The following is a 288,358-nucleotide window of genomic DNA, read 5'->3' on the forward strand; positions in this document are numbered from 1 at the left end:
ATTAAAACTGAAGAAAATGCAAAAAGGTGGGAATTTAAGGAGATGGGACCTGGATAAACTGACTAAACCAGAGGTTGTACAGAGTTTCAGGGAGAGCATAAGGGAACAATTGACAGGAATGGGGGAAAGAAATACAGTAGAAGAGGAATGGGTAGGTTTGAGGGATGAGGTAGTGAAGGCAGCAGAGGATCAAGTAGGTAAAAAGAAGAGGGATATTGGAAATCCTTGGGTAACAGAAGAAATATTGAATTTAACTGATGAAAGGAGAAAATATAAAAATGCAGTAAATGAAGCAGGCAAAAAGGAATACAATCGTCTCAAAAATGAGATCGACAGGAAGTGCAAAATGGCTAAGTAGGGATGGCTAGAGGCCAAATGTAAGGATGTAGAGGCTTATCTCAGTAGGGGTAAGATAGATACAGCCTACAGGAAAATTAAAGAGACCTTTGGAGAAAAGAGAACCACTTATATGAATATCTAGAGCTCTGATGGAAATCCAGTTCTAATCAAAGAAGGGAAAGCTGAACGGTCTATACAAGCGCGAAGAACTTGAGGGCAATATTATGGAAATGGAAGAGGATGTAGATGAAGATGAAATGGGAGGTATGATATTGCGTGAAGAGTTTGACAGAGCACTGAAAGACCTAAGTCGAAACAAGGCCCTGGGAGTAGACAACATTCCATTAGAACTACTGACAGCCTTGGGAGAGCCAGTCCTGACAAAACTCCACCATCTGGTATGAGACAGGCGAAATACCCTCAGACTTCAAGAAGAATATAATAATTCCAATCCCAAAGAAAGCAGATGTTGACAGATGTGAAAATTACCGAACTATCAATTTAATAAGTCACAGCTGCTAAGTCACAGCTACTAACGCGAATTCTTTACAGACGAACGGAAAAATTGGTAGAACCCGACCTCGGAGAAGTTCAGTTTGGATTCCGTAGAAATATTGGAACACGTGAGGCAATACTGACCCTACGACTTATCTTAGAAGATAGATAATAAAAGATAAACCTACGTTTCTAGCATTTGTAGACTTAGAGAAAACTTTTGACAATGTTGACTGGAATAGTCTCTTTTAAATTCTAAAAGTGGCAAGGGTAAAATACAGGGAGCGAAAGGCTATTTACAATTTGTACAGAAATCAAATGGCAGTTATAAGAGTCGAGGGGCATGAAAGGGAAGCAGTGGTTGGGAAGGGAGTGAGACAGGGTTGTAGCCTATCCCAATGTTATTCAATGTGTATATTGAGGAAGCAGTAAAGGAAACAAAAGAAAAATTCGGAGTAGGAATTAAAATCCATGGAGAGGAAATAAAAACTTTGAGGTTCGTCGATGACATTCTAATTCTGTCAGAGACATCAAAGGACTTGGAAGAGCAGTTGAACAGAACGGACAGTGTCTTGAAAGGCGGATATAAGATGAACATCAACAAAACCAAAACGAGGATAATGGAATGTAGTCGAATTAAGTCGGGTGATGCCGAGGGAATTAGATTAGGAAATGAGACACTTAAAGTAGTAAAGGAGTTTTGCTATTTGGGAAGCAAAATACCTGATGATGGTCGAAGTAGAGAGGATATAAAATGTAGACTGGGGATGGCAAGGAAAGCGTTTCTGAAGAAGAGAAATTTGTTAACGTCGAGTATGGATGTAAGTGTCAGGAAGTCGTTTCTGAAAGTATTTGTATGGAGTGTAGCCATGTATGGAAGTGAAACATGGATGATAAATAGTTTGGACAAGAAGAGAATAGAAACTTTCGAAATGTGGTGCTACAGAAGAATGCTGAAGATTAGATGGGTAGATCACGTAACTAATGAGGAGGTATTGAATAGAACTGGGGAAAAGAGGAGTTTGTGGCACAACTTGACTAGAAGAAGGGATCGGTTGGTAGGACATTTTCTGAGGCATCAAGGGATCACCAATATAGTATTGAAGGGCAGCGTGGAGGGTAAAAATCGTAGAGGGAGACCAAGACATTAATACACTTAGCAGATTCAGAAGGATGTAGGTTGCTATAGGTACTGGGAGATGGAGAAGCTTGCACAGGAAAGAGTAGGATGGTGAGCTGCATCAAACCAGTCTCAGGACTGAAGACCACAACAACAACAACAACAACAACAACATATTATATATATATATATATATATATATATATATATATAATTATTATATTATAAATTATTATTATATATTATATATGGTTTAAATTATATGTTTTAAATACACCGAACAAATGAAAAAATATAAATAAATAAATATACTCCATCCGAAGAGCCACTTCATCATGGAGACGTTTAGTAACCAATACCATTCTAATTTTCTTCTGAATTTCCTGACTATCCATGTTACTGGAAATCAGGATGACTTACGTTTTCATCTATCCCGGATAAACGAGATTACAGTGCAGTAGAAAGTTGCACACATGTAGAGCCCAAAGTAAACGAACCAACCGAATTTACCTAGCACTGTATTTGTGTGTGGCATACCTGTAAGATGCCTGAGACGCTCTGTTGTTCTCCTTCCTCAGGTTCGGTGTAGTTCAGCAAGTAATCGACTTCCGTTGTGACGGTCAGCTGCATCGAGGAGGTCGACAAGAAGTCGCTGGTGGCTTCGGTGAAGGCTCCTTCGCTGGTGTGCCGGTGGACGGCCAAGTCTGTGGTGAGGGGAGGAGCCGTCGAGCCGGAGGCGAGCAGCAGGCCGAGGGACAGCGCAGCGGCCGCGGCGGCAGCGGGAGACGGGCACTGCACGGCCACCTGCCGGCAGCTGCTGCCCTCTGCGGCGGTCGCTGGCGTCGTCGTCGTCTGCTGCTGCTGGATGCCCTTTATCAGCGGTCGCAGGTCCTCCAGGTCTGCGGTCTGCAAGAGGACAACAACTGTGCTTGAACTCAACAAGCTGAATACTTTTGGCGTTCCTTATCGTTCTTCCAGATGCACTGATGAGCCAAAACTTTTTGATCACCTGGTTACTTACTAGGGAAACTCCGCGACCTCCCCCCCCCCCCCCTCCTCCCATCTGCATCTACATCCACATCCATACTCCGCAAGCCACCTGACGGTGTGTGGCGGAGGGTACCTTGAGTACCTCTGTCTGTTCTCCCTTCTATTCCAGTCTCGTATTGTTCGTGGAAAGAAGGATTGTCGGTATGCTTCTGTGTGGGGTCTAATCTCTCTGATTTTATCCTCATGGTCTCTTCGTGAGATATACGTAGTAGGGAGCAATATACTGCTTGACTCTTCGGTGAAGGTATGTTCTCGAAATTCAACAAAAGCCCGTACCGAGCTACTGAGCGTCTCTTCTGCAGAGTCTTCCACTGGAGTTTATCTATCATCCCCGTAACGCTTTCGCTATTACTAAATGATCCTGTAACGAAGCGCGCTGCTCTCCGTTGGATCTTCTCTATCTCTTCTATCAACCCTATCTGGTACGGATTCCACACTTCTGAGCAGTATTCAAGCAGTGGACGAACAAGTGTACTGTAACCTACTTCCTTTCTTTTCGGATTGCATTTCCTTAGGATTCTTCCAATGAATCTCAGTCTGGCATCTGCTTTACCGACGATCAACTTTATATGATCATTCCATTTTAAATCACTCCTAATGCGTACTCCCAGATAGTTTATGGAATTAACTGCTTCCAGTTGCTGACCTGGTATATTGTAGCTAAATGGTAAGGGATCTTTCTTTCTACGTATTCGCAGCACATTACACTTGTCTACATTGAGATTCAATTACCATTCCCTGCACCATGCGTCAATTCGCTGCAGATCCTCCTGCATTTCAGTACAATTTTCCATTGTTACAACCTCTCGATATACCACAGCATCATCCGCAAAAAGCCTCAGTGAACTTCCGATGTCATCCACAAGGTCATTTATGTATATTGTGAATAGCAACAGTCCTATGACACTCCCCTGCGGCACACCTGAAATCACTCTTACTTCGGACGACTTCTCTCCATTAAGAATGACATGCTGCGTTCTGTTATCTAGGGACTCTTCAATCCAACTTTGTGGAAACTTAAAGTAGGGAAGTGAGTCATCTTGACAGTGACGGCAACTATTGACGATAAAATCTTAACTGGTAATATTTTGATTAACACTTATATCATTCAAATACTGAGAACAGCATACAAAAAGGGGAGATAAAAGGAAAGGATCATCACAGATTCTTTATCGAACATCTATAGAATAAATTTAAAATCATATGAACGAAAGTTAAAACCAAGAAAGTAATTCAGTCAAAGATAACATTTACCATGGAAGAGAGTTGTAACAGCATCGAAAAGGAAATTCAGTGCGACTACAATGCAACTCGGATATGGAAATGTTCAGTTAGTTAGTTGCTCTTGAGTCGCTCTAGAGTACTTTTGCGATATTTGTCTGGACGCAAACGCTATTAGATTGTTTCAGTTTTGGAAGTTTGATAACTCGTGAGGTAGATACTTAGGCATTCCTCAGTCATTCGAGTGAGGAAAGTTAACCTTTACCGTTCTCAACGCGACGGTATAGTAAGACGAGTGTTAGACTTCAGTTGAGTGGTATTGGTTTATCGGACTTAGCCTTCGCACTGATGAACAGTTACGAACCTTGAGAGCAATGGATCAACGACAGAAAAACAATTCGTAGTCTTGAGTAGGACACAACAGAACGAAGACACGAAGAAAGACAAGTACGCCGATTAGTCAAAAGTTGTCGTCAGCGTCACGATTACTGAACTGAACAGAAGTTAATCTTGAATGACATATCGTTGTGCGTGTGTTGTAGAGACAAACAATTAATTACAGAAAGAACAATAAAATCTGAGTCAAAAGATAAATCATACGTGTCGCCTAACTCATCAAACGGACAATAAAATGTGTATTAATGCAAGTTTATTGACTCTTTAAACATTTTAAGTGACTAAGTGAGTACATGAATAATGAACAGTGAAAAGCGATTAGTTTAAACTAGTATTACGGCGTATTAAAAAACATTTACTCCAACATAAGTTATCTCTGGAGTTACGTCAACCGTTGGTAATAACTTGACGTAGCAACGGGGTAGCAACGGAATAGTAGGCAGCAAAATTTCATCCTCGCTATGTACGATGTGAAAAGCGACCGTAATGATGAAATCAAGAATCAAGATTTTATTTCATCACGGAACTAACCAGGCATAAAATGAAAATAAACGATTGCAGTTTACCAGTTCGCACGAGCTGAGAAGACTGTTGCGGACAGATAACAGAATATTTCTAAGCCACGCGAGGAGTTGTGTTCTTACGAGAGTTACAGGTGCTGTTCCACGTCATGCCGACGGGGACGAACATCGTTACGAGTCGCGTCTCCTCCCAGCGAGTGAAGAAGGAGGGAAGGGACGTCACAGTTTCCACTGGAGGCCAGACCGTACCATTTAGTTGGCATGGTTGCGGTTGTTTGTCTTCTTCTCGTCTTGACTGGCGCCACTCGTTTGCAAGCGTTGCCTCTCCGCTAGTGGCAGCAGCTGCGGTTATTGATATGTAGTAACTGCTGACCTACTTTGGAGCGACGTCTTTGTTTTTCCGTGTCGTGTGAGTGGGAGAGTTCGGTTGGGGACTCAGGAGGAGCCATTTCCGCGCAGTGTGAAAAAACACGCCAGAACAACTGGCGGCGCGTATCGACTGCCAGATGGAAGGGCTGTGGTCACGAGGCAAGGATGCACCACCTCGTCTTAAACCAGATCCTGCAGGATTTAAGATGACTACATTTCAATTAGAGAAACCTCCACCATTGTGGCATCTCGCTTTTCTCCAGTGACTTGGGTTCGTGTTGCTGCTCGTAGTGTCGCCGAGGCGAAGAGCAGCTTGTGGAGTGCTTGGGGAAGGCGGATCTGCTTTCCTCGACTTCTTATTACTGCTTACTGCGTTTAGCTTGTTACAATTTGTTAAGGTCAACCAGCGGTATTTTTCCTGCCTGGTGACCGCTAACGCCCCACTTTCCTGCCCTGGGGGTTAGTGTATGTAACGGTAGTGTACATTTCCTCGCCTTGCCGCTGCTGACCGGTAAGGCGTGTAGTTTTGACAGATTTCTTGATTCTAGATTCTTCTACTCTGTTGGTAGTGATTCCTTTTTCGTTCTGGGCACTCTAGGCACAGTACTCCGGGGGCGTAGTGCAGTCCACCGGTTCCGGCTTTGGCGTGTTGTTCCATTCTTGCGTTTGGTTTATTGGGTGTCAGGTAGCTTCAGCAAGATTATCATTACTCATTCGTTAGACTGCCACTTGTGAAGTGAATGCAACTCTTGGCTGCTTATCTCATCACTCACGAAAGTGTTTGTTGCTGGACCTTCTCAGAGGTCGATTCCTGGAGCACCCTCTGGTCCTTGTGTTTTATTATTGTATTATTACCATACCTTGTAATGCCTACATTGAAGGTTATGTATGTCTAGTTAATAGTTCCGGTCGCCTTCTGGAATAAATCTAGCAGTGTAAGGGTTGTGTTACAAGGTTACCATCAATCTTATTTCACCCGTTTGGTGGTCAGTTGGTTGTTTCTTTTAATTAACCTTTGCTTGTATTTGCTGTTTTACAGCAGGTTTCTAAATTTTTTATATAATTGCCGTTCCTGGACTGAAAGGCCTTCAGCCGTGATTGTGGTCATTTGCTTTGAAAAAATAATTCGAGATTTGTATTTTAGCGGTAAGCCTTGAAACCTTACTTACTGAGATTCCTGGCGTCTGATACCGTCTGCTGAATTTGTGGCCACTTACTTTTTAATATTTCAATACCTGTAGGTTGTAATTACAGCGAGTTCTTAAACATTCTTAATTTATTACCATTCTTGGCATGTAATCACAGTGGCTTGTTTTTTTTTTTTTTAAACATTACTTGTTTGTTTTATGGTGATGCTAAATTGTAACGCGTTGAAATCACTATTATTTACAGAGATGATTATTCCTTCATTAACAATGTGTGGTATTTTTGTATTTATTGTTGAGTCTGGAATTATTGTTTTAAAAATAAATGTGTGTAACTGTAAAAGGCAACCAGTAGTAACTGATTACGGCCCCGTCCACAATCGTAACCGAATCCTGCCTTCTCTTGACTACCAGGTCACACACACGTTATGAATCTTGCATTCCGTTTGGAAAGTTTTGACTCTTGAACTCCTTTCTTGTAACGTACTTCACACCCTTTATTTGTTGTTTTCATTTCTGCGACTGCTCTATGCGGCATCTCGCCTGCTCTGACTATTCTTCACATTTACTTGCGACAGTAATATATTCTTATCACAGGACTCATATTCTTTAACTGGTGTATGGTATGACAGTGGCCAAGACTACAGAAGGAGAACAGACACGTCAGTAATCGGACGGACAGTTAATAATTTTATGGAAAATAAAAATGGGCAGCGAGGGAGTTTCTGAGACGGATCTCCCCCTTTCCAGTCCGAGTCCAAGACCACATGTTCAGTTTTTGACGGGCTATATACTGGACCATCTTCCCACTAAATCTGAGGAGGGTGCGCTGGGGAACTTCCCTTGTAAGTAGCGCCTTGGTCTACAGCAGTGATTCGTAACATTGATTCGACAAGTAGTTCGTAGATTTCCGGAGATGTAAAGTACCAGGTGTCGATGCATAATCACTTAATATCCGTAAACTACGCGCTCGTTGTTTCTGGTTATGGAGCAGGCGTCCGGTAGTGTCCCAGATGTCTTTCAACGGATTCAGACCAGGTGAACCATCAACAACAGTATTTCACTACCACGTTCCTAAAAAAACTGTAGCACGATTCTGGCGATTTTGACAGGGACAGTGATCTAGCTCCAACAGGACATCGCCGTCGGGAAAGTCAACAAGCATGAAGAGATCTGGTACGTCTGCACCAACTTTCATGTAATGCACAACTATTACGGTGCTTCCAATTACTACCACAGGTCTCATGGAAGCTCAGTTAAATGCCCCCATAGCATAATACTGCACCAACGGACTGCATCCACGAGGCGGTGCATGTTTTTAGCAGCCCTTTGCCTGGATGTCTGCGTATCCCGACACGACCACAGATCTCGAGCAGCAATAACACGTTTCCAAACGGGTGACATGTTTCCATTTATCTACGGTACAATGCTGACAATTCCGTGAGCACGTCGTTGGGTCAACATTGAGAACACGAAGCGGTCGCCCGCTGGAGACACCATGTTCACCGACGTGTGCTGGACGGCGTGCTCCGAAACAATGGTGTCTGCTCCCGCATTCTACGATCTGACACGGGTCGCCGGCTATCCTGCTTTACAAAGCGGGCAAGCCTATGGATTCCACATTCTCTGGTGGGGAGTGAAAGATCAACACCTTGTTGCCTACTCGTGGTTTCACTCTGCTGCAACCACTTTGTGTAGAGGCTTACGACAGTAACACGTAAGCAACCTACCGGCTTCACCGTTTCCGTCTTGTTTGTGTCAGGCGTCGGTAGTAACACTCTGCCCTTTGTCAAAGTCGCTTATGTTAATGGATTTTCCCATTTGTCGCCCGTATTGTTGCTAGAACGGTTCCGCATTCGTCTCTACTCCGATTACCGCGTCACGTACCAGTTACGCGACCAGGTGACTTTCGGTCTATGTTGAGGCCGTGGTGGTAAATATTTTGACTCATCGGTGTAAATCTGGAAGTCCGTGATGGGCAGAAGGACGGGAAGGGATTCTAATGTGTTCCCCACCCCTTACCTCTAACCCACCAGCATAGCGAAGTTACGACACATAACAGAAAAATGAGACTGATCTTGTAATTCTTCATGATTTCCCGGCGATCTGTTGACATCTTGGATATTCGGGAATCCAGCCGGATGTTCGCGTCGTTCTCGCACGATATTTCAACAGCGTGCCTCGTTGTCTTCTTCAGGTGCTACCTAAGACTGATCCTTGGGTCGATCGAGTCGAGTACGGGACTCGATCGACCCAAGGACCGGTATCAGGTAGCACCTGAAGAAGACAGCGAGGCACGCTGTTGAAATATCGTGCGAGAACGACGCGAACATCTGGCTGGATTCCTGAATATCCAGGATATCAAGAATGATCGTTGTAGACGCAGATACCACTGCACTTCGTTCAAACCAATGAAACTGCAAAACATAATAGATTAAATTGTTATCTTCGCCGAGCATTTGACCGTTAAGTGTGTTAAGTCTCCATGTGGTGCTGTAACGGTATTTTTTGCGGTTTATTTTTCATTGTTCTCTAATTTTTAATAGTTATTTTATGTGAAATACGTAAATTTCAAATGTGTATAAATGCTGTAATAGCGGTTTTGAAACTGACCGGTAACGGAGGTACGGAGGTACAATAAATTACATTAAAAATTAATCAACCGTGTGGAAGATAGTTTAGAGTCGGAGTTCGAAGGATGTCGTTCGAAGGGAACTACTACACAGCGTGTATATCCATTATGTTACACGTACGACTAAGAACGTTACACGAGTCGTTTATATAAACAGTGTTGTGGCAGTAAAACTATAAGCATTTGGCAGAATTATGAGGGTACAGTATTTCAAATTCAGTGCGATTCGTAACTATAAGCCAGAAAGTTTACATGTGTTTTTGTAGTATCAATGAGTATTTATTTTTGTCCAAATAAATCAGAGAATTTGTATTAAATTTTGTCATAAGAACGGAATAAAGAGCAGCAAAGTTTTAGAAAAGTTAAGTATTGGTTTGGTGAGTCTACTCTGAGAAAATAGGGGCTTAAGAGTGGTACAACCATTTCGAAGACTTGAAGACGCTGAAAGTGACGAATGCTCGGGACGCCCCAATGCATAAGCCTATGAAATCACGGAAAGGGTGAAAGAAACGACTACGAGCAACGGTTCCTCCACGTATTTTTTCGGATGACTTGGGTATGAAACGTGAAAACAAAACCTATACTAAAATGTAGACTTCCACGGCCGGAAATATCATGTCCATTATAATTATCCGGGCTGTTATGCCGTGTTCGGTTGATGAATTCTGACAGTAGCGGGCCAGTGGGTGTGTTGGACCTTCCATCGAGCTACGGACCCCCTTGAAAATGTCTCCCGCAGTCGGAGACGAAACATTGGGAATCGACACAGAATTCATCAACCGCCACGGCATAACAGCCCGGATAATTATAATGGACATGAAACAAAACCTATACAAAAATTATTTAATTTGTAACAAAAATTGTGTCAAATGTAAGCTACCCAGGACTCGCTATAAACTAGTAATAATACAGAAGAACTGAAACGTGACAACAGGTGATGAAGCATAGGTTTCCAGATATGATGCCGAAACTAAGATTCAATCGTGCCAATGGAACAAATTTGGATCGCCATGAACGAAATAAGCTCGACACGTGCTGTCAAATACAAGGATATCCTCACTGTGTTCTTCGATTTGAAATGTCCCGTGCACCGTGGGATCTTGCCAGAAATTAGAACGATCAGTAAAGAGTAGCACTTAAAAGTTCTACGCCGTTTGCCTCAAGGATTTCGGTAAAAAAATTAAACCCTCATTTGTGAACAAACGATTCGTGGCTTTTGCACCACGATAACGGACGTCTTTGATTAGTAACCAAAACCGTCCTCGGTCCCGGGTTCGAACCCTGTCAACGCTTAAACTTTGGATAAAAATCATCAGCAATGGTGGCCGATGTCACCCTCGTTCTGTCAACGGCCTTGTCAAAGGGAGTGGGGGATCGTACAGAGGTTCAGGGCACTCTCATGCCCTTGCGGTGGGAAAATACACCTAGAGGAGGAAGAATCAGCAATGATAAACGGCGCGAGGACATGGAAACGACTGCATTAAAGACAAAGAATGTTTATCCACAGCACATACGGCCTGCAGGTGAAAAAGGGACTTGATGATGTCTCCATTGGCAAAAGATTCCGGGGTAGTCCCCCATTCAGATCTCAGGGACGGGACTGCCAAGGAGAATGGGGCCATGAGAAAAAACTGACTAACCAACGAAAAGATAAAGTTCTAAAAATCAGGGGGTGGAAGGTCTGAACGTAGTAGAGAAGCTAGAAAATCCGATAAGGGAAATGCTAAGGGTTAGTCTAGATATAGTCGGGATCAGTGAAGTGAAGTGGAAAGAAGATAAGGATTTATCCTGAGGTGAGTGTAGGTTAATATCAACAGCAGCAGATAAATGGTGTAAGGGGAATGGGATTCGTTATGACCAGGAAAGTAGGCCACAGAATGAGTAACTCCGAACAGTTCAGTGATGGGATTGTTCTCATCAGAATCGACAGCAAACCAACACCGGAAACAATAGCTCAGGTATACATACCGACGTCCCAGGCTAAAGATGAAGAGATAAAGAAAGCATGTGAGGATATTAAAAGGGGAATTCAGTATGTAAAGGGAGAAGAAAACCTAATAGCGATGGGAGATTGGATTGCGGTTGTAGGATAAGGAGCATGAAACAGGGTTACAGGAGAATACGGGTTTGGTACTAGGGATGAGAGAGGAGAAAGTCTGACTGAGTTCTGCAATAAATTTCAGCTAATAATAGCGAATGCCCTATTCAAGAATCACAAGAGGAGGAGGAGGTATACTTGGAAAAGGCAGGGAGATAGGGAAAGATTTCATTTAGATTACATCATGGTCAGGCAGAGATTCCGAAATCAGATACTGGATTGTAAGACGTACCCAGGAGCAGATATAGTCTCAGATCACAACTTAGTATCGAGGAAGAGTAAGGTGAAGTTGAAGACACTAGTCAGGACGTATCAGTACGCAAAGATGTTGGACGCGGAAGTGTTAGAGAATGAAGAGATATGCTTGAAGTTCTCTAAAGCTGCAGCTACTGCGATAAGGTGTAGCTTAGCAGGCAGTTCAGTTGGAGAGTATTGAACATTTCTAAAAAGGGCATTCACAGAAGTTTGAAAGAAAAATATAAGTACAAAGAGGGTAACTGCGAAGAAACCACAGGTAACAGAAGAAATACTTCAGCTCATAGATTAAAGAAGGAAGTACAAAAATGTTCAGGGAAATTCAGGAGTACAGAGATAGAATTCACTTAGAAATCAGGTAAATCTGACGTACTGGGAACTAAACGGAAATGGTTACATGAAAAAAGTGAAGAAATCGAAAAATAAATGATTGTCGGAAAGACTGTTCTCATATACAAAAGTAAAACAGCTTTCGGTGAAATTCAAGGCTGGTAATATGAAGAGTGCAATGGGAACTCCGATGTTAAATGCTCAGGAGAAAGAAGATAGGTGGAAAGATTACAATGAAGGCCTCTGGGGATGTGGGGGGAATACTTGTCTGATGACGCAATCGAAGGAGGAAGAGGAGTTGATGTAGAAGAGATAGGTGATCCAGTATTAGAACTTAAAAGAGCTTTGGACGACTTAAGGTCAAATAAGGCAGAAGGAATAGATAAATTCCACAAGAATTTATGAAATCACTGGTGGAAGTGGCAACAAAACGACTTTCAAGTTGGTGTGTAGAATGTATGAGTCTGGCAATATACGATCGGACTTTCGGAAAAAACATCATCCACACAATTTTGGAGAGTACAAGATCTGACAAGTGCGAAAATTATCGCACAATCAGCTTAAGAGGTCCAGAATGAGATTTTCACTCTGCAGCGGAGTGTGCGCTGATATGAAACTTCCTGGCAGATTAAAACTGTGTGCCCGACCGAGACTCGAACTGAGGTCCTTTGCCTTTCGCGGGCAAGTGCTCTACCATGTGAGCTACGGAAGCACGTCTCAGGCCCGGTACTCACAGCTTTACTTCTGCCAGTATCTTGTCTCCTACCTTCCAAACTTTACAGAAGCTCTCCTGCGAACCATACAGAACTAGCACTCCTGAAAGAAAGGATATAGCGGAGACATGGCTTAGCCACAGCCTGGGGGGTGTTTCCAGAATGAGATTTTCACTCTGCAGCGGAGTGTGCGCTGATATGAAAGTTTGGAAGGTAGGAGACGAGATACTGGCTGAAGTAAAGCTGTGAGTACCGGCCGTGAGTCGTGCTTCCGTAGCTCAGATGGTAGACCACTTGCGCGCGAGAGGCAAAGGTCCCGAGTTCGAGTCTCGGTCGGGCACACAGTTTTAATCTGCCAGGAAGTTTCAGCTTAAGAGGTCATTTATCCAAGTTGCTAACAAGAATAATACGCAGAAGAATGGAAAATCTGTTAGATGATGATCAGTTTGGCTTTAGGAAAGGTAAAGCACTAGACAGGCGATTCTGGTGTTGCGGTTGATAATGAAAGCAAGACTAAAGAAAAACCAAGACACGTTCGTAGGAACAGTCCACCTGGAAGAAGCGTTCGACCATGTAAAATGGTGCAAGATTTCGAAATTCGGAGAATAGTGGTAACACACCGGGAAAGACGGGTATGTGTGCAATACGTAGAAAAAGCAAGAGGGAACAGTTAAGAGTGGAACACTAGGACCGAAGCGCTCGGATTAAAAAGAGTTGTAACAAAGAGATGTAGTCTTCCACCCCTATTGTTCAATCTATATATCGAAGAAGCAATGACGAAAATAAAAGAAAGGTTTAAGAATGGAATTAAAATTCAAGGTGAAAGGATATTGTTCATAATATTCGTCGATGAACTGCTAACCTCTGTGAAAGGGAAGCGGAATCACAGGATCTGCTGAACGGAATGAACAGTCTAATAAGTACAGAATACGAATTAATACGAATTGAGTGTAAATCGCAGAAAGACGAAAGTAATGAGACATCGGAATTGACGATCACGAAGTAGATGAAGTTACGGAATTCTGCTGCCTAGGCAGCAAAATAACCCGTGATGGACGGAGCATGGAAGACATAAAAAGCAGGATAGCACTGGCAAAAAGGGCACTCCTGGCCAGGAGAATTCTACTAATACCATACGCAGGCCTTAATTTGAAGAAGAAATTTTAAGAATGCGCTTTTGTAGCACAGCGTTGTATGGTAGTCACACATGGACTGTGGGAAAACCGTAGCGGAACAGAACCGATGCGCCTGAGATGTGGTGCTACAGAATGAGGTTGCAATATAGATGAACAGACAAGGTATGCAGCTAGGAGGTAGGAGCTTCTCTCCAGAATGAAGACACTGACAGGAAGAAGGGACAGGGTGATAGGACATATGTTACGAAATCACGGAATATTTCCGTGGTACTAGACTGTAGAGGCTAAAAACTGTAGAGCAAGAGTTAGAGAAGTATGCATCTAGCAGATAATTGAGGACGTAGGTTTCAAGTGCTACTGCGAGATCAAGAGGCTGGCACGGGAGAGGGATTCGTGGCGAGCTGCACCTAATCAGTCAGAAGAGTGATCAAAATAAAAAAAAAATCGACGCCGGCCGCTGTGGTCAAGCGGTTCTAGGCTCTTCAGTCCGGAACCACGCGGCTGCTACGGTCGCAGGTTCGAATCTGCCTCGGGCATGGATGTGTGTGACGTCCTTAGGTTAGTTAGGTTTAAGTAGTTCTAAGTCTAGGGGACTGATGACCTCCGGTGTTAAGTCCCATAGCGCTTAGAGCCATTTGAACCATTTGAACAAAAAAAAATCGATGCTGTAATGACAGACAACCTCTGTACTCACCAGGCAATGCCCCCAAGTAACTTTTTTTGACATTTACCTGTTTCAAAAACTAAAGAAAACGTGAAACGCTGAAAGATATGTTGTTTTACAAGCATAAGCGAGATTAAAATCGCATTGCCTCGAGAGGTAAAAGCTATTCCGAAGATAGAGTTCCAGAAGTGATTAGGGGAATGGAAAAAGCGTTGACGTAATTATACAGTATCTAATGGGGACTATTTTGATCGGATACCATTGATATAGACAAATAAATAATGTTTTTTGCTAAAAAATGTTTCTGGCATTTAATAAGTTTTCTAAAAATAAGCATAATTTTGAGTTTTTTAAGTGATGTGTACTAGATATGTTGGCGTAATTAGGTTTTCCCATAACAATATTCTCAAAAACTTGGTAACAGCTTTAATTTTGTTGATCTGTTATAGGGTTCAGCCATTAGTAAAGAAATTTGGAACTTCGTTTTAAATAATTTCAAATACAGTTTTTATGTAACATCAAAAACATTAAATACTAGGTTTCAGTAAGTGTTTGATATCAGCTACGACAGTTATTCTTTTTTCAGGTTTATTTGAATAAATGTGTCGAGCACAAGATGAATTTGTGTTTTTGAGGTACTTGCGCATTGTAAATTATGGCGGTAGTTAATTAATTACAAACGACAGGCAGTACCCACAATTCTTTTTAATTTCATGTTTTTGTACGTTACAATCTAGACTGAGTTTAGGCCTTCCCTTACCCCTGCTTCCAAAATGCAATCATATCTCTGCCCCTGCTCTTCGTGCAATGAAGGGGACAGGGGTTTTTGGAGTGAACTGGGTGGTAACAACTAGTTGTGCCTGGTACAGTTACTTATTTTGCTACAGAGGTGCTCGAGAAGAACATTACATTAACTGATCTAACTGTGACTGGTTTCAGGATTGACTATCATGTAGAACGGAGAGTGTCGTTTTTGAGGGAGCGGCATCTTCGGACGCAAAAGTATCTTTAGGAGTGCCGAAAGGGAATGTTGTAGAACCGTTACCATTGGCATTGGTATGAATGTTGTAGTTGATAAGAACGAAAACTTCGCAGCCTGTTCACGGACGCAGCTGTTGTGCAAAAGAGCGTCCGTTGTCCAAAAGAAAGTCACAAAGTCACAAAAACGTAGCGAAACGCAGAAAAATCTACATTTAACGATGAACAACAATAAATGTTCTCTGCATAAACAGGAAGAAATATCCATTGCTGTTTGGTTACGCGATGGGTGATAAATCACTAGGGACAGCTGTAAACGTAAAATACAATATTTAACAGTAACTGTCCAAAGCGACCAAAAGTTGAATGATCACATAAACTAGTTGTACGAAAAAACGGACATCAAGCTGATATTCGCTGCAAGAATTCCAAGAAAATATTCATTCACAAAAAGTTACTTTACCAAAAACTCATTAGACCAATTTTGGCTATGGAAGCGATGGCATCCGGGAAGCGAACTCCAGCATCCGACGTCTGGCTGGTGGTGTCCAGTGACAGCACTCGCTGAGCGGGTCAGTGGCAAGGAGGGTCATAGGTCGACCATCACCTCATCGCAGCCGATGCTGTACCATACAGTGAGTGATTCCTTATCAAGACAGTCGTTGATGACTACATGAATGGAAGGCGGTAAAGCAACAGGACTCCTCCGACCCATACAGCTGTAGCCGACTTGATGCCTTTCGCCGGGTGGGCAATAGTTATATGTGACAGTGACAGACATGCGGATGACGTGGGTATGACATGCTGTCATAATGCTGCCACTGGTTGCCGATTGGTCATACGAAGATACTGAGGCGTCCCAATGAAAAGTTTCACCAGTTGCTAGCTGGTTTCAGCACGGTTACAACAGCAGTAGCTTGCACTGTGCCAGCGCCATCACACTTGAATATTGCTTATACGTCTGGGGCCCTCACCAGGTAGTGGTAATAGAAGAGAAAGAGAAGACACAAACCAGAGCGTCCATTCACAGCAGCTTCGTTTCATAAGAGCGAAAACGGTACAGAAATGCAAACTCCATTGGCAGACGCTACTACATTGGACAACTCAGTCAGGTTTACTGACGAATCTTGAATTGTATAATACAAGGGAGATACTAAAAGTACTCTCCAGCACACAGCGTAAGGTGACCTGCAGAATGTAGCTGAACGTGTAGAAAGTGGAGGGTATGGAAGAAACCAGAAGTACCCTCGACCGTATGCAGAAAGGTGGCTTGTTGAGTATAGATGTGCATGTGGAAAGTTGAGGCCTTGTACTTTGGTTTGAATTTGGACACAAACTGAATAGCTGTAGTTGGGGAGGATCGATCGTGGCTGTACAACAACACACTGAATGTATTCTTCCATGCAGGATGCTTAAATGAACCATTACACATAAGTCTTCACATTGGTGATCGTTACTTCACCAAACTGTACAGTGTACCAGTACTCAAAGAGACAATGACTTGAAATTTGAATGTTACGACACTTTCGAAGTATTTTACGATCAAACTGACTCTTAGTGGCTCAAACTGGACCATTTGTTACGTGACCATTTTTTTGAAAAATTTAATGTAATTAGCATAAAATCAGAATATAAACACTCATCAGTTTTGAACAATTAATCAACACTGGGAAATGAAATGCATATCAGTACCAGTGATTGTCAGTAATTATTTAATGTAATTTACATTTTTATTCAGGACTGCATGACGTAAACAAGCATGAAGCCTCTTTGGACGCACATTGGGATAACCTGCCAGTACTCGGGCGAGGAGGAAGATCGTGCAGCCAAAAAGGGGGATAAGCCTCAGGGGTATTCTCAGAAGGACGTGCCGGCAGAGGTGCCACTCAGCTGACCACACTTTCCCTTGAGATGTCACAACTGGGTGCGAGATGCGCCACAGACAACATAGATGCGGTCTCCTTTGGTGTAAGGCCTCCAGCAGCGACTGTTTTTGTGATTAAGGGGTATAAACAAGAGTAATTCTATTTTTAGCAAGGACAAGAAAGGAATTATTGTGGACAAACAGATGCTGTTAATAACATGTACACTGAAGCGTCAAAGAAACAGGTATAGGCATGCGTTTTCAAATCTATGTATATACATAGGTAGGATACTGCACTGCGTTCGGCAACGCCTGTACAGGGTGTTACAACAAGGTACGGCCAAATTTTCAGGAGACATTCCCCATACACAAAGAAAGAAAATACGTTGTGTGGACATGTGTCCGGAAACGCTTACTTTCCATGTTACAGCTCATTTTATTACTTCTCTTCAAATCACATTAATCATGGAATGGAAACACACAGCAACAGAACGTACCAGCGTGACTTCAAACACTTTGTTACAGGAAATGTTCAAAATGTCATCCGTTAGCGAGGATGCATGCATCCACCCTCCGTCGCATGGAATCCCTAATGCGCTGATGCAGCCCTGGAGAATGGCGTATTGTATCACAGCCGTCCACAATACGAGCACGAAGAGTCTCTACATTTGGTACCGGGGTTGCGTAGACAAGAGCTTTCAAATGCCCCCATAAATGAAAGTCAAGAGGGTTCAGGCGAGGAGAGCGTGGAGGCCATGGAATTGGTCCGCCTCTACCAATCCATCGGTCACGGAATATGTTGTTGAGAAGCGTACGAACACTTCGACTGAAATGTGCAGGAGCTCCATCGTGCATGAACCAGATGTTGTGTCGTACTTGTAAAAGCACATGTTCTAGCAGCACAGGTAGGGTATCCCGTATGAAATCATGATAAAGTGCTCCATTGAGCGTAGGTGGACGAAACTAAAATGAGCTCTAACATGGAAATTAAGCGTTTCCCGACACATGTCCACATAATATCTTTTCTTTATTTGTGTGTGAGGAATGTTTCCTGAAAGTTTGGCCGTAACTTTTTGTAACACACTGTATAAGACAACAAGTGTCTGGTGCATTTGTTAGATTGCTTACTGCTGCTACAACGGCAGTTCATCAAGATTTATACGAGTTTCAACGTACTGCTATAGTCGACGTACGCGATGGGACACAGCATCTCCGAGGTAGAGATGATATAGGGATTTTGCTGTACGACCATTTCACGAGTGTACCGTGAATATCAGGAATCCGGAAAAAAAACATATTTCCAACATCGCTGCGGCCGGAAAGAGATCCTGCAAGAATGGGCCCAACGACAACTGAGGAGAATAGTTCAACTCGACAGAAGTGCAGCCCTTCCACAAATTGCTGCAGATTTCAATGATGGGCCATCAATAAGTGTCAGCGTGCGAAATATTCAACGAAACCCGAAGGCCCATTCGTGTACCCTTGATGACAGCCCGACATAAAGCTTTACGCCTGTCCTGGGCCAGTCAACACATTCATTGCACTGTTAATGACTGGAAACATACTGCCTGGTCGGACGAGTCTCGCTTCAAATTGTATCGAGCAGATGAACGTGTACGGGTATGGAGACAACCTGATGAATCCATGGATCCAGCATATCAGCAGGGGACTGTTCAAGCTGGTTGAGTATCTGTAACGGCGTCGGGCGTGTGCAGTTGGAGTGACATGGGACGCATGATACGTCTAGATACGACTCTGACAGGCGACACGTACGTAAGCATCCTTTCTGATCACCTGCCTCCATTCATGTCGCTTGTGCATTCCGACGGACTTGGGCAATTCCAGCAGGGCAATACAACACCCCACACGTCCAGAATTACTACAGAGTGGCTCCAGGAACACTCTTCTGAGTTTCTACACATCCACTGGCCACCAGACTCGCGAGACATGAACATTATTGAGCATATCTGGGATACCTTGCAACGTGCTGTTCAGAAGAAATCTCCACCCCCTCGTATTCTTACGGATTTATGGACAGCCCTGCAGGATTCATGGTGTCATTCCCCACCTCAGAACTACTTCAGACGTCGAGTCCATGCCACGTCGTGTTGCGGCACTTCAGCGTGCTCCCGGGGGCCCTACACGATATTAGGCAGGTGTACCAATTTCTTTGTCTCTTCAGCGTAAGAAATTGAACGAGAGTCAGTAGTTTGGAACATCTTAGAAAGCCTCGGTTGACACTGAACATTGGGTCTGCAAAAAGTAAATATTTATGCAATATAAGAACTACGAGGTTTGGATAACGTAGATAAACCGGAAGTTAGTGAGAGAAAGACACGTGTGTTGCTGAGGTTGCACTTCATTGGCAGGTGAGAGAGTGAGCAGCTTTTCTTTAGAACAATACGGTAGGAAACATTTCACTGATTAACTGTCTGAAGCAAAACTCAGGGAAGGGGACCAGATTCTTTTAAAGAAACTTTTTACTGGTTCGCACTCAGAATTTCCATAGTCCAGCCAATCCGAGCAAAGTAAAGAAATGTATAAATAAGTGTCTTCCTTTTTAAGGATTAATCAGTCCAAAATCAGTTCACCACCGGGAGCCTTCACCATAAGACTTCTGGTTTCTGGCCTTGGTCGCCATCAGAATCCATGTTTGAGCAGAAGAGCTGAGGGTGATTAGATCTGGGCCATAGACACAGGTTGCTGGTGCTTCGCCAATGACTGGTTCTAGAGCTGCTTCGGCTTCCGCCTACGGACTGATATGCTGACAATGAGCTGTGGCAGTGAGATGATGCACACGGGCAGTAAAGGCTATTTTTAGAGAACTCCTGTAACTTCAAGCTTCACTCTGAAGAATTTCTTTCAGATTCATATGACAATTACAGTTTCAGTTCTGACCACAGATCTCTTCTCTAGCACTATCTGTCTTTTGTGCTAACATCTCGACAACCATGGTATATTTTGCGAATGAAATTGTTTCATTTTGATACATTATTATTGTAATTGTACCCCAGACGTTTTAGACAGATGTGTCAATGCTTTTGTATGTACAAACTATATGCTTGACAATCCTAAAATGTTGAGATTTAATTTACCGCTTTCAACTGAAATACCAGATGTCCTTTACACACATACAAAATATGTTTTTCTTTCGATGTGTCATTTGTAATCCAAGAAAATTTACCATAAAATTAAAAAGTGTAGAACTTCGTTCAAAAGTAATCACGTATTTTATCAAGCGAGTTTACCTTAGATGATACCATTTCGATTACTGAGGCGCACGTGTTAAGAATAAATAACCTAAAATGTGCACTTCTTTTATTTTACGTAAGGTTCAAGCCATCCTAACCAGGTTTTCGGCAAATGTTAGTACTGAGAGGAAAACGTAATTTTGTTTAAAAAATAAAGAATATACTATTTTTCAATGACATTCGAAAGATGTTGAAAGGAATAATACACTGATGTAACTCTTGATCACACATTGTAACCTTTCACCGGCGGCACTGACATCGCTTAAAACTTCCGATTTAATAGGTTCGTGGTCACTGTATAAAACTTTTTCGTAAAGTTTCCTCTCCGACTGTGGGAAACATCTTCATACGTGAAGCGGTGAACTGCAACCAGAATCCGAGGGAGCGTCGCATATATGGGCAGTGTAGAGGGCACCACAGTCCATCACGTGACGTCGTCCACGAGGTTATCCCTGGTAATACCAACATTCGCGATAGAAAGTAATCGATCGTCGTTTTTACGTTGCAGCATTGACATACAAATATTATCTAATTTAACACCTTCCTGTTTTCTGTTAAAATCATTACCGCGTTTATAAATCCCAATAGCCGCTGTATATATACGCGCATGATTATGCGATGTTTGCGATATGACGCTCCTCTTAATGAATTTTATTTCAATATCACCCTCTTGGTAAACATGTTCCTCTACGTCCGATTTATCCGTCCCAGGCGATAATTCCTCTTGGTTTAACTAAAGAGGTGTTAACATTTCTTTTCGTGGTACCAATGTACACCAGTCGACAACTACAAGTAATTTTATATACACTCAGCGTATCGAAAGGACGTCGTACGTCTTTAGCTTATCTCAAACAATCTTTTATTTTCCTGGTGGGTCTGAAGATAGTTAAAAGTACCCAAGGAGGGTATAATAGCAAGTATTGATTCAGGGATCTACAATAGTTCGCCGATATCATTAGAATGGACACACCTAGAATTTTACGTACAAGTAAGCCACCTAACTAATTTGTCGCAGGCACAAAGGAAGTCACTGAAGGATATCAGTGGAGAAAAAACGTTACCGTTCTTACCGCAAGCAAGGATCATGTCACGGTCTTGATGGGGAGTGAGTACTATTATGAAAAGATCAATAATCTCACCAATTACCAAAAGCTTCAGAAGGATGCACTACGAAGATTTTAAAAATCACCAATCGATTCGTGAAAATGTCTTCATTCTCGGCTGCTCTGCAAAGCGGAAAGGTACCGCCTAGGCCTTATAGATTACCCAAGGTGTACAAACAACAGGTTCCTTTGAGGATCTACCACCTGCGAATTAGATAGACAACTGGTGGAAATGACAGACATATTAAAGTTTATACCATTTTACTGACAAATTAAAAGAAATGTACGTGGGGTCCAGGTGGTATCCTTGTTAGTTTTGACGTTGTGCCGTTATTTACCATGATGTCGGAGAACAAAGCTATCTCATATATAGTGGACATTTTTGCAGAATTTATTTTGGAATTATTCAGACACTGGCTCACCACAACAACCTATTTTCAATACAATAACGATTTTTATGAAGAGATCAACGGGGTGGTTATGGGTAGTACTCTTAGTCCGGTTGTGACCACTTTGTTTATGGAGACCCATGAGCAATGCCAGACTGCCAGTAAAAGACCAGCCATGTGGTACCGCAATGTCAATGATACTTCGTAGTATGGTCACATGGTGCAGAGTTGTTGGATGCCCTGATACATCTCAACACTACCAGTTCTAAAATACAGTTTACGATGAAGAAGGAGAATAATAACCAACTGAATTTTTTGGTTGTGTCTGTCATTAAGCGAGGGGAATGGACATTGGTCCGTAGGGTATTTAGAAAAGCCACGCATACTGACTGTTACCTTCATAAAGAGCCTAACCACCACTGCCACAGACAAAAACGACTTGTGATCAAAACTTTGATAAGCAGGGCGTACAAAATTTGTAAACTGACTTACTTAAAAGATGAGGCTGAACATGTACCGTCGACATTCAATAAGAACAGTTACTTTAACAAGGAGATAGATGGAGCACTTCGCCCTATGGAGAGAATCAGGATCGACGAGGAAGAACGGCGGCCCAAGGGGAATGTTTTCCTTCCGTTCATCAGTAAGATTACAGATCGCATTGGGAAGGTGTCGAGCAAGTATGGTGTGAAACTATCTTCAGACACACCAGGAAGATAAAAGAATGTTTAAGATCGGCAAAAGATATACGACATTCTTGGCTATACCGGGTGTACATAAAATTATTTGTAGCTGTGGGCTGGTTTCCACTGGTACCGCGAAAAGAGGAACTTCTGCCTGGGACATATGGATAAATCGGCCATGGCGCAACATGTTTATCAAGTGGGTGATCATAAAATAAAATTCAGTGAGACGAGCGTCATATCAGAAGCATCGCATTATCACGCGCACATGCGTTGAGAGGCTATTAAGTTTATAAACACGGTAATAATTTTAGCAGAGAACAGGAAGGTGTTAAACATAACATTTGGCTGCCTACGTTGCAACATAAGAATGACGATCGATTTCTTTCAGTCGAGAATGTTGGCGTTACCAGAGATAATCTCGTAGCCGACATCACGTGATGGACTGTGGTGCCCTCTACACTGCCCATACATTCTGCGCTCCCAGGAGTTTTGGTTGCATTTCGCCACTTTCCCTCTGAAGATGTCTCCCGCAGTCGGAGAGCAAACGTTAAGAGAAGGTGTCATACATCGACCACGGACTATTAGCCTGGAAGTTACAAGTGATGACTGGTGTAACGTTTGTTAATGTTGAAAATTTTCCCAAGTAAAGTGTTTCAGTTTGAAGGCAATGCAGCTGGAATTTGCTATTATTGCTCTCATGCCATTCCCCCGTCGTTATGTGGAGCAAGAAGATAAACGCAAGCTACGAAGATAAAAAGTGTTTTCTCTGGTCCTACGTTATGCGAAATCTACGATTGCAGTAAATGGAACTGTAGGCTAACTGGAAATGCGTCAGAAGAGGTTTAGGAAAACTACAGTGAAGAGCCAAAGAAACTGCTACACCTGCCTAAAATCGTGTAGGGCTACCGCCAGCAAACAGAAGTGCCGCAATACGACGTGACATGGAGTCGATTAATGTCCGACGCAGTGCTGGAGGAAACTGACACCATGAATCCTGCTGGGCTATCCATAAATCCGTAAGAGTTCGAGGAATCTGAACAGCATCAACAATATTCTTCATTCTAGTCCTATTAGGGGGCCTATATCACGAATGAAATCAAGGAGCTTTAAAATGAGCAGAATAGAGGGTTGTAGTTAACTATAACATTTGGGTTGCATTCAAAATGTATTTATATAAGGGGTGGAGGCCTCTTCTGAACACCACGTTGCAAGGCATCCGAGGTATGGTCAATAATGTTCATCTCTGGGGAGTATGATGGCAAGTGGAAGTGCTTAAACTCAGAACAGTATTCCTGGAGACACTCTGTAGTAATTCTGGACGTGTGGGGTGTCACATTGTCATATTGGAATTGCCCAAGTGCGTCGGAATGCACAGTGGACATGAATGGATGCTTACTTACGTGTCACGTGTCACAGTCGTATCTAGACGTGTCAGGCGTCCCATAGCACTCCAGCTGCACGCGCCCCACATCATGACAGAGCCTCCATCAGCTTGAACAGTCCCTTCTGACATGTATTCGTGAGGTTGTCTCCATGCCCGTGGACGTTCATCTGCTCAATAAAATTTGAAACGAGACTCGTCCGACCAGGCAACATTTTTCCACTCTTCAACAGTCCAATGTCGGTGTTATAGAACCCAGGCCAGGCGTAAAGCTCAGTGTCGTGCAGTCATAAATGGTACACGAGTGGGCCTTCGGCTTTGAAAGCCCATATCGATGATGTTTCGTTGAACGGTTCGCACGCTGACTCCTGTTGATGGCCCAGCATTGAAATCTGCACCAATTTGCGGAAGAGTTGCAGTTCTGTCTCGTTGAACGATTCTCTTCGGCCGTCGTTGTGCCAGTTCTTGCAGGATCTTTTTCCGGCCACAGCGATGTCGGAGATTTGATGTATTACCGGATTCCTGATATTCACGGTAGACTTATGAAATGGTCGTACGGGAAAATCCCCACATCATCACGACCTCGGAGATGCTGTGTCCCTTCGCTCATGCGCCGACTGTAGCTCCACGTTCAAACTCACTCAAATCTTGATAACCTGGTATTGTAGTCGCAGTAACCAATCTAACAACTGCAGCAGAAACTTGTCTTATATAGACTCTGCTGACCGGAGCGCCGTATTCTGCCCGTTTACATATAACTGTATTTGAATACACGTGCCTATACCAGTTTCTTTGGCGCTTCAGTGTATTTCAAATATGCGTACATATTGATGCCTAAATGAACAACTTGTGAGGAAACAAGTAAACAGTGGAAATGCTCTATACAACGGTGGAGTCTGGCGTGAAAACCGATTTGATCGTGTTTACGACGCAACAGCCGATTCCGGCCGCACTGACTTTGAAATACAGCACTTATCTCGGACTCTTTTGGAAAATCTTAAGTTACACCCCTAACAAGCGTTGTACCGTTGCACTCGTCTTTGCAAGACGTATTCGAATATCAAATAGAATTAAAAAATCTTTTTATCCTTATCTCAGTTGATGAAAAACGTAAAGGTGTTACCCAAAACAACGACATTACGTGGCGCTCCATAGTCCCATAGTGCTCAGAGCCATTTGAACCATCGAACACTCCGAGTTACCGTGCCGGCGACCGCTCGGCTAATCCCGCGCAGCTAGAGATGTTCAACAAACTCCATTAGCAGACGTTACAAAGAGAGGCGTTGTCCATCACGAAGAGGTTTACTACTGAAATTTCGGGAGAGCACTTTCCGGAAAGAGTCGAACAACATATTACTTCCATCCACATGATGACCACGACGAGGAAATTCGAGAAATTGTAACTTATCCAGATTCTTGACCACGATCATTCTTCCCATGTGCCATTTGCTTTTGGAACAGGGTAAGGGGATCAGTTAGTGGTACCAGAAATATCCTCTGTCACACACCATTAGGTGCCTGCGGAGTATGATGTAGATGTCCTACTCAAGTGCGGGGAGACTAGGTATACTAATCCAGTTTCGAAACTTTTTGGACTGACAGGGTATATGAAACGAGGTGTCTCTCACCTGTAACGACTTTGTAATGACAACGTCGATGTCTGTGGTACACCGATCGTGGCGTGTGTATGCTATAAAACTAAAAAGCTAAACGTAATGAGTCTCATAATCTCTTAAAAATACTTGTAAATACGATCACCAGACAATTTCTTCTATCGGTCTGGAAAATAAATATCTTTCAACTACAGCTCGTGATGTACAACAAGATGCCCTTGATCGATCACGTACTAGATGCGGCAGGCAGCATGCAAGATTTTCACTCACCATATCTTTAATCTTGTCGAACAGCGCTATGATCAGCGTGTAGAGACTAAGCATGTTAAGCGCCATTATTCTGCAACAAAGTAAACAACGTTAGTGCGTCGTAAATCGGCCACATATGTTGAAGAAACAACACGAACAACACTGTGCTTTATTTCCTACTGTGCTCACCTCGCGAGCTGTATGCGCAGCTGCTTGCGCGGGTGGTAGCTCTCGAGTAGTCCCAGCACCTCGAACAGGATGGGGTAGACGTACTGGATGAGCGACATCACCACGGTGATCTCGTTCTGCCGCCACCAGCTGTCGCTGGGCGACGTCTGATTGGAGCGCTTCACGACTTCCACGACGGCGTAAGCGGATGACGCCAGCAGCACCAGCACAGCCAGGTTCACCAACGCCCGCAGGCAGAGCACCCGCCAACTGCACACAGTGGAGTTCCGGCTTAGTTTTGCATTGAATATCGGGCGGTTCACAACTCCTGGCGCGGATAGCGACGTAGTTACGCAGCACAGGCCGAGCAACTCACCGACTTCACTGTACAATGATGAGTCAGAACACTATGAACACATACCTAGTAGCCGGCATGTCTACCTTTGGCATGGACAACAGCGGCGACTCGTCGTGGCATGATCGAAATGAGGCCTTGATAGGTCGCTGGAGGAAGTTGGGACCACATATGCACACAAATGGTTCAAATGGCTCTAAGCACTATGGGACTTAACATCTGAGGTCATCTGTTCCCTAGACTTAGAACTACTTAAACCTAACTAATCTAGGGATATCACACACATCCATGTCCCAGGCAGGATTAGAACCTGCGACCGTAGCAGCAGCGCAGTTCCGGACTGAAGCGCCTAGAACCGCTAGGTCACAGTGGCCGGCTCATCTGCACACACAAGTCACTTAATTCCCTTAAATTCCGGGGAGGGGGCAATGAACTCCAACGCCACATACAATCACATCCCAGACGTGTTCGACTGAGTTCAGATCTGGCGAGTTGGGGGGTTAGCACATCAGTTGGAACTCGCCACTGTTTTCCTCGAACCACTCCATCACACATCTGGCCTTGTGACATAGCGCATTATCTTGCAGAAAAATGCCACTGCCGTCAGGAAACATAATCATCACGAAGGGGTGTACGAGCCTGCAACTAGTGCACGATACTCCTTGGCCGACATTATGCCTTGCATCGGCTCCGCTGGACCCATGGATGCACAAGTGAATGTTTCCCAGAGCATAATGGAGCAGCCGCCAGCTTGGTTGCTTCCCGCAGTACAGGTGTCTAGGAGATGTTCCTCTGGAAGAAGACGATTTCGCGCCCTTGCATCGGCATGATGAATGAGGTATCAAGATTCATCAGACCATGCAACGCTCTGCCATTGCTCCAACGCTCATTGCCAATAGTCACGTACCCATTTCAGTCGTACTTGCCGACGTCGTGGTGTTAGCATTGGCACATCCATGGGTGATCGGCTGCGGAGACCCTTCGTTAGGAGAGTTCGGTACACTGAGTGTTCAGCCCCGCGATTACTCTGCTCAACGTTAGTCTGATGCTAGTTCCGCCACAGTTCGCCGCCGCCTGTCTTATTTGACTAGTAGTGCCTTGTCTACGACGGCCGACATCTGTAATGAGGGGTGGCCGTCCAAGCCTACGAAGTCTGGACCTTGGTTTCGCCATGTGTTGAAGACAGTCACCACAGTCGTGCAATTTCCCAAAAGCTCGTACCGAGCCTCCGGGACATCGCAATCTGTCCTCTGTCGAACTCAGAAAGATCGCGCGCCTTCCCCATTCTACACACGGACAGCTCACTGATACTACATGCACCATGCGTGTGTCTATCTGGAGGCCATTTCTCGCCAGGTGACGCTGCTATCGCCTGCATTGGTTTATATCGACAGTAGGTTGGTGGTCATAATGTTCTGGTGGATAAATGTATGGTACAGGGTATTGCAGGAGGAACACTAAATATTTTAGGAAGTGGTAGTGTGTACGGAATGTCTCCATAGCAGAATGGTTTCCTCAAGCCGGATGATAGCCCTTTTCCCAAAATGAAGAGGAAGGGAGTGAATTGTCTGAAGACTCACACTGTATATTTCATTCTGACAAATGAAAAAAAAGAGTGAATAGGAATTCTGGGCATTCCTCGAAACAGAGCACCATTAACTTCAACGGATGAGAAACTATGAAGAAAATGGTTCAGATGGTTCTAAGCACTATGGGACTTAACATCTGAGGTCATCAGTCCCCTAGAACTTAGAACTACTTAAACCTAACTAACCTAAGGGCATCACACACATCCATGCGCGAGGTAGGATTCGAACCTGCAACCGCGTCTGTCGCGCGGCTCTAGACTGAAGCGCCTAGATCCGCTCGGCCACACCGGCCGGCTATGAAGAAAAGTTTGAGAATTTTTTATTCATTGTCTTAAGAAAAGGTTTTAGTTTATAACAATGTTAAAAATAAATACCTTTTATGTTAGAAAATAATTATGTAAGTTGTACTGGATAATAAATAGAACTGTTTTAAAAATATGCTTAGCATGACTGCCTTCGGTGCAGAACGTCCCATGTTCGATTCACGGTACCTCCTCGAATTTTTACGGGGTAACGAGGTCTGGAACGGGGTTCACTCAGCTTCGTGAGGTCAAATGAGTATTTATTGAACACAGGAGCAGGGCATCAGCAGGATTCGTATACTGGCAGTAACGCTGGAGGGATTGGCAACATGCTCATCACACGGCACACGATCACAGATCGCTCCTCGTACTGCCTTGTAGGCAGCAATCGTCTACTTGGAGCAGGCCTAAGGCCTCATCCGTGATCAGTGTTTACCTTTACGTAGTACACCAGCTGCAGTTCAACATTCCATACAACGTGTCCAATTTTTATTGGTTTCAGAGATATAGCTGTTAGAGAGTAACCCACACAGATCCTCACAGAAGGAGTTAAGCAAAGGCAAATAATTAAGTGCAAAGGTGATTCGACTTCAATGCACTGCAAAATTCTCATGACAACACCAAGTGGAGCTCTTCTGAGGTTTGTCTTGGAGTTATTTTACGAGGGCAGCACTATTCATATTCCGGGGAAGCTGGTGGCCAAGAAATGTGATCCTTTCAGCCGATCCAGCTTTCGGGGAACTGATGAATCCCCTGTCAGTCGTGGCGATGTAAATAAGTGAATAACTTTCGTAAATAGCATCGTTGGTCCATCAAAAACCCACATACCTCTATGGAGACATATACCTGACAACGCATCTTTGTGAATGTGTGGTACGTTGTGATAGACGTTTGACTGGGCTCTTCTTATTACCTCACTGCTTTACAGGGTCCTGATACATTGACATTCTCCAAGAAAACTAGCTTCCACCATTATAGCGAGAGGTTCCTTTGGCTACGAAGGTGGTATATTCCTCCACGTTCTGTTCATCAGGTGACACACACATCATCTAACATTCCCTGGAAGAGAGATCGAAGAAATGATCATGTTTCTTGGCCACCAGGGTCCACGAGCCTCACCCCTATACATTTCTGCCTGTGGAGGTAGTGGAAAGGCAAGGTGCTGATAACCTCGCTGTTGACTGCCCGTAAATTGCAAACGCCCATGGTTGAAGGGCGAAGTCTTGAAAAAAAAAAGTAAACACAAGGAACGAATTGATCGTTGAAACTATAAATAGTGGTACCCTCGAAAAACAACGCCGAGACGCAATCAGATGAGCTACACGTGGTATTGTCAAGAGGAATCGGTAGGGCTTTGAAACTGAAGATGTAATTTATGAAAATGAGCTTAGAACTTAATTTACCTTTGCTTAACGCCATCTGTGGGTACATTTCTGTTCCATTGCAACAATAGAATCTGTATACCGTATAAAAATTGAATACATGTTATATGGAATGTTTTATCTCAGTAACTATATACTACCATGTCCTAAAATATTTATTGTTCCTCACTGTAATACACTATGTACTTACAAACACGTGCACTATCACGTACACTACCCTTTTATTTTCTTTCTGGGACATATCGTTCCAGAATTAAAGACGAAATATCCCCCATCCCACAGGTATGACCAAGTTTTTAGGGTTGTTTCCCTTGGTTGTAAGGTAATTGGCGGAACGGGGAATCCCCTCTCAAATGTTCCCAGCTGGGAGTTAGGAGTGGGAAGAACCGACCAGTTAAAAACAATAGTGGTATTTTGGTTCAGAATAATATGTCTTTTTCGCTGCTTGTTTGCTCTCGGTTATAATAGGGCTTTTGATTTTTTTACTTATAACCGGGTAGAAAAACAGGCATATCAATCTGCCATTGCAGTGGTGTTTAGGTTTTTGATTTTTAAATAATGTTTTCTTTTTAAAAAATTAATGTTTTTTCGTAAAATCTCCATTGTTTTGAAATAATGGGTGATTATAGAAAACAGGAAAGTCATCAGCCCCATTTTAAAAATAATGCAGATAGTTGTTCAACTAACAACACCTGTTGTTAAATGGCGCGTCCTATTAGATGGTAGAAATGTACATGCAGTGAGAAAAGCTTGCTCCCACTCGATCTGCACGGTAATTTCTCAATGTCGTCTTCGATCATCGGTTGTGTTGCAGAATGCTACCATTCCTAGTCTACAATATTTTTACAAAGTGCGGTAGCAACTAAGTACAATGCTTCATTGGCTTTAATAGATTAAAAATGAGAGATGGCACAACAAATTTGGATCATATAAGGAGGAAACATGTCAAACATCCCTTGAAAGAGAAAAAATTGATTGATATATATATATATATACATATAATTTTATTAACGCGCTATGAACTTGGAATGATAACTGAACCCTTAATTCTGCTGTTGCTTCGAGGTGAAAAATTAATACCATCCACAAATGACACTGCAGCGGTGACAATTTCGGACTTTTCACTCTCGCTGTCCCAGTGTCCGACTCCTTCAGTTGAACTGAATGAAATACACCAACATAGTACAGCGTAGCAGACCCTTTCGCTCTGATGAGATCGCCGGCCGGTGTGGCCGTGCAGTTCTAGGCGCTTCAGTTTGGAACCGTGTGACCGCTACGGTCGCAGGTTCGAATCCTGCCTCCGGCATGGATGTGTGTGATGTCCTTAGGTTAGTTAGGTTTAAGTAGTTCTAAGTTCTAGGGGACTGATGACCACAGATGTTAAGTCCCATAGTGCTCAGAGCCATTTGAACCATCTCTGATGAGATCGGCAAAGCTTCGATCCGTGGACTTCACACTAAATACCGAAAGCGTTGTCTCGCTATCCGTCAACCGATGCCTGCAACTCGTGGAGACTGGTAAGAGCTTTATCTAGCTAGGGAGCTCAGATTCCGCGACAGCTGTCCGTGACGAGCTTTGATTAATGGTCCTAGTCCTCCGGCAAATAACTTCTGTGAAAAGATTTGGATCACAACCTATCCATTTCCGAGAAAAATCAAGCTCATAGACCATGATATTGTCTAGAATCAGATGTAATTTCAAAATTAGAAAGTTTTATTTGTACATGCTACGTCCTATTCCGAGAAATTCAGTAGTTAGCGATTTCGATACGTTACCGTTATACTCGAGGACACCCTTTCTTGTCGGTGGCGGTGGTCAGTGGGATCGGGCTTAGATTGAAATCTGAACACATATCCCACCTCACAGTTGAAAATTTTGCATAAATGTGTACTCTCTAGTAGGAGAATGAAACCTGTTGCATACATTGTGTATGAAACCAATGTCATTGCGAACAAGAAACTGGACTTGTTCACCACACTTACCTACGAATTGTGAGCACAAATGCCGTGTTTGATTCACGGTGCACACCGTACGCTATTTTTTCTATGTTTTCTTCTCGCAAAACAAACAATCATTGTTTGGTATATGAGAAGATGAAAGATCTACCAAAAGTGTTGCAGTATGTAGTAAATAATTGAATCTCACAATTTCGGTCACATATCTAAAGACAATTCCCTTGGACGTAAATTTCGACGCGTTTCATTCATTTGATAGCGCCATGTGAAATTTTAGGGCAGAGAACTGATTAAGTATCAGGCTATATGCTCGTTATGGAACCAGCTCAGTAATGCAATTCTCGACCAGTTTTTATAAAAAGATAGGACATTTTTATTAATGACGACTGGTTTCGACCTGACAAGCAGATCATCATCAGATCAAAGTTGGGAAACGGAAGAGTGAGCCGCAACAATATTAAAAAATGATATTAAAACTAACATTAAAATATCAAGAACTTATTCGTACATATTGCTACAAAATGCAGTTTGTCAGTAGTGACAAGAATGCAGCCTAAAACTATGTATAAATGCAGAGAGGATCCAATGCAGTAGGTTACCTAGCCAATCAGGTGACTTGTGCACAAGTCAGGACACTCACATCTGTAACCGGCACGGCGATGCCGTATAAAGGTTCTTCCATCATAAAATTAAGAAAGTTATTAAAATAAAGACTATGTTAACCTAATACTAATCATTATGTGCGATGTGTTCCAAGACAAAAGTAAAAATACACGAGTAGAAGACAACCTTTAATTCTGCGGCTTTTTTTTTTATTGACGCTGTGGTTTATGGCGAAGTGTCATCGCTGAGTAACTGTAGGAGGATAAAAAATGACTTGGACAGAATTTCTATTTGGTGTGATGCCTGCAACTCGTGGAGACTGGTCAGAGCTTTATCTAGCTAGGGAGCTCAGATTCCGCGACAGCTGTCCGTGACGAGCTTTGATTAATGGTCCTGGTCCTCCGGCAAGTAACTTCTGTGAAATGATTTAGATCACTACCCATCCGTTTCCGAGAAAAATCAAGCTCATACATCATGATATTGTCTAGAATCAGATGTAATTTCAAAATTAGAAAGTTTTATTTGTACATGCTACGTATATGTGAAAGAAATTTAAGTTAATCGCAGATGAGTAGGGAAAACAATCATGTAATATTCGAATATGGTATTCTAGGCGTAACGTTTCAAAACAACATGAAGTCAACAACAACGTAAGGTAGGTTGTAGCAAAAGCGAATGGTCGACTCTGGTTTGCTGGGAGAATTCTAGAAAACTGTAGCTCATGTACACTGAAGAGCCAAGGAAACTGATACACCTGCCTAATAACGTGTAGGGCCCCCACGAGCACGCAGAAGCGCCACAACACGACGTGGCGTGTACTCGACTAATGTCTGAAATAGTGCTGGAGGGAATTGCCACCACGAATCCTGCAGGGCTGTCCATTAATCCGTAAGAATACCAGGGGGTGGAGATCTCTTCTGAACAGCACTTTGCAAGGCATCCCCGACATGGTCAATAATGTTCATGTCTGGAGAGTTTGGTGGTCAGCGGAAGCGTTTAAACTAGGAAGAGCATTCCTGGAGCCACTCTGTAGACGTGTGGGGTCTCACAGTGTCCTGCTGGAATTGCCGAAGACCGTCGGCATGCACAATGGATATGAATGGATGCAGAGGATCAGACAGGATGATTACGTGTGTGTCACCTGTCAGAGTCGTATCTAGATATATCAGGGGTCCCATATCACTCCAACTGCTCACGACCCACACCATTACAGAGCGTCGACCAGCCTGAACAGTCCCCTGCTGACATGCAGAGTCCATGGATTCACGAGGTTGCCTCCATAGCCGTACACGTTCATCCGATCCATACAATCTGAAAGGAGACTCGTCCGCCAGGCATTATGTTTCGTCATCAACAGTGCAAATGTCGATGTTGACTGGCCCAGGCCAGGTGTAAAGCTCTATGTCGTGTTGTCATCAAGAGTACACGAGCGGGCCTTCAGCTCCGAAAGCCCATATAAATAATGTTTCGCTGAATGTTTCGCATGCTGAAACTTGTTGATGGTCAAGCACTGAAATCTGCAGTAATTTGCGGAAGGGTTGCACTTCTGTCAAGTTGAACGATTCTCTTCAGTCGTTGTTGGTCCCGTTCTTGCAGCATCTTTTTCCGGCCGCAATGAGTTCAGTGACTTCGCACATGCTTGTCATTGTATGGCACCTGACTAAAAAATCCATCAGGGACATTTCAACTCTTTGAGTGTTGGCCAAGTCGACTGTAAGTGACCTGTCTGTGAAGTGGAAACCGAAGGATCAAACACAGCTAAAGAAGTACCAAGTAGACCTTACGAACTGACCCACAGGGACCATCGAGGATTGAGGAGTGTATTAAAAAGTCCCAAGAAATCCTCGGAAGGAATCACTCCTGAGTTTCAGAGTGCTACTAGTAGTCCAGGCAGTACAATGACTGTGCGCATGGAGTTAAATAATGGGGTGTAGTGATCGAGCAGCTCCTCATATGTCACCCATTTCTGTTATCAGTGCTAAGCGACGTTTGAGTTGGTGTAAAAAGTGACACAACTAGACAGTGGCCGACTGGAAACGAGTGATTTGGAGTGATGAATTACACTATACCACGTGACAATCGAATGGAAGGATTTGGTTTGGTTAATGTCAGGAGAACGATACCTGGTTGCATGTTTGGTGCCAGTAGTGAAGTACGGTGGAGGAGGTAGTACAGTATGAGGGTGTTTTTTGTGGTTGAGTCGTGGTGTGCTCATTGAGGAAGGATATGAACGTATTTTGCAGCACTGTGTGTTGCGAACAGTAGAGGAACAGTTCGAAAACGATTACTGATCGGCATGACAATGCACCATGTCATAAACTAGCATATGTGAGCCAATGGTCTGTGGACAACAGCTCTCCTGAAATTTACTGGCCTAGCCAGAGTCCCGTCCTGAGCCCAATGAAACTTCAGCTTCACTGCAGGCCCCAACGCCCAAAATCGCTACTTTCTCTGGTTTCGGCTCTTGATGAAGAATGGGCTGCCCTTCCTCCATAGACATTGAGACACCGCTCTGAAAGCGTCGCCAAGAGAGTTCGAGCCGCCATACAGGCGAAGGGTCACGCCGCATCTGTCCGCTAATTGGTGTCTGGATACTTTTGATAGGATAGTGTAGTCAGTCTTCTTGCCCTCGCTCCATTTGTGAGCAGAAGAGGGAATGGCGAGCAGTGGTGCAAGGCAGTTTGTGGCATGTACCGCATGGTAGCTTGCCGGGTGTTACGTGGAACCAGATGTAGATACAGAAGTAGAGTCGGTTACTCATAAAAGCATCTGTTTGCAGACTCAGTATCAAGCTCCAACTGGTGCTAGTACCGAACACTTGCATAGTCGACGTGCACTGATTCACGGTGTACCTCTGTCAAGTGTAGAGACAAGTGATGCGCTGTTGAAGACACTGCACTCGCCATTGGGAGGGGTGAGGTTTAAATCTCCGCCCAGCAACTCGTATTTAGGTTTTCTGTGGTTTTCTTACATCTTCTTAAGGCAAATGAAGTAATGGTTTCTGAGCCAGTTTGCTTCTGGCTCGATCTCGAGCGCGATTTCATTTTACGTGTGCTATCATTCGCTTAAAGTTAGCAGCCGCCATTCTGGTGGCGGCGCTGTGGGTGGTAGCGAGGTTTCTTCTAGCGGCGAGCTGAGGCCCTCGCGACGTGTCGGTCTGGGAAGCGAGACGGTGAAGTTCTGTCCCAGGACTCTGACTTGCTGTCGGTATCAGTCAATGTTTACCTGTGAAGTTTCACGCAGAATGCATAAGGTATGTAGGCTCAGCCGTGGTAATGCTGATGTCCGCGTCTGCTAGTTTCTCTCTCTGCTATGGGCGGTCAGTGTATCCGCGTGTCCGTCATCACTTGTGAATCACGTGACGCGATGGTGCCTTGATAGAGTATACTCATTTGTTGGACGTCGAACGTACTTGGTTAAGTTGGGAAGAGGTATGACCTGGCACACTCTGCAGTATGGCGGCCGCAGATGAGGGGGTCGCTTGCGGAAGCTGTTGACCCATAACGCGGGGCCAGTGATCTCCACACTACCTGGATGTTGAACCTCAGCTGTCTGATCGTGCCAGCCATAGATGCTCGTAATTGCCAATTTACAACTTGGCTGCTAGCAAATGTCACTAGAACACGAAAAGAAAATGCTTTTCGATTTCGCTGCCAGATCACCCTATTACATCACATGGTGACATAAAGTTCGAAACAAGAAAACAGTCAACAATTCTTTGTCACGAACAGACCGATGGAAATTTGTTTGCCAAATTACAACATGGCGGACGATGCAAAGCACATGAATCTGCAGACACGCTGCATTTCTGTACTCAGAGGCCAGACGTCCAGGTTGTATAGCGATTAGAGTGCTGCAACGCTCAGTGTTTGACCGGTCACGGCTCGCCTGCCGACGGGGGGACCGAGCCGCTCGTGTCCGGCCCCACACGACTCGGTCACGTACTCGCCCCATGTCAGTTGTCCGGATTCCGGACACGCGGATAACCGAGCATGACCGGTCACCGCTGACGTCTCACCTCGCCTCGCCCCGGCTCGCTGCACTGTCTCTGTCTCTCTCTCTTATTACAAAAGTAACGTTTCCAAGAACGGAACGAGTACATGACACAACTAAATTCATAAAGCATTTAGAAAGAAAAATGATATTTCAATACAACAGCGGATAGGAGACGTAGCAATTTTATGTCTGGAAGTGATCACAGTCTTCTAACGAACGAAAGTCAAGGCTCGATTTTTAATCCTTTGTACCTCCTCTTAAAAAATACGTATCTGTTAGTACGCATCAGTTACGCTAGTTCATTATAAATCTATTGCTTATCATGATGAAACAGTGATTTTAACTGCAGTAATTACTCGCCCGAGCCGGCCGGTGTGGCCGTGCGGTTCTGGGCGCTTCAGTCTGGAACCGCGTGACCGCTACGATCGCAGGTTCGAATCCTGCCTCGGGCATGGATGTGTGTGATGTCCTTAGGTTAGTTAGGTTTAAGTAGTTCTAAGCTCTGGGGGACTGATGACCACAGATGTTAAGTCCCATAGTGCTCAGAGCCATTTGAACCATTACTCGCCTGACTGTCAGTGTCATTGACACTGCAAATTTGTTGCAGCTTGTGAAACCAAAGAAGAACTAACTGGATTGTCGGTTCTTTTTCGCCTTCTAATTCATCTGTCGCCTCTTTAAATAGTCTCAGGAAATGCGCAATTTTTCCTGGAAGCTCATTATCATATCCTTGCAATCTGTAAGCGGAGTCCTTTTCCGTCAGCAAAGCAGCAACTTCGTTGTACTGAGTGTGTAAGGATTCCAGCATAGTGTACAAGCTGTTCCAGCGTGTTCAGACCTCTTGTTTCAACGATGATTTCAAAGACGAGCAGAAGCCACCTTTCTTAATGTACCTTACAATGCATTTTGCAGTATTTATTGTTGTGCGATGTTCGGGGCATGATTTAACAATTAGTTATCTTCATCGAAAGTATGGCTAAGTGCTGTGTTTATACAATGAGCAACACAAGGAATCCTTTCGTGATTTTCCAAAACCTTTATTACATTGGCAACCTGGTCGGAGACATAAACAAAACTGTGCATCATGTGCGGCGAAATGTCCCAATCAGCCATCCTCTCTTCAATTTCTTTCATAATATTTACTCCCGTCTTCTTAACGCCAGGGAATTTTGTTGTAAATAAAACATTGTTCACAAGAAACCAATCTGTGTTAATGTAATGTGGTGTAAGCGTCAAATAGTGCACCTGATTATGCGAATCAGTCCACATATCAACTGTCGCAGCACTTGTTTTATTAATAACTTCCGCAATAACAGAAGACATTATGCTGCTTCGCATTGCGCTAGCTTGTTCTTTGACATGTCAGCTTATAGTAGAGGGATGTGACATGACATCTGCCACGTTAACTTCTCCATGATGCACACCTAGATGTATTAATTCTTGACCTAGTTCTCTGAAACCTGTACCGGAAACAGCATTAAAAGGTCTCATACCTTTAGCACACATTGCAACACATTTTGCTGTAATACTATTTTTTATTACTGCCGGTATCCCTGAAGGAGCTGTATCTTTGTGAGGTTTGCTGCAACTATGTTTCTTTAAATGAGGGGTTTCCGACTGGAAACACAATAAAGTGGAGCAGTTTATGCACGATACGTACCCAGTAGACGCACTGTTTTCGTCTACAACCAACAGATATGTACTCCATACTTGGCTTTTTAGACCTTCCCGTTCCTTAAAGATTGGTTTCAATCTTAGGTCTTACTGCACTGCCTTCCTCGCGCTGCATGATTACAGAGAGAGACACATCACAAATGAGAAGCCCGTACTGGCTGCAGTCTCACACAGATAATGACACGTGTAATGTGTTTGAAGTTACGTGCTCCGTATTCAGTCACGGCTTCTATGCTCGGTCACTAGTACTAGTGCGGGCAGCCTATTCATTTAGGGTGTGCTCGCCCCATCTCGTATTTTGTGCTCGCGTACTCGGTCATGCAGGACTCTAATAGCGATCACTGCGAGGGATGCATCGTTTGCCAGGGTGCTGTTTGCAAAGGTGAGGATCGCGTGTGGTCGATGCATGAGCTGCTCCCTTCAAAACGATATGTTTGCCTCGGCCACTTTCTCCGCATGTTATTGTCCTAAGGATTCACCTTGAATGTCATTTCTGCATTTTACTGTAGTTTTAATTATCAGTTTCTAATAAATATTTACTCTTTGCTTAACTTTTAAGTTGCTGAAACTAATCTTACCAAGAACTGTAAGTTGTGGAACTCAAATTTCTTGTTTACCTCATTGTGAACTGTTAGCACCGTCACAAGTACATGAGCTGTCTGCTACACATGATACGAGGGGCGTTCAGAAAGTAAGGTCCGATCGGTCGCGAAATGGAAACGACTATGAAAATCCGATAAAGCTTTGCACAGATGTGTTGGGTAGTGTCTCTAGTATAACCCCAGTTAGCATCACGTCGCTCTTCTCATTTCTGAGCTCGCAGTGAGTGCGTAAAGATGTCTAGAAAATAGTGTCTGCCGCCAAGTACGAGGGCCTGGTGAGAAATTTCGCCTGAAGCTATGCAGCTAACATTACATAACTGTCGTGCTGTTTCTTCTTCAAGACAATTCTCAGCCGCATTCTGCAGGGGCAATGAAGATGCTCCTGCATCGATTTAAAATGGAAATGTGCGATTAACCACAATACAGTCCGCAATTGTCTCCCCCTGAGTTTCATCTCTGGTCACATGAACCGCTGTCTTTGAAGACAACATTTTGACACAGACAACGAGGTGTAGGCCAGCGTGGAGAATTGGCGGAAAGCACTGGCGGCAGCCTTCTATGATGAGGCTATTGAAAAGTTGGTACAACGCTATGACAAAAGTCTAAGTCAGAACGGCGACTACGTAGAGAAGTAGCTGAAAGGTGTAGCTAATTGTTACAAGTAAAACATTTCTGATGTTCACTGTGGTTTCAATTTGGCAATCAATCGGAGCTTACTTTCTGAACAGGCCTCGTATATCTGCTGTAGTGGAGCAACGGATTTATTTAGTTTCGTTAAATTCATGAATTTGAAGTTTTCCAGTAGCTCAATGTTATTTAAACATTCTTAAAATGTTCATTACCTACAGTTAAGATCACTAGTCTTAAATTTTAGTTATAGCTTAGTTTCTCAACGTTAATTGTTTTAAAGATTTTTATTTACTAGAGCTTAATTTAAAGGCTTAATTATTCAAGGTCTTGTTGTTCAGGTGTTAAAAGGAATCCATAGCATTTCAGTATCTAGGTATCTGGTTGGCCTTAAGATTTATGTTTTGTATCTTTTACAATGTACCTTCAATCTGTTTTACACTGAAGAGCCAAAGAAACTGCTACACGTGCCTAATATCGTTAGGGCCCCCACGAGCACGCAGAAGTGCCACAACACGAGTGGCATGGGCGCGACTAAGGTCTGAAGTAGTGCTGGAGGGAATTGGTGTCCATAAATTCGTAAGAGTACGGCGGTTTCATGTAATATGTAACATTCATGTAACATGTAACAGGTTCGGATCTTTTCTGAACAGCACGTTGAAAGCCATACCAGACATCCTCAATAATGTTCATGTCGGGTAAATATGGTCGCCGGTGGAAGTGTTTAAACTCAGAAAGGGGTTCCTGAAGCCACTCTGTAGCAGTTCTGGACGTATGGGGTATTGCATTGTCCTGCTGGAATTGCCCAAGTACATCGGAATGCACAATGTATGTGAATGGATGCAGGTGATCCGACAGGACGCTTACGTACTGGCACCTGTCAGAGTCGTATCTAGACGTATTAGGGTTCCCATATCACTCTAACCGCACACGCCTCACACCATTACAGAGCTTCCACTAAGTTTAACAGTCCCCTGCTGACATGCAGGTTCCGTGGTTTCATAAGGTTGTCTCCATACCCGTACACGTCCATCCGCTCGATACAATTTGAAACGAGACTCGTCCAACCAGATAACATGTTTCCAGTCATCGACAGTCCAATGTCGGTGCTGACGGGCCCAGGCGACGTGTAAAGCTATGTGTTGTAATGTTGATGCATTAAGTTGTTCTCAAAGCGGTGCTGATATTCAAGACAATAAAAGCGGGTTAAAAGCTGTGAGCTATCTGGGGAAGTTAACCTTGCATTACTGAGCAACTGTTTCACCAGGTATCCAGCCTAGCTTACCAAATTCCCAACCAGATTAACATTAATTATAATCTTTTAATAGTCATTTTACGACAACCGGTGATATACAGGGTGTTACAAAAAGGTACGGCCAAATTTTCAGGGAACATTCCTCACACACAAAGAAAGAAAATACGTTATGTGGACATGTGTCCGGAAACGGTTTCTTTCCATGTTAGAGCTCATTTTATTACTTCTCTTCAAAGCACATTAATCATGGAATGGAAACACCCAGCAACAGAACTTACCAGCGTGACTTCAAACATTTTGTTACAGGAAATACTCAAAATGTCCTCCGTTAGCGAGGATACATGCATCCACCCTCCGTCGCATGGAATCCCTGATGCGCTGATGCAGCCCTGGAGCATGGCGTATTGTATCACAGCCGTCCACAATACGAGCACGAAGAGTCTCTACATTTGGTACCGGGGTTGCGTAAACAAGAGCTTTCAAATGCCCACATAAATGAAAGTCAAGAGGGTTGAGGTGAGGAGAGCGCGGAGGCCATGGAATTGGTCCTCCTCTACCAATCCATCGGTCACCGAATCTGTTGTTGAGAAGCGTGCGAACACTTCGATTGAAATGTGCAGGAGCTCCATTGTGCATGAACCACATGTTGTGTCGCACTTGTAAAGGCACATGTTCTAGCAGCACAGGTAAAGTATCCCGTATGAAATCATGATAACGTGCTCCATTGAGCGTAAGGTGAAAGAACATGGGGCCCAATCAAGACATCACCAACAATGCCTGCCCAAACGTTCACAGAAAATCTGTGTTGATGACATGATTGCACAATTGTGTGCGGATTCTGGAATTGCCCACACAAGTTGATTGTGAAAATTTACAATTTGATCACGGTGGAATGAAGCCTCATCCGTAAAGAGAACATCTGCACTGAAATGAGGATTGACACATTGTTGGATGAACCATTCGCAGAAGTGTACCCGTGGAGGCCAATCAGCTGCTGATAGTGCCTGCACACGCTGTACATGGTACGGAAACAACTGGTTCTCCCGTAGCACTCTCCATACAGTGACGTGGTCAACGTTACCTTGTACAGCAGCAACTTCTCTGACGCTGACATTAGGGTTATCGTCAACTGCACGAAGAATAGCCTCGTCCATTGCAGGTGTCCTCGTCGTTCTAGGTCTTCCCCAGTCGCGAGTCATAGGCTGGAATGTTCCATGCTCCCTAAGATGCCGATCAATTGCTTCGAACGTCTTACTTTCGGGACACCTTCGTTCTAGAAATCTGTCTCGATACAAACGTACCGCGCCACGGCTATTGCCCCGTGCTAATCCATACATCAAATGGGCATCTGCCAACTCCGCATTTGTAAACATTGCACTGACTGCAAAACCACGTTCGTGATGAACACTAACCTGTTGATGCTACGTACTGATGTGCTTGATGCTAGTACTGTAGAGCAATGAGTCGCGTGTCAACACAAGCACCGAAGTCAACATTACCTTCCTTCAACTGACGAAACTAAAATGAGCTCTAGCATGGAAATTAAGCGTTTCCGGACACATGTCCACATAACATATTTTCTTTATTTGTGTGTGAGGAATGTTTCCTGAAAGTTTGGCCGTACCTTTTTGTAACACGCCGTATATATAAAAAGAGAATTTAAATAAAAGGAAATAAATCAGTTCATATTTGGACATTTAGTTTAACACTGATCATTGTTCCGTTAAAATTTCAGTATATTAAACTTAATTCTAACTAAACTGGTGCCTTATTTAGGATTGTGAAAATGTGAGTTTGTAATCTTACGGAACACGTTAAATATGGAGCTAAGATTGGGAGACTGCATACAACATTGCATTCTTAAAATAACACACGAAGAACGTTGAACCATATGCAAGAGGAAATTAACCACAACCAACCGATTCAATTTTCACCCAAAGATGTTACGTTCATAGCGGAATCCTGTCCATCATGAAATTACCAAACACTGGTATATTAAATTCAAAATAACTCTATGTGAAATCTTCCCGAAAAGAATAGCTGAGGGCTACTTTGATGATTACACCACACGCTTCACGTGGTCAACTTGGTTTATACAAAGAGTGTAACTCCACGATAATTTTAATAATTAAAATAAATTACATCGAAACGTAATTTACAAATGGAAAACCTCGAACTGGTTACTATCGTCTTACTATTAACCTGATGGGTCAAACAATTGTATAAGCACGTGGTTCTGGTCTCACAAAGTACACCCCATGTGGGGTGAACATAAAGAAAAGTTGCTATATTGAAAAATATTGTCAAGACGAGACGTTATAATCTCACGCACATTCGTTTTTAAGATTGATGATCTTAGTTAGAGTTACGGATCATCAACACATGGTTCCACTTTACTCACAAGGTAGTGACAAAGCAACTATTGGAAAATATTCTGAACTTCACTCTCGAATTACACTGCATTGCAATTTAAGATAACATAAGATATTTTAGATCTAATCCTGAAATAAAGGTGATTAAATTTTCAGTTAGGCTGAACTCAAGAAATCCATTGTCCTACAGACTTAGCAGAGATCTTATCACTTCAGACGGTCGCCACAGACAGACTGGCTTGGGCCCCTACCGAGGGTACCTCACAGATACAAACGGAAGTGACCAGAAAGGCAGCTCCCTATACCAACATGACAAGGGATGGACAGGACCATACCAAGAATAGAAACCTCTTTGCTTTTAGAAAGCGTAGCCACCTGTTCCGATGTTGGTCCTACTGTTCTCTAGCAAACCGGCTTGTCTGTTAACATCGAGCATGCAACTAGAAATACATTTGCTCATTCATCCATTCACACAGAAGGGAAGGGGGATGACAGTATCTTATCATATACAGTATATAAAAGAAAGCAGATGTACGTTCCGTATGAGACTGTGTGACATGAATTACATATAAACTGTGTTTTAAAGTGTAGTAGTGTGACAGATCGTTCTTCATTATATGTAAAAGTAACGTGTTCCACTGTTCAGTCTCCTCCCAGATAGAGTAAGAAACACCACATAGAAGTGGAATGTATGCAGTAAATGACAACAGATTTAAGAAATTAACATGAAAGGAATCTAACAGAGACCTTTCAGTGTCATGCAGTCATCAACAGTACACGAGCGGGCCTTCAGCCCCGAGAGCCCATATCGATGACGTTTCGTTGAATGATTCGCATGCTGGAACTTGTTGATGACCCAGCACTGAAATTTGCAGCAGTTTGCGGAAGGGTCGCAATTCTGTCAGGTTGAAGGATTCTCTTCAGCCGTCGGTGGTCCCGTTCTTGCACAATCTTTTTCCTGACACAGCGATGTCGGAGATTTGATGTTTTACCGGATTCCTGATATTCGGCACACTCGTGAAATGGTCGTACGAGAAAATATCTACTTCATCACTAGCTCGGAGATGCTGTGTCCCATCGCTCGTGCGCTGACTAGAAACCATCGTTTTAACTCACTTAAATCTTGATAACCTGCCATTGCAGCAGCAGTAATCTTTCTAACAATTGCACCCGACACTTGGCTGTTTTATTAGGTGTTGCCGACCGCAGCGCCTTATTCTGCCTGTTTACATATCTCCGTATTTGAATACGCATGCCTATACCAGTTTCTTTGGCATTTCAGTGTAGTTGTGCTTTAACTGTCCAAGGGGACAATGAGAATCCGGTCCCTGTGGGTCTGCACTGTATCATTGTAAAAATAAATTTGAAGTGTTCTTCCCTTTATGAAATGCTAAATTTGGTAATTATATGCTGGCCTCTCCGTTTATTGGTTCACTTCTCCTGGATGTGTTAAATATTCTCAAGGATCAATGAAGAGACTGTTTGGTTTTGTGGCCTAGACGCTTACCGCTCAACCCAAATCCTTGCTCCATACCAGTTTCTTTAATAAGTTACTGCCGGTTTCCTGCAGCATGACCTCTCGCCAACGAGTCATTGAACTGTCTGATTAACGACGACACACACCGGAGGTTTGACCAAAGACGCTCCACTGTTGCCTGAGGCAGTATTTTTGGACTTCTGTAAGTTCTGTAAGACCAGCTACTTGCTGCAAACTAGGCCATGTCATAAGAATGAATTTTTAAAGAAACTCTTGTACTTAAAATTGATGGGGCTCTTAAACCGCAATTTAAAAAAAAAAGGACTGTTAGAATGACTATTGACTTTATTTCAGTGCAAATAGATACGTAGATAACTAATTTCCCCATAATATTCTGTGATACAAGGTGCCGCAGCTGACATGTATTATGAAAATGAAAAAAAAAGAAACATGGGAGTTAATGCTCTTTGTCGCAATTTATAAATTTTTTTGCTACTTGACTCGGAGCCTGTGCTGGCAATTTTGTGTATATTTTATGCAGGCTGGGGACAGAAAAGGGTGAAATTTGTAGCTATAAAACTCTTTGTCGATCCACCTTTAAAAATGAAATATGAGACAAGCAAAAGTGTTTTCAAACGTAGATAAAGATGTTTCTACTTGAAAGATCCTTCTATACTACCGAGGCATTCCTGAATGAAAATAATTAGTTATTTACACACAAAAAAATTTTTGATTGATCGTCATGTAGCCGTTCAGTATACTCGGAAATTCCTATTACGAACTTACAGGACTTGTAGAGGGGAATGAGTAGACAATATTTTGAATTTGAATCCATGTCCGGATATGTACCGTTTACATGCTACAACAATTTGAAAACATATTGCTAACGCGACCGCTCCTGTGTCTTTTAGCCGTTCTCCTTGTTCGCTGTCCGTCTTCGTTCCTTCTCTGCATGTGTTCCTGTTTCTATGCGTTTGGGCGCTGATGACCACGCTGTTTAGCGCCCGAAAACCTCAAACCACACACACACATTTATACAAATAATTGGTTAGGCACGACCAGTAAATCAAAAAATGGTTCAAATGGCTCTGAGCACTATGGGACTTAACATCTGAGGTCATCAGTCCCCTAGACCTTAGAACTACTTAAACCTAACTAACCTAAGGACATCATACACATCCATGCCCGAGGCAGGATTCGAACCTGCGACCATAGCAGCAGCGCGGTTCCGAACTGAAGCGCCTAGAACCGCTCGGCCACACCGGCCGGCCCAGTAAATCACTTGTTTTACAGTTCCACTCACTAACAACCAAGAAACTGTTCGTATACTCGTTGACGGGTTCTCTCCAACGTGCTGGAGTACGGCCCCTTCCAATTAGAGTGTGTGGTGTCTCCTTGGAGCACCACAGTCACGTCTTATGACGGTGAAGGTTTCCCTTCTCGAAGTCGTTGCATAACTGTAGCGAAAGTGGTATACAATGGAATCGGACTTTGTGGATAACGATCCTGATAAAGGCGACCAGCAGCTCTTTCATTACCGCCAGCATCGGTAGTCAGAAGGATAACGTAGGTGTACTCAGCAAACGTGTACTCAGTCATGTTGCTCTAACACTCACAGACACGTGAATGAGGCTCGAATCAGGTCAGAGAGGCAGGAAAGACGTCAGATAACGTCATCCGATCCGACTTAGCCATGACTACCCCGCTGCATATCTACTTAGCAGACCCGTTTTCAAACGGCTGTAGCACGGAACGGCACGTATCCGGACATAGTTTCCTATTCAAAATATTATATACTCACTTCGCCCCACAAGTCCTAGAAGTGTACCGGAAATTTCCGAACAGCTTGTAAGAATATCTTTTAATTTTTTTGTGTGTGTTCTCTATTTTTAATGCTGACATGTTCAGCATCATAACGTTTATCGTGAATATGAGCAATGGAACGAGTAACTTACTAACTACCCAAGATTTCTGTTGTTTGAGAAACTCCCCAAGCTATAGGGAAGTGAAGACTAGTAGCTGTCAGAAAGAGCCAAATCTTCATGCGTACTAGTCCTCGAGGAGGAAACATTTTCCAACAACAGTTTGTGGGAAGCTGCTGTAAATAATCAGTACGCAATTTATTTATTTATTTATTTACACATCAAGTTCAGTAGGACCAAATTGAGCAGAAAATCTCTATGGTCCTGGTACGTGCCAGTAAATGACATTACAACATAAAGGTAATAACAGATACAAATATATGTTTATGAACTCGAAAAAAGTCAATCAATAAGTTTAAGTAAACGAAATCGACAATACAACAAGAATCAGCTTAATTTTTCAAGGAACTCCTCGACAGAATAGAAGGAGTGACCCATGAGGAAACTCTTCAGTTTCGATCTGAAAGCGCGTGGATTACTTCTAAGATTTTTGAATTCGAGTTGTAGCTGATTGAAAAATGGATGCAGTAGTGTACTGCACACCTTTCTGCACAAGAGTTAAGGAAGTCCGATCTAAATGTAGGTTTGATTTCTGCAGAGTATTAACCGAGTGAAAGCTGCTTATTCTTGGGAATGAGCTAATATTGTTAAGAAGAAATGACAGTAAGGAATATATATACGGAGAGGCCAACGTCAAAATACCCAGACTCGTGAACTGGAGTTGACAAGAGGTTCGTGAACTTACACCATGTATTGCCCGAACCGCCCGTTTCTGAGTCAAAAATAGCCTTTTAAAATGATGTTACCCCAAAAAATAATACCATACGACACAAGCAAATGAAAATAAGCAAAGTACACTAATTTTCGTGTCGAACGATCACTCACTTCAGATACCGTTCGAAGAGTAAAAATGGCGGTATTAAGTATTTGAACTAGATCCTGAACGTGGGCTTTCCCCGACAGCTTACTACCTATCTGAACACCTAGAAATTTGAACTGTTCAGTTTCACTAATCATATGCCCGTACTGTGAAATTAAAACGTCAGGTTTTGTTGAATTGTGTGTTAGAAACTGTAAAAACTAAGTCTTACTGTGATTTAGCGTTAGTTTATTTTCTACAAGCCATGAACTTACGTCATGTACTGCACTATTTGAAACCGAGACAATGTTGCACACAACATCCTTTACTACCAAGATAGTGTCATCAGCAAACAGAAATATTTTAGAGTTACCCATAATACTAAAGGCCATATCATTTTTATAAATAAGGAACAGGAGTGGCCTCAACACTGATCCCTGTGGCACCCCCGGCTTGACTGTACCCCACTCAGACACCGCATCACAGCTGTTATCAACATTGTGAATAATGACTTTTTGCTGTCTGTGGCTAAAGTAAGAGATGAACCAATTGTAAGCTACTCCCCGTATTCCATAATGGTCCAACTTCTGGAGCAATATTTTGTGATCAACACAATCAAATGCCTTAGTTAATAAAAAAAATTATGCCAAGCATTCGAAACCCTTTGTTTAACACATCCAGTACCTCAAAGAGAAAAGAGAATATCGCATTTTCAGTTGTTAAACGACTTGTGAAGCCGAACTGCACATTTGGCAGCAAATCATGTGATATAAAATGATCAATTATCCTTACATACACGCCTTTAAAATAACTTTTTCAAACACTGATGGTATAGAAACAGGTCTAAAATTATCTTCATTATCCCTTTCTGCCTTTTTATAAAATAGCTTTACTACTGAGTACTTTGATCGTCCAGGAAACCGACCATTCCTAAAGGAAAAATTACAAATATGGCTAAATATAGAGCTAACATGTGCAGCACAGTACTTCAATATTCTACTAGACACTCCAGCATAACCATGAGAGCCCTCAGTCTTCAGTGATTTAATTATTGACTCAGTCTCCCTCTTGTCTGTATCACAAAGGAGCACTTCAGACATCAATCTTGGAAAGGCATTTGCCAAGGAAGTTATATGATTCTCTGTAGAAACTAAATTTTTATGTAATTCACCAGTAATACTCAGAAAATGACTGTTAATACTATACGTATATCTGATTTATCAGTAACAGAAATATTTTTCTGCGAATTGACTTCATATCGTCGACCTTGTGCTGCTGACCAGACACTTCCTTCGTAATTGACCATATGATTTTAATTTTATTCTGTGAATTAGCTATTCTATTTGCATACCACACACTCTTTGCCTTCCTAATAACATTTTTAAGCATCTTACAATACTGTTTTTAATGGGCTATTGTAGCTTGATTGTGATTACTTCTAATAAATGTATAATTCCCGCTTTATTCTACAAGATATCCTTATCCCACTAGTCAGCCACCAGGGCTGCCTATTACTGCTAGTACCCCGTTTAGAAAGGTCTAATGGAAAGCAACTCTCAAAGAGCATGAGAAATGTGTTAAGGAAAGCATTATATTTGTTATCTATGTTATCGGCACTATAAACATCATGCCACTCTTGTTCCTTGACATGATTTAAAAAACTCTGTGTTGCTATTGGATTAACTTTTCTGCATAGTTTGTAATTAAATATGGAGTTTGTTTGAGGACTAAAGCCATTTAGTACTAAATTTTGTACATCATGGTCTGAAAGGCCATTCACCCTTTTACTGACAGAACGCCCATCTAGTAATGAAGAATGAGTACTTCCCCCCGTAACCTGAACAGACAATAACGTGAATATTTTGTGGATGAATAATAAACTACAACTCAGCGTATTTCATCTACTCCTATCCGCAGACGGCCGAATCGGGTGGGATGGCGCCGACAGTATCATGAATTGCGGTAGTTGCCCGACGACGAAATTGCAGTCTCGCAGTCATTGCTTTCTGCTGAATATTGCTATAAGCTTCAGAAGGTTACGATTGTCTCTGACTCTGGTTGGTTATCGCCGGCTTCAACCCTGATGTTTTGGAAGACTTCCCCTTGTTTGAAAATGAGATTATAGTCCTGAAATCACACAATGGCACACTCCGGCAGCATTTGCTTCCTCAGACTGTGACTAAGTGGCTTCAAACCCGCGAGTGGTTCTTCCTGCCATAGATTCTGGCAGATTACGTCACTGAGGCATTGCATCATCTTCACTCCTGTCAACACTATAACGGAACAGAGACTGCTTCTGAAACTGCGGTAAGTGAAGCTGCCTGATTAACAGTTAGGTGTCTATAATGAAACCACTTTGCTGGTTTTGTAGCAATGCTGACTGGTTGTGCTTCAGGCTGAGTCGGGAATAATAATCTCCCCATTATTTACTATAGCAGAAATTCGTAAGCTAGTGATTTATGAAAATTTTATGAGGGGGTGGACAAAAATATTGAATCACCAAAAACACATAACATTGCCGTGCCTATTACGGTGTACGACAACTTTGGCATTCAAAACAGCTTCCCGTCGTCCCGAAACTATGAACACGGGTCCTGTGTGGTTTTCAAGGGAAGCTTATGCCGTTCTTCCTGCAAAATAGTTGCGAGTTGAGGTAACGATGATGGAGTTGGATAGCGATCATGTTGACTCCTACCCGAAGTAAACCACAACGGCTCAGCAATGTTGAACTGTGATGGCTGTGGTGGCCAGTGGATGTGCGACTGTTCATCCTCGTGCTCACAATACCAGTCATGGACGATGCGAGCTGTGTGAACATGGGCCGTGTCGTCTTGAAACTCAGTATCACTATTGGAGGACAAATATTATACGAGTAAAGGAAACAAAAGAAAAATTTGGAGTAGGAATTACAATCCATGGAGAAGAAATAAAAACTTTAAGGGTCGCCGATGACATTGTAATTCTGGCAAAGACAGCAAAGGACCTGGAAGAGCATTTGAACGGAATGGACAGTGTCTTGAAAGGAGGATATAAGATGAACATCAACAAAAGCAAAACGAGAATAATGAAATGTAGTCGAATTAAATCGGGTGATGCTGCGGGAATTAGATTAGGAAATGAGACGCTTTAAGTAGTAAATGGGTTTCGGTATTTGGGGAGCAAAATAACTGATGATGGTCGGAGTAGAGAGGGTATAAAACGTAGACTGGCAATGGCAAGGAAAGCATTTCTGAAGAAGAGAAATTTGTTAACATCGAGTATAGATTTAAGTGTCAGGAAGTCGTTTCTGAAAGTATTTGTATGGAGTGTATGGAAGTGAAACATGACGATAAATAGTTTCGACAAGAAGAGAATAGAAACTTTCGAAATGTGGTGCTACAGGAGAGTGCTGAAGATTACATGGGTAGATCACATAACTAATGAAGAATTATTGAATAGAATTGGAGAGAAGAGAAATTTGTGGCACAACTTGACTAGAAGAAGAGATCGGTTGGTAGGGCATATTCTGAGGCATCACGGGATCACCAATTTAGTATTGGAGGGCAGCGTGGAGGGTAAAAATCGCAGAGGGAGACCAAGAGATGAATACACTAAACAGATAGGATAGCATGGAGAGCTGCATCAAACCAGTCTCTGGACTGAAGACCACAACAGCAACAACAACAACAACAACAACAACAAACCACGTTATGAACCTGATCAGCCAAAATGGTGACGTAATCCTTGACACTTGAGTGACCTTGGTCATCTTGCAGAGTAACGGTGCAGAATAACCATGGGACCCGTGGAATACCACGATACGGTGACCCATTTCATTACGGAGCCCCGCCGTCTTTCACTCGTGTCAGCAAGCAGTCTGCATCGTAGATATGGAACGCCGTGCAATGAAGTTAACTTGTCCAGGAAACGAAAATAGTGTGAAACAAGGCTCATCCGACCAATTGACTTTCTTCTATTGCTCCATAGTCCAGGTTTTATGGCACTGGCACCACGTTTTCCTGTTACGGGAATTTGCATGATTGATGAGTGGTTCGGAATTACAGCTCACTGTGCAAATCTCTGCTTCTGGAGCTCCCTTCGTGTTGTTTTGGTGCTGACAAGTTTCATGGGTGCGACATTCAGTTCTGAATGAACGTCCGTTACGATAATTTAACACATATTTTCGTCCGCGTTATCATTTAACGAGTGATTTTTTCCCCGCTCTTACCGTAAGCGATAAAAATCTTCTACACTTTGCCTCTTTAAAACACCAAATACTTCAGCTGCCTTGGTCACAGAAGCACCCACTATTCGATCACCAACAATTTTCCCTCGTAGAAACCGCTTATCTCTGATGTAATACACTCACAACTACACAGAACACTGTTCTCACCTTCTGACCATCACTAGCACTTGCAACGTGTTGAGGACATTAAACAGGTGCCGTTCGTGGTCAAATAGAGTAGCGCCATCTGCAGGCTTGGCTAGTATCTATATTTATGTTCAAGCGTGCATTTCTTACGGTGTTTCCGTGTTTTTGTCCAACCGCTGTACATAATGTTTCAGAGGAAATGTTAGTTGTCCGCCTTCTTCACCCTTTACCGGGTTGTATTTGCGTCGTCAGTTCAGGGAACTGGTCTAAGCGGTCAAAAGGTGAGGTGAAATCGATGTTGGCCTTCTTAAGGCAGAAAGGTGCTAGTTAAATTTACGGCCTGTGTCTGATGCTAGGGACAGTAACAGTTGCAATTTTTGAAGTGGAGGACAATAATGACAGCATGATGCTACTCTCTCTGATGAAGAGATTGGCACAGGAGAGGAATTCGTGGTGGGCTGAATCAAACCAGTCAGAAAAAGAAAACGATCTATTAGAACTTAATTTATCAAATGAGAACTGCTATTTATTTCCTAGTCGCCAGAATGTAGATATGTGCATGTGGCAACGTTCTCACCAGGCGGTTGACTCAACGGCAATTACTACAGAACAAGTCCTCACGAGGTAGACTCAAGACAACAGTATGCCTAGAAGAGTCCAGTAGGACTTCATCAAGACAGTATCTCAGTTTTGGTCGACTTTCTCTGACGAATATATGAATGACAACAGCTGGAATCCGGGCGCAGATTACAGATAGAGTTTCACCACGAACCATCAAGAACAGATTACTGGAAGCTGTTTCAAGATCTCGAGTTGCAAATACACTCCTGGAAACTGAAATAAGAACCCAGAAAGGGCAAACTTTATTGACACATTCCTGGGGTCAGATACATCACATGATCACACTGACAGAACCACAGGCACATAGACATAGACAACAGAGCATGCACAATGTCGGCACTAGTACAGTGTATATCCACCTTTCGCAGCAATGCAGGCTGCTATTCTCCCATGGAGACGATCGTAGAGATGCTGGATGTAGTCCTGTGGAACGGCTTGCCATGCCATTTCCACCTGGCGCCTCAGTTGGACCAGCGTTCGTGCTGGACGTGCAGACCGCGTGAGACGACGCTTCATCCAGTCCCAAACATGCTCAATGGGGGACAGATCCGGAGATCTTGCTGACCAGGGTAGTTGACTTACACCTTCTAGAGCACTTTGGGTGGCACGGGATACATGCGGACGTGCATTGTCCTATTGGAACAGCAAGTTCCCTTGCCGGTCTAGGAATGGTAGAACGATGGGTTCGATGACGGTTTGGATGTACCGTGCACTATTCAGTGTCCCCTCGACGATCACCAGTGGTGTACGGCCAGTGTAGGAGATCGCTCCCCACACCATGATGCCGGGTGTTGGCCCTGTGTGCCTCGGTCGTATGCAGTCCTGATTGTGGCGCTCACCTGCACGGCGCCAAACACGCATACGACCATCATTGGCACCAAGGCAGAAGCGACTCTCATCGCTGAAGACGACACGTCTCCATTCGTCCCTCCATTCACGCCTGTCGCGACACCACTGGAGGCGGGCTGCACGATGTTGGGGCGTGAGCGGAAGACGGCCTAACGGTGTGCGGGACCGTAGCCCAGCTTCATGGAGCCGGTTGCGAATGGTCCTCGCCGATACCCCAGGAGCAACAGTGTCCCTAATTTGCTGGGAAGTGGCGGTGCGGTCCCCTACGGCACTGCGTAGGATCCTACGGTCTTGGCGTGCATCCGTGCGTCGCTGCGGTCCGGTCCCAGGTCGACGGGCACGTGCACCTTCCGCCGACCACTGGCGACAACATCGATGTACTGTGGAGACCTCACGCCCCACGTGTTGAGCAATTCGGCGGTACGTCCACCCGGCCTCCCGCATGCCCACTATACGCCCTCGCTCAAAGTCCGTCAACTGCACATACGGTTCACGTCCACGCTGTCGCGGCATGCTACCAGTGTTAAAGACTGCGATGGAGCTCCGTATGCCACGGCAAACTGGCTGACACTGACGGTGGCGGTGCACAAATGCTGCGCAGCTAGCGCCATTCGACGGCCAAAACCGCGGTTCCTGGTGTGTCCGCTGTGCCGTGCGTGTGATCATTGCTTGTACAGCCCTCTCGCAGTGTCCGGAGCAAGTATGGTGGGTCTGACACACCGGTGTCAATGTGTTCTGTTTTCCATTTCCAGGAGTGTACTTGCATGGCGTGGAACTAGTCAACTGGGACAAATGGTTCAAATGGCTCTGAGGTAATCAGTCCACTAGAACTTAGAACTACTTAAACCTAACTAACCTAAGGACAACACACACATCTATGCCCGAGGCAGGATTCGAACCTGGAACCGTAGCGATCGCGCGGTTCCAGACTGAAGCGCCTAAAACCGCTCGGCCACTTCGGCGGGCCAACTGGGACGTCGAATAGCACTCTGTGGTTAACAACGGTGACTCTCGCTTCAGTTTGTGACGGTCAGATCGACGCCAAATTGTCCGAGAGCGAGCTTGTGAAAGGTAACAGGAAGCAGCGATTCTTGACGCCCATATCTGCCTAACTTCTGGAACCGTGATGTGGGGAGCTAGTGGATACAACAAGTGTACTAATTTGGTAGTTTTTGAAAGGATACTCTCTGCTCATCTGTATATGGCAAGAACGATGAGCAATGGAGGCTTTCACGACTGGATGCCATAGCTACTGATGAGTCTTCCGGGTTGTACGGCCGTGGTCAAAGAAACTTTTCGGTTCCTGGCGTTTCTTCCCGACTCAGCATCGTCAGGAGCATCTCCGAAGACGACCAGCGCAGCGCAGGAACCGAACGGTTTCTTAGACCATGGCCATACTGCCTGGAACTAACAAGGGGAGGACACGACTTTTGGAACGCCGATTTAAAAAAATGGCTCTGAGCACTATGGGACTAAACTTCTGAGGTCATCAGTCCCCTAGAACTTAGAACTACTTAAACCTAACTAACCTGGGGACATCACACACATCCATGCCCGAGGCAGGATTCGAACCTGCGACCGCAGCGGTCTTGCAGTTCCAGACTGTAGCGCCTAGAACCGCACGGCCACTTTGGCGGGCCAACGCTGATTTACTTCAAACTTCGCACACTTGTAGTACTCCATCAGGACAACAAAATGTCTAAGCAGTAACGCGTACTTCTAAAGCGCTATTGAGAAAATCGCAAGATAATTTCGGCCGTCAAATGTGTAACTATGCGTGGCCATTTCTACCATGAAGCAATGGCAGCCGAGTGGCGTAGTCCGCCTTTCGCCGCGGAGCAGCTCGGACTTGTTTACGGCTGCGAACGGTCGCGGAAGAAGCGGTGTTTACACCGTCGTCACTCGCTTGTGTTACTGTTTGAATCGAACGCAATGGCACACAATTTACGAAAAACCACGATACAATTCACGTTCTGTAACGAGTATGCAAGACCGAAGGCTTTCGAAATCGAACGTTTCTTGAGGGACGAAGTGCATCTTAATTACACGGAGATTATTGGAATTCATTTATCAATCGTGAGCAGCACTCTTTACGTAAAGATGATTGACGACGCAGCATGTGATAGGATCATTGAAGCCGCCAAACGAGGATTCCAGTTCCGACACTCCGATGGTCATATTGGCGAAGTTTTAGTCGCTCATTCGGGCCTGGGCGTGCGTACGATTCGAATTTCGAGCTACCTTTCGAGGTACCCGAATCATTGGTCACTGAATCACTCCAGCCATATGGCGGAGTTATTAGTCATACGGCCGAACGCTGGGCAAGTTTTAGCACGTATCCAGTGCTCAATGGTGTCCGACAGGTGCGAATTGCCCTTACGAAACATGTGCCATCGTACATAAACATCGGCGGCTGTAGAGCTATTGTCATCTATGATGGACAGCCCCGGACATGCTCCGGGTGTGGTGGTGAAGGACATCTTCGATCAGCGTGTATGCAGAGGAGACTCGTGCAACTCCCCAGCGGAGACTTCCAGAATCCGACTACACCAACGTCACTGCCGATGACTTACGTGACGGCACTTCGCGGGGAGGTGACGCCGAGGTCGGAGCGAACCATCGAACCGACGCCGCAGTTGATTGAGGCGCCTTCGGACGCCACTGAAGAAGGAATGACTCCGACCAACCTCCAATCTCAGACACTACAGGTGGCGCAGAAAGAGGATGAGAGCATCACAATAGGCATGGAAGCTGAAGTGGAACGACCCCAGGGCATTGTGGCGGCGGCGGGAACGCAGGAGATGCAAGATGCGCCAACACCAGAGGCCGAGGTTAGGGCCCGCAAACAACGCTCGCCAAAGCGCCGCAAGAAGCGCCGACTAAACTCTGCGGAGACGCTCCCTTCTCTTCTAGGGTGCCCAGACGAGTCTAACACTATGGACCTGTCTGACATGGAACCACAAGCTTCGGATGTCGCAGATCTTATGAATTCGGACAGTGAAATGATGTCATATCGTTCAGACGACGCATCCGCTCAGGGGCCTGCTACCCCTTCGGCGGTGGAGTCTACAGCTGCGAAAGAACAACAGATGTCACACATCAATGCCGCACAGGAAAATTTGGAGCACACCAATAGTATCAGCTGGTATGAGCAGGACGACGACATCACCGATGCGGACCATTCTATTGGTGGGGCCTTGCATCCGTCCGCATCTCAAGAAACCTAATGCCGCAGGGACACGTTCCTCGGGCGACCCTCGGCGGATGTGCAAAGGGACTATCGACACGGTGAAACTTTGTCATTTTAACATCATGTGGAGATGACAGCTACTCGACCCCAGGCATACAGAATAGGGACAGTGAATGTAAATACCATTAGATCGCCCGTGAAACAGCAGTTGTTTAGGGACATGATATACGCGTCGGATGTGGATATACTGATGGTGCAGGAAATTTACATTCCTGAGTTCCAGGAAGTACATGGATACATCTCGTACACCTCGCCGCACTCGAACAACGACAGTGGAACGGCGATATTGGTCCGGGACGGGATTCCGGTCCGAGACCTGGCTTATCTACCTTCGGCACGAGGACTGGCGATAACTGTTAATGGAATTCGCATTCTCAATGTTTATGCCCCTTCCGGCACAGACAACAGACGGGCGCGTGCGAGATATTATTCGGAAGAGATTGTGCCCTTATTTACCGGCAGATTCGATCATTTCATTATAGGTGGTGACTTCAATTGTGTTTTAGCCCAAAAAGACCAGACACCATATTACAATACCTGTCGTGAATTGCATGTGCTATGCCGGGATCTGGAGTTAAGCGACACCTGGGACATGATTCATAGGAACCGTGAGGGATATACTTTTTTTACTAGTCACTCGGCGAGCAGACTCGATCGAATATATGTTTCGGTTGGCCTACAGGATAAGGTGGTCGACGCGGAACGATGGCCTGCGGCATTTACTGATCATCTGGCTTACATTTGTACCATGTCACTCCCTAGGCAAAGTGTGTGGAGAAGCCGCGGGACATGGAAGCTCAATTCGTCCCTTTTGGCGGACCCCGAATGTCGTCAGAGAGTCGAGGAGGTATGGGCCACACGTCAACGCCGTCTACCAACGTATACCTCCGTGCTTCAATGGTGGCTCGAGTGCACTAAGCCGGCAATAAGAACAGCTCTCATACAGTATGGTCGGGATAAGGCGAGATGGCAGAGAGACACTCTTGATTATTATAACAGCATGCTTCGTGAGCTGTCCTTCCAGGCGCCGTCTGCAGAACATCATGCGGAAGTTCATCGTGTCAAGGCACAAATCCTATCGATCACGCGACGACGACTGGGTGGCATCCCAATACGGGCAAGATGTCTTGACACCATCACTGGGGAACGTACCTCGATGCACCATGTGTCGCGGGAACATAAGCGTTACCGCCGGGCATTGGTAACAGTGCTCCACGGTTTAGATGGCCGTCAACTGACAACACAACAGGACACTGCAAATGAATTTTTAGAGCATTTCCGCCATCTCTATGCCGGTACACCGACGGACCGTCAGGTGGGGGAAGAGATACTGCAACATCTGCAAACGACACTGACAGAGACGGATAAGGCAGCGCTTATGGAGCCACTCACAGAAGACGATATAAAGGTGGCACTCACAAAAGGAGCGGCCCATAAATCACCGGGGCCAGATGGGATTACGCTAGAGTTTTATCGAGAATTCGTGGACATGATGATGCCACAGTTGGTGTCGATGTACAATGAGGCGATGAGTCCGAACATGCGCCTACCGTCGGATTTTGTGACGGGCTTTCTTCTTCCCATCCCGAAGATGGCGGGGAGTCGCAGTGTTAATCAATATCGGCCTCTCACTATGCTAAACACCGATTATAAAATTTTTGCACGGCTACTAGCGTCTCGTCTCAAGCTGGCGATATCCAGGACAATATCTCCTGATCAGGCTTGCCTAGGGGTGCGAAGCAACATCTCCTCGGCGTTAAGTGAATACCGTGACGTTATCGCCCTTGCGGAAACTTGTAAAATGCGAGCAGCGATGATATCTGTGGACTTCGATCGTGCGTTCGACAGGATAAACCATGACTTCTTGGCGTCAGTCATGAGCCGAATGGAGATTCCACCTGTTTTCATCTCCATCATTATGAGGCTAATACGAGGGGCTACATCGAAGGTGATTGTAAACGGTCGGGAAGCGGGCTCGGTTCCTATTAACAGCTCCGTCCGACAAGGGTGCCCACTCTCCATGATGCTGTTTGCGATAGCGCTTGAGCCGCTGATGTGTGTTATGAGGCGCTCACTTACTGGGATAGCGCTTAATGAGAACTCTTTCGTTTGTCGCGCATATGCGGACGACCTGGTCCTTCTTGTCAGATCAGGTCATGAAGTGCATCAGGCTGTTGAATATCTAGACTCTTACGGGACGGCAGCAGGCAGTGTCATTAACACGACGAAATCCAAAATTATGCACATTGGACGGGGTCTGGAAGACATACCAGGACCGTTTCAGACGGTGGAATCGCTGAGATGTCTGGGGATCACATTTACCCGTTCACTACGGCGGTCAGCGGCGGCGAGTTCTCGGCGGCTTCTGCAAAATGTTCGTCTGGCGATACGGAACAACTCACTGAGAGCCTTTGACATGATCCAGCGTGTGGCATACACTAACGTTCACATAGCGTCACGACTGCCCCATTTAGCGCAGATCCTACCAATACCGAAGGGAATTTCAGACCGCCTCATGGCTGCCTTTGGTTACTATGTTAGTACTGGGATGTTGTTTAAGATCACATATGACACGTTAACGCTACAATTCAGGAACGGTGGCCTCAACCTCACAAACGTGCGAAACAAAGCTCTGGCGCTTTACATGCGAGCGATGATACGAAATTGGCAACAACGAAAGCACACCATAACGTCAGCTCTGATAGAAGTACTTGTTCCGCCTTCGTACGAACCCCCTATTGCGGTGGGCAATATTTCGCCTTCTCTTGCACACATTGCCTCATTTCTTGTTGATTACAGTTATGTTCGTCTGAAAGTACCTTCGACGAGAATACCCACGACTCGGGAGATCTATAGGTGCTTGATGGATCACCATGCCCGCAACGTAATGGAATTCAAATACCCGTCGAGAACGTGGAACCACATTTGGTGTGCAGTGCATACTCCATTACTGTCAACAGCAGCGAGATCGATGTGGTACATTCTTATAAACCGTAAACTTGTGACCAGGAGTCGATTACATACAATGCATATGGTCGATTCTCCTCTTTGTACAAACTGTGGCCTGTTAGCAACGGAAGAACATGGTTTAGTGTGTGGCGCAGCGAGGGACGTCTGGATGCTGACGCGTCGAAAATTGGCCTTCCTTCGGCGCACTAACTACACAGAAATCACATCGGATGTACTTTTTCTACCGGACAAGACCTTTTTTCCCAAACAAAAGACGTTTGCGGTCAATTGGATCGCGGGACATGCGACGAAATATTTGTATTCGTACGATATTAAGTCCGTGATGGATTATTGGATGTATTTATAAGAACAACACGAGCTCATACGGAGTCATACGAAATACAGGACTTACTTTTCCAATTTTTTAGGAAGTGTTTTTCACAATCCGCCCGACAGCTGGTGTGTCCCAGAACTGAGAAGACTCCTGCAGCAGAACGACTAGAGACAATACTGCGCGGTTCAGTTATATTGGCATACAGCACACTGAGAAGAAAACTGGCCCCTACATGGTCGACGCAAGAGAAATACATAAATATATGCCGCCCACAAAGGCAGAAATGGTCAAGATTATATGGCTGTCTGCCAGATTTATGATGCGACACCGTGTGCTGCAGGGATTGTGATGCAGATGGTAACTTCATTTTCACTCCCGCCCGTGACTAGGATTGTCATTTACTTTATTCATGTTACACAAAAAAAAGGGCGGCCTTTACGTTGATTTTCTGGTTTCCAAATTGTTTTTGCTTTGTTTTTGCTGTCTCGATCCTTTTCTTATCCCTAAGATAGTACAACTGTACGAATAAAGATTGTTTGTTTACCCTGCCTTCCTGCTCCCAAAAAAAGATAAAAAAATCCGCTTGGAATACGAATTTTTATTTTTTTATTTTCACTTTCATTTAACTTGTATGTAAATCTTATTTATGTATTTGTATAGATGTCTGACATTTAAGTAAAAAAAATTCAGACAGAGATCTGCTGTTTAGATAATTGTAAAAAAAAAAAAAAAGCGGTTAAGGAGTTGGAAAAAAAAAGTGGAACGGCAGCAAGATGGATGGAGCGCTGTCACACACCTCGAAAAGCGGGGCTGCCGTTTGAGCCAAGCTGTTCCTAAATAAATGTGATGCGTGCACATTTTAGCATCACGCTATTTGTCCCAAGAGTGTTCTAATTTCTTGCAAAAAAAATAAATAAAATAAAATAAAATAAAAAAAAGTGGTTAACGTTCAAGCTCCGTAATCGCTGGATCGCTGGGTAGAGTCCCGTTCGTCAGTATTTTTTATTTCTAACACAGTCATTTTCTTTACTATTTATATTACAGTTGATATAATGGGAAAAATACGTGTATTCGGATTGGCTTTTTTTAAATTTACAATGTTATTTGACAGGCTACAAATTTTTATTATCACAAACAATGTAATATTCATAACTATCGGCTAGCAAACGACCAAACGCTTAAAATGATACTGAAAATATATGCTTGTCCGTGATTTGAAAAATCCCTTATACCTGGAAGGAGCCCGAAACTACTTGTTACCTCCAAGTTTTGAGCGGCACAGACGGCTTTCGAAAGATGTACAATTAGTCGTCGCTTTCGACATTACGAGTACAAGTTGCAGGATGGTATATTTCGTAAAAACGTGGAAAACATAAAATTAAACGGCACCAGCCGCATTAAATAACTGCTATGTTTCCGCATACGCAAGGTCTTTTGAGGTTTTCCGTGGAAAATCAAACCTTTTTCACAGTTTCAAAAACCTCTCTTTCAGCCGATAATTTGCAAGCAGACCATGAATAACGCAGCATTTCCTTTAATATCGGCGCTGATAATTGGTAATGCAGTATTCAGTGTATTTTAATAGCGTCTTCACAAGAAGCTATTTCTCGTTCTCTTTCGATTAAATTCGAACAATTTTGAAGCCACGGACGAGCATACATTTTCAGTATAATTTTATGCGTTTGGTCGCATAGTTAAGAATGTTATATAATTTGTGTTAATAAAAATTTGTAGACTGCCAAATAACATTGTAAATTAAAAAAGCCCATCTGAATACACGTATTTTTCCCAGTATATCAATTGTAATATAAATAGTAAAGAAAATGACTGTGTTATAAATAAAAAATACTGACGAACGGGACTCGACCCAGCGATCCAGCGATTACAGAGCTTGAACGTTAACCACTCATCTGAAACAGCTTCATGGTAGAAATGGCCACGCATAGTTATACATTTGACGACCGAAATTATCTTGCAATTTTCTCATTAACACTTGAGAAGTACGCGCTACTGGTTACATATTTTGTTGTCCACATGGAGTACTACGAGTGTACGAAGTCTGCAGTAAATCCACGTTCCAAACGTGTAAGACGGATAAACCCTGGTGTCATACCCTTCCTCACCAAGATCCAGAATGTTTCTTTCAGCAGAGTAATACAAGAGGCCGCACTATAATCCACACTACAATCGCCCTGAGGGATGTGGGGATCCATTACTGGCCTCCCCGATCCCCAGATATGTCACCAATTGTGACATTGCGGGTGACATTCGTGCCTTTGGGGGTCAAATCTGATGCAGATGTTGATGATGGAAATCAGTTACTAATGGAATGAAAACTTAGTTTTTTAGTACTAGATATATGATGAAGATTTCGACAAAGTTTGATAAACATCTGATTAGTGATTCATGGTGTAATAATGTCCATTTCCGCCGGTGAACGAGTATAAGAGAAGCCGTTTTTGTGAGAGCGTGACGTGGGTGCTTACTTGCGGGCGTCGCGACGCCGCTCGGCCTCCTCGAGCAGCGCCTCCTTGAAGCCCAGCACGATGGACGCCACGCGGTTGTGAGCCGTCTCCGCGTTGCCGATCATGTAGTCCCAGCCGGTGAACAGCTTCCACGTGAACACACACTCGTCGTCCTTCTCGGACAGCTTGCTCATGCGGGAATTCTCTGCCATCCTGCGAATATGGGGAAGCTCGTGTTGGCGACAGGTTGTTGATGATTTTGGACACTAGGTGGTGAACTCTGAAACTTATTATAAAATGTTATTACTTGAGTGTAGTCAAAACCGAAGAATGGGAGGGGAAACTGGAAGGAGATTACGATAAAATTAGTTTGGTTTGAGGAGGAACAACACTGTAGTTATTAATAGAGGACAGCTTGTGGAAAAATGAGGTAACCTATATTAAATTCATAGTTTTGTAGGAGGCTTTTACACTACTGCTCATTAAAATTTCCACACCAAGAAGAAATGCAGATGATAAACGGGTATTGATTGGACAAATATATTATACTAGAACTGACATATGATTACATTTTCACGCAATTTGGGTGCATAGATCCTGAGAAATCAGTACCCCCAACAACCACCTCTGGCCGTAGTAACTGCCCTGATACGCCTGGGCATTGAGTCAAACAGAGCTTGGATGGCGTGTACAGGTACAGCTGCCCATGCAGCTTCAACACGATACCACAGTTCATCAAGAGTAGTGACTGGCGTATTGTGACGAGCCAGTTGCTCGGCCACCATTGAACAGACGTTTTCAGTTGGTGAGAGATCTGGAGAATGTGCTGGCCAGGGCAGCAGTCGAACATTTCCTGTATCCAGAAAGGCCCGTACAGGACCTGCAACATGCGGTCGTGCATTATCCTGCTGAAATGTAGGGTTTCGCAGGGATCGAATGAAGGGTAGAGCCACGGGTCGTAACACATCTGAAATGTAACGTCCACTGTTCAAAGTGCCGTCAACGCGAACAAGAGGTGACCGAGACGTGTTACCAATGGCACCCCATACCATCACGCAGGGTGATACGCCAGTATGGCGATGACGAATACACGCTTCTAATGTGCGTTCACCGCGATGTCGCCAAACACGGATGCGACCATCATGATGCTGTAAACAGAACCTGGATATATCCGAAAAAATGGCGTGCACCCAGGTTCGTCGTTGAGTGCACCATCGCAGGCGCTCCTGTCTGTGATGCAGCATCAAGGGTAACCGCAGCCATGGTCTCCGAGCTGATAGACCATGCTACTGAAAACATCGTCGAACTGATCGTGCAGATGGTTGTTGTCTTGCAAACGTCTCCAACTGTTGACTCGGGGGTCGAGTCGTGGCTGCACGATCCGTTACAGACAAGCGGATAAGACGCCTGTCGTCTCGACTGCTAGTGATACGAGGCCGTTGGGATCCAGCACGACGTTCCGTGTTACCCTTATGAACCCCACGATTCCGTATTCTGCTAACTGCCATTGGATCTCGACCAACGCGAGCAGCAATGTCGCGATACGATAAACCGCAATCGCGATGGGCTACAATCCGACCTTTATCAAAGTCGGAAACGTGATGGTACGCAATTCTCCTCCTTACATGAGGCATCACAACAACGTTTCACCAGGCAACGCTGGTCAACTGCTGTTTGTGTATGAGAAATCGGTTGGAAACTTTCCTCATGTCAGCATTTTGTAGGTGTCGCCACTGGCGCCAACCTTGTGTGAATGCTCTGCAAAGCTAATCATTTGGATATCACAGCATCTTCTTCCTGTCGGTTAAATTTCGCGTGTGTAGCACGTCATCTTCATGGTGTAGCAATTTTAATGGCAGGTAGTGTATTATATGGAAGGGAAAAAGTTTTCTTTTTTTGGGGGGAGGGGGGGGGGGGGAGGGGAGGGAGCCGGGCTGTTATCGGCTAAAGGGAAGGAGAAATCCACTCTCTTTATACGATGCAGACTGCAGTAATCAGCAGTGACGGAATGCTATCTGAGGTCAAAATCAGAAATGGTGTAAGGCAGGACTGTTACCACTGATGTTAATATATACAGGGTCTCCATAACTTCTGCTTTCATTTTAAAAATCATAACTTCGAAACCATTAGAGATAAAGTTTCGCGGTTTCTTGTATTCTGTAAAGCCAGAATTTTAATAGTTGCTCCACTTGTCCCTCCTAGAACATCAAGGCGACGTTCGAGCTCTGTCCATTTGAGGGTCAGCTTTACAGCGTCAACAGCTACAACTGCTTTATTGATTGGAGCGCGGAAGCTAGAAATGTCATTGACTAGTGTTGTGTACACGCGGTCCTTGATGTAGCCACAGAGAAAGAAATCTAGTGGCTTGGCATCGGGAGAGCGCGGGGTCCATCCGGTGGGAACATCACGATTCATTCAATCAGCACACCTCACGCGTTCACACTCCGAAGAGGGGTGTGCTGGAAGATGATGGGTGGCTGTTGCTCTTGCTCTTTGATCTGTGGTAGCAGGAACTGTTCGAGCATGTCCAGAAAACATTTCCTTCTATGGTTTTCTCCGCGAAGATAAATGGTCTCTTATGACCCTGTAATGCATTAAGCCACAACAAACATAAAGCTTAGGGCTATCACGAATGTGTTCACGGGTTTTCCGAGTCGCAGGTCCTTATCTGGTTGCGATTCACATGTCTAGAAATGTAGAACATCGCTTCACCTGAAAACAGGAACTTTTTCAGGTAATCATTGTCAACATCTATGAGGGCAAGAATGGAAAAGGCGAATGGATATCGTAAAGGCGATCGGTGGTACCGCTTATGTTGCATTTCATAGAGAGTTGACCTTGCATCGCGAATTCGCGTGATGCTCGAGAAACTACATTTGACGGCTGCATTGAAATGGAGCTTGCATTCTTGTCAACACGTGCCTGAGAGACGGAGGACATCCACTTCAAGGAAGCTCTTTCACATTGGCTATCTCCTTAAAATTTTTATCGATCTACTTCTACGTCTACGTGATTACTCTGCTATTCACAATAAGGTGCCTGGCAGAGGGTTCATGTCTGTGGCACTATCTCACTTATTTCGCGATAATGCAAAGCGAGTTGCCCTTCTTTGAACTTTTTCGATGTCATCCGTCAGTCCCACCTGATGTGGATCCCACACCGCACAGCAATATTCCAGAATAGGGCGGACAAGCGTAGTGTAAGCAGTCTCTTTGGTAGTCCTGTTGCACCTTCTAAGTTTCTGCCAATGAATCACAGCCTTTGATTTGAACTACGCATAATATTTTCTATGTGATCATTCCAATTTAGGTTATTTATAATCGTAATCCCTAGGTATTTAGTTGAATTTACAGCCTTCGGATTTTTGTGACGTATCACGTAATCGAAATTTAGCTGATTTCTTTAATACTCATGTGAATAACTTCACACTTTACCTTATTCGCACCATATACACATCTTATCTAAATCATTTTGCAATTTGATTTGGCCATCTTATGACTTTACAAGACGATAAATGACAGCTAAAAATCTAAGACGGCTACTCAGATTGTCTCCTATGTCGTTAATATTGATTAGGAACAATACAGGGCCTATAACACTTCCTCGGGGAACGCCGGATATTACTCGGTGACTTTCCGTCTATTACTACGAACTGTGACCTTCCTGGCAGGAAATCACGAATCCAGTCACACATCTGAGGCGATATTACATAGGCACGCAGTTTGATTAAAAGACATTTGTGGGGAACAGTGTCGAAAGCCTTCGGGAAATCTAAAAATTTGGAATCAATTTGACATCCCCTGCCGCGCGGGATTAGTCGAGCGGTCTTAGGCGCTGCAGTCATGGTCTGTGCGGCTGGTCCCGGCGGAGGTTCGAGTCCTCCCTCGCGCATGGGTGTGTGTGTTTGTCCTTAGGATAATTCAGGTTGAGTAGTGTGTAAGATTAGGAACTGATGACTTTAGCAGTTAAGTCCCGTAAGATTTCACACACATTTGAACGTTTTGTCATCCCCTGTCGATAGCACTCATTACTTCATGAGTGTAAAGAGCTAGTTGTAATTCACATGAACGATATTTTCTGGATCCGTGCTGACTATGTGTCAATAAATCGTATTCTTCGAGGTACTTCTTAATGTTCGAACACAGTATATGTTCCAAAACCCTACTGCAAATCGACGTTAGTGATATGGGCGTGTAATTCAACTGATTGCTCCTACATCCGTTTTTGGGTATTGGTGTGACTTGAGCAATTTTCCGATCTTTAGGTACGGATCTTTCTGTGAGCGAGCGGTTGTACATAATTGCTAAATATGGAGCTATTGTATTAGCATACTCTGAAAGGAACCTGACTGGTATACTACTGGACCGGAGGCCTTGCCTTTATTAAGTGATTTAAGCTGCTGTGCTACCCAGAGGAAATCTACCAATGTTTCTCATCTTGGCAGATGTTCTTGATTGCAATTCAGGAATATTTACTTCGTCTTCTTTGGTGTAGGAGTTTCGGAAAACCGTGTTTTATAACTCTGGTTTAGTGGCACTGTCATCAGTGACTTCACCGTTGTCGATAATTCTGCAGTCTGTTGTCACAGATTTGGTTTCTTCATACCAGATGTCAGATCGTACCTTCTTCTGGTCTGTCGCCATTTTGCTGCATTCCCCTTCAAATATTCAACAAAACAAAGGAAAAAAAACTTTGAGACCTGCTAAACGTTTTTGGCGAGCACGATTCTATATCCATAATAGTTTCCCGACATACATACCGCATGTCGCATATCTTGTACACGTGAAAAAGTCTATACTGACAGGGAAAAACATGATGAGCACTGCCCACTGCCGCCTGGCAGCGTTGCGGGCACCTGACGCAGTAACAAAAGTTTGTAAGCTAAGAAGATACGGACGGGGATCACCCTAGCGAAGATATGGGCAGCAAAAATGGAAATCCATTGATATAACTGAATATGACAAAGGGTAGATTATTATTATTACGTAGAGTATGTGAACGACTATCTTGAAAACGACGAAGTTGGTTGAATGTTCACCTGCTGCTATCGTGAGCATCTATGGAAAGAGGTAGAGGGACAGTGAAACTATTACTAGGTGCTAAATGGCCGGATGTCCACGACTCTTCACAGAACGTGGGATTCGTAGGTTTGTCTGATCTGTCAAGTAGATGATTTGTAACATCTCTGATGAAAGAGCACAATGCTGGTGCTCGGACAAATGTTTCGGAACACACTGTTCATCGTACAATGTTGAACATGGAACTCCACAGCACATTATCACTAAGTGTTCACATGTTGACCCCAACGACATTGTCAATAACGATTGCAGTGGGCACGGGACCATCGGGATTCGACCGTCGATCATTGGAAAAGCGTAGGAGATTCGGGTGAATCACATTTTTCTGCACTATGTCTTTGGTCGAATCCAAGAACGCCGTCATGAAAGGCGGCTCGAAACGCGTAACGTGACCCGGATGCAGGATGGTGGGAGCAGTATTGTGCTACGGGAGACATTCTCCTAGGCTTGCATGGGACCGGTGGTAGTAATCGGAAACTCGTCAACAGCTGAGAACCACCTGCATCCCTTCATGCTTGATCTCTTCTTTCAGCAGTATAATTGTCCGTGACTTTCAGCCAGAACCCCGCTATAGAGGTTTGAGGGGCATTGTTGAGAACTGACGTTGTTGTCTCGGCGACCAAATTCGCCTCATGTAAATCCTATGGAACTCATCTGGGTCACTATCAGACGCCATCACCGCTTATGGAAATCAGCGTCCCCATTATTTACGAGAATTACGTGACCTGTGCGTAGACCTCTAATACCACATATCTCCACATACCTACCAACAAACTGTTGGATCCTTGATACGTTTTGGACCATGAATGTACGTTCGAATGACTAGACGATCAATCAACACCAGGAACACCAAACATAAAAGGTATTGTAGGTTGGGACAGTTGGAGAAATCGGTCGTGGCGTAACACGCGCTGTTTGAGACCATACAATAAAATTCAGTGACATGGAAATTCTCGCTGTGGAGACGAGCTAACACGATCGCTTATTCAGGAAGCTATAGCCACCCATAAACATGACAACAGCTTCAACAAGAACGAAGAAAACGCTGATGACCTCGATGTTGAGCGCCCCACAAACCAACCAACCAAAACGAAGAAAGCCCCGATATGAACGTATCATGGATTTCCGTGCTGCAGAGAACAAAGTTTTCAGGCAGCAATGGGAGCACTGCAGCTTTAATGACCATCGAAAAAAACCTCACACGTTGGCCCAATAGGTGCATAGGTGCAGCCGCGAGCTCGATTCCAGTGCTCCATCCACGATGGACGGCGAAGTCTTAATAATGCCAGCCATTCGTGCTGGCGAAACGTCAAAATAATCGTCAGACAAACGTCGGCCTAAGAACCAGAGACAGAGGTCAACAGGCAATTAGTCCAAACCTTATATTGACACTTTTGATCTGATAGTTTATGTGGATTATCTTGCGTGTGGAGTCTAGATCGATGATCGCTGTGAGTAGACAGTTTTCTGACTGTGGTTTTGTCATTTTGACCATCGCCAACAACGTGAATAAAATAAGCGTGAATAAAATAAATAGCCTAGCTTATCACTGCACTGTTACAGCAACTTGGAGTGAAGACGCCAGGTCAATACATTTTATGGAACTGTGAGACCTTTTCCGATACAATAAGATTCAGCTCTGACGACACATGGACTGCATTCTCATTACAAATGAAGTCAGTACCGTGGACACAGTGGCAACATTTCTAGAGCGACAGTTTCTTATAAACTACCGTCGTAATGTGAAACGTGAACTACGGAGAAACTGGGAAAGAAACAAAGAAAGAAAGAAAGCGAGTGACAGTGGCAGACAGGACATAAGAAGTGGCCCCTCAACATGCGCCGCAGCGGGGCTCGGTCCAAGGGTAGGGGACAGTGAACCCCGTGCCAGCTAGGGCCACGCTCTCCCGCTGATAACATTGCACCTTGGAACCACTCAGGTAAATTAGAGACAACACCTGAGAGTAAGCCGAGGCCGAGGCAGACAACGCGTGCTCCTGCGGACCTCGCTGTGCGACTTTATTAACTCTACTTGCTCCCGAATGCGAACACACGTCTTCTCATCCTTTTAGGTCAGTGCAACTTACCGAAAAGGCATCACATACTGTGTCTATCACATAATGTGTAAACCATTCAACGGTATTTGGCTGTGGGTACATCTGGTAGCACTAACTGATCTCCCCTTCCCTGTTCTATTCGCGAATGGGGCGTGGGAAGAAAGACTGTCGGTAAGCCTTTGTATTATCTCCATTTTTTCGAGTTTTCTCGTCGTGTTCATTTCACGAGATTTACGTAGGGGAAATAGTATGTTGCCCTACTCCTCCCGGAAACTGCTCTCTCGAAATTTAATTAGCAAATCTCTCCGTGATGCACAATGCCTCCTTTGTAACGTCTGCCAATGGAGTTTGTTGAGAATCTCCGCAACGCTTTCGCTCCCGCTAAACGATCCCATCATGAAACGCGCCGCTCCTCGTTGGATCTTCGTTATATTCTCCACCAGTCCTACCTGGCGAGGATCCGAGACTGATGAACAATACTCAACTATCTAGCGAAAAAGCGCCTTTTGAGCCAATTCCTTCATGGATGAGTTACATTTCCTTAAGATTCTTCCTGTGAATCTGAGTCTGGCATCTGATTTTCCTACTTTTGTCTTATGTGGTCATTCAGCTGAAGGTTGCTCAGAATAGCTTTCCCCAGATATTTTATGGTAAAAACAGTTTCCAACAATTTGTCATCAACAGCTTACTTGTTAAATACATAAAGCACACCAGTGGCAAGACACAATCAATACCTTCACTGAGCGATAACAACGGTGTAGTCACTGATGACAGTGCCACTAAAGAAGAGTTATTGAACACGGTTTTCCGAGACTTCTTCAGCAAAGAAGACGAAGTAAATATTCCCGAATTCCAATCAAGAACAACTGCCAAGATAAGAAACATATAAGTAGATATCCTCGGAGTAACGAAGCAGCTTAAATCACTTAATAACGGCAAGGCCTCTGGTCCAGATTGTATACCAGTCACGTTCCTCTCAAAGTATGCTGATAAAATAATTCCATATTTAGCAATTGTATACAACCACTCGCTCACAGAAAGATCCGTACCTAAAGAGTGGAAAATTGCTCAAGTCACACCAATACCCAAAAAGGGAAGTAGGAGTAATCCTCTGAATTACAGGGCCTATATCACTAATGTCGATTTGCAGTAGGGTTTTGGAACATATACTATATTCGATCATTATGAAGTACCCCGAAGAAAACGATTTATTGAAACATAGTCAGCACGGAATCAGAAAATATCGTTCTTGCGAAACATAACTAGGTCTTTATACTCATGAGGTAATGAGTGCTATCGACAGGGGATGTCAAATTGATTCTATATTTTTAGATTTCCAGAAGGCTTTCGACACCGTTCCTCACAAGCGTCTCAGTTGTGCGACTAGATTCATGATTTCCTGTCAGATAGGTCACAGTTCGTAGTATTAGACGGAAAGTCATCGAGTAACACAGAAATAATATCCGGCGTCCTCCAAGGAAGTGTTAGAGGCCCTCTATTGCTCCTGATCTATATTAACGACATAGGAGACAATCTGAGTAGCCGTCTTAGATTGTTTGCAGATGCTGCTGCCATTTACCGTCTTGTAAAGTCATCAGATGATCAAAACGACTTGCAAATGATTTAGATAAGATATCTGTCTGGTGCAAAAAGTTGCAATGGAACCTGAATAATGAAAAGTGTGAAGTTGTTCACATGAGTACTAAAAGAAATCAGCCAAATTTCGATTACGCGATAAGTGACACAAATCTGAAGGCTGTAAATTCAACTAAATACTTAGGGATTACAATTACAAATAACCTTAACTGGAACGATCACATAGACAATATTGTGGGTAGAGCAAACCAAAGACTGCTATTCATTGGCAGAACACTTGAAGGTGCAACAGGTCTACTAGAGAGACTGCTTACACCAGGGCGAGCAGGGATGGCCATTGTCAGGGAACGCATTCACTACACACGGCAAGAACTGGACAAGAATACTCGCATCCTGATCGCATGTCACCTGAAAATGGCAGAAGCATTACCGGCACACACTTGGGAGTGGGTTGACTGCAGCTCTCACGCCGACAGTGAGGTGCAGAAACGACATGTTGCCGCAAAACAGATCAACAAATTCGGCAGACTCTCTGGAGCTCAGTCGACCCAGAAGGTGACAAATAGCACCAGAGCTATTGTAAATTTGACAGATAAGGTGCTAGATGCAGCCACAACTTCTGTCCTCACGAAAGGGTTGAACTTTGCACCTGTACCAAGGACCATACCGAAACGGGACATCATCAGCAGCGTAGAGGAAGCAATCCGGGGCCTACCCAAGGAGGAAGCTGAGCAGATCCGAAGGGAGACCTGCAGGATCATCGACAAGTCACGACTCCCTAAAGCTAACATTACTGCGCAGGAGCGAGAGGCTATCCGCGCACTGAGGGATGATGCTGACATCATGGTCCTCCCAGCAGACAAGGGAAATGCGACGGTGCTGATTCGCACAGTCGACTACCAACAGAAAATCTGCTCTCTGCTGCAAGACCCAGCCTACAGGAAGCTCAACAAGGACCCTACATCGACGATGACCAGGAAAACCGTGGCGCTACTGAAGGACTCAGATCTACCAGAGGCAGTGCAGAAACGGCTGTATCCCAGAGCGCCAACGACACCGCGCCTGTATGGGTTGCCCAAGATTCACAAAGATGGGGTGCCTCTACGGCCGATTCTGGACACTATCAACTCGCACAGTTATGGACTGGCCAAATACCTGGCGACACTACTGAAACCACTGGTGGGACACTGCAGTCATCACGTGAAAAACTCCGCGGATTTCGTTAGAATACTGAAGGACATCCGAATACAGAGTGATGACCTACTCGTGAGCTTCGACGTCACCTCCTTGTTCACAAAAGTACCGCTACAAGACGCCTTGGCGCTTCTTAATCGGCACTTCGAGCCTGAAACAGTGAAGCTCTTTGAATATGCACTTACGACCACCTACTTCAAGTGCAATGGAGAGCATTATGAACAAGTGGATGGAGTGGCCATGGGATCTCCCCTTGCTCCAGGGATCGCGAATCTTTATATGGAACACTTTGAGGAGGTGGCACTACAAACTGCTCACCGTAAACCCAGGCACTTCTTCCGCTATGTGGACGACACTTTCGTGATTTGGCAGCATGGCAGGCAGGCACTGGAGGAGTTTATGGACCACCTTAACGGCATACATGAGAATATAACCTTCACGATGGAAGTAGAAGAGAATGGCTGTATTCCATTCCTGGACATACTGATCAGGAAGAAAGCGGATGGCACGCTGGGCCATTCAGTATATAGAAAAAAGACACACACAGACCTGTACCTCCATGCAACCAGCTGCCACCATCCGGCGCAACGCCAGTCAGTACTGACCACCTTGGTGCATAGGGCGCACGTCATTTGTGACAAAGAAAGCCTCTCAGACGAATTACACCACCTAAGAGAGGTATTTCGGAAAAACGGGTACAGTGAAACACAGATTGGCAGGGCCTTCAAGAGGAGACAGGCTGACAAAGTTCAGGAAGAGGAAGAGGAAGTTAACAAGAGACTCGCCTTTCTTCCATATTTGGGGCCCACATCAGCCAAAATCGGGAGGCTTTTAAGAAAATCTAACATAAATACCGTCTTCCGACCACCGCCGAAGACGAAAGAGCTGCTGGGCTCAGCTAAAGACCCACTCAAACTAAACACACCTGGTATATACAACATTGCCTGCGAATGTGGTGTGCAGTACATTGGTCAAACGCAGCGCTGCATCTCTAAAAGGTGCGAGGAACACATCAGGCATGTTCGACTTGGACAGATAGAGAAATCTTCTATAGCTGAACATAGCATCAAAGAAAACCACACCTTTGATTTCGAAAACACCAGGGTGCTATGCCGAGCCGGGAGCTATTGGGATAGCGTCATTAAAGAATCAATAGAAATACGGGTCCACGAGAACCTTGTGAACAGGGACGAAGGCTATCAACTGAGCGCGGCCTGGAATCCAGCATTAGCCGCAATACGCCAGGAACGCAACAAGAACCGTCCAGCTCACGAGACGCAATCAGAATGCTCTGACGGAGACACGAACGGCGCACCCGCTTCCCCCTCCACCTCGCCTGCCGGCTCCTCTGGACCCAGCCTCCCGCGGCCAGGTGGTGGGGGGGCACACCGCAGGTATAAGGGGACCGGCATCCGCAAACTCTCGGCACTTCGCCAGAAGATGATGAGTATGTCACTCGTCGAAACGTCGCTGTTTGAAGACACCGCCACCCGGCTGGAAGCCCGAGAACTCTTCGCCAGCTAAAACATTCATGTTTCTTTACGTACTACACGATTGTGTAATAAAAAATGTGCGTTCCTATTTTTAAAAAAACGCACTTGATATCAGTTTGACCTATGGCAGCGCCATCTAGCGGGCCAACCATAGCGCCATCTGGTTTCCCCCTTCAAGCTAGACAAGTTTCGTTCTTTGTAGTTTTTTCGGACGCTTATTTCGTGAGATAAATGGACCACTCTGTATATAACCATCTACCTAATAGATGTCTACCTTTGGCACGGATAACAGCGGCAGTGCGTCGTGGCATGGAAACAATGAGGCCTTGGTATGTCGCTGAAGGGAGTTAGCACCACATCTGCACACACATTAGTCACGTAATTTCTGTAAATTCCGGAGAGGGGAAAGGGGGATAAGCTCTGATACCACATTCAATCAGATCTCAGATGTGTTTGATCGGGTTCAGATCTGGCGAGTTTTGGAGCCAGCACATCAACTGGAACTTGCCATTCACTTCCTCGAACCACTCCATCACACTCCTGGCCTTTTGAGATGGCGCATTACCTTGGTGAAAAATGCCACTGCCGTCGGGGAACATGATCGTCACGAAGGGGTGTACGTGGTCTGCAACCAGCGTACGATTCTCCTTGGCCGTCATGATGCCTTGCACGAGCTCCATTGGTCCGATGGATGCCCACGTCAGTCTTTCCCAGAGTATAACGTAGGTGCCGCTAGCTTCTCTCCGTCTCGCAGTACAGATGTCAAGGAGCTGTTCCCCTGGAAGACGACGGGTTTATGCCTTCCCATCGGCATAATGAAGAAGGTATCGGGATTCATCAGACCATGCAACGCTCTGTCACTGCGCCAACGTTCAGTGCCAATGGTGACGTGCCAATGTCAGTCATAGTTGTCGATGTCGTGGTATTAACATTGACACATGCGTGGGTCGTCAGCTGCGGAGGCCCATCATTAGGAGTGTTCGGTGCACCGTGTGTTCAGGCAGACTTGTACTCTGACCAGCATTAAAAAAAAAAAAAAAAAAAAAAAAAAAAAAAAAAAAAAAAAAAAAAAAAAAAAAAAAAAAAAAATTTATTGGGCACTTCGCCAGAAGATGATGAGTATGTCACTCGTCGAAACGTCGCTGTTTGAAGACACCGCCACCCGGCTGGAAGCCCGAGAACTCTTCGCCAGCTGTATACGCCGGGAAAGCATACATTCACATTTGCTTACACCACGTTTGTCCGCCCTATTCTGGAGTTTTGCTGTACGGTATGGGATCCGCATCAGGTGGGACTGGCGGATGACATCGAAAAAGTACAAAGAAGGGCAGCTCGTTTTGTATTATCGTAAAATAGGGGAGATAGTGTCACAGACATTATACGTGAATAGGAGCGGCAATCATTAAAACAAAGGCGTTTTCCGTTGCGACGGGACCTTCTCACGAAATTTCAATCACCAGTTTTCTCCTCCGATTGCGAAAACATGCTGTTGGCACCCACCTACATAGGGAGAAATGATCATCAAGATAAAATAAGAGAAATCAGGGCTCGCACAGAAAAATTTAAATGTTCGTTTTTTCCCGCGTGCTGTTCGAGAGTGGAACGGTAGAAAGACAGCTTGAAGGTGGTTCATTGAACCCTCTGCCAGGCACTTTATTGTGAATAGCAGAGTAATGACGTAGATGTAAATACTGTTTCCAACAGTTTGTCATCAATAGCTTACTTGTAAATTACTGGATTTCTTTTCCTATGCATGCACAATAGGTTACATTTATTTATGTTCAGGGTTAACTGCCACAGGCTCCATCATTCATCAATCCTCTGCGGGTCATTTTACAAATCGACGCTGTCTTATGGCTTTGCTTATTTCTTATAGACAAACGCATGATTTGCGAGCAGTCTTAAAGAACTTTCTACGCTTTCTGCCTTATCGTTTATACACACTGTAAGCAGTAATGCTCCTGAATGACATTTTCACTCTGCAGCGTAGTGTGCGCTGATATGAAACTTCCTGGCAGATTAAAACTGTGTGCCGGACCGAGACTCGAACTCGGGACCTTGCCTTTCGCGGGCAAGTGCTCTACCAACTCAGCTACCCAAGCACGACTCACGACCCGTCATCACAGCTTTACTTCTGGCACTACCTCATTCTGGAAACATCCCCCAGGCTCTGGCTAAGCCACGTCTCCACAATATCCTTTCTTTCAGGAGTGCTAGTTCTGCAAGGTTCGCAGGAGAGCTTCTGTAAAGTTTGGAAGGTAGGAGATGAGGTACTGGCAGAAGTAAAACTGTGAGGACGGGGCGTGAGTCGTGCTTGGGTAGCTGAGTTGGTAGAGCACTTGCTCGCTAAAGGCAAAGGTCCCGAGTTCGAGTCTCGGTAGGGCACACAGTTTTAATCTGCCAGGGAGTTTCAGTAATGCTCCTGTCACGCTTTGTTGTGGTACTCCGGATATTACCTTTACAACTGTCAATTTTGTTCCGTTAAGAGCGACTTGTTGGTTCTGTCTGCAAGGAAGTCTTGAATCCAGTTGCGCTTTTTTTCTAGTCCCTAGGTGCCCTTCGTTACTCCAGAGATCTACGATAAACTGTTTCTACAAGGGGAGCAAGTTCTTTCGCATAATATTTGTAGAATCTTACAGGTACCTCATCTGGTTCTCAGGCCGTTCCACAGCTAAGCGATTGTAGTTGCTTTCTTTTCTCAATATCTGCCGTTTCGACGTTTGTGCGATGATTGAAACGAGGGACTTCTTCGATGAAACACTTTCGGAAGGCCGAATTCAACAGCTCGGCCTTCTCTGTGTTATTTTCCGTTTCGGTGTCAGGATGGTCACTGAGGGAATATATAGAGGATTTCGAGCACCCTGCTGATTTTAAGTAAGATCAAAACCTCTGAGGGTTTTTACTCACATCGGATGACAAAACTTCACTTTCAAAGTCATTGAAAGCTTCTCTCTTGGTTCATTATCGCTTCGTTCATGTTACGCTTGTCAGCTGGGTTTTCAATTCTGTTGAGTCTGACACGGAGCACTGTTTGTTTACGAGCAGTTTCCTAACACGGCTATTAAACTACAGTGGATCTTTCCCATCGCTTAAGACTTTCTTCGAAAAATACTTCCTCAGGTGTACTGAACGATGTTTTTGATGTTTTCTATTTGTGCTCAAGAACTTCGTCCTCAGCATTGAATATCTGATGCTGACTACTCAGATACTCTACAATTTGCATCCTGTCACTCTTGCTACGGAAAAATATTTTCATGTCATTCTTAACATAGTTTGTAAAACCTATGGTCATAGTTGCTATCAAAACCTTATTGTCACTGATACATTCCTCTAGGTTAAATAATTCGGTAAGGTCAGGACTGTTTCGTAAAATAAAAAACAAGTACCTTCATTCACAATGGCGATTATGAGAGAATGCACGATCAATTTCGAGCCCTGGGAGCTCATCCTCAGATGCTTTAACGATCTGAATATTTTTTTTTAGATTTTTGTTAATTATAGCCCTGGTAAGATTATAGTGGTATATTAAAAATGGCACATTGTGGATATGGACTTACAAAACTAAGGCAAGAAGAAAAAAAAACTCACTGTTTGTAGTAGTGGATACATGATTTGAAGCGCAGTATGAGTAAACATGTTTGCGTCCTTATACACACGTCCATTCTACAACACGTTTGTAATCAAAAGTTAAAGCAAGTCAGATGATTTCAAATGTAAAGATGTTGCATTTCTACAAATACAGAACTGCCACATTTTTGCTGGCCAGGTGGTCTAGCGGTTCTAGGCGCTCAGTCCGGAACCGCGCGACTGCTACGGTCGCAGGTTCGAATCCTGCCTCGGGCATGGATGTGTGTGATGTCCTTAGGTTAGTTAGGTTTAAGTAGTTCTAAGTTCTAGGGGACTGATGACCACAGATGTTAAGTCCCATAGTACTCAGAGCCATTTGAACCATTTTTGAGCCACATTTTTACATTTCAAATTCTTTGACTTATTTTAACTTGTGTTTACAGATGTGCTGTGGAATGGACAGTGTGAATATTTACATAAACATCCATAGCTATACTGTGTTTTAAAACATATATCCTCTATTGGAAACGGTAAGTTATTTTCCGACTTAGCTTAGTTTTGAAACTATGAAAGTGAGTTTCTAAATGCTGCTAAGTCACATAAATAATACTGATCCAGCACTGCATCATTTATTGTGCTCATGATGCGTTTTGGTCGTAGCCCATCATCAGATGACCCGGTAACAAATAATAAAGAGAAGTGCAAATAATGATATATAGTACATCTTTACAAAAGAATTGAGGTTATATAAATCTCAAATGAAATTAATTGTGCAAAATTTTGAAGAACACAAGTATTTACCATCTAAAATAGTTATATGCATTGACAAGAACGTTGAACAACGCCCGTACAAATGTCGAGCAAAACACGTGCTGTCGTACACAAACGGTAGACCTAACCAGTAGTTGACACGGTCAAGGCACCGCTAACGGAGCCATAATGTTCGTATTGCTAGAAGGTAGCACTTCTGATGACCTGCAAAATAGTAGTATTTGTATAAATAAATAATAGCTCAGTCAGCACTAATGTGAGAGAAGGTCAGTTGCAAAACCAGTATAATAGTACAAAACATTTCTTTTACAACAATGCCATATAGAACCACATTCAGTATGATTTTTTCATGTTTTCACTAGAGGGCACTACATCCGATACGAAGTTAATTAAATTAATTATTTTTCAATAAAACAAAATTAATTAGAACAGTCATTTCGTTTTTACCAGTGCAGGTGAGCAAGAAAGTCAACAGTAAAATACAATGCAATAGTGCAGGTATCATACATGTCATCTTTAAGTTTGTAGTATGACTTAAGAAGAACAATTCGCAAATAAAATTTCGTGTGGTTGTTAAGAAATCCATAAAACACAGAGAAAGTTAAAAGAAAGAACAGACAGGCCTATCTGACGTGGACCCGTAATATGACCACGAAATACTTTTCTACTTTCTTGTTAACCACTACTTTCTTTTCTACTCTATGAAAATTTCTTCTTCCAATCCTCCTATCTGCCGCCTCAGTAAAGCCATTAGCCGCTCCATCCTGAACAATCAAATGAGTTTCCTTCGCAAATACATCTTTAGGGCAACATAGCCTAGCTAGCCGATAAAATATTGATGTAAAAGATACACGGTTTGGAGTTGATGTGTGACATGAATCTTGTGATATAATCAAATTCGTAGCCGTTGGCTTACTATATATCTTAATTTTAACCGTATGTCCTATTCTTGTGATTTGTAAGTCCAAAATTGAGCGCTCTACTTCCATTTCATAAGCGAACTCCATATTTGTGTAAGGAATTAAAAATATTTCCTAGCACCTGAACGTCATTTTTATCGCCTGACAAAATTATGAAAATGTTGTCAACATATCTGCAATACACTGTAATCTTTTCGCTTATTGTAGTGTACTATCAAACAATATCGAGTCTAAAAAATTTTCAAAAAATTCTGAACGGATGGTTGAAACACTTGAGACCATTACAGGACCATCTTTCTGGTGACAAATGTTCTTATTAAAAGTGAAAAAAATTAATAGACAAAGATATTTTAACTAACTAGATAGCTCAGCAGCGTACATGGGATCTATAAAATTGCTATGTATAATGTCTAATGTTTCATCGATTGGCACATTCGTATAAAGATTCTCAATACAGGACGAATCGGTTGGTTTTCTTAATGGAGCTTGATTTGTGCTCGTAAGAGTGACATTTCTGGATTCATCACCAGTAAACATTTCTTCTTCCATTTAGTGTCTACAAATATAGTAAAACTGTTAATAGCATTCCTAACATCGGTAACGAAAGCCACAAGTAGTTGTTTATTTATCTGTATCATTTCATTGCCTTCAAAAAAAATTTTTGATTTAGAGATGTAATCGGCATCGTTAATGAGAACAAGAGAGCAACTCTTCTCAGTCTTAGTGACTAATATCTTATTTCTTTGTAATTTCTGTACGGGGTTAGACAGACATTGCAAAGTCTGATTTTTATTACAAGAATGTGCAAGGGCATTACACTTTTTATTCGCCCGTACAGATTTAGGCAACTTTAGCACTTCGCAACCACTCTTAAAAGGTTAATACTATTTTAGTAAACTGCAGGAGCAACCAAGGAAAGGCCCCAGAATTAGTACCGCTTACTGACGGTTATAAATCACAGGTTGTGCTAGGAACAGATAGTTGGTCGAAACCGGACGTTAATGACAACGAAATTCTAAGTTCAGATTGGAACATTTATCGTAGGGATAGGTTAGTCGCCAATGGTGGCGGTGTGTTTATTGCAGTAAAGAATTCGATAAAATCTAGGGAGGTTATCACGGATCCCGATTGTGAACTAACCTGGGTGTATGAAAGGTCGGTCAAAAATGGTAATCGGATGCTTTTATAGACCGCCTGGATCGGGACTCTACTGGTAGAGCGCTTCAGAGAGAACTTGCAGAATATCGTTAGTAATTTTCCTGATCATTTCGTTGGAATAGGGGGCGGCTTCAATTTTCTAGATATAGACTGGGAGTGTCACGCTGTTGAAACTGGTACCAGAGACAGGGATTCGTGTGAGATTGTTCTGGATGTCTTGTCCGAAAATTACTTCGGTCAGATAGTTAGAGAACCAACTCGTGAGGGTAGCGTCTTAGACCTCTTGGCAACAACAAACCTGTACTTATCGAATAAGGAAACGTGGGGGAAGGTATCAGTGATCATAAGGCTGTGATAGCATCTATGATTACTGGTCTGACAAAGATTGTTGAGAAAGGTACGAAGATATTTTTTGCTTAGCAAGAGTGACAGGATATAAATTTCAGTGTATCAGAGCAGACAGTATAAAATATTCGGTGATGAGGACGAAGATGTGGGAAACAAATGGAAAAAAATTCAAAGGAATCGTGCAGTATGTCGTAGACAAGTATTTGCCGAGTAACGTCTTAAGGGAGGAGAAAGACCCACCATTGTAAAATAGCCGTATTAGAAATCAACTACGTAAATAAAGAGGACATCACCTCAGATTCAAGACAATCAAAAACCTAGCTGACAAACAAAAGCTGAATGAAGCGAAAATGAGAGTAAGGAGGGCAATGAGAGAAGCGTTCAGTGACTTTGAAAGTATGTCATCCGATTTGAGTAAAAACCTTAAGAGGTTTTGGTCGTATGTAAAATCAGTAAGTGGGTCAAAATCATCTATTCATTCACCCAGTGGCCATACTGGCACCGAAATGGAAGGGACAGAGAGAAGGCCGAAATACTAAAGCCCGCATCTCGTGGTCGTGCGGTAGCGTTCTCGCTTCCCACGCCCGGGTTCCCGGGTTCGATTCCCGGCGGGGTCAGGGATCTTCTCTGCCTCGTGATGGCTGGGTGTTGTGTGATGTCCTTAGGTTAGTAGGTTTAAGTAGTTCTAAGCTCTAGGGGACTGATGACCATAGATGTTAAGTCCCATAGTGCTCAGAGCCATTTGAACCATTTGAAATACTAAATTCGCTATTCCAAAATTGTTTTACAGCGGAAGATCGTAACACAGTCTCTCCTTTCAATAGTCGCACGAACGCCAAAATGGCAGATATTGAGATAACCGATCGCAGAATAGAAAAACAACTACAATCGTTTAGTAGTGGGAAGGCGTCAGGACCAGATGAGATACCTATAAGATTGTACAAAGATTATGCGAAAGAACTTGCTCCTCTTCTAGCAGTAATTTATCGTAGAGCGCTTGAGCAACGAAGGGTGCCTAGCGACTGGAAGAAAGCGCAGGTCATTCCCGATTTTAAAAAAGGCCGTAGGATAGATGCACACACTTATAGACATATATCGTTGACGTCGATCTGTTGTAGAATTATGGAACAAGTTTTATGCTCAAGAATTATGACGTTCTTGGAGAAGGAAAATCTCTTCTATAAAAATCAACATGTATTCAGCAAACAGAGATAACATAGCTCGTTCTGTTCCTTCATGAGATCCACAGTGTCGTAGACAATGGCGCTCAGGTTGATGCCGTGTTCTGTGACTTCAGGAAGGCATTTGACACCATCCCGAACTGCCGTTTAGAGAAAAAAATACCAGCGTTCCGAGTATCGGAGCAGATATACGACTGGATTCAAGATTTCCTTGCAGACAGAACTCAACACGTGAGTCTTAACCGAACAAAATCGACAAACGTACCCCTAGAGAATGTAATAGGACCGTTACTGTTTACTCTATATATAAATGATCTAGTAGAAAGCATCGGTTGCTCTCTAAGGCTGTTCGCAGGTGATGCGGTTATCTATAACAAAGCAGCAACGCCAGAAGATAGTAACGATTTGCAGAATGACCACCAGAGATTTTATGAATGGTGCACGCTCTGGTAGTTGACTCTGAACGTAAATAAATGTAAAATAACATATTGCACATACGTAGGAAAAGAATTCCACTGCTGTATAGCTACACTGTTGATGACAAATCGCTGGAAACGGTATCTGCCATAAAATATGTAGGAGTAACTATCCGGAGCGAAATGGTGCGTACTCAGTGACACACACAGCTGTCGTCAGACACTGTGGCCAGACGTCGCCCGATAACATCGGCCGAGAGCGTACTCATAATGCGTCCGATCTCCTTCGTCTTTTTTGGCAGGGTCAAGGAGCTTAGGGTAGGTTAGAATCTATTCTACGTATGAAGTAGGTTAGATTTTAATCTCGCAGTGTGGCGTGGATACTACACGCTTCTGTGCTTGGATACGAGTGCTGCATAGCGGCTTCTGAATTGAAGGGGCACCAAATGCATGTGAATGAGCTTTCCTGTCCTCGGTTATCGGAATAACCACGCACGTTTTACGAATATATGAGATGACAGGAGAAAAGCTCTATTACATACTCGAGATAATTCGTCGTGACCTTGAAAAGCGAGTTATAAACCCTCTGTTTCGCTGTATTTATTTAAAGTTGTGTAGACGTACGACAATTAACCATCAATCACTGTCATTTAGAACACGAGTGAAAGACAAGCATAAAGAGTAGCATAAGATACTCTGAAAACCTAAAGCACTTGAAAATGGAAATACATACTGAACACCATATTTGCAAACCATTTCATATTAACAGAATCACAACGCCAGTAAGTATTAATAATAATTTGTAGACAACTAAAGACAACCATCGCAGAAAAGACCCAGTTGAAACGTCCCCTTTGAACAATTATACATGACTGTGCTTAAACTGACACACAATATTTTTAGCGCAACGCAATCTGACTTTCAAAAATCCCTACAAAAGAATGGCCCTGACTAACATTAACCTATACCTTTCACAAATCACTTACCTCACAAAATCTTCGTTACTCGAACTACTACAATACAGCGAGCGCCACTACTGCCAGCTAAATAAAAGATTCAAATTACGGAAGGCACTAACTACTGATAGGCATAGTTAGCAAATGAAAGATTTTAATAGAGAACAAACAATGTATTTACCTTAATAGTCATCAAAAGTCATAATATATATAGCAGTTCATGACATCCAGTCTTAAAAATTTCAAAACTCCGCCATTTCTCTCCCCACATCCTCCACTGCTGGCGGCTCACCTCCAACTGCGCAACGCTACGCGCTGTTAACATCCAGCTGCCCAACTCTACAATAGCCAACAACAATGCAAACCAGCTACAGACTGCACACAGCACAGCCAGTGATTTTCATACAGAGCGCTACGTGGCGTTACCAATATAAAAAACTGAACAGCCTACTTACACAGTAAAGGAGCTAGAAGCATGTAACACACGCCACCCTTTTCACTTGAACAAATTACTTTTTGAGGTTAAATCTATGCCTAAGATTTCAAATAAAGAATTTTGCCTATTTGAGGTTTCGAATAAACCTGCAATTTCAGTCCTTAGATTGCGAAGTATAATCTGATTATGATATTTTCATCCTCAGGAAGCCACAGACTCACTCCTTCTAGGGCTAAATTTATCACTTTCTCACGCTCCATATTTCATGTGCGACAACGTCGGTCGATTTGACCAAAGAAAACAAAATGATATGAATTTCACTGATTGTCATCCGAAGCTTGTACGTTCTGAAGATAAGATCGTCTTTAGTGTGACGGCGCACGTAGTGGCGTAGTGATTTGAAAAGATCTGCTGTCTCCGGCCGATGTCGGTCGTCGGCGGAATCCACCGATATCAGAGCCACTGTGACCGCAGTCTATGTGGAATGACCACATGAAACGAACAGTGAGAAAAGCAGATGCCAGACTCAGATTCACAGGAAGAAACTTACGGACATGTAACTCACCCAAGGAGGAAGCGGCTTATAAGGCGTTTGTTCGACTCACTCTTGAGTATTATTAATCTAACTGGGATCCTTACCAAATAGAAGAGATAGAGAAGAACCAACGAAGAGCGTCACGTTTCGTCACGGGATCGTTTAGCCGGCGCGAGAGCGTTACGGAGATGCTCAACAAACTCCACTGGCAGACGTTACAAGAGAGGCACTGTGCAGCACGAAGAGATTTACTATTGAAATTTCGAGAGAGCGCTTTCCGGGAATTGTCGGACAACATATTACTTCCCCGTACATACGTCTCGCGTAATGACCACGAGGAGAAAATTCGAGAAATTAGAGCCAATACAGAGGCTTACCGACAACCATTCTTCCAACGCGCTATTCGCGAATGGAACAGGATTGAAGGGCTCAATTAGTGGTAGAAAAATTACCCTCCGCCGCACACCATTAGGTGAATTGCGGAGTATGATGTATATGTAGAATTTCTGAATTATTTCTTTAATCTGCTTACTATCGAAGTTTGAAGGCAACATAATTTAAGCCTTTGGTAAGCAGCTGTAATTCTTCACTAGAGGAAGTGGTACCGGTCAACTTAATAACTTTTGCTGCGAGTTGATGTTTACTTATTTCGTCTATAGCAAATGTACGGCGCCCTACGCTCTTCGCTATCAGGAGTCTCAACGTCCGCCTATGCCTCCGTTGAATGATATTACGCTCCCATAATATATATATATATATATATACGTAGAATAATTTAGCCAACGTGTTGAATTGCTTTGGAGTGAGTAGTGCATGAAGACATTTTCAGAATTGTCAGGTGAAAATTTTGATTTGTGTGCCACTCTAATTTCACTTTTTATACATGTCAGTTCAAACCTAGTTTTAATAGATTGTGCGCTGTATGAAACATTTTTATGGTAGGTTATAATGGCGTCACTTCGTTCTCGATGCATGCTCTATTGAACAAAATTTTCAACTGATTCTGCATGTTAGTTTTTTTTTTGCATTGCAGAAAACTATAACCTCCTTAATCGTCTAGTTTTATGGTTGCCTTCACCAAATCAGTCAACCACCAAAAAGAACCGAGGATAACCTTAGAACACAGGCAGCAAGCGTCATTAGTCAACATATGCCACTATTTGCAGTCGGTTGCACTCAGTGTGTTCGATAGCCACCGGCAGAGCCCCGTCCACGTCACGGCATGAGACCCACGTCCCAGCAAACATACCGCCTGCACAGTGGCATTCTTTCCCGCCCTGCACGGTTTCCCTGAGGGCTGCATTACGAGCCTAACATTGGAGTTGCCAACGACTGGCGTACCCACCGTCTGCATTTGTCCAGACAGGATAGGAAAATCGCCCGCTGGCCAGAAGTGTTATCAGCAGTGGGCAGCACTTCATACCTGTTGCTAAGGCTTAAGGAGCCAGCCGTGCAGCCAATCCCTTCTTTAGCCTTCTGCCCGGTGACACGCGAACCCACGGCTGTCCATCATTCACTGTCAAGTGAGGACAAAATCGTCAGATGTTGCGTATCAGAAGACGAAACGACAGCTGCGTCACCAAGGAGTTCCAGCACAGCAAGCGTGTCGCAGGTCTTCTCGCCGGTGCCGTTCTGCAGATCATGCAATTCTTCCTCGCTTTCACTCATAGCAATGTCATCAGCGAATCGTATCATTGATATCGTTTCACCTTGAATTTTAATTCCACTCCTGAACCTTTCTTTTATTTCCATCATTGCTCCCTCGATGTACAGATTGAACAGTAGGGGCGAAAGGCTAAATCCTTGTCTTACACCCTTTTTAATACGACCTCTTCGTTCTTGGTCGTCCACTCTTATTATTCCCTCATAGCTGTTGTACATACTGTATATGACCCGTCTCTCCCTATAGCTTACCCCTACTTTTCTCAGAATTTCGAACATCTTGCACCATTTTCCCTTGCCGAACGCTTTTTCCAAGTCGACAAATCCTATGAACGTGTCTTGATTTTTCTTTAGTCTTGTTTCCACTATTAATCGCAACGTCAGAATTGCCTCTCTCGTGCCTTTACTTTTCCTAAATCCAAATTGATCGTCATCTAGCACGTCCTCAGTTTTCTTTTCCATTCTTCTGTATGTTATTCTTGTAAACAATGCATGAGCTGTTAAGCCGATTGTGAGGTAATTATCGCACTTGTCAGCTTTATTTATTTAATCACGTTTTAATCTCTGTAAATTATTACTAGCCAGTTACTAAATGTGGGTTTTACGATTTTAATCAGTCGTATGTCTTGAGAAATGATTTTTTTCTGAAATGAACTAATTGTCTAATTGGTGTTCGCATTTTTCATGTTACAAATTTAATTAGTCATTTTCTTAATGTCACTATTTGTTACCATCAAGTTTTGACACGAACTTAGGGAGTGGCTAGTGGTTCCAAATCTTGATTGCCGTAATATTTGCTGAATATGTAAAACAAATATCTTAAATGCTATTATTATGGAATTTGTTAAACCTAATTCTATCTATTATTTTAGATACGCGGGTTATTCGGAAAATAAGGAACGATCGGGTTACGAAATGGAAACCACAAGGAAAATCCGATGAAGTTTTGCACAGGTGTGTTGGGCAGTGTCTCTAGTATGCCCGCTGATCGCGTTACGTCGTTATTTTTAGTTCTGAGCACACAGGGAGCACATAAAGATACCTAGAACAATAGTGTCTCCCGCCAAGTACGAAGGACTGCTGAGAAATTTCGCCTGAAGCTGTGCAGCCAACATTACATAACTGTCTTGCGGTTCCTTCTTCAAGGCAATTCTCAGTCGCATTCTGCAGGGGCAATAAAGATGCTCCTGCATCGTTTTCAATCGGAAATGTTTGATTATCCAGAATTCAGCCCGTAATTGCCTCCCTCTGAGTTTCGTCTCTGCTCACATGAACCGCTGGCTATGAAGACAACATTTTGGCACACCATGAGCTGCAGACCACCGTAGAGAATTAGCGGAAAGCACTGACGGCCGCCTTCTATAACGAGGGTATTGGAAAGTTGGTACAACTCTACGACAAACGTCAAAGTCAGATTGACGACTATGGAGATAAGTTGCTGGAAGTTGTAGCTAAATGATGCAAATAAAACAGTTTTGATTTTCACGGTGGTTTCCATTTCGCGACCCATTGTTCCTTATTTTTTGAATAGCCGTCGTATATCTGTGACTGTTCAAGCTGAGCGAGATCTAAAATTTTTTTCTTCAGAATTCATCGTAAATATATCCTATTTCAAATTAAGCTTGATCATTGTTAAACAAATTTTCCGTTAAAAACGTTGTAACTGTGAATAGTGTTGCTGTTGTTACCCTCGGGTTCCCTGTCCACACCACAGCCTTTACCTTCCTCCTGGTAAATCCATTTTCAACCGTAGCGGGAGCGCGACTGTACTCGGCGGGGGAGGGGGGGCAGTGTTAATGTCATCTACAGTTGTCTTGTAGTGCTACTCTCAGCACTTGTGAGGCAAACTGAGGAGCTACTTGATTGAGAAGTAGCGGTTCCGGTCGCGTAAACTGACGTACGGTCAGGAGAGCGGGGTGCTAACCACATGCCCCACCATGTCCGCATTCAGCCTGTGGGCTGAGGATGACACGGCGGTCAGCCGGTACCGTTGGGTCTTCCAAGGCCTGTTCGGACGGAGTTTTTTTTGTTTTTTGTAGTGCTAGTGTTACATGTTTTGGTTTGTATGTTAAGTGCTTGCGATTCTGTCTAGTCATAATGCTGCAGGAACGTGCAGACGCTGGAATTAGTCTCATGCGAGCACGTGGATGTGTCGGGTTGAATTATTTAAAAAAAGAGTAGTTACGGTAACATGGTAGAGCATCCACTTTGCAGAGCAGACGAGCCTCCGAACCCCACGTTCCGTGAAGTGTCGAGGGCGTCCAACCATTGAGTGCCTAATGGTGGTTTTACTATCCTTTTACCTCTTTGTGTAGATGCTCACGACAGTAGCACGTGAACATTCGACCAGCTTCGCCGTTTTCGAGATACTCGTTAACAGGCTCTACGTAATAATTATCTGCCCTTTGTCAAAGTCGCTTATCTCAATGGATTTGCCCATTTGCAGCCCATATGCTCGCTACGGTGATACCCCGTCCGTGTCTTCTCAGCTTATATTCTTTTACTACCGCGTCATGTGCCCTCAACGCCACCAGGCGGCCTCTAACGTCGCAGTGGATAGTGGTCTAATACTTCAAACAGGATGTCGTTCCTTAGAACCAAATTTTAATTTAGCATTGTTAGCTTTCGTTGCTGAAATATTTAACTATTCTTTGGAATCCTCTAAGCAAATCACAGTAATCCAAAGAATGCAGAGGATTTTCAAATCCTGTGATCTAGGAGGTACTATGCGATAATAACTGAAGTTCTTAGGCCAACATATTGAAATGATATTGCAAATGGGACACTCAATACATATGAACATTTCTGATCCAAGCAGCATAATACAATACAGTACGGTGAGAAACAAGCGGTAAGAAGTGAAAGTTTTGTACTGAGAAGTACCTATGCAGGGAACACACACATGTAAGAAAATATAGAGGGCATTTTGTTTTATGGCAGTAAATTAAAAATCGCGACGCAAACGAAAAAGTAATCATATGGCATTCATAAACGAGGTAAAAATCTTTGTAAATGGGCATACATGCCATAAAATTCATCACATGATACCTGTGAGATGCACTCCAAACGCATTTGTATTGAAACTGTCTGTAGGATGCTGTTTTTTATACTTGCTCTGTTATCGCTGTCATAAGTGCTTGTATCAGTTCTCCTCCATTGAAATCTATAGCCAAGATTCAGATCAAATAACAAATGTATTTACTTTACAGGCTGCAGCTTCCAGTTTTGTTAGTAGTAAACAACAAGAGAAACCAAAAATCGTAACATAACGTCATAGCGATGGAGCTGCACGTGGAGCTACAGAAGTTTCATTAGGTGTAATGAAGCCAATGTTCCTAATTCTAAATGCCATCGCCTGAGGATGCAACAGTACTAATGTTTGATAACCATTCAAGCAATCGTTACCTCAGTGTCTGAATACAGAATGTGAGGTTCTATCGACAGGTAACAAACACAAAGGACTGTAACGTCAACATGTCAATAGAAACAGTCCTTCCGATATGTGACGGCTAAAGACAAAAAGCACCAAGCAAGATCACTTATTTGGCCACGGGAAGCACTCTTTTTCCACACAGATCTAGCTGCTTAATCTGGGTCATGTCTGAAGTTTGCAGTGGGCCTAATTATTGAGAAAGATCAGGTGTTTGTGTAAAAGTACATAATTGTGTCAAGATAAGTACCTGAGAATAAAACACTGCTCGTATAAAACAGTAATAACTTCCAATCACTGCAGAAATGAATGCGAGCATAACAGCAGACGAAAACATGAACCAAAAAAAGTATATAGAGGGTAACTGTACAGCGAAAGTTTGCCAGAGAGAATAATGCACAAGCAGATTACTGCTGATGAACATAAATCTCAAATTAAACACTAGACGTAACAACGAGGTTTTCTTTGTCCTTTTCCATTTAACCGTTGATTTTGTTTTTGACAAAGAATGATTATGTACTCCACGGTGACTTTCAGAAGTTAGATACAAATGTGCATCGTTGTTACGAAACGGCCTAATTGATGCGACAGTTATTGTACGTGGACGATTGAATAAGCCGAAAGCGTCGATGCTTTAGCTGCTCATAACAGGCAGTATTCCGAATCACAAACGCCGATACTGAATAATACACCTCACTGAATATGTATAAATCCAGGACTACAGCACCAGTGTCCAATCGTGGCTTTCCCACGGTCGGCAAGCATGATGCGCAGCATACTGCTGCGATATTAAACATCGTAATACGGGGCAGGCAAATATTAGCAGATGCTTCGATACTCGAAAGCACGTACCACGTCTGCATTTACATACATACTCGTCAAACTACTGTGAAGTGTATGTCAGAGATTGCTTACCTACTATATGTTAGGTTTCCTTCCCTTTCCAGTCTCGTATGGGCGCGAGAAGCATGGTATCTTAAATATCCTGCAAAACTGTACTCACCTTCCCGTGAGCCAAAAAAATCCCTGTCTGTTCGTGCTACCACTTCTTGTTTACTTTCACCATCCATTCTAATTGCTGTGGTTACTAGATATTTGAGCAATATTCTAAGACGGGATGCCAGTGAACCGAAGTATGTGGTCCAATTTACCTACAGCTAAGGCTAAGCTATCTTCCCATTCCATAACCCTACGAACTGTTGTACCGAGATATTTTTATGAGTTCACTGATTCCAGTGGTGGTTCAGAGTTGTAGTCATGGGGCACTACTTTTCCGCTTATTGTGATAGTACTTTGATATAGATAACTCTTTGTTTGTAAAAGTCTGTGGTTACTGCTAATATTATCTGCCGGGAGATTAACATACAACACGAAGAAGAATCCCAACACACTACTCTCGGGCACGCGTGAAGTTATTTCTATTTCTCTCGATGATTATCCAAGTTGCAATGCTGTGTCCCCTCTAATACGAAATCCAGTCACAACTCTTTTTTAATATCACGTATAACCGTACTTTTTTCACGAAAAGTTGGTGTCGTACCTAGTCAAATAGCTCCAGAAGTTAAGAAATACTCGATCCACCTGATTGCCTTGGACTATGGCTTTCAGAATACCATTTGAGAATAGCACGAGTCGGGTTTCACATGGTCGACATTTTCGGAATTCATACTTACTGGTATGGAGAAGGTAGTTCTGTTCAAGATACTTTAATACATTTGAAATCAGTGTATGTTTTATGTTTCTACGATAGAGGGACGTTATTCAGATTGGACGGTTGTTTTATCACTGGGTGTTTCACTGATGGTTCAAAATGGTTCAAATGGCTCTGAGCACTATGGGACTCAACTGCTGAGGTCATTAGTCCCCTAGAACTTAGAACTAGTTAAACCTAACTAACCTAAGGACATCACAAACATCCATGCCCGAGGCAGGATTCGAACCTGCCACCGTAGAGGTCTTGCGGTTCCAGACTGCAGCGCCTTTAACCGCACGGCCACTTCGGCAGGCTGTTTCACTGATCAAGGGACCTGCAGTTAGTTATGGTAAACGTAGGAACTAACAGACAAATGGCCTTGCCGCAGTGTTTACCATCGGTTTCCGTCATGTCACTGAAATTCAGCGCTGTCGGCCTTGGCTAGTACTTGGATGGGTGACTGTCCGGGTCTGCAGTGCGCTGTTGGCAAGTGGGTTGCACCCAGCCATGTGAGGCCAACTGATAAGATATTTGATTAATAAACATTGACTCCGATCACGAAAACTGAAAACGGCCGGGAGAGCGGAGTGCTGACCACACGCCCTTCCATATCCACTTCTAGTGACGCCCATCGGCTCAGGATGACGCGGCGGTCGGTCGGTATCGTTGGGCCTGTGAGTTCAGTTTCCAAACGAGCTAATATGTGTAAATTGACTATGGAATCTGTCAATGATTCCACTGAGCCTTTTTAACTATTTCTAAACTTCACTGACATTAATATCTACAACGATCATCCAAAACATTATGACCACCTGTTTAACAGTGTTTTGATCCTCCTGTGGTACGTAATACAGCAGCGATTCTGCTTAGACCTGATGCATTAAGCCATTGGTAGGTTTTCCGAGGTATGTGCTACCAGATGCTTAAAAAATTATTCAAATGGCTCTGAGCACTATGGGACTTAACATCTGATGTCATCAGTCCCCTAGAACTGGAATCACTCAACAGAGGAAAGTCCACTGGACCTGACGGGATACCAATTCGATTCTACACAGAGTACGCGGAAGAACTTGCCCCCCTTCTAACAGCCGTGTACCGCAAGTCTCTAGAGGAACGGAAGGTTCCAAATGATTGGAAAAGAGCACAGGTAGTCCCAGTCTTCAAGAAGGGTCGTCGAGCAGATGCGCAAAACTATAGACCTATATCTCTGACGTCGATCTGTTGTAGAATTTTAGAACATGTTTTTTGCTCGAGTATCATGTCGTTTTTGGAAACCCAGAATCTACTCTGTAGGAATCAACATGGATTACGGAAACAGCGATCGTGTGAGACCCAACTCGCTTTATTTGTTCATGAGACCCAGAAAATATTAGATACAGGCTCCCAGGTAGATGCTATTTTTATTGACTTCCGGAAGGCGTTCGATACAGTTCCGCACTGTCACCTGATAAACGAAGTAAGAGCCTACGGAATATCAGACCAGCTGCGTGGCTGGATTGAAGAGTTTTTAGCAAACAGAACACAGCATGTTGTTCTCAATGGAGAGACGTCTACAGACGTTAAAGTAACCTCCGGCGTGCCGCAGGGGACTGTTATGGGACCATTGCTTTTCACAATATATATAAATGACATAGTAGATAGTGTCGGAAATTCTATGCGGCTTTTCGCGGATGATGCTGTAGTATACAGAGAAGGTGCAGCATTAGAAAATTGTAGCGAAATGCAGGAAGATCTGCAGCGGATAGGCACTTGGTGCAGGGAGTGGCAACTGACCCTTAACATAGACGAATGTAATGTATTGCGAATACATAGAAAGAAGGATCCTTTATTGTATGATTATATGATAGCGGAACAAACACTGGTAGCAGTTACTTCTGTAAAATATCTGGGAGTATGCGTACGGAACAATTTGATGTGAAATGATCATATAAAATTAACTGTTGGTAAGGCGGGTACCAGGTTGAGATTCATTGGGAGAGTCCTTAGAAAATGTAGTCCATCAACAAAGGAGGTGGCTTACAAAACACTCGTTCGACCTAAACTTGAGTATTGCTCATCAGTGTGGGATCCGTACCAGATCGGGTTGACGGAGGAGATAGAGAAGATCCAAAGAAGTGCGGCGCGTTTCGTCACAGGGTTATTTGGTAACCGTGATAGCGTTAAGGAGATGTTTAGCAAACTCAAGTGGCAGACTCTGCAATAGAGGCGCTCTGCATCGTGGTGTAGCTTGCTCGCCAGGTTTCGAGAAGGTGCGTTTCTGGATGAGGTATCGAATATACTGCTTCCGCCTACTTATACCTCCCGAGGAGATCACGAATTTAAATTAGAGAGATTAGAGCGCGCACGGAGGCTTTCAGACAGTCGTTCTTCCCGCGAACCATACGCGACTGGAACAGGAAAAGGAGGTAATGACAGTGGCACGTAAAGTGCCCTCCGCCACACACCGTTGGGTGGCTTGCGGAGTATAAATGTAAATGTTGATGTAGAAGTTAGAACTACTTAAACCTAACTTACCTAAGGACATCACACACATCCATGCCCGAGGCAGGATTCGAACCTGCGACCGTAACAGTCGAGCGATTCCGGACTGAAGCGCCTAGAACCGCTCGGCTTAAGAAGCTTAACCACAGTTCACTCAATCCACGTAATTTAAGAGCTAGTAGCTTGTAGGACCGGAGTCATCTCCCGACAGCAACCCAGGCGCGTTCCATCGGGTTCATATCAGGTTACTTTGGTGGCCATGATATGATCGTCTTGCTCGTCAAACCACTTTAGACGGTTCTAGTATTGTGACACGGACATTTGTCCTGCTGGAAGGAGCTATCACTGTCAGAGAAGACAATGTGAAGGGGTGCTGGTAGTCCGCAATAATGTTCACTACCCGCAGCTGTCATGATGCCCTCGATTACTACCACAGGTGCAATGGAAACCAAGGCGAATGTCCATCGTAGCATAATACTTCTTCCTCCGGACAGGACAGCCAATGTTATTAGATCTGCCATCCCCCAATCTAGATGATCTCATGCCCACTGCAGTCGTAACTGACGATGTCGTTTGGTCAGCTTTGGATGGGTGCAAGTTCTCTGCTGCAGAGCCCTATGTTCAACAATGTGCGCTAAACGCGGAGCGCTCCGAAACACGTGTGTCTGCACTTTCATTGTACTCTGTCGTCAGATCTGCCACAAAATTCCACCCACACAGCTTTATAGAGCGGGCAGGCGTCTGACCGCGTTCTGCGATGAGGCGTGGATATCCAGTAACCTGTCGCCTACTAGTCGATTTACCTTCCTCCAGACACTTTCGTTAGACGTTCAAAAAAGTACCACGTGAACAGCCGATAAGCTTCGCCGTTTCCGAGATGCGGTTTCCCAGAGGCCGGGCCTTAACAGCCTGGCCTTTTCAAAGTCGCTTATAACAGTTTATTTCGCCATTTGCTGCTTGTATATCGTTAGAATGATTCAAAATTCTTTTCTGCAGCTTATACACTTTCCTTACAGCGCCATGTGCCTGCAACGATGCCAAATGGCATTCTGTCTTAAGCCTAGTTTACACGACGACACTACGTTGCAGGCAACTGTGCTACCGGCCACTGCGCATGCGCGCCGCGCGTTTGCGCAACTAATCGGTGAAACTAAAGTTTCGGCGTGTTCCAACTTCGGCGACACTATTTCTCCCGAAAGAACAGATACCATCGGTGACCATGCAGCTCTCTTAGAATGAAATGATAATCAAATCAAGACCCTGTGCTGTCGACAGGCGTTAATATACATCAACGAGGACAGTTGAAAATGTGTGCCCCAAACGGGACTCGAACCCGGGATCTCCTGCTTATATTGCAGACACTCTATCCATCTGAGCCACCAGGGGCACAGAGGATAGTGCGATTGCAGGGATCTATGCCTTGCACGGTCCCCGTGAGACCCACATTCCCAACTTAATGTCCACACACTACATTCGCAGTGTCCCTGCCCCTGCCCATAGTTGAGGCTAACCGGTCATTGATCTTTTTCTTCTGTGCTGGATGCACACGAATTGCCCGAACTCTTACGGGACTCGGTAAGACATTACGTTTGAAATGTATGTTCAAATGGCTCTGAGCACTATGGGACTTAACTGCTGAGGTCAACAGTACCCTAGAGCTTAGAACTACTTAAACCTAACTAACCTAAGGACATCACACACATTCATGCCCGAGGCAGGATTCGAACCTGCAACCGTAGCGGTCGCGCAGTTCCAGACTGAAGCGCCTAGAACCGCTCGGCCACCGCGGCCAGCGCGGGGAATGTAGGTTCAAATGGTTCAAATGGCTCTGAACACTATGGGACTCAACTGCTGAGTTCATTAGTCCCCTAGATCTTAGAACTAGTTAAACCGAACTAACCTAAGGACATCACAAACATCCATGCCCGAGGCAGGATTCGAACCTGCGACCGTAGCGGTCTTGCGGTTCCAGACTGCAGCGCCTTTAACCGCACGGCCACTTCGGCCGGCGGGAATGTACGTCTCACGGGGAGCGTGCAAGGGATAAATCCCCGCAGTCGCACTATCCACTGTGCCATCGGTGACGGCCGGAGTGGCCGAGCGGTTCTAGGTGCCACAGTCTGGAACCGCGTGACCGCTACGGTCGCAGGTTCGAATCCTGCCTCGGGCATGGATGTATGTAATGTTCTTAGGTTAGTTAGGTTTAAGTAGTTCTAAGTTCTAGGGGACTGATGACCTCAAAAGTCCCATTGTGCTCAGAGCCATTTTGTAAGTAGGCTGTTTAGGTTTTTTTTATTGGTAACGCCACCTCTGTATGAAAAATCACTGGCTGTGCTGTGTACAGTCTGTGGGTAGTTTGCATTGTTGTCTGCCATTGTAGTGTTGGGCAGCGGCAGCTGGATGTGAACAGCGCGTAGCGTTGCGCAGTTGGAGGTGAGCCGCCAGCAGTGGTGGATGTGGGGAGAGAGATGGCGGAGTTTTGAAATTTGTCATGAACTGCTATATTTATATATGATGATATCAAGGTAAATACATTGTTTGTTCTCTATTAATATCTTTCATTTGCTAACTATCCCTATCAGTAGTTAGTGCCTTCAGTAGTTTGAATCTTTTATTTAGCTGGCAGTAGTGGCGCTCGCTGTATTGCAGTAGCTTGAGCAGCGAAGATTTTTGTGAGGTAAGTGATTTGTGAAAGGTATAGTTTAATGTTAGTCAGGGCCATTCTTTTGTAGGGAATTTTGAAAGTCAGATTGCGTTGCGCTAACAAAATATTGTGTGTCAGTTTAAGCACAGTCATGTATAAATGATCAAAAGGGGACGTTTCATAATTTGAGCCATTTTCTGCCCTAGGTGGCTCAGATGGATAGAGCGTCTGCCATGTAAGCAGGAGATATCGGGTTCGAGTTCCGGTCGGGGCACACACTTTCAACTGTCCCCGTTGGTGTATATCAACGCCTGTCGACAGCTTAGGGTCTTGATTTAATTATCATTTCACAGGAAAAAAGGATGTTTCGTAGGATTTTATGCACTTTGCTTACGAGTGTGTCCAATGTTCGGGCAAATCTCCGTGCACTACACGTTTGCATACCACCACTCGTCTCCTCCTGCATTGCTGTGGCCACTGCTTCCACTGACGTCGAATCAATTCGTTTCCTTCCTCTACCAGGTTGCACACCAAAAGAACCCGTCTTTTCGAATTTCCGAATCATTTTCTCCAAATCCACTGCAGTCATCGGACCAACGCCTTCTTTCAAACCCTTCAGTGTCCGCAACTTCTGCAGAGCGACGTGTGCACAGTCATCATTCTTGTAACACAGATTTACCTGCGTTGAGACAGTCATGGCGAACGTCGCAGACGAGAAACGAGGAAGAGCCGTGTACGCGGTGTGATTATACCAACTTCATTGGGTCGTGCGCATGACAGATATTATCATTTACGTATTCTGACACATACAACGCCATCCAGTGATCAATTTTCACACTACTTTTTTCTTCTACCGTACGTTTTCCTCCTCCTCCAATAATATTCAGTTGCAATTTGACGACATTCTGACAGTGGTGCTATTTCTACAGCGTTCCAACGTCCGTAGTTTTAATTGAATCATCGGTTGGCTGACAAAAAGTGTTTTGCTATAATTAGACACTAGAACTGAAGAAGACCTGTAGCAAAAGTTGAAACTGGTAATACAAAGTGACCAACACGGTGTCTCTGTTTCTCCACTCGTAAGTTTTTTCAAACCTAAATCACGTGTGCTGGCGGGAGAGTAAGTATAAATTAGTTGTATAGCAAATGCGGTGAGGTTGCTGGGACAGGAAACAGACTCAGCCAGAGTTGGCGACCTACTTGCGCAGTGTCGCGACGAAGCTGTAGGCGTAGACGGCGATGCCCGTCATGAAGTAGGCGAAAGGCAGGCGGTAGCCCGTGTCGGCGGCGTCGCGGTTCGTGTAGTAGCCGTAGAAGATGGGCGAGTACTTGAGCACGCCGTCGAAGTCCCACAGCGTGTCCAGGTTGGTGGCCGTGCGCCGCTCGCGCGGTAGCATCTCCTTGCGCTCGCCCGCCGTCCGCGTGTCTGCCGTCAGCATCTGTCGCAAACGTGAGCTGCCTCTAGCATTCACCTTTACATAATACACTGAACCGTCAAAGAAACTGGTACAGGCATGCGTCTTCAAATACAGATATGTGTAAATAGGCAGCATCGCCTATATAAGACAAATCTCTGGTGCACTTGTTAGAACGATTACTGCTGCTACAATGGCAGGTTAACAAGATTTAAGTGAGTTTGAACGTCGGCGCACGAGCGATGAAGTGAGGATTTTTCCGTACGACCACATCACGAGCGTACCGCGAATATCAGGAATCCGCTAAAACATTATCAAATCTGTCACATCGCTGCGGCCGGAAAATGATCCAACGGCGACTGAAGAGAATCGTTCAACGTGACAAAAGTGCAATCCTTCCACAAACTGCTGCAGATTTCAAAGCTAGGCCATCAATAAGTGTCAGCGTATGAACCACTCAACGAAACATCATCGATATAGGCTTTCGGAGCCGAAGGCCTACTCGTGTACCCTTGATGACTGCACAACACAAAACTTTACGCCTCGCCTGTTCCCGTCAACACCGATATTGGACTGTTGATGACTGGAAACATGTTGCCTGGTCGGAGAGTCTGGTTTCAAACTGTATCGAGCGGATGGACGTGTGCTCGTATGGGGAAATCCTCATGAATCTATGGACCCAGCATGTCAGTAGGGGACTGTTCAAGCTGGTGGAGGCTCTGTCATGACGTGGGACGTGTGCAGTTGAAGTAATATGCGACTCCTGATAGGTATAGATACGACGCAGACAGGTGACACGTACGTAGGCATCCATTCACGTCCATTGAACATTTCTACGGACTTGGGCAATTCCAGCAGGACAATGCGAAACCACACGTCCAGAATTGCTACAAATTGGCTCCAGGAACGCTCTTCTGAGCTTAAAAACTCTCGCTGCCCACCAAACTCCCCAAGCACGAACACTATTGAGCATATCTGGGATGCCTGCCAACGTGCTGTTCAGAAGAGATATCCACCTTCTCGTACTCTTACGGATTTATGGACAGCCCTGCAGGATTCTTGGTGTCAGTTCCCTCCAGCACTAGTTCAGACATTAGACGAGTCCATGCCACGTCGTATTGCGGCACTTCTGCGTGCTCGCGTTGGCCTAAAAGATGTTAGGCAGGTGTACCTGTTTCTTTGGTTCTTTAGTGTACGTCGCTGCCGTTATGCTACTAGCAGGCGGCTGTTCTGTCCCGCAAAGGTGCTCCTCATCGACTGGGTTGAAGTAAGAACTTTTTTGAATCTAGGACACTACGCGGTCTAGAGTTCTTCAGCTTTGGATTGGTGGTATGATGAGTGACAAAAACGTTTCTGTTAACGGACTGAGGTAAACGTGCCCTTCAGGAGACTGGGTACTTTTCCGGCTCTATCTCATGTGAAAAATATCACGTATTTGTTTCATGAAAAATTTCTTTTGTACTGGGTGGTTGCAACTGGCGAGAAGCTACTTACGGAGATCCAGTGTGAGCTGTTATTATCGTACGACAGTGAAAGTTCGTAGATATGATAATGCTTTAATATGGAACCGATTTATGCCGAGAAACAATTACTTTCAATTTTGGCCACCAGGTGCAAACTACGAGCTTACCTGGGCGAAGATTCAGTTAAAACTACAGGCACCGAGCAGAGTACCATGTGACATTCAACGCCCATAGTTTTAATTGAATTATCGGTTGGCTGACGGGAAGGGTTTTGCAGCGGACCTGAACATGTTTGTATGACGATGTTTGTATGACGATACGACGTCCACGCTGACATTTGACAAGTCGTAGCGTGAGTGAACGGTATGGCTATCAGGAAGAAGGACTGTGCATTCAGAATCATCGACTGAAAGGCCTGAGGCGAAGCCCGATGACATTAAATAGTTCAAATTTTATAACACACGTGAGTTTGGTGCCGCCTCGTGCAGAGGCAGGCCTCCTATCCCGGTGGAAGTTATTGACGAGGTTGCTGTTGCTGTAATTGACAATGCATCACGTGCTCGAGTAGTGCTAGTGCTCGCGCAATGTCACTAGATTTGTGCATCCCATCGTGAACAGCACGGGAAGTATTGCGGTCTGTATTTCACTGGTACCTGTACAAAATTTAGACGATGCAGCAAATGAAACCTCATGAACCGCAGCGACGTTCTGAATTTGGTCTTCAGTTTCTGGCATCGATCGAAGTTGTTGACATCTCGACGGGCAATATTCTGTCGAGTAAAGAGTCGTGTTTTACACTACAGGGTGCAGTGAATACACAGAACTGCCAAATTTGGGATGCTGTTAAACCGCTCGGCCTGCACGAAGAGCCGTTGTACTCTTAGTACGTGACTGTATGGTGTAGAATCAAAGCATGTTTATTATCCGTCCGTTCGTCTTTGAAGAGAATGCACCAAGAGGGGCTGTCGGGTGTGCCGTGACGTTTGCAGGTTACCGAGACCTCCTTGAACATAATGTGATTCCTGCTTTGAAATGGTGCGACTTTGAGGAAACCACTTACCACATTTTGTTCGTCCAGTGAAAGAGCCGCTTAATGAAACCTTCCACGAAGATGTTCTCTCAATCACCTGATCTGAATCCATCTGACTTTTGACCCTGGAGATATCTGAGAAAGCATTTACCAGGGGCACGTTGGGCTTGTTTCTGATCCGAAGCTGGCCTCGGTGGCCATGCGGTTCTATGCGCTTCAGTCCGTAACCACGGGACTGCTACGGTCGCAGGTTCGAATCCTGCCTCGGGCGTGGATATGTGTGATGTCCTTAGGTTAGTTAGGTTTAAGTAGTTCTAAGTTCTAGGGGACTGATGACCTAAGATGTTAGGTCCCATAGTGCTCAGAGCCATTTGAACCATTTTTTTTCTGATCCGAAGGCCAGCATACATTTGCTCAGATTCTACCAGAAGTGCTGCTAGCAACTGTTGATGACGTCCTTTCAGGTACGCAGCATCTCGTTGAAGTCTCAGATCCTCATAGTGAACAAATTGCGTAAGCGATACGTAATCATAAATTCAACATTATACTTATCTCACTTTTTGACCTTTCCTGCCCATGTCCCGTTGCTAATCCGTTATGCATGGAAGTACTTCTATAAGTCTTTCTTGTATTCACAGCGCCAGATTTGCACCTGGTGGCCAAAACTGGAACTTTTTTCCAGGCGTAAATTGGTTCGACATTAACGCATTAGAATACCTACTTACTTTCTCTGTCGTACGACAACTACAGCCCACACGATCTCTGTGAGTAGCTGCACTTTAATTCTAACCATTTTATACAGTTCCGGAGTTTACCTCAGTTAATTCAGAATACTTTACATTTATTTTGAAAAAAATATAAGATGTACTGATGTTTACGACGGCCGGGATGGCCGAGCGGTTCTAGGCGCTACAGTCTGGAACCGCGAGACCGCTACAGTCGCAGGTTCGAATCCTGCCTCGGGCATGGACATGTGTGATGTCCTTAGGTTAGTTAGGTTTAAGTAGTTCTAAGTTCTGGGGGACTGATGACCTCAGCAGTAAAGTCCCATAGTGCTCAGAGCCATTTGAACCATACTAATGTTTACGAAAGAACAATAACAAAAATTGATGCATTAGATTTTCTGCAAGGCTGTCTCAAATTTAGACAATATTTAATCCCATAACACACATGTGAGGCAGATTATGTATATTAACGAGAAAAAATTTGATTATGTCTTACATTTTAATTTTTAGAATACTTTTCGTAGTTAAAAGTTTTGTTTCTCTATAATTCAGTTGAAACTACAGTAAAGTTCACGTCTTGTAAATAGGTACAAACAATCGAAATTAGAGGAAAAAAATCAAATTAACGCCATATGACTTCTACAATTTCGAAGTCATTTAAATTTCTTGCAGGACTTGCACAGAACAATTTGGACCTGAAATCCTTGGTGTTACTTTTTTTTTCAGGTACTTGCAGGGAATCTGCATCATCACATTGTTCCCGTTTCGTCACTTCCGTTATGGAGGAAGATAAGATGCCCACATAACAATAACAGATCTACTACAAACAGTATCACTGTTAACATGAAAATCTGACTCATCACGAGACGAACCATGTGGAAGATTCTTCTCTACAGAATTGATACATAGCTTCCTCTCAATGGTGTGGTCCGTAAACTGCTTAACTATGAGTGTTTTCCTGCACATTAGAGCAGCTACACAGACAAATATCTGCAGCACTTAGGGAAGAAACTTTCAGTTGCACTTAAACAAAACCAAAATAAACAAAACCAAATTTGATGACTTACAGACTCTGATGGATTTCTTTAATTGAAATGAAGGGGACGTTGTAGCATACACGACCTTCACTAAAATTTAATATACAGCGTCATTTTTCGTTCTGAATAGAATAATGTATACATCAGTCATGAAAGACAATAGACTTTTTCTTTAAACCTGATGTTGACATAACTCAGGAAAGCAGCTTGGTTAAGCACGTTTCAGCAGATGTCTCTGCAGGTTAGAGTGTCGTGATCCCGCACGGCGATAGCCATTTTAGCGGATGAAGCAAACCAGCAACTCGTTATATAAGGGGTAGTAAAATAAAACCCAACACCCGCCACAATGGGACCATGGAATGGTTCCATTCAAATGTAGCCAGCACACCCGTTAACACATTTATCCCGCTGGGAGATGAAACGAACAGTTCCTGTTTCGCAGAACGCGGTCGGTCACTGACGGATCCACAGTCACACCTACTGTTGCACTTCTTCGTCCGACTGAAACCGACGTCCATGGGTGTCTTTCTTCACGTCGCCGAAGATGTGAAACTCAGTTCGTGAAAGATCCGGACCGTACGGAGGATGTTGCAGGTCATCTCTGCCAAAGCTTTTCACATAAGTTCCGGTAAGGTCATGATGACCTTCTTCTTCGACTGCAGGAGCCTTCTGCTCGTGGAGTTCCTCGAGACTGGAATCAGAATCAGTGCTCACTGTTATAGAGACACTTTGCAGAAACTGCAGCGCCATAAAGTCAAAATGCCCGGACAGAAACGTCCTGTCACACGATAATGCCCGCCCCCACACTGCGAATTGGACGATTTGCCAATTGGACGAAGACTACGCTTCATCGATATGGTTGGGAATCTCTGCAACATCCTCAGAACAGCCCGGGTCTTTCACTGTGTGACTTTCACATCTTTGGCGACATGAAAAAAGCCATGCATTGATGTCGGTTTCAGTAGGACGAGGAAGTGCAAGATTGGTTGCCTTTGTGGATCCGTCAGCGTCCGATGTCCTTCTACAAAAGAAGACTTGATCATCTCGTCTCCCAGTGGGATACATGACTTGACGCGTATGATGATTACTTTGGATGAAGCCGTTCTTTGGTCCCGTTGTGGAGTTTTTTTTTCATTTGACTGTTCCTCATACCTTCAAGTGACACCTTCATCGAAATTCTGGGAAGCTATCGCTACCTTTTCTTACTTCATAACTGAGAACTTGCCAAGTTCATTCTCGCAACTTTCACGAGTTTTATACAAAGTAATAAGCTGCCTACTATTGAAATACAGTATCTATACGTTTAAGACGTTTGTACAGAAATGCTCACCGGGCTCGATGATACAGTCAGTAAACTCTGGACTATTAAATTAAAAAGATCTGGTATTCAACACCACAGTTATCCTTGATTTTCTTTCATTTCTCGCCTTTTTCGGATTTGTTAATTATTTGTTAAAGTGAGAAATGGCAAGTGGCGCCAAGATTTGCAGTCCATGTTAAACCGGAGAAGCTAGTTCTAAATTTAGGCTACTATCCCTCGCTGGTCCTCTTTGGTAAGGGTCCCACATGCCTGATAAACCTTCAAAGATGCACGACTGTTTTGTAAACAGTCTCCTTTGTAGACGCTCTCTTAAGCTGTTCTTTGAGCATGCCGCTTTAGAATCCTGGAATTAGTTTCCCGTTCAGTTTAGGAAGATTGTACACTTTTGCCTATAGCAGTCCCATATTACTGACAATGTTATGGAGCCTTCTTCTTATCAAATTTTTATGTGTGAACCGAGCATACCAATTCTTTAAAAGACGTTGTCTTCCTCAGACACTGAAAAAAAAAAACATGCATTTTGGAGTTTACAGCAAACGATGCTCTGATGGCAGTGAAAGTTTCGTGAAATATGCGACGCACGTGTCTGAATAGTTACGAAACTCCTTCATCAATTTGCTACGAAATCCATTTTTAAGCATTACTGTTAAAAACACAGTACAGCAAGCAAACTGCCCAGCGCGAACTCACTTTCCAGGACATGCCTGAGAGACATCCCTGTTCTGCTGCTTGGGTATTGCGCAGTTTGTACACACATGTCGGATGTGGTAACGAGCTTAAATGCATTTGCGCACGTCACGAGCTGAAATACATTCATAATATGAAAGGAGTAACAAAAAAATTTCGAGATTTACATTTATAACGAGCTCGTAACTCTAGAATCATCTTGTTGCTCCCACCTCTTCTCGACGACCACATGCGTCCATATTTAAAGAACAATATAAGTCCTGTTTGGGCCAGCGTCTCGCACTTAATCGAGGCACCATGCATGTATCCATCATGCTTCATCTACTTTCCCCGAGGTTATAAATGATTTCTGCCAATGATTACTTTAAATGTTTTTTTCTTTTGACATTTTTATTTCTGTTCTCTGTGCTCGACATCACGTTGCCGTGGCTGGTAAGCTTCACTACGAATGCGTGTAACTTGATAATCTAGTTCTAATTGTCTCCATTAGCCGAGTCGTCATTGTTGGCTTGATTAGAATGCAGGACAGTCCAATGCATATAACTGACTTAGATCACCTGAACAGACCCCCCACACTTCCTACCACAGTACCAAAATTTCCCTGTACTTTAGTCAATTAGCAGAGCGTACGTGGAAGACCTGTACATTGGCCTGAAAGACCCCAAGATCTCACCCAGTTAAACTTTTTCTTCTGGGACTATATGAAATCCGGGAGGTATACTACGCATGTGGAATAAATACACGAATCAAAAAATTTTTTCATCTCCCCGGTTCCCAGAACTCCTGAAGATAGACGTTGACTGTGGATATTGTATCACAGACACATTCTCTTCCCCCCCCCCCCTCCCCCCTGCGGGTCGAGGAGTCAGAATAGGCCCGAGGTAATCCTGCCTGTCGTAAGAGGCGACTAAAAAGGAGTCTCACACCTTTCGGCCTCTTTGTGATGGTCCCCTGCAGGGTTTGACCTCCATTTTTCAAAACTTTCCTGAAGAGCGAGCCAAGTGGGGAAGGGCCCCTTACATGGTGCATCGTGTCCGTCGTGCATTGAGATCTTTTGCCCACTTTCTCGTCGTGGCATTACAGTCCTGCTCATCCTCCATCTCTTGAGTAAGGACACCTTCCTCGATGCGTTTTCCTCCACCCACTATGCAGTGGCGTTTTCTGCGCCGACGAGGACCATGGAATTCTTTGCACCCATTATCCAGCGTGATAGCCAGTCCGTTGTGATGGGGCCGCCATATATCCTGTTGGTTGTAGCCCTCTGACTACACAGAGCTCGATCTGCTGATGCCTGCGCCTTGAACTCACCATGAATGCCAAGGAGTAGATGCCCATCGCTTTGGGGCATTGGGACTCCCGGCAATGGCCATCCTGCCAGGTGGCCTTTGCTGCAGCTAGGTGGCGTCCGTAGGGAGGGCCCCTGGTCAGAATGGGTGGCATCAGGGCGGATGACATGCAATGAAGCGTAGTACCTCCTCTCGTGCTGTTGGTCAAACTCCAGCAGTCTCCAAGCGATCGAGGTCTAACTTCAATGTCAAGAAATACGACCCCAAATCGTTCCCCTCTCTGGCCGCACCATGGGAGGAACGCCAGGATAAGAATGGCAGCATAGCCTATTCACCCCGGTACCTCGTATGTATGAGAGCTAATGGGGACTCTTCTGTCTCGATGAAGCTTCAGTTTTTTGCACAGCATTTAGAGGGCAGGTTTGGGGAGGTAGAGGGCTTGTCCGAAATGCGTTCTGGGTCAGTCTTGATAAAAACGGCATCCTCTGCCCAGTCACGGGCATTACTCGCTTGTGACAAGCTGGGGAATGTTTCTGTTACCATCAAGCCTCATAAGAGCTTAAATATGATCCAGGGTATTATATTCAACAGGGACCTTCTTTTGCAGTCTGACGACGAGCTGCGCGCCAACTTAGAGCGACGAGGAGTTCATTGCGTCCAGCACGTCCATCGGGGTCTGAGGGATAATCAGGTTGTCACCGGTGCCTTCATCTTGGCCTTCGAGGGTGACACATTACCCGCTGTGATGTCAGGTCATATATCCGTCCCCCCAATGCGGTGATTTAAGTGCTGGAAGTTTGGCCATACGTCTTCCCGCTGTACTTCCAGCATCACATGTCGAGATTGTGGACGTCCATCCCATCCCAATACTCCATGCGTCCCGCCTCCCATCTGTGTCAACTGCAGAGAGTATCATTCCCCTTGCTCACCAGACTGCAGGACTTTACAGCGAGAAAGGAAAATCGTGGAATACAAGACCCTGGACCGTCTGACCTACACTGAGGCCAAGAGGAAATTTGAGCCCCTACGTCCTGTGGCTATGACCTCCTCTTATGCCGCCACTACGAGAACAGTTGCAGCCCCATCAGTTCCATGAGATCCAGTCAGCTCTCAGAGCCAGAAAACTAAGCCTGCCACCTTGATGGTGGGGGGCACTTCCCTCCCTGTTGCTCCCACATCACCTACCTCAGGAGCACTGTCCCCCAACCATCAGGGACACTGGTCCCCACTTTTCAGCTGGAGAAGCGTAAGTCTTCTTCGGCTCCTCTCGCTAGGAAGGGGCCCCTTGGGTCACTCCTTGCCCAGATTTCTGCTAGTGGGCAAGATGACACCCGTCAGTGGCTGAACACCCAAAAGCACCTGGTCATAGGGCTTTATGATTATCCTCAGTCTCAGAAACTGAATCAGTGAAGCCCTCCCAGCCAGAGAAACACAAGGATCAGCGAGAGAAATCCAGAAAGAAGACACGCAAGACAAAGGGAATTGTGGTGGCACGCACACCAGCGCTGTCTAAAAGCTCTGTGTCTGAGGTGAAGATTCTGGCATCTGCTGAGGACCTAGATCTCTCCAGACCCTCAAACACAATGGATATAGCCTGTTCAGGAAATAAGTCGGTGGCAGCAGGTGACTCTGAGGCGTAGACTGCCTCATTGAGTGTTTCATGCCTTCCCAGTCCCACGATCACATCATCCTCCAATGGTATTGCGGCGCTTTTTTCCACCGCCTGGCTGAACTACGGCAACTGTTAAGCTTTATACCTGCTTTCTGCATTGCCCAGGATGAAACCTGGTTCCCAGCAGTGCGGACCCCTACCCTTCATGGCTACAGGTGATATTACAAGACCCATAGCGAATATAACAGAGTGTTAGGCGGAGTTTGTGTTTATGTCCTGAACTCGGTATGTAGTGAACCTGTGCCCCTTCAAACTCCTCTTGAAGCTATGGCTGTCGGGATATGGACGATCTCGGGAAATAATTGTCTGCAACGTATATCTCCCTCCAGATGTACCCCTGAAAGTATTGGCTGCACTGATTGATCAGCTCCCTAAACACGTCGAAAATTTACTGTCCCAATTCGACTTCTGCCTCTTAAATACGCATTTCAGTGTGGCTCATGGTGGTTACTCGGCCACTGATTTATCAATGTGCAGCCCAGAACTCCTCCCATCTATCCATTGGAGAGCACATGGTGGTAGTGACCACTTCCCTATCTTCCTTTCACTCCACCAGACTCATGCCCACGGACGCCTACTCAGATGGGCTTTAAAGAAGGTTTAATCTCCCCCACGTGGTGCTATCGATGTTGTGAGTGGGCAGGTCACTACAACGATAATTTCTGCCGCGGAAAACACGATCCCTCGTTCTCTAGGGTGCCCCCGGCGAAAGACAGTCCGTTGATGGTAGCCGAAAGTCGCTGAGGCAATTAAAGAGCGTCGGCGAGCTCTGCAGCGACATAAGCGGCACTCTTCCATAGAATACCTAATAGCCTTTAAGCGGCTCCGTGCCCGCGTTCGCCTGTTTATAAAACGACGGAAACAGGAGCAGATGACACGATCTGGCGACATCATATCCTTGCCAAATTGTATGATTGGGGTCTCTGGGGCCCGCTCCTGATTTTTATCTAAAACTTCCTGTCGCTCCTACTTTCCGTGTCCAGGTTGGTGCCTCCCATAGTTCCCCCTGTATACAGGAGAAGGGCGTTCTGCATGTTTCCATATTGAGTGTATATTTTTAGTGGCCATCAACGGCCTAGGAGCAGCAGTAGGGCCGTCGGTCTCATCTTCGCTGTATGCGGGTGACTTCTGCATTTCGTATTGCTCCTCCAGTACTGGTGTTTCTGAACGGTGCCTAGAGGGAGCCATTCACAAGGCGCAGTCATGGGCTCGAGCCCACGGCTTCCAGGTTTCAGCTGCGAAGTCGTCTGTCATACACTTCTGTCTGTGTCGTACCGTGCATACGGAACCTGAACTTTATCTTAATGACGATCCACACACTGTAATGGAGACGTATAGATTCTTAGGACTGGTTTTCGAAGCACGATTGACTTGTCTACCTCATCTTCATCAGCTTAAGAGGGAGTCCTGGCAGCACCCCAGTGTTCTCCGCTGCCTGAGCAACACCAACTGGGGTGCAGATCGCTCTACGCTGCTGCAGCTCTACAGACCCCTTGTTCAATTCCGCCTTGACTAGGGGAGTCTAGTTTACGGTTCGGCGGCGCCCTCAGCATTGCTTTTACTCGACACAGTGCACCACTGTGGCGTTCGCCTAGCGCCAGGAGCTTTCAGAACGAGTCCAGTGACCAGTGTTCTGTTGGAGGCCAGAGTCCTCCATTGCGGATCCGACGTGCACAACTACTCGCCACCTATGTTGCACACATTCGTAGTTCTCCTGAGCATCCGAATTACCGCCTCCTTTTCTCACCCGCGGCACTTCATCTCCCGCATCGGCGGCCCTTCTCTCCGAACTAGAGTCTTCCTTTTACCACCTCTACTTGAGGTCCATTCACGTACATCTTCATGGTGTACACCTCCGCCGAAACTTCGTCTGGACTTGTTGCATGGCCCTAGGGACTCCATTAACCCAGACACTCTCCTCTGTCACTTCATCTAGATTCTTGACGTGTTCTGCCACTCTAAAGTTGTTTACACCGACGGCTCGATGGCTAATGGTAATGTTGGCTTCGTCTATGTCCACAGAGGCCATATTGAACAGCATTCCTTGCCCGCTGGCTGCAGTGTATTCACTGCAGCGCTTGTGGCCATATTTCGCACTCTTCAGTACATCCGATCCTATTCTGGTGAGTCGTTTCCTCTCTGTTTTGACTCCCTGAGCAGCTTACGAGCTATCGACCAGTGCTACTCTCGCCATCCTTTGGTAGCGAAAATCCAAGAGTCCATCTCTGCCCTGGAACTGTCCAGTCGTTCCGTGGTGTTTGTGTGGACCCCACGACACGTTGGAATCCCAGGCAACGAACTTGGTGAAATGCTGGCCAAACAGGCTACTCGGAAACCGATTGTGAAGATGGTCATCTCTGAAACTGACCTGCGTTCTGTCTTAAGCCCCAAGGTTTTTCGGCTTTGGGAGACGGAGTGACATAACAGTATGCACAACAGACTGCGTGTCGTTAAGGAGACTGAGAATGTGTAGAAGTGTTCTCTGCGGGCTTCTCGCAGGAAATCAGTTGTCCTTTGTCGACTCTACATTGGCCATAGGTGCCTCACACATGGTTACTTCCTCCGTCGTGAGGACCCACCTCAGTGTCGCTGTGGCTCCCAAATGACTGCCCACTTTTAGCCGCTCTGCGGCGGACTTTTAACTTTCCCAGCATCCTAACTTCGGTGTTGGGCGACAATGCCTCAACAGCAGCTTCAGTTTTACGTTTTATTCCTGAGGGTGGGTTTTATCATTTGATCTGAGTTTTAGCACATGTCCTTTGTCACCCTGTGTCCTGAACCCTAGGGCTTATAGCGCGGAGGTTTTAATGTGTTACAAAGTGCTATTTTATTCTCATTCTTGTTTTTAATTTCCTCTCCCTGTTTCTTGCGTCTCTCTGTGATTGTCTTCTCCTGTTTTGTTCATTGTAGTATTTGTGGTTCTTCTGTCGTTCTTCTGGTTCTTCCTTTCTCCTGTTATTGTGCCGTACGTCTTCTTTGTTTTCTTCTTCCCCTTGAGGAATTGTTCTACTGGGAACAAGGGAACGTTGACCTCGCAGTTTGGTCCCTTTCTCCCCCTTTTAAACCAGCCAACCAACATTCCCTTTGGCTGTTTAGAGATGTCACTAACCCCGTCCAGAGATGTAAACAACCATGCATCAGCAGTGCCTATTAGACGGAGAGGGTCCAACAGCCGATCAGTTCCACTCATTCCACCAGGAAGGAGGAACACAGCTGAAGCATGCCTAAATGGTCAATACCACGGTTCGATCGCTTCCGCATTGTTTCTCTGTGTCAGAAAGGGCTCTCAGCAAGGGTAATGCCCACGCGTCTGGGAGTGAACCAAAGCGATGTTGTTCGGACACGGAGGAGATACAGAGAGACAGGAAATGTCGATGACATGCCTCATTCCAGCCGCCCAAGGGCTACTACTGCAGTGAATGACCAATACCTACGGATTGTGGCTCGGAGGAACCCTGTCAGCAACGCCACCATGTTGAATAATGCTTTTCGTGCAAACCACAGGACGTCGTGTTACGACTCAAACTATGCGCAACAGTCTGCACGACGCGCAACTTCACTCCCAACGTCCATGGCGAGGTCCATTTTTGCAACCACGGCACCATGCAGCACGGTACAGATGGGACCAACAACATGCCGAATGGACCGCACAGGATTGGCATCACGTTCTCTTCGTCGATGAGTGTCGCATATACCTTCAAGCAGACAACCGTCGGAGACGAGTTTGGAGGCAACCCGGTCAGGCTGAACGCCTTAAACACATTGTCCAGCGATTGCAGCAAGGTCGATGTTCCCTGATGTTTTGGGGTGGCATCATGTGGGGCCGACGTAAGCCGCTGGTGGTCATGGAAGGCGCCGTAACGGCTGTACGAAACGTGAATGCCATCCTCCGACCGATAATGCAACCATATCGGCAGCATATTGGCGAGGCATTCGTTTCCATGGACGACAATTCGCGCCCCCGTCGTGCACATTTTGTGAATGACTTCCTTCAGGATAACGACATCGCATCGACTAGAGTAGCCAGAATGTTCTCCAGACATGAACCCTATCGAACATGACTGGGATAGATTGAAAAGGGCTGTTTATGGACGACGTGACCCATCAACCACTCTGATGGATCTATGCCTAATCGCTGTTGAGGAGTGGGACAATTTGGACCAACAGTGCCTTGATAAACTTGTGGATAGTATGCCACAACGAATACAGGCATGCACCAATGCAAGAGGACTTGCTACAGGGTATTAGAGGTACGGGTGTGTACAGCAATCTTGACCACCATCTCTGCTCACCGTATGGTGGTACAACATGCAATGTGTGGTTTTCATGAGCAATAAAAAGGGCGGAAATGATGTTTATGTTGATCCGTATTCCAATTTTCTGTGCAGGTTCCGGAACTCTCGGAACCGAGATGATGCAAAACTTTTTTTGATGTGTACAGTTACAAGAAATCTTGAAGCGGCTACACGCATACCGAACACATAACACATTTTACACTGAACAGGGATGCTCTGCTACGCCGATATCGGCTCTACACTGAAGTTTATCATGGTCATTCCGATTTATTGCAACATTGATCAGACCAATAAAGGAATGAAACAATATGAGCGCACACTCCGCTGCAGAGTGAAAATCTCATTCTGGAAATTTAACACTGTTTCATTCTCACTCACACCGAAAAATTTACTGGATGTCCCCTACCCAGTATGCATATTCGACACCTGGCTGCTCAACCAAATATGTCTGTTTAAGTACGCCTCTCAGCCTGTGCACTGAATGTTTGGACACACTCTGTAAAACAATTTAAAGAAGGTCCTAAAGAAACAAACGTTCTACTGAACAAGGCAATACAAAGACAAAATATGTTATAGGCGTAATTTTTGTTTCAATCATTACTGGTTCAAACATGTTTGTATTTTACAGAACTGAGTAAAAGTGCCCATTGATGCTGACACAGACATGTCAAAAAATGTTTGGGCTATATATAGGGTGTTTGTTTTAACTTGAAACAACTACATACCTCGAACCCAACGCATCGTACGAAAAAAATGTTCTAGGTGGAAAATTAATATTAGTCCGCAGAAAAGGCAGATCTGCACTCCTATATTTTTGAAATGTACTGGGTGTATAATTAAACTTTAACTACTTAACACATTATAACACGAAAACTAATTACCATACGAGTACCAAATTTGGCAGCATTAACGTCCGGAGTACGGGGTGATGATCATGCATCACAGCGCCACCGTGCAGATACAACTATGACCGCCAGGTGCCGTGATCAGCCATCGTTATTCATAGTCTCACACACCTGACCAGTCGCAGTACACTTGTTGACATCTCAACATGAGCTTGGACAAAAGGAGCAGGGCATTATTGGTGAAGCTGTATAACGAAAACAGTAATGTTGCAGTTGCAGTTCGAGAATATGGCCGGCTGAAAGGATTATGGAAGGGTCCTCTTTCTCCATCTGCTGTGCGGAACATGATGAAGTTCCGATCAACTGGAGAACTGGGCGAAGGGACCGACGACCACAGGTGGTTGATGGAGCAGCTGCTGCTATGGCGGACAACACTGCGCCCAATTCCTGATCGCCAGGCAGTGCGCGTGCTGTGTCACGACAGCTGAACATCCCGCGGTCCACTGTATGGAAGATGTTTCGTACCATTCTCAAACGATATCTGTACAAGATCCATATCATACAACAGATTGCATCATAGGACGCACAAAGACGGGTTGACTTCGCTCTCTACTTTTTCGTAAGGATTGAAGTTGTCCTATGGACAGACGAAGCTCATTTTTCTCTGACGGGTGAGGTGAACATACAGAACTGCCGAGTGTGGGGATCTTCACCTCGTGTCCTGTGAATGAAGTTTCTCTGTATGGTGAACGTGTCACTGTATGGCTTCACGGCTACGTTCATCATTAGCCCATTCTTTTTTGAACAGGCTGGAGCTCAAGGACCAAAGACGTTCAATGTGGCGCCGGCGTTACTGCGATATGTTTCGCCAGCACGTCATACCCGCCCTACAGGCGAGAGACGCATTGAACTAAACAGTTTTCATGCAAGATGGGACCCCACTGCGCATTGCTCATAAAATTCACCTGCTTTTCCGAAACATATTTGTAAACGAACGAATTATCAGCCGCTCGTTTCCAGATGCTTGGCCAGCACGATTACCTCATCTCACTACCAGTGATTTCTGGTTAGGGGGCTGCCTGAACGGAGGGTTTACCAGGGGAACATTCACACACACATGTGCTGATCTGAAGCGCTGCATATCAAGAGAGGCAGCCAGTATAGCTATGGGCATAATTCGTTCTGCTGTGGAGAATGCAATCCTGCGCTTTCAGATTGTTCTGGTCACTGATGGCCGCCATATTGAGTCCCTTTTGTAGTAGTAATGGTACCGGTATGTAATGGTGTGATGTACCGTTGCAGCACATTAAAAGTGTTTCAGTCGAATTGATTCTGCATTATTTCTCCTTCCCAAGTCCTTAACACTAATGTTACCAAGTATGGTCCTCGTACGGTAGTTAGTTTTAGCGTTATAACGCGTTAAACAGGGAAAGTTTGCTTAAAACTACACGGTATTCGTTTTCAGTAGCAGCAGACCAGTCACATTACAACATTACAGTTCGACAGATGGACACGCTGATAGCTCTGACGAATGTCGCGTCGCACTGCGCTCACCTCTGGGATGGCGACGAAGGCGACCAGCAGCACGGTGATGACCAGGTTGACCCAGAAGAGCCAGCGCAGGAAGGTGAAGTAGGAGGCCACCACGGAGCCGAAGTGCGACTCGATCTGCTTGATGCGCAGCTCCCACGGGATCAGCGCGTTCATCAGGTTGTCCAGCTCGCGCCGGGTGTGCTGCCACCGCTGCACAGAGACAGCCAGACACCTCCCATATTCCACTCTGCTCACACACAGCTCCGGCGCCGTGCTACTTTTATTTTAGACCTGTGAACTGCACAACGTTGTACTGTTGGCAGTATGTACGAGGTGCGACAATAAAGCAATGAGACTGATTTTCTCTGCAAGATGTGGCAACCCTGCAGGCTTGCGTAGGCACAAAATCTTTGACCTTTGTCTATAATCTGTTTCTAGTCCAAGCGGCGCATCGATGCAACTGCTCAGTCGTGAGTTGAGCTGTAATAAGTTAACACATGTTTGTATCTCTCGTCACGGAAATGGAACCGCATAATACTGCGCAACGGTATGTCATTTCTTTTTGCATTAAATTGGGTGAAAACGCGACAACTTATGATAAGCTTCAGAAGGCTTTTGGAGAGGAGGTTATATCAAGGGCTCAAGTTTTTCGTTGGCATAAAATGTTTAGTGAAGGCAGAACGAATGTTGAAGATGAAGACCGCAGTGTGTGTGTGTGTGTGTGTGTGTGTGAAATCTTATGGGACTTAACTGCTAAGGTCATCAGTCCCTAAGCTTACACACTACTTAACCTAAATTATCCTAAGGGCAAACACACACACACCCAGGCCCGAGTGAGTACTCGAACCTCCGCCGGGACCAGCCGCACAGAAGACCGCAGGGGACGACCATCAACCCCACGGACGGATGTCAACTTGGCCAGCGTACGTGAACTCTTGCGATCTGATGGAAGATTATCCGTGAAAATGATTGCAGAAGAACTGAACACCAATCGAGAAACGGTTCGTCTTTCTAGGCGCTCAGTCCGGAACCGCGCGACCGCTACGGTCGCAGGTTCGAATCCTGACTGGGGCATGGATGTGTGTGATGTCCTTAGGTTAGTTAGGTTTAAGTAGTTCTAAGTTCTAGGGGACTGATGCCCACAGATGTTAAGTCCCATAGTGCTCAGAGCCATTGGAACCATTTGAACGGTTCGTCTAATAATAACTGAAGAGCTTGGTATGAGAAAGATTTGTGCAAAAATGGTCCCAAAAAATCTCACACCTCAACAGCGAGAAACACGGAATAATGTGGCAGCCGATCTGTTAGAGCAAACGGAAATCAATCCAGAATTGTTGAGCCGTGTTATCACTGGCGCTGAAAGTTGGTTTTTGTCAGTACGATCCAGAGACAAAACGCCAAAGTTCGCAATGCTGCTCAAACGCATCACCCAGACCAAAAAAAGCTCGCATATCAAAGTCAAAAGTGAAATGCATGCTTGCCTGCTTCTTTGATTCCAAGGGAATTGTTCATAAAGAGTGGGTGCCTCCTGGACATACAGTTAACCAATATTACTGCAAAGAAATTTTAGAACGACTTTGTAAAATAGTTCTTCGTGTCCGTGCCAATATTGCTGATAACTGGATTCTGTATCACGATAATGCGCCATCCCATACGGCTCTGTCAGTACAGCAATTTTTAACCTCAAAACAAACTTCAGTACTACCACAGCCACTTTATTCATCAGATATCACTCCGCGCGATTTTTTTCTATTTCCAAGAGTCAAAACGGCGGTCAAGGGACACCATTTTCAAACAACACAAGATGTCCAAAAAAGCTGTGACGAGGGTCTTGGAGGATATTACAGAAGATGAGTTACAGAAACGTTACCATCAATGGCACAAGCACTGGAAAAAGTGTGTGCAATCAGAAGGGAACTATTTTGAAGCAGACGACGCTAAACTCGACTAAAACGGTAAGCAACATTTTTTTCACATCAGTCTCATTACTTTATTGTCGCACCTCGTATACCAAAAAACGTGTTTATGTGGTTTTATAATCGCTTAGCGGACAAATGGACATTTCTCGCGTATTCATTTTGTCAATCTTATATTAGAAACGGAAATAAAAAATGAACTGTGTTTGTAGTGAAGTATCAAAAAAGTTTCATTTCCATGTACTCGTGAAAACTCCTTTGAAATTATGGAACTGTCGTACGAAGAAATATGCGCGATGTACAAATGTGTAATTACAGTATCCAGTTTAAGAAACATGATGTCGGGCACTATCTGTATGCTGAGCGCAGCTGCTTCGGATGTCTACAATGCGACTTTGTAAACGTCTCTATGTCGAAGACTCTTCATAGCTCTAAGGACAACTACAGTTTTCGCCTACAGCCGTTTGCTCTTCGCAGTTGATAGCTATCAAAAGTACTGCCAGGCGTCAGGGATTTCCCTGACTTGACTAGAGGAATGTCTTAGTTATAAGGAATGATTGTGTTATTACTTCACGCATGATGTGGGTATTTTTCATGCATGTCATTGTTTACGAATAAATATCTGCTGAGCTATGTGTCCAACAATGGTATAATTTTCTAGGTACATTCAGCGGCGTATGTGGGCACTGCCAGCGAAATATGTTGAGAATAGAGTTAGAAGAAAAGCCATGCACAATGCAGCAGTTTTCACGCATCTCAATGTTTATGACGTCATATCTTCTGAACTACGATACGTGGTTGGTTTTTACCTCGAAAGCGATGATTGTTGCCGGACAGTAGGGGATACTTGTACACACACACATACACGCGCGCACACATACACGCGCGCACACACACACACACACACAAACACACACACACACAAACACACATCCAATTTTTATAATCTGAATGCATATCATCAAGTAGGAAACATTTCAAAGCTCGGCGACTGTGTACTGAATTTATGAATAATCGCTCCATTTCGTGAAAAGCTATTAATTTTATACACGAGCAGTATCAGCTTACACACTGAAGCTGTTTTCTAATAGAATTTAAGACAGAAAGTGCAAATGGAACTAGTCCTTTTATATTATGATACAATGAATATTTATCTTAAAAAACCGAAATGTACGAGTTCCAAAGTGAAAAAAACTTTATATTTACACATGTAGACTGTAAGCACACAAAAAAGAAAAAAATATACATATGTCTTACATTGTGCTGTAGTGAAGCAGTATCTAATGATTAAGAAAGTAAAAGTCGGGCAAATTAAAATGTGATGTGCCCCATAATATTGCAAGGGAAAGGTCGCATCATGATTAAAAACTATACAGTTTCATTCATTAAAATCGAAAACTTCTAATTCCTCATACGAGGAAGGGATACTATACGGCCAAATACGAAGAAGTAGAAATTAATGTCCACTTGCAAAAATTCTTGGAAATGAACCTCTGCAAGCTGTGCACACTAACAAACACCAGTTTCCTGGAAACGTGCCGCCGCTTTATTGATAACTTTCTTCGAAGGCGCTTCGTAGCTGCGTTCAGGCATTACTGAACATGCACTTGTCTTTCACTGATACATATTGCATCTATGACACGCCAGCGGCTTGTACAGTTCCTTGTGTTTAACGCTAGAAGACGTAACTTAAAGCTTTAGGTAGACGCACCGTCCTCTGCAACAATTTAGGAATTTCATTGATTTTAAACAACTACTTTTACGTCCGCATTGGTAAAGCACGCAATTTAAAACTTTTTACATGTCAAAATATAATTCCTTTTAATAAGAAGGCAAGCCGATAATTTTAATTTATCAAAGTATACAGATTTAATAATCACGATGCGCACATTTTGCTCTGCGATAATATTGGGCACACCGCTTTTAAATCTGACTTTCACTTTCTTGAGCAGCTGACTTCTTCGCAGCGCACTGTCAGCCATATTTTTCTTTTCTCTTTCTACTGTTCTTATACTGTTACCTGTGTAAAGTTAAAGTATCACGTCAAAAACTCCTACATTCCTGTTTTATAAATAATTTAAATATTCATTTTATTACTATGTACAACATTTGGTTACACTTAAAATGTCACTTTCAGATACACTTAAAACAGTTTCAATACGAAAGCCTTTGGTCGCGGACTGAACTAAAGTACTTTTTAGCAACCGGAGCGAATATTCATCGATAATTTTTTGTTTTAAAAGATTTATTCATCGTACAAAGTAACAATTCAGGCACAGATTTGCTGGTTTTTATGGTCATTTAACGATGCATTTGAACTGCAGCAATTGTTTCATATAATGTCACAGAAGCAGTATAACTGGAGATGATGATAACAAAATGGTAGACTTCTCCATAGAGATATGTTATCGTGCTCTACAATGTAAAACTGATATTCACAGACGCTACGTCTGCGTCGGTATATACAAGGGCATGCCGAAATGTGTTCCCTCCGATTTTTTATGCGAAAACTTGTTCCCTCCGATTTTTTATGCGAAAACTCTTAAAGCTATTTAAATAAAACATTCTACATCTTTATTTTTCTTTTCTACATATTTATTTCTCGACTCAGCTATCTTGCCGACGGACGCGTTTCTCCAAACGAGAGTTGATACCGTCACTGGAATGTTTGACTTTGTTGATACAGCCAGAACCTCGCCCCTATACGCGCCGCTTCATTACTATCAAAGTGAAGTTCTCGAAGGTGTTATTTAAGTTCTGGAAACAGACGAACGTCGAATGGGGCCAGGTCGGGACTGTATGGAGGATGATCGATGACAGTGAAGCCCAGGCGTCAGATTGTTGCATATGTCGCAGCGTTCGGGAGTGGTCTGTCATTGTTATGCTGATGTAGATGTTGTTCCATGTGTGGACGAACTCATCGAATCCGCAACTCGATTACAACACGTTGTTTGTTACGCACCACCATAGTTAACGTTACAAACCACCATGTTACACGCTACAAGTCGGAGTCCTCTAGCAGCAGAGTGCTGCAAATAAATGGGCATAAGATGTAGAGTGTTAATAAAATATGTTTTGTTTAAAAAGATTTGAGATTTTTCACATCAATAATTCGGGGGCATTACTTTTGAGAACCCCCTCGTATATAGCGAAGCAGGCGAAGCTTTTGTGAATATCAGATTTACGTTGTAAAGCACGATGACACATATCGATTGAGAAGTCTACCGTGTTTGGTTATTCTTTGTTTGATTGTTTCATAAGTGTTGATTCTACTGAAGAAAACTGCAATCATTTCACTGAATCACCGGTATCTGTTATCATCATCTTCAGATTATATTGCTTCTGGGTCATTTCAGCAAACGATTACTACAGTTCAAATACGTGTTATGTCACATGGTTAACATGACCACCAACACCTGTAATTCAGTGTCAGTATTGTTACTTTGTCTGGTGAATAAACATTTTTCAAACAAAAATATTTGATTGATGAGTAACCGTTCCAGTTCCTGAAAGTATTTCAATTCACGATCAAAGGCCTCCGTACTGAAGCCGTTTTTCTGTGGTATTTGAAACTGACACAGTAAACGTGACCAAACATTGTACCAAATGATATAACGATTACTTAAAAAAATTACAAAACAGGAATGTAATAATTTCGATGTAAAAAATGTTTAAATTTACCGATGGACAGAAAAAAGAGAAAGGGAAAAGGTAGCTCACATTGTGCTGTGATGAAGCAAAGTTAGCTGATTAAGAAAGTTAAAGTCAGCTAGATTTAAAAGTGGCGTGCCGAATAGAATCGTAGGAAAAATGGGCGCATCGTGATTATTATGTATGCATCGAGAAGCAGACTGGATAAACACAGACACTGATCCATTAATGATATAACTGCGGCTATCAGGGCCAAAATGACGATACGAAGTAACATTTGTCTTTCTATGCTCAGTTTCAAGAATGTGTGAACATCTAGATTGCAACTACGTGACATATGGAGGTTTGGACCAATACTCCGACCTTGCTCGTACAGCCAATGTGGTTTAAGCGATCGCTCATCACAAGCTAGAAATCCGGGTTCAAGTCCCTGTCTGGCACAAATTTTCATTTCTCATAAGTAGCTGACTCCAATGGATATTCACAAAATGTGAATCTACAGCTGTGAATCTTCAAAGACAGTGTCTGTTCCTTCAGACAAGCATGCATGTGTGAAGGACATCCGAAAAACTTTCATGAGCCATTGATATACCAACGTCATCGGTGACTTACCTGATAGTGATTCGGTTATCTTTCGTAATTTTTCTTTCGCTTTTTTCCACAGATTCTACTGTTGCTGATGCGCTGGGGCATACAGGGTCGCCGTAATCTTAGATGTCTTCATGGTCTTCCTCGAATCACTTATACTATTCAGAAACCTTAGTTTTACCCACAGAAAATGTTTATCGTTTGGAAGACTTTTATGTGCTTTATTCTCTTCTTGTAGCCGAATACGACACAAATTCCCTAACCAGTTTTTGTAAAAAAAAGTCGCTATCTCACAAAGAAAGTAAAACTTCTATCCATTATGGATGAGGATCATTGCGACTGTGACGAAGAAAGATTTCCTGAAATTACTTCAGCCAGTCGCTCTTTGTTTTGTTCTTCAATTTTTTTACCAACCCATTACCGGTGTCTAAACGCCTAGCGACTAATCATCAGGTGGTAAATATTTATTGAATGTCTGCAGCTGTGTGGGAGTCGTGTAGCTGTAGAAAGATGTATAAACTTAGTGTGGCGCGAATTATGCACATTATGAGATAGATTTTCTTGCATTACTTACAGTTGTTAGTATTCGTTGGCTGCATGTTGGTGTACACAGTACTATGTAAAACATAATAAATGTTTTCCAGTGACGTTAATTGTACTGCACTTTACACGCTTAGCCACAGGTAACACGTTCCACATGCTTTACTTATTAAATAAACCGAGTAGTATAGCTAAAGTTATGTCCACCGAAGGTGAACACTGCATAACAATGGACCCTACAGCTCCAAAGCACAGATCACAGCCCGAGATTCATAAACAATGCTATCTCATATCCCCTTTAGACAACTCAATAAACAGCCCTGGGTACAAAATATCTAAAAAAAAAGTCATGAAACCCTTTGAAAACCATACACATTTACAACCATCTACTGTGTAAAGAAGTTAAGAAATGACATAGTTAACCTCTATGTCGACATACCCAAAACGCAAACACTCTGTATTATCAAAGACAACTTGCTGCAACACAAAAAGTTAAGCACTGTAGAAATCTATGAACTAATGGATCTGCTTGAGCTGGTGCTACCTCATAATTACTTTTCCTTTACCAACAAAATCTATACTCAAAAGAATGGCCTAGCAATGGTAAATAGTGAAGATGGCGTGCTAGTTGATATCGTTATTAATAATCCAGAAGCCAAATTTTCAAAGTGAACAAACTTGAAAAGACAGGATCATTTATTATAAACGTTATGTTGATGGCACCTTGAACCTATACAATGGGAAAACTACTGAAATAGAAAGCTTAGCTCAGAACATTAACAAAATACTTCCTAAAATACAGTTGAACACCAAACACAAGAAGTAATTAATTTTCTTAACCTAAACGAAACCAGTCTTAACAACAAACACAAATTCCAAATTTATAGAAGACCTACCCATCAGATGTCATAATAAATAACAGTTCATACCACCAAAAGCAACACAAATTAACGTGTTTTAGATCATCACTCAACTGTGCACACAAAATTCATGCTGAACCTGATGTAAAAACCAGAGAACTAAACATTTTAAAAACAATAGCCCATGACAATGCTTATGACTCATTCATAGTTGACAACTTAGATGAAAAGATTAAAAATCAGACGAACAACACAACGCAGCCCTCAGTAGCAGAAGAAACTAAATATATCTCTTTGCCACTCCTTGGTAGTATCTCATACCAACTTGCAAAACTGTTTAAATCACAAAAAAATCAAAATAAGATGCCACACAACCAACAAAATACAAAACAAAATAGTTCGTAATACCAAAACAGTCAAGGCACCTTTTTACATCTCTAGTATATATAAATGATCCTGCTAGTACATAGGGCAAACAGGATGATACTTTCGAATTCAGTACAAAGAACAAGAGAACATTCAGATGCACTATGTTTAAAAAATTTAAGTAAATCTAGTATTGCAAGCCACTTACCACAGAACAGTCCTTCAGTTACAAACATAAAAACAAACCTCCATATCTTACACATTAGAACAAAGGAATAAAAATGGACGTCCTGAAACAATAAGAGATTTTCGCCCGTAGCAATAAATCACCCCACACCAACTTAAATGAACAAAAACCTTTAGAAAATAACCCATTTTTCCAAAATTGCAAAGAATCATTACACTTGAGAAACCAAATAACTCACAAAAAAGATATCCCCCTACCATCTCTCTCTCTCTCTCTGACATTGGCATTCCTACTTAACGCTCTCTCTCCTTCTAGTGCACACACACACACACACACACACACACATACACACACACACACACACACACACACAATCTCCTCCTCCACATACCACCCAGCTTAACATTTCATTACTTAAGAAAAAGCAATGCTCTGATGTTTTTTGTTATTACCATAACTGTTGATCAATGTTAATTAAACCAAAGACAAATAAAACTTCAATGGAAATTGCAGTGTTAAAACTGTATATAGCACAAGTCTGTTTTACCATACTACTACATGTCATTTTTGCCATAGAGAAATAGGTACATACTTACGGATGGCAGTGTGTATTACAAGAGTCGAAGGAAGAGACTCTCTGCCCTAATACAAACTCTTTGACATAACGTTAGTATACCCCTCGGTTTATATAATTAGTAATGTATGTGGAACGTGTTACCTGTGGCTAGCCCCGTGATGACTGGGTGTTGTGTGATATCCCTAGGTTAGTTAGGTTTAAGTAGTTCTAGGTTCAAGGGGACTGATGACCGTAGATGTTAAGTCCCATAGTGCTCAGAGAAATTTGAGCCTGTGGCTAAGCGTGTAAAATGAGTGCAATCAACGCCACTGGAAACATTCATTATGTTTTCCATAATACTGTGTACACCAACATCCAGCCAACGAATATTAACAACTATAAGTAATGCAAGAAAATCTGTCTCATAACGTGAATAATTCTCACCACACTAAGTGCTTACATGTTTCGTTTGTACATATTTCTACAGCTACACGACTCCCACACTGCTGCAGACATTCAATAACTGTTATGTACCAACTGATGATGAATCGGTAGGCGGTTCCAAACCGGTAATGGGATAGTAAGGAAATTGAAGAACAAAGCAAAAGACGACTGGTTGCAGTAGCTTCAAGAAACCCTTAAAGAAAGTAAAGCACCCAGAAGGTGAGGGGGAAGAGAAATGAAACTTCACGAGTTCACTCTTTCCTCTCCTGAGGCAAGCTGTCCCGCAACTGTTTCACTGGTCACTAATATCGTGGATGCTGGTACTGGGGCGTTGTTGACGTCCGAGCTGGTCCTATAAGCATTCTATCCGGGACAGAATGTGGATCTCACTAGCCGCGGCAGTACCTCAACAGCACACAGACAGTTCGTAAGACAGGTACCATTTGTGGAGAAACAAAGTCATGTTACAAAATGGCACCAAAATACTGTCTAATGAGGACGCAGACAGCTATCTGTGACGTGTAGTTGTGCCACCACAGCTCCCTCGGTCCCACCAGCCGTGACCTGAAATCATACCCCATTGCTCCTCACAGAATGACGTCAGATGTAACACGCCGTGCCTCTCCAAACCACTGGGAAAATGGGAAAACTGTCCAGATCGCTGCCATACTCGCCGACGATGATCATTAGGGGCAGTGCAGAACCGCGATTTATCGCAAAACACACGACGTCCTTCATCAGCAGTCCATGCTTCTCGGCCAAGCTGTAGTTCTTCCAGCAGCCTCTCCACAGGACGGTTACCTCCTAGTCCGAAAGCTAATTGTCTCTGGCCGATGGTACGAAATGGCACAGAATTTTGCAGTGCGTCCATTACTTGTACTCGAACTGAAGGTGCAAATGTGAAGGAGTTAAGATGTGCTTGATGCATAATATGGCGAACCTCCCTTGTGATTGTCACACGTGGTCGACCGGAATCTTGAAAGCGAGTATGCCTGTCCCCATGTTCCTATGCAGTCTAACAGCGGACCGCTGTCACAAGCGAATGCCCCACAAATCTGGATATTGCACGCTTCCATCCGCCGGCCAGATCGAGGCCCCTTTCAAACTCTGTCAGGTGCTAATCGCCTCACACGAGTTCGCGACATCTCCCTGTCCTTAGCTCTCCACATTAGACATTGTCGACCTATGTATTCTACATATCTGTTAACGACACTAAACGTAAACAGCACTGTAAGTCTGAAGGCATTCGTGGCCGTTGTCACTGAAGGTAAAATCTTCTTGGTTGTTAGGCCGCACCGTATTTCATCTATACGATCGATGCTTCGATCCGACTACTGGGATCTTCTTCAAAATCTTGTGGTGTCCACAGCTGACTGAACGCCCTGGACACCACAAGATCCTGAAGCAGATTCCAGCAGTGGGTCCGAAATATCGATCGTATAGAAGAAATATGGCGCGGCCGAACAACTTTGATGTTACTTTCATAAAGAACACTAATGCACTCTGCTGGCCGTTCTGCCTGTAACAGAGAATTGCAAATCTAATCACTTACATACCTGCCGATGGTGTGCACGTGTATGAAGTTACACTAACAACCAATCGTATCTTGTGGGTGCTTTACTTGCTATGTAAAGCAGTGTATACAATACGACTAACACTGGATGGAAACTTTACTAACATTTGCCAACACAACAACGAGGAAGTCATGTGAATCAGTGTAATACAACACACGAAATTACAAAATTTCCTTTACTTTTTGGATACATCTGTCACATTGAATTTTGTCATGCTGAGAAAATAGGAGAAATCCATTTTACTTAGTAAAATCTTTCTAAAGCCAAGTTCACATAAATATTACTTTATTTACAAACAAACGGCATAGATAGACCTTTTTGTCATCTTCAGATCTTCAAAAGTTAATGTTATTTTGTTGAAAACTGATATTCTGGGGCCATGGCTGTGTACAAAATATAGGCAGACTCTTACAGAGAAGATAATTTACAGAATACGTTTACTTTTTTAATATACACTGCTGGAAATGGAAAAAAAAACACATTGACACCGGTGTGTCAGACCCACCATACTTGCTCCGGACACTGCGAGAGGGCTGTACAAGCAATGATCACACGCACGGCACAGCGGACACACCAGGAACCGCGGTGTTGGCCGTTGAATGGCGCTAGCTGCGCAGCATTTGTGCACCGCCGCCGTCAGTGTCAGCCAGTTTGCCGTGGCATACGGAGCTCCATCGCAGTCTTTAACACTGGTAGCATGCCGCGACAGCGTGGACGTGAACCATATGCGCAGTTGACGGACTTTGAGCGAGGGCGTATAGTGGGCATGCGGGAGGCCGGGTGGACGTACCGCCGAATTGCTCAACACGTGGGGCGTGAGGTCTCCACAGTACATCGATGTTGTCGCCAGTGGTCGGCGGAAGGTGCACGTGCCCGTCGACCAGGGACCGGACCGCAGCGACGCACGGATGCACGCCAAGACCGTAGGATCCTACGCAGTGCCGTAGGGGACCGCACCGCCACTTCCCAGCAAATTAGGGACACTGTTGCTCCTGGGGTATCGGCGAGGACCATTCGCAACCGTCTCCATGAAGCTGGGCTACGGTCCCGCACACCGTTAGGCCGTCTTCCGCTCACGCCCCAACATCGTGCAGCCCGCCTCCAGTGGTGTCGCGACAGGCGTGAATGGAGGGACGAATGGAGACGTGTCGTCTTCAGCGATGAGAGTCGCTTCTGCCTTGGTGCCAATGATGGTCGTATGCGTGTTTGGCGCCGTGCAGGTGAGCGCCACAATCAGGACTGCATACGACCGAGGCACACAGGGCCAACACCCGGCATCATGGTGTGGGGAGCGATCTCCTACACTGGCCGTACACCACTGGTGATCGTCGAGGGGACACTGAATAGTGCACGGTACATCCAAACCGTCATCGAATCCATCGTTCTACCATTCCTAGACCGGCAAGGGAACTTGCTGTTCCAACAGGACAGTGCACGTCCGCATGTATCCCGTGCCACCCAACGTGCTCTAGAAGGTGTAAGTCAACTACCCTGGCCAGCAAGATCTCCGGATCTGTCCCCCATTGAGCATGTTTGGGACTGGATGAAGCGTCGTCTCACGCGGTCTGCACGTCCAGCACGAACGCTGGTCCAACTGAGGCGCCAGGTGGAAATGGCATGGCAAGCCGTTCCACAGGACTACATCCAGCATCTCTACGATCGTCTCCATGGGAGAATAGCAGCCTGCATTGCTGCGAAAGGTGGATATACACTGTACTAGTGCCGACATTGTGCATGCTCTGTTGCCTGTGTCTATGTGCCTGTGGTTCTGTCAGTGTGATCATGTGATGTATCTGACCCCAGGAATGTGTCAATAAAGTTTCCCCTTCCTGGGACAATGAATTCACGGTGTTCTTATTTCAATTTCCAGGAGTGTATATTTATGCACATGTACTTTACTTCCAGTATATAACACAATATTTTCATAATTTCACAGCAGTAACATTTTATAACAAACTGGCTGCTTTATTTGTTTATCTTAATTTTAATCATTTCTCTTTTAATATTAATAGTAAGTAATGACACGTTAGTAGATTGTAAGTTTCTGCTGTCACATCTACGTATATACCGAAATATATCTGAGAGTGAAAGTCATTGGCCTTATTATGGTTGTGATATCGCCATCTTTGTATACATACTCCCATGCGGTGCAACTTCTTAGTATGTGAGTGGTGCTTCAGATTGTGTGTATTCATATATGTAAAGAAAGTGCTCCATACAACCCCTCGCTGCTGCATGAACACAAGCAGTCGGCACTGGAACGTAATGGCGCAGATTTTTCAACGTAACTTAACAAAACATCTTCACTTTAATAATTTGTTTGCATCCTTTAAAATCGTTGTGAGGCACAATTACAGTTAAACAGACATTGTCTCACATCTTGTTTTGGTTGCAGGGCACCACCACCCCAAGAAAATTTCATCATTTGGGAGAACAAAAAGTGAAAGCCAATGTAAAATGTATCTTAACGTGAACTAACCGTCTCATGATGAATCTGCCGGTTCTAAAACGTCAACGGCGCTGTTTAAATGATTAAATAGCATTATAAAAAGTGCTTGGTTACTCTTCCCTTTTCTGTAACCTATATCGTTAGAAACTTGTGTTATAAAATTTGTTCCTTTTGAGTTGGACCTCACGCCAAGTTGTCACGTAGCTAAAACATAGCACCTAATACAAAGGTTTGTCATGAAGAAAACATTTAAAATCAAGGAGCACATTGTGTACATGCTTATGCCCATATACGAGAGTGAGTCAAATGAAAATTTTAAATATTTTTTTAAACATTATTTATTGTGCTGAAGTGGTACAAAGGTGTATGACTGTTCAACCTAATCTCCTGCACAGTCAATGCAAGTCCTCCAGCGTTTACGAAGTGCATAAATTCCTTTAGAAAAAAATTCTTTTGCTAGTCCGCACAACCACTCATGCACTGCGTGGCGTACCTCTTCATCAGAACGGAACTTGCGTCTTTGAGTGGTCCAAACATATGGAAATCACTTGGTGATGAGGAATGGCGCCATTCTTTGCTCGCGCTCTTCGTTTCCGGTTCGTGGAAGTGAACCCAGATTTCGTCCCCAGTCATTTCAGGAGTCAGCTGTCGTGGCACCCATCTTGCAGACACTTTGTGAAACTGGAGCACATCACGGACAATGGCGTGTGCTGACCCATGGCTAATCTGTAAACATGTTGCAATATCATTCAGTGTCACTCGGCGGCTTTCCTTCACTATGGCGTCAACTGCAGCAATGTTCTATGGAACCACAACTCGTTGTGCCTCAACTGGACGAGGAGCATCTTCCACTGAAGTCACACCATTTGCGAACTTCCTATTCCATTCGTAGAAAAATGGTTCAAATGGCTCTGAGCACTATGGGACTTAACATCTGAGGTCATCAGTCCCCTAGAACTTAGAACTACTTAAACCTACCTAACCTAAGGACATCCATGCCCGAGGCAGGATTCGAACCTGCGATCATAGCAGTCGCGCAGTTCCATACTGTAGCGCCTAGAGCCGCTCGGCCACTTCGGACGGCTCCATTCGTAGACTTGCTGCTGTGACAAACATGCGTCACCGTACTTAACCTTCATTCGTCGATAAATTTCAATTTTCACATCTTCACTACACAAAAACCGAATAACAGATCGCTGTTCATCCCTGGTGCAAGTCGCAAGTGGGGCGGCCATCTTTATACTGATACTGCGACGGTATGTGTGCATCTGCACTGTGCTACCACCTACAGGTCATTCTGCACGCTGTTTGTAGCACGCTTACCAACTTATAGGATAACGGCGCGAAACTTCGACTTGCCGGCCGGGGCGACCGAGCGGTTCTAGGCGCTACTGTCTGGAACCGCGCGACCGCTACGGTCGCAGGTTCGAATCTTGCCTCGGGCATGAATGTGTGTGATTCGTTAGGTTAGTTAGGTTTAAGTAATTCTAAGTTCTAGGGGACTGATGACCTCAGAAGTTAAGACCCATAGTGTTCGGAGCCACTTTGAAACTTCGGTTTGTTATTACAAATTTAAGATTTTAATTTCACTCACCCTCGTAAACAGAGCTCACAGATGATAGTTACCTCATAAAAACCCCGTTAGCTTATGCGCTACTGCGCATTTTGTTGTGTACTGTGTTCTTGACGGAACAATCATCTGTGAGTGCTATTTGTAAGGACGTGGCCTTCTGCACAAGGTGTTTCTTGATTTTAAATGTTTTATTTATGACAAACCTATACGTTATGTGCTACGTTTTATCTACTTGGCAACTTGGCGTGAGTTTCAATTCAAACGAACCAATGTTATAACATAAATTTTTAAAAACCTGAAGATGACAGCGAAGCCTGCCGAAACCTGTTGTTTGTAAATAATGAAATATTTATGCGATCTTCGCTTTAGAAAGTTTTAACACCTTGACGACTACCTTCGCAGCTTGGGCGGCATCACGCTGCGTTCGTTGCCCGCCTTGCTGGCCAGCGCTGTCCTCACCTTGATGACGAGCAGGTGGCACCTGGAGAGCAGGTGGCGCGTGGTGCGCCGCTCTCGCAGCTCGCCCTCGTGCTGCTTCACGTACGCCTTGGCCTGCTTGACGAGCCGCAGTTTGCGCCGCATGCCCCACGGCTGCTGCTTCACGCTGCTCAGCACCTCCTTGTGCAGCCGCAGCCGCTCCACGATCTGCTCCTGCGTGATGCACTCCTCCACCGAGATGGCCGTCCTGCCGGGTGAGAAACGCAGGCGAACTACTGTATATACTTTTGCAGGCACGTATCCAGTGTGGAGTTTAGGGAGGAGCCTCACTTTTTTACACTACTGGCCATTAAAATTGCTACACCAAGAAGAAATGCAGATGATAAACGGGTATTCATTGGACAAATATATTATACTAGAACTGACATGTGATTGCATTTTCACGCAATTTGGGTGCATAGATCCTGAGAAATCAGTACCCAGAACAACCACCTCTGGCCGTAATAACGGCCTTGATACGCCTGGGCATTGAGTCAGACAGAGCTAGGATGGCTTGTACAAGTGCAGCTGCTCATGCAGCTTCAGCACGATACCACAGTTCATCAAGAGTAGTGACTGGCGTATTGTGACGAGCCAGTTACTCGGACACCATTGACCAGAGAGAGATCTGGAGAATGTGCTGGCCATGGCAGCAGTCCAACAGTTTCTGTATCCAGAAAGGCCCGTACAGGACCTGCAACATACGGTCGTGCATTATCCCGCTGAAATGTAGGGTTTCGCAGGGATCGAATGAAGAGTAGAGCCACGGGTCGTAACACATCTGAAATGCAACGTCCACTGTTCAAAGTGCCGTCAGTGCGAACAAGAGCTGACCGAGACGTGTAACCAATGGCAGCCCGTACCATCACGCCGGGTGATACGCCAGTATGGCAATGACGAATACATGCTTCCATTGTGCGTTCACCGCGATGTCGCCAAACACGAAAGCGACCATCATGATGCTGTAAACAGATACTGGATTCATCCGAAAAAATGACGTTTTGCCATTCGTGCACCCAGGTTCGTCGTTGAGTACACCATCGCAGGCGCTCCTGTCTGTGATGCAGCGTCAAGGGTAACCGCAGCCATGGTCTCCGAGCTGATAGTCCATGCTGCTGAAAACGTCGTCGAACTGTTCGTGCAGATGGTTGTTGTCTTGCAAAGGTCCCCATCTGGATCGAGACGTGGCTGCACGATCCGTTACAGCCATGAGGATAAGATGCCTGTCATCTCGACTGCTAGTGATACGAGGCCGTTGGGATCCAGCACGGCGTTCCGTATTACCCTCCTGAACACACCGATTCCATATTCTGCTAACAGTCATTGGATCTCGACCAACGCGAGCAGCAATGTCACGTTACGATAAACCGCAATCGCGATAGGCTACAATCCGACCTCTATAAAAGTCGGAAACGCGATGGTACGCATTTATCCTCCTTACACGAGGCATCACAACAACGTTTCACCAGGCAACACCGGTCAATTACTGTTTGTGTATGAGAAATCAGTTGGAAACTTTCCTCATGCCAGCACGTTGTAGGTGTCACCACCGGCGCCAACCTTGTGTGAATGCTCTGAGGAGCTAATCATTTGCATATCACAGCATCTTCTTCCTGTCGGTTAAATTTCGCGTCTGTAGCACATCTTCGTGGTGTAGCAATTTTAATGGCCAGTAGTGTAGTTTCTGCCCCCTGCTCGCCCACTATATGAGGGCCGTTCAATAAGTGATTCAACAATTTCTTCCGAAAACAGGTCGCCAATACACCTCATAATTCCCCACTCTTTTGGATACAAAACTCTATTTTTGAGCATATCTCCGTTCTATGCGACGGCCTTACGCCACCTTACTGGGAGGGCCTATATGCTTGTATGGTGCCACTCCTTCTTATGATGACGTTTTTCCTCTGAATCTTTCAATCGCCCAATCTTTTTTTCGCACTTCACAGTTCTTCGACACAATTCGCTGCAGCACCACATTTCAAAATCTTGGAAGTCCTTCTTCCACCAGTTACTTTAACGAGTTAGTGTGTTATCTATCCACCTGGCGTCTCGTTATCAACGTCAAAGATATTTATCACCGCGCTGTTGTTTTTCATTTGCTGCAGATTAGCTTAATGAACAGAGTTGCTATCGGTGTTGTGTCTCATTTAAAAGGCAATAAATTCGCACGATACTAAAACGTTTAATACAAGCGAGTTACTAGTGTTCTGGCTGTGAATGAAACTGTACGTATTTTTTGAGACCGCTACTTCTACATGTATTTTCAGAACAAGTGATTATATCTTTCGCAAATATTTAATAAAAGGGCAAGTTTGATGTATATATTAGTGGAGTACCCGACGTTGCTCGGACATGTGTTTATGCCAAACTCTTACCACAGAGGGAAGGATCAGATGTACAGATCCTCTGTCTATCTGATCTTCCCCCCCTCCCCCCCCCCCATCCTTCCCTAATCTGTCAGTCTGCTCCTCCTTCCTCCGTCCATTTGATCCATCACTCTGTCCATCTCCTCCTCCTCCCATCTAATTCCATCTCCTCCTCCCCTTCCTTGTCCATCTCCTTCTCCCCCCTCTCTCTCTCTCTCCACCTCGTCTTGCCCCCCCCCCCCCATCCGTCCGTCTCGTCCTGCCCCTCACGCTGTTCATCATCTCCTCTGTCCTCTCTCTGTCCACCTGATCCTCTTCCCTTTCTCTCCTCCTCCCCCTTTCTCTATCCATTTACTCCTCTCCATTTCCGTATCCACATCCTCATCCCCACCTCTTTGCCCACCTTTTCTTCGCCACTCTCTTTGTCCATCTCCTTTTCTTCCCTTTCTCTGCCCATTTCTTCCTTTCTTCTCTCTGTCCATCTTCTCCTCCCCCCTTTCTCTATTCATCACCGCCAACCCAATCAGAGACTGCTTTCTATCACCCCCCACAGTATTTCTTCCATATCTGAAGTAATATGTGTAACATATTTGGTTGAATTCGTTGCAGGGCTTTAGGATTCGCCGAGGCAGATGGAAAACCGCCTTAAAAACCATCCACAGACTGGCAGGCACACCGGACCTCGACACTAATCCACTAACTACAGACTTTTCCGATGAAAAACTGTAATTTTTGAGGGCCATCGATAGCTGGTGAAACGAGAAATGCGGTGGGTTTTGGAACAACATAAGTCTGTACCAAAAAAATTCAAATGGCTCTGAGCACTATGGGACTTAACTTCTGAGATCATCAGTCCCCTAGAACTTAGAACTACTTAAACCTAACTAACCTAAGGACGCCACACACATCCATGCCCGAGGTAAGATTCGAACCTGCGACCGTAGCGGTCGCGCGGTTCCAGACGGAAGCGCCTAGAACCGCTCGGTCACAGCGGCCAGCTTCTGTACAGAGAATGTGCTTTTTCATAAGATGCTGACCTTACTTTTTATCAGGTCCTCACTTAATAAACCCTCTTTCAGAATTCCCTCGCAATTGCGTCTACGCAACATGTTAGTGAGATGAGACTCTGTAAACTCCGCTTTGTTAAAAGAAACAAATTTTAACATGGTATCAAGAGAAGTGCATAGATTTTGCTCAAAATTCCCCATTCGTGACTCTTCTCTGTAAGTTAACAAACCGGGAGAAAATAAATCGCTGAATTTGCGGCAGAGTTCTTTTTAGAGAATAACCAAAGAAGAAGTGACAGATCTTTCTGAATGGTCACCATGCAAGTGTGGGCAGGGATGGGTCCCGTTTAATATTTACCAATAATGTGAATGTAGGCTTCAGTTTAGAAAGGCCCTTCCCCTTACACAAAAAGTTGCAATATTTCCCAACAGGTTGCGGATTGCACTGGGCGCACTGACCTGTCCATTTTGCAAAACGCCATTACATGGCACTCGGGGTGGCAAGTGAGTTACGGAGCTCAGCAGTTTGTATAAACTGAGGACGCAAGTGAAAACTGGAGATGGGTGTTCAAACACATCGAACTGCCATCTGAGGCCCACATATCGGTTGCACTGGTTATTAATTAGTGTGCAATAGAGAAGGCGAGAATACGGTGTCTCCTTGTGGCTGTGGAAGCAGAGTGACGCGGTAAAGCTCTACGCCGGTGGAGCTCGGCGACAGAGCCCTTGCAAAGAACACGGAAGCGGCCGCCGGCGCGTCCTTTGGAGACGGCGAGCAGGGGTGACGGCCGCTGTTACCGCCAACCCCCCGCCCGCTTCCGACAGCCGCACGGCGGCGGCATTCATTTCGCGTAACGAACCGCGCCGGCCGCGAGCGCCGCGACGTCACATTTAGCGCTCCGCTGGAGCGCGCGCCGCTCTCGGCGGAAAAGCGACGCCGTTTGCGTCTCCATGGCAGCCGCGAGACGCAGCCGTTTTATGGCGCCGCACGGCTTTTACTGCCCCCCGAGGAAGGTAGCGGGGCTTTCTGCCGGCTGTCACATCGACTGGGTGTCTGCTGCTTCCTGGTATCTCTTCAGTGTAGAGATAATGTGGAAGGCGTGGCTTTGAGTGCTCTATTCTCCTAGACGGAAACCACTGTGTCGATTCGAACTGACGTGACGTCTCAGGCGAAAAGCGCATGTTGTTGTAGTTGTAGTCAACAGTTCGAAGGTAGGTCTGATATATCTGTAACAGATCTCTACGCAAATTTATACAGTACAGTTGCACGTCCTTGGGAAACGCAGGGTGTCCATTAAGTCTGACTCATCATCATCAGTTTTCTGCTGTATTAGGAGATTTTGCGTCTCCTTTCAGTGCTGCCTTCTTAATGCCGGTGTATTTGCTGGCTTTCAAATAACTACGCACCCTCAGACTCAGGGCTGCATATTTTAAGTTTTGGCTGGTTTCGTCGTATAGGGGCTGCGATACGTAGTTGCCGCGTTACAGGCCAAATACTGCTGAATCTACAGTATACGATAAGAATACACACATGAATCGAATGGTCGAAGGTTCCTATCACTCGGTAATTGCCGTAACAAAGACGTTTATAAATGAAAGTTTGCAATTAAATAAAATCTGCAGGTACTATTTAACGGCTTTAAATGATGAGTACGATAGTAGAAGTTCTTTTGAGAATGCGGTATATTTCTGCAAAACACTTATTGGTGTCGATGGTCCGGCAATTAATAAGCTGAATAACAGGGAAACAATAGATTCCTACTTCAATTAATTAGCTTTGAGCAACAACACATCTCGCGAGATACTCACTTCTAAACGCATACTACTTCTTCACTGCAGAAGCCACGGAAATCTCAAAAGTGCACAAGTTGGCACTACGAAATATCTCTATCTCCCGCGACCACGCGCAAACTGCTCCACTGTCCAGTCCGCATCCGTCGCGCCGTCGCGTCCCGGACTCCCGTGTCCTGTGCCGTACCTCGTGTCCCCTCCGCAAACCGTGCTCTCCTCCCACTTCCATCCAGTCTCCCCGTTCAGGAGCGCTGTGATTGGCTAGAGTGCTCCCGCCATATCTTCAAGCGAACGCACATTCACGAACATAATGAAACACTATCTAAATACTGGATTTACATTTAAATATTCAAACAAATTTCGGGCTTGGTGCCGGTCGTCGTTCAATACTTCGCACGATATTTCAACTGAGCACCTGCCAGTCATCTCCAGGTGAGCCGTCGCAGACTGGCGAAAACGTTTTTTTTTTCCTTTATTGTAATTTTAATCACCTATACAGGCGGGCTGGCAGCAGCACAGTACGCTGCTCTTCAGCTTCAGCCTTAAGTGGAACAACAACAAGACATAGAGGTGAGACAGACAATACAAAAAAAAACGGCGGGCAAAAAATGGAGATACAAAAAAAAATAAACATGAAGCCATTCACGTTGGACGATACAAACACTAACACTTGTGGACACGGCGCACAAAACACGAAGAACGGCGATGGCACACGTGAACAGTGGAGTCGTAACTGCACAAAACACAAAACGAAGCACACACACGAGATACTGATGTCGACGATCTCCGGCGCGCGAATGTTCACTATGCGTGTGCGAGTCCGGGGACCTGCCAAGAGAGGAGGAGGAGGAGGAGGAAGGGGAGTGGGAGAGCGAGAGGGGAGAGCAGAGATGCCACGGGCAGGGGAGAAAGGGGGGTGGGAGGAAGGGGGAGGGGAAGCCCGGGGGAAGAGAGCGAAAACGTCATCCGTTCCGCAATATATAGCGTACTGTAACTATTCTACGCATGCGTCGAAAACTTGATAGATGAACCAAGCTGCCCGCCGGCAGCGCCCTCGATGGTGGAATAGCAGAACTCAGTCGCCCTCTTTGCTGTTTGCCACGGCCGTCGACGCACTCTATCGTCTTCGATTTGAGCAAATCGTGGAGATGATGGGATTCCATGCACTGTCCAGCTAGTAGCCGCTGTCACGGTTTAACAGATTTTCCGCCAGTCGTATTTCTACGGATTCTTTAATAATGGAGTCCCAGAAAGACGTTGCTGTGGACAAAATCATTGTTTTCTCATACTACATTGAATGTCCAGTAGAAATACAATTTTCAGCAATAGCAGCAGACTAGCTTGACTGCAAAAGGCGGGTGTAACGTTGATGTTCAGTGCAGCGTTCTTTCACGGTGCGTGTGGTTTGACCTATGTCAGCCATACGGCATTGGCACGGTATCTTGTAAATTCCGGCCTTTCGTAGTAACAGATTGTCGTTAACTGATCCCACAAGGTCCGCAATCTTCGATGGTGGGCGGAAAACCACTTTTACCTGAAATTTTCGGAGGATTCTTGCTATTTTGAACGAAGTGTTGCCAACGAAAGGAAGAAAAGCTAAAGATTGTTCCGGCATGTTCTCCTCTTTATTCACTTCCTGCTTCTTAGTTTTAACTGTTAGTGTCCTGTTAATCCGCCGGATGGAATACCCATTTTCGCTGAATACTGTCTTTAGATGGGCGAGTTCTTGAGGTAAGCCATCTAGATCTGAGACAGTATCAGCTCTATGAACAAGTGTTTTAAGCAAACTCATGGTTTGCGATGGGTGATGGCAAGTCGACGCTTGCAGGTACGAATCAGTATCAGTGGGTTTCCGGTAAACTGAATGCCCTAGAGAACCATCATTCTTCCCAGTTGAAATATCGTGCGAAGTACTGAACGACGACCGGCTGCAAGCCCGAAATTTGTTTGAACAGTCAATTCGCCGGGAAAATTTTAAAATTTACATTTAAATAATTTGAAATTAAATAAATATTCCTACGGCTGGAACATAAACACGCTCTAACACACATTATTAGATACATAAACAAATTAAATAAACATTTATCAAAGAAATAGAACAAAAGGTAGGCCAGTAGCCTAGTGTCTATGTGCTTTCTAAAACATAGTAAATATTTAACCAATTTCTTCATGAATAGTATATATCAGAATAAACAAAGACATAAATGAATAAATATATTAATAAGCATGCTGCTACCGTTTCTTTGTGTAACTGTGGAGTACTTATGGCCTGACGCGGTCGATAATAATCGGCCACTTTGACCTCCGATAACTCATGTACTATTCAAGTTACATGCCTGTAATTCATACCAACTTAGGTTTACACTAATAGCTTTCTAAAGACGCGTAGATCGACGAAATCGTATGAACCGTTTAGATTTTGGAAATTCGTTGCTGGATGTTACTTGTATAATTTATCGTCATATACTAAACTTTAAACTAATAAAGATATTGAAAATCTGATTACACCATCAGAATTGTCGTGCAGAGAATAGTAATGTGCATGTTTATTTTTGAGGTATCACGATTCATCTGGCTACTATTAATTTCTGTACGAACTGTGAAATGTCTGCCATTAAGGTTTCACAAAGTCCACCATCTTTGGTACTCCCGGCGTGTCTTCTTCATTGTCACAAAGCACCGTCCTCGTCTCAGCGGAATTCCCAGCCATGCGGCTGGACCATGCGCTGGGGCTACCCCTCTCGTCCGGCTAACGTTCGGAACTACAGGGTGTTTCAAAAATGACCGGTATATTTGAAACGGCAATAAAATCTAAACGAGCAGCGATAGAAATACACCGTTTGTTGCAATATGCTTGGGACAACAGTACATTTTCAGGCGGACAAACTTTCGAAATTACAGTAGTTACAATTTTCAACAACAGATGGCGCTGCAAGTGATGTGAAAGATATAGAAGACAGCGCAGTCTGTGGGTGCGCCATTCTGTACGTCGTCTTTCTGCTGTAAGCGTGTGCTGTTCACAACGTGCAAGTGTGCTGTAGACAACATGGTTTATTCCTTAGAACAGAGGATTTTTCTGGTGTTGGAATTCCACCGCCTAGAACACAGTGTTGTTGCAACACGACGAAGTTTTCAACGGAGGTTTAATGTAACCAAAGGACCGAAAAGCGATACAATAAAGGATCTGTTTGAAAAATTTCAACGGACTGGGAACGTGACGGATGAACGTGCTGGAAAGGTAGGGCGACCGCGTATGGCAACCACAGAGGGCAACGCGCAGCTAGTGCAGCAGATGATCCAACAGCGGCCTCGGGTTTCCATTCGCCGTGTTGCAGCTGCGGTCCAAATGACGCCAACGTCCACGTATCGTCTCATGCGCCAGAGTTTACACCTCTATCCATACAAAATTCAAACGCGGCAACCCCTCAGCGCCGCTACCATTGCTGCACGAGAGACATTCGCTAACGATATAGTGCACAGGATTGATGACGGCGATGTTCATGTGGGCAGCATTTGGTTTACTGACGAAGCTTATTTTTACCTGGAGGGCTTCGTCAATAAACAGAACTGGCACATATGGGGAACCGAAAAGCCTCATGTTGCAGTCCCATCGTCCCTGCATCCTCAAAAAGTACTGGTCTGGGCCGCCATTTCTTCCAAAGGAATCATTGGCCCATTTTTCAGATCCGAAACGATTACTGCATCACGCTATCTGGACATTCTTCGTGAATTTGTGGCGGTACAAACTGCCTTAGACGACACTGCAAACACCTCGTGGTTTATGCAAGATGGTGCCCGGCCACATCGCACGGCCGACGTCTTTAATTTCCTGAATGAATATTTCGATGATCGTGTGATTGCTTTGGGCTATCCGAAACATACAGGAGGCGGCGTGGATTGGCCTCCCTATTCGCCAGACATGAACCCCTGTGACTTCTTTCTGTGGGGACACTTGAAAGACCAGGTGTACCGCCAAAATCCAGAAACAATTGAACAGCTGAAGCAGTACATCTCATCTGCATGTGAAGCCATTCCGCCAGACACGTTGTCAAAGGTTTCGGGTAATTTCATTCAGAGACTACACCACATTATTGCTACGCATGGTGGATATGTGGAAAATATCGTACTATAGAGTTTCCCAGACCGCAGCGCCATCTGTTGTTGAAAATTGTAACTACTGTAATTTCGAAAGTTTGTCTGCCTGAAAATGTACTGTTGTCCCAAGCATATTGCAACAAACGGTGTATTTCTATCGCTGCTCGTTTAGTTTTTATTGCCGTTTCAAATATACCGGTCATTTTTGAAACACCCTGTACATGTTTACTGCCGGGCCCCGGCTTTGACGAGCGCCCAGTGCGGCCACGCCAGCTCTGAATATTTTCACGGCGCCACAATTTGCCCGTCACCTCACAATGTGCTGCCGTCGATCACATCATTCATGACCTGAAACCTCTTCGTCCCTCGCCTCCTCTTTCCTTCAACAAGCCCTTCTAAGAGTGCTTCTATAGGCCTTCAATCCAGCTTCCTTCTTTCGGTTTTATTACACCCTTACTCTTCTCAGTAGCTCTTCATTTTTCACTCTTTCTATCCACTGTATTCTTTCATACTCCGTCTTATCCACATTTCAAAAGCCTCCAGCCCTGCTCTAAGTTTCTTCCTCAGTAAACACGTTTCAGTACCATACAAAAGCACACTCCATACAAAAGATTTTATTAGTTTTTTCCTTAAATCTTCGCCCATATTGCTGCAGAAAATTCTCCTTTTCTTTCAAAATGCTTCTTTCTCCATTGCCATCCTGGTTTTAATTTCTATGCGGCTCTTCCAGTCCGTTTGTATCCGGCTTCCGACATACTTAAATCATTGCACATATTCTAATACTTGCCCATTTTATTTGCTCCCAATGCTTTACTTTCATGTTATTTGTATTTACTTCATTCCATAAATCTTCCCTTTAGCTTCAATGGCATCGTCTGTATCCTGTAATTCTTTTTGGCCCGTTGCTATAAAGATCATGTCGACTGAAAACCTCAGACACAATATTCTTCTTCCTCCAGTTTTTACCTCCTTGTTATCTAGTGGACGTTAGTAAATCACATTTTTAAGTACAGATTGAAAAATATAGGAAACAGCCTTGTCTTATTCGTTTTCCTAGTTACATCGAGTTGCTACTTTCTCCTCTCACTTTCGTAGATGCTTTTTGATTAAAGTACAATGATTCTACAAGTCGTCTGGTTTTCCAGCCTACTCTCTTTTCCCTCATTATACGTGGTTGCAATCTCATCTCAAACCCCATTACCTAAAGCCTTTTTCAAGTCTATAAAACACGTATACAGGGTGTACATAAAGTCCGGGAACACTTTCAATTATTTATTGCACAAGAACCAAACATTTTACAGATATCATACTTATGTCATTTTGAAGAGAAATCCTGAAAGTTTTTTTTTTCATGTATACCGCTACAGCGTAATTTGGTAATTTGCCGATAGTCAGTTCTAGTCGCAAACATGCCGAGTTCAGGTGCGAGAGCACTTCGCCCAGATCACTGTCACTAGGTATTCCTACCTGGGTATGTTGCAGCAATGGCTGATGCCCCAAATGCAATCGGACTCTCCGTTCACCTTTCAACAGGATTGGGCTCCACCCCATTTTCATCGCGAAGTTCATGGGTACCTGAACACGGAACTGCCGCATTGATGGATCGGCCGTGCTACAGAAGGCGACAGCTGTTTCATAAAATGGCCTCCCCGATCACCAGATCTCACTCCGTGTGACTCTGTGGGGGCACATTAAAGATCTGGTGTATGTACCGCCTCTACCACGTGATGTAACACAGCTCCGGGGGGAGAATACGGGAAGCGACTGCCACAGTCCACGATGCCATGCTGGGACGGGTATGGCAAGAATTCGATTATCGTATTGAAGTCTGCCGGGTCACTCGTGGTTCGCATATCGAATGTTTTTAAAAAACACTTTCAGAGTTTCTCATCAAAATTCAGTATTTATGACATCTGTACAATGTTCAGTTTTTGTGCAATAAATAATTGAAAGTGTTCCCGGACTTTATGTACACCCCGTATAGATTTTTTCCCTTTCCAGTAACCACTCCTCCAAAAATCGTCCCATTTCATTAAACCTCACCCCCAAAATTCTCAAGAGTCCTGTTGCATCTCCTGTGCCTGCGTTCAGTCGAAAAGCAAATTCTTCCTCACCCTGATTCTCTTTCATTACTTTTTCTAGTCTTTTATTAATGATTCTTCCACAACGACGCTTTATCTCAAAACCTGGCAGAAAATCCAAAGAGATTCTGGTCGTATGCAAGGTATGTTAGCCGCAAGAAACAGTCAATGCTTTCCCTGAGTGATAGCAGTGGAAATACTATCGACGACAGCGCTGCGAAAACAGAGTTGCTAAACACAGACTTTCGAAATCCTTTCACCCTAAATTGAACTAAATACCTACGAATTACAATTACGAGCAATTTAAGTTCGAAAAAAACACATAGAAAATGTTCTGGAAAGGCAAACCAAAGACTGCGTTTTACTGGCGGAACATTTAGAAAATGTAACAGAGCTACTAAAGAGACTGCCAACACTACGCTTGTCGGTACTCTTTTGGAGTACTGCGCGGTGTGGGATCCTTACCAGATAGCATTAACTGAGTACATCGAGAGAATTCAAAGAAGCGCAGCAAGTTTTGTATTATCGCGAGACAGGGGAGAGAGTGTGATGAGACACCATTAAAACAAAGTCGTTTTTCGTTGCGGCGGAACCTTCTCATGAAATTTCAATCACCAACTTTCTTCCACGAATGCGAAAATATTTTGTTGACGTCGACCTAGAGAGGGAGAAACGATCATCATAATAAAATTTCGATGAAGCCTCTGCCAGGCGCTTAAGTGTGTAGATCTTTAGCATAATTTTCTGATATGAGGCTAATTGTTCTGTGTTCACCGCATTTCTTGCTTCCTCATTTCTTTTGGTATTGGGATCATTACTGTTGTCAGCAAGTCCTCTGGCCATTCACCACAAGTTCAACTATTATTTTAGAAAAATAAAAATCTGGAAACTATTACGGGGAGAGCATCGTGGTTTGTCGTAAAACATTTAGAAGCTCTCAATTTTTTTTTTTCTGTTGCGCAAGAATTTCAGTGTGTTCCTCACTCGTCGCTCGCACAAAACCGAGGCGATAGAAGAGTACTGCCAATGTACGAGTCAGTATTACAGTATCACTAACAAACACTACCACAGCTGTCATGGTGCCTTCGACTACCACCACAGGTCCCGTGAAAGGACAGGTGTATGTTCCACATAGTGTAATGCCGCCCTCACCGGCCTCCGTCCTTAGATGGTGGGTGCTGCAAGCAGCCGTTCGCCTGTTCGACGGCGGCCCCGTCCACGACCATCGACCTGGTGTAACAAGAAACGTGGCTCATCCGATCAGGTAAAGCGTTTCCACTGAACAACAATCCAGTCTTGATAATCCAGTGTCCACTGCAGTTTCCGTGTTTATTACAAAAACTGGACAAGTTCAAAGTTACAAACGTACGCTTCTGCGGCATTTCCACACTCAATAAAATTTTTCTGGGTTTGTGACCGCATTGTCAATATGTAAAACTACCGTCGTGTCGGTCACTGCTGCAAGAGACCTTCTTCAGGGTGTCTTTGTTTAAACAAGATACCCTGAAGAAGATCACTTGCAGCAGTGACCGAAAGGTCGGCAGTTTTTTATTGACGAAGTCCACAATTGTCATTTTTCAGGAATCAAAAAGTACTTCTCACCACTTAAAATGAACCTCGAAAAGCAACCAAACGATGACCAAAGCATGTTAAATAGGAGCATTTTTCTCACTAATATTCGGTTTTATGTATACTGTTTATAGTGAATTCTTAAGAAGAATTTTTTTAGTCTTATCGATATTTGTAGAAAATTAACAAGAAAAGATCTAATATTTTTCACTGGACTAATTTATTGTGTTTTCAAAATACTGTCTCGAATTATGTACCAATGAACACAAGACATTATTTTCTTTACAATGAACTGAAAATAGAGTTTTAGTTGTTCCTGGATTTCCAATTATTAGTTATTTTTCATCCTCCCAACCATCACTGCTATCATTATCATCAACATCATTTTCCACATCCTCTTCGTTGTAATATTCGTCTGAGGCATCATAAAGGGGGTATTTGTAGAAGGTGTTGTTATCTTCTTTCAGTTACTGCATTAAATTACAAACATCTCTGGCTTTAGCTTGCTGAATATCTGGGTTCTTGTCGTACAACTAATGTAGATCCAAAATAGTATATTTTGTAGTAGGCCTTCTCTTAACAATGATATGCCTTCTCCCAGGGCCAAACTAAGGGTTTTGCAATGAGACAAAAATACTATCATCCATTTCGTTGTGAATCATTCGCACTTGTTACAGTTTGAGTGCAGCTTTAGAAGTTTTCGAATAGAATGGCTCAGTAGCACGTTTATCTATACTAAATCATGAAGTTTCATTATTTTCAGCTGGAATGGAAGAGGTAATGTGCGGACTCCAACTATTTTCCTAATGCAAGTTTCAGGATTTTCTACAGTGTTTGTCATACGCCTCTTATACCATATGGAACGGGAGTGTTGATCATTTGGTAAATAACTGTGTCCTCGCTCTGGAAACAAACATGTCATTCTTTGGGAGACCTTCAATAGGTGCACTTGACTGTACAAGAACTGAATCATAATCTTTTTTTCTGTTCTGCCTAGGACACCAATCACTAAGCAGAAAAAGTTCATCTCTTTGATTTTATAATGGAATGTTATCTAAGTAGTTCAAAATCATGAATGTGACCTCATTAGGACCTTTCCTTCCTTCATGTTCAAGATATAGCGGCAAACTGAAACTGAGTCATCTGCCAGACTGTGAATCCCAAGAACATTGTATTATAATTGTCTTTCATGGTAAATGGCCTTTGAGAGCAAGTCTATTAGGGGAAGTTTTGCATATAATTGAATGAAATACAGTTTTTCAGCCTTTCTTTTGATTTTGGAATATAGTTTGGTTTCATATTTACAAAAGCTTCTGATCTTTTCAAGTAGGATGTCTTTTACGCTACTAACGGACTCTTCTCAAAATCTCTTTCCTCAGCTTCTATTTTGCTGTTCAGTGAATCACATGTAGTACATGTATCAGACCTTGGATGTCCAAAAATGTGTGTTAAAAGTTTCGTATACTGTCCAGTAGCTTTCATAAGGAAGACTGATTTGGTACTTGTGTAAAAGTTGAAGATACATATCACTTACGGTCAAATCTTCTGGCAGGTATTTTCGATTTGAGTTATCACGCAGAGAGTAGTGTGACTGTCTTACTTTAAGGTACTTTACATGGCAGTCAGTCAACTGAGCAGACGGTTCTGGTATCTTTTTTGTATGTTGTTATGGGGACCTCTCCTACCTTTTGGAGACTGGCAATACGTTGCAATACTATTCTGGACCCTGTACAGTCGACGCTTGAATAAAATAATTTTGAGTATTGGGCCACGTCACTGTAACTACTAAAGCAATTAAAGTGCCGACGTTTCGATCGACTTGCTGCGGTTCTCGTCAGGGCGCCCTGTAGAGGACCACAGAAAGTCGGTCGAAACGTCGGCACTTTAGCTGTTTTAGTAGTTACAGTGACGCAGCCTAATACCCAAAATTATTTTATCCAAAATGCCACCGGCCGTGTAAACCTACGAACATACATAAGTCTGTGCTTGGTTTTCCATGAAAGCTAAGGAATGCTACTTTACAAACTGGTATATCCCTACTATCAGTTCTCAATTTGTAGGAAAATGCAGCCTAGGACGGTTCCTCTGAATGTCGTGCTTAGTCGTCAGTCCAAAAAGATGAGGACAGGAAACCTACGCATACTGGACTTGTAGAAATAACAAGGACGAGTATGCTTCTTTGTAGAAGAGCAAGATTTTTAAATGGAATGTCTCTGAATCTGTGGGGCTTTTGCCAAAACAAATTCCACTAGGAAATACTGTAGACGTGGTGACAGACACAGCAAGGTGGTATTAGCACAAAAAGTTCGCTTTTGGACTAGATAGGTTTTTGTAATAAATCCCTCAGTTTTAATTGAGGATGTCGTTCCGTCAACGTCAGGTTTGTCTGCTGCAGAGTCCCATGCTCAACAATGTCGCTGAACGATGTGCCCCGATAGTTTTGTCTATACCAACATTATATTCTGTCGTCAGATCTGCCACAGATCGCAGCCTATCTTCTTTCCAGAGCGGTCAAATTTCCGACGTCGATGTTCTGCTATGAGGCATGGGCATCCAACAATGCCTTGTCGCCCACTTGTTTTTCACTATCTTTCAACCACTTTCCACAGATGTTCACGACATCGTATACGAACAGTGGACGAGCTTCATCGTTTCAGAATGGTCATCCACTGGTTCCTAGTTATGAAACTCTGTCCTTTGCCACAGTCTCTTACGACAGTGTAATTCCGCATTTTCAGCGCATACCGTTTGTCTGTGCTCCGATTGTATACTTTCCTTATCGCGACACGTGTTCACAATGTCACCAGGGGAGATTCAGTCTCTCAGTGGACAGTGGTCACAACCTTCTGATTCATCAGGGTATCCAGAAACAGAAATTTGCGATAGTGATGCTACACGACATGTTGCTGAGAACATTTGTTGGAGAGCTAGTAGAGGGAAAGAACTAGACAGAAAATAGGAGCAACCGTTGAATTACAATACACATCACTAACATTAATTTGCAGTAGCATTATGGAACATATGCTGTCTTCGAACATTGTGAATTACCTCTTAAAAAACAACTACATTTTTACTCTCACGAAGTAAAGAGTGCTATCGACTGGTGATGTGAAATTAATTCCATATTTTTAGATTTTCAGAAGGCTTTTGACACCCTCTCTCACGAGCGAATATTAATAAAATTGCGTGCTTGTGCAGTATCGTCTCAGCTGAGAGACGGGATTCGTGAGTGCCTGGCTGAAAGGTCACAGTTCGTAGTAACTGACGGAAAGTCATCGAGTAAAACGGAAATATTTTCTGGCGTTCCCCAAGGAAGTGCCACAGGCCTTCCTGATCTGCACAAACGACATGGGAGACAATCCCAGGAGCTATTGTATACAGATGATGACGTCATTTACCGTCTTGTCAAGTCCCCAGATGATCAAAACCAATCGCAAAATGATATAGACCAAATATCTGTATGGTGCGAAAAATGGCAATTGACTCTAAATAACGAAAAATGTGAAGTCATCCACAAGAGTACTAAAACGCTAAAGCTCGGTTACCATAAATCACACAAATCTAAAGGCTGTAAATTCAGCTAAATACTAACGGATTACAGTTACGAATAACTGAAATTGGAACGATCAGATACATAAAAAATTAAGGACTGCGATTTATTAGCAGAACTCTTAGAAAATGTAACAGATCTACTAAAGAGACTGCTTACACTACGTCAGTCCATCCTCTTTTGGAATATCGGACGGGGCTGACGATTGACATCGAAGTAGTTCAAAGGGCAGCTCGTTTTGTACTATCGCTAAGTAGGGGAGAGAGTGCCATTGGCATTATCCGTGAAATGGGGAGTTAATCATCAGGCAAAGGCGTTTTTTATGCGGCTGATCTTCTCCTGAAATTTCAGTCACCATTTTTCTCCTCCGATTGCGAAAATACTGTGTTGGTGCCAGTCTACATAATGAGGAAGGATCATCACAATAAGAGAAATCACAACTCCCACAGAAAGATTTTAATGTTATTTCGATACGCCGTTCGGGTGTGGAACGGTAGAGATCTAGCTTGAACATGATTCGTTGAACCCTCTGCTAGGCACTTAATTGTGAACCACAGAATAAGATTGTAGATGTAGATGTAGATATCTGCCAGACGAGACGTCCATCGGACTCCCGACAATGTAGAAGACAGCAGGACGCCTTTCTGTCCAGATACTGGGAAGTAAGAGTTGGCGGCTGTCGAGATATCTGCAGAGTGGTGTGGTTGGTTGAAGGCAGGAGCCCGAAATGCGGTGGTGAGAATCGCAGAGGTGCACAAAAGTCGCCTAATCGCAGGTCATTGTAAGGCAGGGAGGAACAATGCCGGCCGAAGTGGCCGCGCGGTTCTGGCGCTACAGTCTGGATCCGCGAGACCGCTACGGTCGCAGGTTCGAATCCTGCCTCGGCATGGATGTGTGTGATGTCCTTAGGTTAGTTAGGTTTAACTAGTTCTAAGTTCTAGGGGACTAATGACCTCAGCAGTTGAGGCCCATAGTGCTCAGAGCCATTTGAAGTAACAGTGTTTAGGTCAGCTACAAACACTCAGAAATTCGCACGATAACATCTTGAAGACAAAACTGACGAAGAGGCACTTCCACCGGACCAGGAACATGTGCACCAACATGCTATTAATAAGATGTGAAAAAAACGCTCTTGACGAATAGATGGGTAACATGGGAATTGAGGACTCTGCGTCACAGCTATGAAAGGTGGTGTTATATATTTGGATTGACGAGAAGAAGAACGTAATCTGGCCTATCAGACACATGGACACGTACATATTTCAGAATGCTAAGGGAGAGATCGTCCTAGCATGGCACTTGGCCGGTAGACTTCACAGGGAACTTCACTGCTAGATTTCACACAGCGACATTCTGAAGTTAGCCTCTATGCGGTGAACGTTTGCCTGTATGAGGCACTCTTGGCTATAAGTCAAAGGTCACACAAAACTTTTATTCTGAACGCATTGACAGCCAACAGGGCTGTCTGCCGCTAACGCCTGCTGATACCAAACCCGCCCCCCTCCTCGAGTACTCACTCTCCAGAGCTGGTGGTGAAGACGGAGGATCGCCTCCGCTGGGGTGCGGGCCCGGAGCCCGGCCCCGTACCCAGAGACTCGTGGTCCACGGAGGCGGAGATGGAGGGCGGCAGCGAGAACGGCGAGGACGGCCGCCGGCGGTTGTGGCGGCGGCTGCGCCGGGTGGAGGCGCGCCGCTGCAGGATCGCGCTCACGCTCGCAGAGTAGTCCTCCTCCTCGTCCACGGGACCTGCCGGCAGACAAGTACGGTACTCCTGTACACGTCTCCCAGACTGTCTAATAATTACCTCTAAAATTTTCTTAAATCACACTGACGGAAAAAGAACCGCAGCACAGGAAATAATTAATGTATTGTAATGAATTGCGACAGCAAAGGACTTGGAAGAGCAGTTGAACGGAATGGACAGTGTCTTGAAAGGACGGTATAACATGAACATCAACAAAAGCAAAACTAGGATAATGGAATGTAGTCGAATTTAGTCGGGTGATGATGAGGGAATTAGATTAGGAAATGAGACACTTAAAGTAGTAAAGGAGTTTTGCTATTTGGGAAGCAAAATAACTGATGATGGTCGAAGTAGAGAGGATATAAAATGTAGACTGGCATTGGCAGGGAAATCGTATCTGAAGAAGAGAAATTTGTTAACATCGAGTATAGATTTAAGTGTCAGGAAGTCGTTTCTGAAAGTATTTGTATGGAGTGTAGCCACGTATGGAAGTGAAACATGGACGATAAATAGTTTAGACAAGAAGAGAATAGGAGCTTTCGAAATGTGGTGCTACAGAAGAATGCTGAAGATTAGGTGGATAGATCACGTAACTAATGAGGAGGTATTGAATAGGATTGGGTAGAAGAGAAGTTTGTGGCACAACTTGGCTTGAAGAAGGGTTCGGTTGGTAGGACATGTTCTGAGGCATCAAGGGATCACAAATTTAGCATTGGAAGGCAGCGTGGAGGGTAAAAATCGTAGAGGGAGACCAAGAGATGAATACACTAAGCAGATTCAGAAGGATGTAGGTTGCAGTAGGTACTGGGAGATGAAGAAGCTTGCGCAGGATAGAGGAGCATGGAGAGCTGCATCAAACCAGTCTCAGGACTGAAGACCACAACAACAACAACAATGAATTTTAGGAAATACATTTGTCTAGGTAATAGACTACTCAACTGATCAACATTGTAACGTCACAGGTTAATTTAAGCGCGAGACAAGCCACTGCAAATACGAAATGCTGGTACCTTAATAACCGGTGTCACCGCCAGACCGTTGATGCAAGAATGCAAATGTGTATGTATTGTGTCGTACAGGTGCTGGAGGTCAGCTTATGGGACGGACTTCCACGACTGTTGCACTTGGTCGATCAATACAGGGACAGTTAATGTTGTTTGTGTATGACGCTGGAGTTATCATCCGATGACGTCCCTTGTATGCTTGACTGGAGACACATGTTATGAACGATCAGGACAAGGTAACATGTCGATATTCTGTAGAGCATCCTGGGTTACAACAGCAGTTTGCGAGTGAGCGTTATCCTGTTGAAAAACGCCACCTGAAATGTTATTCATGAATAGCAGATCGAATCATCAGACTGACTGACAGATTTTCAGCCAGGATGCGTGGCATAACCCCTGAGACTGATCCTACGATCATAAGACGTCGCACCACAGAACATATCTCCAGGCAGAGGTCCTCTATATCTAGCATGCAACACACGGCCATCTCTGGCACCGAGGGTTTCATCAGAAAACACAACAGACTTCTACCCTAAAACGAACTCTCGCTTGATCGCTTGGCACCACTGAAATCGCACGCGTCAGTGGTTTGGGGTCAGTGGAATTCACGCTACATGGTGTCTGACTAGGAGCTGCCCTTGAAATAATTGATTTGTAGCAGTTCGGTTGTGTCACTGTGGTGCCAACTGCTGATCAAAATACTGCTGCAGATGCAGTGCGATGCGCCAGAGCCCTAGGCAGAACACGATGGTCTTTCCTCTCGATAGTGGCACGTGGAAGTCCGGAGCCCGGTCTTCTTGCGACCGTACATCCTCGCCAGCAATCATTTATAGTGGCTGCCAAGTCTTTCTTCAGTATCGCAGAAGCAACATCCAGCTTCTCGTAGCCCCTTTACAAGGCCTCGTTCGAACTCAGTGAGGTGCTGATAATGACGTCTTTGTCTCCTTAAAGGCGTCCTTGACTAACATCAACTCACCATTCGAATCTCAAAGGTAACTAACGCTCACAACCGTTACAGCGTGTATTTGAAGCGAACCCGATTTGCATCTTCGTAGTGACGATACTAGCGCCACTCCTACACGATTGGTGCGAAATGTGAATAGAGAACATCTATCAGATCTCGAAACAAGCCTACGAACTTTCGTTTATGTTGCGCAGTTCCTTCACGGTGCTGCGATGTCTGTTCCAGTCAGAGTATTTTCTTGAAGGTTTCAAGTGAAAATGATAGTAGCCTGTGTGTCAAGTAAGATCGTCGCTTCAGCAGAGGTTGTGAAACATGAACTTCCGACAGTCCCCCTCTATGAACTCGCTTTGTGTAGCCAATAGCTATCTTGGGAGAGGAACCAGCTGTTAACTGCTGAATGCCGCTGAAGGGCTCAGGTGTGTAATTGGCTTCCAGCTGCCTTAGGACGTCTTTCCTTCCTAACTCTTTTGTGGACATACCTCATTATTTCTTAGTACTTCAGTGTCCCATCGGTTTCCACACTGATTCTCCAGGGCGATTCTCGTGAAGTTCAAGCTATTCTTCGTCATTACTAAATGATGGCCTGAGTCAATATCCACTCCTGTATGCGCCTTACAATCTAAAACATGATTTCGGAATCTCTGTCTGCCCATGATATAATTCAACTGGCACCATCTTGTGGCCAAGGCATTTTCTGTGTATATTTCCATCACTAATGATTTCTGAACAGTGTATTCAGTATTACTAGCTGTACTTTATTGCAGAATTGAATTAATATTTCTCCTGTCTCATTTATATCACAAAGTTTCACAAGCTACGACACGGACGCGGATTAAAACAGTGATCCAGGAAGCAAAAAATAAGTTTCTTTTATTTCCATCAGTGATAAGAAAAACTTTTTGTCCTTTGATTACATATTTCGGTCGTCAATGATCATATTCAGATTTGTTTCATAACATGTCCTAATATAATAAAGCTATGGTGGCATCGTCACAAAATATATACGCAATCAGCTTAGCCTCGTCTCATATGTTTAAAATATGATGTAAATCCAGCTACAGTGCCGGTATAGCCTCCGGATACGTAAAACGGATCTCTAGATGGTGACTAATGACTGAAACGAAAATTTCTGTCGCCATGGATGGAAATATAAGAAATTTATTCTATATTAGCCGGCGTATACTCTCACGTTCTCTGTCTTCTATTCCGCGTTCCAGTCCTCTATTATCTTCACCTTTACGTACTCATTTATCCTTCCAGTATCCTCATATACACTGAACAGCCAAGGAAACCGGTACACCTGCCTAATATTGTGTAGGGCTCCATCGATCACGCAGAAGTGCCGCAACACGACGTGGCATGGACTCGACTAATGTCTGAAGAAGTGCTAGCGGAAACTGACTCCATGAATCCTGCAGGGCTGTGTATAAATCCGTAAGAGTACGAGGGGATAGAGATCTCTTCTGAACAGCACTTTGCAAGGAATCACAGATATGCTCAGTAATGTTTATATCTGAGGAGTTTGGTGGCCAGTGGATGTGTTTAAACTCAGAAGAGTGTTCCTGGAGCCACTCTGTAGAAATAATGGACGTGTGGGGTGTCGCACTGTCCTGCTGGAATTGCCCAAATCCGTCGGAATGCACAATGGACATGAATGTATGCAGGTGATGAGACAGGATGCTGTCAGAGTTGTAACTAGACGTATCAGGGTTCCCATATCACTCCAACTGCACACGCCCCACACCATTACAGGGCCTCCATCATCTTGAACAGCCCCCTGCTAACATGCAGGGCCCATAGATTCATACCCGTACACGTCCATCTGCTGGATACAATTTGAAACGAGACTCGTACGACCAGGCAACATGTTTCCATCATCAACAGTACAACGTCCGTGCTGGCGGGTCGAGGTGAGGCGTAAATCTTTGTGTCGTGCAGTCATCAAGGGTGCATGAGTGGGCCTTCGGCTCGGAAAGCCCATATCCATGATGTTTCGTTGAATAGTTGGCACGCTGACACTTGTTGATGACCCAGCACTGAAAGCTGCAGCAATTTGCGGAACGATTGAAGTACTGTCACGTGGAACGATTCTCCTCAGTCGTCGTTGGTCGCGTTCTTGCAGGATCGTTTTCCGGCCATAGCGATGTCGGAGATGTGATGTTTTACCGGATTCCTGATATTCACGGTACACTCGTGAAATGGTCGTACGGGAAAATCCTCACTTCATCGCTGCCTTGGAGATGCAGTGTCCCATGGTTCGTGTGCTGACTGTAACACCACGTTCACTTAAATCTTGACAAGCTGCCATTGTAGCAGCAGTAATCGATCTAATAACTGCGCCAGACACTTGTTGTCTTATATAGGCGTTGCCGACCGCATAGCCATATTCTGCCTGTTTACATATCTCTTTATTTGAACAATCATGCCGATACCAGTTTCTCTGGCGCTTCAGTGTACTTTACCTTTTCATACGCTGATTGTGATGTTGGCATGTACTTATACTTAAACTACAGCTGTTCCTGATATTACTCAAGATTCGTCTGGCCAGATATCCTTATCATCTCTCCATTTCACTTCACCTACCCCCACTAAATCTACACTGAATCTTTGCATTTCCCTTTTCTGGTTTTCTAGATTCCCTGCCACGTTCAAACGATTGACATTCCACTCTCAGACATGTAGAATCTTACCCTTCCGTTCGCTATTTCATCATTTTCTCATTGTTCCGCAATAAATAACATACATTTATAGTGCATATTGTCTGCCGTCTTGTAAACCAACCATGGCGCGCCCAATCGACCTCTATATAAGGAATAAACTTCATTTCATTTCACAAAAACTAACGCGGAATTTACCTCTAGATACCACAAGAGGCGGACCCGCCGGTATGAAACGAAGCGGAAAGTATTGTGTTGTCAGCAGAGAAGCATAACAGCCGAATGGTTCCGTCAGGAGCGCTCACTCACTTCCAGTGTGCATTAGTCAACGGATGTCACTTGAATAACAGATCCGTCTGGGATGTTTCAACCATTTTATGACTGCCCAAGGCTACTGTTGCTGAAGTGACTGTCAAGTGGATACACAAGGAACCAAAACATCTACAGAAAGACCACGCAGTCCTCATATAATGACGGACATGGACCGTCGAACACTGCGGAACGTCAGCAGAATGAATCACTAGAGATTTCCAAGCAGCTACCAGCAATCTATCTAGCACAGGCACAGTGCGTAAAGAGTTACAAACAATGGGCAACAATCATCGATCAGCTCCTCATAAACGCCACATTCCTGCGCGCAGTACTAATCCACGCATGAGGTGGTGCCAAGAGCTACGCCATTGGACAGCGGTTGACTGGGAACGAGTGTTTTAGAGTGATGAGTCACGGTATACCCTGCGGCAACCCGATGGAAGGGAATGGGTTTGGCAAATTACTGGAGAACTTTGCCAGCTAGCACGTGTAGTGCCGACAGTGAAGTATGAAGGAGGTGGTGTTACGATATGGGGGCCTTTTCGTGGTAGGAGTGTGTTCCCTTACGTGGCCAATGAAAACATTAAATGCGGAAGCAATGTGTGGTGCGTACATTCGAGGAACAGTTTGGGGACGATGATCGTATCAGCATGACAGTGCACTCCATCATAAAGCAGCATCTATGACCTACGGTTTGTGGAGAATAACATTCCTGAAACGAACTGGTCTTCTCATGTGCCCAACCTGTACCCAATGGCACACCTCTGGGATGAGTCGACTTCGCTCCAGACTCTAGAATCCAATAGCACTACCTTCTCTGATTTCATCTCTTGAGGATAAATGGGCTGCCATTCCTCTATAGACATTCAGACAACTTATAGAAGGGGTCCCAGTAGAGTTCAAGCTGGCGTAAAGGCAAAGGATGGACATTCCCCATACTGAGTCCATTAATATCTGCAGAGTTTTGACCAGATAGTGTATACATCTCTTTCTTGTTGGTTTATAATTGATTACTTGTTTAAAAAATCTGTCTTCCCCCATTCTCTTAATGTGGTTTTTCGACGAGGGTTGTCCAGGAAGTAAGTTCCGATTGGTCGTGAAATGGACATCACAGTGAAAACCCAATGAAGCTTTGCAGAGATGTGTTAGGTAGTGTCTCTAGTATGACTGTCGATCGCATCAATACGCTCTTTTCAGTTGTGAGCGCACTGTGAGCGAGTAAAGATGCCCAGACCAACGATGTCTTCCGCCAAGTAGGAGCGCCCGCTGAGAGGCTTCCCATTAATGAATGCAGCCCACCTAATGCAACAGCCCCGCACTTCCTTCTTCATGGCACTTCTCAGCCGCACTCTGTAGGGGCAGTGAAGACGCTCCTGCAGCCTTTTCGATGGGAAGTGTTCGATCACCCACAACAAAGCCCTAATTGGCTCGTCCTGAGTATCATCTCTGTTCACATGAAACGGTGGATACGAAGACAACACTTGGGCACAGGCTACGCGCTGTAGACCAGCGCAAGAGAATTATCGGGAAACACAGGCAGCTGCATTCTATGACGATGGTGTTGGAAATTTGGTATAACGCTCGGAGCGGCGACTATGTAGAGAAGTATCTGGAAAGTGTAGCTAACTACTGAAAATAAAATGTATCTGATTTTCTCTGTGTTTTCCATTTAGAGACCGATCGGAACTTACTTTCTGGACAACCCTCGTATTTAAGCATCCTTTTAATATTGAGTTGTATTTTATCTCTGAACGGTCGCAGGTTCGAATCCTGCCTCGGGCATGGATGTGTGTGATGTCCTTAGGTTAGTTAGGTTTAAGTAGTTCTAAGTTCTAGGGGACTGATGACCACAGCAGTTGAGTCCCATAGTGCTCAGAGTCATTTGAACCATTTTTATCTCTGACGGTACAACCATTAACTTCCTTAAAAATTTCAATTAAGTAGACTGTATTACGCTTTTTACCACAGAAAAATCACTTATCAGCCGTATGTTTTAGGAAGCTGTTATTTCATTTACACGACCTATTCCTGCATCGCATTATTGCCATCTTTAGGGCCATAAGCATTCCACGTACACAGTATGGGATACATCGATGCTTGCATAAACAGAGCCATTAATACTTGCCAGATCTTCGAAGTACACACTTCAGAAAAAAAATCACAGAATCCCGGCATTGATGGCTCCGATTATGAATGCATCGGTGTACCTGATAGTCTGTAAATGGAGTACGTAGGGCCCCCAAGATGGCATTAATGAGGTGCTGAAACTGGTCGTCAGACAATAATAATAACTTCTGAAAACACACAACTATTTGGTGATTGTCCCGCATCCACAATGGATCAATGGAGATGCTATGCTTTGGCTTTCATACTTAACGTCGAAGATCCGCTTCCATATATTAGAATAGGGATAGCCATTACCTCGTAAAATTTTAATTCTGTATCCTTGTCTTGTCATGCAGCTGTCTGTGTATTGTGCCACTTACCCTTTGAAACTTGTTTGTTTTTTAACTGACGTTTTCATGTTCATAACTAATATCGCAACCTAAGAACTTAATTCGTGACACCTGTTCTACTGACTTTTTATCTAGTACTATATTGGAGCATTATGGAAATTTCAATTTGAAGGCCATTGCTTTAGTTTTTATTACTGAAATTTTAGAAAATAGTCTTCAGACCTTTGATTTATGCGATGTTTTGCGAGCTGAGTGCAACAAACATCATGAGAAAAGTAGTAGCACAGGCGAAGCTCCTGGGATGTTCTGAACGTTGATTATTGGGAGTGAGCTAGTGACTGACAGACAGCTCGTCATAAGATTACAGTTCCCTCTACCAGACAAAAGAAGCTGCGATGGCGAGTAGAGCATGTTGACACTGAGGACGTAGCAAAGCGAGAAGCAAGGGACAGGCTCAGTAAGACATGCTTAAACCTAAACTGACGTTTGATGTTATGTTCAGGCCAAGAGTCCAACAGAAGCAATGAATTATTTGCTGCAAATGGTAAGAAGACGTTTTGGATGTAATATTGAAAATTATTCCGTTCAATTTTTGCAGATTTTGCTACGTCGATTACAAGACTAATGCAACTAAAAGGACGTCTTTCTAGTTTTTGGTCCTAATTTGCGTTGAGATTCCCAAAGAAAGGTATAAAACTGCGTAAACAGTAATCCACTGATACTTGTCACTGGCTTTATTGTGTAAGAATGTGTCATAGCGACTTCACCTTCCTTTGGTTTGAAAGTATAAAGTGTAATTTACCCGCAGTTTCTGATTGGCTTTATAAACAGCATTTTACGGGGTAACAAGAAACTTCGTCTTTAAGTCAACTACGAATTTCTCTAGGGCATTACCTATTAATCACACCTCTCTACACGTTTATTTGAAGTGAACTTCGCAATTTTATGACTTCTTTTTCCATATGATTACCCGAATCTGTTCAACTAGGTCGAAAACACCTGGGAATCAGTAATATTAATCTGATTTGCAGTTCATAGGGCCCACTCACGTAGATATCCCTCAGTAATGGTGCACTGACTCTCGCGAGCAGTTCTAAATCTTTCGAAGTTTTCCTTTCACAACTTCGAGAGTTTCATTTTGGTACGTGTTAGGTACGTTGTGTAAATTTATTTCATGTAGCAATTCGCGTCCAGTTTTTACGAAATGGAACCTGCTTTACACACTGCTTGACTTAAAGCGTTTTCTCCCTCCTTCTTTTAACCAAAAAATTTACAGCCTTTTCTTTGACATTGAAAACTATTGCTGCACGTTTTTTCTTCGGGCTAGGAGGGTATTGTGGTTTTGTTGTGAACTTTAATTTGTGCAATAATTTTCGCTCGAATCACATTTCATAGAATCGTCGGTTATTACCTGTTTCTTGAAATACTTCCATAATTTCTAACGAAATGGTGATATTATTCGATTGAAAGTCCAAGAAATTAACTAATGAATAACACATACGTATGTCTTTTGGGGAAGAAGACGATTTCGATTGCATACCACGTTATTCATATTTTATCATCGCAAGATACTGATTGGATTCTACATCACTGTAAAACTCTGGAACTTGTGCAAAGGCAAATGCTACTAGCTAGCATATGCGAAGAAAACGCAAAGAAAATTTATTCAGTTTTATCTCCATTGCTAACACATAGCGATACTGCAAAGACAGCTGCTAATTATCATGGCTATTACATGAGTTGCAAATTCAAGTGAACAGTAACTGCGAACAGTTGTTTCAGAGACGCTGACAATGGAAACTAAAATTCACTTCAAAAATTAGGATTGTGTAGTGCCACGTTATCTGTTTACCGTTTTGCCTTCAACCATGGCTATGCACCTACCATGTTGGGCGTCTGCTGTCTGCCGCAATTACGGCAGTAGTGTAGGTAGCCTACGTTCCTCTATCTACCTGGCGATCTACGTATTTGTCATTTATTAACATTAAAAAAAAATACTTGCTTTGAGTCTTAGCACCCAAAATTTTGACATTGTTTCTCTTTTGGTGTATTCTTCCTGTACGAAAAATTTCAGGACAGGTTTATACATGTCCGACTAGACAGTTCCCTTGAAAAGCCAACACCGCTAGTTGACTCAAGGGGATAAGCATTTAACATAGCCACACAGAAGCTGTGTTTATACGAAATAGGCTGTCTCGTAAGGGTAGCTGAGTCGGTTAGCCGGAATGGGAACCAAGAGCTCTGTACGCGTATCTACGCTAACCACGGGACTACGGAGAGGCTCTTTCGTAAGATAATGCCGTGTGCGGCCAGGCGAGCTCGTTGTCTACTAAAGAGCGAGACCTAGTGCGCCCCCGCGTGCAGGCGGATAATGAAAGGGAAGGTGGCGGGGGTGATGTGCGGGTGGCGTGGGGGAACTGCGCAGTCTCGGCGTGACCTCGCCCTGGGCGGGTGCGGCGGCGGGGGTGGGTGCAGGGGCACCTGTTGGCACGGCGCAAGGAAACTACCCGGCCACTGGCGCCTCCTCCTAACACTGAAACTCTCCTGGTGAGGTCGGTGTCTTACCAACTGCCCGATCATTAAATACTCGTAAAGCAACAGGTCCATGAAGTCAGTGTCTTCACCTTCATCTAGGACAATGGTTCCAATGGCTCTGAGCACTATGGGACTTAACTTCTGAGGTCATCAGTCCCCTAGAACTTAGAACTACTTAAACCTAACTAACCTAAAGACATCACACACATCCATGCCCGAGGCAGGATTCGAACCTGCGACCGTAGCGGTCGCGCGGTTCCAGACTGTAGCGCCTAGAACCGCTCAGCCACTCCGGCCGGCCATCTAGGACAGGCGACAACATTATATTTCACATCTTGGAGAGATGAGCAAGAGGTACAGGAATATGATGAACAAAATTAATACCCTAGCCAAGTGATCGCCAGAATTCATTAGTTAAAACAACGAAACGTAGACAGATCAACGGTTCCAATTTCTTTTGAGAGCTAATTCTGTTCTTAAATTGAAACTGTATAGGCAGGTACATTATTATTTACTTAATTAGGGTACTCCTAAACCGGCCGTTGTGACCGAGCGGTTCTATGCGCTTCAGTCTGGAACCACACGAGCGCTACGTTCGCAGGTTCGAATCCTGCCTCGGGCATGGATGTGTGTGATGTCCTTACGTTAGTTAGGTTTAAGTAGTTCTAAGTTCTAGGGGACTGATGACCTCAGATGTTAGTCCCATAGTGCTCAGAGACATTTGAACCATTTGGTACGCCTAAGTTGGTGTTTGCTAAAAAGGTCTTCACTCAGAATGAGGTACTTTCGCTGAGATTGACCCCTTCCAACTCTCCCATCAACGCTCGTCTTATGTACGTCATTCGTCTAACACCTTTCCTTTATCCCGAATGCATGTCTAAACCATCTCAAATTACTGTAGCACCTCAACTCAAATGCTTCGTCTCTTTCTGTTCCAGTTTTCCCGCGGACTATGTTTCACTACTATACACTGCTGTGCTCCAAGCGTACATTCGCGGAAATTTTTTTCCTCAAATTAAGGACTATGTTTGGTACTAGTAGACTTCTCTTAGCCATGAATTCCCTTTTTGCCAGTGCTACTCTGCTTTTGATGTCCTCCTTGCTCTGTCCGTCTTGGGTTATTTTGCTGCCTAGGTAGTAAGATTCCTTAACTTCATTTAGTTCGTGATTTTCAATCCTGATGTTAAGTTGCTCGCTGTTCTCATTTCTGCTACTTCCCAAGACGTTCATCTTTCCTCGATTTACTCTGATTCCATATTAGACTGTTAGTTCCCTTCAGCAAATTATGTAATTCTTCTTCACTTTCGCTAAGGGTAGCGATGTCATCAGCGAATCGTATCGTTGAAATCCTTTCATCTTGAATTTCAATTCCACTCTAGAATCTTTATTTTATTTCCATCAATGCTCCTTCGATGCGCAGATTCAACAGTAGGGGCGAAAGACTACATCCCTGTCTCACACCCTTTTTAATCCGAGAACTTCATTCTTGGTCGTCCACTCTTATTATTCCCTCTTGAGTCTTGTACATGTTGTATACTACTCTTCTTTATTTATAGCTTACTCCTATTTTTCTCAGAATTTCGAACATCTCGCACCATTTTACGTTGGCGAAGAGTTTTTCCAGATCTACAAATCCTATGAATGTGTCTTGATACCTCTTTAGTCCGGCTTCCATTATCAACTGCAACCTCAGATTTTCCTCTCTGGTGCCTTTGCCTTTCCTAAAACCAAACTGATCGTCTTGCAACAGATCCTCAATTTACGTTTTCATTCTTATGTACATTATTCTCGTCAGCATCTTGACAGCATGAGCTGTTAAGTTGGTTGTGCGATAATTCTCGCACTTGCCAGCTCTTGCAGTTTTCGGAATTGTGTGGATGGTATTTTTCCGAAAGTCTGATGGAATGTAGCCAGAGTCATACATTCTACAGACGTTTGTGAATAGTCCTTTTGTTGCCACTTCCCCAAATGATTTTAGAAATTCTAATGGAATATAATCTATCCCTTCTGCCTTATTTGATCTTAAGTCCTCCAAAGCTCTCTTAAATTCTGATTCTAATGCTGGATCCCCTGTCTCTTCTAAATCAACCCCTGTTTCCTCTTCTATCACATCAGACAAAGCTTCCCCCTCAGAGAGTTCTTCAATGGGTGCTATCCACCCATCCACTCCCTCCTCTGCATTTAACAGTGGAATTCCTGTTGCATTCTTAATGTTACCACCATTGCTCTTAATTTCACCGAAGGTTATTTAGAATTTCCTGTATTATGAGTCACTACTTCCGTCAAGCATTTCTTTTCTTCACATTTTTCATGCAACTATTTCGTCTTACCTTCCCTGCATTTCCTGTTTATTTCTTTCCTAATCGACCTTATTTCTGTATTCCTGAACTTTCCTAAAGTTTGGCAACATAAGAACTGCTCAACTTAGTTAGTCGAATCTATAAGACTGTAGACACACTATTCGATTTTCAGTAAAATAACATCCCTACGATCCTGAAAGTAACAAGAAAGATAAGTGTGAGAATTATGGCACAATCAGCTTAACAGCTTATGCATCCAAGCTGCTGACAAGAATAATATTCGGAAGTATAGAAAAAAATGAGGATCTGTTAGATGAATATCAGTTTGGCTTTCGGAATGATAAGGACTTCGGAGAGGCAGTGCTGATGTTGCCATTGATAATGGAAGCATAACTTAAGAAAAATCAAGACACGTTCATGGTATTTGTCGACTACGGAAAAAGCTTTGGGTTATGTAAAATGGTGCAAATTCTCAAGAAAAGATATGATCTTTCGTCCCTACTTTTCAATTTGTACGTGGAAGAGGCAATAACAGAACTAAAAGAAATGTTCAAGAGTGGTATTAAAATTCAGCGTCAAAGGGTATTTATGATAAGATTCGCTGACGACATTGCCATCCTCCTTGGAAGTGAGGGAGAACTACAAGAGCTATTGAATTAAACTAAAAGTTTAATGAGCAAGCGTTATGGATTGAGAGTAAACCGAAGAATGACGAAAGTGATGGAGTAGCAGAAATGAGGTTAGCAGTGAACTTAACATCAAAATTGGTGACCACGAAATAGACGAAGAAGTTCTGCTACCTAAGAAGTAAAATAGAAGATGACAGAAGAAAAAGAGATATGAAAAGTAGATTAGCACAGACAAAGAGGAAATTCCCGGCCAACGTAAGTCATGTGGTAGTAAATTATAGGTTATGCGACAGCCAGAAAGGGAGCGAATGAAAATGTTTGAAATGTTTTGGTACATAAGGATATTGAAAATTAACTGGATAATAAGATAACTGTAGTGGTTGTCCGGAGAACGGCAAGGAGAAGAGCATGTAGAAGATACTGAAAAGTACAAGCGGCTGCATTAAGACTAGTGTTAAAAGTTTCCATGGTACTAGAGAGAGCCGTAGAGAATTAAATCTATAGGGGAAAACGGAGTTTGGACATTGATTGTAAGTACTACTTTGAGATGAAGAGGTTGATACAGGAGAGAAATTCGTGGCGACCTGTATCAAACCAGTCGGACAGCTGATGACCCAAAAAAAACTGTTTTATGGGATGTTCCATGTCGTTGAGGATGACCACACTACGGATCTACATACATGAAGCATTAGGGAACAAATATTCAGTAGTCTAATATTACCTTAAGTCTTGATGAGAACTGTCTCTCTGCTGCCATTCCTTTCCCTAAAGCCAAACTTGTGGTAAAGATCGCGGTGCCACTCCCCATACATTAGCGATGTCTAGCTGCAGTCCGCTACTACGAATGGGAGGCGCTCCTAAAGACACGCCCTTTCTCTCTCTCTCTCTCTCTCTCTCTCTCTCTCTCTCTCAGCCCCGCAGCATCGTCGCACAGAGCTCGACATAGAGTCGAGCATGGACTCATTCTGGCCAGTTAGTGACCTCCAGTGGAGCAGCCGACGTCATATAGTTAGAATACTAGTGCTATTCAAGTCTCAGATGGAACTGTACTTTTGTAAATGTTGAACGTGTACTTCAAGAGAAGAGTTCGTAAACGTGTGCATCAGTTGATACTTTAATCATATTAACAGAATCTTCCGTCGGTTCTCGGTAGAACAACATTATAATAATAAATGAAAAGCACCAGTTTGCTTTAAACTGGTGCTTTTCATTTATTATGATACTTTAATATTGAAAGACAGTTGTAAATATTCGTCTCATTCATGTGGCAACGTAGAAAGTTAAGTAAATATTTCTGTCATTCTTTTAATAAAGTGAACTAATGTTTCATATATTACATTTCCAGTCAGCTATCTCCCAGAGCAATGAAAGAACCTACAGCTATAACCAGGCGATTATAATTTCGCCAGGTTATGACAAAACTGTACGTCATTTGCCGTTCTTCTGTATACTATTATCGTTATTAAGACAGTTTTCGCACTTATCCGCTCTTGTTATATCCATCACTGTGTGGATAATGACATTTTACAATAAGTTCGTTAGAATTTCTCCAGTCCGATAGATCCTGTGTACTACCTTGAATAATCATTTAGTTATCAGTTTCTTCTAAAAATTCATAAATTTCAAAGGAATGACACCTATTCCATTCGCCTTCTATGGTTCACGTCTCCCAACATTCTACCGTCCTCTTACTCTAATACTGGATCCCGTATGTCTCCCACATCGAAGTCAATTTCTTCTTATCCTTTCATAGGACATTCAACCTAATCTTTGCACTTATCCGATATGTGCATTTAAGAGTGGAATTCCAGTTTCACCTATATTTGCGTCAACCTTTCCGTGTGCTAAACGTGTCCTTCAGACTATTCACTTCAATTTTGTAGCATATTTACTGCAGCCATTTCGCCTTGTCTTCTCCGCACTCCCGATTTGTTTTATTCGCAAGTGACTTACAATTATATATTCCTGTTTTGTCTCGAAATTTTTGTACCTCCTTCTTTATGAATTGAAGCATTTGTTCTGTCGCCCAAGGTTTCTTCGGAGTTATTGTACTTGTATTTATATTGTTTGTTCATCTTGTGTAATTGCCCTATTAAGTGGTTTCTTCAAATGAACGGGGTACTATGGTAATCCTTATTGCTGTATCAGTAGCCTCAGAGATACTCGAACGCCCATCATTCGTTGTCTGACTGTAAATGTATGTCTTCGTCCTATTTCATTTCACTGATCCCGGGTATATCTAGATTGAACCTTTGCATTTCTCTACTCAGATTCTTTAGCTTCCCTACAAATTCACATTTCTGACATTCCGTGCTCCAAGTCGTAGAATATCACCATTTCGTTATTTATTCCATCTTTTTAACTTTTTCTCATGGTCAGACCCCCATTGGCGGTTCCTTTCTGGTGACTGAATGGGGCCTAATCCAGAATTTTTTGCTGAACAAGAGAATATGATGACACTTATTTTAAAAACAAGCCATCTAGAATGTCGATACACATTATGTGTCTTTGAGGCAGTGGATTCCGTTGCTTTCTGCATCCTCGTGCTCTTGATCGCTGCCGATTCTTTCATCTTCAGGAGCAGTTTCCAGTCCCACGAGCAAGAGTGTGTTCTACGGTGGGTAGTCAGTAGGTAATGAAACACATTTTTATGAAAGCACGTTGGTTTTATTCAGGATTCTAATACACCATATTAATCCGCACTCTTTTGGCTACAAAATCCAATTTTCAACATAATCTCTGTTCAATGCGACTGCCTTACGCCACCTTACTGGGAGGTCCTGTATGCGCGTATGGCAGTGCATCTACATCCACATCTACATCTACATCTACATCTACATGGATATTCTGCAAATAACATTTAGGTGCCTGGGAGAGAGTTCATCAAACCACCTTCACAATTCTCTATTATTTCAATCTCGTATAGCGCGCGGAAAGAACGAACACCTGTACCTTTCCGTACGAGCTCTGATTTCCCTTATTTTATCGTGGTGATCGCTTTTCCCTATGTATGTCGGTGTCAACAAAATATTTTCGCATTCGGCGGAGAAAGTTAGTGATTGGAATTTCGTGAGAAGGTTCCGTCGCAAAGAAAGAGCCTTTCTTTTTATAACGTCCAGCCCAAATCCTGTATCATTTCTGTGACACTCTCTCCCATATTTCGCGATAATATAAAACGTGCTGCACTTTTTTGAACTTTTTCGATGTACTCCGTCAGTCCTATCTGGTAAGGTATTCTAAAAATGGACGGACAAGCGTAGTGTCGGCAGTCTCCTTAGTAGATATGTTACATGTTCTAAGTGTCTTGCCAATAAAACGCCGTCTTTGGTTTGCCTTCTACTTGGCGACGTCGATGCCAACGTCTTGCTTCATCAATAACCTCCACAGCATCCACGTACTGCTTCCTAGGGAGTGCCTCCTTCTTTGGGCCAAACAGATGAAAGTTGGGAAGTGCGAGATCAGGGCTGTAGCGTGGATGAGAAAGAACAGTCCAACGAAGTTTTGTGACAGTACAAACATAGGTATCCAGTTGATCCGCCGATCACTTCGAATGAGGAGAAGTCACGCCTGTCTGCGGCTGGCCGGCACGTGGAGGATCGGTCAGGTTTGTGCGACCTTGTTGCGATGATCACATGTGCGTTCCACAAGGCTCACAATGCTTCTTTTTCAGTGTCAGTTCTCCGTAGACATTCTGCAAACGCCTATGAATATCTATGATGCTCTGGTTGTCCGCCAAAAGAAACTGACAGCTCTCTGCGGGCAACGCACCTTCTCTACAGACACTATTTGAAGGGTACGTACAGTGCCAACACCCACCGGAATTCATGAAGCTATAGGGACTGAAGAGGGAATATTCCACAACGCCCCACAATAAATTCCACATTTTTTCAACCGAAATTGGTCACGAAAATAAAAGTTTTGTTTTAGCCCTTTAACGCACCTCGCACGCCCAATTGAATAACATTCTATAGCAGCTTCTTACTAAGGCAAAAAATATCTATTGCAGAAAAGAAAGTAATTAAAATTATGTGTCTGGTGACGTATTTGCACATTGCAGACATTTTTTAAGCGGTTGGGAATGGTAGTCACAGCCTCACAGTACATTTGCTCTCCAATGAAATTTGTTGTCAACAATCCATTGCATACGAGAGTAATTGAGACGTTAACAAAAAACAATACCGGAAGGAAAAATACGTGTCACTTTACTGAAGTGAATCTAACTTTGGAACGTAAAGAGATGAATACGCAGCTATGAATCTGTTTCACGAACCGTCCCTGGAAATAAAATGTGTGATAGACGGCAAAAAGTATTCACATGTAAATCAAATCTTTTGATGAAATGACACGTTTCACATTATACTTTTTTATGTAGGGGATCTATGGAACATGAGACTGTCTGAGAAACTAATTTTGTTTGTGAAACAGCTACATACAGGATATCTCGGCCTGGGGACCTGGTTCGTGCTAGAGAGCACTGAAGAGCTTAGGATGCATGCATATACAGCAAATTCTGTGGTTGTTTCTACAACGTCTTGCTATTGTGTTTTTCCGTCAATACAATATCCTCATGATGCACATCGCGTTACGCAGTATGCAGTTTCAGATGACCATCAGTTCCACCGGACCTGTACTTCAGTTATCATGTGTGGAATATGATGGAGGCACTTGGCTCAGTCTGCAACATCATCTTTTCAACAAATGAACGTTGTGTGAAACACTGCTTCACACGATGACCTAACACGATTCTGTGAATTTCCTCAAGGCTAAATTGTGACTGGGGTACGACACTGTCGTCGTTATAGAAGACTGACCCATCCATAGGTGCATGCATCTGTGACTACGATCACACACAGTGTGTTTAAAAAGGTATCCTATATCCATACAGGATATATTACTGATAGAAACTGGGAAGGAATTCTACAAACAAATAGGTCTTTAAATCTACAAACAAATAGGTCTTTAAATTTGGACCATTTTGTCGTATGACAGCTATCTGTCTATATATGTAACATGTACAGCAAATATTGCGGAAATGCAAAGAACTATTGATGTGTGGTTTTCACAGAATGCGTAGGTAGCCAGAGACTCGATTTATTGGCCGATCAACAGATTGTAGTGTCACTTAGAAAGTATGTTTTACGTAAACATACACTTTTTAAATGGAACAATGCCGATTGACGTCAACAGACTAAGAGTAGTGTAAATTAGTATGTCAGTCGTGTTTGTTGCAGGATTTTAGAGCGAGTCGTTACGAAATATCATACTTTGAAAAGTTTCCACACCAACACTTGTGCAATACCTGTCGTATCACACACTAAAGAACAACACAAGAACATACGCTGTCTTCTGCCCATATGGGGCAGAGGAATAAAATCACAATAAAGGTAAAAAAAAAAAAGCAACACGCCAGTAAGCACATGAAGATGACGGGCAGCTGTCTTGTAGAAATATTGTGCAGCTTCCACAACGTTATCCGACACGACGCCCGTGAACCAATAAAGCAGGTACTAAGTCGGGAAGTCCCAGACAGCACTACATGTCTAGTATTGAAAAAATCCAAATTTAAAAAAAAGAGTAGCTGCGGGACTCGAGCCAGCGATTCATCGATTATGGAACTTTAACGACATGACCGTCGCCATCTTGAGCACAGTATCGCAGTCCACCGACACATGAATGACGCGTACAGCTTCTCGTGCGATTTTTTCGAAATCGTTTAAATAGTACGAATTTACTGCTTGCACATTGTGTTGACCTAATAGTCTACTAAAAGTGCACAACGTTTGAAATAAATTTGTGATCCGAACGTCGCGGCCTCCCATTGTAAACCAATTGTTGTAAATCACTCCAAAAAATATAAAAATGGCAATGAATCGAAGTGAATTCCGACCTTTTGTTGCAACATCCTCTTCTCTTATAACCTTAGTCTGTCGTTAATCCAAACTGCATCATACACACTGACAGCCACATAATACCACGGCATCTTTAGCTACTACGTCACCAAGGCGTGGTTTTTTGGTTAGCTTTGGTGACTCTCGATCACGAGGTCCATTGTTCGATTTCCGTGCCGAATGGGTATTTTCACTGCTTGGGACGGGGTGTGTCTTTGTTCTCACCTTAACTTCATTATTACCGAAGCGAAACTGGTCCAAGTGGTGCCAAATAAAAAGACTTGCTCCAGCCTGCCGAACACTCTAGATGGGACTAGCGGCCAATGTACATTTGATTTTTAGCTAGTATCATACGAAATTAAACATAGTTTACTCTACAAAAAATAAATGGAATAATATTGGAAAACCATTAGGCCAAAATAGTCATCCGCACACTCTTCAAACTCAGAAATTTTCCAACACAACCTTGGTAATCTATTTGTAACGCCGTTTGTCCATTCGAGAAACGGATTCTTTTGAATTGCGGACTTCGTTAGTAGCGTAATTGTACGACTAAAGGTATCTCTTTGAGCAGTATGTTTCCTGCCGCCGGCCGCGGTGGTCTAGCGGTTCTAGGCGCTCAGTCCGGAACCGCGCGACTGCTACGGTCGGAGGTTCGAATCCTGCCTCGGGCATGGATGTGTATGATGTCCTTAGGTTAGTTAGGTTTAAGTAGTTCTAAGTTCTAGGGGACTGATGACCACAGATGTTTAGTCCCATAGTGCTCAGAGCCATTTTTGTTTCCTGCTCCTGTGGGTTTTTCCACGTGCTCTTACTTTGAATGCTTAGTGTTAATAGTCTGTGGAAAATTGTGTCAACAGCACAGGTTTCCGGAGCAGTAATTTGCCGCGATTACACGCGGCAGATTGCGTGCCCGCTCCGACCGAGCTTCCGTGTGCTACCAGCCCTGCGTCAGTCTTATTCACTGCTGAAATTTCTACAGCACTCGCTAATGGAACAAAGCAGAGCAGCCATCTAGTTAAACGTAAATTTTAATTACGCTGTAAGCCTCATCTTGCTGTTCGCTATAAACAGAAAATACATTCGTTCATGAAGACAAAAGCTTATTACTCCACTGAAAACGGAATATATTTCATTTCATTGTTTGCTTTAGGTTTCCACGTGACACTATGATCGCTAAGACATTTTGCAGCAACAAAAGTACACCGGGTTCAAGTACGAGCTGCAGTCTACCATTAGCGTCTCGTACACTGTACTGCCTCCCGCTCTCCAGAACTCATTCATATCTCTGCCTTCAATTGAAATGCCGGCTATGATTGTATAATGGCGCTAAAGATACAGAACAAAATAAGACACCCTTAGAGGCAACGTCTCTTTTACGTTAATTGAGAACACGACTTAACTGAAACTACGACTTGGTGGTCTTAATGCACACTTCCAGTAGCCTAGCACCAGGCAAGAACCCTAAATACGTTTGCCAGAAACTGAATTAATGGAAATTAACTCATTGATACGCAGAATACATGTAAAACACATCTAGCTGCTACATCTACATCTACATGATTACTCTGCAATTCACATTTAAGTGCCTGGCAGAGGGTTCATCGAACCACAATCATACTATCTCTCTACCATCCCACTCCCGAACAGCGCGCGGGAAAAACGAACACCTAAACCTATCTGTTCGAGCTCTAATTTCTCTTATTTTATTTTGATGGTCATTCCTACCTATGTAGGTTGGGGTCAACAAAATATTTTCGCATTCGGAAGAGAAAGTTGGTGACCGAAATTTCGTAAATAGATCTCGCCGCGACGAAAAACGTCTTTGCTTTAATGACTTCCATCCCAACTCGTGTATCATATCTGCCACACTCTCTCCCCTATTACGTGATAATACCAAACGAGCTGCCCTTTTTTGCACCCTTTCGATGTCCTCCGTCAATCCCACCTGGTAAGGATCCCACACCGCGCAACAATATTCTAACAGAGGACGAACGAATGTAGTGTAAGCTGTCTCTTTAGTGGACTTGTTGCATCTTCTAAGTGTCCTGCCAATGAAACGCAACCTTTGGCTCGCCTTCCCCACAATATTATCTATGTGGTCTTCCCAACTGAAGTTGTTCGTAATTTTAACATCCAGGTACTTAGTTGAATTGACAGCCTTGAGAATTGTACTATTTATCGAGTAATCGAATTCCAACGGATTTCTTTTGGAACTCATATGGATCACCTCACACTTTTCGTTATTTATCGTCAACTGCCACCTGCCACACCACACAGCAATCTTTTCTAAATCGCTTTGCAACTGATACTGGTCTTCGGATGACCTTACTAGACGGTAAATTGCAGCATCATCTGCGAACAACGTAAGAGAACTGCTCAGATTGTCACCCAGGTCATTTATATAGATCAGGAACAGCAGAGGTCGCAGGACGCTTCTCTGTGGAACACCTGATATCACTTCAGTTTTACTCGATGATTTGCTGTCTATTACTACGAACTGCGACCTTCCTGACAGGTTCTGCTGCTATCATTGATACCTGAGGGTATACGCTGAAAAAGAATTGGCAAGCCCCACTCACAGCGAACCGCCGAACTTTAATATTGGACTGCCGTAGTGTTTCTGTTGCCGGAAGTTAATACGATATAAAATATAAAATGTCAGAATTATATTACTCATGTGCATTGGGCATTACAAACCCAGCTTCCTTCCCCTGCCCCTAACAGTATGTTAGGAAAGACAACGGATACAGTCTGTACTGTCATAACATACTTCATACATAGCTACCATTTGAAAATGGCATTATAAGCCGAAATTGTGATCGTGCTAAGTAAATAATTCAATAAAAGTCAAAGATGTTGTCTTTTCTAAAACGTGAATACAGTTGTTCGTCGCTTCGCACGTACGGTAGAGATGGATACTCTTGGATATCGCTAGCTAGCGGTTTCAGAAAGAATGGTCCACATCATCTAAAAAGTGCCACAATTTTGTTTTTGCTGCAGAGTGTTCTGAAAAAATCTCTCTTCAAGGCTATGTTAAAAGTTAAAAATGGAAGTGAATATTTACCTTTCTTGAGGACTTCTTTTTTAATGCCAGATAATTGGTTTGAAATACACCACTCTGACCTACTTTCGAGCTTCCCGGACACTAGATGGAGCCATCAAGATACAATACATGGGAGGATGGTGTGGTTAAATGTTTGAAGAAATTTTAAAATGATGTGTGGAAACGGTTATGTATTTAATTGAACGGCGTGGATAACGAACACACCACTCCAGTTTTTAAGAATTTCCGTTTTGACCATACTGAATATTAACTGTGTACTCGGCGAAACGAAGCTGCAAAACGATGTAAGAGCGGATCAGAAGTAACGAAAACCTTTTCAACTTTTTCCAGAAAAATTATTCAATGGTATCATTATAATCGTGACTGAGTTCTTAAATGTCATTAACGGTATAGTTGCAAAAGGTTTTGCACTTTTGCTCACAAGGAGACGGCACAACCGTGGGGTCGGGGTTTGTCCGCAATTTTGTGTGATGAAAGAGGACGCCTAACACCTCACGTGGTTAAAGTGTTAGGACGCACAACTCAGAAAATCCCTGGAAAAATCGATCCAAAGTTTTTTAGGTGCCTTATGAGTATAAAATGTTAGTACACTGCCGAGCAGCCGTCTGGCCTACGTGTTAGCCGGCACGGTAGCTCAGCGTGTTCGGTCAGAGAGCTGGTTGGACTCTGTAATAAGAAACTAAGTGGAGGGATCAACAAAACGAACTTGACCGGATGTCATGTGACGTCCGCAACGACCAAACACATCGCTCAACAACGAACAAAATGCAACAAAAAAGAAGGTGTTTAGGGCTCGGATTCTTACGCCAGAAGTCTCGTGTTCGATTCCTCCACTGGCACTTTTTCTTTTCCTTCTGTTTCATTTTCTTTGGTTATTCCACCAATTATTCAGAAAGTTTCCCAAACCTACATTGTCTTTAACAACTTACTTTCATTATTGAATAAAAATTATTTTATTTTTGTCTAACAACACAATTCATGGCGATGGGTTTTACGTTTTTCATTGTAAAGTATATGAGGAGAGACATTGCCTTTTTAATCATAATAACAAAGTCTATTGGAAAACATTAAATTTTTATGCATATAATAATTATAAACAAGAACCGCAGTGGTAATTATCGTAAAAACAAACAAAGCAATAATTTTTGCGACATCTTGCGCAACATATAAAAGCGGATTTTTTACAATCGCAGGGCTTTTGCAATAAGTCTGTACAAAAACATGCCCCATTAACATTTACGAAAATGTTTCGAGTTTCTGACAATTTTGAGGCAAACCAGGCATATTGAATCATGTCTCGGAATATTGGTGGCGATAATTGATGGTGAATTACAGAATGAATTTTTATACAATCTTCCCGGGAATTAATTTCACGATTATCCTGTAACAATGCTCTGCAGCTTTGCAAGCAACAGAAGAAAAAAAAAAATAAAGTGCCAGAAGAGGAATCGAACCCGAGACCTTTGTGGTAAATGTCCGAGCGCTAACCGTGTAGGCCAGACAACTGCTCGGCAGTGTAGTAACATTTTATACTCATAAGGCACCTAAGAAACTTTGGATCAATTTTTCTCGGGATTTTCAGAGTACTGCGTCCTAATATTTTAGCCACGTGAGGTGTTGAGGGATCCTCTTTCACCACACAAAATTGCGGACAAATCCCCGAGCCCATGGTCGTGCCGTCTCCTTGTCAGTGCGACTATTCATTCAAGAATTTACGTAAGTTAATCTGAGGTGTTTTATAAAAAATCTAATTTTGAAACATTAATAATCGAAAAAGTGCAAAAGCCACTTCATGTATGCTCTTACACATACTCATTAACCTCAGAGGTTTACTTTGTTATTCTGAAACACGCTGTTTGTTGCATCATGGACCAAGTTTTGGCAGTGAACTGTAAAATTGCACGAATAGGAAATAACACTCTGTCTAAATGCATAATGATTGTGCCAAATAAGAAATGGTGTGGGATTCCGGTAAGTTTCACAGACATTAATTCCTTCGCGGCCGCTCTTACGGTCAACTTCAGCACAGGTGTGCACCGGCGACGGCTTGTTGGGTACGGGCAGGAACTACTCCGTAACCTCTAGAATTGAGGAGAAAGGCCGCCAGACGTGAAGCAACGACCCAGCTACAGCTGCCCTTTTGAATCTTGCACAACTTCACCAGTATTACACAAATTCCTCCGAGAATCGATAGTTAACTTCCGACACCATATTCAAATTTTCAGTGCAGAAAATTTTATAGTAGCTCATCTATGTATGTATAAATGAGAAAGTAGACTGAATTTTTTCCGTTCGTCACTCACTTCTTCCGTTCTGCGGGATCAAATCCTTTTTCCACTGTAAACATAAAGTCAGTTTTGCGCTTTAGTTTGTTCAACTATTTGAACGTACGCGAGCAGCATACACCCGCGTTCTGTTGCCTATTGTAGGCGATGTTTGTGGTACGTTGTTGCCTGCTTGGCAAGCATCAATAGCAGTGAGCGGGTTGCGGTGACGTGTAGTGTGTCAGCATTTGGGCCGCACTGTTCATTCCGAGGTTTTATGATTCAATTGTGCTGTATCGATTTACTGCGAAACCTGTTTTCCATTCTGTACTATCGTAAAATCCTGTGGAGAGTGACTCTACTAACCAAAAATTCATTTCGAATCGCATCCGCGCATTTTGTGTTGCCTGCAAAACAATGCGGCAACAAACGGCCTTGTACGAGTAATCAGTCTTCGTTACAAGTGTAATGAAAAGTACTGTGCCAGTGAACTATTTTAAAAGTGCAGCTGGGAGAGATGACGCATATTTCGAAGACATTGTCTAAATTCCGTAAAAGTGTATATGTAAAAGTATAAATCTTTGCCAAATGTTCGGCAGAAATTTCTGGCCTTTGAGAAAAAGATCGCTTCTGTAAACACATCAATGAAGTTGGAATTTTAAACGGCACCTAAAAAGAGTGTATTTTGCCAACTGTCCTAGTGGAGTAGGTAAGATGACGCACCATGGATAGGAGAGATGCCTCATGATTGTACTTTGGAACTGGTTCGTTTATTTGTAAAGACAAGTTTAGTTTACTGGTTTACGAAGCTTTTGTCACAATATCAAGCCAATGAAAACAACTGAAGGAGTGAGAATAACATTTGGCTGTTGTAACGAACATGATAAGATACGAATGTAAAAACTGATTGAAATTGTTCATAGATAGGTAACTAAATAAGCGAAGGAATCACCAGATAGGAAGTGTTATTCTACTTTGGCATAGTTGTAATTTCTGCTGTTTTTTTCCTTCCACAAAGGGTACACACGTTTTAAATCGAACAATCTTCATGTAACCACCGTTTGCGCACTACACAGTCTAACCAATCCGCTATAGATCTGGTTTCAGAGTAAAGATCCATTCTACACATTCATCTTCATTGATTTCCTCTGACCATTAAAGCGTTTCGCCACATTACTCAAATCATCTACACTCCAAGAAGCCTGATTCGTTATCTGATTGTGCGTATTCAGGATGATCTATTTAATCTGCATGCACAACACAGTTGATTTAGACAAACTGTACTACACTACAAGCGCGAAACTGCGGCACAATAAGTTAATACCCATTTCAGTTTTGCGTCTGCTTTCCTGCTACTTCTAAGCGTCAACTGTCCTAAAACGGCCGTGAAGAATACACTCTTTGCCTTTGGGGTATAAAAATGTTTGACTAACATTAAATACCCTACACGCCATTATCATTAACCAATCTGTCGTTTACATCATTTGGGTTTTCGTTAATTCATTTGCATGCCCATTATACGGTATAACAATATTGCACTATGATAGTGAAATTTCACTTAGCTCGGCCAGTCGGTGAGAAAAATCCTTCCTTAGACTTGCTGCTGGTCTGAGTGGCCGAGCGGTTCTAGGCGCTTCAGTCTGGAACCGCGCGACCACTACGGTCGCAGGTTCGAATCCTGCCTCGGGCATGGTAGTTTGTGATGTCCTTAGGTTAGTTAGGTTTAAGTAGTTCTAAATTCTAGGGGACTGATGACCTCCGATGTTAAGTCCCGTAGTGCTCAGAGCCATTTGAACCTAAGACTTGCTAGTATGATCACAATTTCTACAGAATTTGCAGCACGCCTATATTAACTCGCTTCTACCGGACTGGTACTGCCACATAACTGCAGGTATCCGCTCAGAAGTAGTAGCTTTATCATTTTAACTGACTCAAATGTAGGTCTTGGTGAAACATTGTGAATGAACTAAACAAACACTGTTTTTCCCTTGCCTCGCAAATTTTATTGTTATTTCACAACCTATGTTTCGGGTTATAAGCCCATTTTCAAGTACATTACTGATTCCGAAGATGATAATGCAAAGCTAAACGTGATGATACGGCAAAGATTGTCATCTCAACTTCTTAATGTATCGAATCTTGCCTTAATGTAAAATTCCTTCAATGCCATTTTTGAGAAATTACGTATGTAATTACACAATCCAGCAATTACAGTAACTTGACTAAACATACGTAGGAATAAAGTTGTGCATCTGTCAAGAACTGTTTGCCTACTGATGGACTGAGGCCCAAAGCTTTACTTCTATGCCGGAGTTGTGATACCTCTCAAAAGAGGTGAATTATTGAATTAGGTTTGCTCGTTTAATATAGATGTGGGAATGTACACATCTGTTTCTCAATTTCTAAAATTTCTAACTGACTGAATTCAACCCCGTTTTCCTTTTTGTGTAAGACTTGTACATCTATTATGTATTTGTGGTTATTGTTAAAAGCAATGTTCAGCAAAGGCTGAATCACCTCTTTTGGATGATAGCACAACTTCGGCACAGAAGTAAAACTTTGGGCCTCAGTCCATCAGTAGATAAAAAGTTCTTGTATGATGCATAAATTTATTCCTAAGTATGTTTCGTCATGTTAGTGTAATTGCTGAATTGTGTTATTCCATATGTAATTTGTCAAAAATGGTCATTGTAATTTTACATTAAGCCAAGGTTCGATACAGGAAGAAGCTGCGATGGCAATCTTTTCTTATCATTATGTTTATCTTTGCATTGTCATATTTGGAATCAGTAATGCACATAAAAATGGGTTTATAACTCGAAACCTAGGTTGTGCAGTAATAATAATAAAGTTTGTCAAACAAGGCAAAAAAGAGTATTTTTTTAGTACTAGCCTTACCCTACAGGGTATTACAGGAGGAATATTAAATATTTGAAGAGGTGATAGCATAGACGAATTTTTTCGTTACCTAGATACGTCCGTTAGAATGTAAACCACAAAAATGCTCATAGACGATATTCAGTAAAGGCAAATGACAAGTTGAAAGTTAATTTCCTTAAATACCATCTCAGACTTCAATTAATTTCCAATTAGAAGGGTTCGGCAAAAATACCAAAACACCGCTAGGAGTGCATGCTTGAACGTAAATGAACGTAACTACAGATGCTAGTCAAGCCTGCAGGTGGTTTGACCACGAACAGCACCTGCGGAATGTCCTCCAATAGGTTGCAAGTGTTAGTCGTGTCCAGAACAGTGTTCTGTGGAGTTGTGAGAACATTACGTCGGAGTTAAGTGAATTAGAGCGTGGACAAATTGTTGGTGCTCTTGGTGGACTCTTGTGGGTGGTCTCTTGTGGGTGCTTCCGTGACCAAAGTAACCGAAGTGTTTGATGTTTCAAGAGTCACCGTGCGAATATTTATACTGCATACAGCTGCAATTTAATCTCTTCGATTATTGAGATGGCACATTATGTCTGTGCTAATCAGCCGCGTATGAGAAATTAAAACTGCAGGCATTTTACACAAAAGCAAGTCTCATTACTTCGTAAATTTCGTACAATAACGTTTACAAGCTACTACCAGAGGAAAGCGGCACATTATTAACTAACGTAGTCAGCTGTGTGTGTGTGTGTTTGGGTGGGTGTGGATGAGTGTATTAGACCTGCACGGAATGATTAGCTGTACGAGAATGACAACAATGTAGTTTGTATTGAACAGTAGTATTCTAACGCCGCCAACAGTAAATAACCCCATTCTCCTAAGGTTGTTCTTTAGTCCTTTACATAAAAAGAACGTCAAGAGCAACGATTTTTCGATATAAACATATTATTTAAACTGCCTCCTCCTGTATCCATGTTTAGGTGCGCTGTTGACATCAACCTCCATATATCGTAACGATCCTTCCTAATCAACCCATTTATCCCACGACGCTGCCAGTGGACCCATATGGTAAACCAGTCATAGGACCGGCAATAATTACTGCGCCAACGACCCACAGTTTCTGTCTCCAGACTTCTTCATTCAGAACCATCAATACATCAAGTCGTATGTGGTACTGAAAACTTCTATAACTGCAGTATCGTAGCTTATCGATGCTGCAAGTGTCGGTTCCTCGAAGATTACTGCCGGTGGCGCTTTGATCATCGCAACCAACGAAGGATCTCCAGGCCGTCAATCAATGAAGACCGAATGGGCGTTGTTATAAGTGACGGGCCCCAGGGCGCCAGTCTTCTCGTTCAAGATTACTTCTAGTTTGTAATTGGTGACGTACGTTACACCGAGTTGTTGATAATTAGCTCTACCGGCAAACATTCAAGTGTATTTAGTCGCACGCTCTTTCGGGCCTCTGCCTATAGCTAGTCACGTCTTCCACATTTTCTTTCGCACAAGTTGAGTAAATTATATTTTTAAAAGTCTATTTGTGTCACCTAATCTTTTTCTTGCCTGTCCAGATTCCTATGGTGACAGACTCTTCTACATCTACATCCACATCATACTCCGCAAGCCACCTAACGGTGTGTGGCGGAGGGTGCCACTATCTGTCCCTCCAAACCTGTTCCACTCAGGAATAGTGCGTGGGAAGAATAATTCTCGGTAAGCCTCTGTATTGACTCTAATTTCTCGAATTTTCTCCTCGTGGTCAACACGCGAGATGTATGTGGCGGGAAGTAATATGTTGTCTGACTTCTCTTGAAAAGTGCTGTTCCGAAATTTCAGTAGTAAGTCTGTCCGTAATGCACAGCGCCTCTCTTGTAACGTCTGCCAGTAGAGTTTGTCATCTCCGTATCGCTCTCACGCCAGCCAGACGATCCCGTGACGAAACGCGCCGCTCTTCCTTGGATCTTCTCTATCTCCTCTATCAGTCCTACCTGATACGTATCCCAGATAGACGAACATTACTCAAGAATCGGGCGAACAAGCGCCTTATAAACCACTTCTTTCGTGGATGAGTTACATTTCCTTAAGAATCTTCCGTTGAATCTGAGTCCGCTGTCTGCTTTTCCCACTCTCTGTTTAAGGTCACTCTTGATACTTACGCCTGGATATTTCACGGCAGACGGCGTCTCCAGCTGTTTGTCATCGGTAGTGTAGCTGTACAGTAGTGTATTTCTTTTCCTGTGTATGCGCAATATGTTACATTTATTCACGTTCAGGGTCAACTGCCAGAGCCTGCACCATTCATCAGTCCTCTGAAGGTCATTCTGCAAATCCTTACTATCTTCTGGCGTTCCTACTTTGGTATAGGCAACTGCGTCATCTGCGAATAGCCTTAAAGAGCATCCGATGCTTTCTACTACATCATTTATATATATTGAAACAGCAACGCTCCGACCACACTTCCCTGTGATACTCCGGATATTACCTTTACATCTGTCGGTTTAGTTCCGTTAAGAGCGACGTGTTGAGATCTACCTGCAAGAAAGTCTTGAATGCTATCGCAAGTCTACTCAGATACTCCGTATGCTCGTATTCTCCAATTTTTTTCATTAAACGGCAGTGCGGGATGGTGTCAACTTTCTACCCATTTATCATTAGCAGCGAGGACGTAACATTTGGCTCCTCGGAATATGACGGTTACCGACTCGTATCATAACAGTAACCTATAGTAATTTGTCTGCCAAACAAACAAAGTTTTAGAGAGGTAACTTTTGCACTGAAAATATACTAATAATCAGTTTCGTAGCTGACGACAGAAGATACATACTAATGCTTGTTGCTGTTCCTCTGGACCAATGGATGCCAATGTGAATGTTCCCCAGAGCTTAATGGAGCCGCCACCAGCTTGTCTCCGTCCCACCGCACAGTTGTCAAGGAGCTGTTCCCCTGCAAGACGATGGATTAGCGCCCTCCTATCGGCATGACGAAGAACGTATCGAGATTCATCACACCATACAACGCTCTGCGAGTGCCCCAACGTCCAGTGCCTACAATCGTTTCAGTCGCAGTTGCCGATGTCGCAGTGTTAACTGTGGCACATGCATAGGTCGGTGGCGGTGGTGGAGGCCTGTCGTTAGGAGTGTCCGGTGCACTTTTTCTTCAGACACCCTTGTACGCTGCCCAGCATTATCGTCTGATGTTAACTGCGCCACAGTTAGCCGCCCGTCCTGTGTTACCAATTTGCCCAGCCTACGACGTCCAACATCTGTAATAAAGGGTGGCCGCCCAACGCCACGATCTGGATAGTTTCATCTTGGTTTCGCCACTTGTTGAAGACGCTCGCCATAGCCGTCTTTGAACACCCAAAAAATCGTAGAGTTTCCGAAATGTTCGTGCTAAGCCTCCGGGCCATCACAGTTTGCCCTCGGTCAGACTCAGATGGATAGCGCGCCTTCCGCATTCTACACGGGAACAGCACACTCACTGATGCTACCTGCACCATGGATGCAGTCATTCCTCGCTAGGTGACGCTATTGTCGCCTGGACGGGTTTATATCGATAGTAGTTAGGTGGTCATAATGTTATGTCTGATCGCTGGCTCAGTATCTTCCTTAAACATCTTCATTACTTGTGTTTATTATCATTCGAAATTAAGGCCACATTTTGGTCTGGGAATTTCGATTACTTGCATTTGAATATATGTATAACGACCAGTTGCTAATTTTAGCGGACGTGGACGGTCTTGGTTCCCGTATTTTTTTCTTTATAGCCACTCATACTCTCTCTCTCTCTCTCCCCCTCTCTCTCTCTCAATAACCGAGCAGAGTAGCGCATTGGTTAGCACAGTGGACTGGCATTCGGGAGGACGGCAGTTCGAACTCGCGTCTGGCGATCCCGATTTTGGTTCTCCGTGATTTTCCTATGTCGCTTAAGGCAAATGCCGAGATTGTTCTTTCGAAAGGGCACGACCGATTTCTTTTACCATCCCTCTCTAATCCGAGCCTGTTCTCCGCCTCCATGGCCTTTTTCTGGACGAGGCGTTAAACACTAATCTCCTCCTCTCTCTCAATAAGTTTTCCCAGTAACCATGCTATGTATATTTAATGTAAGAGTTCGTAAGGCTTGTATTTTGGGTAACACGCGGTTACGCATTGTGTGCCTTCGCTATTTGGTCATATATACGTCTACCCTGTCTAATTGTAGCCGCATTAACTTTTTATAGTTTGACGTACAATGTGTCTGCTTACATCAGATCGTTTAGCGGTTTTCTTCACTAATGTTATTTTCTATATCTTTGCTCCCGAAACCTGCATTTCACAGGTTTGCGACAGCTTACGCAATGCACGCTGAGGGTGGAAAACACTGAAAAAAATCACAACGACGGAATTATCCGAATGGGACGGAAATCTGTAGATGTGATGTACATGTACAGACAGACAAATGATTACAATTTCAGAAAAATTGCATCAGTTTTTCAAAAGGAACAGCTTCACAAATTGGGCATCGAAAACGCGTTGGTCCACCTCCCGCCCTTGTGCAATCAGTTATTTAGCTTTGCATCAGTTAATAGATTTGTTGGGTATTCTCCTGACAGATGTCGTACCAGACCCTGTCCAACTGGTGCATCAGAAATTCAAAATACCGAGCTGGCTGCAGGGCCGTGCCCATTACTTTGTAAATGTTTTCAGCTGGGGAGAGATCCGGCGATCTTGCTGGCCGGGGTCGTGTTTGGTAAGTACCGAGACATGCAGTAGAAACTCTCGCCGTTTGCGGTTGGGCAATATCTTGCTGATATGTAAGCCCATGATGGCTTGCCTTGAAGGCCAACAAAATAAGGCTTATAATATCGTAGACGTACCACTGTGTTGTAACGCTGCCGTGGATGACAACCAAAGGGCGGCTCAGACCATCACTTCTGGTTGTCAGGCTACAGTCAGGTTGGTATATAAGTAGCACCCCGTTGCCTGGGGCGTCTAAAGACACGTCTTCGCTGGTCATTTGGACTCAGTTCGAAGTGGGACTCATTACTGAAGACAATTCCATTCTATTCAGTAACATTTCAGACCAAATACGTGTCTGGAGATGCTCCAAACAGCCGTGGGATACCAACCTGACTATCTCCCGCCATGCGGCCTGATAACCAGGAGATATGGTCTGGGGTGCCATTTATTTTCATAGCAGGTCCCGTTTGGCTGTCCTCCGGGGCACAGCCCTGTTTTGTTGACCGTTAAGCCATGCCATCAAAAATGGTTCAAATGGCTCTGAGCACTATGGGTCATCAGTCCCCTAGAACTTAGAACTACTTAAACCTAACTAACCCAAGGACGTCACACACATCCATGCCCGAGGCCGGATTCGAACCTGCGACCGTAGCGGTCACGGTGTTCCAGACTGTAGCGCCTAGAACCGCTCGGCCACCCTGGCCGTCTCCATGCCATCCTGGGTTTGCATTTCAGCTAGGTAATGTCCGCCCCCACGCGTTGAGAGTTTCTACTCCTTGTCTTCGTGCTTGCCAAACCCTACCTTGGCTAGAAATGTTGCCGAATCTTCCCCAAAAGAGAACGTTTGGAGCGTTATGGGCAGGGCCCCCAAACGATCTCAAGATTTTAGCGATCTAACATGCCAAGTGTCCAGAATGTGACACAATATCCGTCAAGAGGACATCCACCAATTGCATCAGACGATATCAAAATGATTAACTGATTGCATAAGCGCCAGTGTTGGACCAACCTTGATGTTGACTTCTCAATTTGAAATTGTCTTTCTATTGAATAAATCGTCAAACTTTTTTGAAACTATTAGCATTCCTTTGTTTGTAGATGTATATTACATCTACCGACTTCTGTCTCATTCAGACAATTCCTTCTCGTGCGTCTTTTTCTCTCAGAGAGTTCCAAGTAAGCTTGTTGACATACAATTTACGTGATACAGAGCGGACAGGGCACAAAGAAGTATATTGCTCATAATCATAGGCCCAACAACGCACAATTCTGTCAGTAAATTCCTGTTAAAATCAAAGTTTTTCAAGGAATAATTTGTGCTTTAGATAGCGCCGATTTCAAGTCAGATTAAGGTATCAGTCATATGCATTTCAATGATTTTCATGTAAGAGTCAGATTAATTTCAATATCATTCAGGGCAGGACTTATCCTAGACACAAGTTTCAATAAGTCACTTCCATTAAGCAGTAGGCTTCAAGCATAGTTCATAGCGGGCACACACTTTCATTTGTTTAAATTCGACATATAGCATAGCAAAGTCGGCTCTAAATAAAACTTCCAGTAGTACTCCTTATTCATGTTCGAATTTATGGCAAGAGCTCAAAGTGCACTATGTCGTTAAAATCGAAGAGAATGCTTCCACTGGGACGTCTGGAGCTTCATTCTGACGTCATATGCGTAAACCATGTTTCATCACCTGTTACCACAGGTTTCAGCAGGTCGTCATTACTGGATACTTCATTAGCGATTCCTCAGCAACACGCCTTCACAGCTATTTTCTTCGAAATTCAACGATTTTGGAAAGTAAATTACCGTCGCAAGTTTCATACCTAAAAAATCCAAAGAAGTTTGAGAGCACGAGCCTATTGACATGCGAACATTATCAGTGACTTCTGCGATTGTTATTCGGCGATCTTCCATAAACATTCCTTTCAATCTTTCCACAAAGGTGCTCGCCTCTTCAGCGTTTTCACGGCCTTCTTCGAAACATTTGTACCGCTCGTAAACCTCTGTCTCACTCACAGTAGAGTCACCAAAAGCAATATTAACATTTCCGAAACTTTGCTGCAGTTTATTTCGTTCTTAGCACAACTTAATACAAATTCTTTTATCAGTTTTTACACTGAATGAATGATCACCGATACTACCAAAACACACGTAATCTTCTGACAGACTAAATATCCGATATGAAAAACACTTGGAATCTGCCACTCCTTTGAAAACTATACTAAAGTGTTAATACAGGCTAATGGAAACAGTTTATCCCCCGAAATACACACCCAGACAATAAATGTGACCTAATGATAACGCGATCTGACTATTAGTGGTAGGATATGGAATGTTCACACACAGATCAACGAAAGGAAGGAAAGTGACTCAGAAATTACTCAGCTGAACTCTGAACATGTACATGAACTGCTAACGACATGCCACACAACTTCATAGTTGTAAGATTTCTAGCTTATTTTTGGTTTTCAGGAAAGGTGATGTAAGCTCTATTTTCATTCGAAGTACCATATTTCATATCTGATATTGGATATAATTCAAATAGAGGTTTTCAATAGTTGATATGTTACGCCACAGAGGTTCTGAGTACAAACAATGTGATCTTTGGTTGCTAATAGTACTGTCGTTGCTGTAGCATTGTAAGAGAAGCTAATGAGTGAGTCGGGTGTTCGTCATGCTACTCAGCGATTTGGAAATAGCTTGCAGAACACAGAGTTAAGATACAGAGGATATTGAATTTTGGAAGTATGATTTGGTAAACATTAATTTAAGAAGTGAATATTTCTTTGAAATGTGGTTGCTGCACTGCTTGGTTGCGCGTGATTTACAATACGCTTGGAAAATGAAATGTTTTAGTGGGATTTTTCTTTATTGGTTCAGGTTAGTTTTATTGTTCAGACGTGATTAAGGATAGTTATTTGTTCACATGGCTTGCACTCGGAAGATATAGATTTACTACTCTTTACCATTTCAATATTTAATTTCATGACAGAGTCAAAATTCATAATAACAAGTAATTTTTGTAAAAGTGATTGTAATAGACAGTGAGTATTGTATTCACTATATGGTTCTCGAAAAAGGTTAGGCTCTTTTCAATCATTTAGCAAGTTTAAATTCCACCAACATCTCCTCACGGAAGTTTATTTTCTGATTATATGTGTTGCCGCACTGCACGTTTCGGAACACAGTGATCGAAGCATGATCTGCTTAGCGTAGTTGCACATCCTTGCAATGCTCTACGCAAGGCTTTCTTTCGTAGTCAGCTGGTTTGCTGCTGCTGTGTATTTTCTATGTTCATCACAATTTTCATTGCCAAGGGAAAGCAATAAAATTTGTTACGGCCAGTTACATGGCATTCACAATACAGCAAGATCATTTACAGTTAAGATAATAAGGTCATTCACACTCATGTGTTGCATTTCAAAATTAACGTTAGTGTCAGATCAGGTAAAGTTTATTTCGGACCTCATTTCTTTTGTAGACAGTTTTATTCTCACAGTGCAGTGTTACATTTGCTTGTGTATCAAAGAGGTGTTTGGAAATTTATTTAGTCAGTTACATGACATTGTTATTGAAACATTTTGGGTTATCTATTCTTTCCAAATTATATTTCAGATTTTATATAGCAATTTTATTCTGTTGTCTTCGTGTACTGAAACTGTGCGTCACGTATTGTGAAGTCACGCATTGTATCTCTGCTCACTGCACTGCGTAATACAGAGTTCCACAGAACAGCTAGTTTAGTTTAGAGTTTTGGTTTTCTAATTAATTTGCTAGAATCTAATTGAGGTACGGGTATACGTTTACACTGTTTCAGATAGTTTTGGTGACTCATTTAATGAGACAGCGTTTTCATAATTACACCACTTGCATTGTTCAGGACGACAGAACAGATAAACGAAGTTAAAGATTGGAAACCAGTCCATGTTTAGTTAAAAACAACAAATATACATAACTTTTATTAGGAAAAATTAGGAAGTCTGTTAACTTCTGCTTTATAATTCCGTTTTGTGCAATGACAAAAGTTTTTGTTGCGTAATAAGCTGTGAACACTTAGCATGTGTGTTGAGTACAATGATTTTCAACTAGGTGTCCTCAACCGCAGGAAATCTCGGTGAAAATACACTAGCGTCAACTTACTCGCTGTGGTGAAAATCTTTTACAAAAGAAAAAATTCTATTTTGGAAAGCATGTCCAATGTAGCCCTTGCTCCTGTTCAAATATGGAAAACACTCCACTCCCTGAAAATACTTCAGACTTCCATCAAGGCAAATACGCTTGGCGGAAACAGGTATTCCAGGAGAAGCTATAAATTAATGAATTAGCGAATTTGTAATGTAACAGAAATTTAGTATCACTTATATGTAGATTATGCATACAATTTAACCATGACGGCAAAGAATGAACATCGAGCTAGAGTATCTAGTATCCCTTCCGAACAACATCTGAGAGGCACAAAAGAAACAGCATATATTACAAATAATCTGAAAACATTGCCACTGTTGGGAAAGAATATTTGTAAGTCACTTGAATTTACAGATGCCAAGCATAGAGCTGGACTGACATCAGCACGTGATCTGAATCAATTGTTAAGGTGTACAAAACCAAATATTCGGCACGTGATATCTACACTGAAAGACAACGGTAAAAGACACGGCTTTGCCGAAGGTGAATATTATCGTAGCTCGCAATCATATGAAAGCTATTGCCATGCTCGCAGCTAATTGCAGCCTCACGATGAAACGGAACGTTGCTAGTCGCAAGCGTCCATCTTATTAAAAGGCAAATATCAGAAATATGCTACAGCATGCTAGGCCGGGAGGAGGACAGACGTAACAGCCTTCCGCTCCAAAGCATCCTGGAACCCAAACGAAATCTGCCACCTAGCGTTCCTATTGGCCAGCATCCATCAAAGTTTTTGGTCTTGTAGTAAGATATACTGGCACTTCTTGTTTCTGGCAAATGTGAGCACCTCACACGGTGAGAGGCACATCGTGAACGCCTGTCTGTGATCAAGAAGTGACCTACGCAGAGCATGGTGCAATTCTGCGATGCATGCAAGAAGCTCGTTTCGAAAAGGCCACCTTTCATACTGGGTGCTAATCTGCGCCTGCGACTTTTTGAAAGTTTTTTAAATTTAATTTGTGTCATAACTTTCTGAATCTACAAAAGTTAAATTTTACTGTCCTGAAAAAATTATCAGAGTTACAAAATTAGTTGAGGATATACAGATGAACAAAATTGGGACTTCTCCAGATAAGGGTGCAGGACAATAGATTTGCTTTTCATATTGGCAGTTATCTAAACTTACGTTGCATTTATTGTTATTGTTGCTGGAGTTGTTATTATTTTAGTTAAGTTTCAAGAACAGAAGCTCATCTTTCAGATAAACTTCAGTTTTTAAAGAAAGGCACGATTTAGGTATACAGTTTATTTACAAAAATGACACTGCATTTCGTGTCCCATCCATGGACAACTTTACTCTGTATCTCACAAATTACAATCATTGTGTTTATTTTAAGTTAGGAATAAGGAAAAGCAAGAAAACATCTTATAACAAATAAAACAAAGTCTAATACCCAAATCACCATGTATAACTGTTGGAAGTGATAAGCGTCCTAGCCTGACAGTTTTTTAGTTTGTTATTAAAATCTAGGTCACGTAAGACTTGTTGTCGTTTTAAAGTTTTGTTGGTTGATATATCTAGTGCCTTAATTGTTTACACTATTACAAACTTATTATTCATTCAGAAAATATGGAACACAGTATCAGCAGAGCATATAAGAAAAGTTCGAGAAAAGTTGCTGAAAGGTGCCAGGAAATACAACACCCATAAAGGAAAGAAAGAGAACAGTTAGAAAAAGACTGGAAAATATGAAGATAAAGGCATCCTCCTGTGAAAAATGTTTAATTGAACATCGTAAGAAGCAAGCTTAAAGGAAAAGAAAGTACAAGCGTAAAATAAATCTGTATCGATTGAGAATGAGTTTGAAACCTGCGCTTCTTACAAAAGTTCATATAATGTCTTCAGTCTCAGTTTCTTGGGTAAAGGTGCTTTCCTTCCAGCCCAACAAAAAATGTGCAGTCATAAAAGGAGTTTTTATGTGAGAATCTGCCTGAAAAGGTAGCAAAGCAGATTTTGTTAGTAGACAAGAAACATGTTTTAAACTTGCAGATGATCATCTGCTGAAAATACAAAACTTTTTCACGGTTCATAAAATCATCGTGTAATTACCTGGCATGGCGACTATTTTGGACCCAGCAACTTGGAAAAGAATTAGCTTGCAGAAACATAACATGAATTAGACAGTCGGCCGAAGTGGCATGTGGTTCTAGGCGCTGCAGTCTGGAACCGCGAGACCGCTACGGTCGCAGGTGCGAATCCTGCCTCGGGCAAAGATGTGTGTGATGGCCTTAGGTTAGTTAGGTTTAACTAGTTCTAAGTTCTAGGGGACTAATGACCTCAGAAGTTGAGTCCCATAGTGCTCAGAGCCATTTGAACCATTTTTTTAAAAATATGACAGCAAAGGAAGTATTTTTTTAAGCAAGAAAATATTCATATTGAAATCAAGTTTTCGGTGTTACACCCAATTTATCTTCTCTCATCTGTGTAGATTCTGAAATGAGTGATAATCATACCCGAAAGACCTGCAGATACATAATCCGAAAGAAGATATAGTCTCAGAACCAACTTTGAGAAAGATCATGTCAAGATCATTTATTTTTGTGGAGTTTCAAACTACAAGATGGAAATCAGCTGAATAGGGGAATGCCGCAATTGCAGAGAGAGCTGTTGAAGAAAATGGAAAAATGTGGGTTACATGTGTGAGATCTTTGGGGAATTGAACGAAGGCGTTCAAGGTCGACGAAAAGAATCTACCCTACAATGAATTTGAACAAGTTGCTCCTGATACACATATTAAAAATTTTAGGAACACCTTATATTATGAGTTTTTAGGAAATTTAGCCATATCTGAAAGTGGATGAGTAGTTCACTGCATAATTCTTATAAAGTGATATTTTCTCAGGACTTTAAAAGTCTGTCTTATTTATGGGTAACAAAACTTTCATATCACGTTATTTAAATAAGAAGTGAGGGCTAAACATGTTTAATACCGATTGATCTGTAAACTGATATAATAAAATTAATTTTAACTTATAGCTTCCCACGATTCACATCGGTGACGGTCTTCGGTTTGCAACTTTTGTAAGTAAATATTAATAACGTTATGTTTATTGATTTTTATCACACAGAGAACTGTTTTATTCTAGCAGAAATAGTAAACAACCAATGAGTTGCAAAATGGTTTCTTAAAAACCACTTTACCATGGTTTCAAAGTTTATAAAAAAGTCTTCTTCAGAAGGAAATATTGACAACTGGATTACATGTTGTGGCAGAGGTAGTTAAAATATGGCTGAAAGGTGTTATTCAAGAACAAGATGTCACCTCCATAATAATTAATACACTAGCAGTACAATAGTGAGGAAATACCAAATGACAACAGTCATGTTGTGCATGTTTAAATTATTATGGAGGTGAAGTTTTGTAATTAACTGACACCTTTCAGCTACATTTTCACGTACCTCTGTCAATACATGTAATCAAGTTGTCAATATTTCCAACCGAACAAGGCGTTTTTATAAAGTTTAAACCATGGTAAAGGGGTATTGATAAACCGTCTATTTTGCAATTGATCGGCTCTTTACTATTTCTAGAAAAAGATTTCCTCCTACTGTTGCTGCTCCAGCCACGCACAACATTTTAAATTTGTTTTATTACTGTGACTGTCCGCCCCCGGTAGCTGAGTGGTCAGCACGACAGAGTGTCAATCCAAATGGCCCGAGTTCGATTCCCGGTTGGGTCAGAAATTTTCTCCACTCAGGGACTGGGTTTTGTGTTGTCCTGATCATCATCATTTCATCCCCATCGACGAGCAAGTCGCCGAAGTGGCGTCAAATCGAAAGACTTGCACCCGGCGAACGGTCTACCCGACGGGAGGCGCTCATCACACGAGGTTATTATTTATTATTGTGAATTCTATGTTTACAAAAGAAAATAAGTACAAAATTCACAGAGTTCTTGTAAAATGTTGGTGGACGTTCAGTGTTATGTCCATTTGCTGTCCTATGCGTGACAAAGCTTTAAAGATGATAAACAACTCACTTGATACGCCTTACATTCGGAGTCGAAGGGAAGGTAAACAAACTATGCATACGATCACCAATCAATTTATAATTTATTTCTATACCTTTTCCCACGTTACCTTTCTACTGTTGAAAAATGCAGTGGAGCTGCCCCACCTGTGACTCTGGAATCCCCCCACTCTAAAGGTACTTTCTAGCTTTCCAGACATGTTTCCCAGCATAACTACAAAAAAGTCGCGTGAATCGGACTAATACAAGACTGGAATTACGAAATACTCGTGCGTTTTGAACAAACCTCACTCACATAAGGCATTTGATCCTCAGATAGGAGGCTACTTAGCTCTTGGACATGAGAAATAGGTACGATATGAGAGTGAGGTACGCACCAGCGGCGACAGGTGGTGGCGCGGCGTTCCCCGGGAAGCGAACCTTGTCCATGGCGGCGGCTGGCGGAGAGCCCGGCGAGAAGACGGCCTCCTCGCCGCCGCCGAAAGTGACGGACAGCCTGTCCGGAGAGGCCTGCTGCCGCAGCGCCGCGCTCTTCTCGTCCTGCACAGGCAGAAAGAGGCGCGGCTCTGGACAGTCGTACAACAAGGCAGGCAGCGTCGCTGGAACCCTACAGCGAGCAGCCAATATTATAACGTTTGTCATTTCTATGCATATGAAGCGTTAGCCAGAATGGTTTCGTTAAAGCTCTACGAATTTCGACATTGCATAAGCTTGTCTTCTTCTGGTGCGAAGCCAAAGGACATGGAGGTCACGATGTCACCTCCACTATAAAAAAATTAGATTTATTTATCAATCAGTCAGAATTAAAAGGCACTGACTGACATTGTTGATTAAAATGAGTTGTAAACTCCAAGAAAAAAATAAGGGACGCACAACGACATGTTGGAATTATTCGCGTGGGTCGGAAGTCAGAGAAACTGCATGATTTATTCAAGAGGAAGAGCTTTGCAAACTGAGCAAGTTAGTAATGTGTTGCTCCAAGTGCGGCCATTATGCAGGCACTTATTCGGCTTGACATTGATTGAGTTGTTGGATGTGCCCTGAGGGATATCGTACGGAGTTCTGTCCAATTGTTGCGTTAGATTGTCAAAATCTGCCCGAGATAGTTGGAGGGCCCTGCCCTTAATGCTCCAAACGTTCTCAATTTGGAAGAGATCAGGCGAACTTGCTGGCCAAGGTAGGGGTCAGTGGGGCTCAATTGGAAGTGGGACTCATCACTGAAGATAGTTCTATACAGTCAATGAGATTGCAGGTCGAAGAAGTGTCTGGAGACGCTCCATACAGTGGTGGGATACCAACCTGACGGTCGCCCGCCATATCGCCTAACAACCAGGAGTGAAGGTCTTGGGTGCCACTTCTTTTCCTAGCAGGGCTCGTCTGGTTGTCATTTGCGGCATCCTTACAGCACAGCGTTACGTCGCTCTTTTGTTGCCCTACATTGCAAGCCATCCTGGGCTTAGGTTGCAGCAAGATAATCAAATGCCTGCTCGCACACGGAGATTGTTTCTACTGCTTGTCTTCATGTTTGCCCATTCCTACCATGGCCAGCAGGATCGCCGTATCTCTTCCCAACAGAGAACGTGTGGATCATTATGGGCAGGGTCTTCTAACCGTCTTGGGATTTTAACGATCTCATGAGCCAATTAAAATTTGGCACGATGTACCTCAGGAGGAAATCCAGCAGCTGTATCACCCAACGCTAAGGTGATATTCCAAGGCAGCTAGAGAGTCTCTGCAATGCTGCAATGCTGCTTACGTTAGGGCCAGAGGTGGTCAACTTAACTGAGCAGCTCGATTTGTGAAGGTCTTTCTTTTGCATAAGTCAATCAGTTTTTCTGAAACTGTAATCATTTGTTGATGTGTACATGTACATCACATTTACCGATTTCCGTCCTACTTCTTTCTTTGTTTCATTTCATTGAGAGTGTACATTATGTAGTCTATTTTCCTGGCAGACTGATCGATTGGTGATGAAGGGAACTAGCTGTGGTAGTTGTGTATGAATATAATTCGGAACTTGTGCTTTTCAGCTGGTGCTGAAACTAACTAACCGCTGTATTTAGTTCTATTCAGTTCCAACATTGTAGTACCTGACAGTGGCACCATGGCGGAATACAAGTTGTTTAGTGACAAGAGAAATGCAAATATTTCTCTGTGCTTTTATCATTTTGCAAAGTGAAATAATATTGTGCAAAGTTTGCTCGAATTATTTAGCAAAACTATGGACTAGGAAGAGCCACAAGACGAGCTAAACTTTCTACTTGAAGGTAAGACGCTAAATAGTAGACCTTGAAAGCGGTAGTACAGTAAACAGTAGTTACAGAACTGGAGTGCACGCATAGTGTAAACTAAAATCCCTGACACCAGTGAATACACATGGTACCTGTCCTAGCGCACTAACGGTTGGATATCACCATTAAGTTTGCGTAGGTGCCTGAAGAATATATTAATGTAGTGACGAAAGTAGTCACGTAATTAATATATTTAATAAAAAGTACGACCGTTGGTCTTCCTTATTTCTACAAGCTTATGACAGGCCACAGTCCCACGCCCACTTCAGTGATGGATCATCTAAAAACTTTTACAAAAAACTATTGCAATGGCCTACCACAGATCCCTGTAATAATGATGATGTTGTATAATGTGTGTAATGTACGAGTATATATCCAGACTGTTGCGAAAAATGGAAATTTGTGCCAAGGTCGTGATTTAAACCCAGGTTCCCTGCTGACCAGGCAAATGTGCAAACCATTAAGCCTCTGTGGCAAAGTGGAATCGCACAACTGCACAGACTATCTTAGCACACCTCCCACCGCAGTAAAAATTTGCATTCATGCCTCAGGACTAGTCTCACACATGTATGATGCCTATGTACGGACTGAACCAATGAATGAAAATTTTTACCAAGTCGGGGATTCGAACCTGGGTCTCCTGCATATTAGGCAGATACACCAACCACTACGCCGCCCTGGCACAGTGGCTGTGCACATCTGCACGGACAACCCTAGCAAATCACCCTCCTCAATCTAGATTACTATTCCCATCTCAGTCCACTTGGTATTCCCCATAAACGGGAACGGCGTTCAGTCTGAGACCTGAAAAGGTATCTGAAACCAGACAGTTTCGTTTGATTAGTGTCTGTAACATTATAGCAAGCTATGTTTCAGTGAAAGACTTTTGCTACAGCCTATGACAAATGCTTGTAATAATTATGATGTTGTATGGCGTCTGTAACATTAAGCCAATTTATGTTTAGAAAGTTATAAACTGTAAAAGGAACGATAGCATAATATAACATGCCAAGGTTTCGGTCACATAATCTCATGTACAGAACTGAAAGGAACTAATTACAATACATCCATGTTCGGTTCTAACTATGTTTAACACACAAGACAAATATAGCTCAGTTGTTATACTCTTTTATCCTTTCTGTACCACTTCGAAAAAACAAAGGATATGAAAACTATGAAAATGTAACTGTCAGACACTTTTTTCAATTTATTGAGCAGTACGCAGTTCCTTTCACGCCTTATCCATTCATTTTTACATATACCCTTAATTTACAAATTTAACTACTAACGCCGCGTGGAGTGGCCGCCTGGTTTGAGGCGTCATGTCACGGATTGCGCGGCCCCTCCCGCTGGAGGTTAGAGTCCTCCGTCGGGTATGTGCGTGTGTCTTGTTCTTAGTATAAGTTAGTTTTAGTTTGTTTAAGTAGTTTCTAAGTCTAGAGACCGATGACCTCAGCAGTTTGGTTCCTTAGGAATTCACATACACATTTTAACTACTAACTCCAGCAGACCAGTGCAGTGCTGTAGTGCTGATTTTACATTAAAAATGGAGCTAACACTGTAGGACAGCGTTAAATCATCGACACGTCCATGTTGTGAGTTCTAATAAGTGTTCAGTGTTTCAGTGTTGCTATCAAACGATCTATTATCTCACATATCGTCTAACTCGGAGCCGATGTTTATTGATGTTGTTCCAACGGTTATGGTGATCCTAAGGGCGTGATCTACCCTCTTGGCACCTTCGTGCCTAAACGTAACACCCTTATCGTGATAATTTAATTGATATTAATGCCACCTGACAGAACTATAACTACTATTTTCCTGCTGCTCTGTAACCTGTGTCACCCTCCAAGAAACACTTTCCGCTGATGACTGTCCTACAAATCTTCAAGGTTACCGTTTTTAGTATCTGCAGAAGCTATGACACCACCACTACTCAACACGGTCAACGTGGGTACTTCACAGGCCGGCAGTGATCCGGGAACAACCGAAGAACAGAAACCCGTGAGTAGAACAAACTCACTGTCTGAATTGAACTCCGGGAAAAGGAGCATCCGAACTTACATAGATAAGCACACGACAATATACTCAGCACGTGGCTGGTGCGGGCGGCTAAAAACTGAGAACACAACTCTCAGCATGAATGCAAGGCAAGGTAAATGGCAGGAGCACTGGCTTGCTCCGCTTACTGCCACTCGCCAGGTGGGTCTGCCCATATGATGCGATGTAAGCGTCCTTACTGGCCAGTTTCTTAATTACTCCGCCGTTCTGCCCATGCCAACTCATTGCTCTCCATCAGGACGTCCACTGGCGGGGATACTGAATGCCTTCCCACCTGAAAAAGTCACATAGGACTGAAATGGACTAGACTTGGGTCGTGACCCCTGCCACAGAATTGGAGAGAGTGCTGGAGAACACAGCAGTGGACTGACCAGCTAAGGTGGCAATATTGATGTTGCCAGCTCCACAGGAAGGGTGGAAGCACATGAAGGCTGCAGCAGCGGCGGGCTCCACTGGTAGCAGTGGGAATGGGGCCACATCCATCGTCATAGGTGTGAGGAGGAGTGACAGGTAGGGTATCGAAATCCAAGCACTCTACCACAGTAGGTGGAGGTGCGAGCCACATTGGGGCCTGAGTCTGCTACCGATGGGAGGATGGTGGAGGGCACAGAGGGAGTGACAGTGAGGAGGCATGTTGCAGAAAGTGGGTTTCCACTCCAGAAATAACGCTGTGATCAACCCTGCTGCTCGTCTAACGGGTCCACAAGGCGACGCTCCAGCAGGGCACGGCCACAACTATTTGGCTTGATACATCGGCTGCCCCCCACTGACATCAACCACAAACAACTGCCGATCTTCGTGGCCCACCACAGCACCTGACAGCCACGTCAGCCTCCAGTTGAAGGACTGCGTCCAAATGGCAGTCCCAAGAGGAAACTGTGGCTGGCCACATTGGTCCATGGCGTGTGACTCAGGGTGCAGCTAGTCCAGCTGACCTTGCACCTGACGCCCATGCAAAGGTGCCGCTGGACTGCACTCACAGACTGGCATTACCAGGTACATAGCCAGAAAACTCGACAGTGCATTGCCATGGGAAGAGGCAGACATGGATTTGCTCATCTGGGTCTTGGATGTACACACAATGTGCTCCACATCTGAGTTAGATGCTGGGGAATGGGGTAGTAGTCAGGAGCCGAATACCACTGCAGATCCAAAAAATCTTCAAACTTTTGTGACAGAAATTGTCTACTGTTACCAGACACAAGGGTGCTAGGAACCCTTCCATAGGAAAAAAATGGACTATGTGTGAATAGTGGCAGTCAATGTTTGGACAATAGCTTGACTATGTAGAATGCATCAACCAAAACCAATAAGCTGCCCACAAATGAACCCACAAAAGCGACTTACACCCTGCCCACAGGGGAGCCCTGGGACTGGACAATGAGACAACTGGCACAGCAGTGCAGCCCTGTTCTGTGTACGAGCCCCAAAAGCCCATACGAGATGTTCAATGCCACGATCGATATCCTAGACACACGTCAGTGTAATGATTGCAGCAACTGGAGAACGCAGAGAGACAGTCACTTGACAGGATTTCTCCTTCGCATTAAGCATGAGACTCCCATGGACAGAAGAACTTATGCTACACTGGATATGTACCCGAAGAGACACCCTACGGCCAACCCATCTGAACTGCTAAAACGATTTTCCACAAAAGTGGGTCAGTGGCCATGGACATCACGACCCTTCATGCCATCAATGAAAACTCTGAGAAGGTTTGCAGCAAGGTGTCATCCAATGCAAATATGACAGCCTCTTCCCAGTTCAACTTTCGATCAGCTCCTACCAGTAGCCATGAAAATGAATGGCTCTGGCATCGAGAAGTAATCAATGAAATAGTAATACTATGACTGGTAGTCAGTCTGATCTGGCAGTTTGTAAGGAGCACCAAATAAGGAAACCAATGGGTTGTGGTGATGAGGAGGAACCTGACTCCTTACAGGAAAAAAGAACCTCCTTTTCCATCTGTGAGTAATTCCGTTCTGCAGTGGAAAGCATCTGTTATGTCAAGTGGTGGACTGTTCGGTGCCATTCAGGTTCTCATGGGACAGAAAGACACCACTGCCACACTGGGATGATTCACAGGGCAGGATCAAAGGTTTAGCTAGTGTAAAGCAAGCCAGACAGGGAGTAGGGCACGAAAGTTGCTTGGAAGACTGAAAAGTCCACTGACAAACCAGACACCAGGCAAACTTAACACCTTTTTGGCGAAGCCGGTTAAGAGGCTGGCAGACGTATGCAGCCTGGGGAATGAACAGAGTATAATGTGAAATCTTACACAAAAAAGACTGGAGCACCTTCTGGTTCTTGGGAGCCGGCAGATTGAAAACGGCCTTGATGTGGTCGCCCAGGAGGGTGGAGGGCGGGGGAGGGAAGGGACGTGACCAGCTTTAATAAGCACATGATCCACCTTCAGGGAGAAAAAACTGCTCTTTTCAGCTTGGAACAGCGGCCGTTCTCCAGGAGGCTTTCGAAAACCGACTGAAGGTTGCGTAAATGATCATCCCGAGTACGACCCACCATCCACATATCATCAAGTTAACTGACACAACAGTAAATTTTATGAATTAACTGCACCAAATATCGCTGGTACGTACCCAGCATAGACGAGATTCCAAAAGGCAAGCGATTAAATTAGTGAAGCTTAAAGGTGGTGTTGGGGATCAGGAGAGTCCGAGAATCAGCGTCCAATGGCAACTGAAGGTAAGTAACGTGCAAGTCGATGGGGGAAAAGTACTGGCCCCTGCGACAACTTCAGCAACAACTCTACCTGCCGCAGAATGGAGCACGAATCAGTAACACATTGCTCGCTGACGATCTGCTTAAAATCGCTGCAACGCTGCACGGCGCCATGAGGCTCCTGAGTCACCACCAAAGCGGTGGCCCATTGACTCGATGAATAGGAGAAACAACACCCAGATCCTACCAATGTCGCAACACAGCTTTTACCTTGTCGTGCCTGGTGAAGGGAAGGGGCAGGGGAGACAAATTTTGGGACCACTGATGGCTTAAGAGAAACATGTGCTTCAAAATTTTCTGCCCACCGCAAGGTATTCTCAAACAACGTGCTTTAGGATCACTGTAAGGAGTCCAAATCGGGATAAAGAGCAGATTGAGACAGTAAATCCACTTCGTCACTGATTGAAAGACAAAAACAAAAAAGGCATGAAACCCAAATATTTTTGCACAAATGGTGAATTGCCCACTAAATGTGTACGTTGTGATTCCAAATCCTTGTAAAGTGCAGAGACAGAGAATTGGTGTCATAAGGGAATGCGCTGTTTACTATACAACACAACTTGACAGTTTGGGCGTTTCAACTTAAGGTACTCCAAGATCCTGTATGTATACAAATTTATGAAGCTAACTGACGCCCCCATGTCTACTTGAAATTCGAACATGTATCCAACTATATGAAGCTAACTGGCGCTCCGATGTCTACTTGAAATTCGACCAGCCGCCCATCCACGATCCACGTTGGCAAAATAAGCTGGGGCGACATATGCATGGGATCAGAAGCAGCCCCAGGCACCAGTAAAAACACTGTGGCATTTGATGATTCTCTCACAAACAGCTGCCGAATGTCCTGTCTGACGTAATGCCCCACACATGGCATCCACATGTTGGCAGTCTCAGTGAACGTGCAAGAAATGACAGTCATGGCAGGACTGCTGGATCACCCAATGAGCGGCAGGAGAATGACACCAAGGACAGGAAACTCGTCGCAGGTGGGAATTACGATGTGGTGGGCAACATGAATCCTCCAAGCCCAGCGCAGGTTAAGATCGGCAGCACCGAGATGCTGTTGCACAAGAATCGTCAGTGGCAGCAATATACAGTGACTCGGTCAGAGATGTGTCTTCCTGAGGTACCTGCAGAGCACCAGGTGCTGCTGACCATGCACACCTAATTGCGCCAGCTGCATTCCAAGCGGCCACAGTAAGCACATGCTGTTTCGCAATTTGGGCAAAGTCGAAAGAAGGGTGGGACAAAGTCAATGCCGTAGCCTTAAACCTCGGGATCAGGAGCTAACTAGACAATCACATTCCGAATTAACGAGTCTGCATGAGGGGTAGCTCATTTGGAAACCGGAACCGGCATTTGCGTGAGAAGCTTACTAACCTGCGATGCACGCCGCTTATGACTGCCCAGGGCGCTTGTGGTGCTGGTTAAACTACAACTGCGCCACTCCCAAAAAGATTTGATGGCCAAAATACTGTGTAAGCAGCTGACGAAACACGTCAAAGGAAATCTTTTAGACTTAGGGGAGGGTTTCCAGTTTTGGACTTCATATAAACCTGCACTGCTGGACGACAGAAATGTGACTTCATAAACCGGATCGACAGTACACCTTATCTGACAGCCCAGCAAGAACCGGCGCAGATAATACTCCAGCGTTTCCATAAACTCATCGAAACCGGCAAACGGTGCATGGGGTGGCGGAAGGGGGGACAGGGAATAAAACTGCCCTACAGGCGGGTCTCCCCCCGGGCGAGGCAAGGGCGCGACTCACGTCTGCATTCTGGGTCACCAGCGCCTGCGCCTCTGAGACCGCTCCTGCTGCAGTTGCTGCAGCTCCTTCTGTGGGAGCAACTGTTCATGGCAGCACTGCAGAGACGCCTGGTCCATGGTCGAAATTGGAGAAACAAAAATAAAAATAAAAAGGCGTCACACTCGTACGAACATTCAGCGGCGCCACTTAATTAGCTGCAGAAAGCATGACAATGCTGCTTCTCGAGACGGTCAGCGCGGATACTTCACAGGCTGACGGTTACTCGGGGAAGAGAACCCCATGAATGTAACAGATTCACCATGCAAATCGAACTACAGGAAGCGGAGCGTCCGAACCAACATAGATACGCTCGCAACACTACACTCATCAGGTGGCTGACGCACGTGGCTAACGACTGAGTACACAACTCTCAGCACAAATGCAAGGCTAGGTCCACGGCGACTTAATTCTACAGGAGCACTTGCTGGTTTGCAAGTAAACATTTCCGTCAGCAGGTCTTCCATGTGACACATGTGTGCCTCCTCCATGGGAGAATTCTTAAATACTCCGCTGTTCTACTCAGCCATTTCATCTCCCTCCATCAGGACGTTTCTGACAGGAACACTTAACCCTGAATTCTATAGAAATGATGGAAAGAATTGTAATTGACAAAACGAGATCGGATGCATATTTCGTAAGCATTTGATGCTATCTACCTCCAGAAACCTATCAAGGGCTTGTCGAATCCACGTAACACGGAATCGCCAGCATGTTGTGTCGAAAAGTGGAGCAACAGATTATTAAGTAGGTGTTCATTTGTGAAACCCACACTAGCCATTTAGAAATCTCCTCGTATACACTGCCTAATTTCATTCGCACCAAAGGCTCCTACAGCAAAATCTGTGTTAGTTGAAGACTAATACTCTTATATATCAAAATAATAGTGGTCATTGTAGTTCCTATATGATAGCTGTACTGGAATCTCAGCCCTTAAAAGTCTGTGACCACCATGTGTGGAACTCTTTATAGAAAAACATTGCCAGAAACAGCATAATTGAACGCAGGTGAGAATGCTAGAATGTTAATAGCATCACCTTTCTGGAAATATTCCAGACGATTCAGAAGCCATAAAAAACTCCTGTAGTGATTGCAGAGAGACGTCATTGGGACACAAAAATCATCTATCACAAGACGTGCATCTTCTCTGGACATGTTAGCGTCTGGTTCTAACATAAGAGCAGTGTGCAATCGTGTAACCCTTGAGATGCTTATGAAAGCACTGCCTTAGATCATACGAGCTGTGTTGAGTTGGTCGCTAGCAGCTCCCTCGTCAGCGTGCACTGACCATAGTGGGCAGGTGGTGACATGCATCTCTCCACATTACAAACAGCATTATATGGCATTCCATCTAGTGGTACATCATTTGGCTGACTCTGTCAGTCATGGACGTATCAGTTCAAGGACTGCAGACACCCCCATACACAATTGTTTAAATTAATAAAACGTAATGGATACCTTCTCACTTTCCTGTCCAGTAGGACATCAAGCAGCAGCCCCATTTGTTCAAATTCACAGCATTGGTCCTTTCAGCAACAGCAAAGGCGGGCTGTGTGGACTAAGTTTGATGCAGAGGCCGTTGGTGCTCCTGACTGTTTAAATAAATAAAATGCCAAAGCGTGTTCCTCTCCCATCCCACAAGCGGTAGTAATTGTTTGGACAAATTAATAAACATTGCTACCTTCTACAGGGTTATTGAACTGTATGAAATAAAATCGTCATAGCTTTTTAACAGTTTGCGTTAGGACATTCAAACTGCACGATTGGCCAAGGGGCATGATGAGAATTAGTACGCGTATGTGTGGTTTGCTTAGTGACAAAGCCACTTTCATTTGGATGGGTTCATCAATAAGCAAAATCGGCGCATCTGGGGGACTGAGAATCCGCATTCCGCGATCGATAAGTCTCTCCACCCTCAACGAGTGACTGTGTGGTGTGCAGTGTCCAGCCACGGAATAATCGGTGCGATATTACTTGATGGCACAGTGAATACTGAACATTATGTGCATGTTTTGGAAAATTAATTCATTCCCATAATACAAAGAGGCCCTGATTTCGACAACATATGCTTCATGAATGACGGAGCTCGACCACATCGAAGCAGGAGAGTGATCGGTGTCCTGGAGGAGCGCTTTGGGGACCGCTTTCTGGCTCTGGGGTGCTCAGAGGCCACTACCATGGACCTCGATTCTCCGAATCTGCAAGCATGCGACTCCCTTTTGTGGGGCTTCATTAAAGACAAGGTGTACAGCAATAACCTCAAAACCATTGATGAGCTGAAAACAGCCACACAGGAGATAATCGACAGCATGGATGTTCGGACACTTGAGCGTGTCACGCAGAATTTCGCTATTCGCCTGAGTCACATCATCGCTAATGATAGCAGACATATCGAATATGTCGTAACCTAAATCCGAATATCTGTAGTCACGTTTACATGTTGAATAAAGTGTGTGCACGCCATAGTTTGTAACTAATTTACTTTTGTTTTTCATATAGTTCAATAATTGTCACCCTGTACCAGTGGCGATAAATGTTTAACATGATACCATTTTAAAATAGGAATGTCCTGTCTTTGGGAAATCCAGTGGTAGTTTTGAATTTCTCGTCATTTTAAACTTAGTGCCACTGTGCTAGTTCAACCAACTTGCATTTTTTTGAATTTCGCGCCATTTCAACCTTAGGACTGGATTCTAAACTTAACACAAGTGACCTCCTTTTACTGTGATGTCAGAGAAGTTGTGGAAAAACCCTGTAAGACACTGGCCACGTTGGATTGTATGCTTTGCACATGTGACTTTGCAACCGTGCAGGCTGTGTCAGCATCCCCACGTCCATCATCTTGGATTCTATGCTCAGGACGATTGGGGCTAGGTCTACCGCACCGGGATTGTTTGAATTTTCCGCCAATTTTTGAACTTCCCGCTGTTTTTATATAGTGCAGTTGGCATATGTTCGCTGTGACGCAAGAGGAATGGAGGAGGGGTGGAGATGTTATCTGGCAACATTGGATGAAGCCATCAACGATGTCATTGTTGGAAATTTGGCAGCAAAGTAGGCTGTGTGAACACCCAAATTTCTCCACTATTGCTGCAGACTTCAGTCTGAATACTGGTTTGATGTAGCTTATCTTGTGCAAGTCTGTTCATCTCTGCATGTCTACAGCAACATACAACCATTTGAACCTGCTTACTGTAGTCAAGCCTTGGTATTTTTCTACAGTTTTTACCATTCATACATAAACTGAGTATTTGTTAATGCCTCAGGATGTATCTCATCAACCGATACCTCCTTTTGGTCAAGTTGAGCCATAAATTTCTTTTCTATCCAATTCGACCCGGTACCTCTTTGTCAGATATGTTACCTTCCTAGCAAATCTTCCACATTCTCTTTTAGCATCGCGTTTCAAAAGCTTCCTTTCTCATCTTGTCTGAACTGCTAATCGTCCTCGTTTCGATTCCATACAAGACTACAAACAAATAACGCGAAGGAGATTTCCTGCCATTTTTATTAATATTCTGTTTTAAGAAACTTCTCTTTTTTAACAAATGCGTTCCTTGAAATTGGTTGTCTGCATTCCATATCCCCTCTACTTTTAATGTGAAGTACAGCTTATGAAGCTATTCTGTTCTAACCACCATGCATGCACCTAGCTTAATTAGGTAATGTGTAAGATACGAAGCTACTGTAACGCAGAAATACCTTTCCTCACGCCAGTGCACTACATTTGTTTACAGAACTTTGTCAAAGATTTTTAATCTGAGAGTAGCGATAATCGAATCCTGTAACTGAAACGCTGAAGCAACTACCAATAATGATGGAAAATTAGTCTGTAACACATAACTTTACAAATTTACTGTTAATTATCAGCACACTTAAAACGTAATTTTATCTAACAAACAAATCGGTTTCAGGAGAAGTCCTTCAAGTGCACATAAAGTAGTCATACTGAATCACAAAAAGAAGGAAATTAATGTAGAGTGCTGTATCGTTTTCTGCGTGTTAGGAAGGAAATGTGCATGAACCATAATGAATTTGGTGTGCTACCCAGCGCACCGTAATGTGAACTGCAATAAGTCTTTCGAAATTGAAATTCACTGCTCTCTGCGGTATTCACAGAATTTTCTGTTGAAAGTGTCTCTATTCCTTTATAATGATCACTATCGATCTTATTTCAATACGAACTTTCCATAACGATCCTTAGCGTCAGAATGCTTTTAAAAGGCTTTCAAGTTTAATGAAGTTGTTATTGGTATTTACGATTACTGTAAAACCAGTTTCTGCAGTTGTTATTGTGGTCTACATTAAAATCACGAATTGCTATAATGGTTAATGCAACGATTATCATACATAATTCAATCAGAAGAACGTACAAGAACTGATAAACTTTAAAAAAAAAAGCTGTATTTGAAAAAGTATTTTATGTCTTCATGACAAAAATCATTATGGGAACTGTGTCCCAACATACTTTATAATAAAATTCGAGCGAATGTTTGGACCTACTTGCTACGTCTTATTTGAGGAACGTAGAGAATCTTGACTGGCGAAAGAAAACCGTTGGCCATTATTTCATTTTTCAGTATGACTTGGGGTTGCAGCGAAAACATTTTTTTTCTGGTAATGTCTACCACAGAAGTATACCCTTTTACGTAACGCAATATGCATTTCATTTGATCCCGTATGAGAGAAAGTCTAAACTTTTTTCAGCATAGATAAAAAATATTAAATTATGGAAGAAATGTTTATTCAGTTAAATACTGTCTTAGAGTTTACTCTCCAACACTTTTTAATCGTTGTACGGGGACACGCTGAATGAACGATTTTCTAAGCTAGGAATAGGATACAATTCGAATTGCTATAGGTGTTCCAATGGTTTACTATTTTATGACGATTATGTAATTGTTTACGCTGTGAACGTCAAGCAATACCCAACTGAATTTATTTTTGTTTTGACAATCGATTCGATCACGCTCTGACAATCCTAGACCACCTGCATCAGCAGACAACAACTTACTGAATAAAATACATACAAGCCTCACCAATTTTTTTTTCATTGAGTATACGTGCATTATACACAGTGTCGCTTAGTAATACAAACAATATTCTCACAAAATATGCATTTTACTGTGCATTCCATGATTGCAATAACTAAACTAAATCTTGAATTGCTTTATTTTCGTGTAACTTGTTACACGCCAATGTAAACTATCAACACACTTACAACAATCCTATAGATATGTCTACTTCCAGCCGGCCGGTGTGGCCGTGCGGTTCTAGGCGCTTCAGTCTGGATCCGCGCGACTGCTGCGGTAGCAAGTTCGAATCCTGCCTCGGGCATGGACGTGTGTGATGTCCTTAGGTTAGTTAGGTTTAAGTAGCTCGAAGTTCTAGGGGACTGATGACCACAGATGATAAGTCGCATAGTGCTCAGAGCCATTTGAACCATTTGTCTACTTCCACAGTTCTCCAGAGACGTTATGGTACGGGATCTGGATACTCTAAACACGTTTGACTATCCAATATTTTTACCAACGACGTTTCCAAGACATCGTATTGTAACGTAGGAGCTATAATTTATACTAATTATTATTTCTTTAGAAATAACTATCCCAATAAAAATGTCATCAAATCATCTTGTAAAACGTTTAAAAACTACAAGTGCAGATGAATCATAAAATAAAAGTAAATCACACAAATACAATACATTCATAAAGAAACACGAAACAGTTGCTATGTAACATTACTAGAGTAGTCTATGCAATCATTCTTAATAAGGAGATTCTGAAACAGATGTTATCAAACTGTATTTAATCACACTTGACAATAATCAAGTTTCTTAAAGAGTTTAAAATGTTCAAATGAGTGTGAAATCTTATGGGACTTAACTGCTAAGGTCATCAGTCCCTAAGCTTACACACTGCTTAACCTAAATTATCCTAAGGACAAACACACACACCCATGCCCGAGGGAGGACTCGAACCTCCGCTGGGACCAGCCGCACCGTCCATGACTGTAGCGCCTGAGACCGCTCGGCTAATCCCGCGCGGCGAGTTTAAAATAAAGCGAATTTATCCTTTCTACACACACACACACACACACACACACACACACACACACACACACACACAAATAAAAATTCAGGTACAGTCCAATTATACCATGGACCCTATGTCTGTAGCCAAACATTTTTGAATATCTAGAGCCTATAAAATAAGGTCTTTGGCAGTTGTAACAACATACAAGCCAATAGAATTGCCCGAACGTTGTAGATATGTTACACTGGAAGACAGAAGTACAGCATTCCGATATCAAAAATTTTAGCAAAATGAAGCATTTCACAATTTTGATTAGTTATGGCAGTTGTGCAATACACAGTTGAATATATATATTTTACAAGTGTATTCTTCATAGAGTGAAGCGATACTCTGCCTATAACGCATGCATAATGTACGAAAAATCTTTTACGATGCATGTATGCAGATTATGTATACTTGTTCTTCTTTGATGCAGATGGTCCAAGGATGGTCAGCATGTGACCGAAATCGATCGTCAATATAAAAAACATCTGTGCATTACAAACATAAGTCCTAACCTATATGTAAGCCGTTGAACGCTTCATACACAAAATATTTCATATTATTATTAACGAAAATGAATCTGAAAGCAACATTAGAATCCCAAAACTGGAAATTAGTCTAAAAAGAAATACGCTAGGAGAATAGCTAAGCAAAATGATTAATTTGAGGATTTCAAAGTGACAACCAAATTTCACAGCTTGTAACTAAAAATATATAGTCAGTATTAACAAAATGATAAAATAAGTATCGAAAATGTTACATCTTTGGATTTGATGTAAATAGTGGATGAAAATGCGATAAAAATATAAAATTCATAAATGAAAAAGAATACGGGGAACAGCGCACAGAACACAGTAGCACGCCGGCCGAAGTGGCCGTGCGATTCTAGGCGCTACAGTCTGGAATCGACCGACCGCTACGGTCGCAGGTTCGAATCCTGCCTCAGGCATGGATGTGTGTCATGTCCTTAGGTTAGTTAGGTTTAATTAGTTCTAAGTTCTACGCGACTGATGACCTCAGAAGTTAAGTCGCATAGTGCTCAGAGCCATTTGAACCATTTGGACCATAAAGAAACAGAGAAAGAAATATGTGGTTTCTGATAAACTCAGAGAAACTACGTACGTCTATTTTGCTTTGCTAGGAAAACCATGTCTAATTTAGCGCTAGTCTAGCAGTACACCAAAAAATGTGAAAAATCATTAATTTTGGATAGAAGAATTTTGTAAATGGAGTATATATCAGTTATCAGTAGCTCTTTCAACTACACTTTGAAGACCTGTTGAAGAACCCAGATGCTATATCAGTTATCATGCAGAATGTGGGTGTACAGGCAATCAGGAAAATCCATGGAAGTTTTAGATGAAACATAGACAATAAAGGAATTTCTCACGGGATACGAAACAACAGATCAAATAAGAGTATTCTTAACATAGTAAATGGATAGTGACGCAGGTGAAATAATTCATGCCACAACTGCGGCAAAGATAAATTATTTAAATGTAATGGCTATTACAGTATTGACAAGTGACGTATGTGCGGTGTCTGAAAGTTCACATTAGGAAAAAAGAAAGAAATAATATTGAGGAACTGCCTGCGAACTATATTACAATTATTAACGTCGTTTAGGCAAATAATATAATGATTAAAAACGGATAATAAAGGAGATTTTCTAGGAATTGTTTTCACAGCGAATGCAACTATAGCTCATTGCCTGTGTTTACCTTGATTATTGGAATGACTTGCTTTTTATGTAATGGAACTGTTAGACTATAAATGTAGAGGTATAGGCAGGAGGCAGAAATAAAATTAATAGCTTTGTCGAATGTGTTATTCCGAAGAAGGAACAGACAAGTTGGTGGGTAACAGTAATGTTACAACACTGTGCGTGATAGGTCACGTCCACAAATCCAGAATGTGGAAAAAGGCCGAATGAACTATTTCAAATACGACTGTATACGATTCAAAATCAGTGACCGCTAAAAAAAAAATCAAAGGGTATTAGGACGGGGTATTTATAACAAACCCTTAAGTGATTAATTTAGTCCAGACAGTATAGATCACCGTGTATGACGTTAGGTGAAATAACAATACAGCTCTTGTGCGACTGGGTGACAGATCAGATGCACTGAAGAAACTAGTACAAAAGTTCAAAGACCCTGTCTTAACTACTACTGATTTTACAACTAGGTTCTGGAATATGACTTCTAATTACAGTATCATTGAAAGTCGCAGTTATAATTTGAATATTCTTCCATTTATCTTGAACATACCTCCATCTGTTTTGATTATTAACTGCTCCTGAAAGTGACAACGTATATGGATACATCTGCATTGCTTCCAAACTTGAAAAGAGAACAGAGAAATTTGGAAGTAAGTACTGGCAGCGATAAAAAATAATGAATAATATATTAAATTATTTGGTAAGTTCTCATAGCGGGAAGAGCAAGTCCGAATGCAGCAAAAATTTAAGCAAAAAAATCGTCCTGGCAGGCCTTGAAGGCCCAACGGCACCGACCGACCACCGTGTCATCATAAGCCTTTAGGTGTCATCGGATGTGGATACAGAGGGGCAGGCGGTAAGCACATCGCTCTCCCGGCCACGTGTCAGTTTTCGTGACGGTTATGGCTACTTCTCAGTCGAGTAGCTCCTGAATTTGCCTCGCAAGGGCTAAGTGCGACCCGCTTGCCAACAGCGCTCGCCAGACCCGGACGGTGAACCATCCAAGTGCTAGCCAAGCCTGATAGAGCTTAACTTCGGTGATCTGGCGGGAACCGGTGTTACCACTGCGGCAAGGCTGTTGGCAGCAAAAATTTAAAGCTATCACGGAATTCCCAGGGCTGAAAGACAGATAGTTTTTGTAAGATTCCACTGCTTTAATTAAAAATTCAACAGGAGGATAATTATACAATGTTACAAGAAAAATGCGTCTTACACCAGCTTGTAGGAAAAAACAAGGCTATAAATAAGGTCCTGCAATATAATTTTGCCGATTTAGAATTTGTCTGACGGCTCTTGTATACCTAACACTAGCTCAGAGTAAGGAATGAAGCGGAAAATTTTCGGTTTTTAACCACTATGAACACGGCCTTCCACTGCTCCAGTGTCCTGCTGCATCAGAAAATGCGTTACGTAAGGCCTCCCTGCGTTTAGCGAGTGTGGTATTGTGTACTGTCAGCCCAGTTTCCGTTGCTCGTGTCTAACTCGTGAAATCTGCTGCCCCAGATAATTTTTTTTTTCACGTGTCTGGCACTCCATCGTCTGACTATATCACTGAGATTCACAGAAACTTCCATTCTGTTGCTGTAAGCTCTGTCATAGACGCACTATTTGAAATATTGTGCTGTGTAGTTTGGACCTAACAATTAAAAAGAGAGAACAATAGTTAAAAATCGGAGATTTGTAGCAGATGAGAAAGTATGCAGTAAATCGCTAATAAGAAAAAATGATGTTAGAACATGGACAAATGCTGCAGAAATATATGTCCACTGGGTGAAGAATGTCTAACGTATTTCACGAATGTTAACAATTAAGGCAGGTAGTTTGTATTAAATTAGATTAGACAGAACTCAGCGCTGTTCTACAGTAGAGCTTACTTCATCGTAGCATGAATGGAAAGCCATTAAAGTATTTTTGTATTTAGAAATCGATAAAATTTCGTGACACAATAATAAACAGAATCATATAGCAACGGCATGTCACGTTTTAGTCTCTAGGTGACGAGCAATGACCTCTCAACAAAAGTTCTCTGTAAATATGTCTCCCCCTCCCTCCCCTCCTACCACACCGCATCCTTCCATTCTCTAATAATACTGACGTTATCGAGGAGGTAAACCTGGAGCTTCCTTATTCATTATCAAAAAGTAATAGTCCAACCAAGATACTGATTTGTAAATCTGTGAAATGCAGGAGTCTGAAAATCCCTTTCCTCGGGAATGTTACAGAAAGGGTGGACCTCTAGGTAAGAGATAGAGTTAACTTACCCTCAATCGTCTCTCGACCGACCCTGCCCGCAGTGTGGATAGAAACCACGAAAACAGAGAATAAAATTCACAAATACTCATGTATTAAAAGATGAAGGTTCCGATCGGGAATTGAAACGAAAGCCAGATAAGTAGGAAATAAATAATATTGAAATCATAAATCCATATTATTTATTTTATCTAATTCAGACATGTTGGTATTATGCCAAGAACGTTGGAATGTATTAACTACATAGAGAAATTCACGATGTTATAACTGTGTGCATTCGTAACGAAAATGTAGAAAGTTACTTTTTAGACATTATGCAATTATGCTCTACTCGAAATGAAACATAACAATTTTTCATCGAGATGTCTGTTTAATGTTGCTTCCTAATTAACGGAAGTGGAATTCGCGAATGCAGAGCTAATAAACGCGTTGTGTCTGTGACAAACTAAATAAAATTATGGTTATTGGGTGATATACCCCACTAGTCATTCAATCGTGTTTTATTAGCAGCCGCGCCTATAAGAGGAAAAAGAAAACAGCTAAAAAGTCAAATAATTTATTTAACTGCCTTTACACGTATTTCAAGAGAAGTGGAGCCTAAATTCATGCGTCATATATGAGTCGAAGCGGTACAACCTCGCGACTGAGATTGACTGTTATGATTGCTATTTTGTCAGATGGAAATAAAAATATTGAAAGATTGGAGAACCAACTGAGAACACAAGACTGCAGCTAAGATTAGAACTACTTGGACCAACGCGTCATACGTTCTACGTTTAACACCCAATGTGACTGAAATTACTCCGTCGTTTGGCCCTCTGAAGTGTAATGGGTACATTGTGGGAAAAAAATCACCAAATGCATTCTTTTACATGCTCCACTTCGATTATTTAAAAATAAAAGTATTCACTATTAACTAATTTTGCACAAATTATCTGTTCTAAAAATCTGTGTTAAGTATATGTATGACAAATTACAGTACGGGACAACTGAAACTGTGTGCTGATGTATTTCTCATTGTTACTGCTCAAAGATTCCGCCCATGGTCAAGTTTTTCTTGTATGTACACTGTTCTTCTGGATTCGTAAGGGACGTGATGATCAAGGGAATAAGTGTCAAAAGGGGGCGAAATGCCAATTAAGCTAATACGGTATTCGTTTCACACCATATAGCCACGCAGTTACGATATTTCACTAATAGATGTTTTTTCAGATGTTTTCCTGTATTTGATACACAGAGATCATCATCTCGAATCAGTTCAACCTGAGATAAAACAAATACAATGATGGATTCTTAAGTGCGGCGATAAAAGAGTTTCGCGACGCACATCTTACTATCAAAGATGAAGTCATTAGAGGCGGAGCCATTTCTGTATAAGGGAAGTGTAGGGTAGAAAACGGCTTTTTTATCCATCACGGCATTCGCCTTGAATAATTAATGGAAACCATGGGAAACCTAATCTGTTTGACTGGACGGTGAATTGAGACCACGCTCCTCCACCACGCTCCTCCCAGGTGTGCGTGCAGTGTCTTGTACTGCCCAAACATGCGGGCAGCAATCGAACAAATGGTAAATAAATAACGCTGCTAAAAGTATTATTGAGTGTTTTACTGCAGGTGGTCTCACCCTCTATTCTAAAGAGATACTAGATATTCAGTTCCGCACATGTAGAGGTTATACACTGATTATAAGCATAATACGTGGCGAGGAAATAATAAGTAACTTGGAATATTTAAATTTTTTATGTGTCCATGTGAATAGGAATAGGAATAGGAAAAAATAACTTTCTAAAATTCTAAACAACGCAGTTGCGTCGCATGATGGTAAGCCACACTTGCTTTTCGAATCATTGTAAATCTTGGGGAGTGACAGAACGGTAAGTTAACATGTTTAGCATATTTTCTTTCGATAATATCGTATGGAATAATATTCTGGTGTAACAGACCTTCGTTAAAGTTTTCATTGCTCAAAAATTTGCTGTAGGAATAATATGTGAGGCTTACACACGATCATCTTGTAGACACCTGTTTCAGGAGTTAGGCACTTTGACTACTGCTTCATAGCACACTTACTCCCTCGTGAAATTTATTTGTAAATAAAGTTCAAAAGGGAAATGATTTACGTAATACAATAACACAAGAAAAAATTATATTCATTAGCCCACTTTATAAATGTCTTTAGCACAGAAAGGGCTGCACAATGCTGCTATCAAAATTTTTGTTCACTTACCCAATAGTATAAACTGATGTTACATTTTCCCGACACAGTTAGTCTGAAATAAAGCGTTACGTGGAAAAGTAGGTCTCGTCCAGCACAAAAAAGGAGAAAAAATAAAAAATGGAAAAAATGAAATGTTGTGCTACGGAAAGATGTTTAAAATTAGGTGGACAGATTAAGTACGCAAAGTAGAGGCAGTAGAAAAAACAAAGAACGAAATAAGTCTACGGAAGAGACCAGCAGTAAGGACAGTATAACATAAATTTGTGGAGCCACTAATTAGAATAAGTATTTAGATCACCGAGCATGCAAGAGATATAAAATGTCTGACAGACAGGAAGCTAAATTTGAAAAAACCGAAAAACTGTTTCCTGCACAACGCTTTCTATTGTGTAGAAGATTTTCTATTTATGTAATATTTAAGAGGTGGAGGACACGAATTACTAGCCCATACCTGAAATATTTTTTTAAAAAAATCGTGTAATTGTCAGAATATACCCTTATTTACATATGAATGCGTACTATAAATGTACACATTGCTACGAAAAAACGTACAAATCGTCCTGGTAACATTAAACTAATTCCGTAACGATCTCATTACCGCGCTGCTTCGATCGATGACAAGATGAGCACCAAGTGCGCCATTTGTATCACTTCAAGCTCTTTCCCTGCGTTGATTTGTAGTTATCATAAAAACACAGTCGTGATCTTCGAGTCTTACGCTTGTATAGTTATTGACATACATAAAAATATCCTGGAAACAATTCAGATTACACACACACACACACACACTCACACACACACAGACACACACCGCCAGTGCGCATGTAATCGTCGATGGTAACTTCTCTCGCCAAGAAAGATATGAACAAAAACAAGAGAGAGTAAGTATAGAAGCCCCATGGTGAGCCTGCCGACGCAACAACGCCAGCGCTGGACGTACCAGACGAGCGACGCGCAGCCTGAGGTCCCCGCCAGAGGACGCCGTCGAGTCGACGTCTGCGGCCGCGGCGAGCGTGTCTGCAGAGGCGGCGGCGTTGGCTTCTGGCCACGGAGCACCCGCACGGTGCTACGGCCACGCCCGCAGCCCACCCCCACCCCCACCCCCACCCACAGGAAGGCCGGCCTATCGACGGGGCCGTGGCGAGCCGGCACGCGACACATCGCGACGGCCGCGCTGACAAGGCGTTTCCACGACTGCCCGATAAGCTCCGGCCTTCGCCCAGTCAGGCCACAGGGAGTCTCAGCGGGGATGGTACATATTCCTCAAGCTGACAGCATGGAAAATTTCATGACAGAAACGTCTTATGGACTGTAGTCTATTGTTCAGTCGCTGGCCGGAGTGGCCGTGCGGTTATAGGCACTACAGTCTGGAGCCGAGCGACCGCTACGGCCGCAGGTTCGAACCCTGTCTCGGGCATAGATGTGTGTGATGTCCTTAGGTTAGTTAGGTTTAATTAGTTCTAAGTTCTAGGCGACTGATGACCTCAGAAGTTAAGTCGCATAGTGCTCAGAGCCATTTGAACCATATTGTTCAGTCACTCTTCTCGATCTTTTTATTTTTAGGTAATCTACACTGAAGCGCCAAACAAACTGGTATTGGCATGCACATTTAAATACAGAGAAATCTAAACAGGCAGGATACGACACTGCGGTCGGCAACGCCCATATAAGACAACAGGTGTCTGGCGCAGTTGTTAGGTCGGTTACTTTTGCTACTACCGCAGGTTATCAAGATTTAAGTGAGTTTGAATGTGATGTTACAGTAGGCGCACCAGCGATGGGACGCAGCATCTCCGAGGTAGGAATGGAGATTTTCCCGTACGACCATTTCACGAATTGTGAATATCAGGAATCTGGCAAAACATCAAATCTCCGACATCGCTGCGGCCGGAAAAAGATCCTGCAAGAACCGGACCAGCGAAGGCTGAAGAGAATCGTTCTATGTAACTAAAGTACAACCCTTCCGCAAATTGCTGCACATTTCAATGCTGTTCCATCAAGAAGTGTCAGCGTGCGAACCATTCAACGAAACATCATTGATACGGGCTTTCTAAGGCGAAGATCAACTCCTGTACCCTTTATGACCGCACGACACAAAGCTTTACGACTCGCCAGAGGTCGTCAACACCGGCATTGGACTGTCGATGACTGGAAACATTTTGCTTGATCGGATGAGTCTCGTTTCAAATAGTATCGAGCGGATGGACGTATACGGGTATGGAGACAACTTCATGAATCCAGGGGCTGTTAAGACTGGTGGAAGCTCTGTAATGGTGTGGGGCGTTTGCAGTTGGAGTGATATGGACCCCTGATACGTCGTATCTAGACGTATCAGGGGTCCATACCACTCCAACTGCAAACGACTGTGAAAGGTGACACGTACACAACCATCTTTTGTGATCACCTGCATCCGTTCATATCCATTGTACATTCCGACGGACTTGGGCAATTACAGCAGGAAAATGTGACACACCATACGCACAGAATTGCTACAGAGTGGCTCCAGCACCATTCTTCTGAGTTTAAACACTGCCGCTGGCCACCAAACTACCCAGACATGACCATTATTGAGCACATCTGGGATGCCTTGCAATGTGCTGTTCAGAAGAGATCTCCACACCTCGTACTCTAACGTATTTATATAGAGCGCTGCAGTATTCATGGTGACAATTCCCTCCACTGTAGGAGAGCATAGTTTCACGGCGATGTGTACTAATAAAAGTTTCTCGAGCTTCCAGCCGCGTCGAGTGGTTTGAAATCCACGAGCTTTCGGCGAGTACTCCTCGGCCATTGTCAAGTGGTCACTGTCTACTGGTTGCTGCTGCCGTCCTTATATAGCCGCGCTGCCTTCCGTGACGTCAATGGTACCCGCTCCAGCGCCATATATGGTGATGTTTGCGGTGTGCCGCCGCCGCGCCCGCTTCAACCTTCCAATGGCCGGGTCCCACGCTGTGCTTAGCTGCAGGCCGTCATCTCTATTGAACGTGTTGTCACAAATTTTTATTTCAATCGCTTCTTTTATTATGGTATCCCAAAAACTGTGAATCCATGTGATAATAGATGTCTCGTCGAATGCAATACGATGGCTGAATATAAAAAGAATGTGTAGCCCATGACAGTCTAAATGTTTATTAGAGTATTGTGTAAAAATTTGAAATAAAAGATTTACTGCCAGGGTATCATATTTGACACACACCGCCTGTCAAAAAGTTCCCGACTGATTTTTTTTTCTGGCATATAATCGATGTTAGCACAGTAACTGCAGTTGTAGACCGAGTCAAGAAGTGTAAACAACAAATGTGCATTCGATCAGTCAGTTTTGAGTGTGTATGTGTGTGTATATGTGTGTGTGTGTGTGATTTCCTAAGGGACCAAACCGCTCAGGTCATCGATCCCTAGACTTACATGTTGCTTAAACTAACTTATGCTAAGAACAGCACACACACATTTCCGAGAGAAGACTCGAACCTCCGGCAGGAGTGAGCGCGCAATTCCTGACAAAGCTCCCTAAGCCACGCAGCCGCTTCGCGCGGCAGTCAGTTTTGAACAGGCTGTGTTACGCAGCGAACGAGCGACCATAGTGGTCAACGATGCTGTGTCACAAACCGCAATGGAGCAACAGTCTGAAAAGCTCTATATCAAGTGTTCAAGACATTATGCAGAATGTTTTGAAGAAGAGAAAAGTATGTGGTTCAGATGGCTCTGAGCACTATGGGACTTAACTGCTGCAGTCATCAGTCCCCTAGAACTTAGAACTGCTTAAACCTAACTAACCTAAGGACGTCACACACATCCATGCCCGAGGCAGGACCGTAGCGGTCGCGCGGTTCCAGACTGTAGCGCCTAGAACCGCTCGTCCACTCCGGCCGGCGAAAAGTATGTGGAAAGTTTCTCCCGCGCACCTTGACTACTGAACAAAAACAATGACGCATGCACGCCAGCTGTAACTTGATCGAAACGAAAAACGCAACAATTCTTTTCTGAAAAAAAAAAAAAAATCATCCTGAGTAACGAGACTTAGTGTTATCAATACGAAGCTACCACAAAACGACGAAGTGTAGAAATTCACATGAAGGGCAACGCTTTACCGACATAGACGATATCCAAGTCAGGCGTAACGTGCGAGTTGAACAATATCCAAAAGTAAGACTTTTCCGACAGTTTTACATGACTTTGTGAACTTTCTGTGGGTTGTATTCAAGTGGAGGGAGGGGAGAGGGCAAGAGACTATGTAGAACACCTGAGGCATTAAAAGCTCCCTCTTTTCTTTATTCAGTCTCGCAACTTTTTTAATGTGCGTGGTACAAACAGGGCGAATTTTTCTACCGCGTACAAAACCGAGGGATTGATCAATGAGAGGATACGGAACAAAAAAAGGTGTAATGAGCGTATGTCCGGAAATACATGGTTTCTACGCCGGAGACCGTTTATTCAATCATACATTGTTACAGAGAATGCGGTCTAATACGCGCTGTTCCATGCAGCCACAGTTACAGTATGTATGGTTTCCTCCTAGAGGGTGGTACTGTTACTCTTACGTCACGCCCTAGCGCTCTCTTCTGTCATAGTAACTGATAATGTTGTGTCCGGTTCACTTCTCTTCCTGACTCACCTTCTACTGCATGTGATACAGCGTTGTACACAGTGCTTCTGTATTCGATCGAGAGCTTGCCGCATGGTGTTTACTTAAGGAAAGGCAAATGGCAACGAGCGGCGTGCAGCAAGGTTGTATCAGGAGGAGACCTATCCCCGACAACAACCACAGCACTCAGTATCTGCAACAGTGTTTCGTCGTTTGTCTGACATGAGACAAGGTCGTTTCAGGAAGCAGGAAGTCATGAAACGTTCGGACAACAGGCTTGGAGGAAAATGAGATTAACACTGTGGAAGGCGACCGCCATGTCAGTACCAGGCAGTTGGCCCGCCATTACAGGGTAAGCCAGACGACCGTGTGGAACGTTCTCCGTGGCAATTGTTACTACCCTTATGCCCTATAGCGTGGGCAGGGCTTACTAGCGACAGACTTTCCACTTCTGGAGCAGTTTTTTCACTGGTTTCTTCACCAGGCAATCACGATTTCGGGATTTGTGTCATCAGTCCCACTGACAGATGAGGCCACTTTTCGCGGAGTGGTACCTCCAACTTTCATAACTGTCATCTCTGGGGAAGTAAGCAGAACCCCCCACGGAATCGTGACAGTGAATCATCAGCATCGATGCAGCCGGAATGTGTGGGTCGGTATAGCTGGCAACCGTATTTTGGGACGAGTCTTAGTTTCTCGTCGCCTAATAGGCCGGAACTACCGGCTTTTCTTGCGGTTGACTTTACTCCCCTGCTGGAAGAAGTGCCATTGATGTAAATGTCGTGTGACTAGGGCCTCCCGTGAGATAAACCGTTCGCCGGGTGCAAGTCTTTCGATTTGACGCCACTTCGGCGACTTGTAAGTCGATGGGGATGAAATGATGATTATTAGGACCACACGACAGTTCCTGAGCCGAAAAAAAAAATCTCCGACCCAGTCGGGAATCGAACGCGGGCGCTTAGGACTGACATTCTGTCGCGCTGACCACTCAGCTACCGGGGGCGGACAGTGCCATTGATGATTCGATGGGTTATGTGGTTATGTGGCTGCTAGGTGATTGGGACATCTGTTAAGACATAAGCGACTAACTTGCACGGTACTAGAGGGAGCTGCAGAGGACAAAAAATGTAGAGGAAGACAGAGACTGGAATACATCCAGCAGATAATTGAGGACGTAGGTTGAAAGTGCTACTCTGAGAATAAGAGGTTGGCACAGGAGAGAAGTTTGTGGCGGGCCGCATCAAACCAGTCGGAAGACTGATGACTCAGAAACAAAAAAGAAAAGATGATACGGGCTTCACCCCACTTCGCCGTTAATATCCGGACGCATCTCAATCGTGTATTCCCTGGTCGATGGATCGGACGAGGGAGTCGAGTTGCATGGCCTGCTCGTTCACCGGACCTCAAGTAGTGTGATATCTGGTTATGGGCCCATCTCAGAAGTACCGTGTGTGCAGAGCCCATTGCAAGTATGGAGACACTGGAGCAGCGTATTCATGCTGCTTGTGACACTGTTCGGTTGCAGCCTGGCAGATGTAAACGTGTGAGACAGGACATGGTATGGCGCGTGCACGTATGCGTTGAGCCGCATGGAAACAATTTTCAACACATACTGTAACTGGATGGTACAGCGATCATTAGACCGCAGTCTCTGTAACAATGTATGACTGTGTATGACTGAATAGATGGTCTCTAGCTTGGAAACCATGCATTCCCGGACATTAGTTCGTCAAACGTTTTTGTTCCGTATCCTCTCATCGATCAATCTCTGGATGTGTACATGTTGGAAAAAATTACTCTGTATATGTATCATATGTATACGGACACCTATTAGTGGACATTAATATGGCGTGTGTCCATCCTTAGGCTTTATGGTGGCTTGAATTCTGCTGGGGACACTTTCAGTGAGACATATGAATGTCTTTGGAGGAATGGCTGTCCATTCGTCCTCACGAGTAGAAACTAGGGAAGGTAGTGTCATTGGACGCTGTGGTCTGAAGCGAAGTAACAACCTAACTCATCCCAAAGGTGCCCCACTTGCTTCGGATTGGGCCTCTGGACACGCCAGTGCTCTCCAGGAATATTATTGCCACAAAGCATTGCCTCACAGATGCTGCTTTATGACAGGGTGCATTTTTATGATTATACAATCATTGTGTTCGAAGTGTTGTACACAGAACATAGTGCTGCAAAATGCGCTCATATCGTTCCGCATTTAGTGTTTCCTTAAATACAATAAGGGTATCACCCTCTCCTCAACCCCCCTCCCCCCCCCCCCCCCGGGTGACTTCCCATCCCACCACTTCCTCCGTACTTCATTGGCACTACACCCGATGGCAGGTAATGTTCTCCAGGTATTCGTCAAACATTAATTTCTCCACCCAGTTGCCACAGGGCACAGTGTTATTCATCACTCTGTATCACTCGTTTGGAGTCGTAAAATTTTCAGTAGTGTCGCCCTTCACACCACCATAAGCGTCTCTTACCGCTGACTGTAGAAATAAGTGGCTATGTGGCTTATGAGGAGCTACTTGATCGCTGTGCCCGATTTTTTTTAACTCCTACGCACAGTCATTGGGGCTAGTCGGACTGCTGATAGCATTTTGGAACTCAAGAGTGATTCCTCCCGCTGATTTCATATGATTTCTGACAACCACCTTCCACAGGGCTCGGCGGTCCCTGTCAGTCAGCAGGCCTACATGAGGTCTGTCTGGTCTCTGTTTAGCTGCGGTTGTTCTTTCGTCTTTCCATTTCAGAGACACATCACGAACAGCTGATTTGGGCAGCTTTAGGAGGGTTCAGATTTTCCTGATGGATTTGTTACTCCCTGTGACATTCAACGACTAGTCCAGTTCCAAAGTCAGTGAGCTTTATTGTTATTTTCTATCACAAAGAAGGTAACGGCACATTCAGAACGGATACACGTGTCCCAACAGGTATTTAACTCTAACCCTCTAATTACGAGTCAACGAGAACACGGAAGCCAACTCTGCGAAATTTATCACCTTCGCGTTGAATATTTTGTTCAGTTTCTTCATTGCTACTTTGACATACGTAAATAACTATCACGGTGTGGTACAATCTCCTTGACGTCCTTCTCAACAACAACTTGTCTTTATTGACCTTCGACTGTTTTTTTGTAGATTTTGTCAATTATTCTTCAGTCACCATACCCAGTTGTCTCCGGATTCCAAATATTACCTTGTATCGTATGGTGCCTATAGCTTTCACTAGCTAGAAAAACACTGTCATATTATCCCCTGTATTGATGTATACTTCAGTGCATTACTGAAAGTAGGGACAGAATGCGTTCTCTCACACCGCTTGCTTCCTCTGAAACTGAAATGATTTTTGGTCAGTAGCTCTTCAATTTTTCTTTCTCCCATAGCTATATTAATCTTGCCATCACTATGCAAGCATATCACGTCAGTACGAACGTCCGAAAGTTTTCACCTTTATGCACGCCTACTGTCTTCCTTAATCGGAGGTTAATATGTTTTTGGAAATCTCATGACGTCTCCTATTTCATAAATTACTGAGACGATTACATTATTATAGTCCCTGTATATCTTACTGTTTTCAACGGCTCTTCTAACTTCTTTGATATAATATCCGTCAGTGATTGTACAAACTTTGATCATATTACTGATCATCTGTTTCTTCCACCTAATCCTCCTCCCTATCTTTGTCACACTTTGGAAAAGTTATTTTCCATAGCACTGAACTTCAATGTAAACTTGCTATTTATTTGTCTTCTTTCTAAACTCAACAGTTACTTCTCATGAGCGATGTGAAAGATAACTCTTTTACTGTTCATCTCTCCAAAACTTCCTGTAAACGTTCAGTGATCATTTTCAAATCAGTTTCCTTACAAATCTCCTCATCTGTGAGTAGCTGAATAGCTAAGCGTCTTTGAGCGTCATGCATAAAAGGAAACCGACAAAAATTATCGAGGGCACACAAATTATTGACGCAGTCTACTGATTTCTAATCATCCTACAACTGTCGACGAACAATTGGGCAGAGCACGTTAAGAAAGAAGCACTATCTAAAATTTCTCTCCTTAAAAATACATATATTTTTTGTGGCCGATTATGGATGAAATGGTCCCCTTTACGCGTATAAGTAGCCCATGAATGACCAATGTGAGTGTGCGTCAGTGCGATCAAATATTGTTAGTCACCAAAATTTTAATTCTCGAGCTTCATCGTCTGCCCGGATATATTTTACCAGTTGATAATGAAAACGACACAATCTGTGCTGTATTGTTCGAAATACGATTAAACACACAGCATAAATCTTCATTTAATGGTTAAATAATAGCGTCTTTCTCCACATTTTGCGCAACTCAGAACAGATTGTAATTAATCTTACGAAGGTGCTTGGAAATCATTATTCTCTTGATGAGAAATTTCTCGATACAGCACGGAACCCTTAAACTAACATTATGTTCACATGTTCAGATTCACTCCTCCATATCCATACGTAATTTGATAGGAAATTTTCTGTTCTCTTTGATACCAACAACATTCTGTAGGCTGTATCTAAGCCTATGTGTATTCACCTACTGTCTGGTATAGTCTGTCTATATTAGTGACATTTATCGCCGTGGATTCTCATGTGCACGCTGACAAGGTACTTTTATGTCATTTTGATTCAACATCCCGTCAACAGTGGGGTCATTCGAGACGTAGCAATGGCTTAGCTGGACAAGAGCAATTAAAGAAACCTTACAGCGCCATATTGAAAGTGTTTTCGCTTGAAATAATTTCAAGTGTGCACATACGAGCACATAAGTAATGCGGCACATTCTTTGTCGGTCAAATTCGGTTGAAAAAATACGAAATTTGTTGTGGGACATCATGGACAGTTCCGGATTCAGCCCCTATAGATTTATGATGTTCCGATAGGTGGAGGGGATATAAGCAGCCTTCAAAACGGCGTCTGCAACGCAATGCGTTCCAAGCAGAGAGATGTCATTGAGTTTCCTTTTGCAGAAAACATTTACAGGCACTTGCAGAATGTCTACGGAGACATGGCAACGAACAAAAGCACGGTGAGTCGTTCTGTCGTCATAACAACAAGGTATCGCAAAACTGTCTCCAAGTAAGAAAATGATCATAGCCGCACCCACAGCTGGTAAAGATATGGTGACGGTCTTCTAGGACTCTGATGAGGTTATTCTGTTTAGTGTCCTACTTCATGGTGCAGCGATCAACTCAAAAGTATATTGTATTATACTCAAGAAACTGAAGACATGACTCCAGCGTGATCGTCGCCATAAATATCCAAATGAATTTCTTCTTCTCTATGACAAGGTCTCACACATGACTGTGCACCAGAGAGGAGCTCATAAATCTTCATTGGAGTGGTCTTCCTCATCCATCCTACAGCTCAGATCTCGCACCTTACCACTTCCGTATGTCTGGCCCAGTGAAGACTACAATCCACAGGAAGCAGTGTGTGGATGGTGGTGGGGTTATTGATACAGCAAGACGTGGGCTACGGCGTCTATTATACACTGCCCAAAGGCCTCTCCATTAACGTGGCGTAAAGCCGTCACATTGAACGGACATTATGTTGGAAAGTCGGATCTTTTGGCCAAAAGAAATGGAATCAATATGGTGTTCTGGAATCGTGAATAAAATCAACTTATTTTAAGAAAAAAATGTGTTGTATTATTTATCGAACGCCACTCGTAAAATATAAACTTTGTCGGAGGCTGATATAAAACTTCTCATGAGCATCGAAGTAAAGTTACAACATTTTAATTCTTGGAATTATTAAATTTTTCATTCAAAAAACTAATGATATTTCCATGGGATATGGAGTAGCAGATGGTAAAGACACGAAAGACACATTGTCTTCGAGTAAAATATAGAAATCACTAAAACAGCTTTTATTCTCAAACGTACTGTCCCCATAATGATATAAACGATCAGCTGTATCATGATGTAGCTGACCTTTCGGAACAGCAAGCAAGACGCTGAAGGTTTCCTGGTAAACTAAAGGACGCAAGAACGTCATAGATGGTTTGACATCAATTGGGATACAGGGGGAAGTGGACTTGTGCAGAATTTAAGTCCGTTTCTATATTAACTGTTTTATTGCTGTCCTTTTTTGTGAGTTATACAATGTCTATAGCTCCTTGTATTTCGGACCATTTCTATTTCGGTAGTGTGAGACAGTCATTATCGTCACTTTACAGTTAAGCTAAATAGCGTGTTCCTTTGGCTATTGTTGGCTCTATTTTCTCGGATCCCTCTTGCTTATAGGTTTTTGTGTGCGTCACTGGTGACGTACAAATAACACTGCCGGAAAAATAAAACCGAAAGAGAAACAAGCAGTTCTGGACAGAAAATTAAGGGCGAAGAGTACAGCGAGCATTACAGTTCTGAAAGGTACCGTAAGTGAATGAAATAAATTTCTTTGTTTGTAGACATGATACACAGCGCTTATCCACGAAATTTGCGCTACTGTGCAGATATTTTCAGTGAAATTTAGATATGAATGTAAATGGGGGAAAGAAATCCAACAAAACGAAATTTCTCAGTAACGAGCTACAAGAAGCTGTGGTTCTCTCAGAAAATATCCCTCTAATAAACTCCGAAATTCCAACGGTCAAGCGGTCAAGCTCGGGCTCAATCTCTTTGTAATGATTTGAAGAATGGACAGCAAAACACTGAGAATAAGAACGAATGCAACAGAATGATTAGAAAAAATGCTTACTCGAAGCAATAACGTTACTGTTCGGAATGAGCAGAGTAAATGGTAGTTACGCGGCATGACCGGAAAGTACCGTTTTGGGAGAAAGCTCATAAAAATGAATGATTTGAGAAAATAAGCCGACCAGTTGCAAGTATAAAGGTTTATTAACAACTCTTGACCATGGTTTCAACAGTTCTAAAATTTTCTTCTTCAGAGGTACGAGGACCTAATGAGAAAATTCTCTCAACAGGTCCACGTACTTCTGAAGCAGAAATTTTTTTAACTGTTGAAACCATGGTGAGGAGTTGTTGATAAACCTTTCTACCTGCAGTTGGCTGACTGACTTGTTTCAGATCATTCATTTACATTCACCGCTGCTGAGCAGCAGCTGTGTTTAAAATTTTAATACTCTTTAAATTTTTTTTCAAACCAAAATTTAGTTTTACATGAAAGACCATTTCTTAAGCTATTTATCTACATAGTTACCACCATTGTGCATATATCTGCCGTAAGAGGGAAAGAACTTATCCGCACCCTCTTCATAGAAGAAGGCCGCCACTGCTGAACGTTTTTGCGCCACCATCACTGTCGAAGTCTTTTCCTCCAAACTCACGATTGAAGTTCAAGAACAACTGCTAGTGAAAAAGTACGAGATCGGGGCTGCACATCGGATGATCGAATTGCCCCTAACACCTTGATGAATAAGGTTCTGAGCGACACCAGCATAGCCGGCCGGTGTGGCCGAGCGGTTCTAGGCGCTTCAGTCTGGAACCGCGCGACCGCTACGACCGCAGGTTCGAATCCTGCCTCGGGCATGGATGTGTGTGATGTCCTTAGGTTAGTTAGGTTTAAGTAGTTCTAGGTTCTAGGGGACTGATGACCTCAGATGTTAAGTCCCATAGTGCTCAGAGCCATTTGAATCATCTGTTCTTGAGCTTGAAGCGTGATTTTGGAGGCGGTCAGTTTGACAGCAAAGACGTCGCGAACAACGGTCTCCGGCAGCGGCTGTCTACACTGGTGTCATCTTGCTACGAAGACGACGTAGGAAATCTGATTTCCCACTGTGACAATGTAACTGCAGACTACTTTCCAAAGCGCTTTAATTGCAATTTCCGTCACTGCATAGTACAATTCGTTTCGCTTCCATGAAAATTATCCTTCTTGACACAGTACATAGTGTGGGCATATGAATACATTTATTGCTGTTGGGAAGTAAGTACTGAGATGCAAATATTGCCGTTAGTCTGGGACACACGTTATAAGACACAACAGGATGTACTTCTTATGTGTTGGAGAATTACAAATTTTCGGCATGTGCATGCAAATGGGACAGTAATTGCATGTGAGATTACGAGATAAATATTACTTGGTTTGAACAACGACAGTTAAAACTGATTTATATGAGTCTCGGGATCTTTGACGAAAAATGCTCTGCCACCAAGCCAATAAAGGCTATGTTGTCGAGTTAAGATTTCCTCGCAGAAAGAGAAGCCAGAGTATCGGCCGAAATAGTTCCTTACCACTTCTTCGCAGAGGTATTACTCTCATAGTATCTTTTGAAAGTCTCTAAAGAGCTAGGAATCCACTGAGGGACACAAGCTGTGAGCAGAGTGCTGAGACATACTCAGAAGGCCTAGCTGGTTGAACATAATCTCCGAAATTGGAAGACACAGTTTCCAGTCTGCTCTTTGTCCAACATTGGATACGGAACACGACTGTACATCACAGAAGGTGCCACACACCTGGCCAGTCTACTGCGTGACGCCACATGGTTGTGATCAGTCGTTTATAGACAGCGCACATAATAGGAAGCACATTACGCTTCCGCCACACGACTTACGAGTAGTCGGAGCCATCCGCTGATAGTTGCGTCTGACGTCCCAGAAGGCGCTGATACCAGGGACTACTTCCTTCATCCGCCATCTACTTCACAGGTGAACATTCTTCTGCCAGTCGCTTATTCAAACGGCCGCACACCTTCACTCGGTCAATTGCGAGCAGTTCCAGTTGATACCACTTGCCAAGCATTTATCAACGAGCTGCCGGAAGCAGTCATTGGACTGTCAAAACCTAATGTCAAAGTGTTTGTATGGGAACGACGTTTTTCGCGGCGGCACTTATGTATAAAACATTCTCGGTATTCTTGCCGCGTCAGTTCTAGATAAAATCTCGAGCTTTCGACGATTACCTCCATCGTCATCGTCAGGAGCTGACTGTCAGCTCCTGACGATGACGATGGAGGTAATCGTCGAAAGCTCGAGATTTTATCTAGAACTGACGCGGCAAGAATACCGAGAATGTTTTATACGTCAAAGTGTTTATCTGTTAACTGAGCCTAAATTTATAATACTGTCACCGACATTAGTCCAGGTTGACCTACTTCAGGGTGGGGTACGAAAAACTGGCCCCGGGTACAGACTGCTCGCCGATTACGCACCAATTGTTGGCCGCCACGAGCCAATAAAACAACAAATACAAAAGCATGAAATAATTATTAGGTAATAAAGAAATAACAAATAAGCTAATGCAAAGTTTTATACTGACAGAACTGATATTGTGATTCACATTAGAGTGCATCAGGCGCTGAAAAAGAAATCCTTGTGCTTCGGTGCACGTATGCGCTCTGCCTATACACTTTGCGTAACTCTGCCGTATCAAATCTAAAAATATCATTCCGGATATTGTTCTTCTAATTTCCTAATGGTAGTGGGTTTTCTGTTTACACTTTTCTCTTTAGGCTGCCCCACAAATAGAAGTCACAACTGGTTAGATCCAGCGAACGCGACGGCCGCAATCCTTTGCTCACACCCTTCCTTCTGTGAATCTTTGATGGATCCGTGAGAATGACTCACATGAACTCTGACAGATCGTCTCATCCTATTCCTTCCCTTTCCGATTCTGCACAGTACCTCTTCATTCCTTACTTTATCAGCCCACCTGATTTTCAACATTCGTCTGTAGCACCACATCTCAAATGCTTCGGTTGTCTTCTGCTCCGATTTTCCAATAGTCCATGTTTCACTGCCATACAATGCTGTGCTCCAAACGTACATTCTCAGAAATTTCTTTCTCATATTAAGGCCTATGTTTGATACTACAAGACTTCTTTCGGCCAGGAATGCCCTTTTTGACAGTGCTAGTCTGCTTTTGATGTCCTCCTTGCTCCGCCCGCCATTGGTTATTTTGCTGCCTAGGTAGCAGAATTCCTTAACTTCATCTACTTCTTGACCGTCAATCCTGATGTTAAGTTTCTCGCTGTCCTCATTTCTGCTACTGCTCATTATTTTCGTCCTTCTTCGATTTACTATCAGTAAGTTCAGTTGGTCGTGTAATTCCTCTTCACTTTCAAATGGTTCAAGTGGCTCTAAGCACTATGGGACTTTACATCTCAGGTCATCAGTCCCCTAGACTTAGAACTACTTAGACCTAACTAACCTAAGAACATCACACACATCCATACCCGAGGCAGGATTCGAACCTGCGACCGTAGTCGTCGCATGGTTCCAGACTGAAGCGCCTAGAACCGCTCGGCCCCAGCGGCCGGCTCTTTATTTACTCTGAGGACAGGAGTGTCACCAGCGAATCGTGTCACTGATATCCTTTCACCTTGAATTTTAATTCAAATCCTGAACGTTTGTTTTATTTCCATCATTTCTTCTTCGAGGTAAAGATTGAAGAGTAGGGGCGAAAGACTACATCCCTGTCATACACCCTTTTTAATCCGAGCGCTTCGTTCTTGGTCGTCCACTCTTATTTTCCCTCTTGGCTCTTGTACGTATTGTATATTACCCGTCTCTCCCTACGGCTTACCACAATTTTTCTCAGAATTTCAAACATCTTGCACCATTTTACATTGTCGAAGGCTATATCCAGATCGATAAAGCCTATGAACGTGCCTTGATTTTTCTTTAGTCTTGCTTCCGTTATGAACCGCAACATCAGAATTGCCTCTCTGGTGTCTTTACCTTTCCTAAAGTCAAACTGATCGTCATCTAACACGTCCTCAGTTTTCTTTTCCATTCTGCTGTATATTATTGTTGTCAGATAGTTGGATGCATGAGCTGTTAAGCTGATTGTGCGATGATTCTTGCACTTGTATGCTCTTGCAATCTTCAGAATTGTGTTATTTATTTACATGTCAAGTTCCGTAGGACCAAATTGAGGAGAAAATCTCCAATGTCATGGAACGTGTCAGTACATGAACTTACAACATAAAAGTAATAACAGATAAAAATAAATGTTCATGAACCTGAAAGAAAATCAGTCCATAAGTTTAAGCAAACGCAATCAGCATTACAACGAGAATCAGCTTAATTTTTCAAGGAACTCCTCGACAGAATAGAAGGAGTGACCCATGAGGAAACTCTTCAGTTTAGATTTGAAAGCGCGTGGATTACTGCTAAGATTTTTGAATACGAGTGGCAGCTTATTGAAAACGGATGCAGCAGTATACTGCACACCTTTTTGCACAAGAGTCAAGGAAGTCCGATCCAAACGGAGGTTTGATTTCTGCCGAGTATTAACCGAGTGAAAGCTGCTTATTGTTGGAAATAAACTAATGTTGGTAACAAGAAACGACAATAAGTAATATACATATTGAGAGGCCAATGTGTGGATGATATTTCTCCGAAAGTCAGATGATCTGTCGCTGGACTCAATGTCAATAGTCGTTTTGTTGCCACTTCCACCAATGATTTAAAAAATTCTTATGGTATGTTATGTATCCTTTCTGCCTTATTTGATCTCAAGTCCTCCAAAGCTCTCATAAATTCTGTTAATAATACTGGCTCACTTATCTCTTCTAAATGGACTCCTGTTTCTGCTTCTATCATGTGAGGCAGATCTTCCCGCTCACGGAGACCTTCAATGTACTTTTTCCATCTATATGCTCTCTCCTTTGCTTTTAACATTGGAATTTCTTTTGCGCTCTTAATATTAGCACCATTGCTTTTAATTTCACCGAAGGTTATTTTGACTTTCCTATAGGCGAGTCACGCCTTTTCATCACATCTGAGTTTCATTGGTGTACATATTATTTTGAGAAATTATTGATATTTGTTCTTAATTGTGTTTCCTACGTTATTTGTGTTATAGTCTACCACTGACCTGTGATCAGAACGTTGCAGAGTGCAAGCACGCCACTACAATGCAGTGACTGATTTCTATGGTAGGTGGTTCACTTTCTGCTACTTTGGGTGCCAAACGTATTTGGTGACCACAGCACGATTCAAGTCCGAACATTTGCTACAACTTATCACGGAGGCGATTCTATCTTGCAGCTAAACTTTTGATCCACACACTTCATTTTTCATCTGCCAGCTCCTTAAGGTGGGTCATGTCCTTAGCACAAATTGCCATACTGGAAGACGATAGACGGCGCGTCAACTCTCAAGACAAATGCTTTTGGGGAGCAGACGATAGAATGCTACAGATTATGAGATTACAAACCTAAAGTTATGGAGAATTTTAACTAGACAGATGCTTAAAATTACCGCAGCGTAATCAGACAGGACTGCAGGTGAGAAGTGGAAACAGTGATAGCGAGAACCGGCACGGAAATGACAGGAAGCGCGACGTCGCGTTTCAAGAACGAGCTGGTGCGTCACGTCTTTCCGGTGCGCTATATATACGTGTTGTCTCATCTGCGCTAATGGAAGAACCGTGTTACCTTTTGGACGTGAGATCCGTCACTGACACGAACATATAATAACAGCGGAACGATTTTTCACCTAATGGTAGGCGCCTCTTTCTACCACTCTGTTCGTCTCTCTCTGGCACTTTGTCTTTCTACACATCTTCGTAGCCGAGGTAACTAGCACGCTGTACTGTATTGGCATTCGGAGCGTGGATGGCTAGTTCAAATACCAATAGAGGAAGAAAGTTTCATTAGCGGTTGCAGCGAATATTTTCCATGTCGACAGAGGTGCTTTGTTGGAATCATTCCATCCAGATTCCTATCTGGAGAGTAATTAGACGTGTTGCAACGGCTGTCAGACACGCAACTGTAGTAACCAAGACGAGTTTGATCCTGTGAAGGTGTTCCGTACTACGTGTGAGTTAGGATACTCTAGGCAGTCTATGGGGAATCCAAACAGTGACACAGTGATGGACTCGGAAATTTTTTCTACAGTTGTGTGTGTGTGTGGTTTGAGGTTTTCTGGCGCTAAACAGCGTGGTCATCAGCGCCCAAACGCATAGAAACAGGAACACATGCAGTGAAGGGACGAAGACGGACAGCGAACAAGGAGAACGGCTAAAACACACAGACCTGACGCAGTTACAAATCCTCACATACAGAGGCAAAACAAGAGGAGAAGAAACGCACTAAAAAAGGAAAGGAAACACAAGGAAAAGAGAACAGCAATCAAAGTGAAACAAGTAGGTAATCGTGACTGGCGGACCTCTTACCTAAAGCCTGGGTGAGCCAGTCACCCAGCAGCACATTAAAATCCTCTCCCTAAAATCCGAGGCAACGAATTGGACAGGGCACAAAACCGTAAGACCTTAACCACAGTCGTTGCGTCGTCTTGCAAAATAGAGGGCAAATCCGGTGGCAAGGAAACCACCGCCCTCTGGTCAGAGAATAAAGGACAGTCAAGTAAAATGTGGCGGACAGTTATCCGGACGCCACAAGCACTGCAGATTGGGGGGTCCTCCCGCCGGAGTAAAAAACCGTGCGTTAAGGGACTGTGCCCGATGCGGAGGCGAGTGAGGAGAACCTCATCCCGCCTACATGACTGGTAGGACGTACGCCATGGCCGCGTGGTGGCCTTGACCAAACTCAGCTTATTTTCACCGACTGCCAGCCACTCCTCTTCCCATTGACGCATAACACGAAAACGCAAAAGGGAGGTAACAGCATGGAGGGGGACGGCACATTCAACAATGTGAGGGAGGGAACATGCATCTTTGGCAGCCACATCCGCCAGTTCGTTTCCCCTAATACCCACGTGCGCCGGCACCCAGCAGAAAGAAACCTCCTTCCCCTGCCGTTGCAGGTGGAGTAGGGCATCATGGATGTTCTGGACGACCCTATCCGCTGGGTACAAGTGTTGCATGGTCTGAAGGGCACTCAGGGAGTCAGAACAGATGAGAAACTTAAGACTGGGAACACATCTCATCTGCTCCAATGCCCGCAAGATCGCAAACAATTCGGCATCAAAGATGATAAACGGTGCAGGAAGCCGTAACTTGACGACTCGATCAGGGAAAACAACAGCACAACCAACAGAGTCCCCCTGTTTAGAGCCATCCGTAAATACTGGTACATGGTCGGCATGCTGGTTTAAAATATCGTAAAATAAGGAGGTAAAAACAAACGCAGGAATGCAGCTCCTCCGGTACTCTGACAAGTCTAAAAGGACGCTGGGCCTCTGGAGCAACCAGGGAGGCAGGCGGGTAAAACCCTGGAGTTGGGGTGCCACACGCTCCACATCAAGGGACTCAAGCAAATGCTTGGAACGAATCCCAAATGGCCTCGTTGCCCTTGGACGACTGGAAAAGAGACGTTCCATAGGCGGTCGGGCAACAGTAGGGTATGCAAGGGAGGTAGGACAGGCAAGGAATTGACACACCCGTCGCACCATGAGGAGTTTCCGCCGGATGGCGAGCGGCGGATCCCCTGCCTCAGCACACTGGCTGGGGATGGGACTGGTACGGAAGGCACCAGTAGCCAGCCTGATACCCTCATGGTGTACTGCGTCTAGAATCTTCAGATACGAAGGCCTCGCTGACCCATACACAGTGCATCCATAGTCAAGACGCGACCGGACGAAAGCCCTATAAAACTGCAGCAGACGCGCCCGATCTGCTCCCCAGGACCGATGGCTCAGACATTTCAAAATATTCAGCGCCTTCAGGGCCCGCACCTTGAGGCCTTTAAGGTGCGGCAACCACGACAACTTGTAATCAAAAGTGAGGCCCAGGAACATCACAGTGTCTCTAAAAGGAAGAATGGTGTCCCTCAGACGCAATTCAGGGGAGGTAAAAGCACGTCGAGAACGATTAAAATGAACACACACACATTTGTCTGCAGAAAAGGTAAGACCCGTCTTCGCAGTCCATGCCTCTAATCGCTTTATCGTAAGCTGCAGCTGCCGACTAGCAGTGACAAGACTGGAGGAAGAACAGAAAACAGCAAAATCGTCCACAAACAAGGAGCACTGGGCAGGACTCCGGATAGTGGACGTGATACTGTTAATGGCGACGGCAAAGAGGGTGACACTTAAAACGCTTCCCTGAGGAACACCATTCTCCTGCACGTACAAATCAGATAGCACATTACCAACCCGATATCGAAAGAGGCGGCGGGAAAGAAAGGACCGAATGAAAATGGGGAGATGGCTACGAAAGCCCCACTGATGGAGTTGATTGAGGATAAGGCGGCGCCAAGTAGTGTCATACGCCTTATTAATGTCAAAGAATACACCTAGACAATGCTGGTTACGTAGGAAGACCTGCTGGATGGCCGCCTCAAGCAAGGTCAAGTTGTCTATAGTTGAACGACATCTCCGAAAGCCACACTGAGAGTGGCTAAGGAGCTGCCTGGTCTCGAGCAGCCAAACCAGGTGACGGTTGACCATGCGTTCCAATGTCTTCCCGACACAGCTCGTCAAAGCAATACTCCGATAACTACTGGGATGCATTCGGTCCTTTCCCGGTTTGAGGAGGGGAACCAAAATCGCCTCCCTCCACGAGTCAGGGAACGTGCCGGATGACCATATCATATTAAAACAATTCAGGAGTACTTCCTTGGATGGCAGCAACAAGTGCTGCAGCATGCTGTACAGGATTTGATCATCACCTGGCGCAGTGTCATGAGCCACAGACAGCGCCGAATCCAGTTCCCACGTTGTGAAGGGGCAGTTGTAGGGTTCAGAATTTGGAGACCGGAAGTCCAAGTGATCCCTCTCGATGGCAGTGCGGTAGCGGCAGAAATCTGGATCACAGTTAATAGTGGCAGTAGATTCGGCAAAATACATGGCCAGTGTCTGGGCAATGTCTCTCGGCGCCGTGAGTAGACAACCCTGATGCAGCAATGCCGTGACAGGTAGTTGGCTGCGTTTCCCGGAAATCTTCCTGATGGCTTCCCATACTTTTGTAGAACTAGTGGAGCGGGAGATGGAGTTCAGGAACGATTGCCATGACCGTCGTTTGCTGTCTTTAATCACTCGCCGCGCCTTGGCCCTTGCCACCCGAAAGGCCGCAAGATTGTCAGCTGAGGGACGGCACTTGAAACGGCGCAGAGCTGCACGGCGGGCTCGGATGGCTGAGCGGCACTCAGTGGTCCACCAAGGGACAGGGCGCCTCTTGGGATGACTTGAGGACCGTGGGATCGACAATTCAGCAGCATGGGAGATCACGGCTGTAACATGGTCGACCCATTCGTGGACGCTGGCACGGTGTTCCAAAACAGCTAAATCGCTGAAAAGTGTCCAGTCAGCTCTGCAGAGGTGCCACCTGGGCGGCACTGGTAATGCCACAGTCTCATCCAGGAGGCGAATCCAAAGGGGGAAGTGGTCACTAGAATGGAGGTCAGCGGCAACCTCCCACAGAGCAGAATCCGCGAGTGCTGGAGAGCAAAAGGAAAGGTCAAAAGCTGACGACGACCCAGAAGCAGTACAGAAATGAGTGGGAGCACCAGAGTTGAGGATGCACAGTTCTTCGGATGCCATGAGGCTTTCCAGAATGCGACCCCTGGGGCAAGTAGTCGTAGAGCCCCATAAGACATTATGAGCATTGAAATCCCCCAGAAGGAGAAATGGGCGGGGGAGTTGGGTAACAAGGTCTGTGAGAGCCTCAGAGACTATTGCATCCTGAGGCGGTAAGTAAGCAGCTTGCAAGTCCGTAACGAGAGGGAGCTCAGATGAGTGGTGCATGTCATGGACAGAAACCGCAACACCACCCTTTGCCCTTTCCCCCATCAGATCATCTTTTCGATACACGATATAGCCCCGTAAAGAAGGAGCATCAGTGGCCCGGAAATGTGTCTCTTGGAGACATAAGCACAAGGGGCGCTCTCGTACAAGGAGTTGTAATTCGGCCACATGCTTCCTGAACCCATTCAGGTTCCACTGTAATATGGGAGCCAGTGATCAGGGTGGCTGAATTTTCACCCTGTCCCTGTGCTTTGGAGGAGAGCCCATACTGGCCGGAGATTTATTCCTGGGGCGAGAAGATCGCCCCCGGTCGACATCAATGTCCATCAGCTCCGATGGCGACCCAAGGGAGATGTCAGATAGTACGATGGCATCGTCATCGGACTGACCCTGACTAGTCTCCTCAGGTGGCAAAACCTTCACCTTCGGTGTCTTCGTCTTGGGGGGCTTAGAATGCAGAACCTTGTCAACGGTTGGAGGTTTACTCGCCTGGGCAGAAGGTGCCATATGGGGAGGGGCAGGAAGTACCCCAATGTCAGCAACCACGGCCTTGTCCGACGTTGTGGGGAGAGCTGCAGGTTGCAAAACAACCGCAGCAGCACAAGTGCACTGGCAAATGCAGGTATTAGTGCTGACACTAGCAACCTCCGTTTGTGTAGCAACAGTGGCCAACTGTACCGGTTTCTGCAGAGTGGAAGCGAAAGATGTTGTAAACACAGGAGGCTGCATGGCCTTAAAGAGCTTCTTGGCCTCACCATAGGGGATGCGCTTAGATGTCTTGATCTCCTGTATCTTCCGTTCCTCGAGATAGATGGGGTAGACCCGGCTCCAGACAGGGTGACTCCCAGAGCAATTCACGCACTTCACAGGCGATGAACAATCGGCTCCTTCATGGGCAGGCTGACCACATTTACCACAAGTGGCTATCCCATTGCACCCCAACGTAGTATGCCCAAAGCGCTGACATTTAAAACAGCGCATTGGGTTGGGGAAATATGGCCGTACTGGCAAACGTAAGAAACCCGCTTTAACATGCTCTGGGAGTCTCGGGCAATTGAACGTGAGAATAAACGAGTCGGATTTGACTAGGTTCCCATCGACTCGTTTCATAATATGCTGCACGTCGACAATACCTTCGTCAGCCCACTCAGATTTCAACTCGTCCTTAGGGATATCCACCAAGTCCCTACATGTCACAACACCCTTAATATAGTTCAAAGTGGAGTGGAGCTCGGTCTCGATAGCGTACTCTCCGAGACAGGTTGCTTTCCAAAGAGAAGTGACTTGACGGGAACTAGAAGTTTCAACTGACAGAGTCCCATTGCGCAGACGCTTCACAGATTTCAGTGTTCCTGCAATTCCCTCAAGACCCTTGTGGATGTAAAAGGGAGAAACTCTCTCAAAGCTACCTTCCTTCCGTTTGACAATCAAAAACACATTCTGGATATCAGAATGTGCTCTGTTACGACAGTCTGATAAATCTCTAGTAACACCAGGCGCTGGAGGACTCCCAGCACGAAGTCGCTTTTTCGATTGGGTGTGTTTTCCTACCAGTGGCCCACCCAATCCTCTGGTAGGGGGAAACGTAGAGATCGAAGGGTCCATTGTGGTCCCACGAGCAGCTAGGGAACTAAAGGTCCGCTCAGACAGAGCCCCGCGTGCCTGAGTAAGCCTTATACAACTGGGGTGCGGCAGGTGCCCCAGAGGTTGCCCGCTTGCGACTGTTCCACCCCAACAGCCATGCATCTTATAGACGCGCAGCACACCGTAAGATTGAGGGGTTTTTATAGAGGTTTACCTTCCTCGCAATCCAGGCGGTCAAGCCAAGATTACCATTCCCCGCAGCACACAACATTCCACCGCTGTGCCATGCGGTGGTCGCTGAAGCATGTCTGGGGTTTACGGTGACAGGAAACTGGCGGCGCTGACCAGTCCCCAGCTCAGGACCCCGGGGTCGCCAAGTCCGTACTCAGCAAATGAATGCTGAGCCCCTTGGGGGTTCTACAGTTACTTGTGTTTATTTTCTGCAAGTGTGGATATACATTTGTAGTTTCCCAGTATCACAATTTGTTGGTTATGAACTTTACATTAAAACTGAAGAAACTGCGAGAAGGTAAACAATTAAAGTGAAGAGACCTGATAAACTAAAAGAACCAAGGGTTGTTGAGAATTTTAGAGGGAGCAATAGGCAACCGTTGACTAGAACAGGAGGAAAGAATACGGTGGAAGACGTAGGGGTAGTTTTGAGAGATGTAATAGTAAAGGCAGCAGAGGACCAAATAGTAAACAGATGACCCTAGTAGAGACCCTTGGATAACACAAAAGATAGTGAATTCACTTGATGAAAGGAGAAAATATAAAAATGCAGCAAGTGAAAGGAAATACAAACGTCCAAAAATGAGATTGACAGAGAGTGTAAAATGGCTAAGTAAGAATGACTACAGGACAAATGTAAGAAATATCTTCACTAGGGGAAAATAGATACAGCCTACAGAAAAATTTATGTGACGTTTGGAGATAAGAAAAGCAGTTGTATAAATATCAAAACATCGGATGGAAAGCCTGTTCTGAGCAGCAAAGAAGGGAAAGCAGAACAGTGGAAGAAGTATATAGGGGGTTTACATGAAGATGAGATGGGAGATGTGATACTGCAAGAAGAATTTATTAGAGCACTGAAAGACTTACGTGGAAATAAGGCGTTGGGAATAGACGACATTCCGCCAGAACTTCTGAAACACGCGGGAGAGCCAGCCACGACAATACTCTTCCATCTGGTGTGCAAGATGTATGAGACAGACGAAATGCTCTGACTTAAAGACGAGCGTATTAATCCCAGGTAAAAAAAAAATAAATGAATAAAATAAAATAAATAAAATAAAATAAATAGAAGAGAGAAAGAAAGAAAGAAAGAAAACGTGCTAACAAGTGGGAAATATTGTCGAACTACAAGTTTAATAAGTCATGGTTGCAAAATATTAACACGAATTCTTTGCGGAAGACTGGAAAAATTGGTAGAAGATGAGTAAGATGGCTTATCAGTTTGGATTAATTGGTTCAAATGGCTCTGAGCACTATGGGACTTAGCTGCTGAGGTCATCAGTCCCCTAGAACTTAGAACTACTTAAACCTAACTAACCCAAGGACATCACACACATCCATGCCCGAGGCAAGATTCGAACCTGCGACCGTAGCGGTCGCGCGGTTCCAGACTGTAGCGCCTAGAACCGCTCGGCCACTACGGCCGGCTCAGTTTGGATTCCTGAGAAATGTAGGAACACGTGAGGTAGTACTGAACCTACGACTTATCTTAGAGGGTAGATTAAGGAAACGCAAAACTACTTCTAAATCGTTGTAGAATTAGAGAAAGCTCGCGCCAGTGTAAACGCGCCTGATTCGTTAACCCGCGAGTATTTAGAGCGCTGTAGGAGTGGACAGGCGGAGGAAGCTGCAGTTCTAACTATTGCCTGTCCCGTAATTATCCGTGGCTCTGGAGACGACTCGGGGTTCTCAAACAACAACAGCAGCAACAACGGCAGCTCAGCATTGTCATCGGCTACGTTCTTCGTAGTCCGCACAGCTACAACATCGTAACACTGTTAACTGACAAATATGGGAATATAGAGACTTTACCCAGTTACATTTCATTCACAAAGTATGACTTAACTTGTATAACAACTTGCAATAATTAAAACTTGTAGGGCACCTGTGTTGTCATTGCCCTCAGACATTACTACCAGGCAGGGTCCCTCTTTACCTTTCCATGCAATCGCTGAGTGTCGTAAGAATATGAAAATTGATTAACTATTTACTGCCAGTTTCGTGTGTTTGCTAATGAACAGTTTCAGTCTAAAGCTTCTGCTTCAGTAACTGTTTATTCTACATTGCATAACAGACGCTAAAGTAATTTGCAAAGTTTAGTATTAACTTCGTTTACTTAAACTAACGTAAAATTTCACTGGCAAAACTAATAACTAAAGATACCTACAGCGCAAATTAAGAGTGCACAGTTTAATTTATTCTCCCTTTAGCTTAGCGACTGACTTCTGCTGGCTTGGTATGTATTTTATTATTGTTACTTTAAAAGTAAAATCATTTGCTCATCTGCTTAAAGTAAATTCAATAATCAAAAGTAAACCGCTTGCCTGCCTAAGATTACCGATTTAGGTATTCGTTACAATTATTTCTTTCTTGATTTCATCTACATTCCTGTTAATGACTCCAATATTATTTTTTCAGTCTTAATTGATTCGGACTGGGCATTAATTTTAGCAGTAATTGCTTCAGACTGAGCATAAATTTTAGCACTAATTGATTAATTGATTCTGCCTGCACATTTATTGATCCGAACTATTAATCCTACTGATCCACATGCACAACAATTCGTTTATACTTCTAGCTATTACTGGTTTTGACACTATATCTGCTCTTTCTTGATGGTTTCCTCATATCCACCATCACTGGATTCGGTTTTGATTTTCGTTCCGAATTCCGTAGCATTTGTCAATGCCAGGAATTTCATTTTACTGTTTTCCTCTGTTTCAGCGGTAGCGTTTGTGACGCTAGCCGCTGGTTCCTCAACAATGGGTTCCGCCGCCAGCGTTCCCCATTATTCTACCGATTGTTCTCCGTTAGGTACAATCAAATTGTCAGTTTATTTGTGTCCATTAGGTTGCCTGTTTTACTAATTAATGCAAATTTACAAATTTTATGGCTTTTTCCACCACTTACTACTGCCATGCGTCTGCGACTATATTCGTAGCGGAAGGGTTTAATTCGTTAAGAATCTGCACATTACCAAATTTGTGACTAGAACGATACCAAACTGATATTGTCCAGTCACTAGCGTTGCCACGTGTAACTCCCCCGTTCCTAATCGGCCTACTGAATTGCGATATAACAGACCGTGATCACATATGCCTAATGAAATTTTACAGTGAGTAACGCTATCGTTACCGAAGGAGAATAACATCGGTTAGTTGGAGAAAAGTGTACAACAGATTCTTCTGAAGGAAGAATCTATTCTAAACTTAAGTTGAATACCGGTGGCAATTTTGAAATGGATGGGATGTAGTGCAATCACTCACGAATCACACAGGGGGAGGGGGGAAGGGTACCATGTAATATTTACTACAAAAATTACTGATAATACAAAGAAAACACAGATTACCTAAAAAAGGTGATAATTAATCAATCGCCAGGCCGCAAGGGCAATGAATCTCCAGAATCTTAAGAAAGGCAATGGCAAAGAAATTCAAGCAAATAATCATTGGCGTTGCAACAGAAGGATGCCACGCTTTTACAGAGGTACAGTCAGAAATAAGTAGCATAAATAGTCGTTTTGAGAAGGAAGTACGGAGGTTCGAACAAAAACTGTAACAGACTGTTGATCTTGTTATTGAAAATAAAGTAACTGAAAAGAAGAAAACGTTACGAAGTTGCTAACTTTAGTATCAGACATGGCGTCTAGAGTGAAGAAACAGCCAACTATGTGTGATGAGAAAAAGAGATAAGTGGAAAGGTTAGCGACGACCACATGCCAAGTAGTTACAAAACTAAATAAGCTAGAAAAGGGATTAGACGAAAAGCAGCACTAAGTGTCATGTCATGCACATAACACTGAAATCTTAGTTAGGGAGCGTTTCGATCCCTTCAAAAAAACATGGTGGATTCCACACTACCGACTTCATTAAAAATTGCGAACGTGTATTGCCTGAATCATGGACGTATAAGAGAAGAATTTATCTTGTAAACGACGTGCTAGCGGGCGAGGCAAAGCGATGGGGCTTGAACCTCGATATTGTGGACTTGAGCTTTCAAGAATATAAGAATGCGTTCTTGAAAGAATATTGGTCAGAGCAGAAGCAGGAGAGTAAACGGTGCGATTTCGTAGTGTCAAAACCCTATGACGCGAACTCTCGCGGATCGATGAAAGAATTTTGTGAAAATTGGGTTCACAAATTAGAATATTTGCGTTATCGACAGATTGAATCTGAGATCGTCGAGGAGTTGTGGAAGAAACTTCCAGATGATTCCAAGAGGCACATAGGCAGTAGTTACAGAACAATTGCTGCATTCTTAGAAAAGGTGGAAGATTAGGATAATTAGCGGAATATCCACCAAAATATTAAGAGTCGTGGCAATAGCGACAATTACCACAACGGCAACAACTGTAATAACAATAACCATGGCAATAACAACAACAACCACCATAATAATAATAATAATAATAACTCACACTACTATAATGATGTCATAGTGGGAACAACAATAGCAGAAACGACAGAGGCCAGTATCATGTGAATGTGGTACGTGATTAGCAGGATGGTTGTTGGCAGAGTCAAAATCAGCAATTGCGACACGCATATAGAAATGGGCCTGTCGTACTTAATCAGGCAAACCATTAACCGCGCCACCAGGCGTGGGAAGGCCTTGGCGGCCCAGAAGAAAGCTTAGGAAACGCTCCTATGATTGATCCGGATGGATAAATCGGTGATGGGAGAACGTGCAAGAAGACAGAGCGAGTAACGCACCTGCAGCAACAATAATTGAAGATGAAAAGACAGTCGGCAAAGCGATCACTGTCCGTAATAATGGTGAAAATAGAGTACCGGGCAACGAGGAAGAGGCAGCCGCTGTTAAGGGAACAATGGTACCGCAGGCTCTAGTTCAGTGTGATTCGCCGGTGGAAGTAAAGAAGCCGATATCGGATAAAACTTCCATTATCGCTCAGGGAACCACGGAAATCGAGGAGGTGTGGCTAGGTCAGTTCGGTCGAATAAACGACGAACTGAAGAATTACAGAGTGTGCTAATGGGGAGAGCGGGTAATATTTGACGCTTATCAGCCCGCCTGAAACTAGCGTTCATGAAGAAACGGAAAGCTCTGTACCGAAGTGGCAGCCTTGTCCAAATATTGTAGTACTTGAAGTAGCCAACCCCAGCGACGCGGGTCCTAAAGAAAACCAAGGCGAAATTTCTGAAGAGGGGCGAGACGTGTTTGTCGATGATGACCGGGTACATCATACTGTCAGACGAGAGTGGAATGGGTTGCATGAGCTCGGAGAAGAATTAGAAGCAGAAACAGAGCACATTTCTTCAAGCAATTTGGAAGATGATAGCCATCTTTCCCAACAAAATTTACCTGACTTGACAGCGAATTGTTGGTAATACAAGGTTCATTAATGGAAGAAATTGATAAAAATGCTTCAGTGTTGGGGTCGATACGGCTTCAACAACGGCAGAACAGGCAGGTAGAAATCAAGAATGTTCAAAAACGGAAAATTGAAACCCACAAATGAACTGTTGCCTGTGTCAGAGCCGGACGGAGTTTTCTGGAATTGAATGAGGACTTGTTATGGGATAACGAATCCGAAGGTGTACTCAAATTGTTCTACTTTCAAGACGTGGAAGGATGAAAGCAGATGGAGTGTATTTGTAAAAATATGCATCGTCATCAAAGCGAGAACGAATGCTTGAAAATTGTGGAGACCAAGTATGACGAAAGGAATAAAGACGGAGAAAAGTTGAGAAAGTATTATAGAATGTACAACAATATCCGGTATATATGCAAAGATCCAAATAGCGACACTTGGCGGGTGTATTGGCCCACCAAATACATTACCGAAATAGTAAACTACTATCACTTCGCCTATGGTCATTGCGGACCAGAGAAACGTACAGAGAAAATGGCTCAGGTTGTAAATTTGAACAATATATTAAAGAGAATAACAGATAGGATAAAGACTGGCGGTAAGTGTCGGAGGGTGAAAATGACCAACTGCAGAAATCGTGGTCCTATTCAGAGCGTAAGACCTAATGATGTACTGACAAGGAGTACTGCTAACTTTGATGTAACGTATCCATTGTAATCCCTGCTTATCGCTGATTTCTGGAAGTTTCGAAGCCTTTTCTCTGAGGGAGCACTGTCGTGCTATCCTAACGCAACACTGCTCCAGCGCCAATGGCCACGGGCCCTCTGGGCGTGTGCGGTAGACTCGTTGTTGGGCTTCAGCTTGTGGCGGTTGCGCGCAGTCTTGTCGCGCGTAAATCAATATGCAGAATTTGCTAGGAAGTACAATTAATGGTTCAAAGACTTAGGTCGGTTCGCGGGAGAAAAGTGTTTGAGTAGTTCAGCTATTTCTTGGAAAGGTGCACCGGATTAATTGCGAGATTTAATGTTGAAAGAGTAAAGTGTTTGTGAATTAGTAATTTTCGTGGAGAAACATGTCGATTGTAGGACGTAACTGAAAAGTCTTCCGTGAAAAGTGATTACCTGTTTGATTAGTATGGAAACTCAACGTGGCAAGTGTTATTTCAGTGTGAATATGAAACAAGCGTAACTGTTACCACGAAACTAAATGAACTCAGGCATTGTTAGGAAAGTGTGTTACGTGCTAAAGGTATAATAAAATAAAGCAATTTGACTCGTACCGTTGTTATTTCAAGGTGAATTTTCTATCTTTCTCAACTGAATAACTTTAACCCCCTTAGTATCAATGTATTTTCAGTAATATGTATTCTCAAAGGGAGGGGCTTTATGCCCACCTTAAAAATTGTTTAAAAAAAGAAACAAGATGTGTTAACTGTTATTGACTTACATTAACAATAGACTTTTTAAACAGGTACAAATGTGTAAGTAGGTCCCAGAACTTGAAGATATTTTTAGCACATTCTTAGAAATACTAATGCACTTTTATTATCGCAGCTGAAAAAGGGTGACAGGTACTTTGTGAGCACAATTTTTTTTAGGAAAGTACGAATCCTATAATTATCGTTTATTTTTATTCACAGCATACTTTTTAATGAGATCTTGATGTGTAAGTTAGGTCCTGAAACTGAAAATATTGAAGCTGACATTCATTGTGAAAAGTCACATCTACTACTGAGACTTAAATTTGTGGGTGAAATTTAACTGAAAAATTTAAAATTTTTATCGGTTCTGGTAGGAGACTTCACGAAAAACAATATATATATATTTTTAAATTTTAAAGTATAAAGTGCGTAACTAGATTACAATACTTTCAAAATGTGCGCCCAACATATCCTTTCCCCCTGGTATTGCGAGGATTAATATTTGAAAAACATAAGAGACAAGTGTTCGGATTAGGCACATTGGCACGTTTATTTCGTAAGGAAGCGTGTTCTCTATGTAAAGTTCCCCTGCTTGAGTTCGATAGCCCGATATCAGCAAAAATAGTCTAAATTAAAACGAGAAGAAAAGACATACCGGAGCTGTAGAACATGGGACCGAAAATTCGGGTAAACTCTATTCAGCCTTACCTCGTTGATACAGATGTACCCTAAGCATGTTGACGTTGAAGGAGACTAATCATCCAACACAGAATGAAGGAAATCATGTTTTGTAATTCGTATGCTTCACAAATCGACCTGCAAAACTAACAAATAATTTTTCTGAAAACTACTTATGCCATGTTGTTTTGAAGCATTGTCATGACGCTAATATATTAGACTTAATGATAGCAGGTATACTTGACCTATTTGAAGCCTACTGGAAACTGGTAGTAGTGTTAGTTATGTGGTTATAGTAACAATGATATTCAAAATACATAGGGAAACTAAAACAAGTAGAAAGATTTACTTGTTTAGTAGATATAGAAGAAACAGCAGAAATCACTGAAAGTGAACAGGGCCCCTGTCCTCTCATACACTACAGAAGTTATGGATGAGTTAGCCTCTTACTAAAAAATAGTATAACGCGGGTCAGACGAATAAAAAACTATGCTCAGTGGTTGAGAAAAAGCACCTGTTTACAAGAAGAGGAGAAGGTGTGATCCGCAGAATTGGTCCTATATCGTTGAAATTCATCTGTTGTAGTATCTTAGAATATATTTTGAGCTCAAACGCAATGAGGTATTGGAACATAATAACTTCTACGCCAATCTGTATCGATTCCATTATTATCGGTCAAGCGAAACCTATGTCGTGCTTCCTGAAAGTCATGAATCAATTCAATCAAGAATGTGCAGTAGTTTTTGACTCGGGAAACAATGTGCTTCATCCCCACATCAATGTTTATTAACGAAAGTACCATGAAGTATTCTCTGAATCATTTGTCTTCTGACTAGCTTGATACAGCCAACCATTAATTCCTCTCCTGTGCCAACCTCTTCAACGCAGAGCAGCACTTGAACCTTAGTAATTGTTGGGTATACCTTCGTCTCCCCCTATGTTTTTGCTATCTATAGTTCCGCAAAGTCTTACGGAAGTTATTCCCTAATAACACATGTCCTATCATCGAATCGCTTCTTCTTGCCAGTGTTTCCCTTCTGTTAGATTCCTCTCTGATTCTGCGGAGAACCTCATAATTTATCTTATCAGTACATTTAATTTTAAACATTCTCCTGTTGCACCACATCTCAAACGCTTCGATTCTCTGATTTTCTGGTTTTCCCACAGTCCACTGCCATACAATACTGTGCTCTAAAAGTACAATCTCGGAAATTTATTCTTGATATTAAGCTATATGTTTTATACGTAGACACTTTTTGACCAGGAATGTCCTCTTTGCTTGTTCTAGTTTGCTATTTATGACCTCCTTGCTTCGTCCGTCATATGTTATATTGCTTGCTAGATAACAGAATTCCTTCACTTCGTCTGCTTTGCGGTCTCCAATTTTGATGTTAAGTTCACGCAATTTCCATCCCTGCTACACCTCATTACTTCCATCTTTCTTCTGTTTACTCTCCATCTATATTGTACGCTTTTTACCCACTTCATTCCATTCAACAAATCCTGCATTTCTTCTTTCACTGAAGATAGGACTCTCATCAGGGAATCTTAACAGTGACATCCTTTGACCTTAATTTTAATCCAACCCCAGAAATTTATTTTATTTCCGTAAATGCTTCTACGATGTATATATTGAACAGTGGAGGCAAAGTTCTGCGTCCTTGTTTTACATCCTCTTTAAACCGAGCCATTCTTTGTGTTCCTAAGTTATCGTTCCATACTGGTTCTTGTGTATACATATTGTATATTACCGTAATGCTTCTCTTATTTTTCTAAGAATTTCGAGCATTTTACAATATTTTACACTTTCTAAAGCTTTTCCCAGGTCGACAAATCCTAAAAACGTGTCTGATTTTTCTTAAGTCCTGCTTCCATTATAAATCGCCACTTTAGGACTCTCTCTCTGGTGTCTATGCATTCTCTAAAGCCAAGTTGATAGTCATCTATCACGTCCTCAGGTTTCTTTGCCATTTCTCTGTACATTATTCTTGTCAGAAACTTGGATGCCTGAGCCGTCATGCTGATTGTGCAATAGTTCTCGCACTTACTCTCTTGCTGTCTTCGAAAACGGGTGGATAATTTTTTTTCGAAAGTTTCCTGATTCATAGATTCCACACATCAACTTGAATAGTCATTTGGCTGCTACTTTCCTCAACTATTTAAGAAATTCCGAAGGAATTTTGTCTTTTTCTTCTGCACTATTTGATCTCAAGTTTTTCAATGCTCTGTCAAACTCTGCCTCTAATAATGGATCACCTATGTCTTCTATATTGACCTCCATTTCTTCCTCTCACATGATAAAAGTCCTCTTCATCCTGAAGGTCACCATAGCACCCTTTCCACCCACCTGCTCTGCTCTCTGCGTTTAACAGTGAAATTTGCATTTCACTCTTAACTCTGCCAGCATCATATTGCTGGCTTCGTCGATATCTTGATGAAATGGTGTACTCGTATTTCCGTTATCCACGATTCTTTGGTGCTGTTACTAAGAGCATTTATGTGTTGTAGTGTGCTAGCACTAACAACACTGGTCATGGTACAAGTGTACATGTGAACTGACGAGACACGGTGAACAGAAATTTTAAATGTGATATTGTCTTCTTTTTGTTCCACAAATGCCTTATTGTAATTCTTGTAGAAATGTTACTTGTCATTTGTTTTGTTTATTTGACAGATTCTGATGATGGCTGTGTCCGATCGCATTAAAGCGTATATTTTAAAGCAAAAAATTGTAAACAGAGAGCAAGACGATCAATTATAGTGACTAGTCAGTGACTGTGGACTCATATAGTGATTTTGTGTCATCTGTAAGCAGTACGTACGGGTTGATTTTATAACACCAGCAATCATTCTCATGGTGTTACTTAGCTGGACTTCTGTTTATTGTGCATGCGGGCTGTGTGGCCAAACTGGGGCGCAATATTCAGCGGTTGAGAGTTCAAGGCCGACAGTAGGAGAACGCAGTGGGTAAACGTAGAAATTAACATACACGAAATTTCGTATCTGAGCGGCATTCCATCATTAGTGAGTAGCTTAAGCTGTATATGGCATACCTAAAGACAGATGAACTCTACTCTTTGCTGAATTGACGCTATTATCAAGGTAGAAGGCATGTTATATGATATTAGCGCTTCGTGGTGGCAATTTTTTGGCCCCACGCGGTTAGTTTTGTCAAGTTTTTTACAGTTTTTTCGTATTCCTCAATTACGTTTGTATTTTGTAGGCCACACATTTTGAGAGAGTACGTCCATGGATGACACTACCAGTATGTCTAATGAAAGAATCAGTGAGCAGGATATTAAATACACCTTGTAAATTAATAGGATATGAACAAATCTGTTATGCTAGTGGTGGTGGTGGGACAACTGACTGGTTTAAACAACCAATTGGACAGTCGATTGTGTTATCGTATAGTTGTTTTTTCCGGTCGAATGGAACAACCGAATAAATTAAGTCTCTTCCGCCATGTTGGCTATTTGAATGTTTTCAATCTCTCTCCAGGTTTAAGTGATGTCACGTAATGTGAGACAAGCAACTGACAGAAATCTTTGACAATTGTAGCAGTTGTATGAATGTTTTCACTCTGTCTGCTGGTTCGAAAGATTTCATCTGCATTCTATAGATTTTTGGGTTACATGTGAGCCATGACTAGAATTTCCAACATCTTTTAGTGACAAATAATGTGTCTGGTTTCAAGGAGGGGTGGATGAAAATTATGTTTCTAAAAATGAAGTATTTTCAAAATTTATCTATGTATTTATTTAAACAGTAATTTCTCGTACTTCTGACATTGAATATGAATTTTTGGTTGATTTTAAAAGGTTACTAACTAGTGCTACATTATAAATTTATGTTTAAAGAAATGAACAGCCACCTTTTCATTTGAATTCTGTGTTTCCAGTCCCGCTAATCTGTACCCATCACCGATAACTGCGTTTCGATAAATGGTAAGTGGCATGAACAGAAAGAATATAAGACAATTTTTTCAGTTATTTGGTAATACATTCACTTGCGTTCTAAGCATATAACGTCAAGTGTCGAAGTTGTTTTGTTGTCATTCATTGATGATCTTTGATTTCGAGGTAAATGCAATCCGATATACAGTATTTGCAAGGAAGCTTTATATTATGAATCAGCCTGTGTATGATTGACTTTAGCTTAAGGCTCACTTTTTATCCAGTCATATGACCTTTTCCGATTCCTATTGTAATACCACTTCCTAAAAATTATTTTTGTGTCTAAAATTTTGTGTGACGATTTCGTACCATATAGACCATAAGTTGACATTTACATTATATATACAAATAAACGAGGGCATGGCCTTCAATTTTTTCGAGGTCAGCTAGGAGATACCTGGCTGTACGTTTTGTTCTCTACCTTCGTGACATTGTCATGTAAGCATCGTTCTCTGTAGGTATGAATAGTTTGTGACATATTGAGCTAATTCACAATTAAAATGTGTTCGAATATGTTATGGCAATACCAGTCAACATCTTTATGTTAACTATTCTTGTACTATCAGTTTCATTTTCCAGCCTTTTGTGGGAGAGACGCAACGTTTCGACGTGGAACAGATCCACCATTAGCGTGACTTTGTTATAAATTTTCACAGCTTCTTTTCGCTTTTTGCACAACCTGAACCTATAGTCATTCAAATAAGACGACCGAGCTTTGCAATTAATTACACAGGATAGAGCGGTTACCAGATCATGTTTCGCAATATACATTTCAAAAACTGTATCGGTCCACATCTTTAGTTACGCTGCTCCTAACACTGCGCGTAGGTTCGAGTCCTCCCTCTGGGTGTGTGTGTGTGTTGTTCTTAGCATAAGTTAGTTCAAGTAGTGAGTAAGTCTAGGGACCGATGATCTCAGCAGTTTGGACGCTTAGGAATTCACACACAAATGAACACTTGAATTTTTCAGACTACGCCACTGGGTGTTTCCTCATTCTGGTCTATACACTATGTTTACATTTGAGATAACGTCTAGTCATAAATATGGATGAAAAACTGATCTGAAAGCTGTTTATCGGTGGTCAGTAAACAGCAAATATAGTAACGGCAATAAAAGCGACTACAGGCGATAATAGAGCCAAGTCAACAATAATGATGTAGCAATGGCGAAACGATGCAATATTTCTGCGTAGAACTGAAGGAGCTGGACTGCGTGGACTCTTTCATTCTGTTGCACTCATTAAATGGTATAATTCAAAACAATGAATGAATAATTCAGCCAAAAAAGTACAAAAAGGTGAGAAAAACCGTGTGATACCTCTTAATATCGTGTCGGACCCTCTTTTGCCAGCAGTAATGCTGCAGCTCAACGTGGTATGGAGGCAACAAGTCGTTGGTAGTCCCCTGCAGAAACATGTCATGTTGCCTCTATAGCCGTCCATTAAGTGGGAAAGTGTTTCAGGTGCAGGATTTTATGTACGAACTGAAAATGGTTCAAATGGCTCTGAGCACTATGGGACTTAACTTCTGAGGTCATCAGTCCCCTAGAACTTAGAACTACTTAAACCTAACTAACCTAAGGACATCACACACATCCATGCCCGAGGCAGGATTCGAACCTGCGACCGTAGCAGTCGCGCGGTTCCAGAATCTAGCGCCTAGAACCGCTCGGCCACACTGGCCGGCTACGTACGAACTGACCTCTCGATTATGTCCCATAAATGTTCGATGGGTGGCCTAATCATTCGCTCGATTCGTCCACAATGTTTTTCAAATCAGCTGTGAACAATTGTGGCGCCGTGGCATGGCGCATTGTCATCCATAAATAATCCATCGTTGTTTGGAAACATGACGTCCATGAATGGCTGCAAATGGTCTCCACGTAGCCGAAGATAACAATTTCCAGTCAATTTTCTGTTCAAGTGGACTAGATGACCGAGTCCATTCCATGTAAACACAGCCGACACCATTACGAAGCCACTAAGACCTTGCACAGAGCCTTGTTGACAATTTGGGTTCATGGCTTCGTGGGGTCTCCACCAAACTCGGACACTTCCATCATCTCTTACCATCCGACTCTTTTTATTCATCTGACCGAACTATGGTTTTTCTTCGTCTATGCTCGAACCAATATGGTCACGAGACCGGGAGAGGCGCTGTATCCGATGTCGTGCTGTTAGCAAAGGCGGTCGTCTGCTGCCATAGCCCATTAACGCCAAATTTCGCCGCACTGTCCTAACGGATACGTTCGTACTACGTCCCACACTTATTTGTGCGGTTATTTCGCGCAGTGTTGCTTGTCTGTTAGCTCTGACTGCTCTCAGACGTTAAGTGAAGGACGTCGGCCATTTTGTTGTCCGTGGTGACAGGTAATGCCTGAAATTTGGTATTCTCGACACACTCTTGCACTGTTGATCTCGGAATATTGAATTCTCTAACGACATCCAAGGCAACGGCCTTGCCGCAGTGGATACACCGGTTCCCGTGAGATCACCGAAGTTAAGCGCTGCCGGGCGTTGTCGGCACTTGGATGGGTGACCATCCAGCCGTCATGCGCTGTTGCCATTTTTCGGGATGCACTCAGCCTCGTGATGCCAATGGAGGAGCTACCGGCCGCGGTGGTCTAGCGCTTCTAGGCGCGCAGTCCGGAACCGCGCGACTGCTACGGTCGCAGGTTCGAATCCTGCCTCGGGCATGAATGTGTGTGATGTCTTTAGGTTAGTTAGGTTTAAGTAGTTCTAAGTTCTAGGGACTGATGACCACAGATGTTAAGTCCCATAGTGCTCAGAACCATTTGAACCATTTGAGGAGCTACTCTAGCAAATAGTAGCGGCTCCGCTCAAAGAAAAGGTCCCGATGGGCCACTTGTGGCCTGAAGACTGAGTGCTTTAACGATATCCGAAATGGAATGCACCATGCGTCTAGCTGCAACTACCATTTCGCGTTCAAAGTCTGTTAAATCCCGTCGTGCGGCCATTATCATCTGAGCACAAATGACTGCTCCACCTATGGATTGGCCTTTTATACCTTTTGCACATGATGCTACCGCCGTCTGTATATGTGCATATCGCCATCTCACGATTTGCGTCACCTCAATGTATAACCGACCGCGTCTGTTATTTTGAAATAACTGACCGAATCAAGTGTTTTCATTTGGTAGCTTCCATCATTAGTTGGTAGCTGGAACCGGCTGAGCAATGCATTGCTGCAAGTGTACGGACTGGTAGCGTGCGCGCGCTCGCTGACGGGGGCGTTGGCCCGGAGGTGGAGATCATGCTCGGTGTCCAGACATAATGGACGGCCGCGGCTCATCAGGTAGCAGGCGGCACCTTGTGTTTCTGCGGCGTCAAACAACAGGTGTGCGGCGGGGAATGGCTCGCGTGCGGGACGGCCGCAATTTGCTGGCGCGCGTCGTGCCCTAACGGTGCGATCATCGATCGCCAAATGGACAGCGGGCGCTCCAGTCACGGGTCACGCACCATCTGCGGGCCGGAACCGCCGAGGCCTGCCGAACGGGAATACGCCACACCACTGTACGAGCGAGCGGGATCTCACACAGGTAACGAGCCACAATTTTGTGTTTAAAGTTGTTAATCTCAGTAGGAGCCCCTTGAGTGTGAGATCGTAAGCTCAGGCTTTCGCAAGTTCAGTCTTTGCAAAGGCTCAGTTGAAAGTGTACTGTTAACAATTACGTCAGGAAACGTATTAGCTGCTAATGACTCACCATGCCCATCGGGAGGTCGACAGAGGTGCAGAAATCAACCTTCTATGGGAACACTCCTGCCTCGTGTGGCGAAAACATTCCCTACTGCTCTTGCAAGATCACACACATTAAAATGAATCCCAAGGGCCAAAGCAGCTTGTCACAGCACAATAATTAACTTCCTTACCAATTTACCATCCAGTTTAACCGTCGGCATAGTTGGTATTACACTCCACAAAATGGACATCGTCGAGATTCAAGAAAGTTTCAAAACAAAGCATTAAGTTGCACCACGAACACCAAACGAAAAATGGCGCACCACAGTGATCACAGTGATTCGCACCATCAAAATCGAAGGCGAACTCATTGGAAGTTACAAATTGTACCGCACGTTCAGCTAGGTATCCACCATCAAAGAATGCGTATAGACTCGTATTGGTGCAATAGTGTGCTGAGAACTCATGGAATGCGGTGGGATGCAGGTGAATGCGAAACGATCTGTCATGGAGCTTATTGTGAAACTGGCTATCCTTTAAGGCGTAGCTGCAGATAGGGCGATAATATGCAGTATAGGCTGGTGATAAACAGAACATCCAGAGGCTGAATTTGTCCAGTTGTTCTAGGTAGTATGAACTGTAATATCATACAATTTTCAGTGGGGGAGGGGGGGGGGTAGTTTGCTCTATAGGAGTATGAGTTTTATACACCGACTAGGAATCAAGCAAAAGAAAGTTATTTTGGCCAACTATTGGCTAAAAGCAGTGCTCATAGCATACTTGTAGTTCTCTTACGACCATTTACCCTCTCTTTCCTGATGTGACGAAAATGTTCCCTACTACACTTGCAAGAACACGCACACGAAAAAGAATTACCGGGGGTAAAACAATTTATCGCAGCACAATAAACAACTTTGCAACCACTTTACCATCCAGTTTAACAAAATAGTTCAAATGGCTCTGAGCACTATGGGACTTAACATCTGAGGTCATCAGTCCCCTAGAACTTATAACTAATTCAACCTAACTAACCTAAGGACATCACACACATCCATGCCCGAGTCAGGATTCGAACCTGCGGCCGTAGCGGTCGCGCGGTTCCAAGCTGAAGCGCCTAGAACTGCTCGGCCACACTGGCCGGCTTTCCAGTTTAACAGTCGGCATAATTGTATACGAATGCTTCAAGGCGTTGATGTTGATCGATCTTGATACAGCTCTCTTGGTACCACCAATTTCCAGGGTTCCTTTTATATGCATTTCCACTTCAAATCTCAATTGGTCGGAGCTGAAAACAAATCACTTACCGAACGATAAGTTCGTTTACATCTACAAATTTTCCGGCCGCTTCTGCAGTTTACTGTGCATCGTCAAGTTGACCCTTTGTTTAAAATTTCGTTATCTTACGTCTTTAATTTTGTAGCACTGTTTGAATTTATGCATCCATTCACTACTTCCCTTGAAGTCGCTGTAATCTATATTCAGCGCATTTTGATGAGAATAATGTAGTAGATCACTATCAAATATGTTCTGTAAATTGTATCGAGCAACGTCATATTGCGAGGTCTTATTCGAAATCTGCCCATAATAGTTCTTTACTATGCTGCAGATGATCTCCCATATTCGTAATTATTTTTAGTACCCTCTGAATGTACAACGACTGTCCTTTACTGGAGACGGGAGTTGTGGCTCCCTGTCCGACAAGGACGATGATCTACATGGCTCGACACCTTTTTCTGTATCACTTTTAGTTGATTTGCACATATCGTCATCACATTATTCCTCATGTATATTTTCCGCACAGTCGGGCTTATGCGACACCACACGTTCCAATGATTCACATTACAGAAACGCTAATATTTCATCTGCTACTTCTTTCTCACTCTGTAAAATTCCTTGAGCTCCTTTCTGACAAAATGTCACCTTCAGAAACTATTATTGTAGGTGTTATGCAATGTTTCCTTGGTTTATCGTTGCCACGGCTCTGCTTTGTATCAAAGTCACTAGCACGGTAGCACTGTTTTTACTCGGCCGGCCGCTGTGGCCGAGCGGTTCTAGGCGCTTCAGTTTGGAACCGCGCGACCGCTACGGTCGCAAGTTATAATCCTGCCACGGGCATTGATGTGTGTTATGTCCTTAGGTTAGTTAGGTTTAGGTAGTTTTAAGTTCTATTGGACTGACGACCTCAGATGTTAAGTCCCATAGTGCTCAGAGCCATGAGTTCCTCGTCGAGTAAGTAGTTCAACTACGCTCCTTAGCCTCATGGCGTGTTCACCATTGGATACTCTCAGTCCCGCCTCGTGTTGCCATTAACAGTCAATACTGTGGTTGAACGGTAGACAACACGTGGGGCGTCGAATGCCGTGAACATCATTGGCCTTTTGCAACCTCCCACTGAAAGGTTCCTTGTCAGTGCACTTCGAAAGATTTGTGATTTTGGAAACGATGAGGTAGGAGGAGAGATCATAAACTTTTAATCATTACTTCGAAAAAAGTAAAGTCATGTAAGTAACTTTTTTTACTGTTTACAGGTAGAGCTTTCGCATAATAACGTTGGACCGGTGCAGAAATGCATTCTCGTCACGAGGGCTGTGTGATTCCACTCCATTTTTTGCAAAAGCCATCCTCACACAGGACGTTTTCCTCATCACGAAACACGCCCGACGTGCTGTCTTTCGTGGCTACTGCACGCTCTGAAACTATGTGCTGCATCTCACGGAACGTGCTCCTCATCATAATTTGCGACCACAGGCTCTCCAGCGGTAGTTGGCTGCATCTGACGCGCAAATTGCAGTTTCTTTAAAAATGGAGGCGCTTAAAAGTGCTGCGTTAACACAGTTAGCGTTGCGTCGTCGAAGAAGAGCAGAGAAAATCGCAATGAACATTCTCTATTCATCGATGACTTCAACAGCGAATTACTGGAAGAGGAACACTGTATATACTGCACAACGATCAAATACATATTAGTAAATGTTATTTGTTAACTCATTTAAAATCTCCATCGCATTTTCGGGTTTAAACTGAATTTAATTAAAATATACGTCTACATGTACATACATACTCCGCAAGCCACCGTATGGTGCATGGTGGATGGCACCCTGTTACACTACTAGTCATTCCACTCGCAAACAGAACAAAGGAAAAACGACTATCTATATACTTCTGTATGAGCCCTAATCTAATATTATCTTCATGGCCCTTAAGCGAAATGTACGTTGACGGTAGTGGAATCGTTTTGCAGTCATCCTCAAATTCCGGTTCTCTAAATTTTCTCAACATTGCTCTTCGAAACGAATGTCGCCTTCCCTCCAGTGATTCCCTTTTGAGTTCTCGAAGCGACTCCGTAATACTTGCGTGGTGTTAGAATCTACCAGTAACGAATCTAGCAGCCTCCGATTTGTTTTGATGCCTTCCTTTAATCCGTACTTGGCGCGAATCCCAAACACTCGAGCAGTACTCTAGAATGCGTCTTGTGTTTGATCTTCTTTACGAGTGAACCACACTTTCCTAAATTTCTCCCAATGAGTCGAAGTCGACCATTCTCCATCCCTACCACAGTCCTCGGATGCTCGTTCCATTTCATGTCGCTTTGCAACGTTACGCCTAGATATTTAAAGGAAGTGACTATGTCAAACACCATACCGCTAATGCTCATCCGCACTAACTTTTAGAACTGGTATTGATCACATCAGCTAGAAATTTTGTGTAAGTCATCTTGTATCCTCCTATAGTTACTGAACTTCGACACCTTCCCGTACACCACAGTGTCATCTGAAAACAGCCGCAGATTGCTGCCCACCTTGTCCGGCATACCATTTATGTACGTATACAGAAAATAACAGCGGTCCTATCACACCTCCCTGTGGCACTCCAGACTATAACGTTGCAGTATAGATAGCATAGTACAGTAAGCTTGTATAATTATTACCTAATGTCAGTATCCGGATGCATAGTGTGCATATTCTCGAGGTTTTATTCACTACCATCACTGCGACATAACGATCTTAATCACATAGGTTTCAATACCAAGATTCGTTTCGTGATTTCAATCGAATGGAAAAGGAGATTTTTTCGAAGCTACTCAGCGCTACTGAATGAGGTATTTATGGCAGGATCCTTTATTCGTGTCAGAGGTACACTAAAATGAACACATATACAGTACATACAAAGAAAACTATACAGTATTCACCCAGAATTGGGCAACTTTGATATCATTGGGTGCTGCAGATATTAAGTCCTTCATGCTACAGCTGGTTGGGCATGAGTTACACTTGAAGAGATGACGGGTTGTCTGCAATTCAAAAATGGTTCAAATGTCTCTGAGCACTATGGGACTTAACATCTGAGATCATCAGTCCCCTAGAACTTAGAATTACTTAAACCTAACTGACCTAAGGACATCACACACGTCTATGCCCGAGCCAGGATTTGAACCTGCGACCGTAGCGTGTCTGCACTTCACCGCATTCTCACAGTGTTGTGTTGGCAGCTGGCAGTTCCATTTAAGGATATTGTCCCTCGATCTTGTGACTTTAGGCCGTAGTTTGTTCGAGAACTTCCAGATGACCCACTTCTCCATGTGTCCAGGCGGCAGGGATTCTTGAGGTGTCATCCAGTTGTGTTGGCATCTTTCTTTCCACTTGGTGAGTCGGTTAGCCACAGCTGATCCTTTCAAGGGCTGGAGTTGTTAGAAAACTCTTCCTGGCCTTCAGTCTTGGCTTGGCAGGTTGATGTCCAAAGAGTGGATGGAGGTCACTGTATTTGATTTATGCCACTCGATGTTAGCGGCGACCTCTCTTGTGATGTCACATGGAGCAATTGCAGCGAGACATTGAACTTTATCCATGGCGGTTGGCCATAGGCAGCCTGTAACTATCCTACAGCTATCATTTAAGGCTAGATCATCCTGCTTTGCATGTACTGAATTGTACCACACTGGGCTAGCGTACTCTCCTGCAGAATAGCACAAGGCAAGAGCTGTTGTTTTTAATGTTTGTGGATGTGTACCGCAGTTCGATTCCGTCAGTTTCCGAAGAAGGCAGTTTCTGTACTTTCTGCTTCAGCTTCAGACAATGTTCCTTGTAGGTCAGTGTACGGTCGAGAGTGACACTCAAATATCTGGGGTGGGAACAATATTCTAGTGCAACTCCATTCCAGAATATTTCAAGTTTCCTGTCAGCCTGTTTATATTTCTGATGGAATGAACACACTTGCGTTTTCTTAAGATTGGGTGCGAGTTGATTCTTTTTATACTAAGTACCAAGCTGCTGTAAACCGTGTGTAAGCATTATCTCTACATCTACATCTACATGGCGAGATACAAATATGACGCTCTTCATAAAACCAAGAGACAGTATATATAGTTTATAATAAGTTTGATAATAGCAACAACTTCCGTTGTGTAAATTATGTTTACTTTTTCAAAGATTGGCAGTCATGTTAAGATTTCTCGTCACTGGGGAAACATCCACTCGTTGCCTAAGCAACAATAATTATTTATAATACACATATCAAAAAGAGTTTTGCGTCACTCCGGTTCCCAGAACTCCTGAAGATAGACGTTGACTGTGGATATTGTATTACAGACACAGTCCCTTTGACAATTTAGAGATGTCAGTAAATCAGCCCAAAGACGTAAACAATTATGCATGACTAGGGCCTATTAGACGGAGGGAGTCCGGCAGCCGATCAGTTCCAGTCATTCCACCAGGAAGGAAGTACACGGCTCGTATTGTCTGTAATTCAACCATGCCTAGACGGTCAATACGGCGGTTCGATCGCGTCCGCATTTTTACTTTGCGTCAAAGAGGGCTCTCAACAAGGGAAGTGTCTAGGCGTCTCGGAGTGAACCAAAGCGATGTTGTTCGGACACGGAGGAGATACAGAGAGACAGGAACTGTCGATGACATGTCTCGCTCAGGCCGCCCAAGGGCTACTACTGCAGAGGATGACAGCTATCGGCAGCATATTGGCGAGGCATTCGTCTCTATGGAGGACAATTAGCGCCCCCATCGTTCTCACCTTGTTAATGACTTCCTTCAGGATAACTACGTCGCTTGACTACAGTGGCCAGCATGTTCTCCAGAAATGAACCCAATCGAACATGCCTGGGGTAGATTTAAAAGTCCTGTTTGTGGACGACGTGACCTACCAACCACTTTGAGGGATCTACGCCGAATCGCCGTTGAGGATTGGGACAGTCTGGACCAACAGAGCCTTGACGAACTTGTGGGTAGTATGCCACGACGAATACAGGCATGCATAAATACAACAGGACGTGCTACTGGGTATTAGAGGTAGCGGAGTGTACAGCAATCTGGACCACTACCTCTGAAGGTCTCGCTGTATAGTAGTACAACATGCAATGTGTGGTTTTCACGAGCAATAAAAAGGGCGGAAATGATATTTGTATTGATCTCTATTCCAATTTTCTGTACAGGTTCCTCAGAACCGAGATGATGCAAAACTTTTTTTGGTGCGTGTAAATAACGAATACTGCAGATAATAGCACTGTTACATTAATAATAAGACCCGGAACATTTTAGAAAGTAAAAGGTAAGACATTTGGATGAGGTGGACCTCAACTTGTTATCTTTCTCTTTACAGCTCACGACACTGCTAACTACGGCGGCAATCATGTTTCCGAATATCGTGTACAACGTGTAAAGACTGTATCTATAAATGTCATTACTTGATATTTAGCTAAGAAAAATTGTACCAAAACGACGTGCTTTCGATAGATAATGATTCTGCCGAAGCACGGATATGGTATACTTTCACAGCACAGAAGTTATAACACCAGATCATCAAATACAGTACACTCTTAACTACTGATATGTTGTTTCCTGTCGTTTTATTATAACGAACCGCACCTAAAACGATGGTTTTTGGGAGATCTTCAATTTGCCGATGCTTTAGAACAGCTTGTAATCATACCACGTACCATGTAACAAAAAACAAAACAAAAAACCAGTAAATACGGAGTTTGACTATACAATACGGCGGCTCCTAAATTCTGATTGTGGCGTAAAACGATGTCGTATCTCATAGGGCACGTTCCTCTACACAAGGCAAAAAAGCTGACATTTCAGATTTTTCATTTCACACCTCGGATTATAATGAAACGTGGAATTCCGCGCTGTGACGTCACTAGTTCCTCACCCACGTGCATTTTCACGTGTCGTTAGACGACGTCTCAAGGGGCGGCAGACCTAGCTGATTGTCGCATGCCGACCTGCTCACTTCTAGCGTTCTCACTGCTATCTCTTTGCTCTATAGCATGGCGCCACTACTTCAAGTATCATAGGTGCACGGAAAGTTCTCTAGTATTATGAACGTATCATTAATCAACGCAAGAGAAATTATTACTACCATCATTTAATAGCGTGTACTTCCACTCCTGGGCTTGATAACAGCCTGGATTCGTTTAGGAAGTGAGTCCAAAAGGTTGTGTAGGTACGTCAAAACCAGGTTAAGGCACACGCTGAGAATTTGATGGAGCAATTCTACCATATTGTTAGGATGTTGATGTAGGCGTATTACGCGCTGTTCCGAAGTGTCCCACGGATTTTCTATAGGGTCCAAGTGAGGTGATGTTCAGATGTACTATGATGGCGGAATGTTCAGAAAATCAATGGCCCGATAGTCTTCCTGTTGTCTTTATGCGTCCGTGTGAGCAAGGGCCTCTTGCGAGGTTACCGACTCCAAATGTTCATTGCCTGCAGTTCCCGTTGCAATGTTCTCTCAATAACATATTAGGATGGACATTCATTCACTGCCGGCAGCAGTTCTGGTCGAGTTTGGGAGCGACTTTGATTGTCAATCTATGAATGGCGTCTCTGGTCCTCTTTCAGTGAATCTTTTTCCGACCACAACTCTAACGTAGTGTTTCGTGGGCACGTGTACGGCACAATCTGCTTGTAGACACGTTGAAATCCACTGCGTAATACCAACAAAACCAGCAACTTCACACACACCATGTAGGTATGGCAACAGCCAAACACGATTTCCCCTTTTTGTCACTCTGTCACGTCAAGCTTACGTACAATGTGTGAGCCGTGCGGCTCGGCTTCCTTCGAATTCCCGGATTCTGTCTGCCCTTTGTTTGTTCGCTTCTGAGATGTTCTTGTTGTGGTGGAGGCACTCACCTCGCGGCGTCAGCTCGATTTCACTAACGATCGAAGGAGTGATCGATGCAGGTCTGTTGGGTAGAGCGGCTCTGCCTGGACACAAACGGCAGCATGAGCTAGGATGCGACCGCCAGGGCGGACAGGAGGCGGCCCCATCGTTTTTCACAACGATAGGCCGACAGGTGTTGCGGTGGGTTGAAGATCATCGTCCGCCCTGGTCGCTTTTCCACTGCTTACTGACCTCCCTTAGCTCCTGTTGTTTGGTGGAGTGGCCATAGTGCTGTGATTCCAGACACAAATTTTAATTTTATTTAGAAACTCTCGCTGATGGCTTAGGTGAATTCCTGGAGGAATGAGCCTGGATTGAGTTGCCTTAGTGGCAGTTGTTGCGTATATTATACAATATTATTGTACTGAAGGTCGATCCAGTGTTCTATTCTAGATTTTCCTGACATCTTCGGCGTAATGAGCGTGTATGATTAACCCCACGCTTGAATGTGCAAGTTGCTGTCTTCTCCGGAGTTTAACCAAGTTGCGCAGCTGTTTGGTTTAATCTTTGCGTCTGTCAGCCACCTTTTGAGTTGTTCCGGGTCTTCTGAACGTGTCTCTTGTGTTTTGGTTCGATACAGCAGCGTGCGATTGCGGGCCTTGTTTTCTGCCCATTGGCTTTTGATCCCCTGATAGTTCGGTGCTTCCATATTGGCTGTACTTTCAGTAAAGCATTGTGTTACCACACAACGGACTTATGCCCCTCCCTCCCTCCCCCCCCCCCCCCCCCGGGTGAGTGTATTTATTGAAACTATTTCTCGACTAGTGGTATAGAACAAGCTGTTAACACACACCTTGTGTGTTCGAGTTTTGCCAGCGTGGGGTCCACGCCTTGCAGAAGACGACGCCGCGTCGGCAACCAACGGACACAGCTCTTCAAATCGCTCACCGAATCAAGAGTTGCATAAAGGAATTGTACATAACGGAAACCTTGCCTTCAAGGTATGTCTTAACGGTGTCTCTCAAATGCTTGTTCTTCCTTTTTCTTAAATTTTCCTCTTTTTCGCTTAACTGAATGGGATTATTAAAGTATGTGAAATTACTGCAACATTAATATTTTATACCAGTCATACATAACTGGCAGCTTGCCTTGTAGGAGTCTCGTAAAAGCTTTTTGTTTCTTAAATGGTCAATACCTTAAACAAATTTCCTGTTGCCTCTCAACTGACAGGAAAATGTAAGTTTTGATAGCATTTCTTTTAAGAATCGGGCAACTCTGAACCTTTCTCAAGCTCCTGGGTTTTTCTGTAGTTTATGGTACATGCCTTTTTATTTAAATTATATTTTTTAAAACATCAGTAGATTTTCATATTGAAAAAAATTGGGTCTTATTTAAACAAAAACTATGAGGTTCGCTGATGACATTGTAATTCTGTCAGAGACAGCAAAAGATCTGGAAGGGCAGTTGAACGGAATGGACAGTGTCTTGAAAGGAGGATATAAGATGAACATCAACAAAAGCAAAACGTGGATAATGGAATGTAGTCGAATCAAGTCGGGTGATGCTGAGGGAATTAGATTAGGAAATCTGATACTTAAAGTAGTAAAGGAGTTTTGCTATTTGGGGAGTAAAATAACTGATGATGGTCGGAGTAGAGAGGATATAAAATGCAGAGTGGCAATGGCAAGGAAAGCGTTTCTGAAGAAGAGAAATTTGTTAACACTGAGTATAGATTTAAGTGTCAGGAAGTCGTTTCTGAAAGTATTTGTATGGAGTGTAGCCATGTATGGAAGTGAAACATGAACGATAAATAGTTCGGACAAGAAGAGAATAGAAGCTTTTGAAATGTGGTGCTACAGAAGAATGCTGAAGATTAGATGGGTAGATCACATAACTAATGAGGAGTTATTGAATAGAATTTGGGAGAAGAGGAGTTTGTGGCACAACTTGACTAGAAGAAGGGATCGGTTGGTAGGACATGTTCTGAGGCATCAAGGGATCACCAATTTAGTATTGGAGGGATAGCGTGGAGGGTCAAACTCGTAGAGGGAGACCAAGAGATAAATACCCTAAGCAGATTCAGAAGGATGTAGGCTGCAGTAGGTACTGGGAATGAAGAAGCTTGCACAGGATAGAGTAGCATGGAGAGCTGCATCAAACCAGTCTCAGGACTGAAGACCACAACAACAACAATAACATTTAAATAAAGTGTATAAATTAAAAGGTGAAAGATGTCTTCCCTGAACCTTCGCTAGCCATCCCACGCTCCCTCAGCCTTGTTTCTAAAACTGTTATTACGTTTTGTTTGGCCATGACTGTGTCTGGTTGAAACGTGAATGTCTCTACTGCCTTAGGCTCATGCAGAGGCTAGTGACCGCGGTCGAGCACGTGACTCGATTGCTGCGCCATCTAACAAGACTTAACGATCCATTTGTGCGTGCGCACTGGAGTGGCTAACGTTTTGTTCGAAGAGTTTATGATGCAATGTCGTTCAATTTTTGTCGAAAGAGGGAAGATGAAGCAAAAATGTCGTTGAGGACTCTGCTCATTCGCTCAATGAGGATAATAAAGCAGAGCTACCAGATCTGCCCAAAGATTCGGAAATACGCAGAAGAAGGAGATATAAATTACATTTTTATGTATTATCAAAGAGATTATTAGAAACTGATGCAGTTCAACGTGACACACGTTCTTTATTTTACATTGTCAGTGTCCTAACAGGGTTGCCCACTACAGGAATTTTCTACTACTCTTCCGTTTTTTGAGTAAGTACTTCCCAAGGCTTCAATTCCTCGGAAAGCCGCGGAAGAGGGAGAAGAAAATTATTTTTTGTGTTTAATTTTTAAACAGGTTGTCACGAAACTGACATATTGTCTACTACATTAAATTTTGTACTGCTGTTTCTTTTTTCTTTTTTGGTTTCCTTGTGGCATGGGGTTGTAAATTTCGCTTTCCTTTTGTTTGTGTGACTATTTATTTCTTTTTCGGTGCTTTAGTGGGAAACTATTTAGTCTGAACATCTATATTTGTCGAATTATTGGTCATGCGACTTAATCAAGAAAATAGTTTGGACAGAAATTACGCGAGATGTACTTTTGTGCGTAGGCTTCAGCTGTCGAAATGCACCTCTCCTAGAGTTTGGTAGTCGTCCACAACGTAGCCCGCACCGCTACCGTTACCTCATTTGCACTCTGCAAGTCCTCAGTACTACAGCGCGTTGAAATCACTACTCCACAGTACTGTACCATTCCGCTAAAACAAAATAGCGCACCCCCATTGATAAAGTGGAGCCTCGTGTGCTAACTCGTTTTTTGGTTTGGATGGGAATCCAATCTATGTTGAGTAGGCGAACTTGAAAAGCAACAATGCAGACGCATCCAGTGTGATAAAAAACAGTACAACGAAAAACCAGTTGAAAGTTGCAAATTTTACTTATTTTATTCACTCGATGACTAGTTTCGGGCCAAGACCCATTTTCAAATCATCGTAACATAGTGCAAAATGGTATTTCTGAAGAAGTGAAAAGCACGTAAAAATGTGCAACAAACAGATACAGGGTATACAGATACAGAATGTCTGAATGACGGAGAACGAAGTGGCAGGACTTCTCTTTGTGAAGTACCGGGAAACCCAAGAGAAGTAGAGGCCCTGATTCTCGAAGAACAGCACAGCACAACGGAGGCAACTGTAGAAGTGGTGAGATTGGTCACGGATAAAGTTTTCAAAACCTTATAAGACATATGGAACTTGCGAAGATCGCCACCCGCAACTGTTCACTCCAACTCAAAAAGCCCGTGGCACCAGAAGTGAAAATGTTGCAGCTGCCTCAGGCCAATCAGATGACTTCATTGCCTGCCTCACGATGGACGAGTGCTGGGTATCAGTATGACCCCAGACAAAGGAGCAAAGCAAGTGGATTCACAGCTATTAAAAAGGCGAAAGTGCAAGGTGATGCTTAGTGTTTGTTGGGACAACCGTTGCTTGGTGCTGCTTATGCTCGTAAGGGGCAAAGAATCATAGGAGCACACTACTGAAATCTCCTTGGCGAGGTTATGGGAAGCAGTAAAAAAAAGCGAGAAGACATCCAACGGGCTGTTTATGCTCCAGACTAATTCTTCACGGGACACAGTAGCACACCGACCGAGGTGGCGCAGTGGTTAGCACACTGGTCTTGTATTCGGGAGGACGACGACGGTTCAAGCCCGCGTCCGGCCGCCCTGATTTAGGTTTCCTGTGATTTCTCTAAATCGCTCCAGGCAAATCTCGGGATAGTTCCTTTGAAAGGGCACGACTGGATTCCTTCCCCATCCTTCCCTATTCCTATGGGACAGATTACCTCGCTGTTTGGTCACCTTCCTCAAATCAAACAACTAATCAAAGTAGCACATGCTCGATCTTTAGACTATCATTTCTTCCCCGCATTCTCCTGACTTGGCACATAGACGCATCCTCCTCTAGACGAAGAAACCACTGCGCGGAAGGCATTTTCAGAACGACGGCAAGGTTATTTTCTGGGTGTAACATTTCTCGAATTGCCAACATGCACACTTCCGTAATCATGGCGTCCACCACGTCATCAATCGTAGAGAAAAATGAGTGAAATTTAAGGATGACTATATAGAAAAAAAAAACACCACCATCAAGATTAATGGTTATAGTTTGACTTTTTTTCTTGGCGGTAATTGGAACCTCGTGACTACCCCTCAAATATAGTGTTCGACAATTTACAGAGGACGCGCCTGTAGTGAATTAAGCTGTTGAGAAACAGCCTATATTACCTGAAGAACTAAGAAAATTTTAAATGTGGGCCTAGTGAACAAGTCATCCATTCATTAGAGCAAACTGGGTTGCTGTGGCCATTTTTCATGGATGGTGTTGGAGAAGTATAGCGATGGGAAAAAAAAATGCAACACCAAGAAGGAACAGTGCGACCTAAGCGAAAGTTAGCAGGCGTGTTTGTCCATCTGATAGATGATGTCTATTCAAATGTCGCGTCAGTCCCATAAGAGAAGCACTAGAAGCGCATCTATGGGCATGCAAATTTGGTTTGCCTTAGATACACGCTGGAACGGTCGTGAGCGTTAGTTTACTCTGAGATAGGACGTGGAGAGTAGATGTCAGTCAAGAATGCCTTTAAGGCGACAAAGAAGTCACTACCAACACCTCAATAAATTTGAGCGAGGTCGTGTAATATACTGTAGCTATGAGAAGCTGGGAGTTCCTTGTGCGATATCACAGGAAGACTTGGCAGTAATGAAACCACTATGTATGATTGCTGGCAGCGGTGGTTACGAGAATATACCGTCTCAAGAAGACGGGTCTCCGGACGGCCACGTGACACTGCCGAGAAAGGACACCATCGTGTTCGACGTATGGCCCTGATGCATCGTACTGCATCTGCAGCAGAAATTTGAGAAGGAGTTGGCACCACAGTGACAGGATGAACTGTTGCAAATAGGTTACTTCAGGGAGAACACTGAACCAGACGCTCTGTAGCGTGCATTCCACTGACCCCTAGTCACGGCCATTTGCGACTCCAGTGGCGTCAGCGATAGCTCATTGGAGGGCAGAGTGGAGGTCTGCTGGGTTTCTGATGAAATCTGGTTTTGTCTCGGTGCCAATGATGGCCGTGTGTTGGTTATAACGAGGCCACCTGAGGACCTACAACCAACCTGTGCACAAGCTAGACACCCTGGAACTACACATGGAGTTACGGTCTGTTGTGCGATTTCATATGACAGCAGGAGCACTGTCGTGGTTATCCCACGCACACTGACTGCAAAATTGTACGCCAATCTGGTATTCGACCTGTTGTGCTGCTAAAACATGGGTGTTTTCCAATAGGATAACGCTCGCCTACATACCTGTGTTGTAAGCCAACACGGTCTGCAGAGTGTCGACATGTTGCGCTGCTCGATCACCAGATCTGTCTCCGGTCAAGTACATATCGGACATCATCGGACGACAACTTCAGCGTCACTAACCGTCCCTCTATTGACCAACCAAGTGCAACACGTATGGAACTCCTACAAACTGACATCCGGCGCCCGTACAGCACCATGCATTCCCGTTTACATACATGAATTGCGCAATCTGGTTGTTACACCGGTTATTAATGTATCAGAATTTCACATTTGCACCGCTACGGTCGCAAGTTCGAATCCTGCCTCGGGTATGGATGTGTGTGATGTCCTTAGGTTAGTTAGGTTTAAGTAGTTCTAAGTTCTAGGGGACTGATGACCTCAGACGTTAAGTCCCATAGTGCTCAGAGCCATTTGCCCCATTTTCACGTTTGAAATGGCTTATCCCGCGCTTCCATTAAGCTGTCGTCTTGCAATGTTAATCACTTGAATAAGTTGCTTAGACAAATGTATTACCGAAATTTCATTACTCAATATAAATTAATTTTCGGTCTTGCGGTTTTTTTCCTGTCAGTGTACAGGCTAAGCTGTGGTCCTTCTGCCTTAGCGTACTGTGTGACATACTGTGGATGTGTTGTTACAGAGAATTGTCGAAGTGAAAGGAACAGAGAAAACGAAATTCGATCCGAGAGTCGGATCAATGTATGATCCCTCTCCACGGGATGTCGCAGACTGGTTTAGGACTGGATGCATAACACAAGCGTAGCTTGATTTTTAGGGCCTGCGCATGACCATTTCTCCTGGCCTATTACCCAGGACTCTCTCCTGTCCCATTAGCAGTATTAGCGATCTCAGTTACAAAAGCGAGTGAGGGTGATTTCTCATTTGAAAAATTAGCCGTTTACCCGGGTAGGCACGATTATTTCCAGTTTTCTATGAGACACGAAAAAGAATCAAATGCACCTACAGTGAATAATGAAAGATATTTTACTTTTTTCAAAAGTACACTGATGGAAATGAAAAGTGCTCCACAAATAAAACGTTGGCCGGAACCCTACCAAACTGATACTTCTGCATTTCCCTACCAGTGGGCTATGTTGAATGAAATGTCAACCTCTTCTTAAAATACACTGAAGGAAAAAAAACCTTTCCTACATATCAGTGCATAATGGTTACTCGATGTGTTCAATCTTACTGGAACTTTTTAGGTGGAGACCGCAGTAAAATATCCCCAGAGGACGTGTTGCTTATCGCCATCTTTCAAACTTGGAGAGAAACATGAGCATCACACCGGCCGGCCGGTGTGGCCGAGCGGTTCTAGGCGCTTCAGTCTCGAACCACGCGACTGCTACGGTCGCAGGTTCGAATCCTGCCTCGGGTATGGATGTGTGTGATGTCCTTAGGTTAGTTAGGTTCAAGTAGTTCTAAGTTATAGGGGGCTGATGACCTCAGATATTAAGTACCATAGTGCTCAGAGCCATTTCAGCATCACACCGACATACTGGACAGGCAGCTGGCTGCAATGCGGTAACTGTGGAATGACTTGTGAAGAAATGAACTTTAGACATCAATGTGCCAAGAAGAGTAAGCACTTGTTCTTCCAGAAGGGTAGCACCACCAGTAGAGCAGGCGGATGGCAGTAGCTGAAATCGGTCGCGAAGAGATTAGTGGTAGCTGGGTCGTGATCTCGAGCTGCCATGCATCGTTTACCGGTGAACCCAAACAAGAGGAAACAGGACTGACATGGTGAAGATCTAGAGTCAACTGGCACACTGGAACATTCTTTGGAATTTAGCAGTGTGTATTGCTGCTTCTGATTGCGGCGGTCACACCGACGCCAACTTGTTTTAAACAATCCGATGAAAGGTCTTGGCTATCAGGTATTCTCTAGCGTCTTTCCTGCCTAATTCATGGTATCGTGGTGTGGGGAGCTATTGCATATGACAACAGGACTGATTTGGTACTTGTTGAAATAAGAGTACCATGTGGTACTTTCAGAACAGGATAATGCAAGCCCTTACACTACAGCCAAATGGAAGCTGAATGTTGACCAATATACGTGATGAATGGTAAATCCTGTTTGTCAAGATCAGGGATACAACACGGCATACTACACTGAAGAGCCAAAGAAATTGTTACACCTGCTTAATATCGTGTAGGGCCCCCGCGAGCGAGCAGAAGTGTCGCAGCACGACGTGGTATAAACTCGATTAATGTCTGAAGTAGTGCTAGAGGAACTGACGCTATGAATCCTGCTGGGCTGTCCATAAATCCGCAAGAGTACGAGGGGTGGAGATCTCTTCTGAACAGCATGCCTTAAGGCATCCCAGATATGCTCAATAATAATCATGTCTGGGGAGTTTGGTGAGCAGCGGAAGCGTTTAATCTCAGAAGAGTGTTCCTGGAACCACCTGGAACCACTGTTTAGCAATTCTGGACGTGTAGGGTGTCAAATTGTCCTGCTGGAACTGAACATGTCCGTCGGTATGCACAATGGACATGAATGGATGCATGTGATCCGACAGGACGCTTACGTACGTGTTGTGTTGCTTGTCAGAGTCGTGTCTAGACGTATCAGGGGTCCCATGTCACTCAAATTGCACACGCCTCCACCAGCTTGAACAGTCCCCTGCTGACGTGCAGAGTCCATGGATTCATGAATTTGTGTCCATATCGATACACGTCGATCAGCTCGATACAGTTTGAAGCGAGATTCGTCCGATCAGGCAACATGTTTCCAGTCATCAACACTCCAATAATGTAGATGTTGACGGGTCCAGGCGAGGTGTGAAGCTTTGTGTCGTGCAGTCATCAAGGGTAGACGAGTGGGCCTTCGGCTCCGAAAGCCCATTTCTACGATGTTTCGTTGAATGGTTCACACGCTGACACTCGTTGATGGCTCGGCATTGACACCTGCAACAATTTGCGGAAGGGCTGCACTTCTATCACGTTGAACGATTCTCTTCAGTCTTCGTTAGTCCCTTTTTTGCGGGATCTTTTTCCTGCCGCAGCGATGTCGGAGATTTTATGTTTTACCGGATTCCTGATATTCACGGTACACTCGTGAAATGGTCATAGGGGAAAATCCCCACTTCATCGCCACGTCGGAGATGTTGTGTCCCATCGCTCGTGCGCCGACTATAACACCAAGTTTAAACTGACTTAAATCTCCATAACCTGCCATTGTAGCAGCAGTAACCGGTCTAACAACTGCAACAGACACTTGATGAACTATACAGACGCCGACCGCAGCGCCGGATTCTGCCTGTTTACGTATTTCTGTGTTTGAATTCGCTGTCTGTACCACTTTCTTTGGCGCTTCAGTGTAGTAACCGCTATCTAAGCTTTATATATGTACAGGCGCATGTATGGATGCGTGTAAAAAAGTAAACTATAACTCAGGACTCAAAGATATTGAAAATATTTTCAAAGTGTTTTCAGAAGCTAGTATAGAAACCTGTTTGAGTAAACGAAGTGTGACTGTCAGTAACCCGTTTAGCGACTACGGTAACTTTGGATTCGACACAAATACCAGTAGTTTTGATCATTTTTACACGTCACTCAATCCTCCTCAGCTTTTAATGCTCAACCATATTGATCGGGTGAACAGTGATCACTATTGTCTCCAATCACACTAACGGCACCGAAAACTATGGATTCAATACTAATATCTACCGTCTCCGCCCCAGAGGGGTGATAATACATAAATACAATTTATGTGCGTAATATGCACCAAAGTACTCGCCGGTGATTTGTTTACAGGGTAATCTTGATCTCCAGCGCGAGAATTCCTGAGGTTATTCAGGGAAATTTTCTGAGTATTTTGGTGTAAGAGACTCGTGGTCGCGAGTGAATCGTTCCAGGGCAATAATGTAATTATGGTTTATTAGGGTGTGATACCCTGTTTACTTTGTTTCCGTGAAAATGCGTTCATCAAAACGTACAACACATGTGCAAGTGCAAAAGTACTATGACGTTGCAGAAGTCGCCGCAGAAGCAACTAACGAGGAGAACATATTAAGTGCAATTATTTGATGTCCCAGGAGCTTCCCCCAGAAAAAAAGAACGGTCGAAGTTTTCGAGGTATTCTTATATGAAATGGTGGGTCACTGGTTACCGTCACGACTTCATAATTTTGCTCCCCATGTTCTAAACCCGATTGTTTAATTATATTTCGTTTTATTCTTTTCATTTATCTACTCATGTGCGTAGTAGGTTACTACATGAATCTTTCTTATCAAATTAGGATATAAAAGAGCGTTATATGGATTGCAAAATTACAACTGCAATAAACGTGACACATTTACTATATAATATATTTGGGTACGGTATGTTGAGGGGTTACAATCTTTTTAAATTTTCGTATTCTAATATTTCGTTCTTATATGACTTCGTATATTCACTCTTATATTTTATTCATATGTTTATTCTTCAGGAAGATTTGGTGCATTTCCTTGGATGATATCGATCGTATAATCATTAGAAACACAGATATTCCAAACACCAGGAGCATTGTGTGAAGGCAGTTTTACCACAGTGACATTTCTTCGTTTGAATCTCACTAGAGAAGGATTCGTCGTTAACACTGGTGAAGATTTTGGGCGTTGGAAATAATTTCGCGGCAAATCATGCATAACGGATCACTTTTCCGAAAACTGGCGCTTGCAATTAATCATGACTCAAGATACACTACGGGAATTTCCCCGAAGAGAATTCCAAACCACTTTCTCAATTTTTTTAAATTCATTCATCTTACATAGAATTAGTAGACCAATAAAGACAACATTATATCAATATACACTGGAAAACATTCGTGTGTATATAAATGAAAAACAAAAATAAAAGCAAGAATCGGGTTTCGAACACAAGGCGCTAAATTAAGAACCCGCGTCACTACCCACTATGTCTCCAGTTCGTCTAGTGACATTGTGTTGTAAAAGCCAAGTAAAGTACTTGGAAAAATATCTCAAAAGCTTTGACAGTCGTTTTTTCAGAAACGGGCGAGTGTCTACAGATAAGCCGAGAACCGCGTTTGCTTATTTTGACCCTTCTTCCACTGAGCGAAGTTTCTGGGGAATCGGTTTGTGGCACTTGCTGTGTTCTCCTCGTCAGCAAAGCGTTTCTGCGCCACTCTTAAACTGCACTCAGAGAATCCGTACATTAGGTGTATATCACCCAACTCCTCTTTAGTAAGCTTATCCGCACTCACGTGGAAGCTAAACATAGAATAAAACTACTGGGAAAACAAACCCGAGACGTAACCGAGCAGTTTTGTATAAAAGAGTGAGGACTAAAGTTGGTTTTGCTACTAACAGCAAATGCCGACAGCCCATACCGTCGTTATTTGCACCGCTGCCCATCTGTTTTCTTTGCAACACTGATACAAAAGACAGAGGTTTAAGAGATCAGACGAAATCCAATTACACTCACCCAAAGATATTTCAAATTTTGCTCTTAATTTTGGATTTTTTAATAATAGCTAACGAAGCAAAAATGGAAATGCGATTACTATGTTGTTTACTATTCAACTGCAGCTCTTCAAGGAAGCAGTGTGACTGCATTTCTGTTGCATCTTTTATAATGCGAAGAATTATTTTACCGAATTCGGTAAATCTCTTAGGACATCCTGGAAATCCTATCAGGTTCATAATTTTCTGTTGTCAGTCATAAATATGTCAAGAGAAATATTTTGAGCTTCTTGACTTGTTCAATCCTTCTTGAAGAGCTTCTAATTTCGTATCATGTCCATGGGCGGAACCATTCTTCAATTTGTGTGGTAGAAAATTCCGAGGACGTTATCTGGATGTGAGCTCAAGATCTTCGCATCACTAACCAGCAGCATTAAACACGGACCTTATGAAGTATTCGTTTCAGTCAAGACATTTCCTATTCATGAATTCAACAATTAAACTTAAATAATAAAATTACGTATTTTTACTTTTGTGTTGGAAAGTGTTAGAGACAAGCTTCTTGCGAGTATGTTATTCATTATGAATGGACAGCTGGTTTTCGTGCTTCTCCTATTGTTCCGTTTGTGATGAGGTTCAAGCCCTTTGTTGTTCTCAGTGTGTCACGTAACTTCTACGAAAGAATCGTGCCTACAACATCGATGGTCGTCTCATTCATGCTTTTCGTTGTCGTCTTAATACATGGATTAGGCATTTGCCTGTTTCATCTTCACTAAGAATGTCCATCTTTTCCTAGATCGACCTGTGATTTTTTTGGACAGTCTTCCGTCTTTCATTTTATCCACGTTTCCACCTCTCTGTATTAAGTTCTTTTCTCATTATTATCATTGGTACTGGTAGATAGGACAGCTTGGTTGTGGAAGTGGAAGGGTAACCCACAACATAGACAACAGTATTCACAATTACGAGCACCCAAGCTTTAATGATCTTCCAGCAATAAAGGCTCTTAACAAATCTCAATTAAGCAAGGACATAAACTTGGTTGCAAACATATGTTAACCTTCAACCAGTGAATAACCCCAATAAAGAATTACCAATCAATTAAACGTAGATAAAGGACTGCTTTACAAGAATGCTTAAATTAAGTAAAATCGTGAAAGCTAAGTTACAACGTTTCGGTAAGCGACCGACAGCAACACAGGAGTAACAGTGACTGAAAGTCGGCGTACGCCTTACGAAACACGGCACACCCTGAAGCGGGAGCAGGCACAGCTGACCAGCGGCCGTACAACGGCGAGCAAACAAATCTCACGCCGCCCGTACTAACGCGGGAAATGATAGCGAGCGACAAGACGCCATGCGCAAAGCAGCTACCGTGCCTACCCCTCGACCACAGAATGTGCCCTGTCTCCTTGTCTATGGTAATACAATTTATAGCACACAAGAAACGATTTAATAATGGCATTAGTTCAACGCAAGATCAGTTAACAGTTAGGTCCAGTAAAGATTTACCAACGGATTTACCTCCAAACCAACTTCCGGACCACAGGCGGAAATTAGTAAACTTGGCATAAGTTTTCACCAGACCGATAAACAAGAAATCAAATTAAACAGTTGCCAAAATACAGTAACGATACGCAAGTCCTTCAAGACCTTGCTATCTTACAGTTATCATTAACGGCGAAACATACACAAATGAATGACAAGAAATTCACCATTGAAAGCAAAAAACACCACCACAAAGGTTAAATTAATTAGTTTGCAGACGAGCCAGTCACTGAAAGCTCAGTTCCATAAGATTAGGACTAACCTCACTCGGCAGCAATACATTTGTGTGCGTGATAACTAGGTTGCCCAAATAGGACTCCAAAACCCAAAACAACAGGTCACACGTTAGCTGTCTTGTTCTCGGATATTAGGCACCACCGGGCTAAGACAATCGGGACGAAAAAAAAAATCTCTGAAATTACAGCTGCCTGCAGCAAAACAAATGAGTCAGGGTGCATGAACGTAAAGCACAAGCCACTGTTCCAGCCGGAGCGTAACCTTTTCAATGCACATACGGACAGAACAATACACGTGGGCATAAAGGGAGCAACATATGCGTAGCAAGCCACGTCACGTCCACAAACCGGAGCACTGCTCCCGGAGCTGGTGTCTGCTCGCTGGACTGCCGCAACTCTCTGTCCCCCGGAAAGCGATGCTGACTGCCGCCTTGCTCAACGCTCCCATCTCGGCAGTGCACCACAACTCTTCTCTTGTCGCCTCAGAGTGCGGCCGCAATGTCCGTTCTCCCCTGCTGTCCGCCCCAGACTCCCGTACTCGCACTCACTCCCTCGTTAGGACCCGCTCCGACAGGAGGCGCTCGCGATCGCACATAGTGCCAACCTCAAAGTCGTGTGAAGTTAGCACCCCTTTTTCGAGAAATATACATTTTTTTCAGAGTTCTTGATAGATATGGAATAGTTCTAGAGTTCTTTGTACAAAATTTCAATAGTTCTGCAGAATTTAGCGAAGAAAACAACAATATTCGAAAAAATTTTCGTATCGAAAACGTTCTTTGGCAATTTCCGCAAAATGTAAATAAGTACAAGAGTTCTGAGCACAGTTCTGAACAGAGCTCCAAGAGTTCTTTCGAAAATCCAAGTAACGTTTTTTTGTGCAGCTAATAGTTTACGAGATAATTGCATTTTAATGAGACAATCTTTTCGCTTACTGTGAAGTTGGCACCCTTTTTTTCAGAAAGGTATATTTTTTTCAGAGTTCTTGATAGATATGGCATAGTTCTAGAGTTCTTTGTACAAAATTTCAATAGTTCTGCAGAATTTAGCGACGAAAACAACAATACTCGAAAAAATTTTCGTATCGAAAACGTTCTTTGGCAATTTCCGCAAAATGTAAATAAGTACAAGAGTTCAGAACACAGTTCTGAACAGAGCTCCAAGAGTTCTTTCTAAAATCCAAGTAACATTTTTTTGTGCAGCTAATAGTTTACGAGATAATTGCATTTTAATGAGAAAATCTTTTCACTTACTGTGAAGTTGGCACCCTTTTTTTCACAAATGTATACTTTTTTCAGATTTCTTGATAGATATGCCATAGTTCTAGAGTTCTTTGTACAAAATTTCAATAGTTCTGCAAAATTTAGCGACGAAAACAATATTCGAAAAAATTTTCGTGTCGAAGACATTCTTGGTCAATTTTCGCAAATTGTAAATAAGTACAACAGTTTTGAGCACAGTTCTGAACAGAACTCCAAGAGTTCTATCGAAAACCCAATTAACATTTTTTTGTGCAGCTAATAGTTTACGAAATAATTGCAATTTAAGGAGAAAATCTTTTCATTTACTGTGAAGTTGGCACCCTTTTCTTCAGAAATGTATATTTCTTTCACAGTTCTTGACAGGTATGCCATAGTTCTAGAGTTCTTTGTACAAAATTTCAATAGTTCTGCAGAATTTAGGGAAGAAAACAACAATACTCGAAAAAATTTTTCTATCGAAATCATTTTTTGTCAATTTTCGCAAAAATTAAACTGGTACAACAGTTCTGAGGACAGTTCTGAACAGAACCCCAAGAGCTCTATCGAAAATCCTAATAACATTTTTCTATGGCGATAATAGTTTGTGATAAATTGATTTAATGTGGGACACACTTTCTCTACAGAAAATATAAATATATTCGTACAACAGTTCTGATGACAGTCCTGGACACCACGTGAAGAGTTCTATCGAAATTCCTAGTAGAATTTTTTAGTGCAGGTAATAGTTTAAGAGGTAATCGCAACTTAATTAAGAATCCCATAAGAGCTCCTACTGTGAAGCTGGCACCCTTTTTTTCAGAAATATATTTTTTTTTTCAGAGTTCTTGATAGATAAGTCATAGTTATAGAGTTCTCGGTACAAAATTTCAATAGTTATGCAGAATTTAGCGAAGAAAACAACATTGTATAACAAAGCTGATTCAGGAACCCTTTCCTTTTGATACAATTCTTCCTGTTGCCACAATAAATCACTTGTGCATAGATTCCAACTGTACTGATCATTACAAAAATACAACCATTGACCAGCGGCGCACATTTCTTGCAGCGTTGTACAAAGCATTCGGCTTATCCGCTGATAAATACTACACTTAACGCTATTTTAAAATTTACGGTGGATGGCTTCCGTTTATCTACAATGTCAGCATCTATCGAATTATCTTCATGCAAACGTGATGCCTGGATCACTCACTTCCCCTTTTAGGTACGGAGGAAACTAGAGTTCAGTCTTGTGGAAGTCAAAAAAGGAAATGTGGGCAGCCCTTCTTTTACTGATAGCAAACTCTAGAGAAATCTCCACACTTGTTTTTCTTCATCATGCCAACAAAAGAAAAACTCTCCCCTCATAGCTCTATTATCATTCCAGTACTAGTAAACCAGTTGTCCGCTTTCACATTTCGACCTGACTGATATATAGGTTTACACAGTCACAGAACAACATCAAATTGTTTATTGCTCAGTTGGTAAATCCTTCTGGTTGCAACACAGCGTATATTTCCAAATTGTACAGGTAAAATACTTAAGAATCCACACTTAAGAATCCATACTCGTTTGTTTTGATTGATACATATTGGCGAAAACTGTACCTTCCACAGAATCCTTCCAGCTTCTTGCCTACTGTAACATTTTCTCCAAGGGTGTAAGATTTGTGGTAGTTGCGTACAAACACAGTAAATATTTCCCGAATAGCTGTTAGCTTGTCTAATTGTCTCCTTTCGTCACGAATAGCGCGACTGTAAAATCTAAGGCTCTCCAGAATAAATTTGAAACGTTTTATGTTCGTTTGCGAGGTGAAATGTTTCAATGCCATCACCATCAGTTCCACACAGATCTTCCAGGCTTTATCTGTTACTTTTGTTAACAACAATTAAAAACAAGAGACTGATGAAGGCTTTCAATTCAATATCATCTATTGATTTTACCCCTCTCTCACGCTGAAATGAGGCTTTGATGCTCTCAAAATTCTGATTGGAATACAAAACTACAGTAGACAAATATCGTTATCTATGAGGTAATTACAGCATCACAAATGCTGCTTTGGCTGCACCTATTGGTACAGGTAAATTTCGAATAATATTATGCTCTTCGAACAATATGCTTCGAATTTCTTCAACATTATCTAGTACTTCCCACTTAAAATAATAAAATTCCTATAAAATAACGCAACCAGGCGCAGTGTATTAATCTGATATTTGACGTTCAGACACCGGACACTGACTATTAAACAGTTCAAACAGAATTTAAGTGCAGTTTACATTCTGGATTAGCTTTGTACTACTTACTACGTTGATAAACAAATAAACTAATCGCTGAAATGAAATACGAAAGGGCACAGTGGATAAAAACGAGCAATCGGCTCATATCTCATCAAGAGAGCATTAGCGTCGATACTGAATCATACATACAACAATGAAAGGCACACATGAAGTGTATATTTTTAGAATCAGGAAGAACCAGATGAATTTTATCACGTAAAACAGTAATTGTTTTGAACTCTCATGACATCCAGGACCCACTAACAGCTAAAAATATGCCCAGGACCCTCATGGATGAAAGTTATATTGCAACATCACCAGCCGCTAGGATACATAAAAACATGTGCTGTGTGTAACGAATAAATTTGAAATTGATGTCGTTAATATTGTTGCAAACATTTGTTCTAGTTAGAAAGGAAGTGTGGAAGTTTGATGAGTTACACTACAGCGAGAGATAAAAGTCTTTACAATGTATAGAAATGTAAGTATATTTACTGAATATATCGTACAAACGAACTAAGTAGTATGTTTAAATCCTAATTCAATACATGACTGATAGAGATGTTATAATGTTGAGGGGATACAGTATTAAAGTTAATAAGAAGTTAGAAATTTGTAAATAAGAACCTCGTTTATTTGGTCCTCAATAATCCGGATTTCCGGTTTATCCGGATTCATATTTTGTGTCCCTTGGTATTTTTCTCTTTTTTTTCTTATAACACGAAGATGTGTAGTCGGTGAGGTACATAGGCTGCTTATCACCAGGCCGGTAATTTAGTCTAGTACTGAGTGATAAGGAACTCGGAGTGTGTGAATGACATTGTTTCTCAAGTATTGTACATTAATATAACGGTGTATTGATGCCCACCAAGTAAGTTGCATAGTAACCACGCCAACAGCACTCCACCACAGCTCATTGTACCTCTGGTGCGATTCTCGACAGGTGTGACACCATCTGGTTAGTGGCGCGTGTGAACGTATCTGCTCTCTCAGCCATCTGTTTGTTTTGCACTGACGAGCCTTCTCTCCTTGAATCATCTAAGCGTGCACATCCCACGCTTCCACCTACAGTTACTACAGTCAGTCTTAAGAAGGTGTACTGGCATTTGTATAGTGCTGAACATTTAGACTTTTTGTATTTAGTAGAATATACATCCGGTTTTCGATTTTCGGTTTTCCAAAATAAAAGTGAGAATTTACGATCGTACTCATAGCTGTACTTCCAGCAGTACTTCATCTCCCGCGTTCCCAATTTCGTAGAAGTTGTCCTACGAAAATTGCAGAAGAAGCGCTCCTGGACGAAAGGATATTGTGACGATATTCTTTGGTCACAGCCTGAGGTTAGAGACCCGGTCCGGCACACAGTTTTTATCTGCCAGTAAGTTTCACATCGGCGCACACCCACTGCAGAGAGAACACACAATCTATTTCATAATCTACTGGCACCATAAAAATGTTATGAGGGTTTTTAAAAGAACTCTTTCGGTGCTATCCAGAACTGGCAGCAAAAGGGTTGTGCCAATTTATTATAATGTAGACCAAGTGGGTCTCTCGAAAATGCTATTATCTCATTAACTGTTATCCCCACAAAAAATGTTATTACAGTTGTCGGTAGAACTCTTAGGGTCGTATTAAGAAATGCCATCAGATCTTTTGTACGAATTTATTACTTTTACATCACAAAAGTGAGTCCCACATTAATTATCTCATATAATGTCATCGTCACAAATAATGTTATTATAGTTTTTGGTAGAACTCTGTGGGTGATATTCAGAACTGTCATCAGAACTATTCTACGAATTTTGCTATATTAGATAAAGTGAGTATCAGATTAAAACAATTATTGTATAAACTATTATCGCCACAAAAATGTTCTTATCATTTTCAATGCAACTCTTCCGGTGCTATCCAGAACTGCCAACAGAACTGTTATACAAATTTATTTTTTCCAAACTGACAAATAATTTTTTACCATACCAAAATTTTGCCGTGTTATTGTTTTCTTCCCGAAATTCTGTAGAACTATTCGTGTTTTGAGCAGGGAAATCTAGAACTATTGCATATATATCAAGAACTGTGAAAAAAATTTATATTTATCGTAAAAGGAGTTCAAACTTCACGGGAAATGCTCATAAGCATTCCTTAATAATGGCAGTTACTACGTAAACAATTACCTGCACAGAATATGTTACTAGTTTTTTCGATAGAACTCTTACAATGCTATCCAGAGCTGGCATCAGAGCATACGAACAGACATAATTTTTTTTTTTTTTGAGTAAGAGTGCCCCACAATTAATCAATTACCATACAAACTATTACAACCACAAAAAATGTTATTATGATTATAGATAGAAGTCTTGACGTGTTAACCAGAACTGTTCATCAAAACTGTTGAACGAATTTACTTTTTCTGTGGAGAAAGTGGGTCTAACATCAAAGCAGTTACCGTATAAACTATCATCGCCACAAAAAGATGTTATTAGGATTTTCGATAGAGCTCTTGGTGTTCTGTTCAGAACTGTTGTACGAATTTACTTTTTGCGAAAATTGACAAAGAATGTATTCGATACGAAAAATTTTTCGGGTATTGTTGTTTTTTCGCTAAATTATGCAGGACTATTCAAATTTTGTACAAATAACTCTAGAACTATGACATTTCTATCAAGAACTCTGAAAATATATATATATATTTCTGAAGAAAAGGATTCCAACTTCACAGTAAGTGAAGAGGTTCCCTAATTAAATTGCAATTATATCGTAACGTGTTAGCTGCACAAAAAATTGTAATTAGGATATTCTATAGAACTATTGGGGTTCTGTTCAGAACTGCCCTCAGAACTGTTGTCCGAATTTACTTTTTGCGAAAATTAATAACGAATGTTTGCTATACGAAATTTTTTTCGAGTATTGTTGTTTTCTTCGTTAAATTCTGCAGAACTATTGAAATTTTGTACAAAGAACTCTACAACTATGCCATATCTATCAAGAACTCTGAAAATAATATACATTTCTGAAAAAAAGGGTGCCAACTTCACAGTAAGTGAAAAGATTTTCTCCTTAAATTGCAATTATCTCGTAAACTATTAGCTGCACAAAAAAATGTTACTTGGGTTTTCGATAGAACTCTTGGAGTTCTGTTCAGAACTGTGCTCAGAACTGTTGTACTTACTTACAATTTGCGAAAATTGACAAAGAATGTTTTCGATACGAAAATTTTTTCGAATATTGTTTTCGTCGCTAAATTCTGCAGAACTATTGAAATTTTGTACAAAGAACTCTAGAACTATGGCATATCTATCAAGAAATCTGAAAAAAGTATACATTTCTGAAAAAAAGGGTGCCAGCTTCACAGTAGGAGCTCTTATGGAATTCTTAATTAAGTTGCAATTACCTCTTAAACTATTACCTGCACAAAAAAATTTCACTAGGATTTTCGATAGAACTCTTCACGTGGTGTCCAGAACTGTCATCAGAACTATTGTACGAATATATTTATATTTTCCGTAAAGAAAGTGTGTCCCATATTAAATCAATTTATCTCAAACCATTATCGCCATAGAAAAATGTTGTTGGGATTTTCGATAGAGCTCTTGGGGTTCTGTTCAGAACTGTCCTCAGAACTGTTGTACAAGTTTAATTTTTACGAAAATTGACAAAAAATGTTTTCGATACGAAAATTTTTTCCAATTTTGTTGTTTTCTTCGCTAAATTCTGCAGAACTATTGAAATTTTGTACAAAGAACTCTAGAACTATGCCATATCTATCAAGAACTCTGAAAAAAATATATATTTCTAAAAAAAAGGGTGCCAACTTCACAGTAAGTGAAAAGATTTTCTCATTAAAATGCAATTATCTCGTAAACTATTAGCTGCACAAAAAAATGTTACTTGGCTTTTCGATAGAACTCTTGGAGTTCTGTTCAGAACTGTGCTCAGAACTGTTGTACTTATTTACAATTTGCGAAAATTAACGAAGAATGTTTTCGATACGAAACTTTTTTCGAATATTGTTTTCGTCGCTAAATTCTGTAGAACTATTGAAATTTTGTACAAAGAACTCTAGAACTATGGCATATCTATCAAGAAATCTGAAAAAAGTATACATTTCTGAAAAAAAGGGTGCCAACTTCACAGTAAGTGAAAAGATTTTCTCCTTAAATTGCAATTATCTCGTAAACTATTAGCTGCGCAAAAAAATGTTACTTGGGTTTTCGATAGAACTCTTGGAGTTCTGTTCAGAACTGTGCTCAGAACTGTTGTACTTATTTACAATTTGCGAAAATTGACGAAGAATATGTTCGATACGACAATTTTTTCGAGTATTGTTGTTTTCGTCGCTAAATTCTGCAGAACTATTGAAATTTTGTACAAAGAACTCTAGAACTATGGCATATCTATCAAGAAATCTGAAAAAAGTATACATTTCTGAAAAAAAGGGTGCCAGCTTCACAGTAGGAGCTCTTATGGAATTCTTAATTAAGTTGCAATTACCTCTTAAACTATTACCTGCACAAAAAAATTTCACTAGGATTTTCGATAGAACTCTTCACGTGGTGTCCAGAACTGTCATCAGAACCGTTGTACGAATATATTTATATTTTCCGTAAAGAAAGTGTGTCCCATATTAAATCAATTTATCTCAAACCATTATCGCCATAGAAAAATGTTGTTGGGATTTTCGATAGAGCTCTTGGGGTTCTGTTCAGAACTGTCCTCAGAACTGTTGTACAAGTTTAATTTTTACGAAAATTGACAAAAAATGTTTTCGATACGAAAATTTTTTCCAATTTTGTTGTTTTCTTCGCTAAATTCTGCAGAACTATTGAAATTTTGTACAAAGAACTCCAGAACTATGCCATATCTATCAAGAACTCTGAAAAAAATATATATTTCTAAAAGAAAGGGTGCCAACTTCACAGTAAGTGAAAATATTTTCTCATTAAAATGCAATTATCTCGTAAACTATTAGCTGCACAAAAAAATGTTACTTGGATTTTCGAAAGAACTCTTGGAGCTCTGTTCAGAACTGTGCTCAGAACTCTTACATTTTGCGGAAATTGCCAAGGAACGTTTTCGATACGAAAATTTTTTCGAATTTTGTTGTTTTCTTCGCTAAATTCTGCAGAACTATTGAAATTTTGTACAAAGAACTCTAGAACTATGACATATCTATCAAGAACTCTGAAAATAATATATATTTCTAAAAAAAAGGGTGCCAACTTCACAGTAAGTGAAAAGATTTTCTCATTAAAATGCAATTGTCTCGTAAACTATTAGCTGCACAAAAAAATGTTACTAGGATTCTCGAAAGAACTCTTGGAGCTCTATTCAGAACTGTGCTCAGAACCCTTGTACTTATTTACATTTTGCGGAAATTGCCAAAGAACGTTTTCGATACGAAAATTTTTTCGAATATTGTTGTTTTCTTCGCTAAATTCTGCAGAACTATTGAAATTTTGTACAAAGAACTCTAGAACTATGCCATATCTATCAAGAACTCTGAAAAAAATGTATATTTCTCGAAAAAGGGGTGCTAACTTCACACGACTCAACCTCAACCAGAGGAGTCATCGATAGCGTCTAGCGCCCCAGAGCCGCGCCACGGCTCAATCATATTCATTTAAATCATTTCGAACGCCATTCTTCACTTAATCTCTTCTTCTGTTGTCTTTCACTCGTCTCAAGAATTTCATCTCTGCTGCTTGTATTCTACTGTAAACTTTTATTCGTCTTCGTATAGATCTATCATGCTTTACGAGAAAAAACGGAGACGTTCTCGAGATTTTGCTCTATCCTTTCCATCCATAGGTTATGGTCCTTTTCCATGTCTCTTAACCCAGTGCTACAGCATAGCAGAAAGGAATGTCTGTCCATCGATCCTGATCACCTGGAAATAGCAAGTTGGAGCTTCAGCACTCTGACATGAATCAACACGGGGTTCTATTTTGGGTTTACAATTATTTCTGGTAATGGCATTCCACTTGCATAATCAGTTGGTGAAAGTCTTACTGTTTTACTAGATGATACCGTTACAGGAATAGCAAATAGTGCCTGTCCTGTGACTGGCAAGGCAGCTTGTGAACTTTCTGAAAACTGTATGTTATTGTTCGAATAAAACGAAATATCTCATTTTGAAACAACCCTGTCCTTTTACGAAGTACTTCTCGTGGAATTCTACAAGACATGAAAATAGTCTACTAAAAAAATGAAAGACAAGAAATACATAGAGGTCAGTTTTTGAGACTACAATTACATCATAATCTTAATTAACCTCTCACTGAACCATTGCTGAACTACTATAATGCTGCTAAATTTACAACACACGTGATTACAGTTGTAGGCGAATTAAAATCCAAGAAATTTTGTTTATTCTGCATGATAAGCTACAAAATAATTTTTTTTGGGAAGCACAACTTACAGCAATAAGATTTTCACAATATAGAAGCGCGTCTTAGTAATTGTATTTGGAGTTACTTCTAGAACATCCTGAGATACCTCTCCAAAAAACATTATTTCGACGACTGTTTCACAGTACGTACATTAATCGATGGCATCAATACTTCTCTTTTCTAAAAAATAGTCTATAGGATGAAAGTATTACTACAACAAAAAACGAAATATAACCTATATAGAGACCTGAGGGTTTAACACAATAAAGAAAGAGATCAGATGTACTGGCAACAACGGAGCAGATAAGTGTTGTGAGCAATGTAGTGACATTTAATACTTAGGAACTTTTTGTTGGAAAACTTCTACTTCAATGAAAAATATCCTTACGGAGACTCATAACAATAATATTACGACTGTAAAACCAAAACGTTTCGTAATGTAACATCATTTGATTGTGTCACACTTAAATAAAATGTACTTCCTTGATTTCTTTCCCACAAACCAAAAGCCAGGTCCACGACCTACAATGAACATAATAAAAAGGAAGGAAGATTATGGTCTAAAGTCTCACCGACGACGAAGTCATAAAGGAGACAGTAAAAGAGGGAGGTTGAGAAGTAAATCGGCAGAGTACTTTTCAGAGAACCTAATCTGGGATATTTTGCCTTCAGTGATTTAGGAAAGAGCCCTGTAGGTATATACTCTGATAAAGTTATTAAGAATAAGTTTCTGAGCCTTTCATAAATGTTAAGCACATAGAAAAAGTACAGGATAATGCAGCACAACAGACTAATATAGTTTAATTTCATAATTGACAATTAGTTCAATGTCACCGGTTTATAGTGCAAGCGTGGGCCGGTGGCCAAATTGAAAAGTGCAAGCGAAAATTTACGTCTGGTGCCACAGAGTAATGAACACAGCCTAATATTACAGCGCGACTGGGGGAGAAATTTCAGCAGGCGACGTCCATATTGTTTAACTGTAATGGTAGCGAAAAGCGCATATCGTTTGTCCCCAGATTCACTCAGAGGCGCTGAGAAGCGGACATATTATTTGAACTGGCCAGAAGTCCTAAGTGTCTCGTATAGTTTCTGATTAGGGAGATAAGAAAGTGATTTTATACCGCCAGAGAACTGCAAAATTTTTACTGAGCTGAAAGTTTTTAATGATTGGATGTTAGAGGGAATGTAGGTTGGTTACTGCTAATACCAGAAGTAGTACTCATTTTTTGTTCCATTACCCAAAGTTACCAATACGTCTTCCTTTCCCCTGCTTCAATCAAACGTTGCCTTATACTCTTTATCAACTCTCAACTGCGTTTATCCATGTCCCATCTCTTTAATTTCCTACCTTATGTGCAATGTCTTTAGTTAATCTGCAGTTCATAACCAATAAATTATATGCAGAGTCTACATCTGCTCCTGGAAATGTCCTAAAATTTAAAATCTGGTTTATAAGTCTGTGTTTTACCATTAAATAACCTTCCAATGACGCCAGGTGTCTTCCAAGTATACGACTTTCTTTGATGATTCTTAAACCAATGATTAAACTGTGCTCTTTGCTAAATTCTGCCAGGTGACTTTCTCTTTCATTCCTTTCCCCTAGTCCATATTCTTCTACTATTTTTCCTTCCTATCGAATGCAAATCACTCATAATTACTAAATTTTCGTCTCCATTAATTATCTGAACAGTTTCTGTACCTCATCACAAATACTTTGACTCGATCTGCGTAGATAGCTGGCATGTACAGGGTGCCAATTATTCGACTATATGAAAAAAAAAACGTAAATTAGTTACACACTACGGCGTGCACACACTTTAACACGTAAACGTCATTACAGATATTCGGATTTATGTTATGACACATTTGATATGCCTACCCTGATTGGCGACATGTTACGCAGATGAATAGCGAAATTCTGCATGAACCGCTGAAGGGTCAGAACAGTGATGCTGCTAATGACCTCCCGAATGGCTGTTTTCAGCTCAGCAATGGTTTTGGGGCTATTGCTGTACACCTTGTCTTTAATACAGCCCCCCGAAAACGAGTCGCATGTGTTCAGATCCGGAGAATATCGTGGTCTTTCGAGGTCCATGCTAATGGCCTCTGGGTACGCCAGAGCCAGAATGCGGTCCCCAAAGTGCTCTTCCATGACATCAGACACTCTCCTGCTTCAATGGTGTCGACCTCCGTCTTGCATGTACTCATATTGTCGAAATCATGGTCACTTTGGATAATGGGGATGAAAACATCTTCCGAAACCTTCACTTACCACTCGCAGTCACCGTGCCATCAAGAAATATCGCATCAGCTATTCCGTAACTGGTTATTGCACACCACATAGTCACACCGTAGAGGGTAAAGAGACTTCTAGATCGCGAAATGCGGATTCTCAGTCCCCCAAAATGTGCCAATTTTGCTTATTGACGAACCCATCTAAATGAAAGGGTTCTTCGTCGCAAAACCAAATCATGCATGCGCATACTAATTCCCCCCCCCCCCCTTCCATCCAACCGTGCAATTTGAACGTCCTAACGCAAACCGTTCAATAGTTATGACTATTTTATTTTACATATTTCGAAAATTGTCACCCTGCAAACTTGTGCTACTGTGTTGAATATTGATTCCTGTGTTACTTGAGTACGATAATGCATTAACTACGCTGTTCATAGTGACTTGTCCACAATAGCATTTTTCTACTCATTATTAGGTCTACTCCTGCATTACTCCTATTTGATTTTTTGTTGTTAATCCTGTACTGGCATGATCACAAGTGTTGTTCTTGCTGCCACCACACTTCAAACTCCGACTGTATCTAACTTCAACTTATGAATTTTCCTTTTTAAATCCTCTAACCTACCTACCTACCCGATTAAGGGATCTAACATTTCACGCTCCGAACCACGAAAGGCCAGTTTTGTTTTTCCTGGTGACAAGATCTCCATGAGCAGTTGTCGCCTGGTGATCAGAATGAGGATCACTTTGACCTACGAAATATTTTACAAAAGAGGGTGCCATCAATATTAAGCCACAGTAGAGCTGCCAATGATTTTAATGATAATAACATAAAAATATTTTAATATATAGATCTCTACAAAGTAACTTCCAATAAATTTCATCGAAATATGTCGATTGACTAATGTGAAAATTTTGGAATGCATAAATCACTGCAGTTGATTTCAGAAATCTAACAGCTAACAATTTTTATAGGTTAGAAAACTTCCTAGTTCATCTACATCTACATCTACATCTACATTTATACTCCGCAAGCCACCCAACGGTGTGTGGCGGGGGGCACTTTACGTGCCACTGTCATTACCTCCCTTTCCTGTTCCAGTCGCATATGGTTCGCGGGAAGAACGACTGTCTGAAAGACTCCGTGCGCGCTCTAATCTCTCTAATTTTACATTCGTGATCTCCTCGGGAGGTATAAGTAGGGGGAAGTAATATATTCAATACCTCATCCAGAAACGCACTCTCTCGAAACCTGGCGAGCAAGCTACACCGCGATGCAGAGCGCCTCTCTTGCAGAGTCTGTCACTTGAGTTTGTTTAACATCTCCGTAATGCTATCACGGTTACCAAATAACCCTGTGACGAAACGCACCACTCTTCTTTGGATCTTCTCTATCTCCTCCGTCAACCCGATCTGGTACGGATCCCACACTGATGAGCAATACTCAAGTACAGGTCGAACGAGTGTTTTGTAAGCCACCTCCTTTGTTGATGGACTACATTTTCTAAGGACTCTCCCAATGAATCTTAACCTCGTACCCATCTTACCAACAATTAATTTTATCTGATCATTCCACTTCAAATCGTTCCGCATGCATACTCCCAGATATTTTACAGAAGTAACTGCTACCAGTGTTTGTCCCGCTAGCATATAATCATACAATAAAGGATCCTTCTTTCTATGTATTCGCAATACATTACATTTGTCTATGTTAAGGGTCAGTTGCCACTCCCTGCACCCAGTGCCTATCCGCTACAGATCTTCCTGCATTTCGCTACTATTTTCTAATGCTGCAACTTCTCTGTATACTACAGCATCATCCGCGAAAAGCCGCATGGAACTTCCGACACTGTCTACTAGGTCATTTATATACATTGTGAAAAGCAACGGTCCCATAACACTTCCCTGTGGCACGCCAGAAGTTACTTTAACGTCTGTAGATGTCTCTCCATTGATAACAACATGCTGTGTTCTGTTTGCTAAAAGCTCTTCAATCCAGCCACACAGCTGGTCTGATATTCCGTAGGCTCTTACTTTGTTTATCAGGCGACAGTGCGGAACTGTATCGAACGCCTTCCGGAAGTCAAGAAAAATAGCATCTACCTGGGAGCCTGTATCTAATATTTTCTGGGTCTCATGAACAAATGAAGCGAGTTTGGACTCATACGATCGCTGTTTCTGGAATCCATGTTGATTCCTACATAGTAGATTCTGGGTTTCCAAAAACGCCATGATACTCGAGCAAAAAACATGTTCTAAAATTCTACAACAGATCGACGTCAGAGATATAGGTCTATAGTTTTGCGCATCTGCTCGACGACCCTTCTTGAAGATTGGGACTACCTGTGCTCTTTTCCAATCATTTGGAACCTCCCGTTCCTCTAGAGACTTGCGGTACACGGCTGTTAGAAGGGGGGCAAGCTCTTTCGCGTACTCTGTGTAGAATCGAATTGGTATCCCGTCAGGTCCAGTGGACTTTCCTCTGTTGAGTGATTCCAGTTGCTTTTCTATTCCTTGGACACTTATTTCGATGTCGGCTACTTTGTCGTTTGTGCGAGGATGTAGAGAAGTAACTGCAGTGCGGTCTTCCTCTGTGAAACAGCTTTGGAAAAAGGTGTTGAGTATTTCAGCTTTACGCGTGTCATCCTCTGTTTCAATGCCATCATCATCCCGTAGTGTCTGGATATGCTTTTTGGAGCCACTTACAGATTTAACGTAAGACCAGAACTTCCTACGATTTTCTGTCAAGTCGGAACATAGAATTATACTTTCGAATTCACTGAACGTATCACGCATAGCCCTCCTTACGCTAACTTTGACATCGTTTAGCTTCTGTTTATCTGAGAGGTTTTGACTGCGTTTAAACTTGGAGTGAAGCTCTCTTTGCTTTCGCCGTAGTTTCCTAACTTTGTTGTTGTACCACTGTGGGTTTTTCTCGTCCCTCACAGTTTTGCTCGGCACGTACCTGTCTAAAACGCATTTTACGATTGCCTTGAACTTTTTCCATAAACACTCAACATTGTCAGTGTCGGAACAGAAATTTTCGTTTTGATCTGTTAGGTAGTCTGAAATCTCCCTTCTATTACACTTGCTAAACAGATAAACCTTCCTCCCTTTTTTTATATTCCTATTAACTTCCATATTCAGGGATGCTGCAACGGCCTTATGATCACTGATTCCCTGTTCTGCACTTAAAGAGTCGAAAAGTCCGAACTTTTCGACTCTGTAAGTGTTATCAGTAGGTCCAAGATGTTATCTCCACGAGTCGGTTCTCTGTTTAATTGCTCGAGGTAATTTTCGGATAGTGTACTCAGTATAATGTCACTCGATGCTCTGTCCCTACCACCCGTCCTAAACATCTGAGTGGCCCAGTCTGTATCTGGTAAATTGAAATCTCCACCTAAGACTATAACATGCTGAGAAAATTTGTGTGAAATGTATTCCAAATTTTCTCTCAGTTGTTCTGCCACTAATGCTGCTGAGTCGGGAGGTCGCTAAAAGGAGCCAATTATTAACCTAGCTCGGTTGTTGAGTGTAACCTCCACCCATAATAATTCACAGGAACTATCCACATCTACTTCACTACAAGATAAACTACTACTAACAGCGACGAACACTCCACCACCGGTTGCATGCAATCTATCCTTTCTAAACACCGTCTGTACCTTTGTAAAAATTTCGGCAGAATTTATATCTGGCTTAAGCCAGCTTTCTGTACCTATAACGATTTCAGCTTCGGTGCTTTCTATCAGCGCTTGAAATTCCGGTACTTTACCAACGCAGCATCGACAGTTTACATTTACAATACCGATTGCTGCTTGGTCCCCGCATGTCCTGACTTTGCGCCGCACCCGTTGAGGCTCTTGCCGTTTCTGTACTTGCCCAAGGCCATCTAACCTAAAAAACCGCCCAGCCCACGCCACACATCCCCTGCTACCCGTGTGGCCGCTTGTTGCGTGTAGTTGATTCCTGACCTATCGAGCCCGAAACATCACCACCCTATGGCGCAAGTCGAGGAATCTGCAGCCCACACGGTCGCAGAACCGTCTCAGCCTCTGATTCAGACGCTCCACTCGGCTCTGCACACAGTATAAATTACACCATTATTATTTTTCGCTTAGGAGAGAGATTGCGGATTCAGGTCTGCAGTTCATGGCTATAACGGTGTGTTAATGGCGATTGGCAAACGTTCTCTCTTATGCTGTCTTAGAGTGAGGTCTTTACCTTTTTGCCTTTCCTTACTAAACTTTCTTGGATTCAGGAAAATGTCGATTTGTTGTTTGCAGCAGGTCTTCGTTAGCTGGCTAGAAGGTTTTCCGAAAGCTGATCGTTTTTGATAAAATTTGGAGTACAGTGATCTAAATTTAGTTATAATGAAAAAAAACCAGTCTTGATCGCAACATAGAAGATAATTTATTAGTGCCAGCATGTTTCGACTGCTGACCAGTTGATGAAAGTACTTTTCCACTCTATACAGCGCCTCCACGAATCACTTGAAGAAGATGCCTTAACATCTGAAGACGGTCTGTATAGACTGATAACGGCCGCCAATACTAAATTATCCTCTGTTTTGCTATCAAGAATGTTTTTTTTTTCATTATTTTCTGTAAGCAATGAGGCCGCAAGCCAACCGTTTGTAGTAGCCCCGAGTAAGCAGCTGAAACGCAGAATTCCTGGCCATTTTCGAGAACTTTATTTTTGATGTCACTTTATTTCCCATCAGTTAGCTAAAAAGTCTGGGAAGCGATACATGTAAAAATATAAACTGTTTTAATAAACTGGATACGCCACTGGGTTTGCCATGTCCCACCCGGATTTATCCTAACAACGAAGACCTAACTGCTGCAAATGACCGAAATCGGCACTCGGACTCATTAAATTTGGGCAGACAGTCGCCTGCAGTTGGTGCTCAGTAACTCCACTGCTGACGGCTCTCCAGTATACAGAGCATGCACACTCCCACACGAAAGGAAATAAAAAAATAATTGTAGTTGTACAAAGAAAATGCAGAGGACAACAGAACACTATACAGGGTGAGTCACCTAACATTACCGCTGGATATATTTCGTAAACCACATCAAATACTGACGAATCGATTCCACAGACCGAACGTGAGGAGAGGGGCTAGTGTAATTGGTTAATACAAACCATACAAAAATGCACGGAAGTATGTTTTTTCAACACAAACCTAGGTTTTTTTAAATGGAACCACGTTAGTTTGGTTAGCACATCTGAACATATAAACAAATACGTAATCAGTGCCGTTTGTTGTATTGTAAAATGTTAATTATATCCGGAGATATTGTAACCTAAAGGTGACGCTTGAGTACCACTCCTCCGCTGTTCGATCGTGTGTATCGGAGAACACCGAATTACGCAGGGATCCAAAGGGAACGGTGATGGTCCTTAGGTACAGAAGAGACTGGAACAGCACATTATCCACATGCTAACACCTTTTTATTGGTCTTTTTTACCGACGCACATGTACATTACCATGAGGGGTGAGGTACACGTACACACGTGGTTTCCGTTTTCAATTACGGAGTGGAATAGAGTGTGTCCCGACATGTCAGGCCAATAGATGTTCAATGTGGTGGCCATCATTTGCTGCACACAATTGCAATCTCTGGCGTAATGAAAGTCGTACACGCCGCAGTACATCTGGTGTAATGTCGCCGCAGGCTGCCACAATACGTTTTTTCATATCCTCTGGGGTTGTAGGCACATCACGATACACATTCTCCTTTCACGTACCCCACAGAAAGAAGTCCAGAGGTGTAAGATCAGGAGAACGGGCTGGCCAATTTATGCGTCCTCCACATCCTATGAAACGCCCGTCGAACATCCTGTCAAGGGTCAGCCTAGTGTTAATTGCGGAATGTGCAGGTGCACCATCATGTTGATACCACATACGTCGACGCGTTTCCAGTGGGACATTTTCGAGCAACGTTGGCAGATCATTCTGTAGAAACGCGATGTATGTTGCAGCTGTTTGGGCCCCTACAATGAAGTGAGGACCAATGTGGTGGTCGCCAATGATTCCGCACCACACATTTAGAGTCCACGGTCACTGTCGCTCTACCTGTCTGAGCCAGCGAGGATTGTCCACGGACGAGCAATGCATGTTCCGTAGATTCACTGCCCCGGGGTTTGTGAAACCCGCTTCATCAGTAAACAGGTAGAACTGCAACGCATTCTCTGTTAATGCCCAATCACAGAATTGCACTCGATGATTAAAGTCATCACCATGTAATTGCTGATGTAGCGACACATGAAACGGGTGAAAGCGGTGACGATGCAGTATACGCATGACACTACTTTGACTCAGTCCACCGGCTCTCGCAATGTCCCGTGTACTCACGTGTGGGGTCATGGCAACAGCAGCTAACACACCAACTGCACCCGCTTCTCCTGTGACGGGCCTGTTACGGACCCGTTTGCGTGCTACGACCATACCTGTTGCATACAGTTGGCGGTAGATGTTTTGCAATGTGCGGCATGTTGGATGCTCTCTGTCCGGGTACCGTTCTGCATACACCCTGCAGACTTCAGCTGCATTTCGTCGACACTCGCCATAGATGAGTATCATCTCCGCCTTTTCAGAGTTCGAATACACCATGGTCACAGTTCCTATAATACTACACTGTCACAGACGTCTGGTAACACGGTGTACTACAGTTGGTCTGCGTGCGGAGACGAATGCAGAATAACAATAGCAGCAAGTGCTACATGCGGACACTGTGACAGCTAGACCAGACCACAACAGTGCACTACAGCCACACTCGTAAACACGGTCGTCATCGTAAACATGTCCCTGCAGATGCTGCTCGCCGACCGTGGCCCGTGTTTGTTACAACACGCAACTGAACGTCGGAGGTTTCAAGCGCCAACTTTAGGTTACAATATCTCCGGATGTAATTAACATTTTACAGTGCAACAAACGGCACTGATTACGTATTTGTTTATACGTTCAGATGTGCTAACAAAACTAACGTGGTTCCATTTTAAAAAACGTAGGTTTGTGTTAAAAACATACTTCCGTACCGAGCGAGGTGGCGCAGTGGTTAGCACACTGGACTCGCATTCGGGAGGACGACGGTTCAATCCCGTCTCCGGCCATCCTGATTTAGGTTTTCCGTGATTTCCCTAAATCGTTTCAGGCAAATGCCGGGATGGTTCCTTTGAAAGGGCACGGCCGATTTCCTTCCCAATCCTTACCTAACCCGAGCTTGCGCTCCGTCTCTAATGACCTCGTTGTCGACGGGACGTTAAACACTAACCACCACCACCACATACTTCCGCGCATTTTTGTATGGTTTGTATTAACCAATTACACTAGCCCCTCTCCTCACGTTCGGTCTGTGGAATCGGTTCGTCAGTATTTGATGTGATTTACGAAATATATCCAGCGGCAACGTTAGGTGACTCACCCTGTATACGGTCGGCACTTGTAACGATGACGTAACCTTATGGCTCTCATGGACAACACATAGACATTAAGATTGCCTAGCGGAATATTAGCCCTTATACTCCCGCAAAAAAACATTTCAGGAACTTTAACGATCAACAAAAATGTATAATGAAATATTGGAGTAAAACACCTGCTAAACATTGAGGATGTTTAGCCACTGTGGTGGCTGCTTTCTGAAGCATCAAATCGGTATTTCTTGCAAGGAAAAGACTTGTTGCATTTACAGCACTTCCCAGTATCAAAGCAGATGATGCACTTTCTGGATGACGTACCACTTTCTCAAATATTAACTTTCAAGGAAAAATATCACGTCATCCTGCACTTAGGTGAACAGAAAATTACGTTTGTCGGACTCACTGTAAGTCGCGAAATTGTGTGGACGGAAATGCAACACAGTATTTGCTGCTGAGAATAATATAAAGTCACAATGCGTTCCGTCGTCTTCTCCTGGTGTCCAGCATCTGCTACATATTACTTCTGTTTTTAAAGAATTTAGGTGGTAAATATTTGTGCTTTGTAGTAAAAAATTGTCTTTGCGTAAGTAATTAGCAGTGATTTGTATTACAAAATAATGTACCTACTTTAATCACTGAAAATTATAAAATTCGTGATATACGTTTGGCAGGAGAAAGGACACTCCTGCAAAGTACTTAAATAAAGACACAAGAAAGAAACCTTTAAACATTAGTCACACATACATTACTTAAGTTTTACACAGCAACTACATCATGTCTTTTACTGAAAAATAAGTCATCCTGGTACAAAGTCCATTTTACGCTGATTGCACAAATAAAATATATGCTTTCGTCTTTTGTTCCGGTGGTTGTTCTCGTACTAGAGGCGATTCTTGCTAATAAGCTCAAAATTGGACCACACGCTACTATACGTGTTCCTTAGTCAAAAATCTGCACAAGACTGTGCACAGAGACTTCTTCTAGAGCCACCACGTGATTTGAACAACGGCGGTAAATTTGCCGTCTAAACGCGTCTTCGGGGATGCAACTAACGATTTTGACGTACTAAAGTCGCAAAAAGGTACATTTATATTTACGTAGCTTTCTAATATTTCGGATAGTATAATCTAACGAAATATGTACAGCAAGACACAAACAATTATTTAAAAAAATATACATTCATATCAGTTTGTATAAGGCTGCCTGTACTATGTTGGTTTTTTACTATTGCTGCTAGATGGCATACACGAGGGTGAGTCAAATGAGAACCTTAAATTTGTAATAGCAAGTCGAAATTTCACGCCGTTATCCTGTGAGTTGGTAAGCGTGCTACAAACAGCGTGCAGAATGGCCTGTAGGTGGCAGCATAGTGCAGATGCACACACAGCGTCGCAGTATCAGTATGAAGATGACCGCCCCACTTGCGACTTGCACCAGGGAAGAATAGCGTTCTGTTATTCGGTTTTTGCGTAGTGAAGGTGTGCAACCTATTGAAATTCATCGACGAATGAAGATTCAGTACGGGGATGCATGCCTGTCACAGCAGCAAGTCTACGAATGGAGTATGAAGTTCGAAAATGGTGTGACTTCTGTGGAAGATGCTCCTCGTCCAGGTCAGGCACAACGAGTTGTGACTCCACAGAACATTGCAGCAGTTGAAGCCATAGTGAAGGAAAACCGCGAGTGACATTGCAGCATGTTTACAGATTAGTCATGGGTCAGCAAACCACATTGTGCATGATGTGCTCCAGTTTCACATAGTGTCTGTAAAATGGGTGCCACGGCAGCTGATTCCTGAAATGAGAGAACGACGTGTTGATGCTTTTGAAGAACTTCTTCAGCGTTTTGAACGAGAAGGTGATGGTTTTCTTGCAAGAATCGTTACTAGGGGTGAAACCTGGGTTTACTTCCACCAACCGGAAACAAAGAAAGCGAGAAAGGAATGGCGCCATTCCTCATCACCAAAACCAAAGCAGTTTCGAACAGAACCATCAGCAGGGAAGGTTATGCTGACTCTCTTTTGGGACGAAAAAGGCGTCATTTTGGAGCGTTACACGCCTAGAGAGATCTCTGTTACCAGTGCGTCATACACAGATCTCCTAAGAAAACATCAGTGGCCTGCAATCAAACCAAAGCGACTTGGATTGCTGTCAGCATGTCAGCGTGACAATGCAAGGCCCCACACTGCCCCTACAGCAATTGCAACAATCACAGACCTGCATTTTGACTGTCTTCCTCGTCCACCGCACTCACCAGACCTTGCCCCAAGTGATTTCCATATGTTTGGACCA

The 288,358-nt window shown here is 43.2% G+C and overlaps 1 protein-coding gene across 1 annotated transcript; it reads right to left on the reverse strand.

The window, feature by feature from the left end:
- Nucleotides 1-2,464: 2,464 nt before the first annotated feature.
- LOC124795982 (transmembrane channel-like protein) lies at nucleotides 2,465-196,501 on the reverse strand. Its single transcript, XM_047260063.1, has 10 exons — nucleotides 196,458-196,501; nucleotides 186,476-186,705; nucleotides 170,380-170,413; nucleotides 128,044-128,269; nucleotides 112,902-113,090; nucleotides 96,772-97,010; nucleotides 61,977-62,168; nucleotides 26,188-26,436; nucleotides 26,020-26,089; nucleotides 2,465-2,860 (listed from the first exon to the last, which is right to left on the reverse strand). The coding sequence occupies exons 1-10, from the start codon at nucleotides 196,499-196,501 to the stop codon at nucleotides 2,465-2,467; spliced, it is 1,869 nt and encodes a 622-aa protein (XP_047116019.1).
- Nucleotides 196,502-288,358: the final 91,857 nt, after the last annotated feature.

This window comes from Schistocerca piceifrons, chromosome 4 (genome assembly GCF_021461385.2).
Source record: "Schistocerca piceifrons isolate TAMUIC-IGC-003096 chromosome 4, iqSchPice1.1, whole genome shotgun sequence".
In the NCBI taxonomy this organism is placed as follows: domain Eukaryota; kingdom Metazoa; phylum Arthropoda; class Insecta; order Orthoptera; family Acrididae; genus Schistocerca; species Schistocerca piceifrons.

Bases quoted from the DNA above. Each gene is read 5' to 3' on its own strand.
- LOC124795982 (XM_047260063.1), bottom strand. From the start codon at position 196,501: ATGGGGCTGCTGCTTGATGTCCTACTGGACAGGAAAGTGAGAAG. The intron at 170,414-186,475 runs GTGCGTACCTCA...TTATGTTTACAG, and splicing joins GCCACCACCTGTCGCCGCTG to TGGAAAAAGGATTTGATCCC. The intron at 113,091-128,043 runs GTGAGGACAGCG...GTCTCTGTGCAG, and splicing joins GCCACCTGCTCGTCATCAAG to CGGTGGCAGCACACCCGGCG.